Source organism: Pagrus major, chromosome 24 (genome assembly GCF_040436345.1).
Source record: "Pagrus major chromosome 24, Pma_NU_1.0".
Taxonomy (NCBI): Eukaryota; Metazoa; Chordata; class Actinopteri; order Spariformes; family Sparidae; genus Pagrus; species Pagrus major.
In genome coordinates this window covers 899,018-1,187,375 of record NC_133238.1, presented here as the reverse complement: position 1 = coordinate 1,187,375, position 288,358 = coordinate 899,018, and the positions used below count along the sequence as shown (strand labels likewise).

General features: G+C 40.2%; 7 protein-coding genes across 15 annotated transcripts; 6 read left to right on the top strand and 1 right to left on the bottom strand.

Annotated features, from left to right (window-relative positions):
• Positions 1-18,266: 18,266 nt before the first annotated feature.
• On the top strand, positions 18,267-57,107 carry ap2a1 (adaptor related protein complex 2 subunit alpha 1). 2 transcript variants are annotated; one of them, XM_073462702.1, is made up of 22 exons: positions 18,267-19,043; positions 23,328-23,539; positions 28,036-28,229; positions 28,405-28,534; positions 28,798-28,899; positions 29,328-29,587; positions 30,233-30,401; positions 30,648-30,785; positions 34,354-34,536; positions 36,102-36,199; positions 36,279-36,510; positions 36,757-36,945; positions 37,066-37,220; positions 40,081-40,143; positions 43,206-43,268; positions 45,133-45,215; positions 47,372-47,456; positions 49,464-49,592; positions 51,899-52,015; positions 52,088-52,157; positions 52,492-52,626; positions 54,827-57,107. In XM_073462702.1, exons 1-22 carry the CDS (start codon positions 18,977-18,979, stop codon positions 54,902-54,904), a joined length of 2,952 nt encoding a protein of 983 aa, XP_073318803.1. In that variant the 5' UTR covers positions 18,267-18,976; the 3' UTR covers positions 54,905-57,107. The 2 variants fall into 2 exon arrangements, with proteins under 2 accessions (XP_073318803.1, XP_073318804.1); XM_073462703.1 differs by lacking the exons at positions 40,081-40,143; positions 43,206-43,268.
• Positions 57,108-71,925: 14,818 nt separating this feature from the next.
• Positions 71,926-74,509, top strand: LOC140992418 (uncharacterized). Its single transcript, XM_073462721.1, has 6 exons — positions 71,926-72,141; positions 72,434-72,562; positions 72,650-72,843; positions 73,301-73,448; positions 73,858-74,062; positions 74,202-74,509. Exons 1-6 carry the CDS (start codon positions 71,926-71,928, stop codon positions 74,507-74,509), a joined length of 1,200 nt encoding a protein of 399 aa, XP_073318822.1.
• Positions 74,508-76,673, bottom strand: LOC140992300 (uncharacterized). Its single transcript, XM_073462604.1, has 5 exons — positions 76,199-76,673; positions 75,852-76,042; positions 75,575-75,671; positions 75,228-75,433; positions 74,508-75,004 (listed from the first exon to the last, which is right to left on the bottom strand). Exons 1-5 carry the CDS (start codon positions 76,216-76,218, stop codon positions 74,811-74,813), a joined length of 708 nt encoding a protein of 235 aa, XP_073318705.1. The 5' UTR covers positions 76,219-76,673; the 3' UTR covers positions 74,508-74,810.
• A 30,773-nt stretch (positions 76,674-107,446) lies between these two features.
• LOC141020437 (uncharacterized) lies at positions 107,447-112,072 on the top strand. Its single transcript, XM_073495510.1, has 5 exons — positions 107,447-107,547; positions 107,780-107,874; positions 108,517-108,676; positions 108,864-108,987; positions 110,965-112,072. The coding sequence occupies exons 2-5, from the start codon at positions 107,782-107,784 to the stop codon at positions 111,791-111,793; spliced, it is 1,206 nt and encodes a 401-aa protein (XP_073351611.1). The 5' UTR covers positions 107,447-107,547; positions 107,780-107,781; the 3' UTR covers positions 111,794-112,072.
• Positions 112,073-113,626: 1,554 nt separating this feature from the next.
• rras (RAS related) lies at positions 113,627-148,976 on the top strand. The gene is made up of 6 exons (XM_073495511.1): positions 113,627-114,275; positions 116,413-116,500; positions 124,267-124,369; positions 126,304-126,412; positions 130,307-130,425; positions 145,542-148,976. Exons 1-6 carry the CDS (start codon positions 114,189-114,191, stop codon positions 145,627-145,629), a joined length of 594 nt encoding a protein of 197 aa, XP_073351612.1. The 5' UTR covers positions 113,627-114,188; the 3' UTR covers positions 145,630-148,976.
• Positions 148,977-151,671: 2,695 nt separating this feature from the next.
• Positions 151,672-192,223, top strand: prrg2 (proline rich Gla (G-carboxyglutamic acid) 2). 8 transcript variants are annotated; one of them, XM_073462214.1, is made up of 10 exons: positions 151,672-151,753; positions 153,560-154,904; positions 161,770-161,819; positions 162,546-162,706; positions 165,563-165,659; positions 184,025-184,197; positions 186,227-186,260; positions 186,573-186,696; positions 187,969-188,112; positions 191,824-192,223. In XM_073462214.1, exons 5-10 carry the CDS (start codon positions 165,575-165,577, stop codon positions 191,864-191,866), a joined length of 603 nt encoding a protein of 200 aa, XP_073318315.1. In that variant the 5' UTR covers positions 151,672-151,753; positions 153,560-154,904; positions 161,770-161,819; positions 162,546-162,706; positions 165,563-165,574; the 3' UTR covers positions 191,867-192,223. The 8 variants fall into 8 exon arrangements, with proteins under 8 accessions (XP_073318315.1, XP_073318314.1, XP_073318313.1 ...); XM_073462213.1 differs by having other exon boundaries at positions 162,543-162,706; XM_073462212.1 differs by having other exon boundaries at positions 162,525-162,706.
• A 706-nt stretch (positions 192,224-192,929) lies between these two features.
• Positions 192,930-272,437, top strand: prr12b (proline rich 12b). Its single transcript, XM_073462211.1, has 16 exons — positions 192,930-193,012; positions 219,387-219,544; positions 219,889-220,050; positions 220,301-224,691; positions 225,870-226,082; positions 231,110-231,184; positions 237,460-238,279; positions 239,250-239,854; positions 239,941-240,057; positions 244,338-244,471; positions 244,664-245,769; positions 245,862-245,981; positions 248,874-248,971; positions 249,207-249,338; positions 262,289-262,384; positions 272,240-272,437. The coding sequence occupies exons 1-16, from the start codon at positions 192,930-192,932 to the stop codon at positions 272,372-272,374; spliced, it is 8,445 nt and encodes a 2,814-aa protein (XP_073318312.1). The 3' UTR covers positions 272,375-272,437.
• The last annotated feature ends 15,921 nt before the right edge of the window (positions 272,438-288,358 follow it).

Sequence of the window (288,358 nt, the reverse complement as noted above, 5' to 3'; positions counted from 1 at the left end):
CTGCTATTTTGAAGTTTCCCTACAAATGGGCCGACAGGACAAACAAACCTCATTTTGTGTCACAGAGTTTCTCTAGCAGAAAAACAGTGGGCGGAAACGCCCATGAAAATTGGAGTTTGCTCAGGTTTTTGCCTTTTTTGGTGGGATCACGTGTACCTGAGGATGAGCCTGCATGGCTCATCCTCATGGATCTGAAGGACATCACTGAGCTTGTTGTTGCCCCCATACATAGTGATGACTCACTAGCTTTTTTGGAGGGCAAAATCCTGGAGCACAGGCAACAGTACCAAACACTGTTCCCAGACATCAAGCTCATCCCAAAACAACATTATTTGGAGCACTACCCCCAAATAATTAGGCTGTTTGGTCCAGTTGTCGGACAGTGGACGATGCGCTTTGAGGCTAAGCACAGCTTTTTTAAGCAAATCATCAGGCATACAAGCTGTTTCAAAAATGTGCCTCTTTCCTTAGCCTCAAAGCATCAAATGATGATCGCCTACCATTTGAGCTCTCCATGTCTGAATAAGTCAGACCTAGAGGTTTCAGCTGTATTCACTCTACCAGTAGACTTACTCAGAGAGGAGATAGCACAAGTCATCAGACAGAAGTTCCCAGACACATCTGAGGTTCAACTTGCACAGTGTGTGACAACCAAGGGCATAACCTATAGGAAGGGAATGATACTGGCCCACAGAGCAACAGGTGGATTGCCTGAATTTAGTGAAATTGACCAAATCTGCATTTTGCATGACAGTGTGTTCTACATTGTCACTGAGCTCTGTGGTTGGTATAGAGAGCTTTATAGAGCCTTTGAACTCAGTCCATCACCCACAAGTACATTCACACTTGTGGCACCCAGTGAACTCCTTGATACTTATCCACTAGCTGACTACAAGATTGGATCAGCTTGCATGGTGACTTTGAAAAGACATATTGAAATAAAAGGTGGTGTGCAATAATTGAGGGGAGGGTTTATGACAATTTGTAACTTTTGTGTATGTGTGTGTCATAATTTGTGTGATATGTAAGTCATTAAAAAGCTTTAAATTAGAATTCATGGGGTTGTTATTTCAGTTAAAATGTTAGCGATTAAAAGGTTTTACATTTAAATTAATGGGGTCTTAATTTGTTCTAACCTAGCTTCAAAATTCTGTGCAGGGTGTCCTCAGGTCCTTGAAGTGCTAAAATGTCTGAAATTCAATTAAATAAATATAATTTGACTAATCTAATTTTTTCCCACCATACTACTATATTTTATACTGGATTTGACATTTTAAATTATATTAATGCCTGATTAATATTCTTTGTAGTTCTGCAGAATAAAGGGCTTTGAAGATGGCCATGCCTGTGATCGTGAAGATCTTACTGACTGATGGCAGCTGTGAGAGGCTGAGTCTTGCACATGGACTGAATCTCTTGAAGACCTTATGGCTGAAGTCAAAAAACAGTGTAACCTTCAGGGAAACATCAGACTTCAGTTTATGGACTCGTTGTTTGGGAATGAGTCCTAACCCTAACCTAACTTCAGTTTCAGAGGTGGAGGACAGAGGGACTCTAAGAGTAATTGATTTGTCAACACCCACAATGCAACATGAGAGCTCAACAGTCCGACCCCTCCAAGCATCAAGTCCTTGCACAGCAAATGACTCTTCATCACTGTCAGGTGAACTTGTGGATACAGATATACTGTCATCAAATGAGTCTACAAGCTCACGGTCCTCCTGGCCAGCTGTGTTTCATGTACCTAAGTTCTCCTATGATGCAGAATTAAAACTTCAGCAGGCAGCTTTAGTCTACATTCAAAATGGCACTGTACTCATTCCAGATCCCAAGTTGAAGTCAGCCATCCTTGATGGGGTAGTGCAGGAAATTGTGCAGTATAAAGTCTATGTTAGTGATAAGGAGATGGAACAAGTAGCCCAGAGTCTCATCAAGAAACATCCATGTCTAACTGAGAAGGGGTCCAGTACTGGATATGGTGGATGGAAGACGAGTTTAAAATATAAACTATCTAACTACCGCACACAACTGAGAAAACTGGGATGCCCAGAAGTGACAGTGAACTCTTTAAAAAACAAACCTGTTGGAAAGCGCAGCGCAGCCTTTGGCATCAAAAAGGCAAAGAGAGCAGAAGTTAATTTTTGCCCCACATACCCATCAGCTGAAACTGAGGAGAGTCTAGAAGCCATGTGGAAAGCTTTACTCTTGGATGTAAAGAGGCCGTGAAGCTCAAGATGGAAAAGACTTTCGCATATAGAAGACATGAGGTTGTTCGTGATGCACCGATGGTGGATGATTTCATGGCAAGATGGCCTGCTTTGTTTGAAGTCAGTGAGGTAAGGCTGATCTCATGCTGTTTGTTTTGTGTTTTTTTTTATCTTGGATTGGCTGTTGAAAGGACTGTCTTGTGTGCACTGGCAAATTGCTATTATACCTAATCATTTTTCAGATCAACGCTGAATTCAAGAGAATCACCACCGTTCCACTTCAGTCCAAGTTCCTGTCTCAGCTAGACTTCCAATCTGACAATCTGACAAGGCTGTTCCAAAGGAAAGGAGGACAGCTAGGGGAAAAGCTCAAAAGAGTCACTGCACAAATCGTTAATGTAAGTGATGCAGGCGTCCTACAGTCCTAGAAATGTTTTATAAGAATTACTGCCTTTTTTTTTTGCCTGCCTATTTCTATATTTCACCTCTTCTTTCTTTTGTAAGTCCCTTCAATCTTCCTCCACCATGGAGTACACGGCAAGGCTCACACAATCATAGGAAACTTGAGACAAATACTGTGCACCCTTAGGACAGTTTATACCAATAGATGTTGTTAAGTTAAGGCACATGAGCTGAATAAACTAATCTAGAAAATGTCCTTTCAGTGTGATGATGTAGATGCTGGACAAGAGTGGATCATTAAAGGAGTCTGTGTCTACATGGGCGAAGATCCAGATAACCTTCTACAGGAATATGTGGTATGTATATGAATCAGTACTTACACCCTTCTTCCACTCTTCTCTTATTCTCATTCTTGATCACTTGTGCTGAAATTATTCATCAATTAAAATAATATTCATTATAATTGTCATCATCAATGGCTTACTGTTTCATACAAAAAATCTATACAGTGTTTCTGGTTGATGCTAAATGAACTTAAAGGTAGAATGAACGGTTCTCAAGACTTTTTGTCAAATTCAGCAAATATCTCATGGCCCGCCAGCTGTCTCATCTGTGTATTTGCTGAAAGAGAATCCTGTGTTCATACACAGCCATTGATCTGTAAATGTGCAACAAAGTGGCTCAGACTGCATTAAAAGTGGTTTCTCATGGAACAGATAATGCTTCCATTTTATTAAATGTTTATATTTGCCTTGATTCTAACTTTCACCTTACCTAGATCTATAGTGTCACTGTTTTATGTTTATCATTTTCTTGATGGAGCTTGGTGAATAGTTTTGATTTGGCTAACTTTGGTTTACTTACCTTTTGTCTGTTTTGTACAGAGCCTGGATGACAACACCATCAATGAGGCCATTGAAGACACCACTGTTGTGATCTATGTTGTCAAAGAACATGCTTCAAGTGATGAAGTAGAGGACATTGGCATTGTTCTTGAAGGCATCAAGGTGTTACAAGATCTTGATAATGTAGCGTTAGCTGTTGCTATGCTGTTCGGACTGATGTATGTGCTCAACCTTAGCTACCCTGCTAACCTCCGCTACACTTTCGAGGTTATCCAAAAGATTTGGATGGAACTGGATGGAGATAAGCTTTCCAACAAAGCACTTACTCTGAAAAACAGGCTCTCTCAGTGAACTGGTCACACTGATATCACCGCACCCTTTTTTTTAATTTGTTATTTCTCCATGACGAATTGATGCACGGTTTATTACTTTTTGTTTGTAAATCTACTTTGATTTGTCATCTATGTAAAATGGTGTTCACAGGGTTAACCGTCATGGTTAAAACATTTTTATGAACACTAGCTCTTACTTGCCTAATTCAGATTTTGGCATATTTTGTTTACTAGTTTACAGTAAAAAATACTTTTATTACTGTTGTTGTTATTTTGTATTTGCTGCTGAGGATGCACTTGTGCAGTACTAACTATTAACAGTTTTTGAATGTACTGCAATAAGTGATTTGTGGCTTGTATTTTCGTTATTTGTGTTTTGAATCTACTGGTTTTATAATGGTAACAGCTTTGTATTTCTACGCTGAAGTTACTGTATGTGTGTGATTTGTATGTGTGAACAGTAGCTCTTACTTGCTCAATTCAGATTATGGCATATTTTGTTTACTGGTTTACAGTAAAAATTACTTTTATTACTGTTGTTATTTTGTATTTGCTGTTGAGGATGCACTGTTCACAGTTTTTGAATGTACTGCAATAAGTGATTTGGGGTTTGTATTTTGAATCTACTGGTATTATAATGGTTACAGCTTTGTATTTCTACACTAAAGTTACTGTATGTGTGTGATTTCCAAAGTTTTATGGAAGAATACAGTAATTTTTTTCAATGAAATCGGTTTTGATTTTTGTATTGGCACACAACACAAAACTGATGTCTACAATGCATTTGGCTGGCTTTAACAAATCAAGTTACATTTAGAGACCTACCCTGGGTTGTAAGGAAAAAATAAAATTGCTTTAAATTTACATAATACATTAAAATAATATTAGCATTAACAAATCAAGTTCATTATATTTGAAAATCAGGTATCCTGAACATGATAAAATCGCTTTCATACTACTTAATTAATTGGTGTTGCAGTAGCTTAAAAAAAAAAAAGTTAACTCAACTTGATTGTTTTAAATACCTGAACATGATTGAAATATTTTGGTTTAACAAGTAATAATTCATTGAGAAAAAGGACATTTTGTCAGTCATCCACATTCTTATCATGTGGGACCGATGTACACATTAAAATCAAGTAAATCCAAAGGATTCTTTTTTTCAGTGTGTGAATGCGGATGTGTTCAGCAGGGATGGGTCGATGTCCAGGGGTGTGACAGGGAAAGAGAGAGTGTTTTTTTCCTTTCTGAACTCACTGAATCTTTCTCCAAATGCAGCCTGCATTGCAATAATGGCACGGTGGAAATAATCACAATTTATGTGATTGTTCGCTTCTTTGAACTCTCTCAGGGAGGGGAAGTGAGAGAGCGTACCTTTCTGTGCATCTCTGGCAAACACTGTCATCTTGCGCTCAAACGCCAAAACATCCTCCAGCATCTGCAGGGCCGTGCTTCCCTTTCCTTGGAGATTTTTATTCAGCGTGTTTAAGTGACTTGTCATATCCACCATGAAGTAAAACTTTTCCAGCCAGTCGAGGTCTCCCAGTTCGAGATAGCTGAGGCCTTTGCTTTCCAAGAAGGCTTTCACATGCTCCAGACAGGTAGCGAAGCGTTTCAGCACCTCTCCCCTGGACAGCCACTGGACTCTGTTGTGCAGCAGGAGATCCGAATATGCGTTGTCGACTTCTTCTAACAATGAACAAAACTGTCGGTGGCTTAACCCGTTTGCAATTATTTTGTTCACTATCTTGATAACTAAGTTCATCACTTCCACACATTCAGGGGGGAATGTTTGAGCGCACAGTGCTCCTTGGTGGAGGATGCGGTGAAACGTCATCAGCTCTCGATCCAGTGACTTTTGAATTAATTCACAAAGCCCTTCTGTGCTCCTCTCATACTGGGTGCCCCATCAGTAGACACTGACACCAGGTGAGTGGTGTTTATTCCTTTTGCTTGTAGACAACTCACAACAGCCTCACAAATGTCCTGTCCCCGCGTTTGGCCCTTTAACGGTATGAGTTCAATCAGTTCTTCCTGCGGCCCATCAGAGTTCACATATCTGCAAAACAGTGCTGTCTGCTCAGTATCGTTCACATCACTTGACTCATCACAGGCAATTGAAAATGCTTGAGCTGAACTGATGTCATCAATTTGCTTTCTGGTGATGTTTGTTGCCATTTTAATGGTCCTGTCCTTGATGGTCTTTGCAGACAGACGCATTTCTCTAATTTTCTGAACAATTTCCCGTTTGTTCTTAAAGTCGGAGAATAGATGCTCTGATATTTTTATGAACGATTCTTTCATGTATTCTCCGTCTGTGAACGGCTTCCCCCTCCTTACGATCTCCTGAGCTGCCACAAAACTAGCAGCTGTAGTTGACTGTGGAGAGGTGATCCACTTCTTGAAAGTATGTTTGCTCTGCTCACCTTTTCGTTGCAGTTCCGAAATTGCTCTCTTTCACTCATCTTCAGTTGGGTATTTTTCAGCGAATGCTAAGTGCTTGTTTCGAAAATGTCTTTCAACGTTACATTTTTTGTTGTTCGATAATTTCTCACCACATATCAAGCACACAGGTAAGCCAGCGTCGTTGGCAGTGAAGGCAAATGAATCTGTCCACGCAGGATTAAACTCTCTATTTTCTTCTGAGACTTTTCTTTTTTGGGATTTATTCATGGTTAGTGCAGGGGTCGCACACTCCAAAAGCCGCCAGCAGGTAAAGGCGAGGGCTATAGACGTTGCTGTGACGTATATTTTAGTTGACAAATTATAGCCTAAAGAAAAAAACCTTTTTAAAAATTAGATGTTAAACCTATCACCTCGAACTCCAAGATAACTGTGCAACAAAATAAACAAAAAAATAATAATATATAAATAAAAATTAAATTTTCATGTTTTTTTTTTTTTTTTGTCAAGGCCAAAGGGAGCCACTACAAGGAGGCTGAAGAGCCCCATGCGGCTCTGGAGCCGCAGGTTGCCGACCCCTGTGCTAGCAGAAAGAAGCTGCTCTAACTCACTGACACGTCTCTCTAATAGAGGCTCCCTATCTACAACTGCAGAACAGTCAGCAAAAGCTATCGTAACACTTTTATCGAGGCTGCGGTGAAAGGCAAAACCAGTTATCTAGGCTAGATTAAGGAAAGCTAATTAGGCAGCAACAGACTACCCACTAACAAAAGATTGGTCCGAGATAAACGTAACAAGTATTTACAGCCTGAAGTTAGTGATGTGTAGTACCAGTAGAACTATGAAAGACTTAGAAATCGAAGAATAAACAAGTTAAAACAGATACACAGGAAACAGCTTTCAATATCACAGATATCCCTAACACAGAAATCAGTTTCCTGTGACCCGGGAAATGAGAACTACAGGAAATGAGGTCTGCAGAAACAGACTCAGCATGCAGAGCAGAAAAAGGTTTACAAGGAGGAGTCAGCAAAGAGAATTGCCACTGAAATGGACAGGGAGAGCATACAGAGATCTTTCTCATTAGTCATTGATCCCCTGGAACCTCAATAGCATCCAAAAGACAAGCTATTGAACACTGTCACAGGTGAGGTGGCACATGAAGACATATGTATATACACACAATGTTCTTGACATTGGCCAAACAATGGTTAAAGGGTTCAGGAAGATCTAGCTTGGGGGTTTCTTTAAGTCATCAAAGCCCATTGTGACTATGCATGACAAGAAGACGCAGGTTGTACTTGGTGGCAAGAAGTTGTTTGACCAGGAAATAATCTATGCAAGGGTCATAGGCCTGATGTTGAACAACCAAACAGTGCTGTCTGAGCACAGAGCTTGCTGCTTACCCCCCAGTGCTGTTCAACTTAGCTGGAATGATGTGAGTGTCAAAAGAGTCAAACCTGAAAACCACTCTCCAAATCTAAGCGATCTGTCTCTGCTGTTGTGAACTGGCCAACTGGTGCACTGCAGTTGATAGTCTTTGTGATGTCTGGCATTGATGGTTGACAATGTGGTCTTTGGCAGATACTTTGAAGACATTACAAAAGCCAACTGTTGCCTACTTTGACAGGAGGAGCAAGGAACTAGACGAGTTTACATACTCAAACTAGTCATGCCCACACCACCCAAGAGGGCCATCCAAGGTGTCTGCAAAAACAAGATGCCACTAAACAGAATAATTGCTGATGCTCTGCTGAATTCTGACTTCTATATCCATTGGCATGACATATGCTTGCTGTAAATCAATGACAGAGTCATTCAATCAAAGAAAATTGCTGAGTTGACCAAAGAAAGGGACTCCCTTTTGAAGGAGTTGTCAGAATGTAAGTATTAAATTCATAATTACATTATCAGTAACTAATATTAATACGCAATTTAACTTGAACTCTGTTGTAAGGCCAGCTCAGCCAGGGTTTACATGCCTGTTTGTGAGTGGGCAGAGGGTTCTAGGAAAAACATATTGTTTTTATTTATTGTTACAGTACACACAGGCATTCAGGACCCAACTTGCAAACACACACAAAAAGGCACATTGAAACTTGCTTACTTGGGCAGAGGTAGTGATCTAGCAAAAGAGATTGAATCTAAACTCTATGAGCCCTTTTCACATGATGTATTTTCCTTTTTACCACATACTCTTCTTTCTCTAGTTATTGTTATGAGGTCTTAACTGTAATTGTGTCGTCCATGTGTCACAGTTCTACTATTTTTTCTTTCTCTGCATAAGACAAGAAGAAAAGCAGTGCTGGGACAGATCATGGCTTTTCAGCTGACCTAAGCGACTCAGAGTCATCAGAGACATTCGAGCCAGTCTCATCTTCCTCCTCAACATCGTCTTCCTTGTCTTCATCCTCCTCTTCATCCTCCTCCACTTCATCATCTGAAAATGAGAGAAAGAAAATCAGTAAGCGCAATAAGGACAAGGAAAAGAAGAAACAAAGAAGACAGTAAAAGCAAAGAAGGGGAAAAAAGAGAAGAGAGGCAAAGAAAGCTTTGTAAGGAGAGATAAGTAGGCTCTAAAAACCTGTTTATCCTCAAGACCAGTAATTGCAAAAACATACTATATGAGTGTGTTAAACTATCTATTCTTGATCTATGTTTACCCCTTGGTCCAAAAAGAGTATTTTTTATGTTTAACAATATGCTATTATAACTTAACAGTGAGCTAATAATGCATGCAATGAAATAAAGATACACAACAGATAAAACACAAGTTAAAACATAAAATACCACATGCTATCTAAATGCCTGTCTGAGAAGAGTAGTACAAGAATTTGCAAGTTTTGGTTAATTTTTAAACAATTAAAAACTTAATGTATTGTTTTGTTTTTCTTTTCAATTGTAGCTTTAACTCCACAGCAAGCCGTGAAAAGATACAAGATGGTCTTACGTGAGTAAGAAGAGGGAAGAACTTGAGATCTTCCTACGCGGCTGTCGGAGTGGACAGGAACACAGTGGTGGCCAGTGCTGCGACTGCAGAGCTTGCTATTGTGTCCCGGGCAAAGTATGAAGAACTCCTGCACAGCCACTCCAGAGGGCAAAAGCTGAAGATCTTTATCATGAAGTGTTCAGATGCTTTAAGCAATGACCCCGCACTGTTTTCAGAGGTTGAGCATTTAAAAAAAAATGGAAAGCTTCTCCTCATAATAAAGAGAAAGTAAAAGGTGGGACGGGATGTTTGTTTGACATGGGTGTGAGTTAACCTTACACCAGGCAGCAAGTGTTCACTCAGTGCTGCTGTGTTCCAATTTTTATTGTGATGTAAGGTCAGTTTTTTGTGTTTTTGTTACTCCATTTTTGCAATAAATCTTTTGTCACTTTTAAGCATCATTTGACTGTAGATTGTTTTTTGTAACTGGTGAGGAACAGTTAAAATGGTATGCTACTCTTTGGTACATGAAAAGTTGATATTTAAGATTACAGGGCTGCTGAAAAGTTTGTAAATAACTTACTTACATATATAGATAATTTGTGACAGGTAAGGAAGAACTACAAATGATATGAACACATTCTCTGGTGATGAAGTGTTTTCACTTTAGATTAGGGGGATGCAAAAGCACTTGTAAATGACTTATAGATGATTCAGTAATACAGTTACACATGAGTTATAAAAGATGAAGAACAGGCCTCTTTCATTACATAACAAATCATCACGTAAACATTTACTAATGATTAGTTCATGAATATTTCATAATTAACTAATCAGTTGTAGATGACTTACAACATATTTGTGATATGTTAACAGCACTCATTAATAATTACAATTTCTTATAGTCACTTTGCTCACAACTCATTCATAATATATCAACAAATCATTAAGTAATCATTTACTAATGATTTGTTCATGAATATTTCATGGTTAACAAGTAATTTGCAGATGACTTACAACATATTTGTGATATGTTAATTTAGTATTAACTAATCATTTACAAAGGTTTATTAATGTTTTGTTCATGATTTGTTCATCATTAATTAATGTCTTATAAAGGACTTACTAATGATCGTTATTATAAAGTGTTACCAAACATTGCATTTCTCTATTTTTTTTTTGTTTTTTGCTTTTTTTTGTTTGTTTTCTGTTCCCTCAAGCTGTGTTGGTCTCTCACTCTCCTCTCTCTCTAGCGTACTCCTCGGCCTTCTCCTCCTCTCTTTTCATTCAGGCTCCTTTCTGCTGGACCACGGCCCCCTGGGAACATCTCCTTGGGCTCCCATGGATCATTGCTCTCTTCTGTTTTACTATATCCTTATATCTGTATGCTTGTCAAATTTAAACCCTTTTACATTCTGATGTTGTTTTTTTTGCTTTTATTATCTTGTATGGCCTGTCCTCTTCCAGGTCACCATAGTGGATTGGAGGGCGTGTGGCTCAGGCACCACTTGGAGATGCCGTGTCCTGATGAGCTGTCCTCCTGGATGGGCGGCATCTATTGCATATCTTTCTGTCCTGGGAGAGGGATCCCTCCTCTGTGGCTCTTCACATTTTAATGTTCCAGATTCAACTAAAGAATATGGCATTGAAATGAAAGCAGTCTCTTTTGGTTTTTGGCTTTATATAAAGATGTTCCTCTTCCTACTGATATCTCATTACTTCATCCTAGTGACACTCTTTGTGGTAAAATCTGTTTTGTTTCAGCTAAAAATAATAATACAGCTTTGTATTACTTATTTCAACAAAAGAGTATTTATATTCCGCATGTCACCACATACTTTGTTTGTGACATTCCTGGGCAAAGGTTTGGCTGCTGCCTAACAAATATCACAAATAAAGGAGGTTTTAATTAAGGCTTCTACACAAATACTTTCCTGTAACACACATTTCCTAGGTTTAATACGAAAATTAATGTTTCTTGTTCATTTTGTTCTGCTGGTCCTGAAACTACCTCATTTATCCTGGCATTGTGAATACACTAAAAGACTGTGGGAAGAGAGTTTGAGGTTTATTAATGTTACATTTATGAATAATTTTACTTTAATGTATAAACATGTCCTGTTTAGTTTTTTAAATGGCAACAGACAGATGGAGAAAAAGGTGTACATTATCAACCTTATTATTTTAGCTAAATTAAATATAGTATATGAAATAAGTGTTTTAAGTTTGCCTCCAAAAAACCTTTATTCTCAGTTTTTCATAAAGGACATTAACTGTATTTACAATCTATTAAATACTGTACCAACGAGAAGACTGTTAAACAGTCTTATTTAATTTCTTTGTTTAACTTATCTGTTTCAGTTATTCCTGTAATATTTATCTGTAATGCCTTCATCATATCTATTTTTCTATTTCCTATCTCTTCCTATCTCAAAATTGGCCCAGAAGTTGCTGTGATGTAATTTATTGTATAGGCCCAAAATAACCTTGTCATTTACCTTCTAAATTCAACCATTACCATGTTGAAATTACCTCTTACTTCACCCCTAATCCTAACCCTTGACCCTAATCCTAACCCTTGACCCTAATCCTAACCCCTTACACTAAATTTATAATTTGAGTGCAAAATAATCAAAATCCTTTAGTTACTGAGATATACTGCTCTTTGTTTTCAATAGATGTGGGTGGCAGCCATCTTGAAAATATGCAAATAAAAAATTGTCACCACCCAAATTTATTGTTATCATCAAGAAGCATTGACTAGATGTCCTAAGGTTCCCAAATGCAAAAATTTCAGTGTTTTGTTTTTCGAATGAGGTTTTCTGTATTTCAATTCAATTTTCATTTTTAAAATTTTATTATTTATGTGATTCTTTATATGTGTATTCTCAGCCTCACCAATAGCTAATTTTTCACTTGATTGGTTTGAAATGTGTCCTGAAAATCCAAGAAACTGTAAAAGATTTTTTTCCTAAATGAAAAATCTGTCATTTTCAAAAACTCATATCTCCTCTAGTTTTCAGTTTCTTGCAAATAGAATTTTTGAACAATTTTCAATTCAATTCAAAGGTGCTTTATTGGCATGAAAATTTTACAACAATGTTGCCAAAGCATCAAAACACAACTTGTCCAAACATTCGGACAGAACATAACAAATAACAACACAAATACAACACCAAGATTGATTTACATTAATTATATATACAGTATATACAGTGTGAGTGTGTCTGCGTGTGTGTGTGTGTATCGGTCACTCACTGTCCCTCAGGTTGTGGCATGTTGACACATATTGGGCAGCAGATATGCCCTGTCTCCTTCTCCCAGGAGTATTTTTAATTTTGACATGTCGTTAAGCTCTTTGAAGTCTGTGATTACCGAATTAAACTTATTAAAATAAATGTTCCTCGTTTCATTGAATGTTTTACATTGTAGGAGAACTCTGTGTGGTATTAATCTAGTTGTATTATGTCTAAAATTATTTTGTCCTGCATGAAAACTTGAGTGCTACAGGTCTTGCTAAATATAGCTTCAGATACAAAAAAAACCACTTTTTAACATATTTTCACTGTAAAAAAATATTTTAACTTTGTTGAAACTTTTTTTATATGAAAGTGTTGATATCCATTGCCTATTTACAAATCAAAGATGTTATATAACAATCGTTAATATTTTTTTCTGTAGAAAATAGCTAATTCTTCCTACTTTTTACTGGCTGTCATATTATATTCAGTATTTTTATTATATAGGTTCATATTTGTATAGTGCTGAATTCAAGGTTATCTATCTGTGTGATACCTCAAGTCACTGTGTTTTTCATTGGGTTCCAGAAATTTTTAGTTTTCAGTTTGTAATGGTTTGGTTTGTTGCATAATAGATTATGTCATCCTGTTCTCTGAGTCTGGACAGAATATTAATCTCAGTTCCTTAGCTCAACATCTAGCATCAACTAGTCACATTAGAAAACAATAAAGCAAGCCTGAGCCAATCCACCCTAATACATGTAGAGGTGGATTATTGCAATGAAACCACAATTATATAAAGAGTGCATCCACAGTTCATGTAATCATTAAGCAGTTTGATGTGCTAGTAAGATCATGGAGCCCTGCTCGATTGGGAAAGAGCCTAGGACAGGGGTGCCCAAACTTTTTTGGCTTGCGAGCTACTTTTAAAATGACCAGGTCTAAATGATCTACCTACATAAAAAATACTAAACATCTATTTATTTATACATATACTGAGTATACTTTATATAATACAATGCATAACTGATATTGAGAGAGTAATGTAACCCTTGGTATTGCACATAAAAATTGACAGCAGTAATGCACATAGGTGACAAACAGTGATATTTGCCATCAATATTGCATACAAGCAACAGGAGTAATTGGAACATTCAACACATGTATGTGTGGGTGTGTGTATATGTGTGGGTGTGTGTATACGTGTGTGTGTGTGTGTGTGTGTGTGTGTGTGTGTGTGTGTGTGTGTGTGTGTGTGTGTGTGTGTGTGCGTGCGGGTGACTGAGGATTCCAGGTAACAGTAGTTGGTGGCTATAGCTCGCAGGTCCTCTGTGGGGTCCCACAGCTGGCAGCCGGGAGGGGAGTGGGCCTGGGGTGGCAGTAGGGTCCGAGGACATCAAATGACTGCTGTCAGATTAACTGTGATTTTAGTTCCCTCACCTTTCTCTTTCTCAGCTCGCTTTTCGGAGGGAAGTCAGTGTCGTACTTTTTATGAACGGTTCGAAAGTGCCTCTTCACATTTCCCTTCTTTGGAATAGCAATAGACAAATCAGACAAACGCACTTCGAATATGACATGGTGAAAAAAAAGTCCTTCTCCCACTCCGCATGGAAGTGGTAAGCTTTTGGTTTCTTACTTGGTCCAGCTGCCTCACTCATTTTTTATATCCCTTCTTTAGTAGATATAAATTTGAATCCGCTAACCAGGTCACTTAGCTCGCTGGAGTTTTGCAGTAGCTAGTGCGTTTGCGCATGCATGGTGACCTGTGACGCGTGACCCGTACAAGAAGAGATCTCAGACTGGCCGCCCTGTAAGTCAATCAGGTGGCATAGATTCAATTTCGCTTTTCGGAGATTCATACATTCATTCATTTTCTGCCACTTATAAAAAAATAGCTAACAAGACAGCCTACACAAATGGTAAAGTTGATTTTTCAAGTTTGGCTGAGTTGATGATGACAGAAATCAGTTCACAAAAGTTTGATATTGTAAAATAATATATCTGTACTTAACTAAGGAACTAAGATTAATTTTTTTGTCCACAGAGAACAAGATGACATAATCTAGTATGCAACAAACCAAGCCGTGACAAGCTGTATCTTGCAAATTTTGTGAACCCAGTGAAAACCAGTTAATCTGGGTATCACACAGATAGAAAACCTTGAATTCAATAAAGTACAAACATGTACCTATAGAATATAAATTCAATTCATGTAATTTTATAGCCAGAAAAGTACAAAAAAATAGCTTTTTTCACCAAATTGTTAAGGATGAAGTAATATTACGCTTTTTAATTTTTCATACAGGCATATATGCAATGAATATTAACACAACTAAAAAAGTTTCAAGGAAATTTAAATAATCCTCCTTGGGAAAGTCTACAGTCAAAATATGTTTAAAAGTGGGTTTTCAGCTCCGAAGCTATATTTGGCAAGGCATTCAAGCACAGAATAACTTCTATGTGATAGAACTAAATGAAGGCTATACAGAATCTAAATTTGGTTGCCACAAAGTGAAAACTAGAGGAGATATACACTACCAGTCAAAAGTCTGGACACACCTTCTCAATCAATGGTTTTTCTTTATTTTTATTACTTTTTAACATTGTAGATCAATACTGAAGACATCCAAACTATGAAGGAACACATATGGAATTATGTAGTAAAAAAGTGTTAAACAAACCAGAATATGATTTATATTTTATATTCTTCAGAGTAGCCACCTTTTGCTTTGATGACAGCTTTGCACACTCTTGGCATTCTCTCAATCCAATTCATGAGGTAGTCACCTGGAATGGTTTTCCAACAGTCTTGAAGGAGTTCCCAGAGGTGCTGAGCACTTGTTGGCTGCTTTGCCCACTCTGCGGACCAACTCATCCCAAACCATCTCAATTGGGTTTAGGTCGGGTGATTGTGGAGGCCTGGTCTTCTGACGCAGTACTCCATCACTCTCCTTCTTGGTCAGATAGCCATTAAAAAGCCCGGAGGTGTGTTTGGGGTCATTGTCCTGTTGAAAAACAAATGATGGTCCCACTATGCACAAACCAGATGGGATGGCATGTCACTGCAGAATGCTGTGGTAGCCATGATGGTTAAGTGTGCCTTGAATTTTGAATAATCACCAACAGTGTCACCATCAAAGCACCCCCACACCATCACACCTCTTCTTTCCAATGTTCCAGATAGGTTTCTTTACATCGTGTTATAATTTTCTTCTTTGGTTTCTACATGTGTGGGAACCACACATGTAGAAACCATCCACTCACCTTGGACATGGTGGGTGGAACCAAAAATCTCAAATTTGGACTCATCAGACCAAAGTACAGATTTCCACTGGTCTAATGTCCATTCCTTGTGTTTCTTGGCCCAAGCACTTCTCTTCTTGTTGTTGTTCTTCCTCAGTAGTGGCTTCTTTGCAGCAATTCGACCACGAAGGCCTGATTCACACAGTCTCCTCTGAGCAGTTGATGTTGAGATGTGTCTGCTACTTGAACTCTGTGAAGCATTTATGTGGGCTCTAATCTGAGGTGTTAATTTGCGGTTTCTGAGTCTGGTAACTCTAATGAACTTATCCTCTGCAGCAGAGGTAACTCTTGGTCTTCCCTTCCTGGGGTGGTACTCATGAGAGCCAGTTTCATCATGTGTTTGATGGTTTTCGCGACTGCACTTGAGGATACATTCAAAGTTCTTGATATTTTCCAGATTGACTGACCTTCATGTCTTAACTGAGTGGTTCTTTTGCCATAATATGGATTAGAACAGTAGTCGAATAGGGTTATTCACTGTATTGAACTGTGAACTAACCCTAGATCTGCACAACACAACTGATGGTCTCAAACACATTAAGAAGGCAAGAAATTCCACAAATTAACTCTTGACAAGGCACACCTGTTAATTAATAACCATTCCAGGTGACTACCTCATGAATCTGATTGAGAGAATGCCAGAAGTGTGCAAAGCTGTCATCAAAGCAAAAGGTTGCTACATTGAAGAATATAAAATATAAATCATATTCTGGTTTGTTTAACACTTTTTTGTTTACTACATAATTCCATATGTGTTCCTTCATAGTTTGGATGTCTTCAGTATTGATCTACAATGTATTAATAATAAAAAGAAAAGAAAGACCATTGAATGAGAAGGTGTGTCCAAACTTTTGACTGGTAGTGTATATTTTTGAAAATGACAGATTCTTCATTTGGATAAAAAGTAATTTATTGTTATTGATTGGATTACTGTAAACATTCAGTAACAAATGAATACATGTTCCCAAGTAAGTTTCTTTGATGTTCAATACAAATTTCAACCGAAGTGAAAAATGTGCGATTGGTGAGGCTTGGAATACTCATACAAAGAATCAAAAAATGCTGAAATTTAGCTCTGAGGACAGCTCTCAGGTACAGCTTTATTTTTTTGCAAGGTCCCATGAATTTAATAGAGGTTTTTACATGATTTTTTTTTTAAAGAAAAATTCTGAATTCAGGGTGAGTTGGCATGGAATGACCTGTGTGTGTGAGTGTGTTTGTGTAACCCTGTGTAATGCTCTTTTTTATTATTTAAACAGTTCAAGCCATACAGTTGTCTTTAACCAAAATAATTTTCCATCAACAGAAAAAATAATTATAAAAGTAAAACAAATCTTGATTGAAAACAAAAACACCACAAACAGAAAAACCACACAAACAAACATAACAAAATACATATAACAAAATAACAAAAGTCCATATCATGTTTCAATATTATGTCTAATTTCTATTTTGAATTGATTGCTGTATGAGTGGTTTCTTTAAGGCCATTTGCATTTGTGAATATAGTACTTTCCGTATAAAATCAAGAGGTTCAAAATAAACAATCTTTTACACTCAGAAAAAAGCCTCTCTTTTTAACTTAATAACTGAGCCAGTTAATGTCGTAAAGAAATATTCTAAATCCAACCAGAACAATTTAATACATAGGCCCTACCTCCGAGGTAACACATTTTTTTGCGAGGGAACGCAAAACATATGCGAGGTGAAGAAAAGTAGTCCTAAAAAATTCTCCCCATGATCCTGGAGTGGTCCTAAATTAAATCTTGCCATGACCCTTAGGGGGTTCCCTATTACATACCTCCTGATTTCTTTAAAAAAAAAATTTGCGATGACTTTTAGTGGGTTCTGTATAATACAATAACAATAGAAGTAAGACAATTTAAGTAAGAAGGTAAACTAAAAATGAACTAAAAAAGACACAAAACATAATGCAAAAGTATTGTGAGGTGAAAGTAGTCCTAAGACAATTCTTGCCATGAGCCTTAGGGGGCGCTGCATGTTCTTGTATAGAGCCACAAAACAACAAATGAGGCTGAAGAAAAAAGGTTGATATTGCTATTTTCTTAAATTAATTCATTAAAATACATGATAATAATCAGTCAGTGAAGATCTTTCTCCTCTGATTAAAATGTATTCCCCAAAACTACATAGTGCACCTTTAAAAAACGCATGGCAGTTCTGATGTAAATACACAAATTAATCACACCACTGTGGCGTGTTATCCTCATCTGAAAGCATCATTCGTTTGGTAAGGTCAAAGACACAAGTAGCAATTACTGCAATAGCTAATCACTCTAATAATGATGCATGTCGACAGGAAATGACAAATATCACAGCCAACGTTGGTTGAAACTATACCTTCTCCCAAGACGCCACCTCCTCGCTACATGACTTATAGCTCTGTCTGCCCAGTGCTAAATCGCTTATCTTTCGAAAGAGAGGATTTCGTGAATGAGCAGGTTTTAGGCGCAGTGAATTTGGCCCGTTATCATAGCTGTATTATTGTTGGACCAAATAATGCACACTCAGACGAGGGACAGGAGCGTGCGCGTGCACGGTTACGTAGCGCGGTCACGCTGTTGGTTCCTCTGTCACGAGCTTTATCCAAGCCGCGGACTGGAAGGTGGAGAATTAGAACGGACATCAATTATACAGGACTTATTATTCAGCAAATTTTGCGCGATAAAGACAAAAGTGCAGTTATTGCATATCGCTGGTTGGCAGTTAAGGCTCCCTGCTGAGTTATTCCGGTTAACCGGTTATGTATTCCAGTATTTGAACGATATTGCTAGCCAGCTAGCTAGCTAGCTGTTAAGCTAGCTTTACGGTGCGTGACTCGAAGTAACTTAACGTTATATTCTCGGACGTTGTTTTCATTAACACATCTGATTGCATTAGACATTCAAATACTGGGTGGTTTTAACTGAAGTGAATTATTACTGTAGGTGTTATGCGCGGAGGTCCTCGTCCTAGCTAGATAAGGATTGAATGAAATAACGTTAGCTTGGCATAGCCAGCGGAAACGAGCCAGTTAACAGGGATAACGTTAACTTATCCTGCTGCTGGTTGATCCACCGCTATACAGCTAATCTAGCAAGTGCAATAGGAGCTAGTCACGTACAGGCTTAGCCTACAGTGAACTAGGTAGATAACAGTCTATCATACAATTATAGTGGGCGACTGGACCTGCGAAGTAGCTAGCTACTACCAAACGTGAAGTTGGCCATCTTCCACTTCAGTCCAGTGTGAAAAGCTGACCGACGTCAGTTCATTTTTACGAATAAGGCCGGAGTGAGGACAGAAACCTGCAAAAATGCCGGCTGTATCGAAAGGAGATGGAATGCGCGGATTAGCTGTTTTCATTTCGGACATTAGAAATTGTAAGTAACATTTTCACTCAATGTACTTACTTATTTGTTTGACGTTAATTAGATGCCACTAGCATCATTTGACAACTGAGTTGTTGCTGGCCGTGCCCTATTGCGTGTTGTAATGACGTGGGGGTACAAAGGGAGGGCGATACTCGCCTGTAACACTTCTAGTTTTTATTAACCGCTGTCTACTTAGTAATGTAGCAATACATACTTCAAGATTTTGCCTGTAACATGGCGGTTTTACCAGTATTTACTGCAACAGAAAAAATGGACTGATGCTTGGATGCAGAAAACGAGGCCTTTTGTTTTTGAGTCTTGGCTGTTGCTTTGGTCAAACTTAGTCCACAAACATCTGTACAATACTAGACACACAGGTCTCTATTGTTACACTAATTGAGAAAATGGAGCTTAATTTAAAAGTTGGAAAGCTGTGTTTGTTATTATATTAGGTTGACACCAGACAGTCCACACAGCTCCATGCGATATTGTATAGATACTTCTCATTAGCATATGAATATTGATTCCCACTGTGTTGGCCAGACCTAGTTGCTATAGAGAAAGTTTAGAACTATTAAGCCAATAAACTAAATGATTGATAATTTATGCATAATGGTTAATTAAGAGATTCCAACTAAAGTAAATTGGTATGATTCAATCAGCTGATCTCTTCACGAGACTCTCCATCCTCTATGTTGTACATAAAATCTTCTATCAAGGTATGTGTCATTTTATATTGCGATACTGATATCCAATGAATTTTTACAATATAAACCAGTATTCAAGTACTGGCCAGCGGTTTGGCCAATATAATGAAGGGCTGGTCGCATATAAAGGCTTGGTAAGAAAACACTGAGGGAGGTGGAATTACCTGGACCTGTTGTGAGTTTGTATATACTAGGAAACAGTTGAAATTAGACACAGAGGCTTGTTACTAATATAAACCAAATATACCCCTCAGTGAATAAAGATTGCAGCTACTGTTTAACATTTTTTATATAGTACAGAATAGAATAGATTTCTGGGAAATCTAATGAGAAAATGTTGATGGATAAATTAAAAAGATTGGACTGTGTATGGCTGGTGCATTGAATAAAATACCTGATACAAAATGAAATATTTTGATTTACAATATTGCCCACAATGATAAAATACACAGAGACAGGGTAAGATGCCTAGTAGAAATGATATGGTAAAATCTCTGGCAGCTGACAAAAGTGTTTGGACCATTCCAAACCAGCTCACCAAGACCCGCTCAGTGCATGTCATGGATTTTATCAAAAACCTCTAGTAAACCTTCCAGTCCTACAGATGTACTTCGAACACTTTTTTTTGCTTTTGAATTTTTGGCCTTAGAGCTAAATTTTTAATCAGTTCTGTTGTTCTTGGTATGTGTATTCTATTCTTCATTTTGTTGCAACCAAATTTGCATTCTGTGTAGTGTGTGTGTGTGTTTGTGTGTATATATATATTAGAGATGTCCGATATTGACTTTTTGCCGATATCCGATATGCCGATATTGTCCAAACACTTAATTTCCGATTCCGATATCAACCGATACGGTATTCAAAGTTCAAAGTCGACTTTATTGTCAAAACTGCAATATGTACAAGACATACAGAGAATTGAAATTGTTTCCCTCTATCCAGACAATATAAGTGAATATGTAAAAAAACAAAAGCAGAAATAAGAAATATAAGAATATAAAATAAAATAGAAATATAGATCTAAAAATAAAAATAAAATATGTACAGCTAAGAGACATATATGCAGGCGTTTTTATCCCCCAGACTAATTTTAGGTCACATCACATATCTCCTGTCGTGGAATTAACACATCACCTACTTTTATTGTGATGCCCCACTAGATGCATTCCACAAATTAACATTGTCTATAAAAAAATAAGGACAGTACTTCAACTTATGGAAAAGTGCCATATTTATTAACATTTTGTCTCAAACAACATATTGGATCATCACACTCTTCCTGAGATCATCCTGACAATGCCCGTTACAACTAGGACAAATCTGACTTCTTCATTCTGACACAAGCAGCAGCAGCAGGCAGCAGCACAACCCAGGCATTATGTTATCAGTTTTCATTATCGATGGAAAAACCGATAACGATACGAACAGATATTACAAAAATAGGCTAATATCGGCCGATATTATCGGACATCCCTAATATATATATATTTATATGTGCATGCTTTCTGATCAATAGTCATCAAAAATGGGGATATAATGACTAACAAGGTAAAGGCAAGTATTAGTAGAACAGTCTGGTAAGTTTAGAAGAAATCACTTTAATATAATGCAGCCTTTAAAAAACAGAAAAAGACGACACTCATGCCATATCATCGTATAATATCTAATGTCTGTATATCTAAGATGAGATATAGTATCATATTGCGATACTGATATATATTGTATATATTACCCAGCCCTACTTCTATTGGATCCAGGAGTTATTAGATTTTGCATTAAAAAAAATTGAGGTGTGGGCAGTTGTACACTACATCTGTTCTGTCATTTTCCAGTTGGAATAAGATTGGCTATTACTGGAGATTTAGTGACCTTTTGACATTTTGCTTAAGCTGTCAGGCCTGAGGAATGTCAGACAAGTCTCACTTTATATATGCTAGTAGTTTTTGAAACATAAATGATGATTCTTCAATTGTGTGTCCAGTGTTTCTCCTATGATTACGTTGTAGCTGCAGAGGTGTCACACATGCAAATTTTTTTTGTACGTTTGAAAAGTTGGCTGTAAAGCGCACATGAGGTGTAATGAGCCAGACTTTTTTTACTCATCTGAAAATACAAACCTGCTGGGGTGCAAATTTTAATATCAACTTTGGAGGGCACAACTAGATGAACTCCTGAGTTGGACACCAAAAGTAATGCTGTAACTCTGGTACCAACACTACTAATTGCATTTACAGTGATATACTGTGGAGGCAAATTATATATTTTTACCAGGATGGGGGGTTGCAGCCCCCCCCTCCCCATGTGATTTGACAAACAATATTATTTTAAGTGTGCCCCCTATTGTCCACTGGGTAACTGTTTACATCACCTGGATGTGGCTAGCTAGTTGTCAGTTATTCTTGGATTATTAATTCTTAACTCTCCTTTTTTCTAGAATGTACTTGCATCACCACAGTGTTGTATTATTACAGTGTTAATTGAATTAAACTTAAATTGAATTTAACTTCCTTTTCAATGACAAAATAACATACTTTTATGATGATCTTTTATGAATAATTATGAATAATAATCATTAATATCTATGAGGGATTCTGTCAGTTGTCACAGGGCCATCACATACTAACAGGCTGGCCACATTTGATACTTTTGTTGTGCGTGGCAGCTGCGTTGCTGAGCTGATGCTGCTCACTCACGTGTGTGTGTGTGTGTGTGTGTGTCCACACGTTGCTGCTGCAGCGGGGTTCCTGCCTGCCCTATCTACTTACATGGAGTTTGTCTTTGATAATTATCACTAAAAATGATGACGTAATTTTCCTTTACCCCTGTTGAAAGAGTGAGAAAGTAGGAGGGGTAAAGAGAGGGAGGGAGAGAAAGAAAAAGGGAGTGCACAGGAAATAAAACTGCCCTTCACCTTTTGTGTGTATTCTCTTCATGTCTGTGACATATCCTACAGATACAGACATTAGAACTGTAGTCAAATGCTGGTATGATGTTGATATGACTGTCTTTAGGTCGTTTTCAGGTCTATTATAAATGTTTTGCTTAATTACGTGTGCATCACTACATGTTGTGTCATTATTCATTCTGGTATTGAAGTTGATAATTTAAGTTTTGTGACAACATTTATCCAAAATCATGTATTCTGACTTATTGTCAACATAGAGGCCTGCCATTGACTCCATACTAACAGATGCACCAGTGTAACTGGGCACAGAACACACTTGCTGGCAAAAAATGCTGTGTTTTAAGTTTAGAGCAAAAGTCACTGTACCAGAACCGGTATCCAAAAATGAAACATATTATAGTTGAATGCTTCTTCCCACGGGGCCAAACATTTCTCTATATCAGAGAGTCATGCACTCCTGCTGTGCTCCTAACAATTTTTTTATGTCAGCACACACCCATTGAATTTGAAGCTGTGAAGAAACTTGGGGATTTACGGGTACTGCTATAATAAAACAATTCGACAAATACACTAGATTTAAAAAAAAAAAATTATCAAAGAAAAAAAACTCAATTCAAGCATTTCCTAGGTCCATCATGTCCATGTTGTAAATGCTGGCTTGTACTACTTCTTTTCCATCAGGTAAGAGCAAGGAAGCTGAGATCAAACGTATCAACAAGGAGCTGGCCAACATACGCTCCAAGTTTAAAGGGGACAAGGCTCTGGATGGGTACAGCAAGAAGAAGTATGTTTGCAAGCTGCTCTTCATTTTTCTGCTTGGCCATGACATTGACTTTGGACACATGGAGGCAGTCAACCTACTGAGCTCCAACAAGTACACAGAGAAACAGATTGTAAGTCTTCCACTGGTTATGTTGTATGTGTTTTTGTTGTTTTGTACATGTTTTCTTCTATCCCAAATTGGCAGTATCGCAAGTTCAAACTGAATCATTGTAGAACATTTGCCTAATCAAGGCCTATGCTTAAAATTAATTAATTTAACAAGTAGATGAAGCCAACTAATAGTGCAGATTTCAAAGTGGGTGAACAATCTGACTATGCATTCATTGCCAAATTGTGATACTTTGATATTGACAGGCTTCAGTTCAGCTGGTACTCAAAGAACTCTTGTCCCAAATTATGTGATCATGGTAGAGTCATTGTTACGACAGCATATCAAACACCATTCCTGCTCTATTGAACCTCACAAGAGCTAAGGTGTGCTGACTGTCAGTGTTGACAGAACTAGAGATCAATGACCAGTCTGTCATCACTCACATGCTGGCCAGAATCACAAACCCAAGTACCATGATAGGTATTAGCTATTTTAGTAACCTAACTACTCTAAACGTTAAAGCACCGCCACTGTGACTAGTTCCTGATTTTTAAATTTTTTTTATTGTGGACCGTTTTCTCAGGAAATGTTGAGTAAGCAGAATAATGTTGAGTCAGGATCTGTATTTCAAGTGGTTTGAGGATTGAATCCCATACATTCAAAAGCAGCAGAACTACCCTCAGAAAAGTTCTTTCAGATTGTTTATGCCTTGAAATGTGGACACTGTGTAAGAGTAAAGGAGCTAGCTCACATCCATTTTAATCATGGATCATATTATCCTAGTTTCAAAGGGATCACACCAGCCACAATGCGAAGTTGTTGTTTATGGTTCAGTGGGACAAGACATGAGAGAAGTGAGCTGAAACAGGTCAACTGTATAATGTTTAATGTTGTCCATTACTTTTGTAAGAAAAAAAAAAGAGAGAATGTTATCAGCACTTGTTAATACTAGCCAGGGTAGCCCAGAGAAGCTCCAGCAGTGAAGAGCAGCCCTGAAAGAGGCAGCCGAGATTGGTATGTTTACCAACAAAACTACATACTCATACACCACTGTATCAAACCGCAACAAAAGTACCCGAAAAGGGCTGGTCTTTTGAGAACACCATTGGGATCCATAATAACACCTCACTCCACACTTTTCTGTTGTCAGTAACATGGGGATGGTGCAACGGATTTACACACCTGTTAAACAATTGGCTGTTAGCATGTAACTCGTAGCATGCTCCCATTATCAAGGAATATGACAGGCTGCATATGAGCTGGGGCGTATTCTTTATGTGCTTTCCATTGGTTTGCGTTTAATGCATACACATGAAACTAGAAAAAGTATCCATCGCCAATACATATTGCTATTGAGTAATTAACCAATTTTGCTATTATCATTTCTAGTTTGCTTTTTACGTATCACTTTCTTTTCTCTTATATAAAAGTACTGTTTTACTCTGCCTTCTTTTATTATTTTTAACTGTTTTCTTGTTTGCAAAGCACTAGGTAACAGTGTTATAATGTTTATATTGCACAAGGTGCTATATAAATAAAGTTCAGCTGAGAGTCAAGTTACTAAATTCCTCTGCTGCCACCACAGTCAAGTGCCATTTATAATGTGCACATGCTTGGAATCAAAGCAGTTGCTGATAAAAGGCACAATCATTTCTGTGTCCAGAAAATTTCTTGTGTTGTGGGAATTTTCCTCAAAGACTGTTCCCAACAATACATTTATGGCCTGCTTTTGAGTTAGACAGGCAGGGACAAACCCTGGCTTGGCATATTGTGTAGATCCAGCACAGTTCACCTGTTTTGCCAAATAACTTCTCTCATGTTATGTTTTCCATTTTACCATACTCACCAATTTGGCATTGTGGCTTGTCTCCAGTTGAGAATTTCTTTGACCAATATTGCAATAAAACAAAAAAAGAAAATTGCTTGGTGGTAAACATGGACAATAGAGGCCTCAAACTTTTTAGTTAAAAACATTTTTTACAAGAAAACTCCAAGACACTCCAAGTACCATGAAACATCCCTGTTTTGAGCCTGGCCAGGGACCTTTGCTGCATCTCTTTCTCATACTCATTTCCTATAATCTGTCTTCTGTCTAAAGATAGATGACGGGGAAAAACTAATGCAGTCTAACCATAAAGGTTGTAATGCTCAGTTTTTGTTGAATCTGATTTAGAAAGGTATTGATTTAACTTCATGGTCACTGTTGAGGCTGTAGTTTCTTGTGGTATACTTAGTGTTTCTAATATTTTGTCCACGCCAGGCCTCTAGACTAACTGTTTACACTTGTTGCCTGGGTGTGCCTAACTTTTCAATTTAGGTGCACCAGCAGATAATTTAGTCGCACCCAATTCATTTTAAGAACCGCTGTAAGATATGGTGAATCAAAGTATATTGCGATTATTTTGACAGATTGACGATTGCAATTTGGTTCACGATAATTGGGAATGATAATTTTGGCAGCACAATTTTCCTTTTTAACTGAATAATTCATTAAAATCATGATGATGTGACATTTGTTGGAGTCTGTACCAAACAAACATGTTTTTTTTACATCTGGAAAACAAGATTTATAGGCAGTTTGCCTTTATCACAAAAATTGCCACACCTGCAATATTACACTTCGCCATTTTGCGATTTTGATAATATTGCGATTAATTGTGCAGCCCTGATTTTAACTTAGTTTCTTAACACATTGTGTAAATATTGAAGCCATGAATAAAGGTGCAGACAAATGTTTTTTTGTTTTTGTTTTCCTTCATTTAAATCACAGCACACTTGCACAACAAGATAAAACGGTAACCTCAGTCATTTAAGAAATAATGTTATAATAAAATATTATTGGGGTAGTCTAAAATCCATGAATTGATATAAAAGTTTAGTTTTTAGTTTACTTTTAGAATGGAAATACTATGTAAAATACTAAAACTACATACTATAGTGCTGGCCCTAAAATATGAATATTATTGTATTAATTTGATAATGTTTACGTTTAAACATTACGTTTACTGTACATCCTAAGAGAGAGAAATTAAAGGAAATACCAAAACCCTGACTTGACCAATATGTGCGATATATATGTGGGCTCAAATGTCCAGAAACACACCTTTTTTAAAGGAATGAAAACAATTAATCATAGCAACAGCAACATGACTCTGCAGTGTGATGTGTAAGTGGTTAATTCCACTTATCACAATAACCACTTACTGAACGTTTTCTGACCCGCATCAAGTCAGAATAGGTTCATTATGTGGAAACTGTGGGGACCGGGAGTTTCTGTATATATGCTGGAGTCTGGGTGGTTTAGTCTACCCATAATATAAGTGATTGTTAACTATAGTAAGTATTAGAAAATATAAACTTCTGAATATTGGTAAGTACAGTTAAACAGTGGCATAAACTAGAGTTACCAAAATGGGCATTTTCACTCAACTAACTCTTCAAAGCAGTTTCAGCAAGAACTACACATTAGAACCTTCATGAAGGTATGATTTTATACAGGGCTGTTCAATAACTCCTGGTGCACACTAGAAGATTTTCAAATCTTTACTTATTTATTTTAAATGTGAGAATGAATACACCAGACTGTTCAGTCAAGACGCAGGACCACACACTTGCCGTTTGTTGGATTATCGAGAAACTTCTCAGCCAGCCTGACAATAAATTTGACTCCAAACAGATCAGAACTTCTGAGGACATCAAAAGACTCAAGAAGACCAAATGGCCGAATGGCTTTATTGCAGGATGGAGCCTCCCGAACCTTAGAAAATGTCACCAATCACATGTCTCCAAACGTAGCCAGGATTCGCCCCACATGTCTGTAACTTAGCCACAGAAGCTTGAAACAAAGTTAGCCAGCTAGCTATACAGAAGAAGCTTTGCCAAGAAAACGAAAACAACTCTCGCCTTATGGCAACTCTGAGGGGACATGCCACCTTATTATGCTCTCTGGTGGGGCACCTTTTAAATCATGACGTTATGATGGTCAGAACTCGGTAGGGGGTGGCTGTCAATGGCATCAATCTGTGCCCAACCCTACTTAAGAAAAAAAAAAAACATGGAGGGGAATGTTGTCATCAGCTGGTTGCAATTGATTGTGCTACGTTTTGCACCAAAAAACAATTTACATACATTTAAGCAATCAATTCGAATTAAAAATCAAATCAGTATTTTACTGTCCACCTGGCTTGGGAGACAAGTCATACTCGTGCTCTTGGCAGCCATGTTTATGTTCTTTCGCAAGTATGGAACATCTGGGTAATGAGGGTAACCCTGACCAGTTACCTTGCTCTCATTGGCTTTTGTGGATTTCTGCTCAATATTCCATTGCTGTTCCTTTCACACTACAGGTCTTCAAGTCATAAATATCAATCTCTTCAGGTCAGGACTCTTAACAAATGTGTGAAGTTTGGGGCAGATTTGACCATGTTCAACATCCACTAGACACTTGATTTCTTTTTCTTTTTTTTAATGCCTCCACAGTTTAAAAAATCTTTTTGGTGTCATCTGTTCCTCAAGGGCTACCTGTTCATCTCAGTGCTGGTAAACAGCAACAGTGAGTTGATCCGTCTGATCAACAACGCCATCAAGAACGACTTGTCCAGCCGCAACCCCACCTTCATGTGCTTGGCGCTTCATTGTATCGCAAATGTGGGAAGCCGTGAAATGGCTGAGGCTTTTGCCAGTGAGATCCCTCGAATCCTGGTGGCTGGGTGAGTCTGACCTCTGCTTTGGAGGGTTGAGGACGTAAAATGAAAAAAAAATAATCAAATTTTTCCTTTTTTTGTTACTTATTTTGCTGTGAATGACAAAGCTAAAAACTGTTACTAGAGTTACATCACTGTGACTTCACTTAGCTGCTGGTAATGTGAATGTGATGCACCACAGTGATACGATGGATAGTGTGAAACAGTCAGCTGCCCTGTGTCTGCTGCGCCTCTATAAGACCTCTCCTGACTTGGTGCTGATGGGCGAGTGGACATCACGCGTCGTGCACCTGCTCAACGACCAACACATGGTGAAAGCACAATCCAGACCTCCATATTAAATAGAGTTTTGTAAAAGATAAAATGGTATCTGTATTATGATGACTGGCGTAGATTAGCTGACAAACTTTTAATTAGTTAAAATTGTATGCTTTTAAAGTCCAATCAAAATTAGAAGTTTCCCATCCAACAAGATTATGAAATGGTGAAGCCAGTTTCACTGGTATTCACTAGGCTGTTGAATGAGTGAGATTATTAATTGTCTTTTTTTCCCGCATGTGTGTCTCGGGTTTAGGGTGTGGTGACGGCAGCCATCTCTCTCATCACCTGTCTGAGCCAGAAGAATCCAGATGAGTTCAAGACCTGTGTTTCCCTGGCCGTTTCTAGACTCAGCAGGGTGTGTGTGTGTGTGTGTGTGTGTGTGTGTGTGTGTGTGTGTGTGTGTGTGTGTGTGTGTGTGTGTGTGTGTGTGTGTGTGTGTGTGTGTGTGTGTGTGTGTGTGTGTGTGTGTACTTGCTTTGACCTTGTTTTTAATCAGTGGATTAGAACTTCAGAGAAATCAGTGTTGTAAATTATCAAAGTTCCCAGGTGGCTGAATAGACCACTGATGAGTTCCTTACCAATACAGTCTTATCTGTGCAGTCTAGTTTAACATTTGAAACCTGACTCAACTCATATGTTTCTGTAACTGAACATAACTGCTTATATCTGGGCTTCCTATATACAGTTAGCTGCACTGTGTTGAGTCTGTTAGGCAATGTCTTGCTCAAGTTCAGTTTTGACTTACCAGAGTAAGTCTTCAGGAAAATTGTGTTGGGTCTCCAGATTGTGTCGTCGGCTTCCACTGACCTCCAGGATTACACCTACTACTTTGTCCCAGCACCGTGGCTCTCCTGCAAGCTGCTGCGCCTGTTGCAGTGCTACCCACCACCAGAAGATGGGGCTGTCAAAGGCCGTCTGGTAGAGTGTCTGGAGACCATCCTCAATAAGGCCCAGGAACCACCAAAGTCCAAGAAGGTGCAGCACTCCAATGCCAAGAATGCCATCTTGTTTGAGGCTATATCACTTATCATCCACTATGACAGGTGAGCATTCTTAGCAACAACATGACCTTCAATATTATGTCAGGCTGCATGTGGGTCTAATCTCAGAAGAAATTAGCATCTTAATTAAGGGGGGAAACACATATTTATAAAGACTATTCAATTTACACTTGATAAAACTATGAAAAAAATCTTTCTGGTTTGTTATAGTAGTTTAACCCACATGCATGTTTACACTTATATGACTGCAGATTATTGCTGAATAGGGTTAGTATGAGTAGTTAGTATTCAGTATAACAAACATGATGGACATCATGTCCCTCATTGATCCTTTTCCAGATCTTTTGCTGTATTTACACGACTCAAAATGAGTTAGGGATATTGGAATATGGGTGCATAAATGCATGTGCATGGATATGCAATAAAAGTCAAATGAAATGTGTCACATTATTTTTGGGGACCAAAAATATTCTTAAAACACAAAATAAAATGTTCCGGAATAAACAATTGATAAAACAATCAAGTGAAACACGATAATATCTCTAACTAATTTTGAGGAGTGTAATTTTGTTTTTATTTTAATTAATTTCAGTAAGCAATGCTAAGTCCTAACTGTGACCTACTGAAATGTTTCTTCAAAATTTGTTGATGCTACCATAGAAGTAAATTTTAATTTGTGTTCTGTAGTGAGCCAAACCTTTTGGTGCGAGCCTGTAATCAGCTTGGACAGTTCCTGCAGCACAGAGAGACTAACCTGCGCTACCTGGCTCTGGAGAGCATGTGTACGCTGGCTAGCTCTGAGTTTTCCCATGAAGCTGTCAAGACCCACATTGAGACCGTCATCAACGCCCTAAAGGTGGTGCCTCACACTTTGAACTAAATACAATTACTCATCAGACATCAGGCTCAGGCAATATGTTGCTTAAATTAATAAATGATTAGGTAAGAAGGACTTCTTACCCACCTCCATTGACCCCCTGTATATTACACTTCACAAGTCGCACATGACAATCCACACATAGTTCTACACTTGTTTGTAGGTCTGTTTCTACCTCTGTCACATCTTCTTTCTTCCATTGTGTTTGTCTCTGTGTCTCTGCAGACTGAGAGGGATGTAAGCGTTCGGCAGAGGGCAGCTGATCTGTTGTATGCCATGTGTGATCGCAGCAATGCCAAGCAGATCGTAGCCGAGATGCTCAGCTACCTTGAGACAGCAGACTACTCCATCAGAGAGGAGATGGTGGGTGTTGGTGTGCCAAGAAAGCGTTTGTTTCTTTCTTAAATGTCAAGTGAGAATTGGTGATGCTCGTTTCCACCACAACAAACCAGCAGTCTTCAGAAACTGTATCACAAACTGTATGACAAATTCAATTCTTTATTTAAAGTATTATAGAGGTTTTCACCAACTACAAACAAAAACAGTCTTGCATGTACAGGGCATTAAAAGTCTGCAATAGATTAGCAGTATGACTTTGACACATTAATCGCTTCTTCTTTAAGATTAAGATTATGATGTTCCTTTATTGATCCCCCTTGGGAGAAATTTGCAGGTAACACAGCAGTACAGAGAGAAATAAGTAGCAGCACAAGAGAAAGTCTCAAAAAATAGACAATAATAGAGAGATATTGGAAAGAATAAAACAACAATTTCAATAAAAAATATAATAAACTTTATTATTTTGGACAATGTGTATCCTATATCCTACATTTCCATTAACTACTTTATAAACAAGGAAAATATGGAAAGAAAAAAAAAGGGGATGTTTAGTTATGAAGATGCTAGGCCTGTCACGATAACAAATTTTGCTGGACGATAAATTGTCCTAGAAATTATTGCGATAAACGATAATATTGTCGCTTTGAGACCATTTTTCAACTAATATAATGATAATGGCATAATAATGCAACTACACCCTTTCAAAGATCAATAAACCTTTATTTCTAAAGAATATTTAACATTGGAATGTGAAAAAGACATTTTAAATATCCAAAATAAATAAAGATGGAGGCTGTGGCCAAAGCAATTGAGCCATGGCCAGCCACGGTTCCTTACTGCAGCAACAATGTTAGCACCATTGTCTGTAGTGATGCGGAGGCGTGACGGTACACGTGATGATGATGACGTATGTGTTTTTTTCCAAGGTGTTTCCCCGGTGTCCTCCTGTTAATCTAAACATGTACCAGCTGTCTGTTTATAATCATATGGATGCTGTTATAATGTGTTGTAATTGAGATCCTGACACACCAAACATCCTGGAAAGTGACAAAGTTACGTTTTTCTATAATTTACATAATTACATAATCGCCATCAGTAAACTGGACGCTGTCGGACTATTTCACTCGCGGGGTTCACTAAGTTCACTGAGTCTTGTCGGGAGGGCTGACCGTCACCATGACAACAGTAACTGACCGTCGCGCGACAAACACTTGGTGAGTTAAAGTTTTTTGCCGGGGACAGATGCTGTTTTTCGGGCAGAAATGTGACGAGGAGTCGGTCAGACCGACAGGCTGACAGACACTTCTCCACGAATAACTGCGGTATTTTTTTCCTCACATAAGTTGCCAAAGACACGACCAGTTACTACGTTCCTGTTGTTTGGTCCTGTAACGTTGCTTTGTGGGACATTTATTTTGATTTTGTTGAGTGAAGGATCTGTAGAGTTATCAGACACCAACACCTTCAGATCGACACGCCCTCGCTCCGTGCCACCGGCTCGGTTCGCCTCTGATACTACCTCCGGAGGCGCAGCGAAATTTCACCCCTCACCGCATCTGAAACTTTCACACAAAGGCGGATGCGGAGAATTGGCGCAGTATCCCCGCATGCAAACGGCTGCGTGAATGGGGCTAGTAACTGACAAGAGGGTTCTAGTGAGAGACACGAGGAAAACAAACAAGCATGCAAATGGAAATTATCGAGGCCGGCAAAATTATCGAGCTCATTTTAATTTATCGTATGATTAATTGATTTATTGATTATCGTGACAGGCCTAGAAGATGCATATGATCGTATTGGAAGATAATCCAGTAAATTATCTAATTTAAGAAAAAAAAAAAATAACAACAGTTAGGACAACAATAACACAATTTTACACTTACACAAAAACAAACAAGCAAACCCATAACCAGAGAAGATCCTCTAATTAGGGAAGTGAAACCCATTTAGACCATAACTTAGAAAATGTGTTTAATTGTAGGCAAAGCAAGTAATATTTTCCATTATGTTTATTTCATAAACTATGTCTTTCCATTCCTCTATTGTGAAGGAGTCAGGATGCAGCCAGTGCTTAGTGATGGCTTTCTTGCAGGCAGAGGTCAGAACTCCAAATAGATATTCATTAAAGTGTCCTGAACGAAAGTCAACTTTTCTTAAGAGAAAAGTGGTAAACTGGAATGGAATTTTTGTTAAATTTGTTTCCAATATTTTATGTCTCTGACCATAACTTGTCACAGTACATTCCCAAAAGATGCCAATGATTAACATCTTGTTTCCAGCACTTAAAAAGTTCCTCCTGTAAAGTGTGCTTTTTGTCAAACCAAATAATTCAAAACCAGAAATCCACAAACTAAACACTTGAGTTAAAGGAACTTGGGGCAGGATTTGTGAAAGAATAAACATGCATTTTAAGTTTTTTAATGCTAATGGGTGATGAAGCGTTCAAAACCAAAAAGAATGAGCCCACCCACGTATCTCTCCATTGCCTTGAACAGGCTGTGTGCTGCATAATGTACTGCAATTCGGTGTCCGAATTTCCCGCACAGTCTTGCGGACGTGACGTCAGATGACGCTGAATGCGCGTCCTTGGATACGGGAAGAAGAAATGCGCGGTGGACCCAAACTAGTGTTTGGGTAGTAATGGATTCTGCTACGGCCAGCAAACGACCCACCACCACACAAAGTCCACTAAAAAGTCATACTAAGAAGAAAACAAAGGTTTTATCAGCGGCATGTCGTGAGTCGAAACAAAATTACAACCAAAGCCGGGCTGGCACCCGAATACACATCGGATACGCGTTCGGCTAATGGAGGCAGCTTCAACTTGAATTGGGACTGAGAACAGATGCTGACATGGCTCATTTCCTAGTAACCAGGTAAGAAAACATTACAGGTCATGTTTAGAGCTTGATTTGAAAATCATATGAGATCACCAAGGACTCGGAGTGACCTAGCGTGCAAAGTAGCGTTAGCTGCAAACATGTAACTTAGTCCATCGCTGTGTAACACAGTGAATAGTTACAGACTGCGCATTTTCCACGGTCCTTTAGGCTGAAACCGAATAGTTAGAAATATGTCCCTTTATATATGGGACCGAAAGCCCAACCTGTTATCCGGGAGGTGACGTTAGCAGCAGGCTGTAGCCACAGGCTGACGGTTTGTTTGTGTCTGTGTAGTAACATTAGCTGCTCACACACAGCAATCCCGTATCAGAGACGATATTTTTGTCCCCCAATATGCCGTCTTTGCTTTCGCCTGTGCCTTTCAGACTGCATCAACCGTAACGGTAAATCGCCGCGCTTGTGTGTCGCTACACACAGCGAGCCAGCTTCCCGGCCACTTCGTGTGTGTAGGGGATAAGGCATCAGCTGCACTGCTGTGAAGAGTTCATGTGCGCTCCCGCGCCGGCTTAGCTGATGGCTGCAGTTTCCCTAACGGCCGCAACAGCCGTTGTGTCACTATTGAGTCTTATTTCTTGATACTGCCCCAAGTCCCTTTAACTTTAAGTCTTCGACGTGGCAACATATCTTATCTGATTTATTGCGGATATTTTTTTTTATATTGCATACCAACTGATGCCTTCCTGATTCAGGTGCTGAAAGTGGCCATACTTGCAGAAAAGTATGCCGTGGATTACTCCTGGTACGTGGACACCATTCTCAACCTCATCCGCATTGCTGGTGACTACGTCAGCGAAGAGGTTTGGTATCGTGTCATTCAGATCGTCATCAACCGAGACGACGTGCAGGGCTACGCCGCAAAGACAGTCTTTGAGGTGCCACCACATAAAATCTTATAATGTAGCTATTTAAAGGCAGCAGTAGATTTAAATGAGAAACATATTGATTGAGATTGATAGGATGGTTATCAGACCACTTTTTGAGGATTGCCTATGATGTCACTAGTGTATATCTGCATCAAAATTGAAAGTTGTCACAGAATGTCTGCTCAGATTCAGTCTTGTTGACTCACCTGATCAGGTAGTTCATTCTGTAAATCAAAATGTTGTCAGTTTTAGACAGTTTTTTTATTTACACAGATCTTGTATGGCTTAAAGTTTAAGAACATTGGCTTATTGGATTTAAAGAAAAAGAGAAACATTATGTTTCAGACGGCAAATTATAGAAAAAACGCAATTTTCAGCCTTCTTTTAAAGGATTTTTTTTTTCTTAATCCTGGGTCTTATTTTTGTATATCATTCTCATTGAATGATATAACATGAACTCCCCATCTTCATACCTGAGGGACACAGTGACTCAACAACACACAGCATTAGAGATGACCATTAGCCATATTATCTACACTGTTTATTTAAAAGAAAAAGGCAAGTTAAAGCAACGTTATTTAACTTTTTAATTACAGCTTCAACAATCATTTTAATGGCACAGTGTCTTGTAATAGGGTGAATGGTATTACAGCCACTCTGCCCATATTTGTTTCTGCACATATAACTTGAGTGAGAGGGTAGGATCACAGCGTAACATACATGTTTACATTAAGATCCAAGATTTGAAGTTGTAATATTGTTATGATATGATGGGTTTTGTTTGTAGTAGTAGTAAATAGTTCTGTATTCCAACAGTAATTGAGTGTTTGGTCAGTAATCCATGTCTCTCCTCCCCCTGCTCATACAGTAAACTTTATCCAATCAGGACAGAGAACTCTATAATGAGGCGGTCCTGTGTGCCTGTGAAAGCGTAGAGAGCGGGATCCTCCTGTTTGCTGCTATTTCTGACAATTACTGCTGGGGGTTCATGTGGTGATGTAGAGAGATGGGAGGGGGTTGCTAACTGCAAAATAGACAGGAAAAACAATGACACACAGCAGCTTTAAACTGCCGTTGTTCCAGAATTTGTTCATATTTTACCATCAATTAAAAGATTATCATGGTGTGTGTTGACTGTGTTCACTTATGTTTTAAGTAGTCTATTTAGTTACTCTGGGCACTATATTTTAAAATGCGTAGTTGTATCAACATTGGTGTTGCTTGACCAAGTGGACACTGTAGTAAAGTGGGTTTGAAACCTCTGGTGAAGTCACTGTGATGATTTAAGCAATGAGAATGGTTAGAAAATGTCCCAACCAATAGGAAATATGGCCAAAAAGTAGAAAAATGGGGAGTAGGTTGAAAAAAATAAATTAGTTTCTGTTTCTTTTACTTCACTAATTAATGAGAAACAAACACACCAGAAGCTTGTCTCTTGGTTGAAGGATTGCTGCTCATCATGGCATGTAGTATATAAAGTGAGGCAGTACATTTCCTAAGAAACTAGGATATTAAATGTGTCTTTAGCACTGCTGTATTTAGAAAACACTAAACTGAACTATTGTCTCCTCCAGGCCTTGCAGGCCCCTGCCTGCCATGAGAACATGGTGAAGGTTGGAGGCTACATTCTGGGAGAGTTTGGTAACCTTATTGCTGGTGATCCACGCTCCAGGTATGTTGGTTTTTGGCTGCTAGGGCACCAAGGTAAAAGTTGAAACCATAAAAGTTAACTTTGCTGTCCTGTCATCCAGCCCCCTGGTCCAGTTCAACCTTCTGCACTCCAAGTTCCATCTGTGTTCCGTGCCCACTCGTGCCCTTCTGCTGTCAGCCTACATCAAGTTTATCAACCTGTTCCCAGAGACCAAGGCCACCATCCAAGAGGTTTTGCGCTGCGATAGCCAGATCCGCAACTCAGACGTGGAGCTGCAGCAGCGTGCTGTCGAGTATCTGAAGCTCTCTTCCATTGCTAGCACTGATGTCCTGGTTAGTTTTGAGCCTACTAGACCAAACTCAACACAGGTTGAGTAATTAATACGCAAATATAATTTGTTGGGAGAACTAATTTACATAGAATACATTTCCAGTACACTGCCTCCAGATGTGGACACAGACAGAAGCCCTGCAGTTATGTTCTTGTTGAACATGATGTCCAGAAACTGTGTTGTCTGTCAGATGTTGGCAGCTCTTTCTGTCCAAACCCACAGCATGAGTGTCTCTCTGTTGCTTTAGGCCACTGTCTTGGAGGAGATGCCTCCTTTCCCAGAGAGGGAGTCGTCAATCCTGGCTAAGCTGAAGAAGAAGAAGGGGCCTGGTGCTGTGTCTGTGACAGAGCTCGAAGACAGCAAAAGGGAGGGTGGGGAGTTAAATGGAGGGGGCGACCGGGGGCAAGACACAGCAACCATGGCTGCCTCCAATGCTGTAAGCAGACTCTGTATTCACAAACAAACAGAATTGCTGGGCTGCCTTTATGCATACCAGCAGCTGTAACAAAAGTACTGATTTTTTGTGGCCCTACTGCAAATTTCATTTGTTTTCCAGTCCACCCCATCTCCATCAGCAGACCTCCTTGGGATTCGTTCTGCAGCTCCGATTGGTGCTGCTCCGGCCAGCGCTGGCAGCCTATTGGTAGATGTGTTCTCTGAGGCAGGGCCTGCCGCACCTTCTGCTGCTGTGAATGACGACGGCTTCCTAAGGTAAAAAGTAATCTCTTAATTAGCAGATGTAGGAATCCACCATAACCTGAGACTGCCTAGCTGCCAGAGGAAAGAGACTGACTTTGCAACAGCAGTACTGTAGAAATGAAATACAAAGACAAAATCAAGTCCTGCCTTAGACTTATGCATCTATGAAATGAGAAGAGTAAGGAAAACAAAAGAAGTAAATCAAACATTTTTGGGCTCAAGTGCAACCATAAAAACGTCAGTTTGTGACTTTATTGACCAGGTGAGCTCAATTTCTACAAAGGATGTCTCAGTACACTTTTTTTGACCCCAAACCTGATCAGAGTCTTTTAAACATTTGGTATCTTTTAGGGGTGTAATGATACACAGAAGTCACAGTTTGGCTCATAGCCTGGTTAAGTATGAGTGGTACAACAGGGGAAAAACCCCAAATCCATTAGAATATGTTTACACAAACTGTACATCTAATCCAATATTTGATTAAAGCTATATCTGATTGTGACACATTGAAATAACACCTGTAGCCTACCTAATCTCACAAACCTTATTTTTCACAAGCTACTTGATCCAAATACTAACAGTCCTGGCTCAAAACTATTTTCCAATGATATGATATGAATGTAAGATTACTAGGAGGATGCCACTCCTGAAATTGACATGCACTGCTCTTTGCTGAGAGGTACAGTTGGAGACTGTGAATTTTGTAAACCTTACTGTCTGAACTCAGAGCTTGGAATGTTAAACATTGTTTGGCTACACTCGTGACTACACTTTTCCCTGTGGGGGAATACTGCATTGTAGAGCCGCTGTGGTAAAGGAGCGCCACACTGCAGCAGCAAGCTAAGCCATTACCAATCAATTAGAACAATTACTTGATCAGCCCTGATACCTATCTTATTTCTACTGTATTGCTCCCTACTCAATGCGTTTACATGCACTCAAGTAACCAGGTTACTCAATAAACCTGAGTGGTGGGGTGTCAGAGCAGATTGACTGCGTAGGCAAGGATGGACGGACGGACGGACGGACAGACAAACAGATGTACACAAATGTGTAAAACATTTAACAAAGCCAAATTCTTAGTGGTTATTTAGACTTCTAGAGGCTACTTTGTTAGTTTCTTTTTCAGACAGACTTTAGATGGAACAATTTTAAATACTTGGATGCATTGCTTTGTGTAATAATTTCTTCTTTCATCCAAACTCCAAAATTCAAATCCATTCAAACAAAGGCGACTAATGCTGGACTGGGCAAAACTGGTCTTGGACCTTAATGGGGAAGCACCATGAATTCTAATGTTTAATTTTTATGTTTCCTGTCTAAAACTGTTTATTGTAAATAGTTGTGGGGTTTGTTGTGTGCTTGCACTAAGCAGCTACTGTAAATGTAATGTGTCCATGCTGGTTGTTGCTCAGTTGGCTTTGTCTTTCTTTGCTTTATCTTTGTCTGATATGGACCTGTCAACCTGGAGACGTGTAGCGGATACTGCATGCTTTTTAAAAATATAGTAACAGTGCTGGCACAAGGCAAACTATGTTGAAGCTCATTGTTTAGGTCAGTATTTAGGTTATTGTTTGACATGCCAAGTTCAGGATAAACTGTGATTGTATAATTAAGTATGTTTATGTGCAGCAAGCTTTAGCTGACAGGTTACTACAACATACCTCTAAGAGATGTCATCAAACTTGCAATAATGGTAGTGCAACTTCAAATTTGACCAGAAATGTAGTGTCTAAATCCATTTGCCTCTATCCTGTATTTTCCTGTTAGGAAACCATGTTAAGAAATGTATTGATTATTGTATTGGCTAATACATTTAAAACAATGTCAGACAAGTAAAATTAGATGTGTTTAGTGGGTGTATGTTTTTTTTGTTTTTTTTTTGTTATTACTATGTTACTTACTTATCTTCTAGCAATAAAAAAAGGTATTCTGTCAAAAGACAAAAATAGTATGGCTACATAATTGCTTATGCAGCCTAGAGGCATACTTATCATACTGAATGATATAATATAATTAAATTGAATTCCACCTGCTGGCACATTCTTTTTCTCCAATAAGCAAAGGGCCACAAGTTGCAACTGAACCTGAGTCCCTTCTGAGGGCTCACACACACTACCAAATGAGCAACCAGGGCACACAAATAGTTAATCAAATTTTAACTTAGTTGCTACCTACGCTTTCAGTCAGTCAGCCAGCGATTTCTCGCCCACCTTCCTCTTGGATTTATTATCAACAATTTTCCCTTTTTTGTGATTAAATGTTTAAATTCTTTGTAAGTTTGCATTGTTGCATGGTTGTAAACATTGCTGCTCGCTCTGTAACACTGTTTTTGCCATGGTGGATTGGTTTGATCTGTGTCTGACCTCATAGGCTGCTTGTGAATAGCATGAACACACAATGACTACTTGAACCTGTGTTAAATTAGTCTGGTTGTGTGAACTTGGATTGGCCATTATGGAACCGCATTACCCCCAACTGATTTGTTAGGTTCATTCAAGTCAGGCGTTGGACTCTCCACTTTTTCTAGCGTGCTTTATGGAACAGGCCCCCTGGTATCCTGTCTGCTGTAAGACTGAAAGGAGGGAAACACGGTCAGTTTGTGTTGGCTTGGCATAGGCTGTTCCAAGGCAAACTGAAGGGTCGAACATGAAAGCAAAAGGAGACAGTGTAGAGTTTTCTTCACGGTTGGCAGGTCTGCTACACTTGTCTGTTATTTTTATCTTGCTGTGTATGTGACTGTCTTTCGTCTTTTTCTCTCCTTCCCTTTTCTCCATTTCCCCTCTGTTTGTGTGCGTTTGGGTGCGTGTGTGCATATTGTGTGTTTTGATTTGAATGTGTGTCTGTCTCTACCGTGATTGGACACTGACAGAGATCTGGAACAGCCCACCGAGACCTCTGATTCCCTATTGGTGGAGGGTTCTGGTGACTTGGAGTAAGGGCCCAGTAGTAAACTACAGAATCAGCTAGAAAAACACAAATATGGCATCTCCACATAGATTTTCTAGAACAGCCTTTTTATCTTAAATTGAACATGTCATTGGTAATATACTTTACACTAAGTGGGTAGCTTGATGCAGATGAGCCATTTATCTTTACACAAAAGCACCTAACTTGCTCTATATATACATCAATGCCTTTTTAACAATTTTGGAACTGAAACCTGAATACAATCACTGATGAAATGAATACAGTAGAATAAGGCAGAACTACTACCAATAAATTTGCCCTGTTGTTTGTTTTTTTGTATAATATATAAAGCCAGACAACAATACAACACACATTTCTTGGATAGAAAATATATCAAGCATACTCACAACTTACATGTGTGAAAAGAGTGCAGTGGGGTGAAAATGGGAGCTGACAGATGTCATTGGAGTTAAACAAGCAAGTGTGACAGCATATCCACTGCCATCCATAGCTGATTGTGACCAGCTTGCGGTCACACTAATGTTAAGTAGTCTGCGCTGCTAAAGTTTACCAATCACACCATCTGAAGAGAAGGATTCTTCTGCCTCTTGTATGGAGCAGCTGAAAGGCACTGACAATGACAAAGTAAATTACGTTGCCAGATTGGTGTGAGCAGTATAAATGGCAAACTGGACATAAAAGCCATGATTATGGATTTAGCAATACAGATTTGTTTACTTAGGAATACTTTTGAACATCACATAAAGGGCACTGCATGTGCACATTTGCACGAAATAGAAACAGGCAGCACTGCAGAGGTGTGACTAACTGAACGGAAAACTCAAGTTCCAATGCCAGTTGGAGAAAGGACTGGCTTAACCATATTTCAAAAAGAAAAACTACCATGCAAACACATTTTTCCTCACTAGCCAGGTTTCCTCTCAAATGTAGTGCACATTTTAACAGAATTTTCAGGAAACCAGCAATAGGAAATGCAAAAAAATCTGTGTTTCTATTAACTACTGTTAGGTCAATACTAATACAAACTGAGCAACATAAAAAGCTGGTTGAACTAATTTTCAGTCTGCAATTTAAACCGTTGTTGAAGAGGTGTTCCATTCAATATTTTGAGGAAGGTTACAACCTCCTCATAGCTCCATACAGGGTAACACTTAATTTTTACAGGTCCAGAAAATTCATGCATTTCATTTAATGTAGGTAGTAATAACCAGATAACATATTTGAAATTTCTCTGAAATTACCCCAACATGGTTTAATAATAATATTCTATTACTTTCCATTAAGAAGTTAATAAATAGCTGGTATTTATTTTCAACACATTTTGAGGAAGCTTCCTACTACTGTACTGTCTGACTTCCCCTCAGCATGCCATTAAGTTGAAGTGAGTTGTTACAGCTTAATTCCCAACTATTTTCTGCCTAATTACTGCAGGTCAGTAAATTGAAGTGCATTTTTTTAGTGTTTTCCATCAGCTGCTATTTTTAGTCTGTGCACTGGAAGAGAAGCTTCAGTGGCCATGTAAGTCACATGCTTTTGTATGTCATGATTTATTTGCTAAGACTGTTTCCATTGCACTTTGTTGATTTAGCTTTTCAGTACACCAACCTTATGTACCTGCCAAACATAAAAACCTTTCAGCAATATGTCAAGTTTTTTCAAATTTTCTGCATCTCTACTTTTTGCTTTAGTTTTTTGATGCACCAATTGAAAATGCAGATAAAAAGGTGGATAGAAACACACCTACTGACTAGTAACTATACTTAGGACCGAACATCACGCATGGTCTAATTGTGAATCTACGTAAGCTCATTGTAATAGTTCAACAAATGTAATACCAAGCTGCGACCTTAAAACCCAAGGCAAAATCTCTTTGCTGTACTGTTCCTGTTGTAAAGTGGAGTAAATGTTGTGTACACACACACACTTTTCTCACCCAAAATGTTCATTGCATCAAGCTTTACGTGTAGACTATGTATGTGCTTCTTAACATGTACAGTGTCTGAAGTAGAGTGCAGTCTGTAGGCATTTGGACAGTGAATAATTTTCAGTTGTTTTGGCTCTATACTATAGCAGTTTTCTAACAGGCATTCAATGAACCACTTTCTAATGTGAGAGTGCCGCCTTGACAGTGTTTCCCACAGAATGGCTGAGACTTGAGAATGAGACTCAAAAATCTACTTTGTGCAGAATAGCTTAAAGAAATTGCACATGCCTTTCTGTTTTCTCTGTACCAGCAACCATATCTGTTTTCTTCTTCAGAAGTAAGTTTTTTATAAAGTCAACCAAAAACACACCTCCTGTCTAGGATTTTTTCACCTGCGATTCCATTGTCACAACCACAGGTCAGCCGCATGTAGAGGAAGCTGCTTGTTATTTATGTAGCCGATCAAAACCAACGTACACCAAACAGCATCGCAACAGATTAAAAAAAATAAAAGTAGCCTATAAAATGCTTAAATGGGTCGGCAAATATACCTGGGCGGCCCACCCAAGTAAACTGTATGTATGGGAAGTGTCTTGAGGGCTTCAGAATTCTTGCTGCATGTAATTAGTTCTAATTGTGGCCCATTGTATTTTTTTGCCTCATTTATAGAATACTGCAGTAGGGCAATGGCATATTTACCCAGTATGAAAACAAGCACTGCCAAATCAAAGCTCAAAGTATGACCTTTGGCCTAACAGCTGTATTTTCAATCTTATTCAGTATGCTTGAGTATAGAACCAAAACAATAGAAAATGTCAAAATACATACAGTACAGACTGCATTGGATCTGTATTTGTTACACGGAAAATCAGAAACCTTTCATGGTGTAATGTTATCATTTTAATATAAACTGCTCTTACTAACCTCTGCATTTTTATCTTTTTATCCTTCTTTCTTCTTCTCTCATGTTTCTCTTAACCAATCTAAATCATACCGTGGCTGTGCCCTGTGTTGAATTGTTGGCTTTTTCATCTTCCATTTCTGCTCTACTCCTTTTTTGTCCTGCTGCCTACATATCTGTATCCATCCCTCCTCTGTCCTGTGGGCTCTCTTCATCCCTGCGCTGTCCTGTGGTCTCTCAGCTCTGCTCCTCCCTCTGAGGATCCTGCTCCTCCTCTGTCTGAGGCAGACGAACTTCTGAACAAGTAAGGTCTTTCTCTGTGTGTAAGCTTTGTCATGTGTCAAGAAAGAGAAGCACTTTCAGTAAACTGGGAATAAGCACCATCCACTGCTTTAAGTTTTTGTGGTGTGCAGCCATCTGACGAACATAGTCCTGTAATAACTTGGGTGATGGTTTCCTGTTTTTGATAAAAGCTTTCACATAAGAGAAGCTGCAAAAATCCACCATTTTTGCCTCCTCTGTTAGCCATGTTGTTTACATAGTTGGACTCTCTGAAACTCTGAAATAAGTTATTAAAGAAATTAATAAAATATTCTATATGCTTAGTTCAAAAGTGATTCATTGTATTGATCAATTATGTTTTGTTTGATGAAAAAACCTGCCTTTTAACAGGCAGCCCAGGACTCTAGGTGGGCAGACATGGGAGAGAAAGAGTGAGAGAAAAACACTGTTATTTTTCCATTTTTGTTCTTGTTGTAATTTATTCTCACTTTGTTTGCAGGAAAGTCGATCATACAAATTTATAACACAACCTTTAATACGACCTCCTTTCTCACCAAAAAAATAACTAATTTAGAAGCATTTTGTTATGCTGCTGTACAACTCAATGAGAGTTTTCAGCATTTAGCCTATCAAAAACATTCTCTTTGTGTCACATAAATTAATGTAATTAGATGTAAATGAAAAAGATGATGAGAAATAGAAAATCAATAAAATATAGAAAACCTTAAGTTGCTGTGACGCCCTCCTACTTGGCTTTCTTGTCCGTTGTGCTCCAGAATCTCCATTAACATGTCGTGCACAGTGGAATGTCCCCTGTCCATTCATGCCATTTTTCTCTTTGGGTGAACAGCTCTCTCTCTGCCGTGAGTCTCATATCCGTCTCATCTCCGGCTTCCGCAGCAGGCCTATATATCTGTTGCTGTGCTTGTTTAACATCCACATCAAAGTAGCGGTCTTTATATCTGGGATTCAGTGATGTTGCGGTGCAGTGTTTCTTTACTAATAACGCCATCTTTGTTGTTTTAACACAATGGTCTGTGTCCGCGTCCACTTAAAAGACGTCTCAGTTCTCTCACCAAGGAGATCACGCCAGAACAGGCCACTGGATTGTCTTGCAGACTGCAATTCGCTGATCTTTCTCCAAGACAGTAGCCTATAATACTCCCACACAGCCGTCATTTTCTTTTACTTTTGTTTGAAATCAAACCACATGTACATACAGCACGTGCACACAGCATGTTGCCAGAATTGTGGAGAAAAAAATGGCTGCGGTTCACTGTGTGTGTGTGTGTGTGTGTGTGTGTGTGTGTGTGTGTGTGTGTGTGTGTGTGTGTGTGTGTGTGTGTGTGTGTGTGTGTGTGTGTGTGTGTGTGTGTGTGTGTGTGTGTGTAGCCAGCGCAAAATGAATAGTTAACGTCGGCCAATGATATCGATGAAGGCCATCTTTTTTTTTTCTTTTTTTTAATTTTTTTTTTTTTTTCTTCTTCTATGCCTTTTTATTTTAGTCCTATGATGAAGGCCATCTTATGTTATTTGCCGATAAGCTGATGTCAATCAACCACACGCATATCAGCAGATACCCATGTTAGGCTGATAAATCAGTGCATCCCTTCTAGTTTTTCAGGACGATGGATGGATGGTTCTTGGACAGCAGCTTCTTGCATGTTTATGCTTAATTAATGACGAACACTGGGGGGGAGTGAGTTCTTAAAACAGCGCTGTGGAAAAGTTGCAGACAATCTGTCATTTATACCACTCAGTACCTTAGACCTACCTAGAAACACTAACAAAGACTGTACTGGAAAATAACTGATATGAAATGTTGTATTCAATGTTGTATTCAGTTCAGTGTTTTGACTTACCCTTTAAACACTTTCATGCTATAGGTTTGTGTGCAAGAACAACGGGGTTCTCTTTGAGAATCAGCTGCTACAGATTGGCATCAAGTCAGAGTATCGTCAGAATCTGGGTAAGTTGTCTTCACAGAAAAGCAGCTGTGGCTTGGCGGGTTTTATTTGCACATGGGCATCTTTTGGCATAAGTTGTTACTGAGGCCCATTTCCAATCAAAATTTCAATTAAATTTCTTTCCCAATACAAGCTTACAATGACATTAAAAGAGCAGGCACTCAGCCACGGTTCTGACCAATCTCCCTCCCTCTTGCAGTCCAGCAGACCACCACAGCCAAGAAAATTTCTGTTAACGTAACTGACATTATTATTTCCTAACTTTATGTTCAGTAATTGTCTGGCGTTAATGGATTGACATTGTATTTTTCTTGCAGTTGGTTTGTAAAAACAAACAGCCAGCACAGAGCTGATACAGCAGTTTGTGAGCCATAGTTTCCTCACCAGTAAACACACCACCTGGCTGTCGCATCTGCAGTGTCTTTGGGCTCGTAAATGAAGCAGATGGACAGCTGGCCTGCTTGCTGCACCTAACGTGCCTAGAGACACTCTTGCAGTGAAAAGTGGCTCCAGAAAATAAGTAAAGAGATCAGTGTGAAGAGGTTCAGTGTTACTACAGCTCAATCGCCCCCAAAAAACGGAAATGAACAGAGCGTCTGTGTGAGATAACAGTTTGAGTTAAGCATTGAGAACTAAGCCGACCAATCAGAGGAGGAGGCGGAGTAGGGTGGGTCTTACGAGAATGAGTCTGTCTTCTTGAGCAGTATGACTGCACCCTCTGCTGTTTAAACAGAACAGTACAATGACAAGGAGAGATAGTAGAATGCATACATACCGATTTCCCTTGTTAGCTTTAACCACATAATAGGTTGGTGGTTATAGTCACAGTCCCACAACAGTATCGCAGCATTATTTTATCGTGAAATTCGGTATATCGTTACATCTGTAATCATATGTGAATGTTCCTGTTTACGTTGGAGAAGAGTAGAGCATACCAAAGCTTGCCAGTGTATTTATATCCTCCTCCAGGTGTTATGCCTGCCTTGATCACAGTCCCACAGTTACACATTCAAACACATTTACCGTAATTTCCGAACTATAAGCCGCTACTTTTTTCACACGCTTTGAACCCTGCGGCCTAAACAATGATGCGGCTAATCTATAGATTTTTATGGGCTAACGGCCTCCAGGGGGCGCTCTAGCAGGAAGCGCAAGAGCGAGACAGACAGGTGAAAGAGATGATGCACCGAGGAAGACGCTAGACGCTAGTTAGACGCTAGTTAGACGCTAGTTAGACGCTAGCAACAACGAAAGAGAGACTGAGAAAGTGTGTGACGAAGTCATTCTGAGGCTGTTCAACTCTGACACTGAAGAAGACGACTTCAGTGGTTTTGGTGCACAGGAGGAAGATGAAGATAGCGATCAATGACTTTTCTGGTAGGCTGGTTATTTTTTTAACCAGCCGTGTTACTGCCGTTTTACTGCTGTGTTACTGCCGTGTTACAGGCACTGTTCGAAAAAAAGCATTTATTTAATTAAAAATTTAAAAAATCTTTCTGTGTACCATCTTTCTGTGTAAATATGTCAAGTTACAACGTGGACACCTGCGGCTTATAGACAAGTGCGGCCTATATATGTACAATTTTTTTTTTCTTTTTAAATTTAGTTGGTGCGGCTTATATTCAGTTGCGCTCAATTGTCCGGAAATTACGGTAGTCACCATAGCTTTTGCTTCTTTATGCGCATATTTCATCCAGTCTTATTACATACAGTATTTAGATGGTTTTGATTTCGAACCAAACATGATATCTTTTTTGTATTATGCAACAACTCGAAATGCTATGAGCTGGAATCAGGTAGAACATTTTGATCCCAACCCATAGGTTGACGCCACAAATACCTCAAAATCCAGGGGACAGAATTTCACCAATGTTGGTGTCTATGTTCTGGGGGCAAGTATTAACCAAAATCTGAAGCGCCATATTAATTGGTGCATAAAAGTGTCGCCTATCACATATTCACTGAATAACACTTTGAGCAATTCTGATGAATTCACTGGAAACCTCCTGCGCACTGTCCTGACATTCTGTTTGTTTCTATTTGTTGCCATATGGATGTGACAGGATATTTTGATACCTTTACTATTTATTGAGTATTCTATAAACTACAAGCCAAGTAAATTTCTTAAATCTTTAACAATTGTATATGTCTATCTCAGGGAGAATGTACTTATTCTACGGTAACAAGACGTCGGTGCAGTTTGCCAGCTTCACCACCACAGTCAGCTGTCCTGGGGAGCTGCAGTCTCATATCCTTTCTGTGAAGTTATGTTTCAGTATGTTTAGAAACCACCAAAGCTTCAAATCAGATAACTGGGACACAGCATGGTATTTAGCCATTATAAGGTCTCTCTGGGTTCAAAGTAGAGCCTGGCTCTAAGGTCACACTAGCTCATTGCAAGTATGTCAGTAGTACAGTATATATCAGCCAATGAATGACAAGAAAGTGAGATAAAGAAGATACACTATATGGGCAAAAGTTTTGGGACACACCTCTTAATCATTGAATTCAGGTGTTTCATTCAGTCCCATTGCCACAGGTTATACAGTCAAGCACCTAGCAATGCAGTCTGCCTTTACAAACATTTGTGAAAGAGGTCATTCTAAAGAGCTCACTGAATTCAAGGGTGGTACTGCAATAGGATGCCACTGTTGCAACAAGTCAGTCCATAAAATGTCTTCCCTTATAGAGCCAGGTCCCTGAGTACAGAGGCGCATAGTGTGTAAAAGCTGCCAACACTCTGCTGACTCAATAACTGCAGAGTTCCAAACAACCTCTGGCATTAACATCAGCACCAAAACTCTGAGAGCTTCATGGCGTAGTTTCCATGACTGAGCAGCTGCATGCAAGCCTTACATCACCAAGCACAATGCCAAGCGTTGGATGGATGGGTGTAAAGCATGCCACCACTGGACGCTGGAGCAGTGAAAATGTATTCTGTCGAGTGACGAATCGTGCTTCTCTAACTGGTGGTCTGATGGACGAGTCTGGGTTTGGCAAATGCCAGGAGAACATTACCTGCCTGACTGCAGTGGGCCAACTGTAAAGTTTGTGTGGAGAAGAGATAATGCTATGGGGTTGTTTTTTGGGGTTGGTCGGGGCCTAGGCCAAACCCATAGCATTAGACCCAGTGAAGGGAAATCTTAATGCTTCAGCTTACCAAGACATATTAGACAATTCTGTGCTTCCATCTATTTGGGAACAATTTGGGGAAGGCACATTTCTGTTCCAGCATGACTGTGCCCAAGTGTACAAAGCAAGGTCCATAAAGGCATAGTTGGATGAGTTTGGTGTGGAAGAACTTGACTGGCCCACACAGAGCCCTGACCTCAACCCCATTGAAGACCTTTGGGATGAACTAGAACAGAGATTGCAAGCCAGACCCTCTCATCCAACATCAGTGTCTGACCTCACAAATGCTCTTCTGGATGAATTAGTAAAAATTCCCACAGACACACTCCAAAGACTTGTAGAAAGCCTTCCCAGTAGCATGGAAGCTGTTATAGCTGCAAAGGGGGGACCAACTCCATAATAACGCCTATAGATTTAGAATGGGATGTCATTAAAGCTCCTGTAGGTGTAATGTGTAGGTGGTCCAGTAGTTTTGTCCATATAGTGTATGTTTTGAAACAGTGTTATTCTTGAACTTAAAAATGCCCTGTCCAGTGTCTTGGTCAAAATTGTTTATTTACAAAAATCTTATAAAGATTTTTGATTTATATTACTGCTCAATTTTAGCAGCTTGTCTGTATAACTCACTTCTCACCTTGTCCTCTTTACACATAATAATGGAGGCAACTACATTTATTTTTAAACACTGTTGATCCTTGCTGCCATCCATGACAAAGTTTTATCAGTGGAAGTCTTGCTTCACTGTTACTTGGCACTTCTATTATGAGGATTGATAAAGTTCAGCTTGCTTTGGCAGATGATGTGCACTGTTTTCAAAAAAGCTAGTTAAATAGAGGAATCTACAATTCAAATAATCAGTGGTGGAAAACACGAAAGAAAAAACATGTCTGTTTTTCACAATTGTATTATACCGGGGAATACAAAATGGAGGACTAAATATTGTAACTGTGCAATCAACTGCTTATAGCTGTCTATGTATGTTAAAATTCATGTAGATTATATTAATCATTGTAATGCTACCTTATAACTACACTGTCACTGTGAGGTGTGAGCACTACTCACAGTTGGAGGTGTTTGGAAGTCAGTGTGTGTGATGTCTTGATGGTCCTTGACAACAGGCCACAGCTCAATGTTCAGACCAAACCAGTGGAACCACTGGTAGAGGGTGGAGCCCAGATCCAACAGGTCCTCAACATAGAGTGTCTGACTGACTTTTCTGATGCCCCACTGCTCAACATCAAGTTCAGGTAAATTCACTAAAAAATATAAATCAAGACTCATGAATTAGTAGATAAATAGTAGGTAAATAGATTAGTTTGATGAAGTAACTTGAAAAATTGTTTTTTTTGTCACTACATGGATTCTCAAGTAGGATTGCTCAAGGGCTACCATTCTAAACTTTGATCTTGATTCAAGTACTCAAGTTTAGAAGAATATATAGTCGTGGTCAAAACTTTACATACACTTGTAAAGAGCATGTATATCATGGCAGTCTTGAGTTCCAGTGATTTCAACAACTCATTTTTCTGAGATGGAATGAATGGAACACAAACTACTTTGTCACGAAAAACATTCATTAAGTTTGATTCAATAATTAATTAATTATAGGTCTTCTGAAAATGTGACCAAATCTGCTGGGTCAAAAATATATATACAGTAATCCTAATATTTGGTTACATGGCCATTTTCACCTCGAATAGGTGCTTTTGAATGCCATCCACAAGCTTTTGTTAGTCCTCTGGCTACATTTTTAACCACTCCTCTTGACAGAATCGGTTCTGTTCAACAAAATTTTTTGGCTTCCTGGCACAAACTTGTTTCTTCAGCACAGTCCACATGTTCTTGATGGGTTCAAGTCAGGACTTTCGGAAATCCATTCCAAAACCTTAATTCCAGCCTAATTTAGCCATTCCTTTATCACATTTGATCCAGATTTGGTATCATTGTCCTGTTTAAACACCCATCCTTCTTCATTATACCATTTACTTTCTTTAAAACACCAGATCCTCTGGCAGCAAAACAGTGCTACAGCACAATATTACAACCACCATGCCTTTTTAAACTTTTTGACCACGGCTGTAACACCACTTTCTCTTTCAACAAAAAAACGTGGTTGTTAAATGTTTCCTAAACACAAGCACCTGTACTCTGTCTAGGTGGTCCACAAGTAGATTTGGTAAAATATCATGTTTTGAAATTAAGTGTTTCTCAAACTGTCTGTGACACAGAGCGACTCCAAAGTCTTAAGTGAGAATGATAGGTATGGTGTTTTTAATATTAGATCAACTTAATTAAGACGTAAATTCAGACATTATTATTTGAAATGGTTGTTTTCTTATGTTGTCAGGCTTCAGCGATATAACCGAACGTTTTGTGACCATTTTGCGACACTGCCAGCACAATATATTTACGCTCGTATTACAATTTATGACAGAAATGATCAGCAGTTGACCATTATTTCAGACTAAAATTCTCCATGTCCTGATGTCTCCATTCTTCCCATTAGGACAGCAGAGACAATGATGAGTGAGTAGGCTAGGCTATTTTGCAAGACAGTCATCTAATTGGGCTATAATTCATATATTGTTGAAGTAGGATGATTGTTTTTGGAGATGTTGGGAAGTTAACTCTAGGTGGTTTGTGGGGTTTTAATTTTATTGGTTAAATAGGTCTTGTTTGAGAAACACTGGTTTAGATAAAACAAAATCAGGACCTGATTTATGGAGTAAGTCAACTAAATTAGAAAAGAGAGGGAGAGCAACTGATGCCTCTGTGAACGTGCACAGATCTTTGGTGAGTTCATGATGGTTCAGTATTTTCAACTTGCTGCAGTGGCTTACTGTATGACTGTGGTAGCCACAGACACTGCAGTGAGGAAAACGATACAGGAGCTGATTTTAGTGGTATCCACGTTCCCTGAATGATGCATTATAGAACTGGCATAGAAGACACAGCAGTGAGGAGAAACAATCTGTAACCAACATCAGCTTCAAAGTCTGATTATCATATTATAATTCACTGCTCAAAAATTTAAGGGGCTGTGAGCACAGGTCACACTGGAGGACGTCTGTCCCTCATGCCACCCTCATAGAGTCTGTTTTTGACAGTTTGGTAAGTAACATGCACACCAGTAGCCTGCTGGAGGTCATTTTGTAGGGCTCTGGCAGTGCTCCTTCTGTTCCTCCTCGCACAAAGGAGCAGAAACCAGTTTCCTTTTTGGGGGTTGTCTTTCTTTTGCCTTTCCATTGCACCTGTTGTCACTTTCATTTGAACCAAAGCAGGAGAAATTGATTCACAATCACTTGTTCTTCCTAAATGGACAGATTGAAATCCCTGAAGTTTAACTGACTTGGTGTCATACTGTGACGATGAAGTGTCTCCTTAATTTTTTAGAGCGGTGTACTGTGTTATTATTACAATAGACAACATTTATGTGGTTAGTTAGAAATTACATCATATTGCTAACCATTTCCTGTATTTTAAGCTACAACCCACTCTGTTGTAGACCGTTGTATAGACCATGTGTGTGTATGTATGTGTGTGTGTACTTAAGATATGGTGGAGCTCTGCAGAACCTGACCCTCAAGCTGCCTGTCACCATCAACAAGTTCTTCCAGCCAACTGAGATGACATCCCATGACTTCTTCCAGCGATGGAAACAGCTGAGCCAGTAAGTGTTGTGGGTTTTGTCATTGCATTTAGATTCCCTGTAAGGCTCAAGTCTCCTGTCTCCTCTTCTTAGGCCACAGCAAGAAGCACAAAAGATATTCAAGGCCAACAACAGCATGGACACTGAAGTACTAAAGGCTAAGGTACGTCTACATTTAACTGCTTATTCTCTTGATTGCAACCTTTTAGTGTCACTAAGCTCCTGATGTTTATCAGTCTCTACAATATAAGCTGGAACTGCCTGTGTGCTAACACTTCAGCACACTTGGCTAAAACCAGATTTGTTTGTGATGTGAAAGTTTACATTTACATTTTAATCTTTCTTAATCTATCTTTCTTTCTTTTTTTCGGCCAAGGAAAAAAAGAGAAAAGATGTTAACTTGGCTAAAGCAATGCTGATAATGCTGTCTTTTCATTCAAAGTTAAAAATAAACTAACAAAAGCTGTTCTTATACTGTTGTGATATGTTGTGTGTAGCTACTGGGACTAGGAACGGCCCTGCTGGACAACGTTGATCCAAATCCAGAGAACTATGTGTGTGCTGGAGTTATCCAGACCAAGAGCCAGCAGGTTGGCTGTCTGCTAAGACTCGAGCCAAATGCCCAGGCACAGGTACAACACACAGACTCACTGAAAAGTTACTGCTAAAAGTTTGGAATGGATGAATAACTATGGCTCAGTGTCCCCCTACTTAGTAAATATTGAAATATAAATCAATCAATACATGTAGACCAGTTTTGGTTCCTTACACATACCTGAATGAAGTGGCTGTTGAATGTGATTCAGTGTGGTCTGATTGAAGTGGAGGTGGGCATTCTCATTCTGAGAATGCAGCAGAGGCCCACCTGCTTCTCAGTAACCAAGACCTAACCGAAGACTACAGTAAAGCCAGGTCAATATTAATATAAGTGTCATCAGGACGAAGGTCCTTTTGTATTGCAAGCTGGTCTTGTTTTCCCAAATTTTGGACCACAATGAAGAAACAAAGCCAGGAATTATTTCTTTTTATTTCTAGGCTTTACACGATCAGGATTTTTGGGGCCGATCACCGATTAGTGAGTTTAAATAAACCGATCACCAATCACCGATCCAATCACGTGAGGGAGCAATATGTGTATTTAAATAACTTGTTAATTTACTGTATATACTTATGTACTGTTTACTGAGTATCAACAAAAGTATTCTCAAGCATTTTTGCCAATGTTTAACAATCTTTGCCATGCCCCAAACTGACAGAGATGCAAGGGTAAAACATCAATGACCTCTAGAGGGCATTCAAGGACTGGCCAGACATAAGTTCAAAGTTCAGTCAGGTCAAACCAAAATAACTTGAGACAGAAATAATGGGCGCAACAACTTACTGTAATTAAATTACTTTACAGTAACAAGTAAATACTGCAAATAAAGGGCAGTAATGCTGCCTCAAACATTCATATAACTCCATGAAATTAACAGGAAGGACTGTCTTCTTTCAAGAGGCTCTCGACGTGCGAATACACATCCCGGTGTAGCTCATTTAGACCAGTATCGCCACAGTATGTGTGCCCTGGGAGGAGGTAGCGTGGATCAAAGTATGCCAGCAAACGTTGAAATGCGGGGTTCTCCACTATAATAAATGGCAGGTTGGCCAGCACGATAAACTCCATAAGTTTCCTTGTGCCACCCCTTGCCTTCTCACTGTCACGGCTATACGGACGGGTACTGCCTAAAGTAGTTTGCTTTAGCATCCGTTTCGGTGTTTGTTTTTCTTTTTCCACACTCCGTATCTTGAACTCGGCATGCTCCTCCTTGTGTTCCTTATCCAGGTGCCTGATTAAATTTGTCGTGTTGAAACATTTTGAGATGCTCCCCCACGAGGTACTCTAGTGTTGCACAGATTGTAAATAGCTTGAGTTGTATCTGTCTCATTCACTTTGAAGAAGTCCCACACCACTGACATGTTTGTTTGAATCTGACAAACATGTCGGTGATGTGGAACTTCTTCGGAGTAAATGAGACAGACAAAACACAAGCCATATACAATCTATGCAACCGGAGCATCTGCAAAAAGTTTCAACACGACAATGACGTCACTGATCGGATCAGTGAATTACGACATTACAGCCGATCTCACAAATTGCATAAAATGCAAAATATCGGCCGATCTGATATAGCCGATCAGATCGGCGGAAAGCCTAGTTATTTCTGGTTATTTGTGTGCTTGCTGCGGTAGTCGGTGTATCGGTGTTTGAACATTCACCGTATCGTTATTTGCCCACTGCCCCCACCATCATTATGCCTATTAATCAATACCTAATTGGATGATGTGCGTTAGAAATACAAACTCATCTGCTCTGTAGTGCCAGCAGCTGAGTTGTAGTAGAGTAGCAGGAGTGACATTTGAGAGTTGACTGACAAGTGATGGTAGAGGATTTGTTGTCAAAGTGAAAAAGAAAAGTGTTTATTTGGCAATATTTCTGATTTAAACTCTGTGGTAACGGGCAACCTGATAATGTTAATGAGGTAAAAGGAGTTGGATACCTTAGTGAGAATCTGAAGCTATGCAGCCTGTCACCTGCAGTTCTTCATGTAACAACTCCTGTAGACACATCTATGATGAACGATAGCGGAAACTCACTTAATACAATACATATCCTGTGACTGCCGTACTTCAAAATAAAAGTCAACATGCGTTTTGCCAATTTAATGCTTTTGTTATGAAGCTGCAGCAGTAGGAAATGTTCAGTTTTCAGTAAGTTAACACAGTGCATATTCATATATTTGGCTTGGAATGAATGGCTCTCCTAACTCCTGTATTTGTGTTTGTTGACAGATGTACCGTTTGACTCTGCGCTGCAGCAAGGACTCTGTGTCCAGGCGTCTATGCGAGCTGCTGGCCGAACAGTTCTAGAGTACAAACCTCTACCATGACCAGTACTCCCACCATCCCCACCAGCGACTTCTCCCTCCAGCCCTCCTGCCACACTTCTCCTCCTCCCTCCAAAAAAGAGTCTTTGAGTAAAAAAAGTTGTAACCTACATAAGGGAAAAAGTAGCCACTGCTAGCAGCAGCGGCAATATTATTGTCATTGTTCTTGTCCCATATTCTGATTCCAGTTCATCTTAATTAACATGATGCTACATTCTTAAATTTGTTGGTGTGTGTGTGTGTGTGTGTGTGTGTGTGTGTGTGTGTGTGTGTGTGTGTGTGTGTGTGTGTGTGTGTGTGTGTGTGTGTGTGTGTGTGTGTGTGTGTGTGTGTGTGTGTGTGTGTGTGTGTGTGTGTGTGTGTGTCCCCTATGGTTGTGATGGGGTCCCATTCTGCTCCTACCTGACTCCTCTGAATTACTGATGCTGTGTGTGTGAGAGAGAGAGAGATTTTATTTGAATTGGTAGAACATTCCTGAAAGTAAAATTGTCAAAGCTGTTTATAGCACTCATCCCCTCCCTACACATATACATACACACACACACACACACACGTGTATAGCCTCCATGATTCCTTGCGGTTCTGGTGGAACCGACTGATGAAGTATGGCCTGATGGTCCAGTACTCAGATCTCTGCCGCTTCTATCAAGCATTCCCAGTGAAAATGCACTGCATTGGGATCCTCTTCAAGGCCCTCCAGTATAAACCTCCTTACTGTATCTGTATGATTTGACTTTCCTGAAGCCCTGTAAGAAGCCCTTAATTTCAATGAACTCATACACTCATTTATATTATTGATGTGTATGTAAATATGTGCAGTGTATTACTTTATTGCTTTCTAAGTCATTCTCATCTCACTTGTTTGGAACACCTGTGATTTTCTAACCCAAGCCGCCTGAGTAGGAGGATGGCAGTCTTTCAGACCCGTTGAGTCTATCTCATCCAGTGACGGAGAGATGGTTTCAACTGCTAGCCATTGAAAAGCTTACAGGAAGCATCTATGAAATCTGTAGAGGTGGGCAAGTTGTACACTTTAGAAACCTTGATGTACACTTGGCAAGCCAACCATACAGCTGTAGCTTTTCTTTTGTAAAACTGGAACATTCTTTTTGAAAACACTGGTGATAAAACATAAATTTTACCTTTGTGCAGTGTGTCCAAGTAAGTTTTTTAAGTCCATCATTTTTCAAGGACAGGAAAGGTTGAGATTTATGCTTTATTATAAGCATTTCCAAGCAGCATGCTTAACATTTACATATGAGAAAACTTCAGTAATGAGGACTTATAAATCTATCTGATTAAGTTCCCAACCTTTGATAAAGACCAGTACAAAGCTGCTTCCCGTAGTTTTTCAATGGGAAGCACCTACATATTAAAGGCATCATGGCTGCAGAGGATGCTGCTACTGGCTTAGGTTGCTGTACCACTGTCTATATAGAGTTCTATTGATTTTCTTTCTGGAGATGTGCACAGCCTTAGCTATGTTTAGGATATTGCGTAAATAGAAAATCCATAATCGTCTAAAGGATTAAACCATTTTGTATCAGACAGTGAAGCTCTGACAATTGCTGCTGCAGCAGCTAAATCCAGCACCAACATATATGTATGATCTCATTCCATCCCAGGCTGACCAGAGTCTGATATACATATGTACACATTTATATTCCTGCTCCTCCTAAGCCTTTACAGAAGAGATCAATGCCAACAAGACTGAATCACACACAACCACTACACTAAATATTTAGAAAACAAAGCATTTTAAGGTAGTTTGAAATCACTAACTCTTCCCAGGCTTCCTCACACACAAGTGCTGATGTCATGGAAGAGAACAGGATGTATGACTAAAGATGTCCATTACAACTACAGGGGACTTGGTAAATACATATATACCGAGTGTGGGTGTGGTTGTAAGCAGGAAAAAAAGAGCCTAAATACATTTCTAATACATGGTCACATTAGATTCTGTGGCTGCACAGCAATCACAGGACATTGAAGTTGATAGTGGAAAATGTAGTCATTTTGTCATTCTGTGAGTGTGTGTATGTGAGTTTGTGTTTGTCCATGCAGTATCCACTAGCTAATGCAGCCTCATGTATCGGTGTTAAAACATGTCCAATACCTGTGTTAGAATTAAGATTTACTCTGTAATGGAAAAATGTGAAAGTAAAACTATGCCATATATCGAACATGACGCCTCCTGTCTTTTGTCACAGGGATACATGATGATAGTGGCTTTTTCCTGTGCAGCACATGTACAGTAGGTGTCAACAGGATTGAATGTTATGGGAGAGGATCAAAGGTAACTTGAAAAACAGGTCCTGAATGTGGAGGTTCTTAGAGTTGGCAGAAATGGTCTGGAAAAGTCAAATTTTCAGAGTTCTGGGGTGTGTACAGGGGGACTCTGTGCTTGCAGTGGTGGGACTGTGTTGTCTTTGTAGGCTTGTGTTCTCCAATGACCAAATGATATGATCACTTATATTGTTTATAACCACAGTAATGGGCTGTGCCTTCAACTTCTACATCGGTCACTTTAAGCCCTGTGTAGGCTGATAGTACTACAAAATTGGATTAATGTTCAACATCTGCTGTTCCTTTTAGTGACACATCACATGAAATATTAAAGTACTGAATAGTATTCTATTTTTCTGGTGTATTTACTTGGACCTTACAGACATTAGTTTTAGTCTATCATATCATAATATATGTTCCATTATAGTCAGCCTCAACAGTGGGTGCAGCTATGATACAGCACTTTTCTCCGGTGATATCAGTAGCCAATGATAGGGACTGTTGGTCTGTGTGTCTGGCTTAGAGTCTCAAGATATTGGGGGAGATATTTGTCTGCCAGCCAGACAAAGCTGAACAAATTAGGCAGAATATTCATAAAAGAGCCACATCAGGAATACCACACCCATATCACCATTGTTAGCCTTTACTACTATAGTAGTTTACCACCAAGTAACTATAAACCATGCAAGGCAATAATCCAAACACAGCAGTTGCCTAAATGGCAACATAACTTGAGTCCCAAGCAGAGCACATATCACCAGAATTTATCAGTAATAATTTTACTGTAAAACCAACAAAATGGAATACCATCCTGACTGTCAGTGATTTGCCTACAGCATTAATTAAATGAGAAGTACTGTCAGCTTTATCATTCAACTAAAATTGGAGAATAGTATACAGCCACAAATCCACTATACTGAACTGCAAGAAAAACAAACAAATTATTAATTAATTTTAAGGCCATATCACGCAGCCCTAGGAAGGTGTTTGCTGCCTGCAGCAAGAGTGGCTTTTGGAGGAGGAGCGACCTCAAAAGGAACAGCAAGCCAGTAAGTATTGTTATTCTTGCTAAAAGAAAAAATCTGAGTACTTCTTCCACCACGGATGTACAGAATGTATACATTCATGTTTTTCTTGTGCTTCTGTGGTCAGAGGTTTGGTCAATAGTGGAAAATAAATAAGGATAACTGCATTAGAAAAAAAACATTTTACTATATATAATATATCCAGGGAGATAAAGTTTTTGGGGAGTCTTCGAACATACAGTTGTGGTCAAAAGTTTACATAGACTTGTAAAGAACATGTACAGGTGCATCTCAAATATTAGAATATCATAGAAACATTAATTTTTTCCCGTAACTTAATTAAACAAGTGAAACTTTCATATAAATTAGATTCATTACACATAAAGTGAAATATTTCAAGCTTTTTTTTGTTCTAATTTTGATGACTACGGCTTACAGCTCATGAAAATCAAAAATCTAGTATCAAAATATTATAATATAATGTGACCAATCAAAAAATGTATTTATAATACAGAAATGTCGACCTTCTGAAAAGTATGTTCAATTATGCAATACTTGGTCTGGGCTCCTTTTGCACAAATTACTGCATCAGTGCGGTGTGGCATGGAGACGGTCAGCCTGTGGCACTGCTGAGGTGTTATGGAAGCCCAGGGTGCTTTGATAGTGATAGTAGTGTTTGGTTTAGTGTCTGTCATCTTCCTCTTGACAATACTCAGGTCAGGTCAGTTGGCTGGCCAATCAAGCATAGTAATACCATGGTCAGCAAACCAGTTACTAGTAGTTTTAGCACTGTGGACAGGTGCCAAGTCCTGCTGGAAAAGGAAATCAGCATCTCCATACTATACAGACTTGTTTCTTGAGCATAGTCAACATGTTCTATGTGGGGTTCAAGTCAGGACTTTGGGAAGGCTGTTCCAAAACCTTCATTCTAGTCTGATAGATCCATTCCTTTAGCACTTTTGATGTTTGTTTGTGATCATTGTCCTGTTGGAACACCCAACTGCACCCAAGAACCAACCTTATGCTGATGATTTTAGGTTTTCCTGAAGATGTGGAGATCCTCCTTCTTTATTATCCCATTTACTTTCTTAAGGGCAGCAGATCCACTGGCAGCAAAACAGCCCCACAGCATAATACTACCAGCACCATGCTTTACAGTAGGTCTGGTGTTCTTGGGGTTAAAGGCCTCACCTTCTCTCCTCCAAACATATTGCTGCTCATTGTGACCAAACAACTCTGTTTTTGTTTCATCTGACCACAGAGTTTTCCTCCAGAAGGTTTTTTATTTGTCCATGTGATCAGCAGCAAACTTCAGTTGAGCTTTAAGGGGCCGTGTCTGGAGAAAGGGCTTCTTTCTTGCACGTCAGCCTCTCAGCTCATGTTGATGCAAAACACACTTGACTGTGAACACTGACGCCTGTCTTCCAGCAGCTTCTATTTCATTGCAGGACTTGCTTTCATGGTTTTTGGTTGACTCTTGACCATCCTGCCCAGTTTTCTCTCAGCAGCAGGTGATAAGTTGTGTTTTCTTTCTGATCGTGGCAGTGACACAGCTGTGCCATGCACTTTATACTTACAAACAATTGTTTGCACAGTTGATGCAGGGACCTGTAACTGCTTTGAAATAGCTCCAAGTGACTTTCCTGACTTGTTAATCAATAATGCACTTTCCCATTGTAGTGTGTGTGGGTGAGTCTAATGGGTGTATCAAACAAGCCCTATTAAAATGAGTGCAGAATAGTTGTCAGCCGTTATCAATCAGAATCACTCAGAACAAGTTAAGAGGCCATGCTACAAAGCACATTTGATTCACACAACTTTCTATACTTAGCAAAATTGATCGTTCATGTTACTGTATGTATATTTTTGACCCAGCAGATTTGCTCACAAGACCTATAATAAATTAATTACTGAACCAAACTTCATGAATGTTTTTTGTGACAAAGTAGTTTGTGTTCCACTGATTCCATCACAGAAAAATGAGAGTTGTCGAGTAGAATAGAACAGAATAGAATAGAATAGAATAGAATGCCTTTATTGCCATTGCACAGTGTACAAATGGACAAACGACTCAAACACACAAAGTATAAAATCAAGTAAGTAGGTAAAAGTATCAACTGGATCAACAAATCATTGGAACTCAAGACTGCCATGATACATGTTCTTTACAAGTCTGTAAACTTTTGACCATGAGTGTATGTCAGAAAGCAGGCCTGGAAAGGCATACAAGCATTGAAAATGACCATTGCATACTTCCACCACAACAGTAGGAACAAAAGCAGATCTTGGGCCTGTTTAACTAACTCTGAGCTTACATCTAATAACCGAAAATAAATAATAACCGAAAATAAACTGCCAACTGTATGCCACAACTGCAATTAATTTAAGGCAAATGTCGTCCAACTAACATCTGATTATGGTAAAGTTAGCTAATGAAATCTTGTTGACGTTAACTAACCAGCGAATTGCAATTATTATCTTACAACAAACCGTAACTAAACCTGGCTATGTAAAATACCATTATTGCATTTGATTGATGTCAGGTCAGTTAATGTGTTAAAATGTCAACAAAATGCAGTCATTTCATCATCTTACCAGTCAGTGTGCTTGGGAAACATTGAAAATTACAGTAGTGGCCAAAAGTTTTGAGAATGACACAAATATTAATTTTCACAAAGTCTGCTGCCTCAGTTTTTTATGATGGCAATTTGCATATACTCCAGAATGTTACGAAGCAAAGTCCCTCTTTGTCATGAAAATGAACTTAATCCCCCAAAAAACATTTCCACTGTATTTCAGCCCTGCCACAAAAGGACAAGCTGACATCATGTCAGTGATTCTCTCGTTAACACAGGTTGACGAGTGACAAGGCTGAAGATCACTCTGTCATGCTGATTGAGTTAGAATGACAGACTGGAAGCTTTAAAAGGAGGGCGGTGCTTGAAATCATTGTTCTTCCTCAAGGAAACAAGTGCAGTCATCATTGCTTTGCACAAAAAGGGTTTCACAGGCAAGGATATTGCTGCTAGTAAGATTGCACCTAAATCAACCATTTATCGGATCATCAAGAACTTCAAGGAGAGAGGAGAAAGTTGATTCAGCTGCGGGATCGGGGCACCACCAGTGCAGAGCTTGCTCAGGAATGGCAGCAGGCAGGTGTGAGAGCATGAGGATGGCCTGGTGTCAAGAAGGGCAGCAAAGAAGCCACTTCTCTCCAGGAAAAACATCAGGGACAGACTGATATTCTGCAAAAGGTGCAGGGATTGGACTGCCGAGGACTGGGGCAAAGTCATTTTCTCTGATGAATCCCCTTTCCGATTGTTTGGGGCATCCGGAAAAAAGCTTGTCCAGAGAAGAAAAGGTGAGCGCTACCATCAGTCCCGTGTCATGCCAACAGTAAAGCATCCTGAGACCATTCATGTGAGGGGTTGCTTCTCAGCCAAGGGAGTGGGCTCACTCACAATTTTTCCTAAGAACACAGCCATGAATAAAGAATGGTACCAAAACATCCTCCAAGAGCAACTCCACCCAACCATCCAAGAACAGTTTGGTGACGAACAATGCCTTTTTCAGCATGATGGAGCACCTTGTCTTAAGGCAAAAGTGGCTCGGGGAACAAAACATCAAAATTTTGGGTCTTTAGCCAGGAAACTCCCCAGACCTTAATCCCATTGAGAACTTGTGGTCAATCCTCAAGAGGCAGGTAGACAATCAAAACCCCACAAATTCTGACAAACTCCAAGCATTGATTAATGCAAGAATGGCCTGCAATCAGTGTGGCCCACTGATGTGGCCCAGAAGTTGATTGACAGCATGCCAGGGCAAATTGCAGAGGTCTTGAAAAAGAAGGGTCAACACTGCAAATATTGACTCTTAATGTAATTGTCAATAAAAGCCTTTGACACTTATGAAATGCTTGTAATTATACTTCAGTATACCATAGTAACATCTGACAAAAAGATCTAAAAACACTGAAGCAGCAAACTTTGTGAAAACCAATACTTGGTTGTATTGTATCTACGTGTCATTCTCAAAACTTTTGGCCACGGCTGTAGACAAGGCAAGTTCTGAAGAATTTGCTGTTGTGAATGCTGGCTGTTGAAAAGCCGACGCTATATGTGCATTGCTGGCTTTCGAAACTTTGAATAATGCCCAGAATATATGAAAAATGTGAAATATTTTAGGGTTTGTTGAAAAAGTAATGCCAAACTGAATTGGTGTCTTTAATTTATTTGAAGTCATATCTGAAATGTATAAAGCATCCTAAAAGTCAAACTGCAGTGCTGGCTTGAATTTTTGGCGAGGAGCAGGTAATAGACTATGAAGAGATTTTACAGTGAGTATGAGTCAAATACTCTGAATGGGACTGAAAGGTTGAATAAATCTAATAATGATGAATGAATGCAAATTTATTTTGGACATGTGAAAACAAAGCAAAACGAAAAGTTAAATTAGTTCAACAAATAAGCATAATAAAATGAAAAGCATGTTACAAAGTATATTCCATTAAGAAGCATTGACATGCCCGAAAAGGAGCAGAGGAATGCACTTACTTTTTATAGTCTTCTGAACTGCTCGCATCTTGAAATTCAACTTCTCTCAAATTATAACCCCCCTCTCTATCAAAAAAAAGCTTCTGAATATTACCTGGTAGTAGTTTGTTTCTTGCTTTATGCTTACTTTATGAACTGTTCTTATGGCTCTTTTTTGAAGTGTGAAAAGTGGTTGCAGTGAGCTTTAGTAGGTGTTACCCCTCAGACCTCCACACAGTCATTTGAATATGGTCAGACCAGTGAACAGTAGAGAATGTGCAGTGATTTGTGATCCAGTACGTGCTTTGCCTTTGCGTGACAGTTTAGACTGTACATGTTTTATGTGAGATTTCTAGCAGATTTTGTGGTCTATTATTACACCTAGAAATTTATTTACATACACTCTTTCAATATTCACACCATCTATCTTCACCTGTACTTGATTATTTGATTTACAATTACCAAACAACATGATCTTTGTTTTGTTTAAATTTAATGATAATTTATTACTGCCATCCACCTTTTTAATGTGCTCATTTCAGGTGTGATTAACTTCAGAATCTGTTGCAAATCTTCTCCAGTACAAAAATATTTGTGTCATTGGCAAATAACAGAAACTCTTACAATGTTGATGTTTTACACGTCATTAATGTTTGAAAAGAATTGGCCCCATATGACCCCTGGTGGACTCCACAAGCAATGTCCAAACATGACCACATGTCCTCACCCATCTTCACAAACTGTTGCCTGTTATCTAGATAGCTTCTAAGCCAGTTCAAAACTACCCCTCTGATACCACACCGTTCCAGTTTATGAATTAATTTGTCATGATCGATTGTATCGAATGCTTTCTTGAGATCAATAAATACCACAGCTGCATATTTCTTTTGGTCTAAGGAGCTTGTGATTTCTTCAGTAAGTTCAGTGACTGCTAAAGATGTTGGTCTATTGGATCTGAATCTGTATTGACTGTCAGTTAGTAAATTGTATTTATTGATGAATTTGTTCAGTCTGTCAAAAAAGAATTTGGAAAATTGAGGCAGCAGAGAAACAGGCCTGTAATGTGTGAAGTGGCATTTGTCTCCAGTTTTGTACAGTGGTATGACTTTTACAATTTTCATTTTACTTGGGAATTTACCAGTTTGAGTGATAACTTACAGATGTATGTTAGTGGTTTAGCAATTCCCTCAATGATTTTCTCACTAATCTCACGTCAGTGTCATTACAGTCAGTAGAAGTCTTGTTTTTACATTCATGAACAATCTCTATAATCTCGCTCTCTTCCACTGCTGTCAGAAACATTGAGTTAGGATTATTTTCCATAAAAATCGCCATTCTTCTCTACAGATGTCACAGAATCAGGGATTTTTCCTGCCAGTTTTGGTCCATCACTTATGAAGTAATTACTGAAGCTATTAACTACATCATCCATATTGTTAATAATCATATCATTATCAACAAAGTACTGATGATAATTCACTTGTCTAGAACCATTTCCAATAACATTGTTTAATTCCATATACCTTTAATATTGTTTGTATTATTATCTAGGCTAATAGATTGCTATAATATTCCTTCCTACTAATTCTCACAATATTACTTAACTTATTTTTACATTTTTTATATTTATTTTCTGGCTTTTTGGTTCTATGTTTTATGAATTCTCTATATAGTGTATTTTTCTTTCTGCAGGCATTTTGTAATCCCTTAGTGATCCATGGACTGTCTGTTTTTCTTTTTTATTGATTTGTTTTATTGGACAATTGATAGTTTCTTATCTGTCTTGATGGCCTTGTTGAACTGTTAATCTGTGTAATAGCAGCAATCATCATTAATATTAAAGAAGTTATTTTCCGAGTCAATATTGTATTCCATGTCCTGTGAATTGTGCTCAGTGGATTACCATATTACCATTACCATATAGCTTATCATAATCAGCAATCTTCTGTGTATGTATATTATCTCCAGTTGTTATTACTTACATTCCACTTTGATCCTCATTGAAATTTGTCCAGCTCCTCAATGTCTTTGATTACCAACACTTTGGCCTCCTCCTGTGCTCCGTTTAGTTTAATGAATATTTTGCAGTTTGTGGTCCATATGGATTGTATTTTCTTCTGTTTCTTTATGAATCGTGCTTTCCTGGCAATATCAGCGTTACGTTTAGTTTGGTGTTCATTCATGTAGCTTCTTTCCTTGTTTTAGCAGTGCACTTTTGTGTTTTCTGTTACAAACCTCATTATTATGGCTGGTTTGTCATTGTTGTTTCTCCGGGGCAGAGGGTGACATGCTTCAATGGTGTTCCAGTCCATTTCGATGCCCTTGGACTGCAGAAAGGCTGCCACCTGTTGCTCCACGGAGTCAGAAACAAACTCATCAGGCTATAATGTATCAAAGATGGGAAACATTTAAATATTCAAGTGGAGTTTTCCACTTAAAGACTGAACGAAATGTAGTTAAAATGTTGTAAAATATATGATGTCTCTGTGTGTACATGTGGGTGCACGCTTACGCATGCATATTTGGCTGTGTGTGTGTGTATGTTTGTGGTCATGTGTGCAAGCTTACGCATGAGTATTTGACTTTATTTGTGCGTGTGTTTTACACTATGTGTTTTCAACTGCACTCACTGATGAATCTGTCTCAGCTCCCCAAATGGAATCAAAGTTTATCATCAAAGGGGGTGGTAACTAAGTTGGTTCTGGTTACAGAGAGAGTTGATTTTATTGAGATTTTAGCTGGTTATCATGCTTCTCAGTAACTGCTATCACTGTAATGATGATATGGTATAAACTATGAGTCCAATGAGTGTTTATTGTCAAAAATGTGGCTAGTGGCGCAGTTAAGAAAAGTAGATGTGTTTGCCTGTGTTGAGGATTAGACCTCTGAAACTGGCGTGTGGAGAAATTGACCACTACAGGGCTCTTTACTGGCGCAGTACAGTGATGCATAATGATTTTATTTTCTGGAATAAACAGAAAACAAAGCATACATATTTGAGTTATTACTACATCTTAGTTAGCATTAATTGACATTAACTAAAAGCACTTAAGGAAAATAAATCAGGTTGCGTATTTCCATACGAATAATAAACATTAACTGTGCTCACAGTACTTAAGGCAGTTAGTTAGTCAGTTAGCTTAAACAAAGCTAATATCTTAACAAGCTAACTACGCAAACAACTTCTGACTAACATTATGACTTCACAATAAATGCACTTAACATAGAACAGACAGTGTAACATCATAAAATACTTTGGGAGAGTAAAGCATTTTGCCACATAAACTCCACAGAAACAATACTGCGAGTTACATCGTCAGTGACTTCTCCGCCGGAGAATGATGGAGAATGATGTTTCCAAACATTTCACGTCTCCAGGGAGGTTATAACTATGCATAGACTCATTGACTAAGAACTGTTAACTTTTGGAGGTGACAGATGAAGATTGCTATCTTTCCAAACTGTCTATATTAAGAGGCACAAAACACCAGCAGTTACATTGTTTGAGTTAATCTCACACCTTTATACAATTTTATACAAATATTATTTGTTCCAAGAGGTGTGGGAGATAAATGGTTCTAAAAAATATAATCAAACTTTTTTCTTTTTTCCTCATATTAACTCATGGTTTGCTAATAATCTACATTGCAGTGTTGCTTAACTGTTAGAGCAATATTATTTTTGAGCAGCAAAATATGTTCATCATATTTAGTTTATATAATTTACAATTAAAAACAGACAAAAGGAAAATGTGTTCTGTTTGAACAGCAATATCTGGGTTTAACACAACATGTTTGATAGTTATTGATTAATTCAATTTAAACTAACCTGTTTATGGTACCAACACTTTATTTTTCTATAGTCACAACTTTTTTGACTGTCTATCACTTCCTCGTTTAAGGAATCTAAAACACACCTCAAAGTTCTTGTTATCTATTTGTGAGAGCTACTTCATTATTATTATTATTAATATTATTTCTTTTTCTTTTATTCTTGATGGATTTTAAGTTTGATTCGCAAACGGTTATGTCATTGAATGTCAGAGGTATACGTGATTTATTGAAAAGAAAAGCCACTTTTCTGTTCCGTAAAAATAGTGAGACTGATTTAATATTTTTACAAGAAACACATTCAAGTGAGTCAGATGTAAAGTTCTGGAAAGGGCAGTGGGGAAATAAGATTTATTGTAGTCATGGTGCTAATCGTTCTGCCGGAGTCTCAATTTTTTTGCATAAATTCAAAGGGGAAATCTTAGAGGTGGTGTCTTCACATGATGGTAGATGGATTTTCATAATTTTCAAGCATGATAATTCAAATTTTATAGTAAGTAATATTTATGGGCATAATTCTCACTCATCCAACAAGGTACTTTTTAGTCAGATTACCTCAAAAATAAATGAGCTATTACACAAATATCCTAACTCTTACCTAATTTTAGGTGGCAACTTTAATGAGTGTCCTGATGATGCAATGGATACATTCCCCCCAACACTGTGTCAATCTCTTCTGAACAACAATATTATTTCGAAACTTTGCTCAGATGTCTCCCTGACAGACACATGGCGTTTTTTTAACCCAGACATACAGGATTTTACATGGTCCAAGCATAACCTCTCATCTAGATCCAGGGTTGATTTATTTTTAATTTCTTCCTCTGCACTTCAGTATGTGAAAGAGGTCTCCCATTCTTTTGCTCCATTGTCAGATCATAAGAAAATCACTCTGAAATTAGGGGGCTCACAGAATACGACTAAATTACGAGGATACTGGAAATTTAATAATACTCTACTTAAAGACAATTCTTTTAATGATAGTATAAAAAATCTAGCCAGTGAAATTTTTAATGAAATTGCGGACAATGAATATACACAAAAATGGGAGTACTTCAAGTTTATGACAAGAAGTATTGCTGTAAAGAGAGGTGAAGAGTTAAAAGCCCTAAAAAATAAAACAGAAGCTGAATTACTGAGCAGAATTGGTTTCCTCTTATCTAAACCCAACTTATCTTCTGAAGAGGAGCTAGAAGTCAAGGAGATACAGTTAAAAATAGATCAGATTTATATTGAGTTAGCCAAAGGTGCATTTGTGAGATCTAGAGCCAAGTGGCTGGAAGAGGGGGAAACAAACTCCAGCTATTTTTTTGCTTTGGAGAAAAGAAATGGTCAAAGAAAGTCGCTAATTATGCTTAATATTAATGGTAGTAAATGTACTGATCAAAAATTAATATCAAATTCAGTTTTTTCCTTTTATAGCAACTTATACAAATCAGAATTCAACAACCCCTCTTGTGAAATGTTAATTGGTAAGATTAAAAACCACATAGCCACAATTGACGAGGACTTGAAAAAAACTGCATCAAAACTGCACTTTTCAATTTATAGATACTATTGAAATGTTTTATAAAGGAATTAATAGCTCAATGATTATTAACCACAACACCTCTAATAGATTCGATATAAATCTTGGTGTTAGGCAAGGATGCCCGATTTCACCTTTTTTATTTATCTTAGTTGTTGAATTATTGTCATTAAATATAGTACATGATACAGATTTCAAAGGCATCTCTATATTCAATAGAGAAATTAGAATTTCTCAACTGGCGGATGATACAACCCTTTTCCTGAAAGACAAAGAACAGTTGGTCAAAGCTATTGATCTAGTTAAACAGTTTTCATTAGCATCAGGCCTGAAACTTAATGTATCTAAATGTGAACTATTGCCCATACACAACTGTGACGATACTTTCATAGATAATATCCCAGTAAAAACCTTGGTCAAGTATTTTGGAATTCATATAACAAAAAATTTAATAGCAAGGCAACACCTGAACTTTTCTGGAAGAATTAAAAAAAACTAGAGATATCTTTAACCTTTGGCTTCAGAGAGACTTGACATTATACGGCAGAGTCCTTTTGTCAAAAGCTGAAGGCGTCGCTCATTTTGTTTATCCATCTCTTTCTCTGTTTGTGAATGATGCCACTGCTAATGAAATTAACAAGCTTTTTCTGGACTTTGTCTGGAAAAATAAAACACACAAGCTTGAAAATGCAGTTCTATCTAACAGCAGAGCGGAAGGTGGCCTTGAAGTGCTTAATTTCATTGATATTATAAATACTTATATAAATACTAATTGGTTAAAAAGATGTTTGACACGTCAAAATTCATTGTGGTTCTTCATCCCCAATCATATTTTTGAAAAAATTGGTGGGCTTGCTTTCGTTTTAACCTGCAACTACTCACCTGACAAGCTTCCGGTCACGCTGTCCAAATTTCATCAGCAATCACTTCTTTCCGTGAAACTATGCTTCAATCATAATTTTTCTCCTCACAAAACTTTGTTATGGAATAACGAGTGTATTACTATTAGGAATAAGTCTCTTTTTTATTCCAAATGGTTTGAGAGAAGGATAAATAATATTTTGTCTGTTTTGGATGAACATGGTCTTGTCCTCTCCTATGAGAGTTTTTTATCGCGTCATAATTTTCCTATACCTTTCAAAGAATACAACTCTGTGATAAGAGCAATCCCCTCTGGCTTACTTAGTTTAATGGAAAGTCACTTATCTTTCTGTGAAGAAATTAGACCAGAGGACAAATCTGTTTTACTTTTGAATGGTATCAACATACAAGACAAGAAATGTAACAATAAACATATAAGGAGAGTTTTTCCAAGATAAAAAGAGGTTTTCTCCACGAGGAAAATTTTATTGCCGCTCTCATTTAGAGGACATAGACTGGGAAAAAGCATGGCTTTTACCTCACAAATACTGTATTCATAACAAAGTAAAAGAAACTCATTTCAAAATTCTTCACAAAATATATCCTGTTAACTCCTTCATTTCAAAATTCATGGATGTGGACTGCTCTTGTGTTTTTTGTGGGCATACTGATGAAACTTTAAACCATCTGTTTTTTGAATGTAATGTCACAATGCAATTTTGGTCGGACTTGTGTTCTTATATCTTCCCCCATGTTAACATGTCATACTGCTTTTCCCTTAAAGATGTTATATGTTATTATGAAAATAAGAAGAACAAGTGTCTTCAGTACTTAGTTAATTTTTTCATTTTATTTGGTAAATATTTTATTCATAAGCCTCCAAACCAACCTTTCCTCATTTTTTAATTGAATTCAATTCACTTTATAAATCCCTAGCCTTAGTTAAAAATAAAAAGAATACAACATTTTTAGACAACTATGAAAAGATATTTGACGTACTCCCTGGCATTTAATGAAATTTATGATAACAGAGATTAGTACATACATATATGTGTTGACATGACAATATAGTTATTTATTTATTTATTTATTTATTTATTATTGTTTAATTTTTATTTTATATGAGATCTCTGCTGTAGTTATTTATTCTATTCATTGACCTTTTGAATGTGAAACAGCTCTCATGTGTTGTGGTATGTGTTAGTGTCTGACACTTTGTATAAATTGAATACTTAAATAAAGAGAAAAAAAAATAAATCCCAGCACTTTCTGTGATGTAGTATGCTTGCTTATCATAGGAAGTCATTAGAAATGACTCTTTACATTAAGGTAGTAGCCTAGTGAGCCTAGTAACAGAGTGTTGGGGAATCACTTTTTTTTTTCTTATTCATAAAACCGCAGTTTTTGCAAGTTCCCGCAATTTCATCGCATAAAATTGCATAAATATCCCGCATATTCCATCGCATTTTTTAAGAAAACGTGCCGCATAATCAAGGATTTTTGCCCGCAACAATCACAAAAAAACTCCGCATTTTTCTGGAAGGACTGACTTATAGCACTTTGTAGAAGGAGCTTTCTAAAGTTCACTCCATTCACTTGTATTAGTTCACGGGGCAGATCTGCCTCCTCCAATATGGCGGCGACGTCGACGTACAGTCCAGCGCTCAATGAGGCGTCTACGTATATATGTCTATGCCTTCCCCTACCATCCTGGGAAAAAAAATATCGCGCACCGGAGTCTGCACTGGAGTCAACTGCATAACTGACTATGCGCGATTAAAGGAGGAAGTGGGGCAAGCTGTCCTTTCAAAGTAAAATTTCAAAATAAAAGTCTCAGAACATAAGCGTCAAACAGCCCGTCTCCAAATATTTTTCCTCCTCTTATGTAAATGCCCACCGAGCCAAAAGTATTGGTACAGTTGCTGCCAGGGAAACATTGTTGCGACCAAAAATAATTTTCCTACAAGCTGATGTTTAATTCAAATATCAAAATAAAGTAGGTGGAGTGAACATTGTGGGAAAGAGAGCAAGTTGAAGTTCTTGGAACTTTTTGGAGCTCCTCTGCACTCTGTCAGTTGAGTCCTCCACTCTGGATGTGGACATTCTGTCTCATACACACCAATATAAAAATCTGAAAGTGGCTGAAAAATGATGAATTTTTGAACTGTGATACAAGTATGAAGGTTATGGAAAAACTTGAATTGATATGAGAAAGTCCCAATCTTTGTGAATGTTTCAAAGTTTGAACGGATTTCCTATGAGAACGTATGAAGGGGTGGGAAGAGTTTGAAATTGAGTGGGTTTCATGTGATTTCTAATTGACTTTCATTATAACTAAGATATGACAAAGCTTCAAATAAAGTTGAAAATGAAAAGTTTAAACTAGATTTGAAAGATGAATAATACCTTGAATGTAGACAAATTGTGGAATATTTCAAAGTTTGCTGGCTGGAAGCGTGAATGAGTTTTTAAGTTTTGAAAATGCTTGAAAAAGTGTCAAAATGTGGGATTTTTGAACATTCCGTCCATTTGCTTGAATAGGGAAAAAATGGCTGGAAAACATTAAATATGGTCCGTGTACCTTCCGTTCATTCTATTTCCAATTTTGAAACGAAAATCGAAAAACGAAAAAAACAGGCATTTTTCTTTTTTCAATATATGTAGCAGGTTTTAAAAGACCAACCAGGAGCCGTTTTCTATTAAAATACAGCCATAAAATTGGATTTTGTGTTGTTTTCCTATTATGGATTTTTATATTCCCAGATAAACACGAAGAATCCAATCTATGTTAATCCAAAATGCAAAAATGCGGGGATTTTTTAACATTAAGCAGTATACCCGGACCCCGGAAGCAGTATTTTAGCCTTTTTCCCACGATTAGCGCGTCTTTAGCAAAACAGTAGCAGATTCGGTTGGCAGGAGTTTGAAGCCTGGGCGAGATGGTGTCTCTCGAGCCCTATGGAAATTTAATAAGAGAAATGATAGCTCAAAATCTCTCGCACGCGGACATTTCCACGAATTTATTACAGATAGGTGTGCAGAAAGGATGTTCTGAAATGAGTGTCAGGAGATTTTGTGCACATCACAACATTTCCAGGAGGGGACATGTATCGGACACACAATTGGAGGTTACGATCAGCAGGGCAATAAATCAGGTAGGTTATTTTGGTTTTCTTTGACAAGTCACATTTACATTTACTTGATTAGGTTTTTGGATAAATTGTACGAGTAGTTTTACATCATCTCCATACTTTTTACTTACTTAGTATACTTGTGAAGAAGAATGTACTCTTACTCCTCTACATTCGGCTACACTGAGCTAGTCGCTTTTCTTTTTTACCCATTCAGTATTCTAGGCAGCATTATCATCATTACACTCCCATCTGTTTTATATTTCATATTTCATGTTGACTAGGTTACATTTCACGGCTTATGTTGATTCATCAGACAGGGTCAACATATGGCCGAAAGATGATGACCGGGTACCTGTCTGCAATGGGAGTGGTTGCTGGTGAACGCCGGGTGGGGAAGATTTTGAGAGCAACTCATCGTCCCTATCACGAAATGCGCAAACGTGTAAGTATCTTTTGCGAGCCTTTAATGTTGTGGTATATGGTATAATGTATTTTACTAGCTGACTTTTACTTGCTTTTTCCCCCAAAGGGCGCACGTAACCTTAACCCCGTCCCCTACAGTGCAGAATACATGGGACACAAAGTCCACATCGACCAGAACGAAAAATTGGTCATGTTCGGAGTAACACACGTTCTCGCAATAGATGGGTACAGCAGTAAGGTCGTTGCCCACGCAACCATGCCTGTCAAAAATAACCTCACAATCTATGAAGATGTTTACAGGTTAGTACAGTGCTTCTCAACCTTTTTTTTTTTTTGCTTTAATACCCCCTTCCTCTGATTTCTGATTCCAAGTATCCCCTAGGGCAAAAACACATTTTTCAAAACAGTTTTTTGTGACTTTTTCTGTCATTTTTGCAACTTTGTTTTCTTTTTTGCAATTTTTTGGACCCCCCCACACCTGAAGCCTACAGATGACTCTAGATGTGATTTATTAGCTGGAAAATACAATAGGGACATAGCCTGAAGCCTCACACAGTTCCACTACAAATTTGAGAAAAATAAATCACATCTAGAGTCATCTGCAGGCTTCTGTTGCACAATTTATTTAGGTATGTCATCTCATGTAATTGTGGACACAATGCACTCATAGATTGCAATATTCTTGATCTATCCTATATTGCAGACTTAACATTTGATGAGTCAACATTTGATTGAGTCATGTTTCACTATTTTATAGATCAGCAGTTCTTGAATATGGGATGTGGGACCAGGTCAGGGTGGACCATGGCCGAGAATTTTACTTGTCCCTCTACATGCAGGAGATGCTGTCTAACCACAGACACAACTTGCAAAGGCAACCATATCTCCAAACACAGTCAACAAAGGTGAGGTAACGTGTTCCTTAATGTACAAAATGTGCCTTGTTTATGCCTGAAATGAGACTATGCTTTGGAGATGTTACTCAGATGTTACGTACTGAACAGCAAAATAAACTCTAGCAGTGATTGTTATTGGAATATATAGCTAACAGAAAATATCACTTAACCTTAACCAGATGCACCCTTGAGTAGGGATGCTTGTAGGTACCCCTACACATCAATGGTCCTCCTCCTTGGACACCCAATCAGCCCTCTTCATATTGTCTGTTAATTTTTTACATCTAATATAATCCTATTTCCTCTCACCATGTTGATTTTGCAGACTAAATTGAGTGGGGATTTTTTTTTTTTTTAAATTGAGTGTTGGTTTTACATTATCCACCTAAAAAAAAATCTACCCTTTTCTTGTCTACAGAATCATACGGTAGAGCGAATGTGGGTAGAGATCAACAACCGGGTAAATTACCCATTGAAGGAGGCCCTCATGCAGCTGCAGGATCAGGAAGTCCTCAACATGGATGACAACATCACCAGATACTGTACATCTAACCTTACTGCTGAGCTGTGCAAGATTGGCATAACAAGAGCTGTACTTGCATGGAATGCACATAGAATCCCAGGTGAGTTACATAAAAAGAAAAAAAAAAACATGTAACACATTACAGTCCAGTCCTTTTTTGTGAAGTTTTTCTTTATTTTAAAGTTGACTGTGAATTCAAACAATAGCTGCCATTGTGTGACCTATGCTTTGCTTCACAGGCAAAGGAACCCCCAATCATTTGGCAGCAGGAGGATGTCCAAAAAAACTAGATGATGATGATTTGTTGCCACATGCCTCCCAAGCAGCAGACATGTACCAGCAGGATGTTGGCTCTTCACTTACTAGAGTCTCCTGTTTTGGAACTGACCCCTTCTCAAATGAGGAGGACAAAATATCAGCAGAACAACGATTTGCTGAGGGGTACCCTGACATTTCAGTTTTATTAGACTATGTGGTAAACTATAATTTTGCACCTTTTCAGGATGCATTGCTGTATCTGATAAACATTACACAACAATATGCATGAAAATGTCAAATAAAAACAAGTTGGTTCTGGATATACTGTATATTTTGTTGCTTTCATTGAATTGCAACTAAAATCAAACACAATCAACAATACCAATGTTAAACATTGAACTATGTTCTCCACCAAGTGAACATATTTTTCTAAAGTGCAACATGAAATACTAAAAATATTCTGTATCCTCTACAGCTGTTGAACAAGTGCAAAATTCCAACTGACTTTGAACAAGGCAATTAGCCAGATGTACTGTAACAGAGGTAATCAGGCTTAAATCACAGAATGTGATACAATCACACTTAAGGGGTTAATCCATCTTAATTACACCACCCAGTATGGAGAGAACATTGTCAAGACTGGTCAGCCTGTGTGCATTGAAAGAGAACTCATCTGCCCTGCATTTGAGGCACTGGTTGGATGTCAGCATCCACTGGTCAACGCAGCTTTTGCAGCCAACAAAGCTTTTGCAGCATACGGCAATCACAGGTTCTTCCATTAGTCCTGTTTGATGAAGAAAATAAAAAGGACAATACACATGCAAGATTAGAGTTCATTATATTATTTTCTCTTTATCTACATATTACATATGTTTAAAAGCTTGGCAAGGGACAGTTTAACTTTAACATGCAAAAGTGAATTAATGTTTGATTCACTTGGACATTCAATTTGATCCTGCTTAAAGGTAGACTTTAATATAGACCAATCAACAAATTATGTTACAGACCTTTGCACACAATACAACCAAAGGCCTCCTTCATGTGTGTTATCATGGTGTTGGTCAGAACCAGCATAGCGCCGCTGGTGCTGCTGGCATGTGCTGACAGGTCCTTCATTACTGTGGTGACTTCACTCAGTCCTTGAGCAGCCAAGACCACTTCTTCTATTTTATCATGGACCTCCTGAAGACTTGTGGAGTCCACATCTTTAAGACTACAAGGAGGGACAAAAACGACAACACAAACATTATACAATATTCACCAGTTGTGTTCAGATAACCTTTTTTCTAAGAGAGATGGTATTAAAAACAGAATGAAAGACAAATATTAATAGGTAGTAACTCAAATTTTTTACCTCAGTTTCTTTCCCTTTGTTCCATGCTGGAACTCATGGAAGATCTGCTCTGGGACAGCAAGAAACTTTTTTGCATTTTGCTTCCAATACTTGGAGCCTAGCAAGTGAGGAAGACAAATCATTTAGCAGATATAATGTAAACACATTTGCAGCTAAACAGAATACTTTGTGGGTCAAAAAATTATGAGACAAAGAGAGCACAGTATTGAAGTAGATGGGGCAGGTAGTTGATCAAACAAACTATTATTATGTAATTACTAATTTTTTCAATTAGTACCTCTTGTCCCTTCGGAGTCCACGATCTCATTTCCCTGGGCATCAGTCAGGATGAGCGGGTCATCACTCTGCAGGGCATCATGTATTTTTGCAAGGATACCTGTGGTTGTTGCTTCAAACTCAAACAGTCTGAGTACAACCATACGAGTAGGCTTCAGTTTCCCCTGGCTGAGCTCAGCAATGAAAACAGACCTAGAAAGTGGGAGTGGTTTACATCAAGTCGAATCAATTAATTCCATCTCAAACACATAGTCTACATTACAAAAACAAATACAATTATGTTGATTTATTCATATGTAGCTTGCTAGTCAATTGTAGGGGCTGTGAACTGATGAAACTAGGTTGTACCTTTGGAAGGTGTTACTCATGCTTGCTCGGGGGGGAGCAGGAGCTATGGCCTGAGCAGGTGACCCTAGAGCAGCAGTGGGCTGTGCTGTACGGTGGAACTGGAAACGGTTCTGGCCTGACAATGGATGACTCTGCTCGGCAACTGGTAGACCAATATCATCCCCATGAACCTCATAGTGGCCACGAGGTCTTAGGTCCAAGCAGCTGAAATGTCCAGCCGATCCCGGGAATATCGCCACATTGTCATCATCAGTTATGTACAGGCTAGGAGCATATACCTTTGAAAGAAAAGCATCAGCTAAATGTTAATTACAGATATGTACAGCCTACCAAACATTTATTTTTATTGCAATGCTATTATTATAATATTCTATTGCTCCCCCCCTCAGCTCGCACACACACACACACCAGTTCTCTCTCTCACACACACACACACACACACACACCAGTTCTCTCTCACACACACACACACACACACACCAGTTCTCTCTCACACACACACACACACACACCAGTTCTCTCTCACACACACACACACACACACACACACCAGTTCTCTCACACACACACACCAGTTCTCTCACACACACCAGTTCTCTCACACACACCAGTTCTCTCTCTCTCTCACACACACACACACACACACACACCAGTTCTCTCTCACCCACACACACACACCAGTTCTCACACACCCACACACACACACCAGTTCTCACCTTAATGAGTCGGCTAGCCATGTGCCATGCATAGCATCCTTTGGTCTTAGCATGTTCTCCAAGCAAACGAAAAAAGTGTTACCTACCTGAAATATTCTGGCGATTTTATCTCCCATCATGTCGGTCTCCTTAAGCGTGAGCCTTTTGTTTCCTTTAAAAAGAATAAAACTCGACTCCATTCTTACCGCACCGGCACCACGCTGAAGTTAATTAAACTAGGCTACCGCACGAAGGTACACGGACCACGGACCGCACTGCTTCCTGCAACGCGGATCAATCCGCGCGATAATTTATTTTATTTCCGGGCTACAGGCTACAACGCGTAAAAATTGAAAATTGAAAATGGATATACAGAAATTCGAGGCCTTTCGCGAAAACTACATTTTAGGTCAGAAAATGCAATGGTTTTTTTTACACCGGGTCATTAAATTGGTTGTCCTATTTTTGTTTAAGAAATGACAATAGAAAAAATGGCCCTAAAATTGTTTTTTGATTTTCGTTTCAAAATTGGAAATAGAATGAACGGAAGGTACACGGACCAAATATCTCTGAAATTATGATTGATATCAATGAGAAAAGTAATAGTGCAGCAATCCCAATTGAGATGAATATTTTGATGTTGGGTTGTGCTTCCAGCATTTCACAACCAATGTGTGGGGCTCAATGCTGGAACTATTCAAAGTTTGGAACTATCAGCTGCCCCATGACACGCTTCATTTCCACATTCTCAAACTCCAACAGGAGTCTTGAGGTGCATCTCATTTTTCTTATTTGTCGTTTCCTCGCTCCTCACTTGAACCGGAAGTTGTTCTTGTCCGCCATCTTGAAGGCTGTCCCAATGCTCTTATTTGTGCTCCGAGAAGCGATCTCTGAGGAGTGATGAGCTAGGACACATCAAGGAAGTTATATTAAATCGGTTGAGTGCCAGGCTTTGAAACCTTTTTTTGTAGTGGCCAAACTGTGTAATTACATCCTCATGTGATGCACTGGGGCCCATAAAGACATTAGGCTAGTTCGAGACGAACTGCCTCTTGGCTGAGTAGTGGGCAAGACCAGGCGGCAGCAGCAGAGGGCTGAGCCAAAAGGCTGTGATCAAGTCGAACAGTTTTCCAGTAGCCTTCAGTCTGTGCAGGGAGTCACAGAAACACTCACATCCTAGATCTAACTCCGACTGATTTAAATGTTATCAGACACTTTTATCAGTCTGAACAGTCTTCAGTTGATGTTAATTAGGACACCACAGCCTATTACATGTCTTCACAGGTGATCTGTAGTTTCTGTTCATGGATCAACCACCATTTTCCATACATTCTCACATAAATCAGCTTCATATCAGTTTGCTGCTTTTCATAAATCATGTGAGCAGACCCGTCCCTCTCAGACTACATTAATAAATGGAATACATTAAAAGTCAAACACAAAAAACACAATAGTTTTCATTATTGATCTGTTAGATATACTGTTGGGATTTCACAAGTGTTTGTGTTATGTGTAATACTTTACAGGCCGATTTAAGTTAGTCAAATGTCAACAATTATTTATTCTGCTGTTTATAATATGAACGTGAGCTATTTAGTCTCCACACCGGCCACACAGCATGTATTCTGTTAATAGAATAGCCTACACCTTCAAAATCAGACAGATAAGATCAGAATCTCTCCATTTCAGCAAAAATAAAAAGTTTCTATAGAATGTCATATAGTTGGGTCCATAGACATATATACGTAGATGCCACATTGACTGTGTTGGCCTGTTGCCGCGATACGTTAGCGCATCCGCCATATTGGATGTGGCAGGTCTGCCCTGTAAACAAATACAAGTAGATGAGGAAACGTTTACATTTAATTGATTTTGATGAATCGTTTTTATATTCAATTATTTATATTCATTTAAGTGCTAATAATGACAATCATTGAAACAAAAATGAACAAAGTCTGCAAATCAAAATAAGACACTGCAACTGGCAGTGAGTCTGCTTTCTTTTCTTTTAGCAGTGAAGAGATTATACTCCATGACAGAAAATTATAGACACTTGTTTTATTATATATATAAAAAAAACATGTCATGGTTACAAAAAAAAGTAAACTTGCAGGAGGCTGTATTTGTTTAAAGGACACACCTGCGATCCAGTGGGTCAATGTGGCGTCTACATATATATGGGTATGTTGATGAGGGTTCTCAGTCATCCAGGTCATGGTAAATCTAGACGCTGTATCATAGGCAACTGGACTTGTTTCAGTTTCTTGAAGACGTTTCACCTCTCATCCAAGAGGCTTCTTCAGTTCTAACTAACTGGAGGGGAGTTGCAGGCTTTCACATAAACTGTTTCCACGTTTCCCTCACTTGCCTCCTTTCCTTGCGTCTTAGTCCCGCCCACCGAGGATTCGTGGATAGATGCAAGAAAACCACGGGAGGAGAGAGGACCGAGGAAATCTGTTCTAAGACAAATGAGACGTCCTTTCCTCTGCAGCGTCACGTGAAGCGACGTCCATTTCTGATGACAGCTGCAGCTGATCACAACTGGATCAGCTGTAGAGACGTCAGATGAATGTATGCCATAAATGCAATTATCTATAATTCTTTAAATTATAACAGAGAACTTAAAATTGTCGAGAGATTTAAATCATCGATAAAGTTTTGTGCACAGCTCTGTTAACGGAGAGACTCACTTGTATCGTTTCTTATAGTGCAGGTAATGTAATGTTTTCCTCATTAATGACTGTATTATTTCATCCACCAGCAGCCCACCTGATATTAATCACAATGTTTAGTTTTAAACACAGGTTTCCCTCGGTGTCCATGGATACAGTCCTGTGATCCGCGCATCATCACCGTGAAAAAATCAAACGTGTCTGCAGTTTAAAGTGTAATCAGTTTAGACATTTACATGATTAAAGTATAGTGAATATAGTTTAGACCTACGTTTGGAAATTAGATTGTGATGAACTTGATTCAAGGATGGCTTAAAATAAAGATATTATTTCTTTTGCAGTCAGTACCCTGCATCATTTCAGCTGCTGTCTGTGTCCTACATTATAACCAATCCTGCCCTTTATATCTGTTTAAATATCTTTAAAGCGGACAGCAAACAGTTTTGCTGGATGATCGCTTCAAACCCTAGCAAAGTACCCAGCATTTGACTCTGAGTGCAGAAAATGCAGGAAAAGGGGCCATTGGGAGAGGAAATGCTTCTCTAAGTCAGTAAAGCAGGTTAGCTACAGTGAAGACACAGAGGAAAGCTTTTACCTGGGGGCAGTGAGAAAAGCAAATCAGGGCAGTGCATTATTGGACAGAACAAATAAATGTAGGAAACACCCCTGTAAGATTCAGGATTGATACAGGAGCTGATGTTACTGTAATTAACCTCAAGACATTCAGAGCACTTCAGCCAAAACGAAAATTAGTTCGAAGTAGTGGACCTCTAGATAGCCCAGGGGGCGCACTAAACATTGTGGGACAGTTCACAGCCAGTACTTTACATAAACAGAAAAAGTACATCTTTACCATATATGTAGCAAGAGGGCCCACAGTCAGTAACCTGCTAGGCAGAGAAACGGTGGTAGAGATGGGGCTGGTGAAAAGAGTAGGGCAGGTCAAGGCAGCAGAAGGACATCATGGGATTCTTAAAACAGAGCCAGTTGAGATCCACCTGAAAGAGGGAGCGGTACCATACGCTGTACATAGTGCTAGGAGAGTTCCCCTACCACTTCTTCCTAAAGTCAAAACTGAGCTGCAGCGAATGGAGGAGCAGGGTGTGATAGAGAGGGTCACACAACCTACGGACTGGTGTGCACCTATGGTACCTGTAATGAAGCCAACAGGTGCAGTGAGAATCTGTGTAGGACTCCAAAAGCTAAATGAGAACATCAAAAGAGAGCAATACCAACTGCCCACAACAGAAGAGACTCTGGCCAAGCTGTCAGACTCTACAGTCTTCTCATCTCTGGATGCAGCCTCAGGCTTCTGGCAGACACCACTACATGAGAGCAGCAGCCTCATTACCACCTTCATCACGCCCTTCGGGAGGTATTGTTTCTGCCCTTTGGGATAAATATCGCTCCAGAGATATTCCAACGCAAAATGAATGAACTGCGGGAGGGACTAGAGGGAGTGGCTGTTTACATGGATGATGTCATCGTCCATGGGAAGGACATGAGTACACATGACATTCACACTGGAGAGGATGGAGCAGGCAGGTCTCAAACTCAACAAAGAGAAATGCGTGTTCAAGCAACCAGAGCTGCGGTTCCTGGGCCACATAGTAGACGCCAGCGGAGTGAGGGCAGACACGGATAAAATAAACGCCATCAGCAAGCTACAGGAGCCCACATACGTTCATGAGCTATAGCAAGCTCTGGGCATGATTTATTACATGAGTAAATACATACCAGACTTGGCAACAGCAGCAGGTCCTCTGTATGATCTGCTGAAGGGAGAAACCGCTTGGACATGGGATCAACCACAGAAGCAAGCATTCCAGCAATTCAAGGAAGCCCTCATCACCTAATCTGTCTTGGCTCACTATGACCCACAAAGACAGACAGCTGTTTCAGCAGATGCAAGCAGTTATGGGATAGGGGGCGTCCTCTTACAGCTGCACGACGAAAGCTGGAAGCCAGTTGCATATTGTTCCAGGAGACTGACAAATGCAGAAACCAGGTACGCGCAAATTGAGAAGGAATGTTTAGCAGGAGTATGTGAGAGGTTCCAAAAGTACCTGGTAGGCATGGACAGATTTGGGCTTATTCAGAATCAGAATCAGAATCAGAAATTAATCCCAGGGGGGAAATTGTTTTTGTTCCAGATGCTCCATGCAAAGTAGAAAAAGAAACATGGCATGAATGGAAACAAGAGATAAAGATAAAGATATAAATAAAATAGTAAAGTAGACAATCTAAGTATTTACAGATATACAGTGCAATATAAATATGTTATATGGGAAATATACATAGATACACATATGTATATAAATATATATGTATATAGCCATTTGAGTCTGATCATCAGAGGGAGGAGTTGTAAAGTTTAATGGCCACAGGTAGGAATGACTTCCTGTGGCGCTGAGTGATGCATTTGGGAGCAATTAGTATTTCGCTGAAAGTGCTCCTCTGTTTGACCAGAGCGTTGTGGAGAGGGTGAGAGCCATACTGCAGTATCGCCCGCAACTTCGACAGCATCCTCCTGTCTGACACTGCTCTCAAAGTGTCCAGCTCCACACCCACAACGTCACTGGCCTTCTTGATCAGCTTGTTAAGTCTGTTGGCGTCTGCTACTCTCAGTCTGCTGCCCCAGCACACAACAGCAAACAGAATAGCACTGGCCACCACAGACTCATAAAACATCCTCAGCATAGTCTGGCAGATGTTAAAGGAGCGGAGTCTCCTCAGAAAATAGAGGCGGCTCTGTCCCTTCTTGTAAAGGCCTTTAGTGTTCTTAGTCCAGTCCAGTTTATTGTCAATGAACACCCCCAGATATTTGTAGTGTTCAACAATGTCCACGTTATGCCCCAGGATAGTAACTGGGGTCACTGGTGTCCTGGCTCTCCTCAGATCCACCACCAGCTCTTTGGTCTTTGTTGTGTTGAGCTGCAGGTGGTTCAGCTCACACCATGTGACAAAGTTGTCCACCACAGCCCTGTATTCAGCCTCCTCACCCTTGCTGATACATCCAACGACAGCAGAGTCATCAGAAAACTTGTGAAGATGGCAAGACTCTGTCTGGTAGCTGAAGTCCGTGGTGTAAAGGGTGAAGAGGAAAGGAGAGAGGACAGTCCCTTGTGGGGCCCCGGTGTTGCTGACCACAGCATCTGACACACAGTGCCGCAAGCGCACATACTGTGGTCGGCCAGTGAGGTAATCCACAATCCAGGACACAAGGGGGGGATCCACCAGCATCGCTGTCAGCTTGTCACCCAGTAGAGCAGGCCTGATGGTATTGAAAGCACTGGAGAAGTCAAAGAACGTGACCCTCACAGTGCTCCCCGGCTTGTCCAGGTGGGCATAGACACGGTTCAGCAGGTAGATAATGGCATCCTCAATTCCAATCCGGGGCTGGTAGGCGAACTGGAGGGGATCCAGGTGCGGCCTGACCATAGGCCTGAGCTGCTCCAGGACGAGTCTCTCCAGGGTCTTCATGATATGTGACGTCAATGCCACTGGTCGGTAGTCCGAGAAACCACTGGTCTGCGGCGTCTTTAGCACTGGAACGAGGCAGGACGTCTTCCATATCACAGGGACCCTCTGGAGGCTCAGGCTCATGTTGAAAACACGATGAAGCACTCCACAGAGCTGTTCGGCGCAGGCTCTGAGAACCCATGGGCTGACACCGTCAGGGCCTGCAGCCTTACTGGCTGGGAGTTTGCTCAGCAGAGTTGGAGTCCATAGTGAGAGGAGGGCAGGTAGCATGGGAGCCAGAGGAGGTGTGAGGAGTGGGGGATGGGTGTGGTGGTGGCTGGAGACAGTCAATAGAAGAGCCAGCAGGGGCCAGGGCTGCAGTATCAAAGTATTACAGACCACAAGCCACTGGTACCACTGATAAACAGTAAGGACTTGGATGCAGTGCCGGTGCGATCTCAGATACTCCTGATGCGGCTAATGCATATTAGTGCCAAGGCAGAATATGCACCAGGGAAAACATTGGTCATAGCAGATGCTTTGTCGCGCAGCCCAATTAAAGACAGTGACAACACCACAGAGACAATCATTGCCTGCCATGTTAATGCTGTCACTCAGAGTTGGCCAATATCACAGCACAAACTGGATATGATCAGGTCTGCTACACAGAAGGATGAGCAGTTGCAGAGTGTGCAAAAGCTGATCAAAGATGGATGACCAGAACGAGTGAATAGCACCCCCTACAGTGCAAAAGACTATTACACCATGAAAGACTCATTATCAGTGTGTGAGGGCCTCATCACACTAGGATGTCGCATTGTAATTCCACAGTCAATGAGACAGGGAAATATTGGAGCGCATACATGATGGACACCAAGGCCTGTCAAAATGCAGAGAATGCGCACAGGAAACTGTGTGGTGGCCTAAGATATCTGCCGATATTAAGCGTAGGGTGGAGACGTGCCACTTTTGCCAGGAAAACAAGCGCACGCAGTGCAAGGAGCCACTACAACCTACACCTCTTCCTGAGCGACCATGGCAAAAGATAGCTACGGACATATGTGAGTATAAAGGCAAACATTACATTGTGATATCGGACTATTACTCACATTACCTGGAAATCTTGCACTTTAAAACCACCACAACAGGTTGTTAAGATGTTAAAAGCTACATTCGCAAGATTTGGTATCCCTGACCAGATTGTCAGTGATAATGGACCTCAATATACAAGTGAGGCCTGGAAAGTCTTCTGCAGACAGTATGACATTGTGCATTTTACATCCAGCCCACACAACCTGCAGGGTAACGGACATGCGGAGCGTGCATTCCAAACTGCAAAATGCATCCTCAAACAGGAAGATCCTTTGCTAGCATTGATGTGCTATAGAGCAACACCAAGAACTGCTACTGGTGTAAGCCCAGCTGAAATGCTTATGGGTAGGAAGATCAAGACCACACTCCCTTCGCTTAACAGGAATCTGATCCCTAAGTGGCCTGACAGAGCTCTTATTAGACACAGAGATACTGAGGCCAAACAACAGCAAGCATTTTACTTTAACAAGAGATATTGAGTTAAAAACTTGCCACTGTTACAGCCGGGAGATCAGATCTTGTTGAAACTAGATGAGGACAAGTCGTGGAAAGGGCCAGCGTCTGTCATACAGGAGAGCTGCACACAGCGCTCGTACCAGGTGAACTTGCCACGGGGAAGAGAGGTGCGAAGGAACAGAGGACACCTTCAACCTGTACCACCAAGAGCAGCAACAGCGAACTCAGACACTAAGGAAGCAGACACAGAGTTAAAAGGGACAGAAACAAAACAAGCCTCGTGTCAGAGACAGGGTGACTCTAATGGGCTTATAAGAAACACATCTGAAGGCCAGATGGTAACTAGGTTTGGCAGAGTGTGTAAACCTGTTGTAAGAATGGACATGTAGGAGTATTGTCATATCCTGATAAGAAGTTATGGTGGGAAATGAATGACTTTGTTATGGATAGGAGTTAAGAACCAGCAAGTTGAGCTGAGATGTCTGACTATGTTGCTCATGTTGTTATGGTTGACATTAAACAAAAGCAGATGTTGAGCACAAATAAGTGTGTCGGCCAACACATATTTGACAGGTGCGAGTTCAGTTCCTGTTTCATTCTCACAGTTTTACCTCTCATTGGACATGTTGGGACGTGATGCTCGTGCTGATGCCCTGATTATTCATTTTCGTGCAAACGAAGCTTCTGTAAACACATTAAACTTCTTCTGGATTTTTTTTTTTGCGAACCCACAACCTTTAAATTCAATCTGCACCTGTTATGTTCTGTCTGCTACCTGTTTAACAAACAGCTGCACATGAAGAACAAGCTGCAGTCTGTATTTATACTGTGTACATTGTATTTATACTGTGTATTTATACTGTGTACATTGTATTTATACTGTGTACTGTGTATTGACACTGTGTACAGTGTATTTATAATGTATACTGTGTATTTATACTTTGTACAGTGTATTTATACTGTGTACTGTGTTTTTAATCTGTGTACAGTGTACATATACTGTGTATTCATACTGACTGGGATTGGGTAGGACTCATGGCTATGATGGGTTTTGGACAGTTGGTTACTTGGACCCCTGTTATGTCCAAGACCTGTTGTGCCATGTTTTACAGTGTACCTGGAGTATCTCCTCTCTCCTCCTCCTTTCCTCGTTACCTGGCACCTACTGCTGGAATTAAAAGCCCTGTGTGGCTCCACCCACAGTCTCTCCCTGCAGCCAGGACCAGCAGCATTGTCTCCAGACACCATTTTGTTTTCCCTTTGTTATTTTTGGTTACAATAAACTTTTCTTTTTTTTCAAAGTTTTCTTACATCTAACCTTTGTTTGAGTAATACATGTTGTTTCCCTCGAGGAGGGGGTCATAACAACCCCCTCGATGGACTCCACAGAGAGACTCCCTAAGTCTTTGTTCAACAGTCTTTGTTCGGCTGTCCTGACGCTGTAGTGACTAGCCCATATGTGCTGCATTTACCTCATGCAGGGTTAGCTCCACCCTGCAATCAAGCCTATTTACCACAGCTTAGTTGGCCAAAACTGGCTAATAACCCCAGGTGGAAAAAGTATTACACTTAATTATATTAAAAATATATTTGTAGCATACAAAGGTTATTACAAATAGACTTTTACTTTTTGTGCTTAATTTGTAGTATATTTAATATATACTTTTAGAAAGTGTACTTTAAAATATATGTGATTAAGTTCATCTTCAATATACTAAAACTAAACATACTAATTATGCAATAATTAAAGTTCAACTTTATTTTACTTATTAGAAGTGTACTTTATTGTAAGTCTATTGTAAATTGTTCTAAAGTATACTTTTAAAAAGTATACTTTATTTCAAAGCACTTATAGTAGTAGATTAGTATTCTTATTAAAAGTGTACTTATTTTTGAGTCATTTGTAATATACAGTTAATATACTTTATTAAAGTACACTTAATTTGCACTTCTTTGGAAGTGAACTTAGGTACACTTATTAAAAGTGTACTTCACTGTAAGTCTATTTTAAATTGTTCTACAATATACTTTTACAAAGTATGCTTTATTTCAAAGCACTTATAGTAGTAGATTAGTATTTTTATTAAAAGTATACTTATTTGTAATATATAGTTAGTATACTTTATTAAAGTGCCCTTAAATTTTACTTCATTGGAAGTGAACTTAGGCATACTTTATTTAAAGTACTTACATTAGTCGAATAGTATTCATTAGACAAGTATGCTTATTTGAGTCATTTGTAATATACTGTTAGTATACTTCATTAAAGTGCACTTTAGTTTCACTTAATTGGAAGTGAATTTAGATACACTTAAAAAAGTGCAAATTAAGTTGAGTTTGTTTTAAGCCGTACTTCTTCATAAAATGTATATTAAATAGTTCTAACAGTGGTAATTTAGTGTACTTATGAAAGGAGTAATTACTTAGCAATACACTTTCTACATATTACATGTATGTGCTAGTACATTTGTTTTCATTTCATTCCCAGTTATGTATTAATGCACAGATACTTGATTGTCAGAAAAATATAAGTTTATTTAGCCTATGGAAAAAACACATAGTTACAGTACATTATAGTCAATCTGAGCAGGGATTTTTTGTTCAATATTGTTTGGTAGAACATATCTTCTCCTTAATCATGACAAATATTACAAAAGTATTAAATAAATAATACAAGTATTTCACATTTGAGTACAGACCCTTTTTATATACAGTCTATAGTACAGACCCTTTTTATATACAGTCTATAGTACAGGCCCTGGAAAGAAAGGCGCCTAATTCAAATAGCAACGTTTGCATCTTTGCCGTCCAATCAGTGCATTGCGCTCAGCTTCGCCTCATTGCGCTCCAGGATTCAGTGTTGCCAACCTAGCGACTTTGTCGCTATATTTAGCGAGTTTTCAGACCCCTCTAGCGACTCTTTTTCAAAAAAGCGAGTAGCGACAAATCTAGCGACTTTTTCTGGTGCATTTGGAGACTTGTGGAGACTCTGACATGAAAGCACGTATCGTTCAACGAGCAGCGGGTGCTGCTGTGGGCCCGTCCCAAAGCACTCACAGACGGCCCAGTCCTCGCGCAACAGTCCCTCCCAGCTGCTGTCAGAGCAGGAGAAGTTCACCCCTCTGCGACCAGACTGCGAGTCGCTCATGCACGAATCCGCCGCTGGCTGATCCCACACTGGGTTACAGTGAGGGCTGGATGTAAATGTAAAATGTTCTTTGTCCAAAATAAATCACTGCACTAAAATAAGTTCATTTGTAGTTCTAAACATATTAAGGGTGTTGTTTTTTTTTAATCTCTCCCACGACGTTATTCCTCTCTCCTACAGCGTCCATTACAATTAAATGCACATGGCCAGTTATGCAAATTAGGTGATGACGTCATTTAGCGACTTATAGCGACTTTCCTTACTGAGGAGTTGGCAACAGTGCCAGGATTCACGCGCTTCATTCTGGTCATGTTGCTGTTGAATGACATTGACCCGCTAACGTCTCCGTCGCGAAGCGAAGCAAGCGCAAGCCTACTTCTGATTCACAGTATGTACATTAAATGTTTTTATTTTCTGATCGAATGCTCATACATTTTATATTTCCATTCGTCACACCGGCTAATTTTATTATTTCGTTGGCGAGTCATGACGTGTTTCAGCAACTTCAGTCATTGTAGCTAGCCAGATAACCAACGTTAAGGTTAGCTAAAGTCAGTCTTACAGCTACTGTAACTGTAAGTTAACCTATTATTACGGCTCTTGGTAGCGGTAGCGTTACGCCTGTGTGTATGTGCTTCAGTAGCACAGTGTAATATTACATGATCAAGAGGAGCAGTGCGTGTGTGCATAGAGTGTGTGTAGTAAAGCGAGCGGCAGGTGAAGTTGGAGCAGATATTAGCAGAGCAGAGAAAGAGGTTAGCCGTGCATGTGCAGTTCAGTATGTGGCCAAATAAACGCACAAGCTTCTCCAGACCACGTAATGTCTCTGGAGCCGAACAGGAAAGGTTAACACGTGATTACCTGTTCACGTTCAGTGTTCATTTGTTTTACTTAGTACACTTGTACAGTCTACTGATTTAGCCTACTGTACATGTTAACCGGTCGTCTAGCTGCTTAGTTTATGACTTTAATTTAAACTACTTTCAAGAAATAACGGACCTTATCAGCCAACCTGAAGCTTACGTATGAAAGCTGTTCATGTCTGCAGATACAGTATAGTCATGTCATTACAGTATCTGAATGCAAAAACAACAAGATAACGTGACCTCTATTGATACTACACCAGTAACTTGTAATAGCAGCTCAAGAGTCAAACGTAGAGGAAAAGATTGATTGATTAATTAATAAATACAATCAAAATAAATAAATGTATACATGATATACACCTCTCACTGATAGATATGGCTGTGGTTGGATAATTGCACAGGACAAGTGAGCACATCTTTGTAATATAAAGATAAAATGCTGTGTAGCATTAATAAAAAAATATAGCCTGTAAATATGGTAATTGCACAGAGATTGGAATTTCACAGGACTTGCACACTTGTTCAGCACACTATGTTTATGCTGTGATTCATTATTTCCATGTTGTCTTCAGATGAGCACTAAACCAAAGAGCCACAAGGCAATGGGAGAGGGGGAGTGGATGGTGAGACTGAGGACATTCGCCAGCTCTGGGGTTTGGCCTGCTGGAGGAGGCAACAGACCAGCCCAGAGGCAGCGCAAATGGCATGATCTCTAACAGAAGGTAAAGTACAGCAAAATATCCACCTATTACTCATGACCATGCATATCACTAGATGAGAAATAGTCATTCTGATGGTGCAGATTGTATTAATCTGACCATGGACCATGGGTACACTGAGTGTCACTCCAGGCTGAATACAATTCTGATTGTTTCAGATTGAGAAATGCCCCATGCAGGCCCGTGGTCAGACCACCCTCTTTAGAGGGTTCATGGCCTCTAGTTGTGGATTCCACACTGTTAAGGTGAGCTTTAGAAAAATTACATCTCGCATGTCTGTTTACATTGCTGTTATGCTGTTGCTGTTACAGCACATGTTTTAATGCTGTTGTTTTAGCAGCCTGCCACTCAGTCTCCTGCTGATGTCCAGCCTGTGGTCTCAGTCTCAGCCCTTGATGCAACTGAAAATGCAGCCCAGCAGTCTTTCCTGCGCCCCCCTCCAAGTTTAGCTATGGTGAATATTGTCGCGGTAATTAATGTCTTGTATGAATTGTTTGTATGCGTTGCATCATAAAATTAACTCATCATTATTGTTTCTCTTTCCAGTTCACTAAATCACGAATTGGTGGAGCACAGTCGGCCTCAGTAAAGCCGAATTTAGTGGCTAGAAGGACTCCCAGCCCTTCTCCTTCTCCTCTGTCCCCTGTGAAGACCCCAAGCCCAACTTTATCCTCTGTGAGGCCCCGCTGCCCTGCTCCATCCTCTGTGAGGACCCCATCTACGGCCTCCTTGAGGACCCCCAGCCCCGCTCCATCCTTTGTGAGGACCCCCTCCACGGCCTCTGTGAGGATTCCCAGCCCCGCTCCATCCTTTATGAGTCATCCTGCTTGCTGTTCGGGAGTTACTACTGTTTCAACATACACTACCCAGTGGAACTACGCTCAACACTGGAGTTCCTCCAAAGGTACAGTTTCTTTCTTGTTACATTATTTAATAACACAAGACATTTGATTTTACTCCTCAGTTGTATATTAATATATGTTTATTTTTTTTCATAGAGGTGTTTCTTCTCTATAAATCCCGAGATTTATAACAATTTTATACATTATGCTTTGTTGGCATGCAAATTATATACGCACAGGGAGTTTATGCGAGACCCAGATTTTATTTGACTACCTGTTTATTTGACTACTTGTTAGATTCTGTTGTGGGGATGACGGTGGTGGTTTGATAAATAATCATCAGTAATGTACCATTATGGTCGCAGACTCGAGCCCTGCATATGGTTCCATGTTTTATCTGTGTCATGCAATGTGGAGCTTGCACTGGTCTTTGTCCTGGTGTTCACAGTCTTGACTCTGACTCAATCCCTCAAACACTTTGTCTTGTCTCGATACACTCTGGTCTTGACTCTCGGTAGCCGTCAAAAGAATACTTGCCATAAATGGACAGTTGTTGCTGCAATTATGGGTGATTCTTGTTCTTAAATATTGCGGCTTTTAATATCCAATTGGCCACTGACAAGAATCCCATAATTGCAAAACACAAGCTAATGATGTCACCAAAAAACCTGACCTAAAGGCAGTTCAGATGAGATCCAAATAGCTTGTTACATTCATACACTGTCTGCATAAATAATGTTCATTTTCTAATTTCCTATGAATTATTACCAATTAATAACAAAAAATTAATAAATAAAAGAAATAAACAAATGATTAATAAAAAAAATACAATCCTACACAACTATCAATTTAATTTTAAAGCCTTTTAAGTATATTTTTAACATACTGGTGGTCTAATACAATTGTACTGCAAGTGTATTTCAAATCAGGTGGTGGGTGTACTTGTGCAGGTGTACTTTAGTACACTTAAAGTTTGTAAAAAGTTGTTCCAATTTAACATACTATTTACACTTTAAGTGTAGTTAAGTAGTACTCAAGTAGTACTCAATGACTACTTGAGCACACTTAATTATACATAAAGGTGACAAAAAAGCATACAGCATACTAAATGTGTACTTTAGTACACATTTAGTATGCTGTATGCTTTTTTTTGTACTTTAGTACACATTTAGTATGCTGTACTTCGGTACACTTAAAGTTTGTAAAAAGTTGTTCCAATTTAACACACTATTGAGCACACTTAATTATACATAAAGGCGACAAAAAAGCATACAGCATACTAAATGTGTACTTAGTACAGTCTGTAAAAGTATAATTCAAGTATAGCATTTTTTCACCTAATGTGAAATCAAGTATTAAATCCTGCTTCATTTTTCCACAAACGCTGTGAGGGAGAAATTCCCAAATACGGAGGTCAGTGAGATCCGAGCCATTCTCCGAAGGAAGTGCAATAATGAGGGCTACGCCAAGGTTAATCTGTGATCATTTTTCCAGTAAATTTACTGCATTTTTTGTTTTATTTTGTTACAAACTGTTATGTTCGTGCAGCATTGTTTAATTGCCTGGATACCTCGGTTGAGAGGTTTTGTGTTTAATATAAATAAATTTGATTTTGTTTTTTCAATAACTTGAAGTGGATTTCTTTCATAGAACTGAGTAGCACACTTTTAGTGTACTAGTGGTACCAGAAATTAAGTACATCGAAGTGCATGTGGTGACATTAAGTATACTTCTGTACCACTAACACAGTGTACTATACAGTACTAATACCTGCAACACCTATTGCACTTCAAATACACTTCTAAACCATACATTATAGTATAATAATAATATACTTGAAGTACATACCTTTTTTTTTTTATACTTTATTTTTTTCCTTTTCATAACACAAACATGAGGTCATATACATACATTCAGTCACATTGAATGATACACTTAAATACTCGCACAGGATGATACACTTTCGTTCACAGCTGTGTTTACGACAATTTTAGCTGTCACACTCACAAATATGTAACCCATTTAGCCCAGTAATCTTTCCCCTTTTCCTTCTGTAATCTCAAAATGAAAGTTATACATTCCATACTGTTTATGTCATTTATTATATTTTTCCATTGGTTCAGGGTGGGAGGTTCTCTAAGAAGCCAGCATCTAGTTATTGCTTTTTTACTTGCTGCCATTAAAAATTTTAATAAATATCTGTCCCTGTTATGCAGATACTTTGATATATTCCCCAAATAAAATGAAAGATAAGTAAAGTCAATATCAAATCCCAGAATCCTTGTTGTTATAGCTTGTACTTGAGTCCAGAAAGGTTGTAAGGCGGGGCAGGACCAGAAAATGTGAGTATGGTCTGCCATTAGTTGTCCACACTGTCTCCAACATTGGGTCTGATGGCCAGTTTGTTTTGATTTTATTTTTGGGGTTATGAAAAACCTCACCAAATTCTTCCAACAAAAGTTTCTCCAACTCTGTGAATTTGTAGTCGACGTCTGGGTGTGAATTATGGCAGACCATTCCTCTGGGGAGATTACAATAGCCAACTCTCTTTCCCATTTTTGTTTTATTTAATCTGTTGAGTGGTTCTTAATCAATGAAAAACTTGAATACAGATTCCCAATAATACGTCGGGTGGACTCTGAGTTGTATACTCTCATGAACATTTGTGTAACCCCAGATTGTTCTTCCATACTTTGTCCCTTCACCTCATTTTGATAATAATGTTGGATTTGCATGTGTCTATACAAATCTTGTCTAAACCATTACCTTTCAAGTCCATTAATTTCCCATCCTTTATTAATGAAGAGTATGATGTAATTCCATATCTTATCCACTGTCTATATTTTAAATCCAGGGATGCTGGGTTAAAATCTGGATCATGTGCTGGCCACCTCAGTATTTTTATTTCTTTTTGGATCTGAAATTTCTTCACAAAGTCTAGCCACACATTCAATGAAAAACAAACCCATTGATTCTGGAAATCAGGTAAGTCCTTAATAACAGAAGGGCAGCCCAGCAAAGATTGTACAGGTCTACTTGATATTGATAATTCAATGTTTTTCCAGTTGGCTTCATATTCAGGGTTACACCAAAGAATCAAAGGTCTTAATTATGCTGCTACGTAAAAATCCCTTAAACATGGTAGGGCCACCCCCCCCCTCCTCCCTTGGCAACTGCAATGTATTGTATCTTATTTGTGTTTTTTTCTCCTCCCATATAAACCTTGATATTTGCTTATCCCATACTTTAAACTGTGTGTCGGGAATTTTAACTGGTAATGACTGAAATAAGATATTCATTTTGGTGGTCATTATTCGGCTGCCGAAGTCAAGAGGGAGTGAGCCCCACCTGTTAAAATCGTCACCTATCTTTTTGTTAGCCATTGTATAATTCTCATTGTAGAGATGATTTGCATCCTTTGTCAATTTCACTCCCAAATATTTTATACTTGTAGAGTTCCATTTAAAGTTGTACCTGTTTTCAAGATCCTGCGGGGGGTTAAAATTGAAGACCAGAGCTTGGGTTTTCTCCATATTAAGGGTATAACCTGAAAATGTGCCGTACATTGTTAAGAGATCCATGAGTAGTGGTATACTTGATGCTGGTGTTTTCAAAGCTACCAGGACATCGTCCGCATACAGACATACAGTCATGGAAAAAATTATTAGACCACCCTTGTTTTCTTCAATTTCTTGTTCATTTTAATACCTGGTACCACTAAAGGTATAATACAATGAACACGACAAAAAATGCAGCTGATCACACAATACTTTATGTCCTATTTGACATTCTTAAGCTTAATTGTATTCCCAGGGTATATAAGAGGCCATTTCATGTCATAAGCAGCACTGCACATGCAAAGGCTTAGAGTGGTTTCCTGCTTACATTCAAGCCATAGCACAACTCAGAAGTTGTCAGCTCTCACATAATGCCTAAAACAAAAGAATTATGTGAAGCCACAAAGGCAGCCATCTTGGCACTGCTGGAAATTGGCATGAGTGAGAGACAGGTAGCAAAAAAACTAAAGATCTCCAAGACAGCTGTTCATTACAACAAGAAAAAACAAGCCGAACACGGCACTACCAAATTGCTACCTGGCCGCGGCAGGAAACGTCTCTCTACCCCACGAGATGACCGTGCACTCGTCCGTTCCTGTGTCAGGAATCGTCGTCAGACCTCCAGGGACCTTAAAAATGAGTGGGCACTGTCGAGAAATGTGACTTGTTCGGCAAGGACAGTTCGAAACCGACTTGTTGAAGCTGGTCTGAAGTCACACAGAGCACGGAAGAAGCCCTTCATCAACGAAAGGCACAGGAAGGCCCGGTTACTCTTTGCTAGGGATCACAAGGATTGGACTGTTGATGATTGGGCTAAGGTTCTCTTCAGTGATGAATCCAATTTTGAGTTGATGCCCACTCCAGCTAACTTACTGGTTAGGAGGAGGCCTGGAGAAGCCTACAAACCAGACTGTCTTGCCCCTACAGTAAAACATGGGGGTGGATCAGTGATGATCTGGGGTTGTTTCAGTATGAGTGGAACAGGGCAAATGCAATTGTGTGAAGGGCGAATGAACCAGGTCATGTACAGGGCTACTCTTGAAAACAGTCTTCTTCCATCAGCTGGAAAACTCTTTCCTGCCTCGAATGACTGGATTTTCCAACAAGACAATGCCCCTTGCCACACAGCAAGGTCAGTTAAAGCCTGGATGGAGAACCACAACATTCGCACCATGCCTTGGCCTGCTCAATCACCAGATCTGAATCCAGTTGAAAACCTATGGAAAATCATCAAACTCAAAATGGAGAACCACAAGCCCAAAAACAAAGCAAATTTGTTTGAATTTGTGCAACAGGAATGGGCTGCTGTGACAGCAGAACAATGTCAGAAGCTGGTGGAGAGCATGCCAAGACGCATGGCTTCAGTCATCAAAAACAATGGTTACGCAATCAAGTACTAACTCCTGTGTGTATCATGTGTTTAAAGCAAACAGAAAAGAAAACATGGAATGCTTAAAAGCAGTGTTTTTGGCAGTACAGTGCCATAGCTATTGATGTAAGAACTTAAGTGATTTTGGTTACTATCAAGAAAACCATGGAAAATGGCTAGATATCAGCTCTTAAATTAAACTCTTACGAGCTATTTTTGTTGTTATCATTATATTTGTCCAAACAAATGTACCTTTAGTTGAACCAGGCATTAAAATGAACAAGAAATTGAAGAAAACAAGGGTGGTCTAATAATTTTTTCCATGACTGTATTTTATGTTCTGTACCTCCTATTGTGATACCCTCAAGGGCTGTCTCCTGCCTTATTAGTTGGGCTAATGGTTCAATAAACAAATTTAAGAGTCCTGGGCTAGCAGGGCAGCCCTGACGGCATCCTCGTTGTAGGTGTATAGTCTTGGACAAATGACCATTAATCTTAATTCTAGCTGTTGGTAATGTATATAATGTTTTAATACACTGTATACATTTTTTACAGAAACCAAATTTTTCCATTACCTGATAGAGATACTCCCACCCCACCGAGTCAAACACTTTTTCAGTGTCTAGACCCACCAGGATGGCACCAGTCCCTTCATATTTTATTTGTTCTATTATATGAAGACACCTCCTTATATTATCCTGGGTCCGTCTGTTACTTATAAAGCCGGTTTGGTCTTCATTTATTATTAATGGTAACACCTTCTCCATCCTTTTAGCCAATATGGATGCGTATAATTTGTAATCTTGATTTAGCACGCTAATTGGCCTGTATCCACTGCATTTCTTTCTGTCTTTTCCTTCTTTTGGGATTGTAGATATGATGGCTTCCCTCCAAGATGGAGGCAGAACTCCCTCTTTTAGGATATAGTTAAAACATTCACAGAGTAGGGGAGTCACCTGTTCTCTCATTGACTTGTACCACTTGCCAGGAAACCCATCAGTACCTGGTGATTTACCCGCTTTCAGACCAGAGATTGCTTTATCAACTTCCTCAATAGTTATCTCTTTTGTGAGATCATCTTTGTGTAGTTTTCCAATAGAAGGAAGATCTAGCTGATTTAAAACCTGTTCTACAATATGTGCCTTTGCTCTATCTGGCTGGGTGTACAAGGACTCATAATATGTCTCAAATGCTTTTTGAATGCCATCCAGTGTACAGGTTGTCTTATTAGAATTGGGATCTCTTATTTCATGAATAGTATTTTCAGCTTGTTGTTTGTGTAGTCTCCAAGCTAACAGTTTTGTTGCTTTTGAACCTGTCTCATAATATTTTTACCTCATGAACCAAAGCTTTTTCTCTAACTCTTCACTGTGAATTTTATCTATCTCCTGCTTAATTGGTCTCATCTGTTGCAGTAGGAAGGGAGTTTTCTGCTTACTATGCAACTGCTCTAATTCTAGAAGTTTATTTTGCAAGTCAATCAGTCTTTGGGCTTTTGCCTTCTTTATAAAGGCAGTAGTTGATATGATTTTACCTCTGAGGACAGCTTTTGCAGTGTCCCATAATGTCACTGCATTCACCTGCCCATTATTATTATTCTCCAAGTATGCTTGTAATTCTTCTTAAATAGTTGTTTTGAATCCTGGGTCATTTAACAAACTTGTGTTTAATCTCCATAGCATATTTTTGTGTTTGCTATCCACGTGTAATTTTAAGTAAAAACTAGAATGGTCTGAAAGGTCCCTTGTGCCCATCTTACATTCCTTTACTCTATGTTTTTCAGAGTTGTACATAAAAAAGTAGTCAATTCTTGAGTGAACATTATGGCGTTTGGAATAGAAAGTGTATTGTCTATCTTGTTTATGAAAATCTCGCCATATATCTATCAATCCTGCATCCTGTAATCTTTTCTTTACCCACATTTCTAAATTTTTTCTTTTTCTTTTTTGGTTAGTTGTGTCTAATTTGGGATTAAGTATCATATTTAAATCCCCTGCACAGATGAGAACACCAAAAGTTTCACATGTAATAAGATCAAAGATTTTCTTGAAAAAAGCCTTATTGCTCCCAGGAGGGGCATATATATTAAATAAGGTCACCTCTTTGTGGTCCAATTTACCCTTGACCAATATAAAATCTTCCCTGCTTATCCTTAATCTCTGATATGAATTCGAAATGAACTGAGTTTGAAATCAAAGTTGCAACCCCACGGTTGCAACCTCTTTTGTAAGAGGAGTAAAATGTATTTCTGAAACCCATCTTCTTCAACTTTTCATGTTCAGAAGACTTTAAGTGTGTTTCTTGCCAGAATATAATTTGTGATTTCTCTTTCTTTGCCTTAGCTATCATCTTTGCCCTCTTAATAGGGCTAGTAAGTCCATTTACATTGAGTGTGACAACTTGAAATTCTCTATCACCCATAATCTGCAATTATGAAGCATCTCAATTCCTGTGGCAATACCCTCTTAGACCTCAAAACATAATAACAATGTAACACAACAGAAAAATATGAACAAACATAACTATAGTACAGGTTAAATAAGTGGGCTTCCAACTTGGAGGTTCAGACTAATCCAACGTCTGAGATGGGGGTATGTTCCAACCACTAGTCGGGGCCCCCGACAATACAACTAGTAGTTCACTGGTGGCTTGCTCCGTATTTACCGGTGTTTTATTAAAGTGAGTTTGTTCCATTAGGGTCCGTTATTATTCTCTCCCAAAGATCAAAACTTTAAGAAGTAAGTTCCAGCTGCAGTTAAACAACGCAAACGCCGTGATTCAAGTAGAAGTATTCAAAACTTAGAAATCTTAATATCCACAAGGCCAAGCCTTGTGTATTAGCTATATAATCAATCGTTTATTTTAAGGCATTAACTTACGTCTCCCCGTTTTACAGTCCAAACAAGATCCAAAAACTGAAGCGGGCCAGGGAGGGAATAAAGCAGCCAAACTCTCTCTCTCAGTTGCCGGCAGGTGTAGTATCCTCCTCTCTGGTGCGCCGCTGAAATCCCCGCAGTTTCTCACGGACGCTTCGTTGAAAATTTGCCGGGTCTCTGTGACGGCGGTCTTCCACGTTCTCCCACGGTAGATGAAGGGTGTCCAGCGTCTTCTTTGTCAACCGGGTGTGGGGCACTGCAATACCTCTGGCACGTAAATTCTCCGCTGCTTGCTCAGCACTGTGATATGTAACAGTCCCATCTTTGAGGAATACACGCATCCTTGTTAATGGAGTTTGAAAGCGGATGTCTTTTTCTTTTAGTGTCTTTTTGATTGTCGTGTATTCCTTTCGTTTTGACAGCACTTCAGTTGCGTAGTCGTGGTCACAAGACAACCGTTTACCCTCAAAGGTGATAGGCTTCTTCCAGGCGGCATGGATAACTTTCTCCTTAGTTGTGAATTTCAGGAATTTTATGACTATGAATCTTGGTGTTGCATTGTCCGGGGGCCTCGTGCCCAGGGCTCTATGCACCCGCTCGATGCCCAGATCCGTATCGGGTGGGATGTCCTCACCCAGTTCGGTCTTAATAAGTTTCTCCACAAAGTTGATCACGGAGGTGCCCTCTGCTGTTTCTCTTACGCCGTACAACCTAATGTTATTCCTGCGTGAGTGCCCTTCTAGCTCCATAACTTTAGCTTGTAGAGCGTGTTGCATTTTCACTAGAGAATTCACTGCATCTTTTGCACCTGTACTCCATGTCTCAATATCCCCGATGCGTTGTTCGGCTTCTTCGAGTCTTTCGTTTGCGAGGTCAGTTTTCCCTGTTGCCTCCTTGATCTCTTGATTAATGTCAGCTCTCAGTTCGTTCAGCTGTTTCTTAATATCCACCTGGAAGCTATTTTGAAAGTCAGATAGTTGTTTTACAATATCAGTTCTGATTTCCGTTATCATGCCTTTCATCACTTCTCTTATGGTGGTCAGTATTGCGGGCTCATCACCTAGCTTGGTAGCTAGTGCCTCCTCGCCGCCATCTTCTTCTGTGTTCGTGTTTTCCATGGCGTCATCATCCCGGTCAGAATCTCCCTTCTTAGCTCTTCTTTGTGACCTCCCACGGCCCTTATCCTTCCCCCCTTCCATCTCCCGATTTATTTAGGTCAATTTTAATTTAAAAAGCTTATTGAATTTAGGGGGTTTAGTTAACCAGCAGAGAGCAGCTTTTTACGCGTTCATCATCAAGCTCGCGCCACCGGAAGAAGTACATACCTTTTTGATGCTTAAATTGTGATATTACTTCACTATAAATGCATTCTTATTAACATAATAGTGCACTTGAAAAGTAATATTAATAGTCAGAGAGTGCACTTGATGTAAAGTATTATAAAGGCATGCTAGAATAATGATAAGTGCATTAAAAATACAATCTTACACAACTATCAATTTAATTTTAAGGCCTTTTAAGTATATTTTGAACATACTGGTGGTCTAATACAATTGTACTGCAAGTGTACTTCAAATCAGGTTACGGTGTACTTTAGTACACTTAAAGTTTGTAAAAAGTTGTTCCAATTTAACATACCATTTACACTTTAAGTGTACTTAAGTAGTACTCAATGACTACTTGAGCACACTTAATTACACATAAAGGCGACAAAAAAGCAATCAGCAAACTAAATGTGTACTTAGTACAGTCTGTAAAAGTATAATTCAAGTATAGTATTTTTTCACCTGGGACCACTCAGCATCAACAGTTTCACAAGAATTTACACAAAAGGTATCTAGACAAGATTCAATATTTCAATTAACCTTACACAGAATGCCTAAACGCTGGATCTACAATTACTTTCTGACTTACCAGCAGCAGTTTCACAGCTTCTTTCCCCTAGACAAAATGTAACTGGTAACGCGTCGTCATTTCGCAAGGTGAAATTTAGCATGTTCACCCAGGTCTTATGTTTAAATCGGGTGGCTGTGGCTCAGGAGAGCCAGCGTCTTGTTATCAGAAGGTCACTGGTTTGATTCCTCTGGTCTGCATGTCAAAGTGTCCTTGGGCAAGATACTGAACCCCAACCCCAACCCACTGAACCTTGCATGGCAGCCATCGCCATCAGTGTATGAATGTATGAATTACTGTAAGTCGCTTTGGACAAAAGCGTCTGCTAAATGCCCTAAATGTAATCCAGTATTACATTTTAAAAAATTACAAATGTAAATGTAGATCAAAGCCAAGCTGAGGTGATAAAAACCCATGTCTACTGCTGAGTCAATTGACCTGGGTGTAAATTTGCACAAAAAAGCCTGATCTTACCGTGTTTAAGAAGGATTTTTGACCAGTGGAAAAGGGGTATAAGAGAATTGGGATGGCCTGCAAGATGGCGGACAGGAACTACTTCCGCTTCAAGCGAGGAGCGAGGAAATGACAAATAAGAGCCATGAAAAATAACCTTTCTCTATGGTTTAGTCAACAATGGAGTCAATAGGCTCTTTCGAGTTGAGCCAGTCCTGCACAGAATCGATCAGCGGTGATCACCACACAATGCATGCCGGTTAAATTTGTGTCCGACTTCAGACCCTGGACACCCACCCTGGACCTATAACATCATTACAAAAATAATAGAACACAATAATAGATCACCCTTTTTTACATCAAGATATAACAAAAAACAACACAGAAACAGAATAAAAAGGATAAACAGAGAGGGGAATATAAACATATACATCAAAAATGATTTGAAGGCATTATAAATGCTCATTGTCCTTATGGATTTGTCAATCCTTTTAGTGTTTCAAATTACAATTTCATATCATGTTTGAACTGGGGAATATTGGAAGGCCTCTTAGTCCACTTGCATTTATGGATATAAAACTAAGCGTGTAAAATTAAAATATTTAAGATAAATCCATGACTTCTGTCTAGATCGTTTTCTTTATAAGAGAAAATTACATCTGTCGTGGCAACTGAAAATCAGTCGCTTGTCTAGTGCAGATGAGAGTTGGTCAAACACCAAGTTCGACACAATATTTATTTTCTAGAAGTTCCTTTATTGCTTGCAAGCAAGAGCCGCACACCAGCAGCACATAGCTGTTGACTGAAGGGAGGCAGTCTTTCCCCTTCTTTTGTAATAATAAGAAACAATACATTTAATTGTTACAGTCACAAGATGACATATGATCTCTCTCAAAACACTATTCCAATTATCTCCACCTCCATCTTATGATACACTTAAACTTCTTATATGCTTCAACCATTGTTGTGTGTCATAAGTCAACCTAAGGTCAAAACACTTACATAGAATACATAGAAGAGGCTTCACCGACCCCCTTCAGGATGAAGTCCTTACCTAAGTTCCTTTATGTTAATTTTCACGGCACATTATATCATATACAACACATGAATACATCCATTCATACTCTGCATCCACATAGCTATCACAAGACAGAACTCATGTTGGAAGCACACAAACAATTAGATTTCACTTTACATAAATAATAATGTGTCTATATTAAGTTTTATATGTAAGAACAATATATCAAAATAACAAGGGACATTTGAGAATTTCCCTCACACATCTCTTTTTTTCAAGTTAATTTTGGTTCCACATAACATTCCAAAAACATTTTCAACATCATTCCAAAAAAAATTGACATAAATGCGTTCATAAAATAGATGTAGAATACTTTCAGTGTCAGTATTAAAGAATACACAGAATATAATTTCCATATCTTTTAATAAAGTAGTTTGTTGGCTAAATTAAGTGTATCATTTAAGTACACTTCACAGACTTTATTGTGGCCAATAAATTTGTTGTAGTAGGTCCAAATCGGGTTCCAGTTGATGTTCTCAAAGTGATTGTAGCAATAGTGTTTACTCCGAGAAGTTGCAGGGCAATGTATCATACGTCTAAGAAATGTATTGTTGCATTTGTTAAGGATGTTTAATAATAATAATAATAATAATAATAATAATAATACCTGACTTGATCACAACTTGCTCTGACGTCATGTACACGGAGGCAACAGTAATCTCATGGGATCGAGGCAGCTGCACTTTCACTTTCTGCTTTCTGACATTATTGATCTGACAGATCAATACTGAAAACTATTGTCTTGATTTTTTTCTTTTGTGTTTGGCTTTTAATGTATTCCATTTATTAATGTAGTCTAAGAGGGACGGGTCTGCTCACATGATTTATAAAAAGCAGCAAACTGATGTGAAGCTGATTTACGTGAGAATGTATGGAAAATGGTGGTTGATCCATGAACAGAAACCACAGATCCTCCTCTTTCAAACCATCTGTCTTCTCTGGCCGAGATGTTTACATTGTTGTCCTCAAAGGAATGATTTTTCCCCTTCAGATGTGAATGGACAGCAGACCCACGTCAAAAACAGAGCAAGGGAAGTTGAAGTCTTCACAGAACATATAAATGCTGTGGGCAATAACATCAAGTTCACACGGGAAGATGTCAGAGGAGACAGTCTGCCCTTCTTGGACTGTGCAGTAAACATTGAAGAAGACAGAAGCCTCAACATTGAGGTGTACAGAAAACCTACACACACAGATCAGTACTTGCTGTTCAACTCACATCACCCACTGGAGCACAAGCTGGGGGTCATCAGAACCATAAACCATCGGGCTGAGACCATGTCCACTTAAAACCTGTGGCTAGCCAAACTGGACCTTTGTCAAAACCGCTACAAGCTCCAGAGCAGACAGAGAGGAGGAGACAAGAAAACGTAACAACATCGTCATTCCCTATGTCGCAGGAACATCTGAGAAACTCAGGAGGATCATATCCCGGTTCACTTTAAACCTACCAACACACTGAGGCAGAAACTTGTCCATCCTAAGGACAAAACACCCAGGCATAAACAGAGTAATGTAGTTTATGCTGTTCAATGCAGCCAGGACTGCACAGATTTGTACACTGGAGAGACAAAACAACCTTTCCATAAAAGAATGGCACAACACAGGAGGGCCAACTCCTCAGGTCAAGACTCTGCTGTCCACTTACATCTGAAGGTGAAAAAGCATTCCTTTGAGGACAACAATGTAAACATCTTGGCCAGAGAAGACAGATGGTTTGAAAGAAGAGTAAAGGAATCCATCTATGTCCAATTGGAATGACCGTCTTTGAACTGAGGAGGTGGCCTAAGACATTACTTATCACCCACCTACAATGCAGTACTGAGTTGGCCCTAACGACTCTGAAACTCAGAGCTCACACGTGTCCTTAACGACTCTGTAAGGACACTCCAACACAGAGTTTAAAAGCCTGCCAACTCCCCTCCAGTTAGTTAGAACTGAAGAAGTCCTCTGGGATGAGAAAGTCTACAAGAAACTGAAACAAGTCCAGTTGCCTATGATACAGCACTAAGAAGTTTTATTAACTGTTGCACAAAGAATACCAATTATTTGTACCCAGTTTTTCTCTGTTGTATAACCTTTTAGACCCAGTACTACCAAAAACGCATGTGTGGTGCAGTGTCACGGTCATACAGTACATAGGCCTGATAAACCTACGTATCTATTTTTATGATGAAGTCTCATGGCAGGGCCGGCCCGAGACATAAGCGAAATAAGCAGCTGCTTGGGGGCCCCCAATCGATAAAAAAAAATTATTTTTATTATTATTTTTTTTACATATTAAATAAATTAAACAAGTAATATAAATGAATGAATGAATGAATAATTCAAGACAAGATGATTCTGATTTCATGATCAATATACCTGCCTACAACTGCTGTGTCTGCCAGCATTTGAGTCATGCGCATAAACTAGACACCTCACGTGCATAGACAATTGACAATAGACACTGCATCAAGTTCAATCGTCTTGTTAGAGTCAGTTGGAAGAGACGGTAATGTTAAGCCATGTCACAAAAAAGGACGTATTAAAATGTCAAGGCTATTGGGAGTGTTTAGGATGTTCAATCAAGCATGTACCTCCCTATGTGCTAGCTCTAGCTTATGTTGTAAACTAAAGTTAGCTGACTGAGGTGGACATTAGCACTAGCTACATGAAAACGTAGCTGAAGGCAAATTTACCCACATCTCCTCAGAGGGACTGTTTCTGATTGCACACCTGAGCGTTGATAGTTTATTACTGTTTTATAATGTGACATAGTGGTACGTCTAATAGCGATTACGTGCAGAGTCTTCATCCATGAGATATCAGTTTAAGTTGGAGGAAACACCCGAAGGTGAACTTAACCTGACTAGGTGTAAGGGATGCCAGCTAGCATTGCTGTGCGTGTCAAACGTTAGTAACCCTCACTCGGGCAGAGTCCAGCGCGCTAGCCAGCAGGCTAAAAGCCCAGGCTCCCAACCCCCTGACTACAGCGACTCTTAAGGCATCGGTAACATGACACACACAGCTATGGTAGCTGGCATCCAGCCAGGTGCCCAGCCAGGTGCCAAGCCAGGTGTGTTGAATAGGCTTGATTGCAGGGTGGAGCCAAGTCAGCATAAAGGAGCAGCCAGCACTCTCTTGTTCAGATACATTTTGTCCAGGTGAAGGAAGCTGTGAACTGCTGCTGGTGAGTAAGGAGAACTTGTAGATTCAGTGTTTAGGCATTCTGTGAGAAAAGTTAGTTAAATATTTAATCTTGTCTAGATATTTTTGTGTCACTATTGTGAAACCATTGAAGCTAAGTAGCTGTGAGTTTCTGCCAAGCCAGGTGTGTCAGCATAAAGGAGCAGCCAGCACACTCTTGTTCAGATACAACGTGCCATCTACTGTCCTCCTACCTTTCGCAGAACGACCTCCTTGACCCTAATCAGTCAGGCTCCAGGACTGCTCACTCCACTGAGACGGCCCTCCTCACAGTGACTGAGTCGCTCCATGCTGCCAGAGCCTCGTCAGTCCTCATCCTCCTCGACTTATCCTCTGCCTTTGACACAGCCAACCACCAAATCCTCCTCTCCACTTTGGCTGAACTTGGCATTGCTGACTCTGCTCTAACCTGGTTCGCATCATACCTGAAAAATTGCACCTTTCAGGTCACGTGGAATGGCTCCTTGTCCAAACCCTGCTCCCTGGAAACTGGTGTCCCTTAAGGCTCAGTACTAGGACCGTTTCTGTTTTCACTATACACTAGATCACTAGGCTCTGCAATCACATCACATGGATTCTCTTACCATTGTTATGCTGACGACACCCAACTGTTCCTCTCCTTTCCCCCGTCCTCCAATAATCACATTGCCACGCGCATCTCGGAATGTCTGGCAGACATCTCCACTTGGACAACTGCGCATCATCAAGCTCAACCTCAGTAAAACTGAACTCCTCTTCATCCCCGGGAAAGACTGCCGTCACATGGACCTGGCAGTCACTGTCGAGAACGTCACAGTATTGCCTTCTTGACTGCGAGGAACCTGGGAGTGATCCTCGACGACAGACTATCCTGCACCCCCAACATCACCGCTGTGGCCCGATCCTGCAGATTTGCCCTCTACAACATCCGCAGGACCTGGTCTTTCCTCACAAAGGATGCAACGCAACTCCTGGTCCAATCGCTGGTCATTTCCCGCCTGGACTACTGCAACTCTCTCTTGGCTGGACTCTCAGCCTCTGCGACTAAACCCTTGCAACGTATCCAAAACGCTGCAGCGCACCTTGTTTTTAGTCTACCCAAATTCTCCCACGTGACCCCCTTCCTCTGTGACCTCCACTGGCTTCCTGTTGTGGCCCGCATCAGATTCAAAACCATGGTGCTGGCCTTCAAGGCCGTCAACGGAACTGCACCCGTCTACCTCCAAACATTGGTCAGACCACACGCCCCAGCGCGAGCACTTCGCTCTACTACATCAGCTGGCCGGCTGGTACCGCCATCGCTGAGAGCAAACAAAGGCCGCTCAGCGAAGTTCCAACTCTTCTCTATTCTGGTGCCCCACTGGTGGAACGAACTCCCGACCAATGTCAGGACAGCAGAATCGCTCGCCATCTTCCGCAAAAGACTCAAGACTCACTTGTTCAGACTTCACCTTGACCCCGCATAGTATGACTCCCCCTCCTCCGTTCTTACCCATAGCACTTACACCATAGCACTTTTGTACTTATGGTAGCCTTGATAAATAGCAGCTACTTTGCTCAGATGAGGCCTTGAAAATTGTTTCTATCTTTTCTGTTCTACTTTATCGACAGTGATATGTCGTGGTTTCTTTCTTGTGACAAATGTACTTATTGTAAGTCGCTTTGGACAAAAGCGTCTGCTAAATGCCCTAAATGTAAATGTATCTGGCATCTGTTACATAGGCAAGATGGAGCACTACGTGCGCTCTGCTCTGAGATCTTTGGTGTTGTTAATGAGAGATGGTGTATTGGTCTTTATGAGAAAATACCATGTTGGGTAGGGAGACTTCTGTGATGAAAATAGACTTCAATTTTATTACTATGGCGAGTGATGTAGTGGTGCTACCCTCATAATTAGGCTGCAGTAGATCACCATGTTAAGTGTTCACCATACTGCAATTATGCCTCATTTGCCTATAGAATATGAATTGTTAGGTGTGGAATTGCTTGTTGATGAGTGTAAGTTATGATGGCAAAATAAACTCATTCTGCTCCATCAACTATGCACTTATGCAATGTTATTTTTCAGGAACACTGTTGAAGTACTTTGGAGTGCAACCAACTCTACCTGCCCCTTTTGTTTCATCAAGTGCCAGTGCTTCCACAGCTGATGATACAGCAGGTGAGGTTTTTCTTGATGGCATTTTTATTTATTTTTTGTTTTATCATTGCAGGTTCATCCACTGCAGAGTTACAGGCACCTGAAAGCGAGGAACAGTTACAAGCACCTGAAAGCAAGGAGCAGTTAACAAGGATTTTGTTATTTTTCAATTCAAGTTCAGTAAACCACACTTAGTGCTTCACTTTGAATATGACAGTTTAAAATAAATTTGTGATTTTAGTACCCTCTAAGGTTAAAAGGTGACTGGTTTGGTGTAAATAACAACTATATTAATACAGGGGTCTACCAAGCCCAGGGGGCCAGAGGTCTAGAGGGGCCAGGAGCTCCAAAACATTTGTGGCATATGAGAAAGGATGGATTACTGATGTGGTGTAGACATTGCAGTAACACAAGCAGTCCAAATCCATGCGAAATGCCTTTATTTAGAAATTTCGACAGAACTGTGCAAGTGGTGAAAATACTAGCTGTAAATTTTCACATGAATGTTGAGTGTTGTCGATGACGCAGTTGTATGGCGATCTACACTGTGATTGCTTCACACTGTGCGGCTGACAGCCTGTTTCTTCTCTCTGCTGCTGAGGGAGGCGCTGATACAGCGGAGACACGTCTACGTGTGTGGAAGTCAGGCAAAGCGCTGATTGGCTGAAGATGACATCATCCAATGAAGTTCTATTGTTAGAAAGAGGATGAGCTCATCGTTTAGAAGCCAATTTCGGAGAGCAGAGTGAAGACGCAACGGCGGCAGAGGACAGAAAGAGTCTGCGGACCTTTGACTGAGACCCACTCCGGACTTCTGCTACAAGAACAGGACGTGTCGGCGATTTTGAAGAGCGTAATTAACAGTGAGTTATATGAAATAAGTAGCATTCGTCTTTTGCATGAGAAAATAAGCGACCTAAATATAAAAACAGCGCATTTTCACAATTTGCTGGTTCTTTTTCATCTGGAACCGATGTGCTAAGATTAAGGAAAGTTGTAGTAAGTTACTACCTGTGTTCCGATAGAACAGACCAACATTTTTAGCAATGAGACAATTTAGTCTTATGTCATCAAAATTGCGTGTTGTGCTTGCAGGTATGGTTTGGTCCTGGGAGAGAGAGTCGGAGCGGCCTCCGCTGTCCGTCATTCTGCCGCAACTCTACCTTGGAGCGGAGAGCGACGTGACACAGGTAAGATGAGGACTACAAGTGGTGGAAAAATAAAGCTTACTAAGATCCTTAACATATGAAAAGTATCAACTATGTAAAGAAACATGTCAAATTATTGGTCCAGGATTCTAAATTTCACTGGAGTAAAATAATGAAGACTATCAAAAGTAAAATTAGGCTAGTGTTATACAGCTGCAGAGGCTCCAGAATTAGCCTATATTATTATATCATTATATAGCTTGTGTTACTGGATTATTATTACCGATGCATTAATGTGAAAGCAGCATTTTTACTGTTGTATCTGACTGAGGTGGTGCTCATTTTAACAACTTAATATACAGTTGGGGGGTTAAATCTCAATTTTACACACTGATCACGTTTGTATCTGCAAACTGGACATCTCAGTGGAATGTAGTGGAGAAACAAGTATAGCCCTGAAATGTAATGGAGTTGTAGACACTACCAGTCGTGGCAAAGCCTATTGAACTATGATCATGGCAGTAAACTGAATACAATAATCTCACTTTATCAAGAGACAAACAATCCTAAATAAGGTGAGACCACCAACAGTGAATATCACAGAAAGAAACAATGGGCTAGTTTCCTTTTTATGAAAAATGCAAATATTTCACTCTATTTCCATCCTTGTGTGTGTGTTTGTAGGACTGCCTGGCATCTCTGGGTATTTCCTATGTGCTGAGTGTGAGCCGCTGCAGCCCCCAGCCCTCCTTTTTGCCCTGCTCCAGATATCTTCGCATCCCCATTGATGACTCCCTGTGGGACGACCTGCTGCCCTGGATCCCACAGGCTCTGCACTTTATTGGTCAGGAATCACACACACCATTGCTCTTTAACAAGCCATGTTACAAGTGGATTACGTCCAATTCCTAATACAAATAATTCCAGTCCAAATAACTTTGTTCATATTGATTTTATTTAAATGATAGTTCATTGTTAGTTGTCTTTTTCTGTGTAGTTTGACTAACTGTCTCAGTGTTGTGTGTGTGAAGATGCAGCCATGTCCTCTGGTTCCTCTGTCCTGGTTCACTGTGCAGCAGGAATCTCTCGCTCCCCAGCTCTGGCTGTAGCCTATATCATGTACAGCCTGGGAATGGACCTGGACCATGCCTACAGGTACGGCTTTTTACACACATCTGAGCTGTGCAGTAATTCATCATATCTGCCAGTGTACTGAACAGGGTTGTGAAAGTTCCATACTTTTATTTATAATATACAATTAGGCATGTATACATAATACCAAACCCTTATTAATCTACAGCAATGCTGAGTTCAACTTTGCTGAATTTCTTCCTGTAGTTGACCAACAGTGAGCCATCTTGACAATGCACTGTTTAGTTTTATTTAACCTCCCCTCCTTCACAACAGAGACATGGCTTACAGTTTTGAGAAAGGAGCCTATGGAACAAATGTGTCTTTTGAATAAACTGTGTGGACTTATTGTCCACTTAGCTGGACCAAACAACAGTAAATTGAATCTCTAGGAGCTATTGAGACTGTTTACCAAATTGAACTGCAGGTTGTCACAAATTTCACTCTGTGGTGTGGCTGCCACTTTACACAGTAATTTACTACCTGCAGTATTGTTCTTGCCTGTGATTGGTAACTCAATTGCACTGCCAAATTAAATCAAGCTTTCCAGTATATATTTTGTAATTTAGTAAAACTGGAATAGAAGTGAATTTCTTGGAAAAACAATGTCTAGGACCTATTTTTGCCATCGTTTCAAGTATCTAAAATGGTATTACAACACAAATGAATCACAAAACACACATTTGTGTTATTATTTTGTTAATTTATTCATTTGTAGGTTGAAAGAGAGATGATGTATTTCTTTGAAGTCATATTGCATATTGAAATGTGGTCTACACAAAGACGTCATTTCAATGCAATTATTTCTCATATAAAATGTCATAAATATGGAACTATATAGTCTGTGTACTGCAAACAAAAAGCTTCCAGGACATCTTAATAGGAGCAGATTTATGCATTTATGTAAAATAAGACATTGCGCTTACTGCTGGTCCTACTAATGATTGTTTGTCCTCATCGCTGGATTAAACATAACAGTAAACAACCAGGATGTGAGGCGGATCATTACTGTGTGTTTTAAACTGGGGCACAAGACCAAACCGAGTGAACACAAGTGAAATATAGCGCTACACAAAGAAATGTCTGTTGTGTTCCCTCTGTGGCATTTAGCCAGGCTAAATAACATGCCCAGCGACTGACCAGTTCTGCTCTGCCTCTGATCTCTGGTCATGTCCCTGCCGCAGTAGGTTAAGCATGCCGGTCCTACAGTGCTCATCGGCATCCACAGATGTTTTTTATCTGGTGCACAAAGCCAAACTGAATGAATACACATGACACATGACTTTACAATTTTTTTTTTGTGGAACCCCCTGCGGCCAGCTCTGCCACAGCCAAAATGGAATATCCTCATTAAAATGAATGGAAAGAATTGCATTATGTCGCACCGCCTGATTTGGTCTGAAACCAGCCTGAAAACTTAATTCTTTCTGATGGCCAAGTGGGGGCAACTATTGTATGTAAGCTTATGACAAAATGACACTACTTTTCATTGATGTATTACATGTGTAAAACGTTTCCTATTGAGTCTCAATCACACATTTCAAGTTTTCTTCAATACAGCATGTCAATCATTTTGTAAAGTATTTTATTTGGGTATGAGCAGGCTATTCTTAAGGGCATGGCTACCTTGTGTTTGACAAGTCGCTAACACAGCATGTCCTCAGGTTCTCAGTCCGATCCAATAACGATATCCTCTGGCGCTCCACCCTCATGTCTGATTGTGTTCACTTTGGCCTAAAAAGCCCTAAGATGACAATGGCCAAAATGGGGGTTAACACTTGTATCTGTCTTTTGCACAAATAAATAAGAGGAAAAAATAAAAACAGATCACAATACTGTCTGACCAGATTGTACATCAATGTAGAATATCAACCAGTCAGTACATTAGTTTATTAATTACTATTTTATTTATTCTTATTGATCATTTTATTTTATATTATATTATATGAGCTGTGAAAGACTGGTTGCTCTAACCCCACATCCTATCTGTCTCCTTGTAAGGTTTGTGAAAGATCGTCGACCCTCAATTTCCCCTAACTTCAACTTCCTGGGTCAACTGCAGCATTTCCAGGGAACTCTGAGCAAGATGGCCTCTGGTGGTGACCTCCTCATCCAGCGGCTGGATAATCACCTGCTTTCTGTAAACGACTGTGTTAACTACACTGACAACATTCAGAAGATTAATTATCAGGCTGACAGTGTCACAAGCAACTCAGCAGAGGCCAAACAGGCATACAAAGAGAATTTCTACCACATAAACAAAGCATTTCAGAGAAACTCACTTTCAGATGAAAGTGGAAACCAGCAGGTTTCCCTGTCAGGGAAGCTCCAGAATATTCATTTGACTCTCAATCAAAACCAGCAGCAGCTCCAGATCCCAGGTGAGGTTGTAGCTCCAAGCCCCTGTGAGCCAGTCAAACCAGAAGCAAAGCCCACACTACAACTCCCAGCAGGCTCAGCTTCTCTACTTGAGAAACGCAAAAGCCTCAATCTCTCTTTAACCCCTTTGGGAATCTGCCCTCCCTCAACAGCCAGCATCAGCCAGCAAACAAGGGGCGCTACCACTCTCAAAACTGTCTGCATTGGGGAAATGAGGGAAAGGCCAGAGGCCAAGACACAGAGCAACACTTCCTCCTACAGGCAGCCTGAAGATACCCACTGGGAAAAGAATCCCTCTTATAGCAAGTGCAGCAGAGCTGAAGCAATGGAGCAGGGCCTGCTGTCGCCACTCAGCTTCACCCTCAACAAGCTGCTGGGCTGGGGGGAGAGGGTGCTGCTAGGAGGGATGTTTGTCCAACCTGTAAGGATGGGACAGCCTGCATACAGCTGATTTTCAGGATGCTTGGTGTGTCTGTTTATATCTGTGCACCACACACAAGGTCTGAAAGAACTTGTGTCTTCTATTTATTCATTTATTTATTTATTTATTTCCTGCAGAGCTGAATATAACTCTACTTGACAAGAAACCTCAACACAAATGAGTCTTGTTTATTACATATTGACACCAGTCACCTTGGCCTTTGTAAGATGAAGTTATTTTAAAAGGCTTTTAAAAAAATGGCACAATGGGTTCAAAAGTATTTACTGATGATTAAAGATTGCATTTCAACCCTGTCTTGCTTTTTTCTCAGTATGAGTCTTCAGTTTAACCATTTACTGTAAATATACAATAATTCTTATAATTATAACAATATGTTCTGTCTAAGAAGCCGCATTAGGCATTAGTTTCATTTCTCACAAAATTGTAAGTGTTATGCCAGGACACAAATAATGTGAGGGATATTGTGCAGGAGTGCAAAAGTAATTAATAGTTTCAAGTATATTAATGATAATAAAATTAGAGTAAAGACTTTTTTTTCAAAAGAAGACACTGGCTTTGTAGACTATACAATCCATTGGTCATGAAAATCTTCATGTGGTCCTATAATGGGCCTAATAACAGCTAAAAGCAAGATCCTGAGTTATACAGAATCTCATATCATCACAGCTCTAGGTAGGAGACACGCAGTGAGTGCGTGTTTCTCGGGAACCTCAACAAGTTTGACATTATTCGGGACTTCCACACAGGCAGGACCCTTTTGACAAAAAACATGCTAAAAACCAAAAGCAAATACAGAATGAGGCCACAGTTGGTGGGATTTTGGTGAGGTCGGGGGCCTCCGGGCACCGGCCCAATCGGGGGTTAATCTGTGCTTGGTAAAGGGTCATATTGGGATTTACATGAGTTTAGTATTTACATTGTAATGCACACTATTTTAAATGATCAAGTCTCGAGCCTTGTGATTAGAATGGCTCCATTAATTTTGCATTAAAATGTATTATGGACTTCATCAGCCATAAGGCACAATGCTTTAGGCTCATTATATACATTTTGCATGAAAATATCCAAGTGTGGATTTCATTGTGCATTATATAATGATAATAGCGGTACATACACTGAATAGCCTGCATGGTCTGCCTTCAAGATGCGCCACAGAGCACCACAGGAAATCATTCCTGCCTGTGGCCATCAAACTGTTCTGTTCAGTGTCAGACACAAAGTTTGCAACTTTGGCATTATTATTGCTCTGTATATATATGTGTTCTAGTGGAGTGTACATTTCTTGTATTTTTGTTGTTCTTGTTTATATATAGATATTAGTATTATTATTATTATTATTTCTGCATTCTGAACTTTGAATGGGAGCAGCTGTAACGTAAACAATTTCTCCTCGCGGATAATAAAGTATTTCTGATTCTGATTCTGAAGACAGCTCATTGTGGCCTCATCTATGACTACTGAATAGGAACTTCCTGGCAAGTGATATACGGGAGATGTAACTTCAGGGCGCAGAGTAATTGTAGGAAGCAGTCCACATATGGCGTGTTGCAACTACGACGTTGCCGTTTTAGTAACCGAACATTGTTAAGTTACATTGATGTTCTTGTTAAAGCCGACCCAGAGCCAATGAAAGACCTTTAATTAAACAAGACAGCTTCTGTTTAATAACAAAACAAATATTTTTATGGACAATCATAATTAGTCTACTTTGTAATACTTTCACGTCCTTTGCGAGTTATTAGGTTGACATGATCAGGGATACTCCAAATGACCAAATTAGGAAACTGACACATGGAATTTGTTCTGGCCATTTATTTGTTTAATCTGACGAAAGCTAAAGTGTGTGTAGTGTTTTATCATATAATTTCTAAGTGTCGGTATGTGCTACTGACACACCGCTTGGTGTCTGTGTGGAAATTAGTGTGTGAGCTGCCTTAGTTTCTTGAGGAAAGAGAAAAGAGGAAGCAGTTCTCCGCCCCAAGTAGCTGCCTGAAGGCCACGGAGAAAAGAGCAGAAAGAAGCGAAGAGAAGCAGCCAAGCGACACAAGCCACTGCACAGCAAAAACTCCAACAAAGACACGGAGCTGCTCTCTTTCGTGGATAAACAGTGCGACTCCGGTGGGACTTTTGGTTTTCATGTGTGATTCTGAACGCCGTCGTTGTGTGTTGAAAATCTCGTCGTGGAAAATGAGCTTCATGTAAGAAGTTTCACTTTGAAGCTACACCGATAAAATCGTGCATGCTGGTGTCCTCTGCTAACATTAACGTTAACAGGCGGATTTACTCGCGTACTTTGCTTTGGATTGCTTTTCCTCGGCTCGGGTTGGCTGTAGCTGCTGGTGGAACGGCGGGCCTCTGATTCAGGCCCTGGAAAGTTTTTAACAAATCCAAGTGTAAATCCAGTATGAGTGGAGAAGAAGAAAGATTCAAGCTGGTGGTGGTGGGAGGAGGAGGGGTCGGGAAAAGCGCCCTTACCATCCAGTTCATCCAGGTACCGACTCCCACTGTACTTTACCTATAGGGATTATTATAGACACAAAGCCTAGTTAGACTACAGTAAGCCTACATAGGGTAGCCTACTCTATTGCATGTGTAATGTAGGCTATTATTAGAATTAATATTATTCATTATGTTACATTATGACTCAGTCAAATGATTAGTTAAAAAATCACTTAATCTTTTTAGATAAGTTACTGGCTATTAATAAAAACTAAATTGCCAGGTTATGAAAAATCTCTGTGCCTTGTAATTGTCAACTCATAGTCATCAATAAAGCGCCACAGGTTTTTCAGCTTCTCATTAGCTATAGTTTATAAGTCTTGTTGTGAGTTAGAACAATAAGTTAGTAACTAGATTCTGTCCAGCTCTTTTCCAGAAGGTAAGTGGCCAACCTGTCCAATAGAGGGTTATTCTGATTATCTAAAGAGCAAAAAAAACAAAAAAACACCAACAACTACAAAGTGGGGTGATTTTTCACAACCTGGTACTGATCTATAAAGCATGGTAAGAGATTTATAAAGCCATTAGTTATAAGTTATATAACCTTTATGAAAGTATATTATATATGATGAGTAGGCTGTATATTTACCATACCTTCTCTGCAGCATTGGTTTCCATTTTCATTGAGTACTTATGAAAATCAACTTGAAACTTGCTTACAGTAGCGTACAAAGCCTAAAATCCAACTGAGCTGACTAGCTGCACTTGGTTTTGAAACTACAGTACAGACTATAGCCTTGTTTCAGACAGTGGTGGAAGAACTGCAGCAGGTCATAACCACTGTGGTTGGAATGCACTTTGCACCACAGGTCAAAATGTTTATCTAACATTGATTAGCTATAGTTGGCTGATCCCATTGCCTCATTATAATACACATGACAGAACAGGACACTGGTCTTTTCTCAGGTACAAGCATCAGAGCTATAAGTCAGCATTAGTTTGATGAGGGGAGAGGCAATGTAACAGTACTGATGCAGCATACATTTGTCCCTTTAACAGACCTGGTTCATTTGTGAGCTGTTTTTAACAGTGTAGAATCATTTTTGGTCAGGTTTGCCTAGCTAACCAGCTAACAATGACTGATCAGTTAAGGGGCCATTTCAGTATTTTTTATGTTTAGATAATAAATTACAATTTTTACACTTTATGTTGCTGCTAGCCACATTTTTGAATATTGGTTTTCTACACTCCTGACAGCTACTGCTTCAGAATGCCACTGTTGGCTCATTTGTGTGGTAGATGCAGGTTAATACAAGCTAACATTCACTGATATATGGATAGTGATTTTGCTAACTAAGCCACAAATCAAACTGACCTGACTGTTAGCTTAAAATCTATCTTGGAAACTACAATACCACACTGAAATGTTATGTAGGCCAAGTAGAAGTACAATATAGAAATACTCACAAAAAGTACATGTCACTTGTATTGCACAGATCCAGTGTGTAGTATTTAGTAGAATTTAAATCGCCAGAAAACGGGACAGTAGAAAGTATCAGATCATATACCTCATCCAATGAATCCAGAAGAGATTAACACTTGTTAATTAATTCTGAATTTGACACTTCAGTTTTTCCAGAGTTGATGAGTAAAGTTGGTAAGGAGTGAGCCATCTCTGTTCTTTAAGGTAGTTGCTTTTTCATATCCTTCACTTCAGTCTCTCTTTCAAACTCAGTGGCGGCTGAACAATGTATTATTATGCGGCCATGTGTCCTTGACATCATTACACTGTGCCTTATAAGGGGCCAAAAATTATGACAACTCTGATCAGATGTGATGGGAACATGACTACATCCAATCCAAGCTGAGCCGATAAACACCCGACTACTGAAGAGTCATTTGACAATACTTTAGTAGATATACTTAGTTATGTTCTACCACTAGTTACAGAAATGCAAATCTATTTTATTGGAGTATTCACATTTGTAGAACTGCTGAATGGATGTACAGCATCTTTCTCAAGCTGCGTCTTACAAATGGCCACTCTCCAAGAGAGAGTGAAATATTTCTTGGGAAAACTTTAAAACAAGTCACTTAAATTAAGAGACACTGTTGATTGTAGCATATAACTACAGTAGAAACTGTGCCTATAGCAGTAGCTTACTATTAACCCTGAGTGTGTCCCACAGTCCTACTTTGTGTCAGACTACGACCCCACCATCGAAGACTCCTACACCAAGATCTGTACTGTGGATGGAAAGGAGACCCGGCTGGACAGTAAGGCTCTATCACACTGGACATGAATTCACACTTTACACTGTTTGTCAGAGTGATTGCAGGGTGTGTGAAAGGCTTTGTTTGAAAGAGGGTGTGTTGCACTGTGATGTGATATGACACAGATGGTGTGTTTGCTCTCTGGATGTTTCATTCCCTTGTTAGGACTTGCACTTGGCCAGTGTTGCTGCATGAGGCCAGGCTGTAGTGTGTTCTGTCACACTTCTGTTTCACCATACAGTAGCCTAATATGTGAATGGCAGACTGTTCTTTATATGTGTAGCCGTTTGTTTACAGCAATGCAATTGTCTTTTATATGTTTTTTTTTCCTATACCCTGTCCTTCGTAAACATTACTGTAGACTGAATGATACAGTTAGGTCAAATTTAAGCTTCTTGAATAAACAGAAGTAGTATGTGGTCATTATCTTTAACTCTACATAGATTTGATTCATTCTTATATTGGGAGCACTTGTTCTATGTAATACTTTATGTCTTACAGTGATATGTACACAAATATTGTAGTTTGTGTGGTGGGTGGTATAGAGGTATATAGAAGGTAGGACCAGCATATCATGGCACTCACTCATGTCTACTCACTGGCTCTGTCAGAGTCTTCAATGGGAACGTGGGTTTTCTCAGCCCCAGTTGTGCCTCTCATGTTACATTACATTTGAGTCACAAAGCTAAGCATTCATTTTTATGAAAGTTAAATCCCTGGCGTTCTCAAGGAGTTGTCCATCTCAATAAAAATAATTCTTAACTTCAAAGTTGTGACTCTGTGACACTGTTTCCTAGTCCAAATAAAGAGGGTATCTCCAAATTACATATTTAATTGATTGTTGAACCGGAAGTGAATTCCTTTCCTTGCATTATTTATGATTTTTGTAAATTGTTTTTATATTTTGTGTTTTTATATTTATGTGTTGTACAAAATGAGCAAGGTCATTTCTTGCAACCATCTTTGGATTGTGAAGAAGGTCAAAAAAAAAAAAAATGGAGGGAATGCATTTTAACTAGATTAGAGGAGGGTTTGAGGGTTCCTGGAATTGCCTGCAGAGAACCTACCCTCTGGGTTTTTGACAAGTTTTTGGATGCTTATTTTTCAGAATAACAATGCTGAGCTCTGTAAGTTGAATCTAATGATAAAACATGGAAGGCACAAACCGGCACAAGAGATTGCTGTACTTGCAACTTAAGATGCTCTTAGAAATAATGAAGATGAACTAGGGATGGGCGATATGGCCAAAACTGTTATCACGATATGTTTTTTTATATTGATCGATGTCGATAATTATCACAATTTACAGTATATTTAACAATAACAATGTTGAATTGACAGTTTTAAGAGTATTTTCCTTAGGACAGAACCCAAAACAAACCAGAAGGTTAATTATGGTTTATAAAATACAATTATTTATTGTCAGAATGAATAGGTGACAAACATTCAACAGAACCAACCAACCAAATGGCTTTATGTTAAACACTGGATAAATAAAATGATGAATATGTACAAGTATACTGAACTGAACATTGATTAAAGAAAATAAAATAAAAAGGTAAATGTTGAGGATGATTATGCTACTGTATTCTTTGAATATTGCACATTCTTGAGCTTGCAGGGAGTTGTTCAGTTCAGCTTTAATGCCTCCTGTTCTGTAAGACATGATGTGGTTTGGACGTGCGACCAGACCACATATCAGCGGTGACATCTCTGAGCTGCTCCTCTGCGAAGAGCAGGCATCATATCTTTAGCGATACAGTGCGTAACTGTGCTGGTTACGTCTTTGTGTCGCTTCGGTTTCTTCTCATATGGGGTAACGGCTGAAAAAGTAGCGGCAACTGTTGGTTGTCGAACTGAAGTTTGACTAGTAGAAGCAGCAGTGGGGCTGGCTGTTGGCTACTTGAGGGGAGGCTGACGCTAGCATGATACCGCTAACTCATACTTTCGGAGTACTGTTTGGGACGGTACCTTTTGAGATGATGGAAGAGGTTGGTGGTGTTTCCAGTTCTGCTGAGGACGCCAACACATTTGACATCTAATGCTGGCCTGTCCTTTGTCAGACTTCAAATTGATAGTCAGATAACTATTTCCAAATAACCAAAGTGATATGACCTTTCTTCGGTACAATTTCTTCGTCTTTGTCAGTTTCCTCGCACTCGGTTTCACTAGTCGGACCGCTCATTTTCTTGTGTCGGCTCGACACACCGGTGGTCACCGTCATTCTGAGTAGTTGTGAGTGGGAGGGGCTGGAAACATGTATCAACCACGTGCATTTGTTTCTCTGCTATGTGATTGGCTGTTGGTGTAGCGTTTTCTAGGCAAAGGAAAACGGACTCAAAAATAACTATATCGAAAATAAATGTAATAAATTTATCATTGTTATCGTGGAAAATTTTTATCATGAAAATTATCGAGATCGTTTTATCGCCTAGCCCTAAGATGAACCAATGCGTCCTACCTGCTCATAGAAGACATTCATGTAGACTTAACATGTAACATTTTGTAACTCTATTGTATTGTGAATATATTACATGGCTTACAATCAGTTCTAACGGCCAAGTTACTTTAGAATACATTCCCTATAATACCACAGTACAGTACAGATATATTGCCAATAACTAATTAACAAAAAGTAATTAACAAATTTTAAAGACCAAGTGAGTTTACTGTTTCAGTGCACTGATGTTATTTTGATAACCATAATAAGATCCACATAACACACAAAAAGTCTGAGTTCAATAGTGAAAATACAAAATATGCTTGTTTTTTTACCATTATAAATTATAATATAAGCCTAACAATACGAGTGAAAAGTTGAATCTTTGGAAAATGTGAATGAATTTTAGAAAATCTTGGTATTTCCTCCCATTGACTTTAATAATAGCAGTAGTCTAGTCTATGACACCCTGAAGGAATTCTTGCAAAGCTTTGACGTGTGTCTGAGCTCATTATGCCACTGCACAATCTAATGAGGTTCTGGAGGTTCTCCCCTAGAAAATTTTAACTGAGTAGATGTCATTTTCTGTATTCTGGTTGCTTTTAATGGGTGGTTTGACACTTTTATCTGGATATACTAGCAGGAGACAAATTATGGATACATCTGTAATTTCATCCAGACACATAGTCAAAGATATTATAAAGCTTAAAGTATAGAAATGTATTTGATTACTAATTTCTAATAGCTTTGTGGCACAGGCCCTGGATATATAAAATATAATTGCTAATATTTCAAACAGCAAATAACTTAAAATCCAACATATACTGTAGAACTAAAAAATCCAATGAAATATCTAAATTAAATCACCAACAATGACTTAAGGGGGTTGGTGTTTTTGCTGTCCTGTTATGTAAAACAAATAATATAATGGTGGCATTGCAGTAACAATTAAAAGATTGAGACTTAATAATTAAAAATAAAAGCTTACAGCATATATTTCATCCTTTATCGTTAGTTCAGTTGCTCCTTCTTTACCTCTTAAGGCCTTCCCTTTCTCTCTATCTCTTTTTAGTCACGTTTTTTCCATTTTTCTTTCCGCCTGTCATGTTTCTGTTCTTCTAACCTCGTACACTCTTTGATCAATTCTTTTTGTGTTGACAGTATCTGACCCACCTTAACGCAGCTACCTGGCTTCCTTTGCAACAGTAGCCCCTTTCTCACTGCCCTTTGATTCTCTGCATCCTCCTCTATGTGAAGGTTTCAGATGCGGCGAGGGGTGAAATTTCACTGCGGCTCTGATGCGCCTCCAGAGGTAGTATCAGAGCCGCAGCAGAGTCGATAAGCCAGAAGCCTGGATCAGGGGCGTGTCAATCTGATGGTGTTCACAGTCTGATAACTAAACAGATCCTTCACTCAACAAAATAAAGAGAAAAAAAAAATCCATCACCACCTGGGCCAACCAAAAACCCTGGATGACTGATGAAGTACGCAAAATGCTAAAGGCACGGAACTCAGCCTTCAAGTCTGGCGACGAGATGGCACTGAGAACAGCAAGAGCTAACTTGAACTGTGCCATCAGACTAGCAAAGCGTGCTCACAGTCGAAAAATCCAAGACTTTTTCCATGATCCCGCTAACACCAGGGATATGTGGCAAGGCATACGGACTATCACCAACTACAGGATTGCCCCTCCTGCATGTGACGATGACGTGGACTTCCTAAATGAACTAAACAACTTCTTTGGGAGGTTTGAGGCACTGAACAATGATCCTGCTGTGAAAACTGCTCCCCACCAGGATGAAAAGGCACTCTGCCTTGACATAGCTGAGGTGCGAAGGTCTCTGAGGAGTGTCAACACACGGAAGGATCTGGGCCCTGACAACATACCTGGGCGGGTGCTCAGGGAATGTGCAGATCAGCTAGCTTGTGTCCTAACAGACATTTTTAACACCTCTCTGGATCAAGCCAAAGTCCCATTATGTTTCCCAGTATGTGCCAAAGAAACCTCAAATCACATCACTAAATGACTACAGGCCCATCGCACTCACTCCTATTATGATGAAGTGCTTTGAAAGACTAGTAAAGGAGCACATCACCTCCAGACTCCCTGTCACGTTTGACCCCTTCCAGTTTGCCTGCTGGCCAAACCGCTCCACTGAGGATGCCATCTCCACTGCTCTTCACTTGAGCCTTGCACACCTGGAGGAGAAAAACACTCATGTTCGGATGCTGTTCCTGGACTTCAGTTCAGCGTTTAATACCATCGTTCCACAGCATCTGGTAGACAAACTGGGACCCCTGGGCTTCAGCACCCCCCTGTGCAACTGGCTGCTGGACTTCCTCACTGAAAGACCACAGTCAGTGCGGGTCGGTCAGAATACCTCCAGTGACATCGCCCTCAACACAGGCTCCCCTCAAGGCTGTGTCCTGAGCCCCCTACTGTTCACTCTGATGACTCACAGCTGCGTCCCAAGGGCTACCACCAATCACATTGTGAAGTTTGCGGATGACACAACAGTGGTGGGCCTCAACAGGGATGACCACGACCTGGCTTACAGTGAGGAGGTGGAGCAGCTGGTGGGCTGGTGTAGAAAAAACAACTTGATCCTGAACGTGGACAAAACCAAATAGATCATTGTCGACTTCAGGAAGAAGCAGCCCAGCCACGCTCCACTTCTCATCAACAACACGGCTGTGGAGGTGGTCAGCAGCACCAAGTTCCTGGGGGTGCACATCACAGACAACCTCACCTGGTCTGTGAACACTGCGGCACTGGTCAAGAAGGCACAGCAGCGTCTGCACTTCCTGTGAAGGATGAGGAGAGCCCTCCTGCCCCCGCCCATCCTCACTACATTCTACAGGAGCACCATAGAGAGCATCCTGACCAGCTGCACCTCCATGTGGTGTGGAAGCTGCAAAACCTCTGACTGGAAGAATGTGAGGAGAGTGGTGAGGACAGCGGAGAAGATCACTGGGACTTCTCTCCCCTCCATTCAGGACATTGCTCCCAAGTGCTGCATGTCCCTAGCTGGGAATATTATCAGAGACTCCTCCCACCCTCACCATGGACTATTTTCCGTGCTGGCCTCTGGAAAGAGGTTCTGCAGCATTCGGTGCAGGACCACAAGGCTCTATAACAGCTTTTTCCCGCATGTCATCAGACTGCTGAACTCTAAGTGAAAATTGTCGTCTATTCTTAACTCAACTATGTCACTTTTAATAATTTGCACTTTTTAGTATGTTTCTGTTTTTGATATTTATTTTCTTATTTTGGTATTTTTTGATATACTTTTATTTTAATTCTATGCTGAGACTCTGAAGCGAAATTTCGTTCTGTGTTCATTTGTTGCTGACAGAATGACAATAAAATCTGTCTAAGTCCAAGTCTAAGAAATGTCCCACAAAGCAATGTTACAGGACCAAACAACAGTAACGTAGTAACTGTAGTGCCTTTGGCAACTTATATGAGGAAAGAAATACCGCAGTTATACGTGGGGAAGTGTCTGTCCTCCTGGCTGTCCTCCTGTCTGTCCTACCGACCCTTCTTCAAATTTCTGCCTGAAAAACAGCGTCTGTCCCCAGCAAAAAACTTTAACTCACCATGTGTTTGTCTCCTTCCACTATTGTGTAGTTGTAGTTACTGTCTTGAAAAAAATCACTGTGACGGTCAGGCCTCCCGACCGAGACTTCAGTGAACTTTCCCCCAGAAAACAGCATCCTTCCCTGAGAGTGAGAGTCCGACAGGGTCCTGTTTACTCATGGAGATTATGCAATTATGTAATTTAGAGCAAAAAAATGTAACTTTGTCACTTTCCAGGATGCATGGTGGGTCAGGATCTCAATCACAACATATTATAACAGCATTCATATGATTATAAACAGTCAGTCAAAAACCACACAGACGTCAACATCATGGCGTGTACCGCCACCCCTCTTTTGGATCCGCAGCGCCGGCTTGCTGTATGAATTGACACACTGGTGCATCTTTACACCAGAGCTCCTTGGTTATGTGTGAACCAACAAAGGCGGAGAATTGGCGAACCTCAGCTACGGAGATAATGCGGAGTCTCTGTGTGAAAAGGGCTAGTGACTAGTGAACTTGAGAGGCACACTTGTGTGTCTGTGTGTACATTCTATGTGTCAGTCTCCCTAGGTGCAAGGTAGCATTGAAAACGCTGTATGGAATTACAGAAGCGAAATGAATTTGATAAGCACTGACACAATACTCTGAAGGGAGTTGGGTGAGTAGACCAATGCATTTTCTAATGAAAAAGTGGGTTGAACTTGTCCCACTATAGTATAATGGCTCCGACGCCCATGTGCTGCAGTATAAATCCTTCTCCAAAAAGACCAGAGGTTGTAGCGTGTCTCTGAAAAATGGAGTGGTACATCTCCTTGGTCAGGGTTGAGCCAATTCTGTGCAGATGTCCAACTCCAGAGGAAGCAAAAAACAGCCCCAGACTTGAATAGTCCCACCATCATCTTTCACTGTGGGTTTTTAAACACTGTGGCATCATTCTCTCTCCTGTTCGTCTCCTTACATACACCCTTCTGTTACTGCCATAATTCACTAACTTGGATTCATCAGTAAATAGAACTTTTTTCATCATCCACTGTGAAATTCTGGTGTTTCTAGCCCACCTCTAGTGTTTGGCCTAGTTTCTATCCTGGTTGGTGGTCTATGATTATGTGGTCACACTTACATCAGATACAACTGATCCAGTTTCTGAAAAGTGTTGTAGAGTTTGATGCTCCCCCTTGGAAACCTTTAGTCTAGCCTTCAGTATTATCAATCAATCAATTAGCAATCAATCTTTATTTGTATAGGGTATTGTATTGTATATCGGTCAGGCTCTAATATTCATTATTGATTTGGTTGTATTGATGTTTAATTACTGCCACCATCATGCAGCTGTCATCTAGAACCTTGTCAATGCTTGAACACATTCATTGTCATCCATGAAACAACACTAATAATAAGATCTAAAAAGGTTCCTAAGCTTATACATAAACATAGTCATCGTTTGTGCCTTAATATTTCTGTGTTAAACCTTGACTCAGTTATCTCTGTTGTGTGTGTACTGAGTTAACTCAGTACACACTCTACCTAAACATACAGTTACTGTTTACAGGTAACAGATGGAAAGCAACACTTTGTCAGTGACATGCTGTTTGTGTTGTTCATCATTCCTGTACCTCCAGCTTTGTCTGTTAATGGTTGGTCATGGCAGGCTATTTGAATACTGTGTGTGTGTGTGTGTGTGTGTGTGTGGTGTGTGTGTGTGTGTGTGTGTGTGTGTGTGTATGTGTATGTGTGTGTGTTTGTCAGTCTTGGATACAGCAGGCCAGGAGGAGTTTGGGGCGATGAGGGAGCAGTACATGCGCTCAGGAGAAGGCTTCTTACTGGTGTTTGCTCTCAACGACCGGGGCAGGTAATGGAAAATGACTGTGTGTGTGTCTATATCTTTCAACTACAGATATGCACTGGCCACTAGCCAAGTGCTGGTAAGTTATGCAAGTAGCTTGAAAGATTTACTTCACTCACCAGCCAAACAGCAATGGTAATCTGTTGAGTGGCTCGTAAAATTGGAACATTCACTTGCAATTTGGCTGATGGGTAAATAAGTTATTTTTGCTTCCTGCAGATGCATGCTTCTGGCTTGATAAGTACCTCAGAGGTGGACACAGTGTTCTGAATGGTTTGTCAATGTCATAGTGTAATGGTGTCACTAAGTGTGGCTGTCTATCTTCCTGCTAAAGAGGAAGTGCAGTGAGCTGTCACTGGTGGTGAGACTGACATGACGACTCACTGTCGAGCTGTTATTTAGAGGCACAGGGAGTTGACTCAATGTTATGGATACCAGCTGAATGCATTCCATTACAACAAAACCAAATAATAGTTTAATGCACATGTGTTACAGACGTTCGACAAAATATATGTGAGAAAATATTGCGTCACAAAAATGACGGGTTGTTGGATTATATGACATTACATGACGTATTACATTGTGTTGATGAATGTGTAATGTGTCACTGCAGTAAAACAATGTGAAAATGATCACAGAGGTACTTGGACCAATCATACAAGAATATGGGTTAGTCTACTGATAACAATTTGCTGAGATGTTTTCAATGGAATCTGTCTCTGTATAAATGAATAGGATATTGTAATGATTTTTTGCATTTAATTCTTGTAAATGCAGCAGTAAAAGTACAAGAAAGTAATGACAGATGTACAAAGGAAAATAAGAAAAAAATTCAACTTTCTCTTTTTAAAAAAAAATTGCACTTTAATGTCAGCCCCATGTGCTTTGCCACACAAACCAGTGTAGATTTCAGAGTTTTTGAGATGAGTAAAATGAAAAGTGACATCCCTAACAGATGTATAGCTTGATTTCTGTCCCAAAACATTGGTACTGCTCTTTTTACAAATTGTTTTAATGTATGTATAATCTCTGTTTGTCTCTATGCATATATTACCTTACTTTTGGCTTTGTGTGCATTAAAAATGCTATATTTTTTCTTGCATCAACTGAATTTTATCAAGATGTTTATAAAAACTGGTCAAGTGATTGTTAAAAACATACTAAGACATGACTAACTTAAAGAGACCTGTTTAATCACTTGGTAAACACAAGCACACAGACAATAATATTGGGACCACACATTACACATTACTCTCACTGTTGCTCATTTGCACTGATCATCTACCTTTAAAGGCATGTTTCTGGAACATCCAACTGTTTGCTGTGTAAAAAAGGAAATGGGAGCTTGATTGGTCATTTTTGCGTCCATGGTGCATGTATTCAAATGAGGTTATATGCATTACCTCATTTGTTGCAAAAGTGGCCCCTCTCTATGCAAATGATGCTCATTGCACAAATAAAAGTAAAATTCACACACACACCAGCGCTAATAGCCACATGCAGTTAGTTAGGTAAAAATTAGTAGCATCTTTAGAGGGTTGGTGGTAACTGAAGCACATTCATAAGGGGTTTCATGATGGGGGCTAATCGCCAAACCCTCCACATTTATCTTGTGAATTGTGCATGTGGCAATTAAAAAATGTTTACTCTTATGAAGTCACTCCTGAAACATAACCTAATGAAATACTATCCTTATTTTACTCTTTCTTTCTCATTCAGGGGCATGTTTGTGCCATAATATTATTACTGGATTATCTTTTGGGAATCGGATATTGAGATGGGGCAGATAACAGTTGCAAGTGCTGTTCAACTCAGGGTGCTATCAGTGGTTGCATCCATACTTTGTGAATTTGGCCATTATGTTCCTTACTGTAAAGTAGTATCCATCTATGCTTGTTGATACTGTGAATGCTTATTATTTAACTCTGTCCTTCTAACAGCTATCACGAGGTCCAGAAATTCCACACCCAGATCCTTAGAGTGAAAGACCGAGACGACTTTCCCATGGTGTTGGTTGGAAACAAGGCTGACCTGGAAACGCAAAGAGTGGTTAGTAACCCTCATGTGCATCCTGGTATACAGTAGAGTGCAGACAGATAAACTTCAGAGGGAAAGTTAAATGGACTTGCATTTCTATAGCGCTTTACAACACACTATTCATACACTGATGGCAGAAGCTGCCATGCAAGGTGCCAACCTGCTCATCAGGAGCAATTTGGGGTTCAGTATCTTGCTCAAGGACACTTGAGCAAGATATATGCAGCTGGCAGAGCCAAGGAATTGACCCAGCGACCTTCCAATTCCTGGAGGACCCGCTCTGCCTCATGACCTACAGCTGCCCACAAAGAATTTGATCATTTTTCAGTTTTTCATCTGAGGCCAGAAGATATCAGAAAATTTGTGAACCAGTGGGATTATAGGTTCAAATTGACATCACTTATTTTATAAGCTAATATTAGACAGACAAGGCTGGCTCATTTACAGGAGGAGCAGCAAATCACAGGAGTCACTGCCAAGGGTGTGACTCGAAGGGGGAGTTAAGTTCAAGGGCTGGAAAAAGCATACATACACTGCCCAACCAAAGAAAAAGACCGCCTTTAGCTTTGATTCCGGCACGCATTTGCCGTGGCATTGTTTTGATAAGCTTATGCAATGACACAACATTTATTTCCGTCCAGAGTTGCATTCATTTTTCACCAAGATCTTGTATTGATGATGGGAGAGTAGGGGCGCTACGTAAAGTCTTCTCCAGCACATCCCAAAGATTCTCAATGGGGCTTCGGGCACATAACATCATTGAGCCTAGACCTGACCAACTGAATCAACCCCAAATCATAACACTGCCCCCACAGGCTTTTACAGTAGGCACTAAGCATGATGGGTGCATCACTTCATCCGCCTCTCTTCTTACCCTGATGCGCCCATCACTGTGGAAAAGTGTAAATCTGGACTCATCAGACCACATGACCTTTTTCCATTGCTCCAGAGTCCAATCTTTATGCTCCCTAGCAAAGTGAAGCCTTTCTTTCTGATACCCTCACTGATAAGTGGTTTTCTTAAGGCTATACAGCTGTTTAGTCCCAATCCCTTGAGTTCTCTTAGCATTGTGTATGTGGAAATGCTCTTACTTTCACTCTTAAACATAGCTGTGACTTCTACTGTTGTCTACTGTTCTACTGGAGTGATCTTATTCAAGATTTTTCTGACCACATATCTTCCTCAATGATGATGGTTCACCACTATCCTTCCAGGTTTTAATGATGCGTCGGACAGTTCTTGACCCAATTTTAGTAGTTTCAGTAATCTCCTTAGTTGTTTTCTTTGTTTGATGCAGGCCAATAATTTGACCCTTCTGAAACAGAGTAACATCTTTTCCACGACCACAGGATATATCTTCTGATATGGTTGTTTAAGAAATGAGAAGCTCCTCACTGCATCAGTTGGGGTTAAATAACTTGTTACTAGGGTTGTACCGATCCGATCACGTGACTCGGAAATCGGGGCCGATCACGCCACTGAAGACTCGATCGGGACTCGGATGTTACGACCCGATCAGAGATCGGTTTTATATATATTTATTTAGTCATTATTTGTATTAGATTGTTGATATATGGGCTATTGGTGATTCAAAATAAAAAAAAATAAAATGAGTATTTACTACCACCGTTTACGACATGCGCATGCGCAGAAGACCAGCACGCCAGTTTGTTTTGAAGCGGAGTGGCGAGTTGTGGCGCACCATGTCTGCTGTGTGGAAGTATTTTAAAGTGAGTGACGAGAACGATGCAGTTGCAAACTGTCAGATATGTAAATTTGGGATATCGAGGGGTGGTAAAATATAATAAAAAATAAGGGACACCTTGGATAGTTTTCTTCGATCTTTTTAATTTTTTAAATGTATTATAAGAGTATCGGATCGGGACTCGGTATCGGCAGATACTCAAAAATCAAAGGACTCGGACTCGTATCGGGGGCAAAAAACCCTGATCGGAGCATCCCTACTTGTTACCAGCTGAAACATATTAATCACTGCAGTAATTATCCAATGGAAGGCTCTTACCTATTTGCTTAGTTAAATCCAGGTGGAGACTCTTTTTTTGGCCAGGCAGTGTATAACATACATATGTATGTATGAGGGGTAAGGGGTAGCAGAATTTGCCAGTTGTCTGAGTCAGAGTGGGTGTGGGGTGTGAATGATGACTTATCAAAACTGCAGTAAAACACATACAGATGGCTTCCTGTAGCTGGAAATCACTGCAGGCCTCTCCACTCTGAAGCTAGATTTATGCTCGACATGGTGTCCTAGTGCGAGGGTGCTTGGGCTAAAAATTTGATCATCATATTTCTAAGCAACACTTGGTTGAATGTAAACAGTGGCAACAAGATGATGATGATAATATGGTCGGCAGGTTTACAGTAAAAGTTCGATATCAGGCAAACAATGATGAAAACACCTCTCTTCATCCTGTGCTCTGTTGGCTTAAAACATGGTCTGGTGGAGACACGTCTCTGTAAAGTTGTGGGAACAACAGTCTCTGATTTCCCGTTGCTTGGCCAGCTGAGTCTCACCTCGTCCCACCTGCGACCGGGCATTATCCAGGAGCAGCTGTTCAGTAAATACAAGTTGGATTATCATTTCACACTTCTTGAATGCAAAAATTCAAAAAGGCTCTCCGTAGCACATGACATAAGTTTATTCTAACAGAACTGATATCTAGACTGCCACAAATACTGATGAAAATGAATAACATAAAAGTAAAGAAAGATTGTTTTAGCATTTCCAGCGCCATTGTCATGCCATATTACTGCCTTGGCTTGAGTTCAGCTGTAGATCACGGTTTGTTGAAGTTATATGTGCAAAATGTTTGTCAATTTAAAATCAATGAAAATGGTCTATAAGTTGTTTTTATTGTAATGTAGAAGCAGATTCTGCCTCCCCTTGATTTCCTCATTAGCTCCGTTCCACGGTCTGCTTGGAGGGGTTGGAGGCCCAACTGATGTAATGTACTGTCCTGCATATGCTTACATAGCCAGGTTTCGGTGACTCACAGGACAGCAGATCCTGAAAAGTCCTTTTTTGCTCTTTTGAAAGGCAGCAGTTTGTCTAGTGACAGGAGTGCAGTTCAAAATCCCCACTGCTGCAGCCTGATTTTTTTCATCAAGATCCATGCATTATTCCATGAAAAATAAAGGAAAATATTTTAAAAAATGTAATGTGTAATTCTGCTGACAAACCAACATACTAACAAGTAGACATGGCTGAAAACATAACCACCTTGGTGGAGGTAATAGATTCAAGAGAAATAGTGATTCTGCTGCAAAGCAAATACAATTGCATTCAAATGCCATTAAAAGTATGGTCCAACTGAAAGAGTGTGTATTGGGCAGAATGGGTGTAATTTTGTCTTTATTTAGAAAGACAAACAAGGACATTGAAAAATTTTTTTTGCTGGATGGAATTTTATTTTAAAATGAAAACATATTAGTGTGGCTGTAGTCAAAAAGGCCTGTGAAACTTTGAAAAAGCGAGTGGTGAAAACATTTGTGAAATGTCAAATATTTAAAAGTTCCCTGGTGAATTTAATTGGAGAGGGAGAGCTGATAACACAAATAAACAAAAATAGACAAGTTACAGGAGAGTGCAACACAACACCATTTTGTTGATATCATAAATGTCAAATGCATCTTCTTAGTTAATTGCAAAATAAAAATGTATTTCCTACACCAATTACTTTTCTAGTAAACTGCAACAAGCTTAGAAGCAACCAGTAACCTCTTACAAAGCAAACTGTGTCTCATATCTTGTGACAGTTGTAATGAAGGATTTTATCTCCTATCTGGGCTGATCTCCTCACAGTACAGCAGTATAGAGGGTGATCACTCATAATTCAAGTGAATGGAGGCTGTAAGGCTGGGCATGTATAATTTTTGCTTTGTCTGCAGATATTCAGAGAGGATGCTCAAGCATTCGCCAGAGAGAACAGGATCCACTATATGGAAGCTTCGGCCAAGAATCGCTACAACGTCGATGAATCCTTCTTGGAGCTGGTGCAAATTATCAGGTATAGTCCTTAATGATTTTACTTCATTCTAGTTTTCCAACAGTTTAGTCTTAATCCAGGTCCCGGTTTTAAAGCTTTCCAATGTGCTTCACTCAACATTTTAGGCTTAGGAAGTGATATACTAACAAATTTCCTTTTATATTTTTAGTAACCACGATATTTTTTTTATTTTCTTAGTCCCCATTGATTTTTGGGTTTACCAATGTTGTCTTAGGTAACAGAAAATCATACTAAGTGCTCAGGTTGATCAGCCACTGAACGTTATCAGCCGCAATTCGTTCTAAATAGTCTCTACAAAGGCAGATCAGAAGAGCTGATCAGATAAACTCAGATAATGTGTTTGAGACAATGACAAAATGAACAGACTACAACAGAGCGTGTCTTCTCATGTTGATACTACAGTTACAATCACTGGCTGGCTACTCAGTGTGAGACCCATAAAAAAATATGAATAGAAAAATTCCTGCGGTACCAGACTATCTATCCCCTCAGTCTCTAGCTGGCAGGACCTTGCAAATATGCTGCGCTGAGTAAACCAAGGGGGCACTGCAAATCTGTACTGAAATTGGTAGGAGGAAATGTAGTTAGCTGTTATCTGTTAGCAGCCAGTGAGCAGCAGAGTCCTGCATTTTGTTTGGCTAAGGGAGCTAACAGCCAACACACAGCAGGATTGAGAGTTTCTGGTCAGAAGAAAATTAAGCATTGAACAGTGAACTGTAGTTTAATGTGATTACACAATTTTACAGTAAATACATGTGCTTAAGTACTTAGAGCTGAGTACAGTTTAGAGGTAAAATAACTTGAATATGGAGTTACAGACATGTCACATCAGTGTACATTTTGCCAAACAGTCAGCAGTAAGTAAGCAGATACCAGCATCAGAGTTTACACTGACTTTTTATTGACGGTCAATTTGGCCGTTAATGTCTCAGAATTCTGGCCATAAAAAACAACTACCAGACATATGTTTAAATAGATACATCCAGTGTAAATTTAAACAACATTAAAAAAAAACATACAAAACGCTACGACCTGCTGGTGCAGAATATTTTGTCTGCTCCTGCCACCTTTTCACACCCTCATGGTGTGCATGGTGCACCTGTGGTCAGCGCTTTAGGTGGGCCTTGACTGACAGGGAGTGGGCACAATGAAGCTCTGCCCACCGTCCACCTAACTCGATGCAGAACTCCGCGTCCAGCTCACAATCTGAAGTGACTGTTTCAGCATATGTTCTAGATACTTCACCACTAGTTAATCTGGCAAGAAAACACACTATAATAATCTATTAGAAACAGTGTCACTGCTGTTTGTGATTGTGTTTTTACGTGTTTATTCCTCAGAGCTGACCAGACACACACATACATACAGGCTGCAGGGAGCAAAGAAACCCCTCCCTGCAGATCATCACGATACTTTTATCTCCATTGTTGCAGAAGAAGCAACATCCAGAAACACATAATTATTTTAGAGATTATCTCTATTTTTGATAAGAAAAGAGAAGAGGAGGAGCAGATTGAACCAGTGCAGAGAAATGCCCTCACCCTGCCTGTGGAGCAGGGCTCTGTGATCAATCAGTCAATCAATCAATCAATCAATCAATCAATCAATCAATCAATCAATCAATCAATCAATCAATCACTGTGGGGTGGCATGGAGGCGATCAGCCTGTGGCACTGGTGTTACGAAAGCCCAGGTTGTTTTGATAGTGGCCTTCAGCTCTCCCTCGCATTGTTCGGTCTGGTGTCTCTTATCTTCCTCTTGACAATACTCCATAGATTCTCAATGGGGTTCAGGTCAGGGGAGTTGGCTGGCCAATCAAGCACAGTAATACCATGGTCAGCAAAATAGTCCTGCTGGAAAAATAAATCAGCATCTCCATACAGTATAGTAATTTAATTGAATTAAATTATGGAAAAAAATGAACTTTTCCATGATATTAATTTTAATTTTTTGAGATGCACCTGTAGAAGTGTATGTAAACTTTTGACCACGACTGTACATTAAAATGTATTGCGAGTCTCTTGCAAGTATAAGGCAATATACAATTAATACATTCCTATCATAATAATAGTATGCTCCATTATATTTCTGGTTTACTTCTATTCCAAAAAAAGGACGCTGTGAAGTCAGTTATCAACATACTAAATTACTTTGTACAACAGTGTTGTAAATGTATTACCAGTATACTAAAATCTGAATGACTTATGGGACTATTTCCCAATGCTGAATTGCACTTCCCAGGTAAAAAACAACAACAAAAACACCTAGAAACTTGTATTAATCACTGAAGTGGTATCATTATGTAATTCAGTGATTCCCAAAGTGTGGGCCCTGGCCCACTGGTGGGCTGTGAAGGTACTGCAGGTGGGCTGCAAGAGGTCATTCAATAAATAGAACGTTTATAATTTTCAATTTTGTAATTAAGTTTGAAATTACCACAAAATATTTATTAATAAATATTTACATTTTAAAAAGTAGCGTTATTATAATTGATAAAAAAGAGAGTTAAATTACATGTTTTTCATCATTTGTCTGACCTTCTTTTATCTGGTGTTGTGTTGGTTGAAGTCCATTCTCCATTGATATGTGTGTCATCTTCCGACCTTAACCTACACCACCGGGTGCAATGCAGGAAACACAATCGTATTAGGAGGGCAACATTATCTGACAGGGAAACAGACTTCAGCACAGCATCAGATTGAATCTTATATCTTGACAATGATGGGGAGTTGCAACTGTGTGTGTTTGCTTGCGTTGAAAGATAGGAAGTTTACCAGTTGTTATGTATGTGGATGGATTATTAATTTGCACTGCATTGCTTTCTGTTCCTGTTCACATATAATTGTTCTGTGTATGAAATAAAACATTTTTTAGGGAAATACTTTTTTAGCGAAACTGTGATTAAAAGTCAGCGTTTTGAGGCTTTTGAGGAAATCCTCTGTAGGGCTTCAGGATCCTCTGCACAGGAAAGGTGCATTTGAAATCTGATGAGCATCAGTGCAAACATTCTTTTTTATTTATTTAGCCTTTATTTAACCAGGTTAGTCCCATTGAGATCAGAGATCAGCAACACAGAGTTACAACAGCAAATTAAGCGAAAAAGCACACTGAAATAATCAGATAAAACATTTGCACTGAGACAACCTGGACTCAATTGATTTCACCATAGTTTAAAAGCTGTTCAGTGGGACAATATTTTATTGTTAAGTTTAATCTGTACATTGGTCCATACAGCTTTCTTTCCCAATTCAGTTCAAACTTTGGAACAGCAAATTGCAAAACATCAAGAGAAGGAAGAATGTGGTTTACATATTTCAAGTTTAAAAGATAAGTAAACAGGAATTTTGCCAAGAATGGCTTTGTAAATAAAAACATACACGTGACTGAGGTGGCGTGCACCTAAAGCAGACAATTTCTCTTTTGACTATTACACACAATGAGCAAGAGAACCACATTTTTGTAATTAGTCTCAGAGCTCCGTGATACTTGTTACCAGCATGTGAAGACAATTAGCAGAGGCATTCATATACAACACATCTCCATAATCAATAACAGGCAAAAAAGTTGACTCTGCCAATTTCCGTTTCACACAAAAAGAAAAGCAAGACTTGTTTACATACATTTGAATAATAGTTTAAGCTTTTTTGTAATATGCTGGATATGTGTCTTAAAAGTCAAGTAGTCATCGATTAAAAACTGCAGGTATTTCAAAATAGATAGAAACTCAATTTGTTGACCATTCCTGGTAAGAATTTTCTGAGACAATGCAGATCTTGTTGTTTTTGAAGTGGTAAAGAACAAGTTTCATTATATTTATGACAAGTTGCAGTTGACAAAGTTGTTCTTGTACTCTTATCAAATACATGCTATAGGTATGCAAAAGAATGAGCAGGAATGCGTGCAAAGCAGTAAATTACCATATCATCAGCATAAAAATGAAATGTTGAGTTAGGAATGTTCTGTCGAGGCAATTTATATACAAGGTAAATAATAAAGGGCCCAGGACTGAGCCAAATGAAGAATCCAAAGAAAGCTATGCCCCCCTTCCACTGAAGACCTCCATTGCTTCCAGTCAGAACACAGATGTCTTCTGGGTCAGGCTCGGCCTCTGCACGAGCCGTCCTGAGGGCACACGCCACATCACACACTGCTCCATGGATCGCTGGTCTTAGCATCTGTGTTACATTGGGTAAAATACAACAGGTCCCATTAAAATTGAATAGCATGCAAGTTTTAAAAAAGAAAGACATGGACAAACAGCATGACAGTTACCAGAGGTTAACTGAAATATGAGTATATGTGGCAAATACCAGTCAAGCTCAGGAAAAATGTGCAGTTGATGTAGCTAGTTAGCACGTAGTTTGTTAGCTCGATGCTAACGATTAATAGGCATTACCATTAACACCCTAACAGAAATTAGCATCACTACTGCAATAATATTATCTGAACTCACAAGCTTAACATAAGACATGTGTGCTGATACCTGCAGTCCATACAGCACTTCATATGATCTGTGGAAGTAAACTACACTGAAAAAAATAACTTGTAAGATTTACTTAATAAAATCCTCGTAACTATTTGCACTCACACTAAGTAAGTAAATTTTACTCCTGTAATATGAAGTATAATTCACTCACCAGTATCAAGTAAATTTACTTGCCACTAAATCTAACATTTTTGAAGATGTTAAGTAACTATTACTACATTACAGTAAGCAACATTTTTGAAGATATTAATTAACTATTACTACATTACAGTAAGCAACATTTTTGAAGATATTAAGTAACTCTTACTACATTACAGTAAGCAACATTTTTGAAGATATTAAGTAACTCCTACTCCATTACATATTTGAGTTTAGTTCTATTTAGTTACAGTAATCAAGTTACTCTCATCCTAATACTAAGTAAATCTTACATGCATTTAATGATGACTTTTTTTTATTTAAAAAAAACCCCAACCTTTATTATGTTTTTGGTTAGTCTTCACCTTTGAAATAATTTGACAAAGATCCCAACGCAAGGTTCACTTATTTGCTTAGCCTTCAAAAGGCTTTATTGGTATGGGTGATAGATGCTCACATCACCAAAGCAAGTATGAAATCAAAAGAATTTACATAAAGAGAAGCAACTGAATTTTGATGACATCTGGAATAGTGCTAAAGTAAAACTCTTTATAAAAGCGTACTAAAACACTGATGCATTCAAACTGCGCAATCACAACATTGTCACCAATGATGCATTTTTTCCATCACATCTTAACTTGAGAAGCAAATGCAAACAAGTGCCTCAACACATTTCAGAAAGACAACATGACAACAAGTACCACTGCAATATCTGAACAATCACTTTGGAGTAAAACCATAATGCATTGATTCAACAATTTCAAGACCATCTTCCAACCAACAAGTGTCCAAAAAAGAAGAAGAAAAGGGAACAGATGAATGGGTGGGCATGTGTGTGTATTAGCACCATTCAAGACAGCAACTTAACCTTCAAAGTGTGCACTTTTGGGGAGAGCTTGATCCCATCCAGTTCAAGGAAAAGTTTCTGAAATGCCTCAAAAGTGTAGCGCAGTGTTGTTGGGTATGCAAGATTGAGGGCGTAGACCAGTCCCATAAGCAGCACGCATGCATTGGCAGTGTTGCGACATCCAGACAGCATCTCCACGCCTTCAAGGATGATGGATGCGTCCACCGGGTCCTCTCCATCAGCACCATGGATGACCAGGACCTTGACGATATGTACAGTGACATCACTGCGGTTGTCCTGCTGCATACAGTTAACAGGCAAAATGAATGAATATATACCTAGATAGACCATCAAGATGGCACAAAGCAAGCTTAATGGAGTCAGAACTATTTTCAAATGAACCAGCATCATCTGGCCAGTTCTGCTGTGGATGCATGAAAAAATCAGATGGCTAGTGGGATGGGTTGCCATGGCCATTAGATGGCGCCAGACTTATGGCGTCACTGATGAATGACATGCCAGTTGAGTGGCACCTGTCTGCACACCAGTTGCCTTCACTAAATGTACTTGTGCCTGTTAAAAAAAAATCATGCTTTACCCAGCAATCTTCAAAAAGGTCCTCCTCCTTCTCGCCGAGGTACAGTATGAGAGCACGGATAACTGCTTCACGTCTTGCTTCAGTGCTTAGGTTCTGTGGACAGATTAAATTTTGTGTCAATACTTAATTATTTTTCAAATACAATGCACTGTTGGGTGAGTACATAGGAATATGTGCCATGATTTTCAGGGAGCAAGAGCAATGAGTGGTAAATGGGAGCACAGAGGCCATCGAAGCTAATGTGTGCCAGGATTAGCCATATAAGTATACTGTACGTATTGTACGTATAGGGCAATGTGTTGTGTGAGTGAGTGAGTCAGTGAGTGAGAGACAGAGACAGAGAGATTACACACCTGACTCAGTTTACTCAGGAGTGGCCTCAGCTTGGTTCCCATGCAACCTCCCTTGGTCTTCATCAAGGCAATGAGCTTTGGTGTGTACAGGTCCAGTTTGGACAGGAATCTATGCTCCAGGGGAATTGTTGTAATCCTCCTAAACTCCTCCTTGATCTGAATTGACATAAGATGACAGACAGGCAATGACAGGGAGACATGAGAGAAGCATTTACAAGGTTTAAGATCATGATGAGGAACTGTATAGATATTAACGGACCAACACTGCCAATTTAAGGGGTTCATTCACTCATTTATGTGACATGCGGACACTATGTGATTGACCCATAGAAGGCGCCAGCATGTCAATATGCGTAATTTGAGCTTATTTACAATTATTATCTCAACAAGTGCAAACTGTGCATATTGACATGGCTGTCTGGTGCCCCTTGTAGCTCGCTTACATAGCATCCTCAGACAGCGTCCATTGCTTACATATGACCTACAACCAGCAGCTAGACATGGTGTAGCTGCTGGTGCCGCTGTCTAAAAAGAGGAACACTAAGCTTCCAATTTCAACGTTAAGAGAAGAGCATTTCAAGATTATTGTTAATGTGATCCATCCCAGCAGTACTCAATATATGTATTCTGAAAACCAATGGTTAGTTCCCAATGGAGAAATTAACATTTTTATGTCTGCCAGTGCTTACCTCAGCTTCACAAAACAAAGCAGGCCATCTCTCTTTGAATTCAGCGACAGCTGGGCTACCTCTCACCACCTCAAGCCGTCGAACGGAGAAGGTTTTGGCCATTTTCTCTTGAATTACTTTTTTGTTGTCCTTCTTCTTCATTTCATTCAGAAGCTCTTGTCTCTCGACCTCCAAGTGGACAAGAAGGGAATTAGACCAGACCCGTACCCCCACACACAGACTCACCTACATGCCCAGACTCAGACCAATACACACACATCTGCCCCCACTCCCAGACCAATACACTCGCACCCACACACCCAGACCAACATACCTCCAGACTGTCGCCAGTCTCTCCACTGGGATGTGGAGGCAGGTAGTTAACCTCAGCCCTCCTCGGTCTCTTGCAGTTCTTCGCCGGTTGTTGCTCTCCATTGGGCCTCCTCCTCAAGGAATTAATATCCAGCTCCGGACATGGTACATCACGCCTTCTTATTTTTGACCGGTAGTTGGCCATCTTGTATTTGAGTCGCTGCTGCCACCCGTACATGCCGGAAAATGAGGTCCCAGGCTCCCTCAGGCAAGGATGCCTTTTCACCAGGGCTTCTGCAACTGCTGATATTTGCAGACCAGTGGGGTAGGCCGTGTAGTGAAATATCTCCTTGGCAAGCTTCTCTAATACGTCAGAGTTCATACTTGGATTTTGGAGCAGAGAGCCATCACTTTCAAAAGCCTTGTTTCCTGATTGAAGGCACATCTCAACATGAGGAGAAAAGGTGGGTATCACAAAGTCGGTTGGCCACGGTTCGGATCGATACTCCGGTGACCGTGGTAAAATGATGGTGCTGGCGGATGAACTAGATGAGGAACTGTCATCCAGGGAAGATGATTCCTGTGGCTCTGGATGGAAGGAAGTACCCGGCTCATCCAAAGGAGTGAAACTAATAACAACAGGTTTTTCTCTTTTCACAAGTTTGATTGTGTCTTTGTCCTTGATTGATACGGTTGACAGCAGAGTGAAAAACTGGCAATCAAATTCTTTGTCCATGTACATCACGGTAAAACTGTCTTGGAGTTGAAAATGTTCATGTGCTGCAGCCTCCCACTGCATAGGCAGCCAATGGGTATGTGTCAGTGAGTTGAGACTGCTCAATTACTTTGACTGTGCTTGTGGACTCCAACTTGAAACATCTAAAATGCTCCCAGTACCATGCACTCTGCAGTTTTAGTACAAACACTACACTGTCACGAACAATCATGATTTGCAGTATTTCAGCAAAATCTGGCAACCCACCAGTGGAGCCATATGCCACCATCATGCCAATACCATAGCTGGTGCCCTGACAGTCTACGTTGTTTGTCAAATGAACAGTCTTCTCTTCAGGAAATCTCTGCGATAGAAATTCTTGAATGTTCTCATTTACGACCTCAAATGGAACTCTTGTCATCCTCGATACAGAGACAGCTGGTTTTTTGACATTCGAACTATGGAGATGGTATGCAATCATGTGCTGGTGTTTTGTTGCCATGGACTTCACAATGTTGCGGAACCAGCACGTCTGTCTCACTATCTTCTGAAAGAAGTGGTGCTTGGCTTCGAACCTCATTGTCCATAAGAGCACTAGTGGGCCAAATGCTTTAATAAGCTGCGGGTAATGCTCAACAAAATGGTGTTTAGGGATCAACTTCCCTTGTGGAAAAACAGTGAAAAATCTTTGTCTATGCTCAACAATTAGGCTATCTAGGAGACCAATGCTTGCATCTGTGTGGGTAGGTGACATGCACAACTCAACAACATCTTTGAGTGTCATCAACAATTGCCATGCCTGGTCCTCTTCATGTACTCTGGAGCCAACCATAAGCGGAAGGAGCCTCAGTAGGCACCAATTTTCATGTGCATTGCCACCTATGGTTCTACGGGAGGCAAAGGTTGGTGTTATAAGTGTGGGACAATTTGTCTTGTCTTTCCCCTTGTACGGGAATTTCCTGATGATTGCATTCAGCTCCTCAAGAGAGAAGTACTTTTTCTTTATCAAGATATCCAAACACAATGCCAATTCTACAGGTATAATTCCATCAAGTAAATCGTGCAGTACGTCAGGTGGGTAACCTGTTGTCACATGAAAGTGATCCAACCTTTCTGTAATTGCACACTGCCTTTTAACTCCGTGGCTATGGGTGTCACTGGCTGCTGCTGCTTCAACGTCCAACTGGTGTTGCTGTTTCATTCTACAGGGAATGCACCTGTCCTGACTTCTAGCTCCTGAAACTGGGATCGCTCTCCAATACAAACTCTACAAACATACGACCCAGAGAAACTTTCAACAAACCCCCCCAATGAATGGGCACCAAGGTTGTCGGCAATCACAGAAAATACGGTGCCCTTAATTACTTTTCCCAAACAGGGCACAAAAAGACCATGCTCTTCAAAGCTTTTCAGATCCGTTAATAAGGGCTCCAGCACTTGAGGATAACCAAACTGCTTAACGTCATCTGCCTTACATAAAATCGCCAAGTAAATAGATGATAAAGTAGACCTTAATAAAGCAGGAATATCAGCCAACACCCAGTAGACAGCGGTTACCTTGTGCTTCTTACGAGAGGTTCCTAATGGATTACATATTTCAAACTCGTCACAGTAAACTCCTCTCCAGACAGAAAACTATTTTCCTTGAAATGGGAACCGTCATGAAAACTACTATAGTCACAAGAACGAGAATAGTTTGGAGTCAACACCTTCTCCTGAATGTCACTATCTTTCAAAATTTCTGACAAGGATTGCAAAATTGGGACATATTGGAATGACTTTCCTTCTTTCCTATCAAGTATGTACTCTACTGGCTCAACAATAGAGAAGTGTTCCTTGAAGTAACTTTTTCTCTGGTATGCTGTGCCAAGAGGACCTTCTTCATTAAAGGCTGTACTAAGAGGATTTAACTGGCAAATGCTGTTTACCAAATCTGTGATCACCTGTTCTCCGACAGTGCAATTATGGTCCTCTAGTGTCTTATGGACAATGTTTGTTATTACGGGTGCAGATACTGAGGAAGTGATAAATTGTAGCTCCCCTATAATCTCATCGATACATCTACTTGGCACATTGAAGATGCAGTCTAATTTAAGCAGTAAGGAACCAAGCGCATCTACAATGACTTTAACCAAGTCCTCACCCTCCCCTACAAGTGTTCCACTAGAAGAAACGTAACTTTCATCTACCAATGAACTATCATCATCTGTTGCCTGACTTGGAAACGTCTGGAGTACAGTTTGCTTAAAATCCTCCAGGCAGTGAGGAGTGTGCTTCCTACTTTTATGTGAGGCAAAGGTTGTATATATATAAGTGCTATAGTCACACCCTTTAAAAACACACTGGATAGTTTCGTGTTTTTTCAAATGAGTCCCAAGGTGTTCAAAATATTGTTTCTCTGTGTGAAAACCACATAAACCACCTGCGCAGGCGCGCTAGACTCACAACGTTTCGACCCACACAAGGGTCTGCGTCAGGTATTTAAAATATGAACATGTGTCAGGGGTGGGGTATAAATACAGCACGGAAGTCTACACTCAACAACAATACTTATGAAAAATAAGTCTGCAGCTTACCTTGCAACTTACTAACTCGACTGAACTTGAGTAAAACACACATTTCTGCTAGGAGTTGATCGATACTGTTGTGCTCACATCACACGAGGCACCATAATGTAGTGCTTCATGCAACAGTAATGGGGAGTTTTGGGTTAAATTTGTTTATGATTATCAGGGATAATTATTAATTATGATTAATAATAAGATCCAATTTACATTAGATTACCTCAGGGCACCACCCTTGAAGAAGGGAAAAGATAGCCAATTCACCAAATCAGTCTCAGAAAAGGTACTAAACTGTTTGTAACTGATTAATAATTAATTTAATAACTACAACCAATATTACCATAACAGCTGGTAATGGTTGAAGGATTTTGGAGTTCTTGACAGAGTAGAGGTTGGCACATTCACTCTTGTACAATATTAAATAGGCAGCTTGAAGGTTCAAAGTCTTTTATTTACACAAAGATGAAAACACACTAACTAACATGTACTATATACAGGTGTGTGTGTGTGTGTATGTGTGTGTATGTGTGTGTGTGTGTGTGTGTGTGTGTGTGTGTGTGTGTCTGGCAGAACAAAGAAACAATGGTGGTCACTGATATCACATGTGGTTGTGATATGCTCCAGGCTCAAGGAATGTGTGTGTATGTGTATGTGTGTGTGTGTGTGTGTGTGTGTGTGTGTGTGTGTGTGTGTGTGTGTGTGTGTGTGTGTGTGTGATGTGATGCCAGGTTATAGAAGATGGTTAGTTGCATGCACAGACCCTGAGTCTGTGTGAAGCATCATTCGACTAACGTCGAATTAGCCGTCTAGGAAAGCAAACTACCAATAACCTGACCTGAGATCACAATAACACTCAAACAGTGGACACGCATAAATTGAACACACATGCATTACATCAACCAGAGTTTAAAGTCCTGTGCTTAGCCGTGCTATGCTATGCTATCTAAGCCCAGTTCAATGTTACCAGTCTTTGAAAAAAAGGTGCTGGTGGTTGCAGGAGAACGTTGGGATTCCAATGTTGAATGCTGTTCTTGCTGTGCAAGGACGGATGAAAGTCGGCAGAGGAGGAAACGGTTCGCTTGGTGCTAACTTGCTTGGTGTTCCTCAGATTGTGAAGTTAGCTGGCAAGCTTTGTGTCACAGCTGCTGGTGCTAATGCAGCTTGCAGCTCTCCACAGCTGTTAGGCCCAGAAGAAGAGATCTTGAGGGCAGGCAGCCCTGTGGTGGGGAGATGGAGAGGAGCCCTTGAGGATAAGAAGTCGAAGGAGTGGAGGGCGTTAGAGTAAGAGAGAGAAGCTTGAGGAGAAGAGAAGAGAAGAGAGAGAACAAAGGAAGGAGCTGGAGTTTTGAATATCTGGTCAGTGGGGGGGTCTGTCACCCTGACCAATAGTAGCTCAAAGCTGAATTTGCACCTAGGTGTGAAGAATGGGGAATTCTGGGACACTGAGTTCAGTTCAGAGTCCATTTTGGAATCCACAATGAATGACTTCATCTGTGGGTCCCAATAATACGGTTTTTCCAGGGCCCGATACCGATTACTAGTTATCAAGGAGGAGGACTGTATTTGAGTAAATGTACAAAGTTATTCCACCACAGGGCTTAACAGAGAGCTTACATACAGTTCTGTTATGTCTATAGTAATTAACAGTGATATCCTGTGCCTCTGTTACAAGTAACAGTCAGAGACAGCTTCAGGAGGCACTTCTGTGATGTTGCTACAGTTAACTTGTTGAGACTTAGAGTATGACCGGTAAGTCATACTTGGTGCGTGAAATAATGATAAAGCATCACTGATATGCGAGTCAACTGGCTAAATAATGGACCTGATGAACTTGTTGACGATCGCGAATGTTGTCAAATTAGCTCTAAGAGACTTGACATTAGCTTACATCCAGTATTCAAAAACCAACCAACTCATACAGGCCTTTGCAGTGTGGAAGTTTCAGCTGTACTGGCTACGACGTTACTTAAAGCTATAACATTAGCCATGGATATGGAAATATCATTATCTCGTTATTGTTAACTCTGTATGCTAACTTTATCATTAATTTAACAAAAAACTGCATTGTTTGGGCATTATCTGCGGTGTCTCTGGGAAACTGGGCATGCTTGTCAACTTAAATAGATCGTAGGATTGTGGTGTTTTGGGAATTTCAGTGCAGAGGACTGATTTGTTTTTTAACTTCTGAAATACGTGGTGCCTTACCTACATAAGGGTACATTTAGGCTAGATTCACATCAGATCTGGTGGTGTGGCTATAATGCAGGTTTTCCCATTTATTTTACTGAGGAGTAGTCTGTTTTGTGGTGCTGGCTCAGAAAAAAAATAAATAATGCCAACTAAACTTCTAGAGGAACGCAGCTCAACATCACGTTGTGGTGGCCAGTCACATAAACTGGTGATCAGACCCCAAGGCCTGGAGGGGCATTTTCCCCATAGATCGGCATTTCCCCCATATAAAAGAGACATCTGTAAAACTGCTAGCGGGACACCAAGACCGCAAACAAGGTCAATCATGACTCTATTATCAGTTTATGTTTAATTTTTTCATGGGGGCTTCATATTTGTAAAACTTACCTCAAGCTGAGAAAAGCGATTTAAAAATAAGTGACATCATCACAATGTAAAGTCCATGGGCCAAGCAGGAACACGCGAGCAGGACCAGCAGGGGAAACTCAACTGTGCATATTCAATGGGCTGCATAATCAGGAAGTAAATGCAGAAGCCAGAAAACTTTTTTGGTGTATGTGTTAGGCGAGCAATTCTCAGTGGTTTGAATGGCCGCCATCTTAACATCTATAATGTAGTTCCTCTATATAAATCTATGCTGACAACACAATGGATTGTAACATAATATTGCATGTTTATTCATTTAGTTTGGCCTTGTGCACCAGTTTAAAACACATCCAGGGATGCCGACGATCACTATAGTACTGGCATGCTTAACCTACTGTGGCAGAGGCATGACCGCAGATCATAAACAGAGCAAAATGGGTCAGTAGTGGGGCATATTATTTGGCTAGTTTAAATGCTACAGAGGAAACACAACAGACATTTTAAAGTGTGGTAAAAGTGTTATTGTGAAAATTATAAGATGTTGGTATATTTTTGACATATTAATAGATCTTTTTAGTATATTTGCAATGCGCTTTTGAAAATGTATAGTTTTTGAAAAGGATATTTTTTTCACAAGGGTTACACACAATGTTAGTTTATTTAATATACCGTTACTAAATTGATTTATTTAGCATATTTCTCACCAGACAGTTTGGCTGTTGAAACTTTCATCTGCCGGACAATTACATGCAATACCGGCAAAAAGCCAAAAAGCTAGCAAAAACCCTGACCAGCATTGACAAGGAGGTGGAGTTGGGGTTCAGGGTACAAAGACCTCAGTACAAAGACTGAGAAAACTGAGACTGTCCAGTCCATAAATTGCTTTAAAGGTGTTTATCTCTCTTTCTAAACAGTTTAATGTACTATATCCAGTCTTTGTAGAAAGACATACACACCCCCACACACACCATTTTGCCAAAATTGTGAGGCTTTGTACATTTAAGTTCATGAGCGCATAGATGCCTGCTCATAGCTAGCCACACTCATTGTGAATTTGTGCATGTTTAACAGTATGTCAGTTTTGCTACTGAATTTCTTGCACATGGCACAACATCTACCCTTATAAGGTATTTAGGGGGCGGTTACTTATGCAAATGACAATCAGCCACATGACCCCAATTTAGGATCAAGTGGGATTCATCTTTTTTTTTCTGAGAAAACCTCTGGTCCAGCTTTTGGTGTCTAACGCATGACTCCAGCTTCTTCAGAATGTCCTCCTCCTGCCTAAGCGGATATTCAGACCGAAAAAAGTCTGAGTCATTTAAGGTACCTGTGAGAAAATGCTATTGTAAGTCCGAATACAGCCTAATGGTTTGATTCCACTGGGCATGGCTGTGTTGTGTTCCAGCAGCGACACATCTGCCGGAGCTGATCGCAGCCACTCTAGATAATGCTTGTAATTCTACTGGACTGTAAGCAGCATGCTTCAGAAGCGTCCCAAAAGTGGATGTTTTCCACTTAAAATACATTCAGTCTATTTTTGACAGAAGCCACATCAAGCTGTACAGAGCAGATGGAAGTCAAACACAGGAAATGCATCGAGAATGCTGTACAAATTTGAAAATATAAAACCTAGTGCAGATTCCTGATCATAAATCACATAAAAAATAGATACACATTACATTATGTTATGTTCATGGTATGGGAAGGGCTATTAGAAGTTTTATCACACTAGCAAGAATCTTCCTCAACAGTTTTCACTTTCAAACCTCTTTTAAACATAATGAATATTTGAGATATCAATAATGAATGAAATAGCAATATAAAACAATACAATGATTAATTTTCTCTTCCTGTGTCTACTCTTCTTCATCCACAGAAAGTTTCAGGAGATGGAGAGTCCTCCTCTTCCAGCTCATCACACAGGGAAACAAAAGAGTGGTGGCTGTCCCTGTGTCCTCCTCTAAGTATTGTTACTGTGGACACCAAAGCCACATCACTCTACAGCTTGTCCAAAAAGGAGTGTGTGTGTGTGTGTGTGTGTGAGAGAGAGAGAGTGGGAGAGAGAGAGAGTGAGAGAGAGAGAAGGTGCATTGTTTTCTCTCCAAATGGTTTCATTTGCACTTTTGTGAAAGGCAACTTCTAAATCAGTGAAACACCAGGGACACACAGGAGGTGGGAGCGCCACAATAGGTCACTTTTCATGTGAGCAGTACCCCGGCTGTTCGCACCAAAAGCACTGCAGTTCTGCTCCTCTGCGATTTTCTAATCACAGATAGAGCTGATCTTTATAATAATGTCATGAATTTATAATGTATAGACTTTTTATGTGTTCCTCAGCACCAATTAAGGTAATAGCGCCATCACCTTGTTTGATAATCTGTGGGAAGGCTTCTCCACTGCCTGCAGCAGTGTGTGTCTGCTTGTCTCTTACTTGATCTGTTTAAACACAACTGACAAATATGTGAAATACTGTAAGTCATTTAAATTGTATGTGATTTAAAAAACCCAATCACAAACAGTGATATTATTTCTAATAGATTATCAGTGTGTTTACTTTCTCTTCATTCATTCTAGGCATGGAGAGAAACTAGAGCAGTCACTGAAGCTATCACTGCAGATCGTGAGCTGGCTGCGCAGCTCTTTCTGAACAGCACAATTGGAAATAAAGTCTGCAGTAGTTCCTGGGGCTTCATGGTGCTTCCGCCTCCTGTGTGTCCCCAGCATAATGTTTTATTTTAATCAGAGGATCTAAAGGGACAGTTAATTTGGTGGAGAAACAGTCAGTACTTGGTTCACTGTACCATTGTCATGGAGTAATAATGTAGTTACTATGCAAAGTTAGTGTTCACAAATAGAAATATCATCACACCATCAAGTGTTGTAGTAGAAATGACCAAACGGCTGTTAGAAAGGATGCTGTGTCCTGCAGGTACAGGTGCCGGCAGTGGTACCACCACCACTCAGCTGACGAGTAGTAGCAGCTGATTTTGAATATTATGTCTTTTGTGTTCTTGTGACACAAAAGTGTGACTTTACCAAAATGTGCATGTCACATTTCAATTTGCCCATGATATGTGCATATGTGTGTGCCTTCCTGCAGGTGGCAGCAGAATCCTGCAGCAGAATTTTAGACTTTATTGCCTGCAAGGGGAATTTCTTCTTCACAGCACTGTACACATCAGACAATAAACAGTGAGAGCTATTATTTAAGGTGGCTCTTGCTGCAGTGATTAGGCTTTTCCCAAACCAAGCCCATCTGCACCTAGCACTCTGTACCTGGCGGGGAGGGCAATACGGTAAGGTGGTGATTGAGTTGGTTTGTGATGTCCTGTGCTAATGAGGTTGTGTTGTGTGCAATGGCCTCATTGGTTATCTGGTTATAATTATTCTGTATGCATGTACATTGGCAGAGAAGAAAAAAGGAAGGGGAGGAAATGCAGCAACAGTTCCATGCTGTCGTTATGCTTCTAGCTGCTGTATTTGTCTTTTGTTGCCACCTCTCTGTCTTTCCACTTGTATAGCCATCGTATGCGTGAATATTGAAAACATCCATAAATTCTAAATGTCAATTCAAGGGCCTGATCAGATTGTACATTATCCAGATGCAGACTTCAGTATGGAAACTCCTTAGGCCTTTACTACAAAGTAGAAGTTAGGGTTAGTTGAGGTAACTTAAGGTTTAACCCTGGGGTTAGGGTTAGTGGTTAGGGTTACATCGACATAGTAACATATGCTACACTCCTTACCTGCTCTTGTTAGTGATAATAGACCAACACACACAAAAGCACTGCCTACTGACCAAATAATGCTCTGGAAAATTGCATTATGATAGCGATTGTTAGTTAGTGAAGCCAAATAATGAAAATATATTCTGAATATGTTGAACTTGCTTCGCTGTACAGTCCTCTGGTTCCTTGGCCATTCACAGCCAATAGCTGAATGATAAAGAGTCTAAATCAGCATTTGATTAATGTAAGGATCAATAAACTTCTACCTGGTAGTGCAGTTTTCAATGATAGCAGAACTTCTGTTTGCACATTTCAACATTTGACCATCTGTTGCCACAAATACTTTGATGATGTTCATTGTTTTAATGATAGGTGGGCTGCATTCTGGTACTAATGTCTTTTTTCATATCTTTTAGATTTTACATCTACATCATCAGTGTCTAAAAATTAGTTAAAAAGTATAATGATGTTTTTTACAGAAATTAACAATAGTGACCACAAAAAGCACAAAGAACAGTAGGAATGAACTGGTAGCAGGTGAATCATTAACAAAGTAATACAAACACAAGCCTAGGGTTTTCTAGAGCTTTCAACTGCATCTCATGGTCTTCATTAGTGGATGGAGGGAGATGGTTTAGTTGTTATTATGTGACTTAAGTGTGGAACATTAGTTACCTAATGGCAAGTGGTCATACGTGTATGGGGAGAAATGGTAATCCCTGTTTCTGTTCTGTTAGCCTCGGGTGTCAGACTTGAATGATCTCCAGTTGGATCCACACATTTTTCTCACTTTCTGCAACATTGCAAGCTAGGCCGTTTTTCGATAAAGGGGACTGTTGGGCCCTGGTGGAGGTATGTGCTCTACTGAGTGCCATTCTAATTTGTCTGTTGTTCCCGTTTTAGTGCTCTTCTATGCTATTGACTACTCAAAGTGCTGGCTCCCTGTGACTCCAGATAGATGTTCTGACAGTCCAGTCATATAAGAGAGTCCCACTGGGATGCTTCTAGGGGCCCCTGTTCATCATGTTCAACCTCTTGGTCTGCCACTCAGGTCACATGGTGACAATTAGGACATCCCGATGAGAACTGAGGTTGAAAGTTCTGGAAAAATAAGTGACACTTGAGTTAAGATTATTTTGTCTTGCCTTTCTGGTTGAAGAGCACATTCAGGCAAGAGATATCTTATCCAGGGCCTCTGGTGGGCAGGAGTTTAGCCTGTGTGTCCCCTGTGTTCTGATGTGTGTTCTTTTATTAACAGTGTGATAATCAAAAACCACAGTTGTGTGTCAAAGTCACATCTTCAAGCACCTTCTTCACTGGTCTTTTATTTACAAGGAAAAGAATAACTCAAGATGATGTACACTAAGAAAATTCCTTGAAAATGAAAAAAAACAAAAAACAAATATCAAGTTTTATACCTCCAGTTTGTAATGCTCCGGGCACTTTGGTTTCACTTTGTTTTCCTTTTTAATTAGAATTCATATTTATATCTACTTTATATCATGCAATACACATCATCATTTTAAATTGAGATGAAAGTCAAATCACTTTTATACATCATTAAAAACATTTATCCAAACATTTCTTTTTTTGTGTGTCCTGAATGACTCTTCAAACTATTAGGTTTGTTTAATTTGTTTGGACAATATATTATACAGTACAAGGAGATGCTCTGTCCCCAATGCTGGTCTACCTAGGCCTGAACCCCCTCAGCCAGATCATCGCAAAGAGTGGATACGGATACCAGTTTCAGAGCAGAGCAATCATCAAACCTCTACATGGATTACATCAAGCTGTATGCCTTGAGTGAGTGAGACACCTACTTACTGATTCACATCACCAGGAGCTACAGCAACGAAATCAGAATATAATTTGGACTATATAAGTGTGGCTGGATGGTATCAAACAGAGGGAAGATGATCTGAATGGAAGGGGTTGAACTACCAGAAGGCAACATAGCAGACAAATCAAAACCACGAGGAGGTCGCTAGGAAAGCATCCACAGTCAAATACCTACATAGAGTAAGGAGAGTCCTGAAAAGTCAGCTGAATGGTAAGAGCAAGGTCTGAGCGATCAACACCTACACCCTGCCAGTCATCAGACTGCCATAATATGCTGGCTAGAGGAGATGGAGGCCACTGATATCAAGACAGTGAAGCTCCTCAAAATGCATGGAGGGTTGCACACCAGTCTCACAGAAGGACGGAGGCCGAGGACAAGTGAGAGTCAAAGCCACTATCTAGGATGAAACAACAAAGATCCATGACTACATCAGGAAGATAGCCCCAAGTGATGAACTGCTAAGTGAATACCTTAGGCAGCAGAAACTGTGAGGAGGAAAAGGAAGAGCAGGAGGAAACATTATGGAAGGACAAACCCTGATATGTGCCATCAACAGCACAGGAATAGGCGCTCAGCACAAAATCGATTGAGGCCGGGATGTACCATGCCAGGCAGGACCCCAGATGCAGGCTGTACAAAGATGCCCCTGAGATAATCCAGCACATAACAGCGGGTTGCAAAAACTGGGAGAGTGGCTCCAGCTGATTCCAGGTACAACATCCAAGATCTCTGTCCAGAAGAGTGCAGTCCTAGGAACAGCTAAGATACTGCCCAGAACCCTCAAGCTCCTAGGCCTCTGGCAGGGCAGGACCCAAGCTTGGATGAGGGAGGAAGAACACAAGACTGACAGCATGGGTGAGTGGGGGATTGTGTGTGTGTGTGTGTGTGTGTGTGTGTGTGTATGTATCTATATATATACATACATTATATATGTATACATTATATGTGTGTGTGTGTATATATATATATATATATAGATATATAGATATAGATATATAGATAGATATATGTACACTACCAGTCAAAAGTCTGGACACACCCTCTCATTCAGTGGTTTTTCTTTATTTTTATTATTTTTTATATTGTAGATCAATACTGAAGACAATTAAACTATGAAGGAACACATATGGAATTATGTAGTAAAAAAGTGTTAAACAAACCAGAATATGATTTATATTTTATATTCTTCAGAGTAGCCACCTTTTGCTTTGATGACAGCTTTGCACACTCTTGGCATTCTCTCAATCAGATTCATGAGGTAGTCACCTGGAATAGTTTTCCAACAGTCTTGAAGGAGTTCCCAGAGGTGCTGAGCACTTGTTGGCTGCTTTGCCTTCACTCTGCGGTCCAACTCATCCCAAACCATCTCAATTGGGTTTAGGTCGGGTGATTGTGGAGGCCTGGTCTTCTGACACAGCACTCCATCACTCTCCTTCTTGGTCAGATAGCCATTAAAAAGCCCGGAGGTGTGTTTGGGGTCATTGTGCTGTTGAAAAACAAATGATGGTCCCACTATGTGCAAACCGGATGGGATGGCATGTCGCTGCAGAATTTTGTGGTAGCCATGCTGGTGAAGTGTGCCTTGAATTTTGAATAAATCACCAACAGTGTCACCATCAAGCACCCCCACACCATCACACTTCCTCCTCCATGCTTCACGGTGGGAACCACACATTTAGAAACCATCCGCTCACCTTTTCTGCGTCTCACAAAGACATGGTGGGTGGAACCAAAAATCTCAAATTTGGACTCATCAGACCAAAGTACAGATTTCCACTGGTCTAAAGTCCATTCCTTGTGTTTCTTGGCCCAGGCACTTCTCTTCTTGTTGTTTTTCCTCAGTAGTGGCTTCTTTGTGTGAATCAGGCCTTCATGGTCGAATTGCTGCAGTCTCCTCTGAGCAGTTGATGTTGAGATGTGTCTGCTACTTGAACTCTGTGAAGCATTTATGTGGGCTCTAATCTGAGGTGCTATTAATTTGAGGTTTCTGAGTCTGGTAATTCTAATGAATTTATCCTCTGCAGCAGAGGTAACTCTTGGTCTTCCCTTCCTAGGGTGGTACTCATGAAAGCCAGTTTTATCATGTGTTTGATGGTTTTCGCGACTGCACTTGAGGATACATTCAAAGTTCTTGATATTTTCCGGATTGACTGACGTTCATGCCTTAAAGTGATGATGGACTGTTGTTTCTCTTTACTTAGCTGAGTGGTTCTTGCCATAATATGGATTAGAACAGCAGTCGAATAGGGTTATTCACTGTATTAAACTGTGTACCAACCTTAGCTCTGCACAACACAACTGTCAAGTCAAACTAAAAATATGAGTTTAGAAAGCAAAGCGCGCATCGGCATAAATGGGAGGAACCATGAGCCACTCCGAGTTGCTGCCCGGACGATAAAAAGTGTGGCACACAACATCCGACTAACGGATCGAAGGAAACGTTTGCACGCCTGTTGAACCGTAAAGGAATCCTGTGCAAACTGTGCAAGATATCTACAATCACCAGAGAGGCAGCCGGTAAGACAGCCAGCGCATAGATTGCGATTGTGGACTGTACAGGGAAATGTTTCTGCAGGCGCTAGCCGCTAGCTGTAGCCACCGGGTCACTCGGCAGCGTATAGTGAATAGTTAACCCCTTAAATGCCAGCGTGTTTTATGCTTGTTCTTAGTGCTGGGCGGTATGACCAAAAATGTATATCACGTTATTTTTCAAAATTCTAACGGTTTCACGGTATATGACGGTATTTTTTTTTTCATGCATAATCTGTTCACAGCATTTTCTACTGGTTGAGAGAGGAATTGCTGCAGTAGATTGACTTAGGATGGTCTATTTTACTGTCATGATGAGTGAATATTGTAGAATAATTCCACACTAGTAGTAATACAGGTTTGCATGGCCCCAGAAAATGATGCTGTTTACAAAAAAGAGCCACTCATGATTCTAATGAAGTGAGGAATCAGAATGCAAAGACAATTGCAGTCAAAATACAGAACTTTTACTGTGCAAATTTCACAAACATCTTTTATAAAACCAATACAAAAAGTAATGCAACTTGTAATAATTATACTTTTGCTTCAAGTTCAAGCCCAGGTACATTACACAGTATTCAAGTAAATCTAAAAAGGAAATATAAAACAAGTGTGACTTAGTGAAGAGGCCGCGGCTCCAAAGGAGGCGTGACGGTACACGTTTTTTTCAAGGTGTTTCCTGGTGTCCTCCTGTTAATCTAAACATGTACCTGCTGACTGTTTATAATGATATGGATGCTGTATAATGTGCTGTGATTGGGATCCTGACACACCAAACACACTGGAAAATGACAAAGTTACGTTTTTCTCTTAATTACATAATTACATAATCGCCATCAGTAAACGGGACACTGTCTGACTCTATCACTTGCGGGGAGGGAGGCTGTTTATGGGGGAAAGTTCACTTAAGTCTCGGTCGGGACGGCTGACCATCGTGGTGATTTTTTTTCACCGCGACAAACAGTTGGTGAGTTAAAGTTTTTTGCCGGGGACAGACGCTGTTTTTCGGGCAGAAAGAGTCGGTCGGACAGACACTTCTCCACGAATAATTGCGGTATTTTTTTCCTCATATAAGTTGCCAAAGACACGACCAGTTGCTACGTTACTGTTGTTTGGTCATGTAACGTTGCTTTGTGGGACATTTCTCTATATTATGTTGAGTGAAGCACCTGTTTAGTTATCAGACAGTGAACACCATTAGACCGACACGCTCTCGCTCCGCGCCGCCGGCTTATCGGTTCACACTGGTTCGGTTCGCCAATACTGCGCCTCTGATACTACCTCCGGAGGCGCATCAGAGGCGCAGCGAAATTTCACCCCTCGCCGCATCTGAGACTTTCACACAAAGGAGGATGCGGAGAATTGGCGCAGGATCCCCGCATGCAAACGGCAGTGTGAATGAGGCTAATGTCTATCCTATCCATCTTCACCGTAACGTAACACCGGGGCACTACTGTTTACTCTCACCACGCCTCGCAGTCGCACCATGCGTGTTTAGAAGTGCAACATTGAAAAGGGTCCGGTCTGAAACAGTGTTGCGCGGCGCAGCGTAGCGTACCGAACGTTGTGTAATCAAATACACCGGTATGGCGGTACATTAAAAATTCATATCATAACGAAAATATACACCGGTATTCGGTGTGAACTGGTATACCGCCCAGCACTACTTGTTCTTTATGTTAGTAAATATGTTTAAGTTTACAGACATGATTGAAAAATAATCATTTGAATATTGATATTATTGAAATAAATAATAATAATAATCGTTTGACCTCACCTGCCTTCTGTCCCCAGCTTGGAGAGTTTCTGCTGCAAAGCCGTTACACCACCACGACACAGAGTCAGCTTTCCTTAGGATTCCTGTGACTTGGAGACACTCACTACTCACCTTAACAAAAGTTTTCAAAGTATTTCCAAACTTAATACATACAGTTGTGGTCAAAAGTTTACATACACTTGTAAAGGCAGAGGAGCTGCAGTTCTACACACCCCTCTGTGCTTCTTTTAGAGCAGTTACCCACCCAAAACCCCAGACTGTCTGTCCCCTGACCACTTCAATCAATTAGAAAAAGAAGAGTTTCACATAAAAAACTTGAAGTCAACACTACAACTGTTAAAAAAATAGAAACATTAAATGTGGAATGTGGAATGTAAACATTAGATCTCTGTCATCCACAGCTCTTTAAGTAAATATATCAGATCATAATATTGACTTATTCTGTCTCACTGAAACCTGGCTGTGGTGAAGAATGTCAGCCTTAATAAATCCAATCCCAATCATTTAAATACTCCATACTCCAACACTGCCATATTTGACTCAAGCCTATTAATCAATCCTATTAATCAATCCTAAATCTAAACTCAATTATAACTAATTCAAAAGCCTTATTCTTAGTCTTTCTCACCTGACCTGGAAAACAATACAGCCAATCCTGTTTGTTATAGTTTACCGCGCTCCTGGTCCTTTTTTATCCTGAATTTTTATCAAGTTTAGTCCTTAAAACAGAAAGTAATTATCGTTGGTTATTTTAATATTTACATGGACATTGATAATGATAGTCTTGGCGCTGCATTTACCTCATTAGATTCGACTGGCTTCGGTCAGTGTGTACATGAACCAACGCACTGTTTTAATCACACCCTCAACCTTGTTATGGCATATGGCATTGAAATTGAACATTTAATAGTTTTCCCACAGAATCCTCTTTTACTTACAATTATTTTAATAACTTTTGAGTTCCTATTACTGGACTACATGCCACAAGGCAAACAAATCTAAATTTAAGTCAATTATTCCATCAGCTTTTTATTCAATGTCATGTCCTAACATGACGCATACTAAGCAGACATTGCGAAAATTTTTGAGGAAATGGCGTTCCACCAAACTAGAAGAAGCTTGATTAGTCCGACTAGAGAGCTTTAATGTTATGATTGGACTTTGTGGTGGCCTGTTTGTGGTCTGTTTTCTGTGCTTTGTGTTTCAGAGGTGCTTGGTGAGGCGGGGCGTGACGTTGCTGCTGGTCGGAGCTGTGCCGGAACGGATAAATCAGGCTAGAATTGAGGTTTTGGAACAGCCTTCCCAAAGTCCTGACCCCATCGAGGACATGTGGACTGTGCTGATGAAACAAGTCTATGCCAGGTAGCAAACAAATTCATGATATACATGTTCTTTACAAGTCTATGTAAACTTTTGACCACAACTGTACATACATGTTGTTGATTGGATGATTGATCACACCTGTAGCAGTGTCTGATTAGTTTATAAATGTGTTGATCAAGTACAACCTCTCTCATTTTAAATTATTAATGCCTTCAATTGTGCCAGGGTTGTTCCTAGTCATGTGATTAGCATACAGGTCACATGTTAATGCACTCTGTTGGAACCACTGACCAAGTGATTAAAATTAGATAGACAGATAGATAGATCCCCGGCTAAACAGAGACTTATCTATCGGGCAGGTTCTTGTTGCTTTCCACGTTTACTGCAATATCATTTGCTCCACTTTCCCCGAAAGAAGGCAAGAACTAGATGCCTATTTGGCCCTCATCGGCATCCTTAACCTCAAATACGGGAGGAACATAATCTATCTGCACATAAAGCCTTCTCCAGCAAAACCAAGCCCGGCATCGCCCAATCCAACATCCGCCTAAACCGGTTCGTACTGGACACCGAACTGTTGCTGATGATAGCTGGAAGCAACCATATAAAGACCGCCAGAACTCCTTTCCCGCCCCACCCTCAGCCTACCTCAGACAAGCAAGGCCCCAGGTACATCTTTTCAACAACATGCAATATTGTTGAAAATATCCAGGTCAACAACGGGAGCGTTATCGGTCCATTTCAGGCTTATCCTTTCTGGTATTTCCCACAAGCCCAATAGATGTAGCCGCAAGGATAAACGTTCCTACCTTCTTAAGCATTAATAGCCTCATTCCACCTGAGCCCATCTCTCTCTATGCCACTGTCGATTATGCCATTAAATTAATAAAGCCGACAGGCCAGGGCACGCGGTGTTAAGAAGCAGACATCACCGATGCTTTCAAATTGTTTACATCCACCCATCCCAGTAGAATCTCTTTGGCATTAAGTGGGATTTTCAAAATACTATTTCACTGTGTTCCAGACTTTCCGAGTCAGGAGGAGCCCGTCAGTGTTAGGATCCCTTCCGTGCTTCACCTGCTGGATGATTTTCTCCTCATAGATCCCCCTCATGACAGCGCAGGCTTATCCCTGGCTAAATTGAAACACTGTTTTCCTGTCAGACAAAAAAAACACAGGTCCCTTCCAGTCGAAAAACTGCAGCGCATATGCGATATAAGTCTTTCTGCTTGAAAACTGAAAAGCATCTCAGTCTTATGTAATAATCAAGCCGTCGTCAGCATAATCATTAGAGGGCGCGCCGCATCAAAGGGTATCATGCCCCTCATGAAAAGCATCACGTGGTCATACATCACTCACAACTTCATCATCACGGCCATGTTTTGTTGAATTTACTTAATTTTATTTCGTCAAGGGGTTGCAAGTAATAATTTTATCTAAAGCTAGATATATTTTTTATGTTGAGTGCACTAATAATTTTTAAGGAAATTCAAATAATAATATATTAGTAATTTTGTCTCAACTACTTTGAGTACATTTTAATCTGATTTCTTTAGTAAGTTTAATTAAACCCGTTTTAAATGTGTTTAAATAAATTGTGTATGCTTTTCAGATTTTTTTGTGCTCTTTCAGATCAATTAAATTGTTCAAATACTAAAACTTTTAATTAAGTTGATTCTAATGAAATATTTTTGGCTATAATTAGTTCAACTTTTAATAAATTCAATATTGAGCATTATCCACCACACAGAACCTCAACATGTGTTAAGACAACTGATTTTAATATGCTACAAATACTTAACATCTCATAACATCAGAAGTCTCATGACCCAAGAATCTTGTTATAAGATGAACACCTGTAAAATATGAAGTGCATAGATAGCAATACTGTTAACTTTAACAACAGATACATGAATATGTTAATAAAAGAAAAATAATTCTGTTGTTATGATTCTCTAAACTACAATGAAGATAGAAAACATACAAATTCTGACACATTTTCAATGGGGTCTCCTGATCAGAGACGAGACAAAAGGCAACTTTTGTTTTCAACATATACAATGCTTCTTATAAGACAAGAACCTGTAAAATACAAAGCACATGAACAACGATACTTATTTTAACTTTTAACTCCTACCTATTAAAAGCCTCTACTACAGAGATGAAACAGAAAGCAGAAACCTGCTGTTCAGATTGTTCATAACTATTAAGATGGAATGAACAATATAAACTGACACATTTGTGCAGTGTCCTGATCAGAGACTAGGCAGCAGACTAGTTCTCCCTGTTACATGCAAAGTCGTGGTTACCCTTTCTAGAGCTACTTCACTGCTTTTTAGCAAAATATACCTATACCTTCGATTGAAAAAATACCAGTAGAAAAAAAGTTTCTTGTAAACAGATATAATAAAACAACCTTCTGACACTTTGTTCAGTGTCAGAAGATACATTCCTAGTGAATATCCTATCACTCTGTTGGGTGTTGGCCTGGAACAGACAAGAGTAGCGATCCTTCATACTGCCATAACAAACATAACTAGCAGTAATTTAGTTTGTTGGGTGTAATGTCCTCACCACTGGCTGTGTGAATATTTCTATTCTGTACACAAGCATTTTCTCATCTTCATGGAACACTTAATGAAGTTGCATTTGAGGTCACATTAAACATTCCCTTCACAATTAACAGAAACAGCAAAGCACCACATAAAGTCATTAGTGTGTGGCTGATGAATTCCTACAGTCCAACACTGATTTTGTTCTTCAGGCCAAGGACTTTGGGGGAAAGCTTTTCTCCATCCATTTGCATGAGCACTTTTTGAATGAATTTATAGTAGTGTCTTAGTTCCTTGGGGTAAGCCAGGTTCAATGCATAGATCACTCCAAGCATCACTGCGCAAGCCTGGGCTGCAGATCCAATGTTGTCCAGGATGATCACGCCTTCAACAAAATTCCAATGTCATCATAAGTAGTGCTGGGCGGTATGACCAAAAATGTATATCACGTTATTTTTCAAAATTCTAACGGTTTCACGGTATATGACGGTATTTTTTTTTTTCATGCATAATCTGTTCACAGCATTTTCTACTGGTTGAGAGAGGAATTGCTGCAGTAGATTGACTTAGGATGGTCTATTTTACTGTCATGATGAGTGAATATTGTAGAATAATTCCACACTAGTAGTAATACAGGTTTGCATGGCCCCAGAAAATGATGCTGTTTACAAAAAAGAGCCACTCATGATTCTAATGAAGTGAGGAATCAGAATGCAAAGACAATTGCAGTCAAAATACAGAACTTTTACTGTGCAAATTTCACAAACATCTTTTATAAAACCAATACAAAAAGTAATGCAACTTGTAATAATTATACTTTTGCTTCAAGTTCAAGCCCAGGTACATTACACAGTATTCAAGTAAATCTAAAAAGGAAATATAAAACAAGTGTGACTTAGTGAAGAGGCCGCGGCTCCAAAGGAGGCGTGACGGTACACGTTTTTTTCAAGGTGTTTCCTGGTGTCCTCCTGTTAATCTAAACATGTACCTGCTGACTGTTTATAATGATATGGATGCTGTTATAATGTGCTGTGATTGGGATCCTGACACACCAAACACACTGGAAAATGACAAAGTTACGTTTTTCTCTTAATTACATAATTACATAATCGCCATCAGTAAACGGGACACTGTCTGACTATCACTTGCGGGGAGGGAGGTTGTTTATGGGGGAAAGTTAACTGAAGTCTCGGTCGGGACGGCTGACCATCGTGGGGATTTTTTTTCACCGCGACAAACAGTTGGTGAGTTAAAGTTTTTTGCCGGGGACAGACGCTGTTTTTCGGGCAGAAAGAGTCGGTCGGACAGACACTTCTCCACGAATAATTGCGGTATTTTTTTCCTCATATAAGTTGCCAAAGACACGACCAGTTACTACGTTACTGTTGTTTGGTCATGTAACGTTGCTTTGTGGGACATTTCTCTATATTATGTTGAGTGAAGCACCTGTTTAGTTATCGGACAGTGAACACCATTAGACCGACACGCTCTTGCTCCGCGCCGCCGGCTTATCCGTTCACACTGGTTCGGTTCGCCAATACTGCGCCTCTGATACTACCTCCGGAGCCGCATCAGAGGCGCAGCGAAATTTCACCCCTCGCTGCATCTGAGACTTTCACACAAAGGAGGATGCGGAGAATTGGCGCAGGATCCCCGCATGCAAACGGCAGTGTGAATGAGGCTAATGTCTATCCTATCCATCTTCACCGTAACGTAACACCAGAGCACTACTGTTTACCCTCACCACGCCTCGCAGTCGCACCATGCGTGTTTAGAAGTGCAACATTGAAAAGGGTCCGGTCTGAAACAGTGTTGCGCGGCGCAGCGTAGCGTACCGAACGTTGTGTAATCAAATACACCGGTATGGCGGTACATTAAAAATTCATATCATAACGAAAATATACACCGGTATTCGGTGTGAACCGGTATACCGCCCAGCACTAATGTCCAGTTTCTCCATTCTCCTTGCTGATAACATAAATGCCCATGGTGCACCTTTGCATGTCTGTCTGGATGTCATTTCCTTCGATGTCCTGCATATTTAAAGTAAATAGGAGAAAAGAGAAAACATTGGAGTGCTTTTCCATAACCACTATTTTTAAGTAATACATTGTACACCTAGCACAACAGATATTTTCAGATTTCAATCAGGGCAACTGTCCACACAAGCTACATTTGTGCATCCAGTGTTTTATGGGCATTGTGTGATCCAAGGTGTGCTTTTGAGCTTCGACTCTCTGCTGGGATCTATCATCATATAAGCGTCAGGAACAAAATATTGACTTTGTGGATTAGTATAACCTCACTACTAGTCGTTGAGTTACTCCATACTTTGAAGACAAATAACCCAGAGCTCCATACAGTCATGTAGAAAAATAAGTATGTCTGATGGAAATTGTTGTCTTTTTGATGTATTTGGACACGTCCATTTTTGATCCTCTTTGAAACAGTTCCTTGAGATGAGGGTGGCATTCTTGATTAAAGGAACTTGGGGCAGGACCAAGAAATAAGACTCAATAGTGACACGATGGCCGTTGCGGCCGTTAGAGTAAATGCAGCTGGTGCAGGAGCGCACATGAACTCTTCACAGCAGTGCAGCTAATGCCTTATCCCCTACACCAGGGGTCACCAACTATATTTGTCGGAGGGCCAGAATTTTTCCGGACAGACACCTTGGGGGCCGGACATTCAAATTAAATGAAATAAAAATCACATTTTGGCCTAAAACATTATTGTTTCATGTTTATTGTTCAGATATTTTAATTTTATTACAAAACTAAAGGCATTTTTAGCCTTTACCAGTCAGGCTCCCATCACCTATACCACAGTCAACCACCAGGAGTAGTCTAGCCTACTCAACGTTTTATTTGATGTGCCAAGCATTATTTGTGACTTGTGTTTTGTTCTGTTACCACGGTATTTACCATAGTCTTTTAAGCTATGCCAGTTGGTTTTTCTTCTTTTCCTTTTGTACTGAGAAGTCTGTTAGTTTGAAGCTTGTTGTTGAGACTTTGAAATAAAAACAAATGTTAAGCCAAGGGCATGTGGAAAAATTATGTCAAAGAAGAACAGTATGTAAAACAATAAATGTTAAACAGTGCAGCGAGTTTGTCCTCATTTTGGAATGTAAACAGACTATGAGAGTCATAAAAGGTGGGGATTTCTGATAGTTATTTCAGTCTCAGTTGTTTTTTCTGTTGCTTTAATAGTGGGGACCACACGATAATTTCTCTTTGATCCTCACAATTTTGGAATCCAGTCGCGGGCCGGATTGGAAGGTTCGGCGGGCCAGATTTGGCCCACGGGCCGCCAGTTGATGATCACTGCCCTACACACACGAAGCAGCTGGGAAACCGGCTCGCTGTGTGTAGCGACACACAAGCACAGCGATTTATCGTTACGGTTGATGCAGTCTGAAAGGCACAGGCGTAAGCAAAGACGCCAAGACGGCATATTGGGGGACAAAAATATCGTCTCTGATACGGGATTGCTGTGTGTAAGCGGCTAATGTTACCACACGGACACAAACGAAAGCCATGTCAGCATCTGTTTTCAGTCCCAATTCAAGTTGGAGCTGCCTCCATGAGTCGAACGCGTATCCGATGTTTATTCGGGTGCCAGCCCGGCTTTGGTCATAACTTCGTTTCGACTCACGACATGTCACTGATAAAACCTTTGTTTTCTTCTTAGTATGACTTTTTAGTGGACTTTGTGTGGTGGTGGGTCGTTTGCTGGCCGTAGCAAAAGCCATTACTACCCAAACACTAGTTTGGGTCCACCGTGCTTGTCTTCTTCCCGTATCCAAGGACGTGCATTCAGCGTCATCTGACGTCACGTCCGCACGACTGCGTGGGAAATTCGGGCCAGAATTGCAGTACATTATGCAGCACACAGCCTGTTCAAGGCAATGGAGAGATACGTGGGTGGGCTCATTCTTTTTGGTTTTGAACGCTTCATCACCCATTAGCACTAAAAAACTTAAAATGCATGTTTATTTTTTCACAAATCCTGCCCCAAGTTCCTTTAACAGCTGCTTAAATTGCCCTTAGGACTTATCCTTGTTTTATACCACCATTTTCATTTTGAAAATGCCTACAAAATGTCATTTTTTAGAGTTAGATTAGTTTGTAGTATATCACCTTTTGTAGTTGGCACTATTTCAAAGAGATTAAGTGTTTGCCTGTCCAAATATGTTGAAAAATCCAAAAGCCTTTGTTCACATGACTATACTGTATATTTACCAAGTCATCCAGTCTCATTTACACAGGTAAAGCAACACTAGAAACATCATCATTTGTCATATCATCTATTATAGTGCACTGTAACAGTACAGTATTCTTTTACACACACAGAAACCTCTATCTGATGTGGAAGAGACCCAGTGGCAAGTCACAACTACAGGGTAAATTACTTTAGAGTCTTAAATACTAGTTACATTCAGAACTGACTAAAAAAGTAAAGATATTTATTCACCATATACTCATGGATTAGATGTCCATCATCCTCACCGAGGTAGAGGCTAAGTGCCCTGAGGACTGCTGCCTTTTTCGAATGAACATCACTTCTAACCTGTGTAAAGAGTTTCCACTGATTTAAAAACATTTCCTGACACTTGAATAATTACAAAAATATGTGGAATTTTCAACCCAGGGTTATACTGTAGATAACCTTATTCCTTTGATTACAAAATAACAGTGATGTGTAGTTATACAATACTCGAGATTTATGAATGTGTAGGATGAAAGCATTGTTTTACTTTATGTTGAAGTGGATGTGTTGTAATACGCTGAAATTCAGCATTTATCTGTTACACATAAAAGTGACAGAAGACAAGGAGCACTGTGTTTAGTCATTTCTGAAATGGTGATCCATGAAGAGGATACAGTAAGACCTCATCATTAACTGAGGTTGTTTTCATGGCATATGTATTTGTGTAAAGTGTTTTAGTCAACTTCTATTAATCCATGAAGAGAAATACCATTCTTCAAATCACAACACTTATACAGTGAAACTGCCCAATGAAAAAAGGCACACAGGGGGGAAGCGAATGTAACCGGATAGTTGTTTATATTGTCTCTATATTTCATTTCTCTTCTGTGTCCCTCAGTCTATGTTTATTTTGCAGCAGGCATGACGATCGCGGCAGGTGTGTGGCACGCCCCTTACCGGCACCTGTAGTGCAGCCGCATCACTGGCCACTAATGCGGACCTGTTCATATACCCCTGCTGTTTGTTTAGTCGCTCTCTCTCCTCCGAGTGCTGGCCGGCGTGCAGCTCCGCCAAGCCGTGGTATGTCGTTCTCAGGTTGGCGTGTTGGGCCGAGATGGTGTGTGTGTGTTCCCTTCCAGTTAGCCGCTGCTGCCGCCGTAACTGCTAGTAGCTAGAGTATTGATGTGAGCAGGCTACAGCTAACCACACAGCTTGCCTGGCGTTAGGCTGCTGTTTGCCCTGCCTTGCCTCTAGCCTCCTTTTCTTTTCTCTTTTGTTTTGCCTCGCTCATTCAGGCTTATAGTGAATAGCCGCTCTGTCGCTCTGCCTTCGTCGTTTAGACGCTCTTTTAACATAGTGTTCTACAGTTCAAGTGTGGTCAGCCCCAGTCAGACCGTGACTCGTTGGTGGGGGGTTAGTACAGCAGTTATAGTGGAGGACCTGCCAAACTTATGCATGTTGCATGTTTTCTTTTGTTTTTCTTTCGTTTTGATTTGAGTTTGCAGTTGATTTGTATATAGATATTTTGTTTGGTTTCTTTTTGATTATTTGAGTGTGCAGTGACCTCTGCCACAGCTAGCCATTGTAGCTGTTTGCCTCTCTTCCTAACTGAACCGCTGTGGGTTATTGTTTTGGCTGAACATAATATTCTTTGGAAATAAAAAGAACTATATAAATGTTTTTTTTAAAGAGAAACATAACTTAATAAAGAAATTATTTTATTGTGAGTAATAAATAAAATCTGTTAAATGACCTTACATCGTGTCATCATTGAGTCCCTATGGAGAGAGGTGGCACATTTCCTGTCAGGGATCCTCAAAGTTGACTTTCAGCTTTCCCCGAAAACATGCCTGCTCGGGGCCCGTGTCCAGAATATCCAAAGTAATAAACACCAAAGAGTGGTTGACCTTGCGTGCCTCTCAACAAAGCGTATGTTTTTAATGAACTGGAAGGTGAGGAAACCCTCCTGCTTCTCCAGAGATAGATGGCTGGAGGAATTCCTTTTTCTCTTAAGCATGGAAAGAGCCACCTCCATCCTTAGGGAGTTAGATGAGGATACAAGCAAGCTCTGGGTCAGCATAAGATCCTTCCTTGGTGTACAAGCACACAGATACTTTTTTCCTGTTTAATTTCTTTCTGTGCAGTATGCAGAAGGTTACTTCATTCTGTACGCCAAATTACTTGCGTATGCACCATAACAGCTCAGCTGGCAGAGCGTGTGTGGAGCCAGATCAAGGCAAAAAATGTTGTTAATATGAAAAGATATAATCAAAGATCATTACATTTTTATTTTATTTTTTTTAACTTTTTTTCCCTTCAATTTTGATTTAATTTAGTAATAAGGGCAGACCGCATATCACCCAGTAGTCAACTAAAAATCCACCTTGAAATCCTGGTAAGCGCTCACTGGGAATATTCCACATCCTTTTTTATGTATCCTTTTATTCCACTTTTATACACACATACGAACATACACGCACATTGCTATGCTGCTTACTGGCCTAGTTGTTAAAGCATACAACTCATGACTTTAAACTGTGCTGCAAGATCAGCAGTTTGAATCAGGACTGTTGGTAAAGCAGTGCAGGGGAATTTCTGCATTTCCAGCAATGGGCATTTCAGCATTCACATGCAGGAAAAGTGAGTGACAGTGACAGTAAGGAGATATTTGCTGAATTTGAGAAAACCTGAATTAGATTAAAATGGCTGACCCCACCTTTAAATAGAAGAACTTATCATTTCCCCATCAACCAGCACTCTATACAGAAAAAAAGCAATCAATACTACTTTATGCACCATATAGAAAACTATCAACAAAGAAGTTATAACTTGATTTTGACATAGTGTCTCTTAACAAGATGAAAGTGGTGTGGCGATGAGGTATTTTTGTAGGCTAACCCGAAAGTTATCATTGCCCTGGTTCCCTCAACAAAAAGCCTATGTGTTATTTGAATTTGATTTTGGAATATCACGGAAAATAAGTTCTGTGTCTCACACAAGTTTATGATACTTACACGTTTTGTTCAGCAAGATAATCTTGACAGATCAGAGGCACTACTGTGATTTTTTTCGAAGCATAAATTAAATAGCAAGAAGTAAAATGCTAATGATAGGCTACATTGCGGTGGCATGACTTAAAATACCACCACTAAACGTCTTACTACACAATTACTATACACGTTTCAATGTACAAGTTGTAGAGTTAGAGTGAGAATAGATTGTAACTAAAGTCTGCCTGTAAAGACAGCTGTGATGACATTTAATGTCCATAACAACTTCTGTAGTCTAATTTAACCACTTGTTTGCAACCGCAGTTTTTAAGACACGTAAGCACTTCATAATTAAATTGTGGGACATTTAATGATGTATTTTATGTCATAGGATAAAAAAAATCTTAAACCTGTGGTTAATTACAGACCTTATTTTAACCTTAAAAACACTCATAGACTTTGAGACAAGGGAACCGGATGTGCAAAAAAGCTAACCGATTTCCGGGTTTAAGGACTCATTACTACACCACTCTATAAATCACTGCCTTGGTTTGGTTTTAGTATTGTGTAAAGCAACATAAAGTTGCAACTGTCTCTCTCTCTCTCTCTCTCTCCACTCACAACTGAACGAAACAAGCAAACAAAGCCAGTGTGCAGTGAGTAGACAGCCAGGCAGACAGACAGGTTTATGGAGGATCCTCCCTCCTGCTGGTATGCTGTCCAACAGGTTTGTGATGTGGCTTGTCGGTTTCAACTTTAAACTCAGCATAAATACATTTAGTTTGAAGCAAGATTGGTGCCTTCATGTTGCTGAAAATCGAGAGGAATAGGTGTCTTTTTGTTGGCCAGAGCAACCTGCAGTCAAGTAAGGAGGCCACAGTGTTGGACAGGTGAGTGTTAGACATTCATGTGGAATAATTTTTCTTCCTTTTCCTTTTCTATGTAGTATTTGGCCTCAATGGCAGCCTTGTCAGCGGTGTGGATTACCGTACTATCCCTGCTGCAGCTGGCCCACTGCTCTGTCACCTTCAGACACACTCAAGGTAAACCACAATAGTTTGAACTGATTAGTTTACATCTAAAGCAGACATAAAATAACAGAGATATTTATTTGTCTCAGTGCACACATATTTGATAAACCACATTCATTGAAGTTAAAAACTAACTTTTTGAACAGTTTAAGTTTTAGATTTCAGTGTATGAAGAAAAAAAAAATTACAAAAAATCTCAACAATTTTTAAAAACATTTTTTTATTTAATTTATGGTACACTTCATTTAAAATAAATGTATGTAATACTTCATTCATTTTTATTTAAAGGCTTATTGTTCCCTACAGCATATTTCTGGTATTGGAACCTTACTAGTCCCACAAACTTAACCTAGAAACTTTATTTAGATTTTGAAATGTTCACCTTCTGGTTGACATAATATCATGCAATGCAACAAATCCCATGAAAAGATTCACACCAATCGCACACCAATGGTTAGTTCTTCTCTCAATAATGTCTGACTCCACTGCGTGATCTGTTGCATTTAGTGAAAGCCCATTAGTTCCTACTGTAAATCAACACAAAAAAAACAAAACAACTTACAAGGGTAACCCTTTACCATAAAGGTACATTAGTTTACATTAGTTAATGTAGTAATAACCATTGACTTACAATTAATAGTTAACTAATGTGTCAAGTAATCATTTAGCAATGGTGGTCATGTTAATTAAGGTGTTAATTTAGTCATTATTTAATAACAATAACAAGGACTCATCAATTAATATCAATTAATGGGTTTAGAATAGAAGTCTTCACGGGTCCGTCAACCCAAATGGACCCGTGAGGGGGCGCTGTCGAGCGATGAGCGAGTAGGACGCACTCACCGGTAGCTCTCGCAGATTTTAATTAAAAACTCCAATATAACAGAACCACATAAATGAAACTCAGGAAAACCGTCAAGGCTTAAGGTTAGAAAGTTGTGGGCCAAAGGGGACGCCTGGAAAATGCCGAGGAAAGTTAATACAAAGCTTGACATCGACGAGGAGACAAAATGAGGCCTCAGGCTCGGCTACGGTGGTAAGAGCCGGCGACAACGCCCACCAAGCGGACAGCAACGACGTGCTAAAGGCTATATCAGCACTCCACTCAGAGCTAGCACTTGTGAAGTCCGATATCTGCAACAAGATCGAGGCAGAGATTGCAGAGGTAACCACCACCTTGAGAGGGGAGATAGCTGCACTGAGAACCGAGAATGACACAGCAATATCAGCGCTTAAAACCCAAGCGGGCTTGCACACCCAAACCTTGAAAGAGCTAACTGACGTTGCTAACGACACCTCGGACACAATACAAGTGTTGGAAGATAAAGTTAAGAGACTCTCTGGGCAAGTTGATTCACTGTCAGAGAAATGCCTCGATCTGGAAGGCCGCTCGAAACGACAAAACCTGAGAGTGGCCGGAGTTAAAGAGGGGGAGGAAAATGGCCAAAAACCGAGGGAGATTGTGGCTCGGCTGTTGAAAGAAGTGCTAAACCTTGAAGATGCACCAGTAATAGACCGAGCCCACAGAGCCCTGCGAAAACGACCTGGTGATAACGAGCCTCCCCGACACTTTATTGCAAAATTGCACTATTGCCACATTTATGAAGATATAATACAGAAGGCGATGTCCATCAAAGACCTAACTTTCCGAGGCCAGCGGATACAGATCTTCAGAGACTTTCCAGCGGAAGTTGACAGACGCCGAGCTGCTTTTACCCCAGTCAGAAGGATGCTACGCGACAAACCCGGGGTCAAGTTTGGACTTCTGTATCCTGCTAAGCTACGAGTGACTCACAACGGGTCGGAGAGGCTCTTCACGGATCCAGAGGAAGCTCGCCAATATGCCGCTCATCATTTCGGATCAGCAGAGCGAGGGTGAGATCTCCAAATAGCGGGTCCAGATGTTGGAAATATTTCACTCCCAGAGAGGAACTGAGACCGAGGACTTAAGCCGGTGTCCTGAACAGGTGACCAGAAATCACGGCAACTGCCGAGTTACAACTGATATTATTGTTAAAGGGGTTAGGTTGTTGCATTAAACAAAGTTTGCTTCCACCTATAGGCTAACAACTTGATACTACAACGGGTTTGTTTGTTTTTGACAGAGCAGACAACAGGGATAGAGTTCCTCCTGACCTCATTTTGTACTGCTCTTATATGTATGCGTTAACCCGATTTTGATGGGGCAAACCAAGAGGGGAACTAAACACTGTTCTAAGGTTCCTTGTTTACTGTTTGAATATGGACCCCCCCCCCCCTTTTGTGTTCAATATAGCCACAGTTCACTAAGGTTTTGGATTGTTTACACAACTGCAGAGCTACACAGTTAGGAGTAGGATGATGAGGAGTAAGAAAAGGTTTTTTGATAAAGATAGGGCTCAATGGGAGATGGGCCTTTTCCTTTTGTTATGGGGGTTATTTGTGGTGGGTAATGATACAGTTATTGAAGGTCCTGTCACCATGACTGCACATACGAATGCAGGAGAGAGAGGCACAGAAACAGCGGAAAATTTAATTTTTTGCTCATGGAATGTAAATGGGATTAATGAACCAGTAAAATGTGGGAAAGTACTATCTCACTTGAGACAGATACAAGCAGATGTGATTTTCTTACATGAGACACATTTGAAGAATGATGCACATAATAAAATTAGCCAGATGGATAAATCAAGTATATCATTCCAGGTTTTCAGCAAAGGCGAGGGGAGTGGCTATAGTAATTAACAAAAGGATTCCTTTTTTACACAAGCGTACTATAGCTGACAAAGAAGGGAGATATATTCTGGTTGCAGGAGAGATACACTCCATTCCAATCACATTATTAAATGTGTATGGACCAAATTCGGATGATCCAGATTTTTTTAGGAAAACATTTAACCTGATCCCAGATATCTCTAGTACAAACTTGATCATAGGTGGTGATTTCAATTTGGTCTTAGATACCTATTTGGACAGATCATCAAACCAGAGACTAGCTCAATCTAATGCATCCAATTACTTGAAATCATTTATCAAGAACACCAATTTGGTCGATGTGTGGAGAACCTTGAATGCAACAGGCAGAGAATATTCATTTCACTCTCGGGCTCATAATGTGTATTCCAGAATCGATTTCTTTTTGTTGGACAGCAAACTTTTGTCTGGGGTTAATAATGTCAAATACCACAACATAATAATTTCAGACCACTGTCCGGTTTCAGTCTCACTAAAACTGCTTGAGGTGAAAAAGAATTTTAGATCCTGGAGGCTTGATTCCCAGCTGCTGACAAGAAAACAATTCTGTGATTACTTGGAGACTCACATAAGATGTTTTTTTGAGATTAATGATAAAGATGACGTTTCACCAGTTCTTTTATGGGAGTCTTTCAAAGCATATATAAGAGGATGTATTATTTCCTATCAGGCTTCACAAAAGAAATGCAACAATCAAAAGCAGGTAGACTTGGAGGATCAGATACGAAGATTGGATGCAGAAAATGCTGCTCAACCTTCTGCAGAGAAGCACAATAAAATCTCAGCTCTCAAATATCAGCTTAATAAGATACTCTATGAAAAAATTTCCAGAGCCTTTACATTTATTAAGCAGGCTTTTTTTGAATTTGGGTATAAACCTCAAAAACTACTGGCAATGCAGCTGCGGAAAAGGGAAAGTGACAGAGCTATTCATAAGGTAAAATCAGATGCTGGCATCTCTGTCACTTCGCACAATGATATTAACACCACATTTCGCAAGTTCTATGAAGTATTGTACAGCTCTCAAGCATATGCACCAGAAACTATGGAACAGTGCTTAGGTGCATGTCAGCTACCAACATTATCAGAGAGAGATCAGAGTTCTTTGGGAACGGAAACCACAGAAGGAGATATAAGAAAAACAATAAATTCCCTAAAAAATGGCAAAAGCCCAGGACCGGATGGGATATGTAACGAGTTTTATAAGAAGTTTGCCAGCATAATAACTCCATTTCTACTCAAGATGTATAACAAATCCCTAGAGGATGGCAAGTTATCACAGGCACTGAATGAGGCTACCATTACACTTATACCGAAGAAGGGGAAGGATTTAGAGCAGGTGGGGTCATACAGACCAGTGTCACTGTTAAATTCTGATCTGAAAATCTTGGCTAAAACTCTGGCATCAAGGCTCAGCCCTCTTGTAACCAAATTGATACACCCCGACCAGACAGGATTTATTCAAAACAGACACTTGTTCCATAATGTTAGACGCCTCTTTAATATCCTGTACTCACCCAGACATCCCAAGGAAGATTTATTCATTCTAAGTCTAGATGCCGAAAAGGCTTTTGACTGTGTAGAGTTCCCATACTTGTATGCTGTATTAAAAAAATTTGGACTTGGAACAAAATTTATCTCATGGATAAAACTACTGTCAGCGCGTTCGTTGATTTGCATAGAAGAATTCTATAGCCAAATTGTTCCTTAGTACAAGTATTTATTTAGCATCAGGCCACCAAAATGTTACATGTACATGGACCTCCTTTGTTCAGCCAATCGCAGTCTGCAAGCAGTTAGCTGCAACCAACTTCCCAAAAGAGAGTGTCTAACTTAGAATTTACACAAAGTTATATAGTATGTGTTCCTATCTAATTGGTCCAAAAACTGTTGGGGAGCGGCCCTGGTTTAAACTTGGCTCTCCCTTGTTGGTGCACAGGCTGGTCCCAGCCTCTTGGCACTTAGCTGCTCCAACCGTCTTCAGCCAGCATCCTAAAGGGGAAGAAAACCTAAACCCTAGACTCCCCCTTCAATATTCAGTTGTACCAACTCAGCGATCTGAGACCTCTATCCTACAGTATGCCTCACATGACTAACTGCATACTGAACTTTAGGGGGTTTGACTTTTTGACCCTGACGATATCTTGTCCCTCTGTTTTCAACCAGCTGATAATCAGAGTAGCCCTCTGTTCTACGGATCCTGTTTCAATCAACTGATAATCAGAGGTGGCCTTCTGCTCTATGGATCTACAGAAACTACAGTGATGAGTTTACAAAACAACTGACAGGTCACACAATACAAATTACAAATACAAAGACATTTTATTCTAACAAATCCCTCCTTTTACACCTTCTAGGTGTAAATCACATTTTCAGGAACGTTTCACAGTTAAGATATCTATATCCTCTCCTATGTTCAGGCCAACCGCTGTGGCCTGCATCCCTGTAACTTTCTCATTTAAGACAAAATACTCTTAAACTGCACTGTCTCTCTCCCCCTCACTCCACGCTAGGTCATCCTCGTCTTCCTCCTCATCTAGGTCCAGCCAGATCGGTACCTGTAGGTCTACCTCTCCCCGAGTTTGATCCTCGTCCTCATCTGACTTTTCTTCCTCAGCTAAAAGAGGCATCTGGTACGGTGGAGGGTCTTTTTCTTTGGAGAGAGCAGTTATGATTAATCGGTTTATCAACGTTCTGTGACAGGGAATACAACAACACCCACAAGTAACTAATATAACTAAAAAACATCCTATTGAAATAAATAATGATACAATAATAGTCTTATACCTTCCGAACTGTCTGTCAAACCAACCTCCAAAGGGATCATCAATACCAGAATTCTCAGCCAGCTCATTGGCCAGTGAGGTGAGTCCTGCAAGAGCCTTTGTAATACTTCCATCGGGCGCTGTGTTATTAGGGATATAGGTACAACAGACTCCAAACATTTTACATACAGCATAATGAACCTCGCAGGCCACAAAAGCCTGGAAGGCGGAAAGAGTGCCAAGGGTGATTCTCTAACCCAGGCATAATTGTGGTCAGGCCTTTACTCTTTTGTTGGTGCCGAATTAGTTTTCTACTTCTTTGGAGCCTTCACCACTATTATTCAAATCAGTTCTAACCTCTGCGGAAGTACGAGAGGGTGGAGGAGCAGGTGCACAATGTGTCAGGTGGTGCCAATTTGCTCCAGCTTTACCTTTTACCTGGACAGCATGAGAGGTCACTTCAGTGACTTTGTAGGGTCCAGTCCACCTGGGATCAAGCCACTTTCTCTTGTGGACTTTCACACGCACCCAGTCTCCTACCTGTATCCCTGGAGTCTCTGGGGTGGTTGCTTCGGGCTCGGCCAACTGCACCTGTCTAGACAAAACTCGAGTCAAGTTAGTCAGTGCAGTCATATATTCATCACAATTTACCTGCCAAACATCCAGAGAGGGCATATGACCTCCCTCTTGGGGTGGGCCTGGCATTGGCCTGCCTGTCAGCAACTCATGAGGTGTCAGATGTGTTTTAGCACCTGGTGAGGTTCTCATTGACATGAGAGCCAGAGGAAGTGCATCCAACCATGTCAACTTCGTTCCATGGCAGATTTTGCTAATTTTTCTTTTCAGTGTCTGGTTTGCTCTCTCAACCAGCCCTTGTGATGCAGGGTGATATACTGCTCCAAACCTGTGTGTGATCCCTAATGCTTTCTCCACTTCAGCCAACTCTTTGTTGCTGAAATGTGAACCATTATCGGATCTGATGGTTTTAGGAACCCCATATCTAGGCACAAGCTCATTGGCCTCTACCCATTTGGTAAATCTATCTACCATCACTAACAGGTATCTATACCCCTTGGTGCGGCGTTCTGCTCCCATATCTATAAAATCAATAGTGATGTCTCGAAAGGGGGCTTCAGGGACTGGGAATCTTCCCATGGGGCATCTATAGGGTTTCCTTGGGTTGTGAGCATTACAGGTTTCGCATTCTGTGACAAAGTTCTCTACCATTGCAGTCATATATGGATGCCACCAACAAGCTTCCACATTTCTCTGAGTGATAGTTTTACTCTCATGGGCAAGTCCATGTGCTTGTTTGATCAGCAGATGGCATAGTTTAGCTGGTGCTACTATTCTTCCATCATGTGATCTCCAGAGTCCATCTTTTTCAGTAGCTCCTCTTCTGTTCCATTCACTTTGTTCATAAGCTCCTGCTTGTTCTTGCATTTTTACCAGATCCTCTTCAGTTAGTTCTGGTGGTGGGCCTTCTCTGGCTAACATTTGTCTTGGAGTGTATCCTCCAGCTTGCTTTGCAGCTTGATCAGCTGCGTTATTTCCTTCTGCTATTCTTGTATCTAATTTCTGATATCCTCTACATTTCATCACCGCCACTTGTGTGGGCAGGGACACTGCAAGCACTAGCTTTTCCAACTGCGTTCGGTGTTTTACTGGGGTGTTAGTGGTGGTCAAGAAATCTCTTCTGACCCACTGTGATCCATCTACATGTACAGCACCATGCCCATAAGCTGAATCTGTATAGATGTTCACTCTTTTTCCTTCAGCTAACTCCAGGGCCTTTGTGAGGGCAATTACTTCAGCTAGTTGAGCCGAAGCAGGTTGTGGGATGATGCCTTGGTCTCTGGTTGTATGTTTCCCCGTTACTGGATCTTGTTCTACTACTGCATAGGAGACTACGTTCCCATTCTCTCCTTTTATAGCAGCATCCATCAGTGAACAATGTTAGATCTGGATTCTCCATTGGCTCAGCTCCAAGGTCCACTCTAAGTTTGATTTCTTTTTCTGCAAGTTCAGCACAGTTGTGTGGTTCTCCTGTGTTATCATTCAGTCCTCTTGCCATATTTGTTCCCTCCGTATGGAATGTTATGTGAGATTGGAGGAGTGCTTCTGAGATTTTTGCTTTTCTTGCTGGTGGAAAAGTAAATGCTGTTGATGCTAGAAATGCCACTACCCCATGGTCAGTATTTACTTTGAGTTCATGACACATTACCAGATGACTTGTTTTTGTGATGGCTTTTGCTAAAGCAGCTAGGTGTCTTGTACATCCAGCTTGTCCTATTTCCATATTGTCAAGTTTCGAGCTGTGATACATCAACACTCTTCTTTCTCCCTCCTTTTTCTGAAAAAGCACTGCACTCACCACCCCTGCTTTTTCAGAAACATCAAGATAGAATGTTTTGGTGTAGTCAGGTGATGATAGGGCTGCTGCATTAGCCAATGCTTGTTTTGTGAGGATGAATGCTTCTTCTGCAGCTGGTGTCCATGTTAAAGATGCTGTAAGTTTTCTGTTTCCTACTTCGGCCACCATTTCTCTCAATGGTTGTGTGAGCTCCACATATCCTGGCACATGGTTTCTACTGTAACCAGTGAGTCCCAGGAAGGCCAGCATTTGTTGTACGTTCACTGGCTTGCTATGTAGCAAGATGGAGGACTTCATCGTCTTTTGAGGTAACTTGATGCTTCAGCAGCCTCTTAGAGAGTGATATAATTTCTTCAGCCTCTTGTTCCTGTTTACTGGTGTGTCTGCGATAGTGGTGGTCCAGGTGCTCTTTCCACATAGAGTCAGACATCTTTGCCAATCCTACCACTTCTGATAGGGCACTCTGTACGGAGGCTGGAAGTCCCTTAACGCACTCTACTTTCCAGAGAGCCAGGGTTGCAGTGCTGGAGTCATGTCGAAGTCCCGTATGTTTAGCCCACAAGTTTGCTGCTCTCTTCAAATACTCTAACATTCCTTCTCCATCTTTTACTTTTATATCTCCCACTTCAGTTACATTTCTCTCCGTTGGATAAGTTCTACGTAGAACTTCCCACAACGTGTTCCTAAATCGGTTCAGGGGCACATCATCTCCCGTCGCTGAGTTCACTCCAGCTTGTTTTAGCAGTCTTTTGGTCACTTCTTTTCCTTCCAGTTTTCCCAGCAAGGCTCTCATGTCTCCAGCGCAGAAAGCTTCTCCCATGGTTTGATTTTCCAACATTGTTATCCACTCAGACGCTCCTCCAGCTAATGGGTGCAACTTGGAGAGCAGACCCTCCATGTCTCGATGGGCAAAGGGCACATAGGCAGGTGCTCCTCCAGGGGCCACCCTTAATAGCAGAGATAAGGCTGCTTGCTTCGCAGTTTGGGACTTAGTGACCCTTTGGGAGGGCCGAACTGGTTCATGAGATGTCAGGACCTCTTCTTCCTCTTCATCTTCTTCGTCTTCTTCGTCCTCCTCTCTATGGACTGGAGTAGATGTATGCAACACTCCTTTAAAGCCTCCAGACAGTTTGCCTTCCCATCCCTGACAGTGATCAGATCCTGGTTGTTGGACCCACCCATCAGGGTCCCTATCGAGCTGCCAAGGTTGTCGTGGGTCTGGTTCCTTGTCACTTTCTGATGCCCCTCCAGTCTCTCCATGTGGGGTTGCCATTGCGGTCAGTGGCTCTCTAGAAGGGTACATTGATGCATGTTGTTCCGAAGAGGGCGCCGTTGGCTGAACAGGGGCTTCATCCTTCAGCTGCTTCTCAGGCTTCCTGATCTTCTGTTTCTCCTGGTATTTTCCTACTGATAACATTATCACGCGCATTGCCTTAGTCACAACATCTCTATCTCTTGCTCTTATCATTCTCCCATAAGCTGGTCCCCAACTTTTCTGTCCTGTCTTTTCCCACTTTGATGTGGCTCCCCTTCTAGCCGCTGCAGCTGCCGTGTTAATACACATGATGTTCGAAGCAGTGGGGATAGGGGCCTCTGGGTCATTTGCAAGGAGACCTTGATCCACCCATTCAGTCCATAATTTCTCTGCTCCCCTTCTTGCTTTGATTCTGTCCTTCTCCAATGTGTTTTCTTCCATTTTCCCAAGCACCAGCTCTTTTAGTTCCCTCAAATTCATGTTGAACCCCAATTTACAACAGTTAACACACCCAACAGAGCACTTTGCACAGTAACAATTTCCTACTTCAAAATCAGCTTCTTTTGTCTGTTTCCTAATCTTATAAGCCTGTCTTGAACTAACAGTACATTCAAATAAGTAAGGGATAATTCACCTTCAACTTCTATTGCAATCACAGCTTCCTCATAAGACAAATTTTTGGTAATGGCTGACCATGTAAGACACCTCTTCCCAGTCACTCATGTCAATGTAACCAACACATTCAATTCTTGTTTCTTTACTACTATTACTAAAACCTTTTTTTTTTTTTTTTTTTTTCTTTCAAGTGGTCAATCTATCCTAATTTTAGGCAATTCACCACGACTTTCGCTCAGTTCACCTCACTGGTATCACACTAAGAATTTTGCATGCATTCAATACTTTATTTTATTTCTGCCAACATGCACGGAGTCTCAACTCTGCAGTGTTACTTATCACTCAACGGTCCGTTAAATCTAGTAACACTCAGGCATTTACAGAGACTTCCCCGACCATTACAGCTTAATTTTCTTTAAAAGAAAAGCCCTCTTTGCGGGGCGGAGTCATAATAATGTGATGTAAACAAAAAAAAATCCACATCGTCATTTTCTTGTGTAGATGGTCATGTACTGTAATCCTTCTTCTTAGCCATTGCTAACGCTAATCCACCGGTCAGTAGAACACATTTTCTCTTGTTTAATTAACGTTATAATTTTGGAGTTTCCATTGTGCTTTGCAGAGCATACCGGTAACAACACGCTATGGCAACTCGATTATTTAACCATTTTGAACCATTAACCAAAACGTTACATTAATAAACAATCTTTTTAACTGCCCCGAGTCCTGACCTAGGCTCTAACTTTTGCTTGAACTTTCACCTTTGACATCATCATCATCAGAATGTGACAGTCATGAGTCAATCATTTAGTGCCCTCTTGTGGCGAGAGTTTTGTGAAAATGACATACAAATTACAGTCCACACAGCTGTGACCGCCGGGTCCTCTCGGGTACTAGCTATATAACCCAGCCTTTCACTATAAGAGCCCCGAGCCCCGAGACAAACTCTCCCGGTTCCGACCCGGCCCGGGAGTCACTTCTTGTGAAAAGACCCAAAACCCGAGCCGGGTCGGGTCGGAACCTCAGGTTTTCGGGCTGTCGGGTTTTTCCGAAGACCTCTAGTTTAGAAGCATTAACTAGCAGTCGATTAATAGTTAACGTGTCAAGTAAACATTTAATAATCTTGTTCATGTATATTAAGGTGTTAATTTAGTAATTATTTAATGGTTTATTAATAATAACAACAATAACAAGGACACATCTATTAATATCAATTAATGGTAAAGAAGCATGAACTAACAGTTGATTAATAGTTAATGTGTCAAGTAAACATTTACTAATGGTGTTCATGTTAATTAAGGTATTAATCCATACATTATTTAATTGTATAGTAATAGTAACAGCATTCATAATGTAATAAAGGACACAGGAGTAATAACTCTAAAGTCTATTAATGTGTCAAGTATTCATTAACTGATGGTGTTGATTAAGGTGTTAATTCATACATGTTAAAGTAGTTTATTTACATTAATATCAATAATGAGGTTAAATTAACTAACATTAGGTAATTAATAACTATAAACTGACAGTAGTTAACTTATGTCTCAAGTACTTATTAACTAATTGTGTTGATGTTAATTAACATGTTGACTCATACATTTGATAGATTATAAAAGTTTCTATTTACAGTTTACACAACAATACTAACAATACATTACTTAACAGCAATTAATGGAGTAATAACCATTAGCTAAGAGTCAATTAATAGTCAACTAATGTGTCAATTAATCATTTACTAATGTGTCCATCTTAATTAAGTTGTTAATTCATAATTATCTAATAGTTTATAAAGCCTCTATTAACAGTTAATAAAATAGAAACGTTAATCATTTTGAAATGTTAATCAATAAATTGCATTAGTGGTTAGCAGTTTACTAACAGTTAACTAATGTGTCTGTTAATTATCATTAATGGTGTTCCTGTTGATTATACATCATTGGGTGATTAAGATTATATTAACAATAATTAATACAATAAAAAGCATGATAACAATGTCTAATTAATAGACTAACCATTAAGTTACTCTCAATAAATGTCTGTTAAGATTTTTTAAGGGTTTACATATTAATTAATGTATTATTAATATAAGTATATAGATCCACAGCTACTGTCGCAACATTACTTAACCACAATTAACCATTAATGAAATATCTTTGTGACAGTTATTGTAAAGTTGAAAACGTGTATTCCTTTACTAACTCTTCATAAATGCATAGAATCCTGAATAAGGATTACTTAACCATAATTAACCCTCTGTTAATGCTCTTTGTGACCCTTATTGTAAAGTTGAAAACATGTATTCTTTGAGTAACATGTCATAAGTGCACAAGGATACTAAATAAGCATTACCTAACCATAGCGCTGTATATAAAAGAATCCACAATCAGAAATTGAAAAGATGATCTTTTACTTCATTCGTGTGATCAATAAACGCTTATAAATAAATTAAATAACGCTTTGTTTTTCGTACTTTTGATTTTATGCTCGGATCAAAAATAGGGAATTTAAAAAACAGGGTCGAATTTGATTTTGATATTTAATTTCTCTGATTTGTGTGACCCGGAAGTTATTATTACAGATTTATTGACTCACACAGTAGGTTTGGCTCATACAGTTTATGGCAGTTATTGAGCTGTGCTCACTTTCTGGATAAACACACAGATCTCTTAGGTCCTTCTCCTGGTCTTCTGCTACTCCTCTTGGGGTCATTCATCCTCCAGAGCTGCTCTTTGCTGCAACTGCAGTGTCTCCGGGCTCGTTAGGCAGAGTGGACAGACTAGATCGCGGTGCAGCAGCAGGGCAGCCCACCTCTGCCATCCAGCTTGTCCTCTGTGGCGGCGGGCATGAGGTCTTTTATTTGCCTAAAACCTAAATTTACTGTGATTGCTAACAAGCTTGTACCATTCAGTCACAACAACAACAATAATGATAATAATAATCATAACAACAACAACAACAACAACAACATAGCAGTGCATAAGAGACCACAAACAATTGGCTAAACTTACGTGCTTCAGAGAGTGGTGTGGATGTTGCATCAGAAGGCCCCTCTCCGGCAGCTGTTAGAGGCGTCTGGAAATATTTTTTGAGCGCATCTAGACAAATATAGAGTAGATTCACTTATTAATGTAGAAACAAAAAAATAAAAATACAGCAGACAGAATAGGACAAACAGCTGTTGCAGCTTGCAGCAGTTATTTGCATAAGTGGTTTGTTCAACATAACATTTATAATTACCTTATAATAAAAGATTCACTACTATTTCACAATAAACAACACAGAGTACAACATGCACTGGTGGCGCATCCGGACGGGTTGGCCTCTACTTTGATTCATGATTCATTTATCCTTCTTAGTAGCTATCAGTGTCTTTGTCTAGCGTACTAAGCCAGCGTTGCTTTATTTCAACCTAGCTAGCAAGCTAATACAAATGAAACGTCTTCACACAAAATGGCATTTAAAAAAAGATGACATAATGTTACCTTTTTATTGGGACTTCTTCTTCTCCTCTTTTCTTCTCTTTTGGTATCGCGCACCCGAGGGCTTTGACGGCCGTTTCATCTCGCAAAATAAAAAAACATTACCTGTCTGTCACTTGACGTGACACCTATCTGACCCTCTGAGGTGCACAGCCAATGACCACACATCACGTGACTCAGCACCACAAGTGAGAAACATGTAATTGTTTACCTGTTTCTTTATTTTGTTAATATTTCTTATTTTCAAGACAGAACGTGAAGGGAGGGCGCCAATGGGCATTGAAAATTATTATTGTGTTTTTTTTTTCTCCCTCGAGCGCATCGCCTATGCCTAGAGCCGGCCCTGTGTACAAACCATCACAATAAAAACACAAGCACAACCGATTGACACCAGACGACCATTAAACATACATAAAGGAAATAATAACATGGCCTGTTCTCTGCTGTGCTCCAGTGCCACACCCCCTAGGGTGCGCAGAAATCAACTGTACAAAAAACAAAGCATTATTTGTTTTTTTTTTGGATCACATTCATAAACAAATAATGAAATAACGAATCATTCTATCATTTTCTGATTTTGGATTCTCAATTGAATATTAAATGGACAAACGATACACGGACCCATTTAAAAAAAAGAAAAAAAAACATTTATTGTTGTAGTTAGTGTGTGTCCCACCAATCTTTCTCCCACTTGTTGTCCGGCAGATGACCAGGGCCACAAAAATCTCTGTCAGCGTAACTGACACATTATTATTTCCTGTGTAATGGGTTGACGTGTTTTTCTCGTAGTTGGTTTTTAAAAACAAACAGCCAGTGGCAGTGCTGATACAGTGTATCTTGAGCCATAGTTTCCACGCTGGTAAACACACCTTCACCTTGGCTGTCGCAGCTGCAGTGTCTGGGCATGTTAGGTCAAGCTGACAGGCTGGATTGCGCAGCGGTGGCAAGGCAGACCGGCAGCAGCTGAGGCCAGAGACACTCTTACAGCAAAGAGCAGCTTAGGAGGATCAGTGACCCAGAGAGGTGCAGCAGAAGACTGGGAGACAGGCTGAAGGGGTCGGTGTGAAGAGCTTGAAGTGTTACTACACAACATTGCTGAAAACAGACATTAGCAGAGCTACTGCGTGAGTAAACAGTTTGAGTCAAGCATAGAGAACACAACCAACGAAGCCAACCCATCAGATGTGGAGTACGGCAGGTCTTATGAGAACTCAGGTGGGACCCATAATAATGGGAGGCTGTCTCTTGACCAGTATGATTGCGCCCCCTGCTGTGCAAACAGAATGAAAAATAAAAAAAGATTAGAAAGATTTCCCTCATTAGATCCATGAACCTTAAGAGTGAAGTAACAAAGGTATTGTGACATTTTTTTATAACTATATTGCATAATTCGAAATATTGTTATATCTCTATTGATCATAGTTAAGTGATGCTTATTCAGTATGTATTAATGAAGTCTTACTTACTCGGATTAATGTTTTCATCTCTACAATAAAGGTCACAAGGAGCTTTAGTAAATGGTTGATTACAGTTAAGGGATACTTATTCAGCACTCTTATTCATTTAAGACATCTTACTTATGGGGTGGATGTTTTCAACTTTACAATAAGGGTAACAAGGAGCATTACCAAATGGTTGATTACAGTTCAGGGATGCTTATTCAGCAATCATATGCATTTAAGCTTACTTACGGTATGAATTTTTTCAACTTTACAATAAGGGTCACAAAGAGCATTCATTAATGGTTAAGTAATGTTGGGACAATAGCTGTGGACATACATGTTAAAGAATATTTATCAACCATATACTAATACTATTATAATATTAAGTAGCTTAATTAATATCTAAAGCATTAATAAATGTTAACAAGTGACATTTGTCGACAGTAACTTAATAATTATTAATGTATTAATCAGGCATTGATTAATGCTTATTATTGTATTAACTAACATTAATATAATCTTTATAAACTAATAATGTATAGTTAGCATGAATACTATTAATGAATGATTAACAGACACATGATTTTACTATTAGAGAACTCCAATCCAATCCAATCCAACTTTATTTGTTAAGCACTTTAACACAACCAAAGTTGACCAAAGTGCTGTACAGAAAAATACAATATAAATACAAAAATAAATTAAAAGACAACAAAAACATGAGTAAAAAATAATAAAGCCACGCAATACAAAGCAATAAAAACAAGGAGATAAAATCGACGTCTTACTGGGTGTCAAAGGCCAAGGAGAAGAGATGGGTTTTAAGAAGAGATTTAAAAACAGACAGGGAAGAGGCCTGTTTAACGTAGTGAGGCAGATCGTTCCATAGTTTGGGAGCCGACACAGCAAAGGCACGGTCCCCCCTGAGCTTCCGCCTGGTGTTAGGCACCCTCAGGAGCAGCTGATCAGCTGACCTGAGAGAGCGGGCGGGGGTATAAGGGTGTAGAAGCTCAGAGAGGTAGGGCGGGGCAAGACCATTTAAAGATTTAAAAGCAAATAAAAGAATTTTAAAATGGATCCTAAATTGAATGGGCAGCCAGTGGAGTGAGGCTAAAATGGGGGAAATGTGCTCGTGTTTACGTGTGCCAGTTAAAAGACGTGCAGCTGCATTTTGTACCAACTGGAGACGGGCAATGGAGGACCCACCAACCCCCACATACAGTGCATTGCAGTAATCCAGCCGAGTGGTAACAAAGGCATGGATTACTGTCTCAAAATGCTGCCTTGTCAGAATTGGCTTTATTTTGGCCAGCTGCTAGTTACTGCTAGTTATTGCTCATTACTGCATTTACTACTGCAATTTATTAATTAAACAACAATTCTATTTTATTAACTGTTAATAGAGGCTTTATAAACTATTATATCATGTATGAATTAACACCTTTATTAAGATAGACAACTCCATTAACTAATGTTATGAAATGTACAGTTACTATTGTTGTAACTGTAAATAGATCAGTATAAACTATCAAATAATGTATGAATTAACATGTTAATTAACATGAACACCATTAGTTAATGAGTACTTGACACATAAGTTAACTATTGTTAGGTAATAGTTACTTAATTACTCCATTACCTAATGTATTATTATTATTGTTATTGTTATTGTTATGTTTGTACTGTAGATAAACGAATAATATATTATAAATTAATTAATTAACACCATCATAGTCCAGATGACATGCAATAAATTTGAGGGGAATCATTCACTTTTTCATAAAAGCATGAAACTTGGTACACTTGTACAGTTTGGGGCCCTGAACATTTTCAGAGATGCAGCCATCACAAAAACCCCACGTGACGGCGATGGCAGCCATTTTACTTTCTGCCATAACTGAAATATGTATTTTGCATCCTGCCTCCTAAACCCAACATGATATCACAGAAAAGATTACGTCTACCCCTATGTTTTGATGGTCAATGATTACAATGATACCATATGCCATATACCATATTAATAAAGTATTTCTGATTCTGATATGTAACATCATAAACTATTCAAGTGAACAGTTAATGCTGAATTCAGTGACATTATAAGAAAGGAAATGACATCAGCTTTCTCAAAAAAATTACTATTATTGAGCAACGTTAGCTGTAGGCTTACATGTAACAAATATGAACGGTAAGTTATAAAAGTTTAATTTGTTTTACGATCATCATATTAATATCATCATTGAGTGGAGGACAGTGGGGGTAGTACCAGGGCACTGGTTCTTCTGTTGAGCCCACCAAAGATGTCATGGACCTAAATCAATGAGACATTAAGAGAGGGTGATGCCTATTTAACACCTGCTGAATCCATCCAACACAGCCCCAGTTAAAGGGATTTCTTAAAGGAGGAAAAGGAGAGCGATGCCACAGCTCGAGAGCTGGTTTCAATGTCATATTTTGCATACATATATATTAGTCTTTCATATATATATATATATATATATATATATATATATATATATATATTATATATATATATATGTGTGTATATATATATGTGTGTAAACTTTTAATTTACTGTGTGTTAAAGGTTTTTACTCCGTTAATCAATGTTAATAATTGGTCCTTGTTATTGTTGTTAATATTGATAAACTATTAATTAAAAATACAGCATGAACACAATTAGGCCTAGTTAATGATTACAGTCAGTTAACAGTTAACTATCAGTTAACTATTAATTGACTCTTAAGTTAATGTGTTTACTACATTAACTAATGTTAATTAATGTACCCTTATCATAAGGTGTTAACATGTTTTTCAAATAGGGGAAAATGTATTTGTAAGGGACTATTTTTATGTAGCACATTAATTCACTTTGGTGGCATAGTGAGTTTTAAGGCCAAACAGCAATGGCACTCTATGGCACAGAGGCATAAGATCAGACTTTAAAATACACACAATACTTGTAAGTTGAATACATTCATTGTTGGCTCTAATCATAGGATAAAAAAAAAATTACAGGGTTTAATCTGGAATCTCGTAGTCAGATAACCTTTTCGAGCTTGTGAGCAGAAGTGAATAGTCAGAAGAATGGAAAACACTGAATTATTTCTTTCTTTTTTTGTATTTTTTTCACAAATGTATATTTTGATAGTATTTCTGTATTGGGTTACAGTTTATGTGAGTTGTACTGTAAGTGACACCGATCAACCACAACATTAAAACCACTGACATTTCAATTGAAAAACATTTAACACCTTGTTATAATGCAATGTTCTGCTGGGAAACCTTGGGCATCCACATGGCATTCATGTGGATGCCACTTGACATGCACCACCTACCCAAACACTGTTGTGGACCAAGTACACCCCTTTAATGGCAACAGCACTCCCAGATGGCAGTGCCCTTCCCTGGCAGCACAATGGGCCCTGGCACCTCAAAAGTTGCTCAGGAATGACCCAAGGAATGTGACAAAGAGCTAAAGATGTCGCCCTGACCTCCAGATTAACCAGATTCCAATATGATCGAGCATCCATGGGGCACCCTGGATCTACAGTGGTATTTATGTGGGTGGTGCATGTAAAGTGGTTTCCACATGAATGCAGGGAACCAGTTTTCCATCAGAACAATGTATTGTTCAAGATGATCATTGTTATTCACTTCACCTATCAGTGGTTTTATTGTTGTGGCTGGTTGGTGTATATGGCTTGTGTTTTATAGGAGATCCAATGTTGGTGGATGATAAGTCAGCGACCTCCTTCCTGTCTCGTACGCTGCTTTATAACAGCTGGGACCTTGAGCTAGTGGTGGCTGACAATCTGGAGAGGGAGTGTGTGGAAGAGATGTGCAGCTATGAGGAGGCAAGAGAGGTGTTTGAGGACGATACTCAGACGGTAATGCTGCTGGTATTCACTTTCTCTCTACTGCACACTCATTTGGATGTAGAATTCTCCATTTTTTTTCAGTGTACATATACAGATGTAGAGAACCAAAATTGAACAACAACAGATTTTTTATCCAAACATACACTACCGTTCAAAAGTTTTGGGTCACTTGCAAATGTCCTTATTTTTTAAAAGAAAAGCACTGTTTTTTTCAATGAAGATCACATTAAATGAATCAGAAATACAGTCTAGACATTGTTAATGTGGTAAATGACTATTCTAGCTGGAAACGGCTGATTTTTAATGGAATATCTACATAGGTGTACAGAGGCCCATTTCCAGCAACCATCACTCCTGTGTTCTAATGGTTCATTGTGTTAGCTAATCCTGTTAAAAGGATAATTGATGATTAGAAAACCCTTGTGCAATTATGTTAGCACAGTTGAAAACTGTTGTGCTGATTAGAGAAGCTATAAAACTGGCCATCCTTTGAGCTAGTTGAGTATCTGGAGCATCAGCATTTGTGGGTTCGATTATACTCTCAAAATGGCCAGGAAAAGAGAACTTTCTTCTGGAACTCGACAGTCTATTCTTGTTCTGAGAAATGAAGGCTAATCCATGTGAGAAATTGCCATGAAACTAAAGATGTCCTACAACGGTGTGTACTACTCCCTTCAGAGAACAGCACAAACGGGCTCTAATCAGAATAGAAAGAGAAGTGGGAGGCCCAGGTGCACAACTAGGCAAGAGGACAAGTACATTAGAGTCTCTAGTTTGAGAAATAGACACCCCACAGGTCCTCAACTGGCAGCTTCATTAAATGGTACCCGCAAAACGCCAGTCTCAACGTCCACAGTGGAGAGGCGACTCTGGGATGCTGGCCTTCTAGGCAGTGTGGCAAAGAAAAAGCCATATCTGAGACTGGCCAATAAAAGGAAAAGGTTAAGATGGGCAAAAGAACACAGACATTGGACAGAGTAAGATTCAGGAAGAAAAGTGTTATGGACAGACACAACTAAGTTTGAGGTGTTTGGATCACACAGAAGAACATTTGTGAGACGCAGAACAAGTGAAAAGATGCTGGAGGAGTGCCTGACGCCATCTGTCAAGCATGGTGGAGGTAATGTGATGGTCTGGGGCTGCTTTGGTGCTGGTAAAGTGGGAGATTTGTACAAGGTAAAAGGGATTTTGAATAAGGAAGGCTATCACTCCATTTTGCAATGCCATGCCATACCCTGTGGACAGCGCTTGATTGGAGCCAATTTCCTCCTACAACAGGACAATGACCCAAAGCACACCTCCAAACTATGCAAGGACTATTTAGGGAAGAAGCAGTCAGCTGGTATTCTGTCTGTGATGGAGTGGCCAGCGCAGTCACCAGATCTCAACCCTATTGAGCTGTTGTGGGAGCAGCTTGACTGTATGGTACATAAGAAGTGCCCATCAAACCAATCCAACTTGGGAGGTGCTTCAGGAAGCGTGGGGTGAAATTTCTTCTGATTACCTCAACAAATTGACAGCTAGAATGCCAAAGGTCTGCAAGGCTGTAATTGCTGCAAATGGAGAATTCTTTGACGAAAGCAAAATTTGAAGGACAAAATTATTATTTCAAATGAAAATCATTATTTCTAACCTTGTCAATGTCTTGACTATATTTTCTATTCATTTTGCAACTCATTTGATGAATAAAAGTGTGAGTTTTCATGGAAAACATGAAATTGTCTGGGTGACCCCAAACTTTTGAACGGTAGTGTATTTCAGAAAGCATTTTGCGAAAAAGGACTGTCATTTCAGCCATGTTCACACTGGCTGAAATGAAATGTGCTGTGGTCCTGTGGTGTCACAGTTAAACAGAAAGGACGCAAATGCAAGATACACAGAAAGGGACAACAAGACACAAGAGGATTTAACTACAATAGAATAAAACAGGAAATAACTGACCAAAAATCAAAACCATGACATGGTGGCTGCTTCATGTTTTTTCCCTTGTATTTTGATTAAGCTAATGCATAAAATCCTCTTTTGTTTCCATTTTTAGGAATTATTTTGGAACAAATATGTCAACAGTCAAGGTAATGCTTTAACAGATTGATATTATCCATGATTGTAGTCTTATGGGCCTTGGTGTTAGGCTCATTCAGCAGAATATAGTAATTTATAAATACAAGTGCAACAATAAGTACATTATAAATAAAGTTCATGCTAATCATTTAATCATTATTTCTGTATTGCTAATATTTCATTTATATATATTATCATTCGTTTTTATATATTAGATCAACAGAAGGCAGTAATGACTGAAGACATCAATGTAATGATTAGTTGCTGACAGTATGAGAACTGTTTAAGAGACAATGGTTTGTCAATGATGTTTGTCTTTGCAGCTTATGCACCCAGAGTGGATGTGTCAGCACTAGTGGCAGGGATCATGGCTGTCCTAGTGTCTGCTGTTATTGCAACTGTGCTGGGAATCTACTGCTATAAAGCCAAGATCAAGGGTGGACAGAGGTCAGCCCAGTACATTTGTGAAATAAAATGATGACTTTGATCCTTTAGTCCTTTCAGCCAGCTCAAACCATTGCATTTTAATACTGCTGGTATGAAATTTGGTAAGGTTATTCATGGTCAGTAAATAATGATTTCTCTGCTTCAGTGACCCCCTGACCTTTTGTCTAGCACCACCAGCATTCAGAATCAAAATTAAAATCACATTTATATTAAATTTACTGAACAAATTCATAGTCCCTATGGATTCATCTTGCACCTTTAACCTTTTGTTGGTTAATTTTTAGAGTACTTGTACTGTAAGAAGTAGGGGTGTCACGATTTTGATATTAAATTGATAATCGATCAAAATGAGCCTTAAGTGTTGACGATCGAAATAAAATGCAGGATCAAAACAGAGTCCAGCAAGTGCAAAATGGTATTCATGGTGCATTCACATGCATGTCTGAAATCTATATCACTTCATACAGCGAAGGATATGCGCCAACAAAGACGTCATAGTGCGTTCATGTGCACCTCAAAAAAATTGTAAATGACAGATGCTCCCAATAGCATAGCTGTCAGTGCTGTCTTTGGAATAATTAACAGCAATGGGAATGACTTGGTGTTGTTTCTTGTTAAGATAAATTATTCAAATGAATTATGATATAAGGGAAGTTTGTGCTTCTTGTACTTTGTTTATTCCATTTGAGTAACAGAAATAAGATATGGTCATGCTTTTTAAAAACAACCTGTAACATTCCTCAGATTCTTTTTTAAATCTGTTTAGTTTTGAAAAAACTATACCTTATTTCTATGATTGTAATGTATTCATCTATGCAACCTATTTCAAATTCTGTATTCAGTCATTCAAAAATTCAGTCAGTATTTCATTTCGGGCAAACAAATTCTTTAACTCTGTAGAAAATACCTGGCAGCAAGTGAAAAGAAAAGAAGCCAACAATCAAACAAACGTTATTGCTAGTGATGATAACATTTCAAAGTATAACCATTTCAACAATTTCAATGAAAACCCAGTCTGTAAAATTTGATAGCAGTAAAAATGACATGACTGTTGTTTTCCATTTCATTGTTCTTTGAGAGTCTTGAGAATCCTGATTTCAGACCCCGTGACCTTTTCTTGAGCACCACCACATCAGTGAAAATTTCAACATAAAAAAAAGGAATTCTAACGTACCAAATCATCTATCAAATTTACTGAGCAAATTTTAGCAGCTTGTATTGTTGAATTCTATTGTGGTAATTTTCTGTATGATGTGCTGTGTGCTGATCCAGAGCTCCGGTTAGGATGGCAGTAGATGGGCAGCCAGCCCCAGAGATGGTGCCCCTGGCCGGGATCATCGCTCCAGGTCTACCCAGCTACAGTGAGGTTCTGTCCCGCAGTGGGCAGCATGATGCCCCACCACCTCCATATTCAGGGTAAGCCTGTCTTTGTAGTGGTCCAAGATCCAGCCAAACACCTGCAAAAAGAAGGATAAAGGTGTCATTTACAAAAAGTACAAACAAAAATGTTATATCAAATACACAAACTTCCTTTCTATTTTAGGTGGACTGACTAATGAGTAGAGAACAGGGTAAACTAGAGACAGGCAGGCAACCTGGAGGCGGGACAGAAGGATGGGGCAAGTCCAGATAATAACAAGAAGGGAGGGGCATAGGGTGGAGCAGTTCTGGGGTGCAACCAGGGGGTCAAAGCAGGTCTGAAGGGGTACTAGGAGGTAGGGCCAAAGGGCAAAGCAGATTGAGGGCAGCTGGAGGCCGGTGGCTGAGGTGGAAGCCCCTGAGAGGCCGGCAGTAGAGGCAAAACCCCTCGGCAGGTTGAAGACCAGGACCAGAGTCTTGCAGCTGGACATCAGAGCAGGAGGCCGGCAACAGCGCAGCAGGACTTGAGGCTGGTGACAGGGCAGCAGAACTGAAGATTGGAGACTGGGTGAGGACTGGGGTAGGTGCTGGTTGGGCTGCTGATGGAGAACTGGAGGCAGGTGTCAGCTGGGCTGCTGAGGAACAACCAGTGGCTGGAGAGGTGTCGACTGACCCAAGGACTGGAGAGGCATCAGCCGACCCATCACCTAGAGGTTTGTTGTTCAACCCAGTAACAGACGAGACGTCAGCCTACCAAGGAACAGAACGTGCATCAACAGCAAAGGTGTCTGCCGGGACCCCCAACGCTGGAACAGGAGAGGTGTATACTGGAAGGCCTGACCATGGAATTGGCAGGGCGTGGCGGGGGCGCTACGCAGCAGAGACTCTGGGGTGCTGGGCAGCTGAGGCTTGGGTTCGCTGGGCAGCAATTTAGTAGCATTCAGTACTTTGTACACATTAATTTCACAATACAGAGGCAAATACTATCCACTCAAAAACCCAGGGAACCCCAATATGTTTCTCAAATTTTATTTGGCATTAGTAGATAAAAATCAATGTGTATAGAGTGATTAAATAACACATTTTATAGCTATTTTGCACAAATATGAATACAAGTATGCCTTGAGATTTTGGTTTGCCCATTTGGTGTGCCTTGGAAACAAAAGGTTTTAAAACCACTGACTTAAAATGGAATGTTGGCTTTTTCTGAACATATAAATCAATCAATCAATTAAAGCTTTATTGTCATTTAGCTGTACCTACAAAAGTAGTGCAGCAAAAATGAGATTGCGTTTCTCCAGGATCCCATAACACGGACACAATAAATACACACAATATATTACTATAATAATTTAAAACTAAAACTATGACTAAGGCTCATGAAGCGCAGTAGTGCGCATGCTCCAGATCAGCAGTTCAGCAATCTAACAGCTTGTGGAAGGAAGCTGTTGATTCATCTGTTTGTTCGGCCTTTTAGACTCCGGAACCGTTTTCCTGATGGGAGCAATTCAAAGAATGTGTGGAGAGGGTGGAAGGGGTCCCTGACGATGTTCAGTGCCCTGCTCCTGCAGCAGTTTAGGAAGAGTTCTTGGACAGAGGGGAGGGAAACGCCGATGACCCTCTCAGCTCCTCCAACTATTCTCTGCAGGGCTTTTTTGTCTGACATACTGCAGCTGGAGTACCATGTCGAGATACAATATGTCAGAATGCTCTCCACCACACCGCTATAGAAGGTCCTGAGGATGCTGATGGGGAGGGAGGCTTGTTTCAGCTTCCTCAGGAAGTACAGTCTCTGCTGGGCCCGTTTCGTGATCCCTGAGGTGTTCTTATTCCAGCTTAGGTCCTGCGAGATCTGCACTCCGAGGAACTTGATGTTCTCCACTCTCTCCACTGTGCGGCCACTGATACTGAGAGGACCGTGCTCGGGCTGTGACCTCCGGAAGTCGATAATCATCTCCTTCATTTTGTCCGCATTGAGCACCAGATTATTTTCTCTGCACCAACCCTCTAGGTGTTTAACTTCTTCTCTGTACATTGATTCCTCATTTCTATGAATGAGTCCCACCACTGTGGTGTCATCCGCGAACTTGATGATCTGGTTACCCTCGTGTCTGGGTGCACAGTCATGTGTTAGCAGTGTAAACAACAATGGACTGAGTACACAGCCTTGAGGAGATCCAGTGCTCAGCGTGATGGAGTTGGAGGTGTTATTTTCCGACAAGGACAGACTGAGGTCTCTTCGTCAGAAAGTCCCGGATCCAGAGACATGTGGCGGTGTTCAGGCAGAGTAGGAGGAGTTTCTCCATTAGTCTCTGGGGGATGATGGTATTAAATGCTGAGCTGAAATCAATGTACAGGATTCTGGCGTAGGTGTCTTTCTGGTTCAGATGGATGATGACTGAGTGCAAAGTGGTGGATATTGCATCCTCTGTGGAGCGGTTGGGATGATAAGCAAACTGGTGTGGGTCATGTGATGCAGGGAGGCTGGCTGTGATGTGTGGTTGGACAAGCTGCTCAAAACACTTCATCACAATTGGTGTCAGTAGTCGTTCAGACAGGATACAACTGATTTCTTTGCTACTGGTATTATAGTGGATGTTTTGAAGCATCTGGGGACGATGGCCTGATTGAGGAAGATGTTGAAGATGTCAGTCAGGACATCTGCTAGCTCACCAGTGCAGGTTCTGAGCACACATCCGAGGATGTTATCCAGGCCTCCCGCTTTCCATGGGTTGACCCTGGTCAGGGCCCTGCGTGTGTCTGCTGCGTTGATGGTGAGGGCTGGCCTGATAGATGGTAGAGAAGGACCAGTGCACCCTCTGGTTGTCAGGTTTGGTGCTTCAAACTGTGCAAAGAAGTTGTTGAGCCTGTCTGGAAGAGAAGCATCATCGTCGTTGACCCCCTGCCTTGACTTGTAATCCGTCAGTGCTTGGACTCCCTGCCACATCCGCCTGGTGTTTTAGTGTCGCAGAGGTGTTATCCCCTCCAGGTGTATGGCCGGGTCTGGGATATTGTCCTGGAGCCATGTTTCCGTGAAAGCAAACGCACAGCAGTCTTTCCACTCTCCGTGGGTTTCTCTCAACAGACCTAGCTCTTTGTTGAGGGAGCAGACGTTGGAGAGTAGGAGCGACGGTACTGCTGGTCTTGAGGGGTTAACCTTTAACCTAGCATGAATCCCGGCTCTCTTCCCCCTCTTTTGTTTACGTTCGCACCGCTTCCGCCTTCTCTTCTTACGGTTGGCTGGCTCCAATAAGATCCCGTGCTGGCGTATTATGTCCAAATCACAACCAAGTGTCATAGTTTTAGCAGCCTGCGTTACCCTGATTTTTAGTAAAGTCTCTCGGCTGTAAATTTTGCAGACTGAACGTCTGGGATAGGTAGGACACCCAAAACTTTCACTCTCGCTGATCCCTAGAGGGGCCACTGCATCCATGCGCCACTGCCAATGGCAAAGCCATTAAATTACCTGACAAAGGTTGGGCTTAGGTCATTCGGGATTCCAAAAAATAATGAGGTTTTTTTTTCACCAGTTAATGGTAATAATGGGCCATTCAGAAATTATTAAGAGTGTTTGTGATTAGACTCCTTTTTTGATATTGCAACTAAGAGGAGTTTATTTCCTTCTTGTGCATTCCATAACACCATCATCTAATCTCACAGTATGCTGCAGTTCTATTTTCTAAGACTAGGAACAGAAACAGACTGTTGGACCCTCATGAACCATCATACAATAAACCTCACACAGATCTTTCCTCTCTTTGACCACAGGGGGGCCCCATCAGAGAATACTGATCCAGGAGACAACAATTGAGAGGGCTGGCAGAGGCTCTTCTGTATGGATGATGGGCAATATTTAAAATATTGTGTTTTTTGAGATACTCTATTTATGAGTGAAGTTACAACACGGTCACATAAGTGACACCCCTGACAGTATGATCTGCATGTTGGCTGGCCAGTAGTTTGCCCACTACAGATGTGATGCCTTAAAGTGGATTCAGCAGGGGGTGGGTATAATTTTTTGTTGTTATACTGTACACCCAACTGTGTTTTGTTTGTAAGGTACTTTTGTGCGTAGCAACAAAAGACAATCAATTTACAGAGAATATTGGTTCTTCAAGAAAGTCCAGATATGTTTTATATAATAAACCACAAAAATGCTTCCACATGACTCCAGACATGACTTTTATTCATCTGTTGTAACTGTTGAGTCGTCGAGACAAGTACATGGATGTATACGTATACACTCGTGCCTGTCAACACATATTCTTCACATGTTGCAACTTGTTTGTTTGTTATTCATCACAACTGTTTATTATAGCATATAGCATTATGGCCACAGCTGGCCACAGAATCTGAGCTCTTGCACCAGACTCAATTTTTACTGTCTTCCACACTGCTACACCACACTGCGCTGCTGTGCATGACAGTGTTCGTGTATGTGCACGCGCGCGCGATGGAGGGAAGGATAGGATGAACACGAGCCCAGTCATTCCTCTTAAAAATGGCGTCTTGTGAACGAAATGAGTGAAAGTAACTGTGTAATGAGTGAGCAGCAGTAGCGCAGTTGTAGGAGCTGGATCAATATGAATTATTATGAGCTTATTAAAGCTGCTTGAGAACGTTAAGCATCTGTTCTATGGCTCAACAGCGTATCACAGGAGACAATAGACAGTGAAGTATAGGGGGAGAGGAGACGAGGGAGGAGGTTCTCCTGGCTGCTGTGACCCCCCTCCCCTCCTCCCTATCTGGCTCCCTCTCCTTCCCCAGTCTACAGGCTCGTCAAGCGGAGAAATAAACTGAAGCAAGCACAGAGAAGACATTACTCCCTCCCCTCCCCCTCGCTATCTGCCCATCATCATCCAGCCCTTTATTTCATGGAGAGGAATTATCCCGCTGCAGGCTTCGGGGATCTAGGGGCTGGGACGGGATGGAATTACGACAGATCGGCCAAAGCAAGGTAAGCTTCGGTGTGCAAAGCATGGGCGCCCATATGCTCTTCAGGATGCACCGGTGTGCTTAAACTGGCGATAACAATGGCACATCGCTGCCTGAACCTCTGCATTCAGCCAGGCTGCATGATGCTGCCACATAGTAACCACCTTCCCACAAATGCATGGAATGCGATGGAAGGTTAATAGTGGTATGGAGAGAGAGCACAGGGGAGAAACTAGGCGGATGGGTTGATGGAAGCTGAGTCTGTTATAAAATAAAAAAATAAAGAAACCACTGAAAGATCACTTCTAGGTTCCAGCATTGCCTTGTCTCCACTGCAGCTTCGTCTTGCTTTTGACTTAAATGCATGACAGGGGCACTCGCAGGTTGGTCGGAGAGGTTGATTTGTACAGTCCTAATTGGCTATATCCTACAATTTAAAGCAATGCGATGCACTGAGCTGCTACCTGCCACTTAGCAAAGAGAAATAAGTCCTGCATTCCATTAAATAGGAAAACAAAACTTCAGGCTTCTGCGTGTTTTACCAAGGCCACTTAATTTATTTCGAAGTCTTCATTTAAAGATTGTCAAATTACAATACAACTTTAACCGTAGCTAACCAAGGTACCAGTAGCTGCATAAATTTATTTACAGAAATGTGTGAAATGTGGGTGAGGCTATGAATGAACTTGTTAGGCTCAGAGGTTACAGTCTACCTTAGTAAACATTACTGTACAAGACTGTCACGTGACTGACAGACTGCCCCGACCGTCATCGAGTCAAACGTCAGTTAATTAAAGTTGACGTTTATAACGTGATGTTAATTAACATTAGCCACTACTATGTTAACATTAGGTTGCTTGACAGACAGTGACTGCATCTGTGCTGCAGTTCCCTTGTAGCCCATTCAGTCAAACTGGCAACACAGCCTGCAATAAAACGAACGTTAGCAAAAAGTCTAATTAATTAGTAGGACTGGTAACGTAGTTTAACATGCAAGCAAACTCCAAAATTATGACCGATTCACTCGGTGTGTCCAAGCTGCCACTGTTAATAAATGACAGATACAATGGGTTTTCCTTGAGCGTCAGTGTGTTGGGATTGTGGCCTGGAGACATGCTAAAGTTAGCCCCTCTTAGCTTTGCTCCATGTATGCGGTTGCCTTGACAACCACATCAGTCTTCCGCGAGACTCCAGTGGATGGAGTTCCATCACTGAAACAAATGCCAATCGAGTTGTATGCACGATGCTTTTCTTTATACTAAAAACAGAAAAAATGTTAAAAGTAACAGTAAATTATGTAATTGTTCGTCCTGCTCTGGCTAAGGTAAAGATGTTGTCAAAATGTGCATATTCTTGATTTTTTAATTGATGACCACGAAGTGGCTGTTATGTCACTCTAAATTAATAGTTAGTCTCAGACACAATCGGACGGACGGACTCGGACGCTTTCAGCTCACTCCGATGTTTATTGATCTTTACCAGAATGCCCTACAGGAGGTTACGTCATTCTAAAAGGAACATTACACCTGAACTCTCACAGCACATCCCCCTTTCTAAGTACATTACCAATGTTATTAACGTCATCACAGTTGAACTCTGTGGATTAATCATATCTGTGTAACCATTAGTTAAATCACATCTTGTTCATTCAGTCTTTGAAATTATTCAGAAATTATTCTAGTCTATAACTATAACAATAATAAAGACAATAAATAAAACAGAAACGACACTTTCTCTGTCTGTGCTCTGTCAAAACATTTAACTCAACATTTAACATATATTCAGTTGAACTTTTCTCTTTTTTTTTTCTAACTAGGAAGGTGGGGTGGACTACCCATTCCTTCCGCTGAGTGAGGGGATTTATTCTGCCCCGTGTTCACTCAGACACCCAAGCACCTTCTATCTATTTCAGTTCAAAGTCTTTAAGGTAACTTGGGAGGTGTCTCTCTCTAGTGGGATACCCCCTTCTTGGAGGTGTAGAAGCTTGTGGAGCTGGAACAGGAGCTGGTGCACTGTCCTCTGGTGGGACAGGGCTTGGTGAGTCCACGGGTTCAGCCCCAGCTTCTGGTAAAGTAATAAGATGACCACGGTTGCAGCGGAGGGTTTCTCTGGGGGTCTCAATTAAGTAAGACCGTGGTGTCCCTGCTCTCGCTGTCACTGTCGCTTTCTCCTTTATGTCTCTTACCCAGATACGGTCTCCTGGGTTCAGTATGGCCTGGTCACGAGCTCTGTGTCTGGTGTTAAACCTCCTCCACTGTTTCTCCCTCTCCTCTTGTTCTCCCTCTCTCAGTTGTGTGACATCTGTCCATCCCGGGTCGAGGCAAGAAGGGAAGGACAGGCACGGTGGTACGGAGTTTTCTTCCCATCAGTAGCTCTGAGGGGCTATGTCCGTTGCTTAGCGGCGTAGCACGATATGCCATGAGAGCCAGGTAAGGGTCTTTACTCTTTTGCAAGAGGCTCTTCACTGTTCTCACCACTCGTTCTGCCTCGCCATTGCTCTGAGGATATCTGGGGCTGGAGATAGTATGAACAAAACCCCACTCAGAGGCAAACTGGTGAAACGCAGCTGCTGAAAACTGAGGCCCATTATCCGTCCTGACCTCAGCAGGTATGCCGTGCCGCGCAAATATTGATTTGAACTGTTCAATTACTACGGCTGCTGTGGTGATTCTCAGCTTGGCGACTTCGATGTACCTTGAGAAATAATCTATTACAACCATATACTGGCTGTTATTCCAGTCGAATAAATCTGCACCCACCAATTCCCAAGGTCTGGCTGGAAATTCTGTTGGCAGGAGTGTTTCTCTATTGTTCAGTCTTTCTTTTGCACATGTCCCGCACTTCTCCACCATCTGCAGAAGAACTGGTGGCCAGTGTGTAATCTGTCCAAGATGTCTTTCTGTAGCGATTTTGGGATAACCAGACGCGTACCTTTCAGCAGTAGGTCATTTTCAACTGTGAGATCCCCAGCATGCTGATAGTAAGGATAACATGGCCCTCCTATGCTCCTTTTGTCTGGCCATCTGCTAATACAGTATTGTTTCACCTGTTTCAGCACGTCGTCCCTGTCTTGGTGGTCTTTGATTTGTTGCAGTCTCATTTCTGTGGCAGGGAGACTTGACATCACTTGATGTGCATACAGATTAATCTCTGTCTCCAGATTTCTGTCGCCTGCAGTTCTTTCTGGTGCCCTGAATAGCACGTCAGCAGTTGCTATATTTTTGCCTGGGACATGTGAAATAGTGTATGCATACCTCATCAGTCGCATTTTCAGTCTCTGTACTCGTGGGGGTAGCTCATCCAGATTCTTTGAGCCCAAAAGTGGTACCAGGGGCTTGTGGTCGGTTTCAATGTGAAACTCAATGCCGATCAGGAAGTCTGAGAAGCGCTCACATGCCCAGGTGATGGCTAGAGCCTCCTTTTCAATCTGTGCATATCTCCGCTCTGTATCATTAAGCGCTCTTGAGGCGTATGCAACTGGTTTCATTATCCCGTCCTCCTGTCTCTGGAGCAACACCGCTCCTAACTCCTGCTTGATGCTCTCAAATGCTGTTTGCTGAGGGTCTCCCCAGGCCCACATGTTTGTTCTTTTCAGCAGTTCTCTTACCTAAATGGTTGACCATTCCCAGGAACCTCCTCACACCGCTCACATCTGTGGGCTCCTCCATATTGGTGACTGCTCTCACCTTGTCTGGGTCTGCTTTTACTCCGGTCCCATCAATTATTTGCCCCAGAAACTTGACAGAGGTCTTGGCGAACTCACATTTCTCTCTTTTCAGCATCACACCTGCCTGTTCTAGCCGCTTCAATACCGCCAACAGCTGTGTGTCGTGCTGTGCCTGCGTCTCCGCATGGACCAGGATATCATCTATCTGACAGACTACACCATCCAGGCCCTCCAGCAGCTGTGACATCCGTCTTTGGAAGTGTTCAGGGGCTGAGGAGATGCCGAAACAAAGTCTGTTAAAGCAGTACCTCCCATAAGGTGTGATAAATGTGGTGAGTAGAGCAGACTCTTTAGTTAGGGGGATTTGCCAAAACCCTGAATTTGCGTCGAGTTTTGAGAAGATTTTGGCGCCTTCTAGCTGTCCCAAGGAGTGTTCCACTGAAGGGAGTAGATGTCTCTCTCTTTTGTTTCTTTTGTCTCTTTTGAGTTGTTCAACTTTGTCAAGTCCACGCAGATGCGAACCTCTGTGTCATCTGGCTTCGGTACCGGGACCATCCCCGCACACCAATCTGTGGGTTGCTCCACTCTGGATATTACTCCAAGGTCTTCCATGCGGGTAAGTTCTCTCTTGACTTTTGACAGAAGGGGCAGTGGGACCCGCCGGGGAGTTGACAGGGCAAATGGCTTAGCATCTGCTTTTAGCTCTATTCTGTACTCTCCCTCCATTCTACCTAGCCCACTGAAGAGTTTAGGGAACTGCTGTTTCACTGCCTCTACTGAGCTCAAGGACACTGTCTCTATTCTCGCTATCGGTCCAAGAGCAACACTGGCCTGACGGCTAAGTAGCCCCTTTTGCAGACCTGCAACTACATACACTGAGTTTACTACCTCTTTGCTGTCTGTACACAGTTTAGCTGTAAACTTTCCTTTAACTGTAAGAGGGCTCATACCTGCACCATATAGTTTAATCTAGGTGGGCAACAACTTTGGTCTCTGAGCTATGGTTTGATACTCACTGTCTGGCAATACAGTTACATCAGCAGCTTCACAGTTCAGATTGTTTACCCACACTGTAGTAACCCAGGCTTCGTCTGTCTGATCTAATGTGACAGACCCTAAAAATGCTACATAACCCTCCTCTTCACCTGCAATCTGGACTTCTCCCACAACTCCTGACCTGCATACCCTGGCATAGTGGCCGCTTTCAGCTCACTCCGATGTTATTGATCTTTCCCAGAATGCCCTACAGGAGGTTACATCATTCTAAAAGGAACATTACACCTGAACTCTCACAGCACAGTGGCAGTTGGATTTGATCCAGGTATTCTGCCACAATGTCCAACTTGAGCCAGTCTACTGCAGCACTTTTTTCATTAGCAAATAAATGTACAAAATGTATTAAAACACAAAATGTACACATCAACATATAACAGATTAGCACATATTAACCAATATTTCTAATTTGCTTATGTCTGACCAACACACACCATAAAAACAAAGGTATTTAATTAACAGCAATGAGAAAAAAAACATGCATATACCCAGATTTAGAGTTTAGATTCTCTGCCCAAGCCCGAGCCCGGACTTGACCCGAACCGGCCCGCGGGCCGGGTTGGGTCGATATTTCCCACCACTATCCTCGGGCCGGGCCGGGCCAGGCCGGGCTGGGCCCTTGTTCAAGCATTTGTGTTTTTTTTTTGGTTTTTAATCATTACTTTATTCATTTGCGATCCATCCCGTTCTGAATAAACAAACAACGCAGTTGACATGTTTCATCCTTGTTGCATTATTCGTTAAGATAATTCTAAACAGATTTCTGTAGTTCAAACAACTCGGAGTTGTAGTTGAGAACGTCAGTTATAACAGCCCACTGTAACGTGGGCTGGTGAAGGGGAACGTGATGGTCCACTTTAGTGCGGGTAGCTCCGGTTACTCAAGAGACGACAGGCAACATGTGGGGGTTTCCACACGGCACTTTTATTCATAATACTGACCATACCATGCCAGGTCTTTATGGCACTAGATGTTACAGGCATACACGCAAACGAACACAGGCCGAGGTTCTTGCTCCAACACTTTACAAAATAAAGACAAAATAAAATGGGGAGTCTTCGCTCTGTCTGCAGTATCCTTTCTCACGGGGAGTGGAAGTACACCTGCTCTTCTTCATCGTACAGGTTACATTACCCACTAAACAAAAGGAGGCGCCACCTAGTGGCGCTACATTGAATAACTCTGAGTTACACCACGTATTAAAAAATTGTCGGGTTTAAATCGGGCTCGGGCTCATAGTTGCAGTTAATGTGTCGGGCCGGGTCAGGCTCGGACACAACGTGCACGGACTCGGGTAGGGTCGGACTTGATTTTTTGGGCCTGATCTAAGCTCTACCAAGATTTAAGAGCATGCTTTGGACTTTTATGGGATGTATGACTAAACCATTAATTAAATTGTCAATGGTGTTTCCTGTTATTTTGGCTAATCAGTAGTAATTGTTTTAGTACATTCAGCACGAAGGAAGAAATTAAGAAAGCCCTTTATTGGTTAAGGAATTAACTGTGGAAATCCTTGTGTTGTTCACGAAGAAAACAATAGTAGATTTGGTGTTTTAGTAACTTCTGTGACATAATTCACTGGTTAATGACTGAATTCCAAGAATTTGATTTAATAAACTTTCAAAGTTGAGATTTATGGTTATGAATAAAACATGGCTATATCAAGTAATAAACGAGCCCCTCTTGGTTGCGTGATCAAACCAGGAACACTTTTATTGGTCGAGGACCACATTGAGGAAAAGTTATTTGGAGTAAAACAAGCGAACTGAAGGAACCATTTACTGCTTAAAATATAAAAAGTACCTTTTTTTTTTCCCTTTCATATTTTTATTTTATTTTCACAAATGATAGAAAACAAACAATAAACAACAATAAACACGCACTCAACAATAACACGTGACAACAACAAAAGCATCACCGACAAAAACAAAACAAGACAAACCAACTAAACAAAGCAGCAAAAAAAAAACAAACAAAAAAACAACAGCCACAATGACACTATGGAGGGGGGGGGGGGGGGGGGCACAGTGCACACGCAAGTAATTTGGCGTATAGAATGAAGTAACCTTCTGCATACTGCACAGAAAGAAATTAAACAGGAAAAAAGTATCTGTGTGCTTGAACACCAAGGAAGGATCTTATGCTGACCCAGAGCTCGCTTGTATCCACATCTAACTCCCTTAGGATGGAGGTGGCTCTTTCCATGCTTAAGAGAAAAAGGAATTCCTCCAGCCATCTAACTCTGGAGAAGCAGGAGGGTTTCCTCACCTTCCACTTCATTAAAATCATACGCTTTGTTGAGAGGCACGCAAGGGCAACCACTCTTTGGTGTTTATTACTTTGGATATTCTGGACACGGGCCCCGAGCAGGCATGTTTTAGGGGAAAGCTGAAAGTCAACTTTGAGGATCCCTGACAGGAAATGTGCCACCTCTCTCCATAGGGACTCAATGACTGGGCAGTGCCATAGCATATGGAGGAGCGATCCCTCTTCTCCACATCCATGCCAACATTGAGCCGGTTCTGGTCCATCTTTTTTAGTCTAACCGGAGTTAGACATGCCCTATTCATTATCTTCATTTGTATTACTCTATATCTTACGCATTTGCTTATATTAATTGAGTTCCTCCACAAGCCATCCCATTCAGAAGATGACAAATTAATTCCCAGATCTTGGTGCCACTGCAATTGGGTCGAGGTATTGCAATTGGGGGAGGAAAGGGATAAAAGCCTATAAAGTTTGGATACCACTCCTCTGCTATGGGCGATAGCCTCCAACTTCTCATCCAGCTCCTTGTGGCAACCGATGGCGCTGCCCGGCATTGATAATCTGTTTAAGATGGCTTTAAGTTGTAGGTATGTTAAGAAAGAGCTGCTACTCAGTCCAAAATTTGCCTTGAGTGCAGTTAGCGGAAGCATTGAACCATCCCTCAGCACTTGGCTAAGCCTATGTATATTCAGACTCTGCCATGCTTTGTCAGATAGTGGATTCCCACCTGTTAATAATAAGGGATTGTTCCATAGGGGACACGAGGGGAGGGAAATTCCACTGGTGCCTAAATTACTATGTATCTTTTTCACAATGTCGCATGTAAATTTAATGATTGGATTCTCTAATTTAGATGGAAATTTGGGGCAATACCATAGTGAAGATAAAGAAATGAACCTGTTGTTTTCCCTAATTAACTCCCTCTCAAGCCAATCCCAGGTACCTCTGGTTGAGATATCATTGTAGCCCCAAGAGAGTGGAAATCTCGCATTGTATGACAGATAATACAGAAATACATCCGGGACACCTAACCCACCTTGGGATCTCAGTTTGGAGAGCTTTTTACGGTTTATTTTTGGTTTCTTATCTTTCCATAAAAAGCTGGTGAATAAAGCCTCAATCTCTTTAAACCAGCCCTGTGGAAATTGCAATGGGAGGGAAGCAATGATGTAAATTAATCTCGGTAGAATATTAGTCTTTATTACCTCTGCTCTGCCCCATAGTGACAGTGGGAGAGTCGTCCATCTTTTGATGTCTTCACGAATCGTTCTTAGAAGGGGAGGACCATTAAGATCAAAAATTTTAGAAACTGGCGATGTGATGGTTATTCCTAAATACCTCATTCCTTCTGGTCTCCACACAAAAGGGGTGGTCTTCAGGTCCGCTGAGAAGGTTTTAGAGTTCAAGGGAATTGCTTCACTCTTGCTCCAATTAATTTGGTATCCTGAAAACAGGCCAAACGATTTAATTAATTCCAAAACTTTCGGTATTGAATGAATTGGGTTTGATAAGGTCAATAAGATGTCGTCTGCATACATATTGTCACCTATCCTTATGCCAGTTATACTGGCATGCTCACGAATGGCACATGCTAGTGGTTCCAGAGCTAGGACAAATATTAAAGGGCTTAAGGGGCAGCCCTGTCTTGTGCCACGGTAGAGATTAAAAGGCTTAGAAATCAGACCATTAACCTTGACTGCGGCAACAAGGCTGTTACACAGGGCCTTGAACCGCTGCACAGCAGATGGTCCAAAACCATATCTTGACCATATCTGGAACAAATAAGGCCATTCTAATCTATCGAAAGCTTTTTCTGCGTCCAGCGATATCGCTACCGCTGGACACTGGAGAGAGCTAGCTTTTAACATGACTTGAAGCAATCTTCTCATGTTGTTGGCTGGGAGTCTGCCTGGTATAAATCCTACCTGGTCTATATGAACCAGGGAGGTGATGACTTTCTCTAGATGGAGAGCCAGAACTTTCGCGAATACTTTGTAGTCATTATTCAATAGACTTAAAGGGCGAAAATTTCCCATGTCTAAATGATCTTTTCCTGATTTGGGAAGAAGTGAAATTGTAGCTGTGCGCATTGTCGCTGACATTGACTTATTTTCAATAATATTATTATAAAGTTGAGTCAGGACTGGAGACAGGCTGTTCTGAAACTGTATCCATCTCCCCCTGGGGATTTGCCATTGGCAAGCTTTTTAATTGCAGTTAGAATCTCTACGTCCCGCACTGGTGCCTCCAGATCATCTCTATCCAATGCACTCAATTTAGGGAGGGGAGTATTCATAAGAAATTCTGCCACCTTGTGCTCCTGAGATTGACATTCGGCCTGATATAATTTGGAGTAGTACTCTTTAAAAGTGGAGCTTATTAAAGCCTGTTCTGAAATAATATTCCCACTGCTGTCCCTTATTGCTGGAATTGACTGTTTGTTCTCCTGCTGCTTAAGCTGATAGGCGAGCATTTTACCTGCTTTGTCGGCACTCTCAAAATGTCTTCTACGCAGACGGTATAGAGCAAAGGCAGTCTCCTCATGGAGTATTGACTGCAGGTCAGCCCTGGCCATGAGAAGATCCTTCTTCAAGACAGGATTTGTTGTGTCAACCATGTGTTGAGACTCTAAAGTCTTAATTTTCGCTAATAGGTCATTTTTCTTTTCATTTCTTAGTCTACGTTTGGCAGTTGAATAAGAAATTATCCAGCCTCTGCACGTTACTTTGAAGGCTTCCCAGACAGTTTGCATGGATGAGACTGAATTCATATTTATTCTAAAGAATTCACTGGTTCTTTTTGTTATCAGGGAAACAAATTTTGCATCCTGCAACAAGGAGTTATTGAATCTCCATTGCTTTGTTCTGTGTTGGGTATCAAATATAGGACTGAAGGTCATTGATAAAGGTGCATGGTCTGAGATAAGTATACTATGAATTGCTGTATCAGTGACATTCATGGTATGATTTGAAGAAATGAGGAGATAGTCAATTCTGGAGTAAGAGTTGTGCGCGTTTGAATAATATGTATACCTCCGTTCTTGTGGATTTACCAAACGCCACACATCAGTCAGTGCCAGTGAGCTCCTCATCTCGCTAAAAGCTGCTGATGATGCACTATCTGATGGTAGGGGGCTGCTCGAACGGTCAACACTGGCATCACTGACCAGGTTGAAGTCGCCACCTATCAATAAGGGAGTATCTGCAAACTGAGCTAACAGGATATTGAGGAGGGAGAGAAAGAGGTTCTGACCTGAGTTAGGTGCATAGATGTTAACCAAGGTGCATTTCTCATTCTGAAGTGTACCTGACAGTACCAGATAGCGCCCATCATCATCCGCTCTTATTGCAGACGGTTTGAAAGAAATTCCCTTCGCTATTAGTATACTAACACCTCTGGCAGCTCCTGAGCCTGGGGCCGAAAACACTTGGCCCACCCATCTTTGTTTCAGTTTCAGAGACTCCTGCTTTGTAAGGTGCGTTTCTTGAATCATGGCAATATCACAACTCAGAGATTGGAGATGAGATAGAATCTTATATCTTTTTACTGGGTTCTGAATCCCATTTACATTCCAAGAAATCAACTTTATGGTTCTAAACATCTTTTAATAAAGTGGGCATATAAAAGGATTTATGGGATACTAAGTAATGGCAGATGTAGTGTCTACGTGATGAAAAAAGTGGAAAATAAAAAGCAATCACCAAACAGATCCTATTATATACTTCATCTTCATTACACTGTGAGAAAAAGGAAAAGTGGGAAGGGGTACATAAAACACATACAATACAAACAAACAAAAAAAGTAAAACACCGCCAATAGGCAAGCAAAAAACGAAAACTGACCTTAAGATGGGGCCTGCACCCATCTCCTATCCGTGAAAGCCAGGCGTGGGCCTCTTATGGTGAACTAGAGCACCCAGACCACTTGACTTTTCTACATAATTGATTTGAAAAACAATTGAACATATAACAGCAACTGTGCAGTCTTTCACACTTTATTTTTAACTTAAAGTTTCTCTCCAGTCTTGGGCTGACTACCAAAAAGAGAAGGGGAAAAAAAAAAAAAACCCAAAAATAGAAAGAGAAAGAAAAAAAACACACACACCTAATCCCCATTGTACTTAAATATATTGATGTCTTCCTTATTCGTCTAAGCGGGCACTTGATGGTTCTTTAACTGAAATCACTGCCACCAACATTTTTCTTCTTCTTGATTTGCAGTACCATTAAAAAAACATAATAGAAAAATAAATAAAGAAAAAAAAATAAAAAAGGAGGAAAGAAAGTCATTGCCTTTTTGCACAGTTTATCCAAAGTTTTACTCACATACTGTCCAGACCAACTCAGAAGAGATTCGGCAGTCTACCTCTGAGGTCCTTCTCTGCCTCAGCTGCGGATTCATAGATCAATCGTTGCCCGTCAATGGTGATGATTAATCTCGCCGGGTGTAGTATTCCGAACCGGTATCCTTTGCTTTTAATCTTCTCGATAATGCCGGAGTATGTTGCTCGTTGCTGTTGCACCCTGGGAGAGAGATCCTGACGGACAAAAAAACGGGTGCCTTCCCAGGAGAGAGTGGGCTTCTTCCCCGCGGCCTGGAGGATATTTTGATGGTTAAAAAGTACCTTAATGTACTCTACTTTCCTTTGAGAGGGGTTTGGGTTTAGATCTAAATATTAAAATTGTCACGTCTTGCTGTATCTTCCCAGAGAGCATTCAGATAAAAGTTAATTTACAACATTTGCTGACTTCAGTAATTCATCCCTCTCATCTTTTTACATCACAGAGCTGTATTGAATAAGACACCCTCTTACAAAAGCTTAAAAGACATTCCAGGTTATTCTAATGTCATCAATACAACCCTCAATAAATTCCAAAAATCACTTCATTACTGTTCTCTTTTGTGCTTGGTAAGTTAAAACTATGTAATCAATTATAGCTGGTTCACCTGAGAAAAACACGAGACAGGAGACATGAGATCAAAATCTATTGTGGAGTAAGTTGTACGTGGGTGAGAGAAGAAAGTAGTCTTTTCCTTAAATGAAATAATTTATCAACTAGCAAATATAAGTCCCTAACTTTTTAAATTTGCTATATTTATCTCTGCCAAGGGGTTATGTTTTCTTGTTTTGGTTGGTTGGTTGTTTTTTCAGCAAGATTGCACAAAAACTACTGGAAGGATTTCCACAAAACCCCCATTAGCCATTGGTGCTGATCGGGAAAAAGGGAAGGATTCAGGAATTTTTGCTACCTTCTTTAACTTTGTGAGAGATGAGTTGTTTTCTATATTTTTGTTAATTTCTCGGGAAAAATGCATGGATCATGATGAAAAAATATATTTTTAGGTATTTTAGGTATACATATATAGGTGGCTGATATCTATAAGTGAGTACAATTTGATGTGGATCCTAGATCTGGAAAAATGTTGGTGGTGATAAGTTGGGGTATACAGTATATAGTCATGCTCAAAAGTCCACATCGACTTGTATGTATATCACAGCAGTCTTGAATTTCCAATGATTACAACAACTCTATTTTTTTCTGTAATGGAATAGAACATACTACTTTTTCACAGAAAAACATTCATGTGTTGGGTTCAATAATGAATAATAATAAATAGATCTTCCGAAAATGTGACCAAATCTGCTGGGTCACAAGCTTAATTTTTAACCACTCCTCTTGGCAGAATTGGTGTTCAGCTCTGTGTTCAGCTAAATTTGTTAGCTTCCTGGCACAGCAAAGTCCACACATTCTGGACTGGGAAGGCCATTCCAAAACCTAAATTCTAACCTGATTTAGCCATTCCTTTACCACTTTTGATGTGTATTTGAGATCATTGTCCTGTCCAAAGACATGCAAAAAAAGTTATGTTAATTGTCGCCCAATGTCAGCTGGGATTGGCTCCAGCTCCCCCGTGACCCTGAAAAGGATAAGCAGTTTCAGATAATGGATGGATGGATGGATGTCCTGTTGGAATGCCCAACTGCACCCAAGACCCAATCTTCTGGCTGATGATTTAGGTTTTCCAGAAGAATTTGGAGATAATCCTCCTTCTTCATTTAATCCATTTACTGTCTCATTACATTAATATTGTGACGATTAGGTTACTGACTGTTAGGGGTGTCACAATCTTGATTGTAAGTCGGATATCGATCGAAATGACGTCACAATCTCAACCTTCGAAATCAAAGGTGGAATCGAGGATTTAGCCACGCCCCCAGTATTACGTCCGGCAGGCATGCCAAGAGGGAAAAAAACAAACACACATGTTGTAGTGCGGCGAGTTAATGTTACTTCCTCTAACCTGAAGCTGCAGCCAATGAAAAGACACCAAGGCAACTGCTGATATAGGAGACACATAAACTGAACTTGGACCCCCTCCTGCTTCTCTGAAATCACTGGTGTGGAAATTTTTTGCATTCCAGGTGAGTTATGTCAACAACATTCACGCAAACCACAGTTTGTAAGCTATGCTATGTGCATATAGCATACGCGTCCACAGGCAACACAACAAATATGGCAGGACATCTCCCCAGGCATCATAAAGAAGTAGAAATTAACTGAGAAAACTACAGCATTGGCACAGCCAACCCTTCCATACTCATTAAGAGCTAAGCTTCCACAAAATTGAACTTGCACTAAAGCAATAACTAGTGCTATAGGGGTATTGTAGCATCAGACATACAACCTTATTCAGTGTTGGAAAACCCTAGATGTAAGCACTTAATTAGCGTACTGGAACCACGCTGCTAAATGCCAAGCAGGTCACATCTTACCACAAAGGTGTTGCCCTTCGTGTAGAGCTGTGCGATATTACGATATATATCGTAGTGCGATATAAAAATGTCTACCGTAGGATATAACCCTCTGTTGTTTATATCGTAATTTTAATGTGTAGACCATTTGTTTAGCACTGTTGCTACACTAACGTTAACGTACACTACGGTTGTGATTTAATATGGCATATAAAGCACAACTCAACGTCAGAATGACCGTTGGATATCCAAATTTTGAGTTCAAAACAAGTTCATTGTATGAAGGCGATGTAACTGCAGCAACGCTACTGCTTTGTGGTAGCATTTTTACGTCACCCGCAAGGACTCGTTTACGGCACCGGTCGCCCGGGAGTAAACAGAGGCAAAGCAGCATGGCAGAGACGGAGGAGAGCGCAATGGAAGACGAAAATAACATTACTAGTTACGTTACATCAGACGCGGATACAGAAGCAGAACCCAGCCGCGAGGCCTACTGGCTGTCCTACCCGGTAAAAGATCATTATTTTTTTATATTTACATAAAAGCTTGGAATAGTTTTTGTTTACAAATTCTTATTTGTTGTGACAGTCCTGCAAAAAATCACGAATAAAAGGAGAAAGTGCCATTCATTTGCCTTTCATTCACATGGTTATCAAAAATAGTGCTGAGATGTGATTGATTCGAATATATATAATTCTAAGAAAAAATACTATATCGGGATATATATCGTTATCGGGATATAAAATTAGCTATATCAAGATATAAAATTTTGTCCATATCGCACAGCACTACCTTCGTGTATGATAATGTGAAGGAAAAAGTCTGAGTAGTGCAGATTTAGTGGCCTTAACGACAGATTGCTGGACCTCCAGAGCAATACAGTGCTACATGAACATCACAACACACTACATTAATTGTGCACTCTTCACATCTGCAGTTACAAAAGAGAGTCACTAGATGGCAGGTACCCTCTATGACTTCTTTTGTTTACAGTTAGTTTCCAATTGACTGGTGAAACAAGTTATTGTTACATTTATATTGTTCATAAATTATTTTAATGTGACAATAAGGCCTTAGTGTGGTACATTGCAAACGAATAATGGAGATTATATCACTTATTACACCATGTAGACCATCTTTTGAAATAAGAATAAAAAAATTAAATGTTTATCATGGCAAAACCAATGATCCTAGACTAGTCTAAAAATGGCATAGCCATCTGTGCTAAAAGAAAAAAAGATCGAGAATTGAATGGAATTGTGACCTTAAGAACGAAAATCATATCGAATCTTATTATATAATAATATATATATAATTTATGTTTGAGGTAATTAGTAACTGTATCGGAAAACATTATAAAGTAACCCTCCCAACCCTGGGCGTCACACGTTTTTGAAAGTCAAATATTTTTTTGATCATGCATGACACAAGCTGCCTGTAAAGACAATTAAGGGGGGGCTGCACTTGATGACTGTAGACGCTAGGTGGCAGCAGAGTGCTTAAATCCTGATGATGGCAGTAAATCTTGATGACAGGATTTTACTTTATACCCCTTTTGGCCACAATGTGCTTAGCAATGGCAGTGTGGCGCTGTCTGTTTTCGGCTGGTTGACTCCAAAGGAAGCAGATGTATGTAGTGTAACGCTATGTAAATATGACTGCTTCGGCTGATATTTAACTTTAACAGCTCCTCCGTGAACTAAGTTAAATAAACTAAAGACGTGTACCTACATGTTTTTCAGTTGGCATTGTGTATACCCATTTCTAAATCCCCTCTGATGCGCATCTTCGTTACATTGTTTTGAGGAAACTAAAGGTAACTGCATACTTGACGCAACTGTGTAGGGGTTCCTCAGCAATCCATTTAGACATAATGCAATTTTTTGCTGCCATCATGGCCAGCCCAAAGAAATGAGCTGAATGCACTAAATTAAACTGGAGATTGGAATAATCTCCAATAAGTATATTGGAAGGTGATAAATTAATTTCCATATCTAAGTCGTTCAGAAATGTATTCTTTATGGCCTCCCACCATTGTCTTAACTTGGCCAGGTCATATGTAAGAAGTTTCCGATTTGGGGATGTATTGCACCGGCTGATCTTTCCAGTATTATATAATCTGTGAATAGTTTTAAAATTACTAATTTTGTACTAAGCCTTTTTGTGCATCTGTAAGCAATGGGGAACACTGATCATCGTCTATCTGAATTCCAAGATCTCTCTCCCATTTCTCTCTGACCACATTAGTATTAGCTTTACTATGTGCCATGACAAGGTCATAGGTCAATAAAATATGTTTGCGATTACTTCTTTGGATTAGTAGTGATTCCAATTGACCAAAAGACCCGCCCAGTTGTGAACATTTTGTGACAACCTGGATTTAATCACCGGATTTCACCACCTCTGTAGACCCCCCGGGTCACCCATTTTCACAAACTACTCACTAGTCCCATTCACACTGCCCTTTCAGTGTGGGAATCATGCGCTGATTCTTTGCATCATCGTCTGTAATAATAATAATAATAATAATAATAATACATTTTATTTGTATAGCGCTTTTCGTGGTACTCAAAGACACTTTACAGGTTAAAAAGCAGAATAATAAAAACAACACAATAAAAATACAGATGCGGAGGGGGGGACAGTTTCGCTGTGCCTCTGATGTGCCTCCGGAGGTAGTATCAGAGGCGCAGCAGAGGCGAGCTGGCGTATGTGTGAATGGAAAAGCCAGAGGCGCAGATCAGGGGTGTGTTGATCTAATGGTGTTCACAATCTGACAGCTAAACAGATCCTTCACTCATCAAACAAAATAGAAATATCCCACACTTCAAGGAGTAGGTTAGCAGGTTAGTAAGGAGCAGTAAGAAAGGATAAAACAGAGCAATACACTCATCTGTGCGGTAAACACTCAGTAAGGTCATTTAATCCCTGCTGAACCTTTAATTCATCCGCCAGCAAAATCCATCCTAAGATCCATACTGTACATTCACTCTATATTCACTCTGCTCCACTGTTTACAGAACCCAGTCATACATCCACAACCCAGCAGCAAAAACCTGGACTGGAATTCAGTCTGACTGGACTGGACTGACTGACTGACTTTTTAAGTCTTTCTTTGGCAACGGACTTAAAGTAACGTGGGGTATTTTTTGTTTTGTGGATTTTGGGATAGTGGGATTTTGGGCGTTTGTGAGTATTTAAATGAATGTAGTGGGTTTTTTTTGCCAGCCTTTAAAAATAACCTATTTGGTCTGGCACTAAAGATTTTGTGTTTGTGTAATTCAATGTATAGGGTGTATTCTTTTTTTTTTGGTGTACATCCTTGTGAAGTTTGATTTAAACATTTAAAATAAAGAAAACAACAAACTAAACAAAACCTGACTGTCAAATCTTAAATGCCAGGAGAGAGATCGGGCTGGCACCCCAATCCAAATAATAAAAATTAAAACGGAAAAGAAAATGGCTGTTAAATCAGAGTCCTTGTTGTGTGAAATGGGAGGAGGATCAGTGCAGTTTCCACTGTCAAATTCAGTGCCTGCCCAGAAGTTACCTCCCACAACATACTCTCTGTTGGACATGGACCTTTCTGTATTTTCTGTGCTTGGTAGTCTTTTAACTCCTCAAAATGCTGGTAACACAGGCAACAGCAATGGAAAATGAAGACCTCAGCCTGCAGCTTCTGCCCTAGAGGAAAATGCTTCTGGCTCTGGGATTCCACAGCAGCTTAAAAAAGTTGTTGAGGACCAACATCACCACCAGCAGGAGCTAAAGGAAAGCATGAAACAAATGACAAAAGAAATCACATTTCATACTGAACAAGTAACCAAACCACTTACAGACCTATTTCATGAACAACAAAAAGAAGTTGTCAAACTTATGGATGAGCAGCTTGAATATCTACGAACACAGTTTACAACCTTAAGGATGGAGTGAAATTAACTTCACATTACGTACCCAATCAGTTCAATCAGCTTTTCCGGGATGCAATAGTGTTCTAACTAGGGATGGGCGATATATATCGTTGGCGATAATATCGTCATTTTTTTTTTGACGATGTGCAAATTTCCATTATCGAGTATTTAAATTACTTCGCCAAAAATATTGAAACGCACGCGGAAACTCCTCACATCCACTTAATACACGGTGCAGCAGCGCTCTCTACAGCATGGCAGGATTCGCCCCACCCCTCGACCTCTTGCCTTCGACCTCTGAACCCCGCGACGTCTCATAACAACAACAACTTCAATGGCGGACTACATGCTTGTGGTCGTGTTTCTTGCAATTTACTCACCTTGTAGTCGAGTGTGTCACAGCAGCAGTTCGACCTCATTATCGGTCCACACAAACGATTCTGGTTTCCTTGCACTAGCCATTTTCGTCTTCTTCTTGTTGGGTTCGGTTTCTCTGTCTACTGTCTGTTTGTTTACAGCGCGCAAGTTTTTTGCGCTCGCTCCGTCTCTTCTTCTCTGTTTTTGGTGAATTTCAAGCGCCACCTATAGGCCTGGAATATGAACTTCAGCGTTTTCAGTCATTTTCAGTGGATCGGTCTGGACAAAAATATTCTTGAATTTTAAAGGATATCAACTGATTATCGTTATCGCCAAAATCCCCAAAAATATCGAGATATTATTTTTTACCCCTAGTTCTAACACAAAAAAATTTCAATCTCACACATGAAATACCCATCAAACAGAAGCCATATCGTGTGTCACCATCAAAGCTTTAGGTAATCAAAGAGTACGTGGAGAAAATGTTGGAAAAAGACATCATAGAGCCATCTACATCTCCATCTGCTGCTCCAGTGGTCTTGGTGCCTAAAAAATATGACCCAAAACCTAGGTTCTGTGTGGACTACAGGAAAATGAATACAGCTACTTACACAGATGCCTATCCCTTAACAAACATCAAGGAAATATTGGAATCGTTGGCTGTAGCTGTGGTGTTCACTACCTTGGACCTCAATAGCAGCCACTGGCAAGTCCAAATGGACAGAGACAGCCACGTCTGATGGAGCTAGTCCTTGGGGACCCATGGGGAAAAAATAGTTTTGTGTATTTGGATGACATTTGAACTGCTATGACATCCAAGCAGTACTTGACAAGCTACGAGAGGCTAATCTTATTGTGAACATGAAAAAGCCAGTTCTTCCGTACCTCACTGAAGTTTTTGGGCCATATTGTTTCCTCTGAGTGGAAGTTGACACTGAGAAGACAACGACCATACAGGACTTCCCTGTCCCTCAGAACCTCAAAGAGCTTCGAAGGTTTCTTGGGATGCTGGATGGGACCATCGCTTCATGCCCGGATGCTCCACTCCTGTGGACTCATGCACCGCTGAGTTAAACCTGTGGAGCTCGACCTCAGTTGTGTTTTGAACGGCCCCTTGGATGCTGAGCTAAACCCACAGCTATGTGATCCTGGCACACACTACAACTTACCAGATAGCAGAGTTCAAGAAAATGGTAAGCGGCAACCTGGAAAAAGCAAAAGGAATACAAAAACATAAATATGACAAAAAGAGAAGAGACATAGAAATTTTTCAGACATAGATCGTGTCTGGACCCGTACTCACCCTTACTCAAAAGCTGATAAATCCTTTCGGCCAAGCTTGAACCACGGTGTAAAGGTCTATATCGTGTTACCAGGAAAGTCGGTCCTTTAAACTTTGTAAACTTTGAGGTGGTCTTGGAAGACACTGGAGAAGACCTTTGTGTTGTTAATCTGGCCCAAATCAAGCCGTGCTATCCCACAGCTCAGGAGATGGACAGAGAACGGATCTACAGATCCTCAAAATCTTTGAAAAGGAAAGCGGCAAGGAAGATTTCCCTGGATTCCCTGCCTCAGGTATGGAGAAGGATAGTATTATAACAAAGACAACAAAATAAGCCCTCAGTAATTCAGGCTTCTCTCAGGGGGAAAGGACTGTGACAACCTGGATTTAATCATCAGATTTCACCACCTGTGTACAGCCCCCCAAAACACCCACTTTCAGAAACTACTCACTGATTTGTCCCCGGTTCTTTAAATGAATCCATCCATCCATCAATCCATCCATCCATCCATTTTCTTCCGCTTATAATGGATCGGGTCGTGGAGGCAGCAGGCTTAGAAGGGTATTCCAGACCTCCTTCTCCCCAGCAACGCTTTCCAGCTCCTCCTGCGAGATCCCGAGGCAACAGCTGTCCCAAATCTTTAGTGAGTAGACTATGATTGGGTTGTCTGTGTATTTCCTTACATTTTTATTGTTGAAACAATATAGGATATGTGATAATTCCTCTCTATTTAAAATATGACTTTCTATCTGTGTCCAGGAGGGGATTTAATCTCCTCCAAACCAATACAAAATTGGTTTCAATTGGGCAGCCAAGTTGTATAATTGTATATCTGGTAGCCCTAATCCTCCTCTCTCCCCTGGTAAACGCAAAATTAATCTTTTAATTCTAAATATGAGCTTCTCCACTATTGTATTGTTTTGGTAAATATTTTACTCAGGGCAGTAAGAGCCCCTCAGTTTGGGGATGTTGTCTTGCTTGTAAATGAGTGTGATAAGGGCCTCCTTAGGAGGCAATGTGTTGCTGTCAATTGAGTGATGGTACATGTCTGTTAGTCTCTAAAAATAGTGTAATGGGAAGTTATACATTTATCAGATTCTGGATTGCAGGGCAAGGTCAATTCTCTAAGTTCTCATTTAAAATTTCTGAAAATTGTCTTTGGGAAGCACTGTCAAGGAAATGGGGGCATGGTCATACATTACACAAGGTAGATATTCATAGTATAGAATTATCAACCCTGCTTTAATTTGGATTTGACAGGGAAACCTCACAGACAGCCATGTCACTTCAGGACATCCCCCCAAGTCATAAGATGACAAATTATTGCAGGAAACTTCATATCTTTAGACATGGCCCAGAGTTCACAAAGATGTGTGAACTGTTCTCTCAGGATCACAGGACCTCAGGCCCCAGGATGCCTTGGCCTGTGTAGATGCTAATCTACATGCCTATCTGCTAACTCACACTACGCCCTTCTCATCCAAGAGAAGAAGGAACAAGGCCTGCTAAACCTTTATGTCCTGACCAAACAAAGTCAGGACTGAAGAAACTGAAGACTGCCTGCACGCTTTCCCAAAGGGTGAATGTACATTTCACAGTTTGGTCACTGAACGCATTCAGATTTTTGCTAATGCTTTACTTAAACTACAATGCATTTTTTATTTTGGTTTATTTTTATTATTGAGTGGACTAGGCTGTTATCTTGGTGGACGAATAATTAGCCAGTTGCCTAATAACTTTTATCAGCACCATATTATTACTAAAAATTTTGAGCTATAATTTTAATCAAAGACCATTGTCATTGATATGATTAAAATAATCTATTTGGGTTTCTTTATAAAAGAGTTGATTATTTTCCTTGATCTACATTTTGGAGGAAATGTAGGATGGAGAAGCCCCTGGAGCTGGTGCTAAAGAAGCTGAAAAATATTTTGCATGTTTTTTACTATTAGTCCAGATGATATGCACCAAATTTAAGGTGAATTGTTCACTTTTTCATGAAAGTAAATGTCTTTGTGTGTAGTCGGTCTGTGTCATAGTCTGGTTTTCAGCAAATTTGTGGGCCTTATCTGGGTCTGTGTAGCTTACTTTTTACCTGCATGTTTCAGCAGTAGGCGAGCAGGATAAATCAGCCCGTAATCCACTTTCTTCTGCCGCAGGTTATTCTTTGTCACATCAAACCTCCGTCTTTTCTGTTGAAATTCAAATGAGTAGTCGGGGTAGAGTCGGATGATGTTCTTTTCATGTCACAGCGTGCCCCACTGTCGGGCCAGTGTCAAATCCTGTTCTTTATTCTGGTATTGCTATAGGAATTGTATTATTAAGGCTGGGATGATTGGCTTGGCTTTGGCCTTGGAGCTAGTGTCCTGTGGGCACGCTCAAGCCCTATTCTATTTGGAAAGTTGTCGGTCCCCAAGAACTTTTGCAGCAGATTTTCGACAAATTTGGTGGGGCTGTTTCCTTCCAATCCCTCTGGTAGTCCTGTCAACCACAGACTGCATCTCCTGGAGCAATTTTCCATGTCCTCCACCTTTGCTTTTAAATCCACCATCTGCTCAGCCTGAGGTTTCTTTGAAAGCATCTCCCCACTTCACACACAAGGGCTTCAGAGTATAAGCATCCCCAGTAGCGATGAATTTATATTTCAGGTATTGTTGTTGTTTGGTTTAAGGCTGTTATTTTGTTGTGCCATCTTCACTGTCTTCATATTCAGTAGGCCTGTTTAACCATGTTAACTTCCATCCAGATGACACTGTCTACCTTGCTTACAGAGGCTGCATGCAGATGCTGCACATTACACATTACACACACTACCCCTATGACAGAGAACTAATTCCTTTGTTTTGTGACTGCATAATTACAGTTTTATGAGATAAAAGTAGTGATATTTTCTGGTAATTGAAGGCACACGTTTGTAAGAAATTAATACAACTTAAAAGTGCAATGGCTGGACCCTGCACTGATGATAAATTTGTTCATCGTGGGTTTCAAAATTGACTCTGAACTTAACTGAAGAGCCCAGAGACACAGTTTTGAGCTACTATTGGTCAGGACGAAGGACCCCTCCCTGACCAGGTTATCAAAACTCCAGCTCCCTCTTTGCTCTCTCTCTTCTCCCACTGGGGCTGCCTTGCTCCCCAGCTCTTTCTCCTGGACCCTCTTGGGCTCAACAGCTGCCAGCTGTTGGTCCAGCAGGCCCACAGAACTTCTCTCCTAAGCAGCAATGTGAGGTCCTACTAGGACTCAAGGTCAGTTAGCACCAGCAGCTGTGACACAAAGCTTGGCAGCTAACTCCACAAGCAGGGGAACATGAGGCAAGTTAGTACAGAGCTAACTTAGCAAGGAACAAGAGGAGCGACACGTTTCCTCCACCTTCTCTTCACACCGCACAGCAGGACAACACTGTTCAACATTAGGATTACAACATTCACCTGCATTGACCCATCAGCTAAGAAACCACCAGCACCTCTTTCTTCTAAGACTGGTAACGTTGAACTGGGCCTTGATAGCAAACAGCATAACGTAGCATAGCTAAGCATAGGACTGTTTAATATTGGTTGATGTAAGCACATATGTTGGATGCCACATGGCTAAATTGATGTTTGTTAAGTTATGCTCCATTCAAACTCAGTGTCTTTGCATTCAACCAACCATCTCTCTTAACCTGGGGCCAGTTTGTCACACACACTCTTTCTTCAGCCTAGACCATATCACACCGGCGTGTGATATGGTCTAGGCTGAAGAAAGAGTGTGTGTGACAAACTGGTGCCAGGTTAAGAGAGATGGTGTGAGCACATGGTGTGAGAACCATCATTGTCTCTTTGTTTCTCTCCTATCAAAGAAACATGTGGTGAGCCGCCATATTGGACTTGAGTCCACTCTGTGTAGGTGGTGTTGTAGTTCTCTTTGGACAGCCATTTTGTTTGTAGTTTTTATTTGTCCATGCCATGCAGCCTGGCATCTTGGAACCTCTTGCTCCCCAGATACACACACACACACACACACACACACACACAATTTACAAATACAGAACATTGTGTTTGTTGTTTGTGTTAAATAAAGGCTTTTGAACCTACATGCTGTCTATTTAATATTGAATAATTCAACTAAAATAAACGCTTCACTTTGGTTGGTAAAGCAGATTGTAAAGCATTATGGGACTTAACTGTAGTAATATATTACTGAAATATTATTAGTAACGCGTTTATTACTCTGTTACCACTAAAAGAAACATATTATTATAACGTGTTGCATTTGGGGCGGCTGTAGCTCAGTGGAGGAGTGGCTGTAGCTCAGTGGGTAGAGCAGGTGACTAGTGATCAGAAGGTCGCTGGTTTGAATCAGGGCTCCCCTGTCTACATGTCGAAGTATCCTTGAGCAAGATACTGAACCCAAAATCGCTCCTGATGTGCAGATGGCACCTTATGTGGCACCTTGTGCGATAAGCTGGCGACTCGTCCAGGGATGTACCCTGGCCTTCGCCCATAGGGAAACTGGGATTGGCTCTAGTAACCCCCGCAAAGGGGGATAAAGCGGTAACATCCCCGCGACCCTCACGGAAAAAGTGGTAGATAATGAGATGAGATGAGAGATGTTGCATTTGGAACGCCCTGCAGTTCAGTACCTTTTATGAGATTGAATTGATTATCATTTCCCTTCTTCAAGCGTGGCGTTCCCCAGGTGATTTAATGTAAATTAGATATTATTATTTAACACAATAAATAATTATCTCTGATAATCATTTACTATTTGCTAAATTGACCAACTTCCCTAGAAATGCTCCAACAGCCCCTTGGGTGTTGCAAGGAGACAAACACTCAACACTACCGCAAAGAGCCACATAATCCTTATAGATACTCTTTGGTGGTGCTTCCAGGGTGGCTTTGAATACAATTGGCAACATTCATGGGTGGGAAGCTAGAGAGAGATTGTGTCCTTGTCACAGAAGTGTTTGGTCAATCCACACTGTCTACACCCTAGTCAGGCCAAAATAATGTGATGTGAGTTATTTCGTGTTTATGTCATATGGAATGGATTGTAGTGAACTCAAGACAGTCGTATGATGGATGATGCAGCCATGTGAACGTTAAAAATACGGAGCATCCCCAATATGACACTATACCCATAAAAGACTTAACTTTTATGAGCCTCATTGTGCAGAATGATGAGAGAGCCCAACCGTTACTTGATTATTGGGGCCAATACTGATACCGATAACAGGGTGTAAAACCTGATATCGATATATCAGCTGCCATACACACATTTTTTACAGTGGTCGCTCAAATGTGACTATCAAACTTGTGACTTAAATATGTAACAAGATACAAGATATTATACAACAATTTGAACAATAAACCTAATTGTCTAAAAAGACATTAGTGCACTGAAACAATAAACTTTGCTCAGAATTTAATGATTATAAATGACCTTTTTCTGCATAAAATAAAGTTTTAATATTGGTGCATATTGGCCAACATATACGTTGATATTGATGTTTATGTTTAATAAAGGGTCCCCATTAGAATTTCTTTGATTTGCCTCTAATCTTCCTGGGATCCTGAACGTAAAAATGCAGTACAGACATGCAAAAAGAAAGTACAAACTATTTTAAAATAGAAAACAATCAAGCAAACTATGCAGACACACTGCAAGAGGAATTAAGCAAGAGGTGATAGTGGAGTACAAGCAGTGCAATTATGTTTAAGAAGACTCCTATAAATTGCCAATATAACATGAGAGACCATGTGTATTTGATGCCAAGCTGGACAGGTAATTAGTACTAATGATGCTTTGCAATGAGAAAAGATTCAAAGACAATATCTGTTCAGCCATCAGCCATCTGCTGAAGGATTAAGAGTTTAAGATGTGGACATACCTTCAGGACTTTGTTTTGAAAAAATTGTGATCCAGTAGTGTGATGTTGAACCTCAAGTTCACATACACTGGGAATGTATTACAAGTGAAGAGGGGACCAGCAGTTAGACTTCGAAAAGAAACACACATGTTCATTTATTATGGATTTCAAATTGAAGGAGAAACAAATAGATGTAATTTTGAAAGGTAATTTAACTTTTTTGTGGGAAAAACCACAGACAACAAATATTATATAACATGTCTGAAGGGCAGCTTTGGCTTAAGAGAGTAGAACAGTAGTCCTTTCAATCGGAAGGTCAGTGGTCAAAGTTTCCTTTGGCAAGATACTGAACCCCAAATTGCTCCCAGTGGCTCTTCCATCGGTGTGTGAGTGCATCACTCTTGATTAGCAGGTGGCGTCTTGTATGGTAGTCTCTGCCACCAGTGTGTGAATGCTGACCTGTGTTGAAAAGCAGTTTGAGTGGTCCCTAAGACTAGAAATGTTCTATATAAGTACTTACACAAATAAACTTTTGTTTTAGTACCATGCCCTACCAACAGACAACAGAGCAGCTTCTTTTCTCATGCTGTGAGGCTCCAGAATTCATGCTCAGAACTCCAACCACGATGAGCTGGAATCAGACCCGGTGACAGGCATAACAATAACTATAACAAATACACTATCTTGTCACTTTTGGTCTAATTTGCTACTGGGGGTCATATAGAGGCATCAGTATTAAATGGAGTCTATTTTATAACCATACCACATTTCTTGTGGTAGGTTTAAAATAGTTTTCAAGTTTAGCATCTAAAATTATTTTTCAGAAAACCCTTTGCAGTTAAGACTTGAAGTTGGCATTTCATAATGACAGTTACTTCTACATATATGGCCTGAACATAGTATTAGCAACCACAGGGTCTGTGAGCTGTAGCTTTTGAATGCTTACAAATTAATCACCTTATTTTGGTTCCGGTTATAATCACTAAATGTACTAATTTTACTAGCCAGTAAAGTAGTTAAACTAAAAAAAACTCTAGTAAAATGCTTCACCATATCATAAAGGATGAACAAATGCTACAAATGCTGGTGGAAAAGATGCTACATACTACATCTTGGTGGATGCTCTAAACAGGTAAATGGACTCCCAGACTGTAGGCCCAACAGCCTGACCTGTCCAGTATAAAGAGGCTGACTTGTTGTCAATAAGTGTCCTTATGGAGTCAAACCTAATATCTTTGTGTTCCTCAGCGTTATGTATGGAAGCTCCATGTCATCCCAGCCTGACTCAGAACTGCTCCACCGGCAAGCCTATGGCACCCCACACCCCCTCCAGGGCTATGCAACCAACCATCACACAGGAGGTTCTAGACAGGGTGGCGCCTGGGGTGGGGCCGGACGCACACTTGGTAAGGACTCATTGGATCTGTAAATACAGATGTAGAAGTAGGTATTTCGAAAGTAATATATGTTGACTCTCAGCTTAATTTAAGAATATGTCCTCTCCTACAATATATAAATAGTCTGGGTGTGAAATTTGTATTAATTACTATTTTTGTTTTTGAACTCTTCCAAAACACAGCGTTTCTGACTCTTGTCAGATCCTGTCATATCCAAAAATATAAGTAGAACAGTTAAACAATAAAAAGAAAAAAAATTGAAAGAAAGACTTTTATCAAACTTTTTATGTGACAATTATATGATCTCTGATATGATTTTCATGAATTAAGTAAGGGTTATGGTTTGTTGCCAGGCCTGTCAGGGCTCTTTGATGCCAGCCTCCACCATGCCAGTCCCTCGGGTCCTGACCCCTCCGTCATGAATCTGATTTCAGCTCTTGAGTCCAGAGGTCCACAGCCCCCACCCTCTGCTTCATCCCTTCTCTCTCAATTTCGCACTCCCTCTTGGCAAACTGGTAAGTGTCAGCCTGTTAGGGGAGCAAACGCTAACCTTTAAAAATAAAACTAACTAAATTTTTGGTTGTATTTTAACTATTGAATTATTATTATTATATATTATTATATTATTTCTATATAATAATCTGATTTGCAAAATAACTTGCAAAAATATTCAGTCTCAAACTCAAAATTTGCTGGTTTGTTAAATTTGAAAAGTGACTTGCATCGACCATTGAACAATTGTCTTTGTTACATTGTGTCTTGTAGCAATGCATACCACGGCCCCAGCTGAGCTTTTTATTTCAGGGGCACTTCCAAGTTCCAGCTCTTTCCCCTCCTCCTCAGCCCTTTCTTCATATCAGCATCCTGGCTCTTTCTCTGGACGATCTTTCACTCCCTCACTATCCCTTCAAGACACACCTACATTTAGTCCAACTTCCAATGGTTTACTATCACCCCATGATCCTCTGCTGCATATCAAAACACCCTCCGAGTCCAGCTTGGGCTTTGATCGCTTGCTGTCTTCCCAGAGTTCTTCTCAGACCCAAGCCCCTTCCACCTCCTCCAGTTGCCACCTACCACCTACCCAGTTCAATCTGTTGTCCTCCCAGCTACACAACCAGTCCTCCCAACTCTATAACGCCTCCATGTTCTCTTCCACATCAGTCCTGCCACCTACAACAGCCCCTCTGCGCCCTCCACCTCCTCCGCCCCAGCCTACTCCAGAGTTGGCAGTTTCCCGGCAGGACAGTGTGATTAAGCATTACCAACGCTCATCCCCAGCTCAATCCACACCACTCCCCCTACAGCAGTATGTAAGCTGTGGTGGATCACCGTGCTACCAGCAGATAGCCAGCCACCATCGGCATTCTGGAGTGTCCTGCAGTCCCATGGAGGAGCAGAGCCCAACCTCTGACTCCAAGCCCTCACCACGGATGGAGTCCAAGATATATCAAGCTATCATCCAAACTCCCTACACATCCTCACCCTCCAGCTCCTCCGCTTCCTCCTCATCTGGCCCCAAGGGAGCCAAGAGTTCTAGCTCCAGCAGTGGCTACTCTTCTTCGGGCTCAGCATCATCCTCTTCCCGTACCCCACACACTCCACCGTCAGCCTCCTCTACCTCCTCTTCATCCTCCAAGACAAGCACTGGCTCCTTGTCCGCTCCCTCTCATCAGCAGCCCCCACCTCAGTCAGCAACAGTGCCGCCTCCTCTACCAGTGGTGTCATCCACCCTTGTCCAACAGCCAGCACCCAAACAATGCCTCTCTACCTATGGCTCTCCATCTATAGCCAAATCTAGCACGGGGCTATCACACCAGACCCCTCCCCAGCAACATGCCCAGTCCCACTCTCCCAGCCAGCCTCCACCTATACACATGGCCGAGTCTTATGGAAGCTTCGACTCACCTCATGCCCAAGACCTGAGCTCTGGAGCAAGGGGCGCTGGAGGGAAGGCTTTCCCTGATACAGGCTCAGGGGGACGCTCATTTTCTGCAGAGATAGTCTTTGGGGAATCAAGCTTTGGCTCAGCTTCTCTTAGAAGAGAAGGCAGCCCTTCCTTGGGGTATGGGGGTGCTGGAGGATCAACAGGATGTGGACCCATTCCAGGAGCTGCTGTACTTGGCAGTGGAGTTGCGTCTGCAGGATCAGGGAGCAGGGCTGCTGCTGTTGGTAATGGATGCAACAACTCTTACCACCTGCCTGAGTCTTGTCCATCACCCTCCATCAATTCTACAATCAGCTGCCCTGGATTGCACTCTCCTGCTTCTGCCCGCCATGCACAGTCCCCCGGAGACTCAGGGGCCACAAAATACCTGTCCTCCATCCTCTCTCCTTCTTTTATGTCCTCACCACAAGTTTTCAATGGTACGCAGCAAGCACAGAGCCAGCCCTACCACTCAATGCCACCACAGCCAAAAACAAAAGCAGGAGTGAGAGTTGAACGATCCCATGGTGAGGAAGAGGATGATGACGATTTCCTCATCCACCACTTATTACATACCCAGAGCTCCACCCCCCGTGCATCCCAGCATCAACCACCTTCTGAGCAACTAACCAAAGCACTTGCACAGGCTAGGGATGGGGAAAGCAAGGGAATGACTTATGAAATGAACAAGATTTCAGAAGAGCGCTACCACCTTCAAAGTGTCATTCGTACCAGTACTAGCGCCAGCATTTCAGGTCCTGGAACGGCAATTGGTGATGCAGCAAGTGGCTTAAACAGTCCATTGGAAATTTCACAGAAGAAACAGCAGCAGACAAAGTCAAAGTTGACGATATCAAAGTCCACTGCTGGAGGGGCAGGAGGGGTGAGTGACTCTTTTTCCCTCTCCCATCAACAACAGCATGACTCCCTAGACTCTGTGGTCAATTATGGAAGAGGGGACCGCTACACACAGCACCCACATTCTCAACATTCCCATCATACCTCACATGTGTCCTCACACTCTCAGCAGCACTCTCAGCACTCCCAAATCTCACAGCACTGTCAGCACACTCAACACTCTCGGCATAGTCATCCCCATTCCCATTCCCACTCACACGGCCACCCTCACATGGAGCTGAAGAAACCCTCAGATGCAAATGACAATGCCTACTTGTGTAACACACCAGATGTGCAGCAGGCTCGACAAAACCATGTCTCCCTCTCTCTGATGGATTCGCCGTCAGATCCTCCCCAGCAAACACAAATGCTGGAGTCTGTCCTCTGTACCACCCACACAAAGATTGACCCCCAGCAACCCCCTTCACAGCAACAGCAGCATCCTTTGAGCCAACAGAGTAACGAGTCCTCACAGTTGCAACTCCAGCTCCAAACTCAGCGTATAGATACCCAATACAGCCTTGGAGGTCAGCAAAGAGATCGAACCAGAGCAGGTCAGAACTCAGTATCTCCGCTTGACATGCTGGAACAATCTCTTTCCAGAACGAACAGCAGAGACAATGGATGTTCTCTGGACAGAACTGGAGTTGGGGTGCCAGTTACAGGAGGGGAGAGAGTTGGTGGAGACAGACATGAACAGCAGCACAGACTCACACCTCACCACCATCCCCAACAAACAACTTCAGATATCCATGACTTCCTCTCTGAGCCAGATTTGGGCTTGTCCACCCCTGCACACCTGCACCACCTCAGCCAGCGTCAGGCCCACCACCAACCGCAAGCACGCACTCACCATCAGCTGTCACACTCTCAGTTAGCTCATCCACTCTCCCACCGGATGGCAGCAAATATGGCAACTCCCCAACAACAGCAACAGCCCCAACACTCCCAGTTAGACCAGCTCAAACAACACCAGTTTGACACAGTGGGTAAAGAAGGACAAAATCATGCTCAGCATCTCCAGCGGTTTGCACCTCTAACATCCATCTGCTTTCCAGACTCTCTCCTGCAAGATGAGGATCGCTCTTTCTTTCCCGAGATGGAAGACATTTTTTGTTCAGCTGGTTACAAGTCAAGCTGTGCTGGGGATTCTGGGGCAGGACAAACTGCTCAAGAAAGCCTTACCGGGCATCATGGGCAGGGGCAAGAGGGTATGAAAACCTTAAAAACAGGAGGAGCTCGAGAGGGCTATGATATAGTTGGCCATCACAATGATCAAGGCTATGGACAGTACTGTAACAGCCTTCCTGAAACAGGAAATGGTAATCTGCACTCAGACCATGACTCTCTGAAGACCCACGAGATTCCCTCCACTGTGAATACTGACCAGCTTGGCCTCATCCAATCCCGAACTCTGGCTATAGGATTAAGTTCAACAGTTCAAGGGGATGGCTCACTTAACAAGATAATTGGAGCTGTGGGAGTAGGTGGAAGTTTGAGCACTCCTGGTCTGACCTCACCTATCTTCTGTTCCTCTCGAACCAAGAAACTGCTGAAGACAAGCTCATTTCACTTGCTCAAACAGCGGCGGGAGCCACACCCTCAAACTAAGAAAAACTATGCACAGGAGTATGAATTTGAGGACGATGAGGATAAAGCTGATGTGCCAGCTGATATTCGCCTCAACAGTCGACGACTTCCTGATCTGCTCCCTGACTTGGTTTCTAGTTGTAGAAAGGCTGGTGGGGCATCAGGAGTAAGTGGGCTCAGTCCACTAATTGGTGACATGGACTTCTACCACTCCTCCAACTACCCTTCTCTTGGACACTCTTCACAACCCCCCTCCCACGGTGCTCTCAAGAAAAGAGGCAGGAAACCAACTAAACCAAAACGTGAAGGCCCTCCTCGCCCACGAGGTAGACCACGCATACGTCCTCTTCCAGAGCCTCCTTATTGTAGGCGGCTAGTGGGATCAGTGGCTGGAGAAAGCAGGCGGGGTCGTGGACGGGGTCGTGGGCGAGGCAGGAGGGAGGAAGGGCTTGTTGAAATGCATCAAGACATGAACAAAGCACAAAGCCTCCCATATCATCTTCAACAGCTGCATCGACAGCAACAGTGCAACCAACAGCAGCCTCACCAACAGTATCCACACCAACATCACAGACAGCAGGCAGATCACCACCAAGCGCCACAACAACAGCAACAGCATCATCAGCAGCATGTTTCCTGTCCTCATCACCAACCGCATCATCAGCAGCAGCAACATCATCACCACCAACCACAACAACAGCTATCCCAGCAGCCACAGCAAGATCCATTCAGACCTATGAAGGTAAAAGTGGACTTTAAGTTATTTCAGTGTTTTTGTTTAAAGTTGTAGTTTTGAAATCTTAAATTATATATGCATTTTGTAACTTAAATCATAACAAAAGCTGAAAGGTTGACCTAAATAGATTATATACATCATCCCTCAGGCACGACACAATGAAATAGAGGAAAAAATAATGTCTCAAATCATGATGAAACTTCTAAATTAATTGAAACTATTAAATTCAAAGGACCTTGTAAAAAAGGTAATTTTATTTATTACATTCAGTGGTTTTATTTCATTGGTAGATATTTGCACTATGTTGACTTTCCTCTATCTGTTTGATATCTATTGTGGTGGTTTTTCATTGGGTTCAGAACATTTGCAAGTTACAGCTTATAATGGTTTGGTTTGTTGCATAATAGATGATGCCATCTTGTTCGGCATGCCAGGACATAATAGTATCTTAATTCCTTGACTCAGTGCACATATACTATTTCACAATGTCAAACTTCTCTGAACTAATTCCTTTCACGATTTTATAACTGTAAGAGCCGGACTTGAAAAATTCATAACCTAAAAAATTTATTTTGAGTACAGTCATAGGGATTGGATTGTTGGATTTTGCTGAGTCCCATGAATTCAGAAGAAGTTTCAACATGAATTTTTTTTTGTGACATGAACTGGGAGGCCGAGGTGTGTGTTTTTTTAAATATCTAAGACCTGTCAAGGCACAGTCATAAGACCTCTGGGGATTTACTGTGATGTCTGGCAGTGGGACTTGTAGTGAATCCTTTGGGTCCTGTATGTAGGGGGGGTTGGGCCTCCATGGATTGGACTTGTTCTAGCATGTCCCACAGATGCTCGATCGGATTGGGATCTGGGGAATTTGGAGGCCCGGTCAACACCTTTGTTGTGTTCCTTTAGTCATTCCTGAGCAGTTTTTGTGGTGTGTCAGGGTGCACTGTCCTGCTGGGGGTGCCCCTTGGGGATTGTACTTGGTCCACAACGGTGTTTCGATGGGTGGTGCATGTTAAGTGGCATCCACATGGATGCCAGGTCCCAAGATTTCCCAGCACAACATTGCATTATAACGAGACGATCATTGTTATTTACATCACCTGTCAGTGGTTTTAATGTTGTGGCTGATTGGTGTAAATCCTGCCGAATGTCTTAATCCATCTACCTTGTCTATTTCTCAGATCAAACTTCCCATTCCCACCATGCTTCCATCAGAGTCCCTGTTGAGGACAGATTCACTATCCAGCACCGAGCCAGCTCTTTCTGATGGATCAGTTGGGTCTGCACCATCTCTGGGCCTGAGTCCTGGACCCAGCACCATTGTGGACATCAGCAGAAATGATCTGAGCCAAACTCATAACAAGTTGCTAAAGCATCAGCAGAAAGCCGGAGAGGTAAAAAGTACACACAAGAAGCACCTGGCAGAATTAATCAAATCTCTGTATTTTATCCCAGATGTTTCAATGCTTGGTCTAGTTATGATCTACTTTGGCTGATTAGTTACAGTGAGTCTTATCATGTGACTGTTAAGTTCTACTCATCAGTTGCACTGGCTAAGCTCTCGTTTCTTTCTGACAAATGGTTGTTTGAGCACAAATTTAAGGGTAAATTATAGTTACATGAACAGTGGAATTTCTTTATTCAAAAAGTGTCAAGGAGACAAGATGTTTTTGGTGGAGCAGAACCAGCTTCTCAGAATTAGCCTAAAAGAGACATAGATCATTTTGTAAATTATCACTTGCATCAATGCGGTATACTTCAATTTACCAATATTTATCTGACAAGATTCAGCTTTCTTTTCTTTTCTTTTTTTTTGGTGTTTCCCAGAACATTCTTTTTTTTTTAGAATCTAACAAGGTAACAACTTGTGAATTGCTGTTCTGTGACAGTTTGTCTGACATAATATTTATTTCTTAATTTCTTTTATGTGTTTTTTTTGTGAAAACAAATGCAAAGAAAACCTATATAGAGAGGCAGAAAGATAATATTAATTAAAAATGTCAATTCAGAATAATTGATACCCATGTTAATCAGACATCTTTTATACTTGTGATTATGTAGTATCACACAGGTTGCTTACATCTTACTGTTTGTTTAGGCCTGTCACTTACTTCTTCATGTAAGGATGTGTAAGAGAAAGAGTTGAAATGAAGAAGGTTGCAGAGGACCTGTGCATGACAACTTCAACTTTGTATTTCATGTTTGAGTGAAATGTAAGCAGTCTTGGCAACAGTAAGACATCTGCAAAATGTGAAGTGAAGTGACACCATATGTTTCTGTAATTATTTGAACTGATATCCTCTGTTACAACCCAGCTTGCAAGGGGAAAGGGAAGCAACATAAAACCAGGTGTTTTTGGTAAAAGTTATTTATTTGCAAGGAGCTTAGAAATGGTTGCAAACAAAAATGGATATAGCAAAACTATAAAGGCAAAGGGCTAATGGGTGCTGTTTAAAACAAAGAAATAATAATAACGAAAAGAAGACTCTTAAAAAACAAGAACAGCTATCTATTCTTAAAATAAACCAAATATGAAAATAAAACCTCACTATCTAACCTCTTCAAGTGGAAAAAATAAAAACATCCAGCACCCCTAAACCTAGTTTAGTATCTTACCATGTGTGTGCACTAGCAGTATCAGTTTTTTAAACCAAGCTAGCTCACATCAGCCATCACAATTGTCGAGTTGGCCAGGTATTTGTAGCTTGGAATCACCCAAATTGCTCCTTCTGGATTGGTGCACCTGATTGGGTGCCACTACAGTCAGGATCCTAATGATGTCAGATAGTAAGCCAGCAACAGAGCCAGCTCAGTATATTTTACACTAACAAGGTTAGGTTAAAGTGCTGACTCAACTTTAAGGATGTTAGAAGGTTTTTCTATCTGTAGTACTTAGCCCCTTTTTTAACTGAGCATTCACGCTGAAGGCTGAAGTACTGAACAGAGATTGCAGAGCATCACCAAAGTCTTACCAAGTGTCAGCTTATATCTGTGAGCTCTGGACTTCAGCCAGTCACTGGCCACAAAGGAATTTGAACTAAATATTAAAAAATAATGCCTTTTTTTAGTTTTATGTTAACTTGTTGTTACTTTTTGTTACTTCAAATTTGGGAGACAATGATACACAGTGTTGTATAGCGAAATTAGTTTGCATGTTGAATGAGTCTGTCCAAACATAGAACATTTAAACAGTTATTTATAAACAACACATGTATACGTAGGAAATATTAATATTATGTTTTCTTTTGTGTGTGGGTGAAAGTAAACAGCAGCAACAAGAAAGTGATGATAATATGGTTTGCATCTTCACATTAGACAGGTAAACACTGTCCATCAAGTTTGACTGCATGTGAGCACCAAGCATCAATGATGTAAGCAAAGAGCCCACGTCCCCTCGTCCTGCTGGAGACCTGTGGCTTTGAACACTATCCCCTATTTGAGTGCAACAACTTTATCTGGGATGTTGTGGTGGAGACATCTCTGTAAATATGTGGCCACAACAGATTCTGATTTCCCATTGTTTGGCCACCCCATTTGAGTCCCATGATTTGACATTAGTCAGGAGCAGCGTTAAATCCATGCTGGTTTAACATGACTCGTATCCTGATTCCCTTCCTTTCCTCCGGCTGGAGAGGTTGGATAGTCGAAAGATGCTGTGTGCAGCGATCATCCCAAAGTCTGCTGCTCTTAATCCAAAACCTACGCTTCCTTTTCCATTACTGATTAATGTATTTCTGTCATGGGTAATTGTTGTTTCAGCAACAAAGCTAAAAGACAGATTAAATACAAAAATAAAGCAAAGTTTGAAGAAACTGCTAGCTGCAGCAGTAGAGTTTCTACACTATTTTTACTGATAAATCAGTCGCACTTTATTTCAGAGTACACTAATAAGATTGAAGAAAGCCATACTTTTTATCAAACTAGACAAAAACTTGAAATAATATGGTCTTTATTTGACAGTAAACAAAGACAGTTATAAGCTAAGTAAACTAATAGGATTTAATAATCCAATATTTGTACCAAATTAGACAAAACCTGTCAATGATATGTTCTTTAGTAGAAAAAAAATAAAACTGTTATATCCTTACACTAAGTAATAAGATGCAACAAGCTGAATTTGATATCAAATTACACAAAAACTAGAAATATGAGTAAACAGTTATACTATACACCTAAATACCTTAATCACCAAGTAATTATAAACCACATATAATGCATTATTAGACCTAAAATGTAATTTTTTTAGACACTACAATACCAAATTATACTCTAATTAAGCAATATAACAGTTGACTCTTATTTCTATTTTTTTTCTAATTTGTCCTAATTTGACAAAATTCACCTTGTTACGCCGTATTAGTTGCTTACAACAGTTTTTTTTTATTTTCTAATAAAGAGCATATCATTTCTACGTTTTGCCTGACTTGATACAAATTATGGATAATTACGTCCCACCAGTTTACCTAGCTTATAACTGTCTTTATTTACTATCTTATAAATACCGTATCATTTCTAGTTTTGGTCTAATTTGATACAATATACAACTTACATCTTATTAGTGTACGGATAAATAAAGAGGGACCGATAAGTCAAGGAACACACATTGCAGTTATCAGACTAAAACTCCTCCTTTTAGTGTATAATGTAAAAGGGCGCAATAAAATAATGGGAAAACAACATCAATATTCAGAGTAGATATAACAATAAATATAGAGACAGTCAATATTTTCTGCCTTATAGATAACATTATTTGCACATCCTACCTCTTAAATATATACCTAATCTAGATAGAAATGTTGTGCTCACATCATACGAGGCACCATAATGTAGTGCTTCATGCAACAGTAATAGGGAGTTTTGGGTTAAATTTGGCTATCAATAATAAGTAATGATTATCAGGGATAATTATTAATTATGATTAATAATAAGATCCAATTTACATTAGATTACCTTGGGGCACCACCCTTGAAGAAGGGAAAAGATAGCCAATTCACCAAATCAGTCTCAGAAAAGGTACTAAACTGTTTGTAACTCTGATTAATAATTAATTTAATAACTACAACCAATATTACCATAATAGCTAGTAATGGTTGAAGGATTTTGGAGTTCTTGACAGAGTAGAGGTTGGCAACATTCACTCTTGTACAATATTAAATAGGCAGCTTGAAGGTTCAAAGTCTTTTATTTACACAAAGATGAAAACACACTAACATGTACTATATACAGGTGTGTGTGTGTGTGTGTGTGTGTGTGTGTGTGTGTGTGTGTCTGTCTGGCAGAACAAAGAAACAATGGTGGTCAATGATATCACATGTGGGTGTGATATGCTCCAGGCTCAAGGAATGTGTGTGTGTGTGTGTGTGTGTGTGTGTGTGTGTGTGTGTGTGTGTGTGTGTGTGTGACGTGATGCCAGGTTATAGAAGATGGTTAGTTGCATGCAAAGACCCTGAGTCTGTGAGAAGCATCATTCGACTAACGTCGAATTAGCCGTCTAGGAAAGCAAACTACCAATAACCTGACCTGAGATCACAATAACGCTCAAACAGTGGACACAGATAAATTGAACACATATGCATTACATCAACCAGAGTTTAAAGTCCTGTGCTTAGCCGTGCTATGCTATGCTATCTAAGACTAGTTCAACGTTACCAGTCTTTGAAGAAAAGGTGCTGGTGGTTGCAGGAGAACGTTGGGATTCCAATGTTGAATGCTGTTCTTGCTGTGCAAGGATGGATGAAAGTCGGCAGAGGAGGAAACAGTTCGCTCCTTTCCGTTGCAAGGATAGCAGCTCGGTGCTAACTTGCTTGGTGTTCCTCAGATTGTGACGTTAGCTGGCAAGCTTTGTGTCGCAGCTGCTGGTGCTAACTGATCAGGAATACTGGCAGGACCTCGTGTCGCTGCAGTGAGGAGAAGTTCTTTGGGCCTGATCTTGAGGATCTTGAGGGCAGGCAGCCCTGTGGTGGGGAGATTGAGAGGAGCCCTTGAGGATAAGAAGTCGAAGGAGTGGAGGGCGTTAGAGTAAGAGAGAGAAGCTTGAGGAGAAGAGAAGAAAGAGAACAAAGGAAGGAGCTGGAGTTTTGACTATCTGGTCAGTGGGGGGTCTGTCACCCTGACCAATAGTAGCTCAAAGCTGAATTTGCACCTAGGTGTGAAGAATGGGGAATTCTGGGACACTGAGTTCAGTTCATAGTCCATTTTGAAATCCACAATGAATGACTTCATCTGTGGGTCCCAACAGCAAAATGTGTCATCTTGTGTAATCTTTACAATAATTGGCATTTGTGAGCATCTTGAAAGGGATGACATTTTATTGTTGTTCATGTAAAGATAAGTTAAATGTTGTAACTAAACATGTTTAAAGAGCTTGACCTAACCTTCACTAAACATATTTTAAAAGCAGTTTTCTCTGATTTGAACACAGATGATATGGAAGAAAGACTTTGATGATCCACTGAATCCCGAAGCCTGGGCTTCCGTGCAGAAACTCTCCGGTTCAGTAAGTTGCTTCACACAATTGCAAAAATGAGCAAAGCCAGGTGTTTCATATATAATGCATACATCATCTATTCAAACTCAAGCCTCTGGTAGAGAAAGCTACACATTGCCTAGCTTATTTACACATAAGGGCCCTCATTTATCAAACAAACGTACGGCAGAAAACCGTGCGTACGACCATTTCCACGCAAGCTTCAGCATTTATCAATTTGGACGTGAGCGGAAGCTACGATCAGATCTCACGTCAGGTCTGAGCTCGTGTACGCAAATCTGAGTCTGTGGATTTGCGGTGCAGCACAGCAAAATCTGGCTGAGTCTGAAAATAATTATTAAACAAACCTCAGCTGTCATTAAGCATAAGCAGTCACATATTTAGAACAGATCAAAACGGATTCTTAAAACGAATAAAACAAAATAAAAAATTAAAAAAATTAAAAAAAAGCCCACGTTTTTACTGATACCACTTTTTTGTAAAATAAAACAATATGATAGGCTAAATAGCCTAACATGACAACTAATTATTGCACATTAAAATTTGAAATAATAATAAATACAAGCAGAAATGTGTGTTTGCAAATTAACTCATGGCAAAATTGTGTAATTGTTGTTTTTTCCGATGGGTGTGACACAACTGGAACAACAATTAAAAGCATCTGGTGATATAATCATTGTTGCACTGTGGTTGGTCAGATGTTTAGTCATTCCCCTATTTAAACAGATTATTATTATTGAATTATGCAACAATTTAGATGCTCGTTTGAAGAGGGAAACCAGGCGGTCAAATGCCTTACCTGTACCAGTGCAGGTGCTCGCCACGCTGGGGTTTTTGGCCACTGGGACCTTTCAGCGGGAGATCGGGGACAGGGCTGGGGTCTCCCAGCCAACCATCAGCAGGACGATGCCAGCAGTGTTGGCTGCAATAAAGTCCCTCTCCCGAAAGTTCATTCGGTTCCCATACCAATGATGCCCAGCAATCTGTGATTAAAAGGCAATTTTATGAGATTGCTGGGTTTCCAAATGTGGTTGGAGCAATTGATTGCACTTGTGCGTCTGAAGGCACCATCCATGAATGATTACGCATTCATCAATCGCAAAAACTACCACTCGATAAATGTACAGGTGATTTGTGATGCCAAGCTATCACTTTTAAACGTGGTGGCCAGGTGGCCGGGAGGGACACACGATTCTTTTATATTTCAAAACAGCTGTGTTGGCGCGCGGCTGCAGGAGGGCGCACTGCAGAGCCAAAGTCATCTCCTCGGTAAGTAGCTACCCTAGATAAATTGCATTAAACTAAACAAGGTATCAGATGATTAACATTTTGGTATGGTTCTTCTAGGTGACAAGGGTTATCCTCTAACGGAATACCTAATAACCCCGCTGGCAAACCCTGCTACAGAGCAGGAACGCAGATTCAATAGTGCGCACACACGCACACGGGTCACAATGGAGCGCTGCTTCGGGTTGCTGAAGGGCAGGTGGCTCTGTCTCGGACCAGCAGGGGGAACGCTGCTGTATACCCCAGAGAAAGTGTGCGATATTATTTTGTCCTGTTCAGTTTTGCACAACATTGCATTAGTGAATGGAGTGCCTTTTGATGTGCCGGCGCAGCCAGATGTGCCAATGCCCATGGAACCGTGGCCAGCACAGCCTCCACTTGGGGCTATACGGAGGAGACAGGACCTCATTCATCGCTTTTAGAACGTAAAGTATACCTTAAACTCTTGCAAATGCTCTGCAGTATTTAATCAGTAATGTGACGTATTCTAGGTGAAATTGGCTAAAGGCATACTAAACACAGACAATGGACAACATTTAGTCATTTAAACATTTTATTAAGGCTTTTTTAGAGTTTCATTAATTTCTTTTAATGTGTTATTTATTGCCTCAAGTGCGCCGACAACTGAGGCCAATAAACTGCATATTTCTATTTGTCTCTCCAGGACCTCTGCCGTGATGATGTTTGGCCTTGGCGCAGCACGGGGGGCAGAGGGCACACGCTCACTCTCGGCAGCAGTGGGACCACTCTGGGGAGGAGACCTGGCCGACATGATGCTGGTGCCTGGCTCTGAAACATTTAAAAATACAATAAAAATGTATACCCATGTAACATGTGTAAGCCTAATTATTTGTAAGAGATTGTGTACAGTCAGAGTTTGATAGATTTTACAATGCAAGCAAAAGGGGGTTGTTAGTTACCATTCTGGTCTGGCTCTGACGTGAGTGCGTCTGTGTCTCCTCCATCACTTATGCCAGAGATCGACTCGGACCCAATCAACGAGGCAATTTTTTCCTCTGTCCCCGTCAGGATCAGGCTGGAGTGTGGTTGGCCTCCTCCAGTCTGCCTGATGCTGCGCCTAAGTGCAGCAACACGCTTTTTGGTGGCCAGCTTTAAATCCGACCACTTTTTCTTGACCTAAATGTAAAGAATTGTCTTGATCAATTAGCAGGCATAAGCTTTTAGGCTGCGGATGAATAAAAGATACATTTAAATCGTTAGGCATAGGTTAAGTTATTGAGAATTGTATTCAAACCTCAGCCGGAGTCCGTTCCTCTACGGCAACGCTGTTGACTGCCTCCGTTATCCTCTTCCACACAGTGTTTTGATGAGCTCCTTTAATTCCATTCTTCAGACTGCCAAAAAGCACATCTTTGTTTTGCTCCACCTCGGATGTCAGGATGCCGATCTCCATCTCGGAAAAGTTTCTCTTCTTGCCAGTGTTTCTTCTCTCCATGTTTGACCTGAGTGGGCCAGGCCACCGAACCAGGAATATTTAAGGGCGTAACATGTTAATGACGATCGAATTCAGCCGCGGCATTTATCAAGACCCGATCATTCGTACGCTGGGATTGGTCAGATACGAATGTTTCATAAATCACACGTGTGTCTTGTCGTAAGACCAATTCTGCGCTCAGATCTGCACCCGTTTTCACGCAAGATTGATAAATGAGGGCCAAGGTGTCTAAAGGAACTTATGCCAATACCTGTGTGAAAAGGTTGCATTTTAACCTTGTGTATGCAAATATAAGAAATTCTAAGGTGTTGTAGTTTCCAGGAGAAAAATAACAATATTTAAATGTTCTGTTATGTTTTTGTGATTTGAGGCTTAGAGAGAAGGGGGTTATAGTTGAGTGGCAGCCAGCTCTGTCTGACTGACATAAGAGAGAGGAGAGAGATGGTTGTTTCCAGGACAGCCGTTGCCACAGTTACTTAATTTTTCAGTTCAGGAACCCTGCTGCCACCTGCTGTCCGTAAGGCTTCATTACCTATTGCCATAGTGCCCATGGCCTGCATTCAGTGAACTGTTTTAAGTTGAGTAAAAGTAATGACAATCAAAACAGCTCCAGAGGTTAAAGACCCCCTCCAATGAAAATCAAGTCTTTAACCTTGTTAACCTGTCCAAACGGCATTTTTGGTATTATGCGAGACATATCATGAGCGAAATAACCAGTCAACACCATGGTTGAGCTTTTCTGCTTTAAAAATTAAGTGTACCAATGACAGAGTAAAACTCTGAGCTGAGCCCAGAAAAGAGTCCCCTATGTCAGTTGGTACTGAGGCTAACTGCCCCCTCTCAGACACAGTCCGACCAGCCTCACAACAACACTGCTCTCCAAACACCAATCAGAGTAAAGCAAATTATAACACGATGTAAAGAAACCTATCTGGAACATTGGAAAGAAGAAACTAAAAGCCAAAGTAGATTAGAATGTTATCTAGCCCTAAAAAGAGATTATGAATTAGCAGAATATCTCTCTACTGTCAGAGATAGAAAGCAGAGACAGATCCTCACCAAGTACAGGCTCAGTGACCACAGACTGACAATCCAAACAGGAAGACACAAACAATCATGGCAACCAAAAGAAAACAGAACATGTGGTCACTGCTCAACAGGTGAGGTTGAGACAGAGATGCACTCTCTCCTACAATGTAAAGCATTCAATGAAACAAGGAACATTTATTTTAATAAGTTCAACTCGGTAATCTCAGCGTTCAAAGGGCTGAACGACATATCAAAATTAAAAATACTCCTGGGAGAAGGAGACAGGGCATACCTTGCTGCCCAATATGTGTCAACATGCCACAACCTGAGGGACAGTGAGTGACCAACACACACACACACACACACACACACACACACTGTATATACTGTGTACATAATTAATGTAAATCAATCTTGGTGTTGTGTTTTGTGTTGTTATTTGTTGTGTTCTGTCCATTGTTGGACAGATGCTTTGGCAACATTGTTGTTAAACTTTCATGCCAATAAAGCCCCCTTTGAATTGAATTGTAAAACAAAAAACAAAATACAGAATCATACAGCCAGGGTTGCAAATGTCACAAAGCTAAGGAACCAATCCTGTCAACTGGCGTGGTGGGGTATTCCATTTTATTAACATAATGTTGCTGGGAAACAAGCTGTTTTCAGAAGATGTCAGGTATGCAGATGGAGCTAATTATCTGTATTTTGCATTCTGAGTTTCCATACTTTCAAAAAATGCAGGTACATTCCACTTGCTGGGGAACGGGGGTGGGGCTATATTCACAGTCGTTTGCATATCAATAGAATCTTGCATACTTAAGGCAAAGTTGTGGCGTTACACCCAAGCCACTTTAAAGCCACTTTAAAGCCACATAGGGATTTTTTTCATGGAAAAAGTTTCCTAATGTGCAAATGTGAGGAACATAGATGAGTTTTCAGGGATTTAATTCATGCCAGGAGAGGGAATTTAGGAGTCAGGGTGAGCATCTTTTGGAAGGACTCTACAATACAGCATTGGTTGTGATAAATAATATGTTAACTGAATCAATGTGTCATCCTCAGTGGTAAAAAGTAGAATAAATCTGTCGCCGTCGCATCTTCACTACCTGGCCTTGTAAATTTTGTACTAATTGGTCCTGATGTACCTCTACCAGCATCAGAATTTTTCTGTGTTCGTCTTTTTCTTTCTGTTGATTTCATGTTTTCAATTTCTTATTTCACACTTATTTATGTATTCCCATATCTTTAATATAATAGATTATTGTTCATTCCACATGCCAATTGCTACAGGAGATATTACGTATTTCACACAAATAAACTTAATGAAAAAGTTACAGATGTTTTTGAAGAAAAACATGACTTAGAAAATTAAAAAAAGAGTATTTTTCTTATTGTTTTAAAGATGAACAATGTAGCAAGTTGAGGGTAAATCCGAGTGAACATAGATGTGATTAATCATTTGATCACTTCAGGTATCACATAGATGGTGTGTGATTCTTCATGTTGGCTAGCTTCAGGAAAGCATCTGTATTTAGAAACAACACAAAATCTAGAATAATCAGATTAGTTACATGTATATATCCAAAATATTTTAATTGTAAAAGAGAAATCTGTCATTTGGGTGAAATGATACCACACTAACTGACACAAATTATTAGTTAATACTGATATTTAATTAATCAAGGTTTTGGACTGTTGGTCAGACATAACAAGACATTTGATGATTACACTTTATAGACCAATTGATTAGCCTAATCAATCTGATTAATTCATGATGATAGTTGCTAAATTGTTTGGTTCTACTGAATTGGTCTGTCACATTATGTCTGTCAAGATACTAGCACCCATTTCTAGAATTACAAAAGCAAGGGAAACTACAAACAAATCAAATCTACAAACAAATCATCTAGACCTAGGACACATTAGTGGCAGAATTGATTTTAGTTTAAAATTGCTAAAAAGCAATATTTTTATATGTACAACGGGTCAAAATATGTATAAAAAATGTGTATATGTAAAGGGGTCTCTCGTAGTAATGAAGTCACAGAGAATTGTTTTGTTTCAGTCTCACCACTCTCATCAACCTCTTTTCCTGCAGCTGCAGGCAGCTATATTTGGCAATAAAACCCTTGTTAGCCCTACTTTATCAAACAGTAGACAGAAACAGATAGAAACCAAAGATAAATATGTAAAGACCTAAAAATTCTTTCTCTGAAATTGGTGGGGACCATATCAGAACTAAAAGAAGAGGGAATATTGGACTCATTCATCATCAATTCATTAGTTCCTGCTTTGAGTATGGTGGATGTGTAAACTGTTGACTTACACATTCACCACAATCATAGCTTTATATAGAGATAAAATTATGCTAACAGCTTGGTCCGCTGCAACCTAGTGGTCAGAAGTTAGTGTACAGAGGAATACAGTTAACTGACAAACAATCCCAGTACAGTGGAAAAGGAGTGACAACATTATAAATGCTCATCAGTGATGAGACTCTGCTCTTTTGCAGGCTGATGAGAAGGCTTTCGACTTCAAACCTGGCTTCATAACCTCTTTTTTGGACTTCCTGAAGACAGGCAAAAAACAGACAGGCTTTGAGCATGGACATGATGAAGGTGAACAAGAAGCGCTAAACCCCTGTTTCTCTCTTAAGGGGGGGATCAGGCCCTTAACTTCGCCTCAACCTCCCCTACCACAGACTCCTCCACAGCAGCCTACAGGAACATTCAGTGAGGGAGGGCAGGGCGGGGAGGCGGACCTGGCACTCAGCAGCTGTCCGAGTCCCTGCAAGCCTCTGGATGAGGAGCTTAAAAGGAACCTGGAGACGCTGCCCTCCTTCTCCTCTGATGAGGAGGACTCGGTCAGTAAGAATCAGGACCTGCAGAAGAGCATCTCATCTGCCATCTCTGCCCTCTATGACACCCCACACACATTGGCTGCTGCAATGGCTTCTGCCATGTTAAAAGCCCCACCCACCTTGTCTCTGCCTACTCCACAGGAACCACATCTTAGCCTCCCCCTTCCTGCCATTCCTCCCCTAATCCCCAGTACAGAGAATGGAAAAGAGGAGGCGCTCACGTACAATGAGCAACACATACAGGACAAGAAGGACCAAAAATTAGTCTCCCCACAGTCAAATAGAGAAAAAGCAGTGGAGAGGGAGGTTGAGCAGGGAGGAGTAGAAGAGAGGGAGGGAGAAGGAAAGACTGTAGATAATAAAGATTTAATGATACATCCACACAGTCTACAAAGACCCCTGGAAGATCAGAAGGAAGATGAAGAGGAAAGGATGTCTGAAATGCAGATTTTGGAGGTTTCTAAGGTTGAAGGTAAATGAATGTTTGTTGTTTGTTTATCTGTCTGTTTTCTACTGTCTGCCACTTTTAGCTTTAGGAATGTTAACTGACAGTCAACATTCCCTCTTCTCAAAAAAATGAATTTCTTGAACTTGGAAATAGTAGTTTGACAAAATAATCTTAATTCATGGTCCACTCACTTGCTTTTTTCAGAGCTTTTAACTGTATCTCATGGCCTTCATCAGCAAAGGGAGTCCCTCAGGTGGAGTCACCTGTCAGAATGTGTAATGATGTGACTGTGAAAGATCTGTCATGTAGTAAGTGGTTGTGTATGGGGGGAGATGGAACCTCTGTCTCTGTTTAAAGATCTTCTCTGATGTCATGTCAATGTTCTCCTTGATTTTTTCTCCAACTACTGACTCCTTGTCAATGACGTTTCCTCCTCTTCTTCATAGCTGCTGTGTTACTTATATCCAACACTTTTTTCACTCATCCACATTTGTTTTACTCACACTTAGAGGACAAGCTGAATGTGAGTGTATCTCTTCTCAAGGCTTTTTGTTATAGCAGGCTTGGGGGCACATGATGACATCTGAACCAACTTAATGCCAACTAAGTAAACAAACAAATTCACTGATGAGGACCATGAGAAAGCAATTTAATGGACCTTGATTGGATATTTTTTAAGATAAGTTAAATCAATTGGCCGTGTTCATTAGTGGGAGACAGGCGAAAGATTGTGTTGTTGCTTTGTAAGAATTTCCTACCCCTACTGACCAGCTGTACCCAATAATGCTGTGCAGGTGGGTGGTGCAGGACCTCTGCCCGCACAAAGCAATGATGGTTGTGATATGTGACATGTTCTTGTTAATCCCTCCAGATAAAGCTTCCAAACCATAGAATAAAATTGCGATCCCAAAGTAATTTCCTGTGACCTTAAAAAAACTTTAGAGGGCAGTTAGAGGGTAATGTTCTTATTTGCTCTTGCTACATTGTTTTTCAGATTCTCCATCAGGATCTGTGCTTTCTCCTGAACATCCATCCCCATCACGGTCCATCTCCCCCTCACCACCCACCTACTCTTCACCCTCACCCCTCCCTCCCCTGTGTCTCTCTGTACCATCCCCACTGCTGTTCCGGCAGGAAAAGGAAATGGCAAATCCAACTTATCCTCCTTCTGAGCAGCAGCAGCACTCCTTCCAGCCGGCTCCAACTGCAGGCACCTCTCCACCCCCATCCACTTCCCCTCCGGCCATCCCGTTGTCACCTCTCTCCAATCTTCCCCTGGGCCAGTCCATCCCTCCTCCTTCCACCACACCTCCCCCATCATCCTCTGATCAGGACCAGGAACCTGAAGTTGGGCAGCCTTCCCCCTCCTCACCCTCCTCTTCCACACCCTCTTCATCATCCTCTCCGCCACCATCACCTCCAACCCCAGAAGAAGCCCCAGCATCTCAGCGTCTTACCTCCCTCCACCTGGCAAAGAAACAGGCTGACGCTGCTATAGCCGGTGAGAGTGAAGAGGAGGACAGTGAGAGTGGAGGCGAGGGAATCTTTCGTGAACGGGACGAGTTTGTGGTTCGAAGTGAGGACATCGGGACTCTAAAGGTGAGTATGCATACAGCTCCCAGGAAGTATGTATGGTGATTAATAATTTACTATTAATGATATACACTGTCTGTTTGTATCATCAGATGGCCTTGCAGACAGGCAGAGAGCCCCCACCAATCTGGAGGGTGCAGAAAGCCTTGCTCCAGAAATTCAGCCCAGAGATCAAGGATGGTCAAAGGCAGTTCTGTGCAACCAGTAATGTGAGTTTTCAGGACTCCCACAGGGTCAATCAATATAAAATATCATTACATTGCCTCTTAATTATGACGTACATTTGAGGTGTCCAGTAGCTTAATGGTTGAGGGTTAAAGAAAAAAACACATTCCCCTGTCTCTATTTCCACACATTTCCTGTGTATACCTTCACTGTAAGCTGGCTAATAAAGGCACAAAATGGCAAAAAAGAGATGTAATAGAGGCTCCCTACCTGCTTATAGAAGGTTTAGAGTTAAGGCTCTGGAACCTACATGGGAAACCCTAAACTTCTTGTTAATATTTATTGTTTTGTCTAATTGAATTGCATCTTTAAGTCTGTACTTTTATCATGTCCACTGCTACTGTTTGATGTAAAATAATATTTAAATTAGAAAACAGGTCCAAACTGACCATTTGTTGGAGCCTGGTTCCAGACCTGAGTTGGAGCCTACATTTATACATACTGTATATCCACATGGTAGCATCAAGGTAAAGGATCTTCGGCTACACGAATGATTTTATATTTTTTGTGTGTAATATGTCCTCGACAGTGCAGACCAGTCCAGTCCTACTAAATGTACATTAGCCAGTCTTATGAACTAACTGTAGCTGTAAATAAATATACATTAGCCAGTCTTATGAACTAACAGTAGCTGTAAATAAATGTACATTAGCCAGTATTATGAACTAACTGTAGCCGTAAATAAATGTACATTAGCCCGTCTTGCAAGATTATTACATGAGTACTCATTAATGATGGGTCAAACCATGGCAAGTACTTGTAAGAGAAGTGGTAGTAGTAGATGTAGTAGTACAAGTAGTAGTATTAGTAGAAGTAGTAGTAGAAGTAGTAGAAGAAACAGTAGTACAAGTAGTAGTAGTAGTAGTAGAAGTAATAGTACAAATAATTAGTAGTTGAAGTAGTAGTAGTAATACTAGACGTAGCAGAACAAGAAGTTGTATTAGTAGAAGTATTGGTAAAGTAGTAGTAGAAGTACTAGTAGTAGTAGTAGAAAGGCTAAAATTGCTGAATATTTTGATAGCTGAATGATTTCTCTAGCTGAACGTATGCTGAAGCAGTAGCAGAATGAAAGTTGAACATTTCCCCATAAGAATGAATGGGGAAAAATTTGCAGAAAAAGCTGAAAAGGCAGAATGGCTGAAAAGTCGTAGGCTGAATGGGCTTAAAAAGCTGAACATTTTGATAGCTGAACTGGGGAATGGGGGAAAACGAAGGAATAGAACCAAGTCGACGAGGAGAGGAGGAGAAGGAGGAGCTAGACAAGATGAAGATGATTGAAGGCAAAGTGTGTGTGTATGTGAAAGAGAGAGAGAGATAGAGGGAGAGGGAAAGAGAGAAAGAAAGAGAGGAAGAGAAAAAAGAAAGACAGACGAAGAAGTTAATTAGACTTTATTGACAGTAAAACTCACTAGAAAGAGTGTAACATCAGTCCACCAATCAGAACAGAGCAACATGATTGGAGGATCAGTTAAAGGCTGGAAATTGCTGTGTCATTGAGAGAGAAAAGTGGGAAAAAAATGAAAAAAACTCCACTTAAAGAAGGCAGAAAAACTGCTTCTAGTACCACTGCTATTGGTGATATTTTAACATTTGTGAGAGTGAGAGGACAAGTAGACCATAGCATTCATGTCTTTTGTTTCCTGTAGAGTGAAAAATGAGGGAGCTAGAGCTGAATCAGCATTCACATTAACAGTAGTAGACAAGAAGTTGTAGTAGTAGAAGTAGTGGTAAAGTAGTAGTATTAGTAGAAGTACAAGTAGTAGTAGTACAATTAGTGGTAGTAGTACAAGTAGCAGCAGCAGCAGTAGTAGTGTTAGTAGCGGTTTCAGTAGTAGTATTAGTAGTTGAAGAAGTAGTAGTAGAACTACTAGCTCAACATATGCTGAAGCAATAGCAGAACCAAAGTTGAAAATTTCCCCATAAGAATGATTGGGCAAAATTTGAAGTACATAGAAAAACACCTCCCGAACTCCTGCTTGTCTTGAAAAAACTGTAATGGTTATGGCCAAAACTGATGAGTAGTTGAACGGTTTCTGTCAACAAAGTATGAAGATGGAGAAACCTTTCGAAAAGTACGGAAGGCGGAATAATAATTAAAGAGAAGAACAACAGTGTGAATGCTGTGTCAGAATTCACACTAACTAGAAAATGTGTATTTCCTGCGAAAATCCAGCGTGAATGCTGGCAGCTGAAGTGATTTTTGAAAAAAATGCTAAAATGTGAAAAATAATTACCTGGAATTCATAAAACTATAATGCATTGCACTACCCTGCTGAAAAACCCTCATGTAGTAGTAGTAATAGTAATAGTACGAGTAGAAGTAGAAGTAGTAGTAGTAGTAGTAGAAGAAGTAGTAGTAGTATTTGTAGTAGTAGTAGTAGCAGTAATAGTAGTCGTAGTAGTAGAAGAAGTACTAGTAGTACTAGTAGTAGTAGAAGAAGAAGAAGTAGTAGTAGTATTAGTAGTAGAGATAGTAGTACATGTAGAAGTAGTATTAGTAATTGAAGTAGTAGTAGAATTAGTATTAGTATAAGTATTAGTAGTACATGTAGAAGTAGTAGAAGAAGTAGTATGAGTAGAAGTAGAAGTAGAAGGAGTAGAAGTAGTAGAAGAAGTAGTGTGAGTAGAAGTAGAAGTAGAAGTAGTAGAAAAAGACGTAGTACTAGTAGTTGAAGTAGTAGTACATGTAGAAGTAGTATTAGTAATTGAAGTAGTAGTAGAAGTACTAGAAGAAGTAGTAGTAGTAGTAGAAGAAGTGGTAGAAGAAGTAGTAGTAGAAGTAGCAGTAATAGAAGTAGTAGAATTAGTAGAAGTGGCAGTATGAATTTAAGTGACAGTAGTAGTAGTAGAAGTAGCAGTAATAGAAGTAGTAGAATTAGTAGAAGTGGCAGTATGAATTTAAGTGACAGTAGTAGTAGTAGAAGTAGTAGTAGTAGAAGTAGTACAGTAGTTGTAGTAGTAAAAGAAGTTGTAGTAGAAGTAGTAGTAGTAGTAGTAGTAGTAGTAGTAGGAGTTGAAGTAGTATTACAAGTAGTAGTAGTAGTAGTAGAAGTAGTAGAAGAAGTAGTAGTAGAAGTAGTAGTAGAATAAGTAGTATGAGTTCAAGTGGAAGGAATTCATAAAACTATAATACATTGCACTACTCTGCTGAAAAACCTTCATGTAGTAGTAATAATAGTAATAGTACGAGTAGAAGTAGAAGTAGTAGTAGTAGTAGTAGTAGTACAAGAAGAAGTAGTTGTAGTATTAGTAGTTGACGTAGTAGAGGTAGTAGAATAATTAGTAGTAGAATTAGTTGTAGTAGTAGTAGTTGAAGTAGTAGAAGAAGTAGTTGTAGTAGTAGAAGAAGTTGTAGTAAAAGTAGTAGGAGTTGAAGTAGTATTACAAGTAGTAGTATTAAATTGAAATAGTAGTAGAAGTAGTAGAAGTATTATTAATTGAAGTAGTAGTAGAAGTATTAGTAGTAGAAGAAGTAGTAGTAGTATTAGTAGTTGAAGTAGTAGTAGAAGTAGTAGAATAAGTAGTAATAGAAGTAGTAGTAGAATGAGTAGAAGTAGTAGTATGAGTATAAGTATAAGTAGTAGTAATAGAAGATTAGTAGTAGTAGTAATAGTAGTAACCTTTCCACTAGCACTTTTGGCAGCGCCGAGTCAAACCGAGCCACGCTGATTTGCTTTTCCAGTAGGGCAAAGCTGTGGAGACAAGCGTGTCATCACTTTAGGACACACCTTCACCGTGGTGTGAGACTTATCGTACCTCAGAGGGATTTTCTATAAAAATCAACTCATGAGGTAACACCACTCTGTCCTTGAGGTGGTCTCTGGTTCTGAAAGGGGTAGCTTCATTTAACCATTTTTTACTCTAACCTCAGATTCATCCACATAAACACATCAATCACTACCAGAGTGAAATCATCAATATTTGAAACCACAACAATACACCACATTACTTCATCAGTATCAACTCACAACATTCAAATCACAACACAACTTTAACTTTGTGTTTAGATTGATAGCAAGCAGTCTGCTTGATAGCAGTGAGTGCTCTTCCTGCATCAAGTTGTACACATTGTTTTCCCCTCTGTAGACCATTTTAAAAAGAACTGTACAGTGTTTAGATTCTTGTAATTAGGACAATTCACTCTTATTATAATTAAGGACATTTAAGAGTGTCTAGTATAAATGCTGCACTGTCCAACACAGTTTTTTTTCATATAGAAAAATACTGTTTACTAAATTGTCATTCTTCATGTCTCTTCCCTCAGTATCTGGGCTACTTTGGTGATGCTAAAATGCGCTACCAGCGTTTGTACGTGAAGTTTTTGGAGAACGTCAACAAAAAAGATTACGTCAGAGTGTGTTCTCGAAAGCCATGGCATAGAGCTGGTCTGACTCTGAGGTAAGGCTATGAGTGAGATTTTCTTGTCAAGCACCACAGATCTGAACTGAATTCAGTGTGAAAATTAAAAAATTAAATATGGCTGTCAACTACTTATTTGGATTCATTTCAATTAACTAACAAGCTTCCTTGGCCTTCAGACATTGGAGCTTAGTTCACTCTGTCTTTGTTTTTTCACTAATTTATTGACAGGCGCCAGTCATTACCTAAACATCTGCCCACCATTCACAATCGAACCCCACCTCAAGTGGAGAGAGACGACAGAGACAGGGAGAGACAGAAAGAGAGAGAGCTGAAAGAGCAAAAAGAAAAAGAACAAAGAGAGAGGGACCACAGGGAAACAGTAGAAGAGGAGCATAAGGAAAGAGAGAGGAGAGAGAGAGGAGAGAGAGAGAAAAAAGAAAGGGAGAAACAAGAGCGGGAGCAGAAAGAGAGGAACAGAAAGGAAATAGAGAAGGTGGAGAGGGAAAAAGAGGGCAGAGATGGAAATGAGAGGGGGAATAGAGAAAATGAGAAAGAAATGGAATGGGAGAGTGAGAGGGGGAGTGGAAGAGGAGAGAAAGAGCAGAAGGAAAGGGAGAAAGGGGAATATGAGAGAGATCAAAAAGAGAGGGAGCTGAAAGAGACAGAGAGAAGGAACAGGGAGCAAAGAGAGAAGGAGAAACAGGATAAGGAGCGGAAAGAGAGGGAGAAACAGGAAAGAGAAAGGAATGAAAGGGAGAGACACGAGAGGGAGTGGAAAGAAAGTGAAAGACAGGAGAGAGAACAAAGAGAGAGGGAGAGACATGAGTGGGAGTGGAAGGAGAGGGAGCAGAAAGAAAAGGAAAAAAAGCAGAGGGATCACAGTGAAAGGGAGAGGCAGGCGAGAGAGCACATAGAAAGCAACAAACAACAGGGAGAGAGAGGAGACAAAGAGAGAGAAAAGAGGGAGTGGAGAAAAAAGGAGGAACAGGAAAGGGAGCGGAGAGAGGCACAAGAACAGCAAGACCTAGAATGGAAGGAGAGGGATAAAGAGAAAGGGAGAGTGCAGAAGGAAAAAGAGAGAAGAGAGAATGTTAAAGAGAAAGAGAAGGAGAAACAAAGGGATCAGGAGAATGTGCATGGGAGGAGAGATGACACAATGGAGATTGCTGGGTTGAAGGAGGATAAAAGAAGAGGAGAGAAGAAGATGGAGTGTCAGTCTAGACCCAAGACTCCAGAGCACAATGCAGAGCCTCCTCCCAAAAAGAGGATGAAGTGGCTGAAGGTGGTGCCGTCCTCCTCCTCCTCTGATTCCTCTCCACCCAGTGATGAGGAAGGTCAGCTGTTCATGTGTATCACTTTATATTTTTATAATTGTTAAAACATATTAACACATATAATAACATATTTAGACTTGTTTTTGTTTTAGGGCCTGTGCAGGGTGGGGTTAACAGCCGAGCAATGAGGGAGATGTTTAGGAGCTATGTGGAAATGCTGGTCAGCACAGCACTTGACCCAGATATGATCCAGGCACTGGAGGACACTGATGGTGAGCACTCAGATACAGGAACACAACTAAAAAACTTGTCCAGAAACACAATGAGTGGCCTTTGTACTGTTGTCAATGTGTAAGCAGATCACCACACTGGTTGGTTGGATTTCAAGGACTATACCAGTGTTTTCACAAAACTGTTTGCAAAGGCATGCTGTAAAATTTCAGATTGTTCAGTGTATGTATTTATCAACCCTAAAATCACCATGTTTTGTTTTTTTTTAAACTTATTACATCTAATCGTTAACAGTGAAGATGAAGTGTGCAAATCCATGTTTGCCAGTGTGCTTTCTTTGCACGGCAACCCAGCTGAGGTACCCGGGAACTAAAACTGAAGCTACATTTCTATAGCTTCAGTTTGGCACATGAACATGCAATTTCTAGCATGATCATATGCATTTCTAGTATGCCTTCACAGCAAAGAGTAACCTGGAAGTCTTGCCAAACCAGGACTAGTGGACTAGAAAGAAAACAACATATCTGTTGTTTTTGCAACCAGTGTTAACATGCACATTAAAAGAATGTCAACACCCAGCACTAGGCGGGCTGGCAGTCTACCTGTCGAAATGTCCTTGGGCAACACACTGAACCCCAAATCCATCCAGCACCATTGGTGTGTAAGTGTTTGTGAATGGCTGAGCTATCATGCAGTGCTTTGGATAGACCTGCTCATATCAGGACAGATACATAGAAACAGGAAAGAAAATGTAAAGAAAGGGAGAGACAAGTGAAGAAGTGGAAAGAAAAGGAAGAACAGGAGAGAGCAAAGGAGTGCAAAGAGAGGGAACAGAAAAAAAGAAAGGGAGAGGCAGAAGAGAGAGCAAAAATAGAGAAACTTACCAAACTATGACTAACTCCTCAGTTCTGTCAGCAATGAGGTTTATTATCTGTTTTACATTGTACAGTACATTCAACTTTATACATTTAAACTCCAATTTGTCATCAACTTCTGCAACTCTATAGTTACAAAACACTTTTTGATTTTTAATTTCCTCACACTAAATTTTCTAAAATTGAATGTTTCCCATCTCTTAGGATTTTTATAAACTTCACACATGTTCATATTACTGTCAGAATTACTTGTTCAAGTTGTTTTCAAAGTTAGAATTTAGTGTCAAATGTGGAGAAATTACTACAAGCAAATTTAAGCTTGCAATGGTGGATATCCTGATGCCTGTGTTTTGATAACCCAGAAGGCCAGAAGGGGTATTGATTCAATATCAGTCTCTTCCAAGTGAAGAAATGGAAGACCACCACTGCACAGCTTCAAATGCCAAGAACAAAGTGTAGGGAAGAAATTCAATGAGTCATGACCACTTTCCTATTTTTAGTCGCTTTGGAAGATCCTTGGGGATGCAAACAGAATATAGTCAAAGATTTGACTTGTGCTCAGTGGAACAAATTTAAAGGAAAGCACAGCAGCAGCTTTACGGGAAGTCAGTAATACAAGATACATTAATTGAGCTCCATATTGTACTTACAATAATTAAGTGCACTGAATTGAAGAGTGGACCAATAGATCATATTCACACTGCAACCATTTTTCTCTGATGTCATGCTCAGGGTGGGAATCTTAAAAGCTGGGATAATGTCCTGATGCTGTGTTCCCAGTGGCGAATCTTATAAACTATGGGAATCTGACAATTTTTTATAATTTCTGCACTTCCTGATTGATCAGATAGTGAACATTTGGAGGGTCTTTGGGACATTTTTCAAGGTGGGCTAAAACAATATACACTGCATGCACAATTTTAGCAAATTATTTTGCTCAGGATTAATTTTATTGTTGAACAAATACAATGCTCTCAGCCAAGCCAAAAATGTTATTGGACCTCAAACCTGAATGTTTAACAGAGATAAAGTGTTTTGTCTTTCTCAGGGAATATACAAGTGTGAACAATTATAAGGCAACTCTTAGTGTGCAGAATTACTGTATTGGGCAACTTAATTACAAAAAGTTTGTTTTCCCAACTCGCTTGCTTATTCTCAATTTACTCAACGACAATTAAATACTATTTTAAATATATTCAGTGACTAATACAGCCACCCTTCTTTTCAATAACTGCCATGAGCCTTCCATTCTTGGAGTCTGTCAGTTTCTTGATCTGTTCACGATCAACATTCGCTGAAGTAGCAACCACAGCCTCCCAAATGCTGTTCAAATATGTGTATTATCTTACCTCGCTGTACATTTCACATTTGAGAAAGGCACACAAGTTCTCAATAGGATTTAAGTCATGCGAAGAAGGAGGCCAGGTCATTATTTGGTCATCTTTGAAGCCTTTGCAGGCTAGCCAAGCAGTGGAGTACTTGGATGCATGTGATGGAGCATTGTCCTGCATAAAGATCATGGACTTCTTGAATGCTGTGGACTTCTACCTGTACTACTACCTGAAGAAAGTCTCCTCCAGAAACTGACAGTAGGTTTGGGAGTTGAATTTCAGTCCATCTTTAACCTGAAAAGGCCCAACCAGCTCATCCTTAATGATAGCAGCCCATACCCTTACCTTGGCCATGTCTCTGAGCACTTGGCTCCTTGTACTTATGGACACTCCAGGTAGGTTGCAGTTCTGAGATATGGTAGCACTGGAGGATAATGGGTTCCTGGTAGCTTCATGTCTAATTCTTCTCAAGGCTTTTGCAGTTAATTTGCACCTTTTCTTCTCTACATGTTGTGTGTGGAGAGAGTTGCCTCTTTTGGTAAATACATTGATACATACATAGTATTAATATCACCTCTTTATTATCAGACTCTTACTCTCCCTTGTTATTATTTAGTTGTAATGTCAAGTGCTATCAACATCCTTTGCAGGTCTCTCACAATAATAGACAGTGAGTAAAATGTGAGACTTAAATGTTAATAAGTGTTCAACTACTTTAACTCCTCAGACGAGTTGTACCTCCCACCCATGAGGAAAATTGATAGCCTGCTCAATGAACAGAAGAGGAGGTTATTGAGGAGGGTCAACATGAGTGCTCAGCACCAGGTAAACCTGCAGATCATTCTAGTTTGTTTTACAAGGCAAACAGTCTGATAGAAATGACTGTATGTTGATGACTATTTACAGGAAGTTACTTGGTGTAGGTTTAAAACAAATAGAGACGTCAAATGAATAAAACAAGGAGCTTCTTTACACCAATCATATTACCACTTCTGTATCTGTAAAGTAAACTTGAGCTGTATTCCATGCCTTTGACTGCATTTTGCTTTCCTTTCTCCAGGAGGCTTTACATATATTCCCCCGATTGACAGCAGATACGCTGGAATCTGGAGCTGTCAAAGTTCACCTTGGTGGGGAGGGATACAATCGCAAAACCCTCAACTGGGTCAAGAGGAGTATTCCTAAGCAACAGGTCAGGTCAGGTCAGCTCAGCTACAGCATAGCTGTAACATCACACTTTCTACTCCCATTGTACATTGGGTATCGTACTGGGTTGAGATTAATCAGTCCTTGGTGGACATAAACATGTTGAATAGACAAGATCTATATTAAGATTAATCTGGAGATTGACAGTGACCAGATGTTTATGAAGTTGAACTCCATCCATTGACTCGATTTGACAAAGAGTAACGAATATTCAAAACGTGACTTAGTTTGTACACTTTCATGCATGGATAAAGAAGACATGTAAGAAAAAAAAAACGAACAAAACAAAAATGCACCATGTAAAAACTAAGACTCAGGTACAGCTGTTGCATGTCCAACATGCTGAGGACAGAATGGCCTGAGAGGTTCTAGTACTGTTCCTAAGGGGCTGCTGAGGATAGAAAGAGGTGTGCACTGTGCATGTTCGACTACTGCTCAGCTCAGAGGGTCCAGGCAAGCCTTTCCCAAGGTGATGCACCATACTGTCTTTGAGGTTTTACACGTGGAATATCAGTGGTTGTTGAGGTGGCAGTACAAAATATTTTTTTTTAAAAAGCTAGAAAAAAAACAGTTATCTTTAAAGCTTTCCTCATCATGTCAGCAATGTCTGGTCAGGAGGAAGAAAGAGGTGAAGCAGATCCAAGGCTTACTCCAGGCCAACAGGTGCAAGGAGTGGTTGATAACTAATGTCGAATGTTCCCTACTTAAATCAGTGGTGATCCCCAGAAGCATCATGTATACATATATGTATATATATATATATATATATATATATATATATACAGTGGTGGCCAAAATTATTAGAACACCTGACAGATCTGAAAATATTGACCTTTTTTTTGCCTCCAAAACATGATTTCATTTCATTATGACCATGAAACATGCAGATGGTTGCTCTGAGCACAACAAATATCAGATGAAGTGAGTCCTACTGTTTTTATCCACTTTTAACTTTAATATTTGGTATGTCCACCTTTTGCAGCAATTACAGCAGCACATGTCTTTGGCATAGTGTCAATATATTTCCTGAGAACTTCAACACTAATGTTATCCCATGCCTTTTGCAACTCCAGCCAAAGGCTTTCGTTTGAATGTACAATAGATCTGTCCAGTTTATTTTCCAACTCGGCCCAAATTTGCTTGATGGGGTTGAGGTCTGGACTTTGAGGAGGCCAGTCCATCATTTTCAATGTTCCAGCAGATTCCTTCTGTCGCAGGTTTTTCCGGCAATAGTTAGAAGAATGTTAAGGATCATTGTCCTCTTGGAAAATAAATCCAGGCCCAGTAAGACGACTCCCAGATGGTACTCCGTGCCTCACCAGAATGTTGTGGTGTACTTTCTTATCCATGATGACATTTTCACCAAGTCACCTGTTCCAGAAATGGCACCCCACACCATAATATTACCCCCTCCGTGTTTAACTGTTGGCAAGAGACACTCATTTTTATATCTCCCCCTCCCTCCGTCGAACATACACTCTTCGCTTGTTCAAACTTGGACTCATCAGTCCACAACACTTTATACCAATCTTCCTTTGTCCATTTCTTGTGTTCTTTTGCAAATTTCAGGTGTTTCACTCCATTTTTCTCTTTCAGTAATGGTTTTCTTTGCTCCTATTCTGCCAACAAGTCTTCTCCCAGTTTCCGACGCACAGTTCTTGAAGACACTGTTGCACCATTAGTCATTGTGGTGTTGATCTCGTCACGCAGTTCTCGTGAGGTCTTTCTTCGGTCCTTAAGACTGAGAATTTTGAGATGCTTCACTTCTCTGTCTGAAAGTTTATTTTTTCTACCGCTCCCCTTTCGGTTCTGGTCTGAATTGGTGGTATCATGGTGGTCTAAAGTGTACTTTACAGTGCTTGGACTGCATCTTAAGTCCTTGGCTATGCGGCGGTAACTCCAGCCAGCATCAAAAAGGGCCTTTATTCGAACCCGTTGCTCACTCATTAGCTCCTTCTTCACCTTATCCATGTTCAAAGAGCAACATGTGCTTCAAGACTACTTCTAGAGGCTTTGAATTTATACCAATTGGTGGTGTGGCCTCAGTGACAAAACCCTGATGTTACCAATCACTTAATGAGCAGGATAGGCCTTGTACGTTCAAAAGAATCACACAGCTGTGTCCTAAGACTCTTGCATCACCATCAATTTAACCACGATCACACCTGACAATGATTACACAAGTAATTTGGCTTCTTCTGTGAAGGAAGATGATTGTGTGACATTGACAGTGAAATAGGCCTAGTTTGTTTTTTGTAAGGAAAATGACCTAAATCTCCTTATGATGGCTCTATTCTGTGGTTTATAGAACATAAGGATGACTTTGTAGATATTTCATTCGTTTTATAGGTATTTTAATGGCCAATTCAACAGGCAACTTAAATATGCCAAGTGTTCTAATTTTGGCCACCACTGTGTGTATATATATATATATAAATATACATATATACATAGCCTATGAGGAAAGCTAAGGTATGGAGTATTAACAGTGATACACTTGTAATTGATGTAAACTTTAACAAACTTAAACTGTGGACTTACGGTGGCGCGCTACACAGCATGGCAGCATAGTAACTGAGCTCCGGGCATCAGCCTTAAATTCAATTGTCTTTACTCATTAATACTACACACAAACAAACAAATTACATCTCGCTTCGATGATGAATGGGGACAAAGTCAAGAAAGGAGGATATGAACAACGCAGTAGCTCTGAAAGAGAATTCGGGACGGAGGCTGAAGCTAGCGAAACTCCAAAACAAGATGGAGGCCGCAGAGAGATCGAAACTTTGGATTCAATCCGTACGGCGGTGAGTGAAGTTATGACTATGGGAATGGCAGTGCTCCAGGCTGAATTGAAAAAGGACCTCTCAGACTTCCGCATGTGCTTCAGGGAAGATATTAAAAAACAAATGGACGAATTTGTTTCAGAAGTAAACCGGAAAATTCAAGATGTGACAGGTCAAATTGAAGGGGCAGTGAAACGCGTAGGCCAGATGGAGGAAAACATGCTCGGCATGGAAAGATGGGACATCGGAGTCAAAGATACTCTCACCCAGCTGCTCACTAAACAGCGGGCGCTACAGGAAAAAGTGACCGATCTGGAGGGGCGCTCTAGGCGCAATAATATCAGGATTTATGGCATCCCCGAGGACGCCGAGGGCACGTCAGCAGTGACTTTTATTGAAAACTTCATCAAGACAGAGCTGGGGAACGAACTCGGCCGTGGACTGGGGATTGAGCGCGCACACCGCGCCATGGCACCGAAACCACCACCAAGTGCCCCGCCACGCTCTATGGTGGTTCGTTTCCTCTAGTTCTCTGTCAAAGAAAAGATCCTTCATGCCACCTGGAAAAAAGAACTCCGTGTCCAAAACAAACGGGTGTATTTTGATCATGATTATGCAACGGAGGTGCAGAACAAAAGGAAGGAATATATACCCATCAAGAAAATACTACGGGATAATGGCGTACGTTTCCAGACCCCACTAACAAGATTGCGGGCCCTGTAACATACAACAGCGCTGCACAAGCAGCAGAAGACCTGCGGAGGAGAGGATACATGGTGGGCGAGATCCCCGGCAGGACCAAGAGCAAAGACATCTCGGAGGAGACGCTGGCTCGGCTTCTACCCTGGGAGACAACGGAGGCCCGACCCGGTGGAGAAAAGCACCGGTTCCAGGAGCAGATTCGGGAGAAGCTGAAGGAGTACTGCAGAACGGAACCAGGAGCCACAGCAAGGGATGAGTGAGACATTTAGTCATAATTTCCCCATTATCTTATTAAAATGATGTTTAGTTAAAATATAGGCTGATGCCCACGGGCAAAAGACAGAGCCACCAAACTCTCTTTTTTTTTTTCACTACTGAGGGCCCCACCTTGTGGCCAGCCCCCTCACTGTCTAAAGCGACATGACAGCTTTTCTGATGGAAGTTCAGTTCGCTGTTCTACAAAGTTCTGTTCTATACTGTACTGTTGATTACCATTGGTCCGGGGTGATACAAGAATGTTTCAAATTTAAGACTGACGTATTATCAACATTATAATATACTGTCTCTGAATCTAAATGGGCTGAATAACCCGGTCAAAAGAAGCAAAATGATAGCTAAAATAAAAAGGGAAAAGATAAATGTGGCATTTTGGCAGGAGACGCATCTTTCAGGTGCTGAACATGAAAAACTTAAAAAGATGGGGTTTAGAAACACCTTCTTTTCATCATATAAGAAAGGAAAAAGAAGGGAAGTAGCTATATTGATTTCAAATGCTGTCAAATTCGAATTAATATCTCAAATTAATGATAGAGAAGGTAGATTCGTTTTGGTAAAAGGAAAAATAGACCAGAAAGAAGTAACATTATTTAATGTCTATGCTCCCCCTGGGAGCAATATAACCTTTTTCAGAAGGATATTTGAACTAATTACATCATAAACGTATGGGACTCTTATTTGTGCAGGAGATTTTAATATACTTATGAACCCCTCTTTAGATACAACCAATAGAATAAGAAAAATGAATTTGATTGAAAAACGCATAAAAAAAGTACTTAAAGACTTGGGACTTATTGATGTATGGCGGGCTCTGAATGGATCAACTCCAGGATATACTTTTTATTCTGCAAGACACACAGCCCACTCAAGGATTGACTATTTTTTCATGTATAACAAAGATCTACATAGGCTGAAATATTGCAGAATAAGTCAGAGGGATATTTCAGACCACTCAGGGATTTTTCTAACTTTACATTTAGATGGTAGACAGCGAAAAACTTTGTGGCGACTTAATACTGGTTTGCTAAATGACCATACCTTTAGAAATTCAATGGAGAAGGACTTAGCATTATACATGCAAGACAACAATAATGAAGAAGTAAACCCCAGTATATTATGGGACGCAGCTAAAGCTATTCTCAGGGGGAAGATTATAGCCAGGACAGCTGCACTTAAAAAGGTGAAAACCCAAAAATTAATTGGTTTACAGGAAAAACTGAGAGATCTGGAACAAATACACATAACAAATAAAGAACCCTCGATTATACAACAAATCAGACATACTAAACAGGAAATAGATAAAATATTAGGTGAGGAGGTGGAGAAAAATATAAGATTCATGAAACAAAGATATTACGAGGCTGGCCCTAGGGCTGCAAAATTGTTTGCTTGGAGGCTCAAAAAACAACAGACAGAAAACACTATCCATAAGATTAGAGACCCTACTACAAATAAAATTACTAACAATTTGGACGGCATACAAAAAGCATTTGAAAGATATTATAAATCTTTATACTCTCAATCAGAACAGGTTAATAACCACTCAGCTGCTGAATTTCTGAGCTCCTTAGACCTTCCCACACTAGGTAAAGAAGCTAATGATAAACTCATCTCACCAATAACAAAGGAGGAAATAAGTAAAGCTATCTCAAGTTTGAACACTAACAAAGTACCTGGCACGGATGGCTTTCCTCCAGAATGGTATAAGTCAATGAAAGATCACCTGCTCCCTTATTTGGAGTCCAGATTTAATTATATTCTAAAAGGAGGCTCCCTCCTTCCCACCTGGAGAGAGGCCTTCATATCTGTGATCCCCAAAGAAGGTAAGGACAGAGTGGACTGTAAAGGGTACAGACCTATTAGTGTTTTAAATTCAGACTATAAATTGTATGCCACCATTTTAGCAAAAAGAATGGAACCAGTAATGCCCTTGCTAATAGACGAGGACCAAACAGGATTCATAAAGAATAGACAGACACAGGACAACATAAGAAGAGCCTTACATACCACCGAACAGATTAACAAAGACCAAATTGGTGCCATTATTCTCAGTTTAGATGCTGAAAAAGCTTTTGAGTCAGTTGGGTGGGAATTTCTGTATTTAGTTATGAAGATATTTAACTTTAGTAAGGATTTTATACACTGTATCCAGGCACTTTACGCCTCCCCCACTGCGAGAATTAAAGTTAATGGCAGTCTGTCTGATTCTATAACTTTACAACGTGGTTGCAGGCAGGGCTGCCCTCTCAGCCCCAACTTATTTAATTTATTCATTGAACCTTTAGCCCAAGCAATACATCAGCAGACAGAATTAGAAGGTATTTCCATGGGAGGAGTGGAATATAAAATAAGTCTGTTTGCGGACGACGTAATGATCACAATAAAAAAAATCCTAATTCAGGCTTGCCTCTATTAATGAAAATGCTGAAAACATATGGGGAATATTCAGGATATGTCCTAAATGTACATAAAACACAGGTTATGACAGTTAATTACACACCTACAGAAGAACTCAACGTAATGTATAGTTTTAATTGGAACGCACCCTGTATTAAATATCTGGGAGTGAGTTTGCCTAAAGACATGTCACAATTATTCAATATTAACTATAACTGTATTAACAAAAAAAATATATGATGACCTTGATGGGTGGAGCCTGCTGCCTCTTGACTTTGGTAGCAGAATTAGATCAATAAAAATGAATATCCTCCCTAGGTTATTATATCTCTTTTTATCATTGCCAGTGGAAATCCCTCTGAAACAATTTAGAGAATGGAATAAACATATTTCACGATTCATCTGGAATAAACAGAGACCAAGGGTTAAATTTTCCACCCTTCGGCTTCCGGAGGAGAGGGGCGGTAAGGCCCTCCCATCTTTAAGGGACTACTATTTAGCAGCCCAACTGAGACCTCTAGTATATTGGTGTAATTCTTCTTATGTAGCTAAATGGAAAACCATGGAGTTATCATTAACAAATGCACCAATACAATCACTGCTTGGTTGTGTGGGAATGGAGAAAAAAATATTACATACGGAGAGCCAATGGGTGAACTGCTCATTGAAGGTATGGGGGGAGGTGGTTAAAAAATTTGAACTCCAAAAACAGATAAAACTACTTAGATGGCCAGCGTATGACCCGAATTCACACCAGCATTACTAGATCATAGATATAAACAATGGACCTATTATGGTGTTACTGCTGTATGCAAAATCGTTAAAAAATGGGAGCTTAACAGCTTTAACAATTCATGTCAAATGTATGGACTAGATGGGCAAGACTTCTACAGGTACTTACAGTTCCGTGATTATTTTTGCAAAAAGCTGAAAGGTTGTAATCCAGCAGAGCCACCAGCGATTATTCATATATTTATGGATGCATACAACTCTGGGAATATTAAAGGACTTATAAGCAAGTTATACCACAGCATCACCTCATTGAAGAAGGATTCTACAAACTATGTGAAACAACGATGGGAAAAAGAGTTGAACATCGTGATAACAGAGGACATGTGGCTGAACACCTGGGAAACACAGTCATCCTCCACCAACTCCTGGACTTGGAGAGACTTCTGTTGGAAAAGCTTAATTCGTTTTTTTATAACTCCCAAGCAGAAGTCCAAACAGACTGGTACACAATTGGCCTGCTGGAGAGAATGTGGAGAGGCCTTTGCTGATCATGCTCATGTTTTTTGGTCTTGCCCCTCCATCCAGTTTTTCTGGAGGGAAGTGGCAAAAATTATTTCAAAGGTGCTATGTTTTAATATGAATATATTATTCACAACTCTCTATCTTGGGAATATGCCAGATGGGTTGAGTAAAGCTTATATGTACCTTCTTAGGGTCTTGCTGGCTGCAAGTAAAAAGGCCATCACAAAATGTTGGCTCCAGAAAAATGCCCCCACTACAGATTATTTTGTTAATATTGTAAAACAACTACATGTACTAGAGCAAATGACTTACTCAATCAGACTCCAAAAAGATCTAGGTGAAAAACGATGGCAGAAATGGCAAGCATATTTGGCCAATGAGTGAGACTGTATGCATGTACTGGGTATGATACTTTGTCTTTTGGATTTACTGATCACCCCCGGACCTTGAATATGGGTAATTGTTCAATGTTTTGTATTTGTCTTTTGTTTTACCTTCCTGTACTAAAAGATGAAAATGATCTATAAATAAAGAGTTTAAAAAAAACAAAACTTAAACTGTGACACAATAAACCAAAGGCTTACAACTACCCTATTACTTATAAAGGGGATGGAAAACTAATAGCATTTTAACTGACATACAAGCAGGGAAAACACAGCCAACAGGTTAAAATAACACCTGAACAGGCCTGACGTTAACTTTCCAAATGTCCCTGATGAATTTAAGGTGGAGTAACATTAACTTACGTCGACTATAGCTATTTACTGATTATTAAACAATGCTACTATCGTCCGAAGTAAGCTAGCAAGTTAACACTCTGCTCCAACAACGGTAACTACGATGCATTAAACTATTAATTTAATTCACTGCATCACATTGATGTTATTGTACCTCTATCTTTTTTCACGTTTTTCTTCCTCTTCTTTCCTTCTTTTCCTTCCCTGGGCACCGGATGGTTTCAATCTTTTGGACATTGTAATTCCGCTACAGTATCAATAAATGTCTCTCTTGGTCTTGTCGTCACGGTCCGGCCAGATTCAGACAACTCGCCTCTCGACCCCGCCCCCCACCCTCACAGAGGGCAGGTACAGTGCTACGAGCCAGCCAGGAACCCAGAAAAAAGGCCTCTCCATTATTTAATAGGCTTTGCTACGAAGTTATGTTGCTGTGGACTTATATAATATTTCGAAATAATAGTAGTAATAGCACTGGTAAAAAATAGTCTTTTTTTTTTCTCCCCCCTTTTGCGGCGCCCCCCCGTGGATGACACTGCCCTTAGCATTCGCCTATACAGCCTATGCCAAGGGCTGGCTCTGGGCAGAAACATACATGAATACATGCAAAGACATACACACACACAGCTTTACCCTGCAAAATGTTTATTTCATTCAATATGTATTTGCTTAATTATCATAACAGATATTTCGTATTTTATTAATATAAATCTGAGTTCAAAGTTAATAACCAAATAACCAAATTGGTAGCACATTAATAACCAATAACCAAAATAACATGTAGGTATTGTGCTACTCTATAAACCACCTTCAAAAACTCACCTGAGATTCTGTAACTCTTTCCTTTTTTTCAGCCAGTTGATTTGATGAGACAACTCATGAGTTTATAAAGGAGAAGGTGCTTCGTAATAGAGTGCTTACAACCTTTATTTAACCTCAAAAATGTAACATTTCTCAAATTATGAACCCACAGTTTTACAATCTACAACAATCTCAGAGCTTGTCTGAAAGTCTGCAGCTCACCTGTTTGTACCTCTCTGTGGCCAGGCTGCCGCTGGCAGAATGTTACTGATATAATATGGCCAATATGATGATGGCAAACATTACTAAACAAACTGGCTTATTTACCCTACATATAATGTCCAGTGGCAGCAGGTGACTCAAAAAATTGTGGAGGATATAAAGACAAAAAAAAGAAAAGAAACACTGCATCACATTCTTTTACACTAGTAGCTAGTAAGTTATTTCATAAATTATACTGAGATTTTGTAACATTTTATTTCAACCAATTACTATTTTATCCCTCTGCCTATTAAAAATATAGAAGGAGCCTACTCTTTTGCCTCAGTGGACCAGCCACCCCTAATAATGACCCATACAAAAATAACTAAACTCCTGATTCATGATATAGTGAAGGGCTAGGGATGCCATTAGTTAAATAATTACTAATCTCAAAGCTGATAAATGTTTGGATTTACTCATTCTCGCTTGCTGGGTCACAAACATAAAGCCTGGCTATATCAGTCTTGCTTTGAAGGTAACACCCAGGTTGCCAGGTCATTTGGCCAGGTATCCCCCCCAATTCAACTCTTTCGCTCTCCACCAGAATAGCCTGCTTTCTGCTGAAAACACAAACCTGGTACTGGTAATACTCTGTGGTGTCAAAATTACAAGATCTTTTGATATCAGTAAAGATATAGCTTTATATAAGATATAACGCCTTGAAAATGGCAGGGCAGGACTACCCTAAAAAAGGAAGGCTGGAGAGGTGTCTGACATCACATGTGACAGTTGTAGGAAACACTACATAACTGAAACCACAAGGAGCTTGGACAAGAGACTGAATAAACAGCAGAAACATACATTAGCTGTCTGTGAACACCAAACCAAAGCTTTTCACAACATCCACTGGGAAGAGGTCAAAGGTCATTGCTCAGAAGTCCGGAAGATCATTCAAGTCTGACACCAGAGGCCATCCTTGAACAGTGAGAGGGGTTACTATTTTTTCCCATATATAACCACCTGTCATAACAGGATTACATTTCCACACTTAGGCCATGTGATGACTTTTAGTTTGCTCCATTTACTGAATGGTGAAAATGAGACTGAAAGAAACAAAAGCTATTAAGTGGATGATGGTCTTGGAGAGCCTTGCACCATCAGATGATAGCGGAACTCCATGTATTTCACATGATAGCATCACAGAATTTCTCTAAAGTGATAATAGGCTGCCAGACTGCAAGTCAACAAATTGTGGACCTTGCAGCACCAGTAGCCCAAGATTTGTCTGGAGTAATTGATAGGCAATAATGTCATGTAGAGGCTGTGACATACCATCAAAAATAGTCATTCTAGCTTGCTTTACTGGTCTTTAAAGGGACAGTGTTCCAAAATGGCTAGATCAGAGTCCATATCCTTCTGAGACAGTGACTTTGTTGGCTTGGGTGGTAGTTATTTTTCATACCTTCCTGACATGTCACCAGGGTACACAGTAAAGTACTTTGAATGATGAACAGAGTATTTGTTTGAAGAAACAAAGAAACAAACTGTTTACTGATGGAGCTTATATAATTATGTCATTTAGAGCAAAAAATGTAATTTTGTCACTTTTCAGGATGCATGGTGGGTCAGGATCTCAATCACAACACATTATAACAGCATCCATATGATTATAAACAGTCAGTGGGTACATGTTTAGATTAACAGGTGGACACGGGGGGGAAACATGTTGAAAAAACCACACAGACTTTTGGATCCGCAGTGCCGGAGTGCTGTATCAATTAACACACTGGTGCGGCTTTAAGCCGGAGCTGCTTGGTTCTGTGTTAACAAATAAATGTGGAGAATTGGCGAGCCTTCGCTGTGGAGATAATGCGGAGTCTCTGTGTGAAAAGAGCTACTGATAACACGTCACTTGGCTGAATGGAGATGAGGTGCAGGTGTTGGTGGCAGACTGGCTACAAGTGTCTTGAGGCAAAAAGAGCACACAGCTTTGTACATCTTGGCTGGCTCAATTTTGATCATCATGATTAAATGCAAAGTACCCCCAAACAGGGGCAGAGGAATTAAAAAATTGACATAGACAAAAGAGTCACAGCAGCTTGTGTCAGGTGGTGACTGATGCATTTTTCTCCAGGAGGCTATACCAAAAATCAATCAAATGTGTATTTAAATGAATAAAAAATGAAATGGCATTTATTTGTATATGCTGAGCTGAATGAACATTTGTTATGAAAGATGTCTAGTTAAGGTACTTCGATAACTGCAAATTCTTTATAATATTTGTGTTTTTTTACCTCAATGTGTCATGGTGAAAGACTAGTGGAAGTGAAAAGTCACTTGATAAGTATGAAAGAAATCTGATTGATGGAATAGAAGTCGACATTACAATATATAAATACATATCATATAATAATACAATATAAAAACTATTTTATAGTTATTTGATAGGTACAATGCAAATTAACATAGCACCACCATAAAACTAGACAATAGGCTGTCAGGACTTACCACAAATGTAGCTTCTATCGCATCTCTGAAGCTACCATCTGAAGTTCATCGGGACACAGTGTGTGGCGATTCTTGCCAAACTCTCATTCTGGTGCATTTCATGTCAGATGCACCATGAGCTACAAGCTCTCTGCTGCCACTGATTGGGTGGGGGTGCGTGAATTAGCTACATTCAGATAAATACCATTTTGGTCCTGGAAATATCCGCCCAACAAGCTCCTGTCTCCTGTTATTGAAGATGAATGAACTGTGGACATACATCTTAGCGATAGTCAATGGGCAAATAGAAATACACCATTAACTTTAGACAACGTAGAACATTTTTAACTTACAGTACATTTTTATTACAGATAATACATTTTATTCACTAGTCATACAGTATAATGTTTACCTTGCTAATTTTAAAATATATATTTTAAAGTATCTTTTTATTCAATGAAGGTTTTTTTTTTTTCATGTGGGATTGTGGTGGTGTATAATGAAGATAGAGAGAAGATAAAATATGCTGAATCATCCAATATGGTATTTTGACAAATTTTCACCATGTAATGATGAATTAGAATCTCATAAAATGTTTTGTTTAGTCAAGATAAATCAAAGGTGGGAGAACAATAGAGTGATCAATCTGAACCAACTTAGAATAAAATTAGGAAAAGGATTAAATGAAAATACAAAGTAACACTACACTTAATGAGCAGAGATGATTTAGGGATGCTTCTACCTGGAAAGACAAATTATATTTAATTAATATCTCTGTAATTGATGTCAGAGATATAATTTAATCACCAAACCTCAGTGAAATTTACATGCACAACACATGCCAATACAAGATGTTATGCCAATAATATCAGAAATTGTTTTCTAAAACTGTAGGCAAACTTAATGTTGATGAATGCATGATGAGAATTGCAGAGGTGAAGATGTTAGAGATCTTGTTTATGGGGAGCAGGGAGAGCACTGTAAGCACTACACTCAAAGCTGATTCAACATGAGAAAATTTGTTGGCAGTTTTATCGAACCAGCTGTTGAAGAGCAGTAAGACATATCTTATCTAAGACAAAGTCCCCTAGATAACTCAGCTGATACTCATTGCGTATAAAGAATGGATCGCAATGTTTTTGGTTATTTATTATTTGGCTTACCGACTATCTTTCCGAATGTGCTATCAGTTTTCTTCAGTAGTGTGTTTTTCAAAAGGTGGGGGAATCACTCATGAGGGAAAGGAAATGTTGAAAAAAAAAACCTCAATCTTTTTTTTCTCTCACAATTTTTTTCAGGATCTGAAGCTCTCAATTGAAACTTGCCGGATCTACAGTTTGTATCATTCCCTTCACCACTTCAAGTATCACACCTTCCTGCATTGCAAGAAGGAGGTAAGGATGGCTGCATTAATGCTAAAATGAATTACATTTTTTATTTTGTACTTTGCTCCAAAGTCCTGTCTGTATTGTTGTCTGTAATGGACAGATATAATGCTAAAGCTGCTAAAGCTGACATATTTACACATTCTGAATATCATTCAGAGAATACATGCATACATTGAAAAGAGTAGATCAGGTTTTTGGGTCCCACCTGTTTTGGTGCCATAGAAGTTAATAATTGTTTTGAAGTGACTCAGATGACGTATCACATAACATGACCTATCCAAATAGCATATAGTTCATACTAATTCATACTAAGTTCATACTAGGGCTGTCACAATATCAGGTTCTCACTGGATGATTATTGTATCCAAAAGAATTCACGATAATAATATTATCATTCACATTTTGAAAAAAAAAAGAGCTCCCAGTCAAATTCATCTTAACTTTGTCTATTGTGTGTTCTGTCTGTGTTCTGTCAAATGAATAACATTTGTTTTACAAGTGTAGGCAGGTGGACAGAGAGTCTATGTAAACATACTGTAAATGTCTGTCATTTCAACATGATTTTGCACAGCAGTAGTAAATCAATGAGTGGCAGCCACATACCAGATCCATGCCACAAACTAGCTAGCTAAGAGCTAACTGTTACTGCAGCTTTTTCTTCTTTTTCCATTGTATGGCAGTTGGCAACCAGTATTTAAGCACATTACCGCCACCCACTATAACAAAGCAAGAACAGAAAGAAAGAAAAAAATTAAGAGGTGCCGGATTATTTCAATTATATTATTAACACAATATTAATTTGTCATTTTCTAAATCCTGATTATTGTCAATACCGGTTATCAACGACACCCCTAGCTAAACCTAGGATTTTGGCCCTGATATTCCAGTCTCTCCCTCCCATGTGTGATGATCACCAAGAACTGTTCAAAGATCCTATCTATGTCGTTGATGCTTGCTGAATACCTAAAAGGCTAAATATATCTGGCTGTGTCACCAGTGAGTTGGGGAACCAAAAATGAGCTACAGACAATGGGTCTCATTCATGAAACGTGAGCAGAACGAATTTGTGTGTAAACTGTTCGCAGACGGAAATTTACGTGCATCTCGCATTCATCAATATTTTAGTAGCTCCGATCTTTTCGTAGCTACTAACAAAATCTACACATGCTGCTGACCACGCGTAGTGCTTGTGTAAATTTAAGAATGCACATAAATAATGCTTGTCACTATTGGAAATTACAATTTAAATTCATATTGCGCTCTGTTATGTACACAATACGCAGATGCCTTTGAAACACGTGATATAGCCTAAACATATGATAAAAATATAACACATTTAGTTAAAGTAGTTGGCAATTGGCAGGTTTAAGATCCAGATTAGGTTCATGGTTGTGAATTATCTATGTAAATCGACTCAATAGATTACACGTTCTTTCTACATGTTGAATGATGGTAATAAAAATATAGGCTCCAGTGGAGGCATGTCGCTGTCTCCGCCAGGTATAATTCCTGACAGAGAGGTCTCCCCAGTTATCCCCGCGATGCGCTCGTCTGCAGTTGATAGCTGCGACTGTGAGCCTCCTCCTTCTGTGGCTGATATATTTCTTTTGTGTGAGGTTATGCGTTTCTTTGCCTCCAGTTTCATGTTAAACCATTTACGCTTCACCTCGGACATGGTTCTTTGGACTACGGAGACAATATTGACGGCATCTGTCACCTCCCTCCAGGCCTTGGCTTTGCCTGTCCCTGTCACACCACTGCTAACAGATGAAAATAAAAAAAAAATTCTTAATTCCACTTCACCCAAAAGTATTTCTATCTCCGCTTCCGCAAAGTTCTTTTTTCTTTCTCTCCCTTTCTTCGTTTGCGCCATGACTGACAGGTCGACCGGATGCAGCTACACCTCCTTATATGGTGGTCATTGGCAATTCATGGGCGGGGATTTATGCTAATAGCTGATTACCGGGAGCGCGCTGTCACTTTACGATGGATTGGCATTCACGATCATACACACGTGTTTACGATCAGATCTGAGTTTCCCGCAGTGTTCATGAATCCGGAGTAGGTTTTTAGTAGCGTAGGCTTTTATGTGCAAATCTACGCACAAATTTACTAACGTTTCATGAATGAGACCCAATGAGAGCAGAGACTCTCTCCTTTCTTCTCCACCTCAATCCTCTGCTGTCATCTGCAGTAGGTCTTAAAAATGCTACTTACACTGCCATGAGTCTGTCTAGAGTCATGGCAGAATGATAGTCTTACATACAGTCATCAACTCAAAGCAAATGTGTTACTGTCAAAATAGCTACAACTTTTTGTTGGCCTATGGAACAGAAACTACACACATTGGTGCATGTTTGAATGGTATGCCTAGTAAGGTACGTATAAGATTAACGTTCAGTCTGATACAATGACCAATTCAGTTACCCCTTGATCCGACATTTTCAGATTAAATCAGTCAACACTTGTCATGACACCATCTATGCATGCTGGAGTGGCACTGCTGATCTCTCAGACATTACAGGCTGAACATAGGCTGAACACACTGGATTTCAACGTCCATGTTAACAGAAGACACGCATGCAGTTCTCGGCAAAAATAGAGCTGAAAATGACCTGTAGACAATCATATTGACATCATATCAGCATGCCACTACAGTTTTAATGTCTGTATCTGTGGAATCTGAATTAATGTCAGGGTCTGAAGAGTCACAGACATGAATAGGAAACACACAGGTGAAGCCCCCCCCCCCATTCTGTAAATGGTAGTATTTTGCATACTGAGATTAAGGCTACTTTTTATAGTCTTATTATAGTTAATGCAGGATTGTTACATGTTCTTGTGGGATTGCTTTTTCTCTTTCTTTATTATACAACCATCTTTTTCTTCTTTCATACATCATTGGACTGCCTCCTGTCAATTTTCCAGACAGACACATTGTTCAAATTTTCAAATGTCAAGAATGGCTGTCTATGGGTGTTGCATTTCTTCATGAATATCTCAAATTATAATGTGTATGAGTACGCTACCGTACTCATACACATTATAATTACACTACCGTACTAATACACATTATAATTTGAGATATTCATGGAGAAATGCAATACCCATAGACAGCTATTCTTGACATTTGAAAATTGGAATAATGTGTCTGTCTGGAAAAATTGCAATATGGAGATATGCTCAACATATTAAAGAATAACTCACAAACTGTTTGGAGTAGAAGAAACATTTTTGTACATTGGTTTCCTTGGATGACGCTGAATCGATTGATATAGGCCACGTCCATTTGGACCTCGATCATTTTTGTTTTTTGACCTTTTTTGCCTCTATTGGTACATATTTCAACCAATCTTTACTTAACAAAATTTGAGCATTGTTTTTATTTTTACTGTTTGGGGGTAATATATCAAACTTTTTAGGGTTTGACCTGATGCACTTAACAGGCCGTAAATCTTTAATGTTAAATCTGATACGGACCAAATCTGGGAATGTTGTACATACAGTACCTCCACATTGTACAAGTGTGTAAAATTTTGTACAACTGTACTCACAGGGGGTGCTACCGTAACAATATAACATGATATTTCTGCAATTCTGTCGCCTTTAAGTAGATGAAACCTAATAAAATGCTGACGTATCTCTAAGGCATTAGCAAATTTTGGGTGGTACCATCATACACTAATCACCAACGCTGCTGTCAAATGTGATGTCATTCAGATCTAGGTGGTGCTATAGTACAAATCTAATTATGGTAGAACTATGAAAGCAGAATTTTGTGACAAATTTACCACTTGATTATTATATATATACATATTATTATTATTATTAGATTATTGAATGCATCATTCACAACGAGCGACAGCAACTACCACACATTTTCACAAGTTTTCTTGTTAGATAATCCTATACTATGCCTTTGCCATCTTGTTTTCATATCTTGTTTTTCCTGTTTTCTGTAACTTGCTTTTTCTTTTGTCATCAGCTTTGCCCTTACAAAATGCTGAAAGTGCTCAGGATTCACGTTTTCTTTGCATGATAAATTCTTTTAAAACATACTTATCGTAGTTTACTATATCAGTCCTTGTACCCACTTCAAGTTTAGCATTAGTTTCTTTCAGCATCAGTTTACAGCAGGGGTCTCAAAATCAAATTAGCATGGGGCCACCCAGGTGAAAAAGGAATATACTTAAGTTGTATTTTTTTCAATGTACTTTACTAATTACATATTAAATGTGTTATTTTAGAAGAACTTAAAGTATATTTAGTACTCTTTAAGAACTGCTTAAGTTCAAAATTAAGGTAATTGTGGTATATTTTATTGCACTTAGTTGGGTTTAAATGGGACAACTTCAAAAACATTTAGTGTAATTCAATCACTTGAAGTAGGATATCAGTTCATTAGTAATTTATTATCACTATACTCCAAGAGTCACTTTAAATAGCACACATTAAGTACATTACTATAATATTATGTATACATATATACAATATATGTTAAGTAAACGTAATTCAAGTATACTTAAGTTTAAATAAATGAAGTCTACTTCTCAATGCTAAATGCACTTTTTACCTTTCGATATAATTACATTTTCAGTTGTAGATTACAAATATACTAACAAAGACTTGAACTATCTGGACATAAATAAAGATTTCCCAACATGATGCTTTTACACACTTAGTAACTGTATTATAGTACCCTTATAGAAATAAGTTACAGGAACCAGGGGCGGTTCCTCATATGGGCAATATGGGCAGCCGCCCAGGGCGGCATTTGTGGAGGGGCAGCATGAGCGCCTGCAAAAAAAAAAAAAGAGAGCGGACAGTCGCCCACAGTAACCGGCTCTGTGGCAGCCGCCTCTGGGCTTATCTCATCTCGACAGATCGACCCCGGTGCCAACCCGTACCGGCTGTCAAATTTGTTTGCATTCATTTCATCTGTTTTTTGTATTGCTCATTTACACGTCAAGTCAATTATGTCATGTTGCCGTGTGGGGAGTGGGCGGCTGGGCGCCCTCTGTTTTGTAGGGATAGGTTCACCTCTGGACTTCAGCTCTCCCTACTGGTGCGGGGGAGCGGTGAACCAGGGGATTCATGTAATAGTGCACAACTAATGCAATTAGCTGTATTAATCCCCGAGGGGAAATTAGTGTTACGGTGAGGTTATTTCTAGGACCCAAATGCAGAGAACGGAGACCGGAAGTCAGTGAACAAAGGATTTTTTTCACAAACTGTGATTTCTGGAGGGTAATGGGGAGGAGAAGACCAGGCTTGCAGGCAGGCAAGCAGGGTTGGCTGGAGCCGGCATGGAGGAACACATGAGAGCAGGCAAGCTGGAAGTGGAGCAGAACGGCGCTGGAGATTTCTGCAGCCAAAGAACAAGGGCATTAGCGTAAAGGCAAAAATACAGAATAACACGAAATAGTAGCACTCTGAAGTCACCGTATGGGATGTAATAATCTAGTGCCGAAGTGGTGGAGAGACCAGGTAGATAAAGCCAAAGGGTGATGAGATGATCTGGGACAGGTGTGCCACTCTGCTGCTGCTGCCATGCCCACAGACACACACACACAGGAGAAGGAGCAGGTGAGGGAGAAAAGGAGGGGGGAGAAGCAGAAGCAACCATACTGCCACAGTAGCACCGTGACAATTAGGTTATCAGAGCGGCGGGTACATTCAAGTACAAATACAATCAAAATACAAGGGCAAATATAGAAACAATAAAGTACTATATACAATATACAAAAAAACAATAAAATACTATACAATCAAATGCTTAAGTAGCTATAAAATAAAATACCGAGGTAAATAAAATAAAATACTGAGGTATCGAAGAGTAATGGTAAGTGGAACATAAGGTGCAAGAGGATAAGGTGCAGTATTTACAGTAATAATAATGTAAAGAGCCTTATTTTTTATTTTTATGGAGTGTGTGTTATAAAGTCTGATGGCACCAGGTAGGAATGATTTCCTGTGCCGTTCCTTTAGGCAGCGGGGTTGAATGAGTCTGTTGCTGAAGCTGCTTTTAAGCTTGTCCAGAGTTTTGCTGAAGGTGAGGTCCGCCCAGGGCATTATGCAAGCTTGGACCGCCACTGACAGGAACATGTACTTCAATAATGATAATAATAATATTCAAAATGTTCAAAATTTACATGGTTCTAGTGTAATCTGTATCAAAATGAAATCAAATATTGTTAGTAGAGGTCTTCACGGGTCCAATTTGACAGACCCGAACCCAAATGGACCCCTGAAAATTGTACCCGGAGCCGACTGGCCCCGAACTATTATTATAAATCTGATTTCCGAACCCGAGCAGCACCGAGATATGTCGGAACCAGCTCCGAATAGAACCGTGACATACCAGCCCCGAACCCTAAAAAACCTGTGGAACCGAAATGCCCGAGTTGCTTTATGATTTAATACAAGTTGTCTAGCGTTAAATAAGACTTGTTTTTATTACTTTTTGTTTCTTACCTAAATGTAGTCTTCTTCTACCTGGTTCTTGCTGTGGGCACTGCCAGCCCCCCTGGCCATAACGTGATGTAAACAAAAATAAATCCACGTTGTCATTTTCTTGTTTAGATGGTCATGTACTGTAATCCTTCTTCTTAGCCATTGCTAACGCTAATCCACCGGTCAGTAGAACACATTTTCTCTTGTTTAATTAATGTTATAATTTTGGAGTTTCCATTGTGCTTTGCAGAGCATACCGGTAACAACACGCTATGGCAACTCGATTGTTTAACCATTTTGAACCATTAACCAAAACGTTACGTTAATAAACAATCTTATTAACTGCCCCGAGTCCTGACCTAGGCTCTAACTTTTGCTTGAACTTTCACCTTTGACGTCATCATCAGAATGTGACAGTCATGAGTCAATCATTTAGTGCCCTCTTGTGGCGAGAGTTTTGTGAAAATGACATACAAATTATCCATCATCAGGGGACAACAGTCTAGTTCAAATGTATTTTGTTTTACTGAACAAACTACAGTCCACACAGCTGTGACCGCCAATCGCCGGGTCCTCTCGGGTACTATATAACCCGGCCTTTCACTATAAGAGCCCCAAGCCGGGAGTGACCGGGAATGTGAGTGCCGCAGATTATGGATTGGAGTTGGGCTGAGATTAAGGTCAGGCAGTGGATGAATTTCATGATGTCTAATGAGTGTGAGTGGCCTTTATTGATGATGTTGATGTCAGTGAGGTTGATCTGAGTAGATGAGGATGACTATTTGGACCACTCCAGCCCCCAAAGAAGTGCAGGAATGACGACTGGATATGGTTCGTAGAGGGCAAAGGAAGGAGAGAGTGAGGACAGTTGAGGGGGCAAACTGGAGGCGAACCATCTACCGCCGTAGTAGTTTCCAAACCTGCTGAGGGTGCGGTGTCGGTGATCAGCTGGATATCCTCGGGCTGGGTGATTTGATTGTCGTTATAGAAAAAAAATGCTGTTCCGTGAAGAGAGAGAGTCACGCCATGTTCATAGCTCCATTTCACGGGAGTCATCTAAGGTGATGTAGTCACTGAGGGATGGAATGGTGGAAGGCAGGGATGGTAAGTGGGAGATAAAGGATCGACTTTGAGGGCTGCTGTGAACCACGAAGTTGAGGTTTCCTAGCAGGGAGAGAAGCTGGTGCTTGGTGCAGCAGTGGGTGAGGAGGTATTTGGAGATGTATAAGGAGATATACATTGCAACCAAGGTCATTAAAGTTGTTGCACACTATCCTGCTGCCCTGGAAGAGGACTGCATCTGGATCGACCTTCAAAAAGTCGTCTGAGGGATTGAGAATTAACTTGTGATCCATAAGGTATGAAGCTTTTAGTTGACTTAGAAAATAATGTCGGTCTAAGTGCAAACAAACGTGAAACTTTAGACGAACAGTAGAGAAATGGTTAGGCTCACCTAGACTGTAGGTCTGCACAGGCTATTGAATTGGAAAGGCACAGGTGTTTGCATTAATGAGACACAGGCAGTTTGATTGGCAAATTGGCAAGGGAAAGTGGCATGGTCTAATTCCTAAACTTTAGTTATAATAACTTAATTTGCTGTACTATTAGCTAGTTTGTCCTTAATATTGTGTACAGTTAAATATTGTGGCTGAGGAATTTTGATGTAAATGCACTTTCTGCTCAGCAGGACCCTGACATGTTAAAGATGAAGATGAATAAAGGAAAATCAAGGAAGCCATCGCATGAGAACCATAGTCTTTCAACAGGACAATAATTCTGCATTTAATCATGTGATTTCTCCACTGATATACAACTACTTTGTCACATCTAGTGGATTCACAAGCAACTCACTGTGCAGTCCTCCAACCTCTCTAGTCTTCATTTGGACAGGTACACTAAGACTTTAGTGTGCATGCTCATCTTACATGGACGTTCTCATTCTAAGGAAAGAAAAGTCTTTCCACGTACATCACTCTTGAGTCTTGCACATAGTTACGGTATGGCAATCTATACAGTAAACTTGACATCATGCCAGATTTCCCTCAAATTGAGATCAGGAATGCCACAAGCATGTGCCACAGTGTGCAGATTATACACTGGTTTTCATTCTGACCAGTTTCACAAATTATATCCTCATCTCTGTCTGAAGCTGAGATAATCAGTTTCAGGTTGGGTGACAATCTGTAGCATGTTGTTCACCTACCTTCTGTTGAGTGAGAATGTGAAGCCAAAACCGGTCAAGCTGAGGAAAAAATGTTGACAGAGTATGTTGTGCATGGACTCCTTACTGATCTGAGGAAACATAACAATACACTTGTTACTCACCTCATATCAGTATCAATATTAATATGTTTAAGTGAAAGCAAAAGGTTTTTAAGAGTAAAATTAAACCACTTTCCAAGCACTTTCAAGGTACCTAAACCAAAGAGTTAAAATTAAGTTGTTGTTGTTTTCATCTTCTTCATCTCAAAAATAATAAACTTACCTCATGTTACAAAGGCGGTGCAGAAAAACCTCTGTGCACATGGATAATTTAAGCTTTTACGTTGTCAAATCTTTCTGGTAAAAAGAAATTGTTTTCAACAGTTAAAGAACTAATATTGCCACAGTGAAAAAGTAATAACACAATAAAATGTGAGGATTGTAATTTAACCCTTAACATATAGGCCCAAAGATAACATATTCAACAAACCCACCCAACTTCACCCCCAGAAAAACAATACCATTACACAGTCATTTGTTCCTTATCCACATACTGAAATACCCATTACATTGAACTTATTCATACAAATTCAACATTCAACAGCCCTTGTGACAGTAAACAACCCCACTGTATATCAGAACTAAAACATGCAACATTTACACAAACCTGCAATAATACAATGGGTAAGTAAGCTGATAATACTGATAATTTCATACTCTTGTGTTAAAGTCTGGGTCCTATCTCCCCTGATAATCAGTAACATTTGTAATACAATTAAGTATACTATTTCTTTTTTACTTGGGCACTTGGGAATATTTCTGAAAATTTTGTTTTTATTTTCATTATTAACATAATGATATATAAGAGAGAGGATTTGCTGTCAAAGTGAAAAGCAAAAGTGCCTGTTTGGCAATATGATTTAGAGTTAGTGACAATAGGGAACCTGATAACATTAATGAGGGAAAAGGAGTGTTACCTCACTGAGAAGTTAGGTGTGCATGATGTGAATTTGAGACCCCTGCTTTACAGGTTGCATAGCATTAGCAGCTAGCACTGACCCTCCATCCTTAACCATTCCTCAACTACCTGTTGGATTGATTTCTACAGTAATATTTTCAGTTTTCCAGCTATTGGATAATATCCAGCTGTGCCAGACTTCTTGTGTTTTCATTTGACTGTATGCAACTGACTTGTTTCCTGATCAGACGGACAGTATTGAGCAAGCAGCAGAGGACCCTGGCCAGGAGGAGGTGGTGCAGCAGTGCATGGCCAACCAGGGCTGGCTGGAGAGTCTCTATAACTCCTTCATGGAACTACTAAGCCTTAGTGCCAAGGCTTGAAGGATTACCACAGCCCCAGCTGCCAAACTCACACATCCCGGGTGGAGGCATCCCGAGTTTGTGAAACATTATACTACCAAAACTATATGGATGCTAATAGTGTATTAATTCCAGCAAGAACAGCCATAGGAGGTTTAAGTTTTATTGCGTCAATTCAAAGTACCTCTTGATTTCAAGAAACCTGTAATGGATTTTCCTCAAAAGTCAAAGAAGATAATTTGGTCAACACAACTAGAGATTTTTACAGAATATTGACAGACACACACAAGCTGTCTCCAAGTATGTATTGACAACCATGGTTTGTATAATTTATAGAAGGACATTTCTAAAAATTACCTGTGATTGGATTGTTTACCGACATTTAAAGAAGATGGGTTAAAGGGAAAGGGGTAAACATAAAATGGCCCACCTGCAGTGTTTTCTTCTGTCAGACTGAAGGGGTAAAACTAGAGTTGAGTGAGATAGAAGTGAGGTTTAAAAGGACTATGTAATAGTCTCTTGTTTCTACCTGCCTCAGTCAGAAAGCAGTTGAGACTGAAAGAAAATGTATTTAAAACTAAGCTGCATTCTGTCTGTTTGTGTAAAAAACAATAAGAGAGAGGATTTAATGCCTGTATAGACAAGGAGAGAAAAAATAATGCACGACTTTCTTAAAGGAAGTGAGGTGAAATGATCCAAAAGCATAAATGTCAGTGTTTAATGTTAGTCATTTTTATCTGTTTGTTGTTGATGGATATTTCCTATTATTTGACTTTTCAGAGGATATTCTTGCAGAGCAATTTTGTTGTTTTGCTATGTAAATATTGTACAGCTATTTAATTCTCTTGTTTCCAGTTGCCCTTCTGTACATGAAATTCCTGTATTTGACATAATGAAATAAAACTGTTCAAATGACAAACGTGAAGACGAACCACCTAAGGTTGAGTCATTTCACTAAGTACAAACAAGCAAGTTGATTTAAGCTGATACAAGATCCAATAGGTAAGTTCAGGTTGTGGCTTCTTTTTTCATACAATGTAGGATTGCACAATGAAATGTATTTTTTAAATTGAATTACCTTTGCGTTTCTTCTCTTGAACTAGTTTTGAGCTTTGTTAAGAGAAGTAAAAGGGAATACCTAACTGCACACACATACACTGCTTCAAGACAGTACCCACCCCAGCCACAGTCTGTTCACCCCGCTGTCATGTGGAAAAAGATGAAGAAGTATATGCTGCCATACCACCAGACTACAAAGCAGCTTCTTTCCTCAGGCTGTGGGACTCCTCTATTCATCCACAACACTCCATTTTAGAGAATAAGACAAAACTAGTTTAGTTTTTGAAACCCTGGCATTGAAAAAAAAAACAAATAAATTTCCCCTGTATCATTGTACCTACAATCCTGAAATCATAAAGGGCCAACTCAATGCAAATCCTTATCACCACAAAGTCCAGTTCCACAAAACATCTTGTTTTTTGTTTAAATATGCTTACAAGGCTGTAGCACACTGTATCATATTTGTTGTGTATGCTTGTTTGCTTCAGTCAAAGGCACATAGTGGAAGGAAAAAGAGGTGCTTTGAAGTCAAATGTGTAAAAAGCCCTCATGTTGTCTCAGGGTCAAAAATGACATTTCAATGTAGTGCTGGGCCATAGGGACAAAAATTCATATTTCGATTTTTTCAGGCTGAATGGCAGTACACAATATATATCACAGTATTTTCTATGAAGTGGGCTCAATATTCAGTTGTAAGTGAAAGCCACATGTGAGATGTCACGAGTACATTCATTTAAACAGACTGTGATCAGAAATTAAATACACAAAAGAAATTAAATACAAAGACAGGGGTCTTTGTTTGAAAAGGTACAGCTGTACAACATGTAAAGGAAAAACTATAGATGATAAATAGCAGGGCTGTATGTTAACTTTTTTGCACATAGCACTGGTGCTCAAGAAGTTGAAAGCTTTGCAGTAGCCTACAGGCAAAAAAAAGGGTAGACGAGTATAAAAGTATCAAGTAAGTTTCTATGACCTTAAATTATTTTTTTTTAAATATCTTTAGGTATTTAGGCTATTAATCTTATTTATTTCACATTGCATGAACAGAAAGGACAAGGGAGGGAGGGAGGTCTGTGTACGTTTTGATAGTTAGATTTTTCGTTTGAACCAATAAACAAAATCATGGAAATAAAACATGGTATTCTCGTTTTACATAAAGGTACATAAAAATGTGAGTAGTTACGGAGAAGTGGGGAAGGAATGAATCAAGGACAACTTGATAATGAATTGCACTTGACCTGGTTTTGATTTACCCAAAGTAAAAGCTGTTTTTTGCCAACAAAATCAGATAGCAAAACTCTGGAACATGGTAGCAATGATCTATGTTACATTCCCATGCAGTTTAATACACATTAGATTACTTTTTAACGTGCTAGGTTAATCAAGGGAAAGAGGGCATCAAAACACATCTCTCCAGCACAAAAGCTGTCCAAGTTTGCTGCAACATCATTCGTGCCACTTTTGTGTGTCATTAATTAAAGTCACACTTGCCACAATAGGTAACCTGGAACTATGATGACATTTAAGGTTGCCGATAATCCAGAAATGTATACGTTATGGCAGAGAATGACACCAGGTTTTGACATCAAAATTATAATTTAAGCCATGCCGTGCCCCCGCTCAGGAGAAGTGGTGTTCTGGCACAGCTTGCTCATAGTAAATTTGTTCCTGCAGCAGCAAGTGTTTGTTTAGGAGGCAGTGATGCCATGTAAATGATAATGTTGATGTAGCTGGGTCAATATAATGTTTTTTATTATTTTTATTTTGGTGAATATTCTCAAAATCAAGTGTCATATTCTCTATGTGTCTGTGTTTACATGTGGGTGCCCCTTCGAATGGAGTTTCTAGCTGGAAGCCTGAATGATGAGTGAAGTTTTGAAAAAGTGAAAAAAAAAATACATTGAAAAAATCAGAAGGAGACCCAAGCCAAAAAATCATGACATAGGAATACTAATTAGAGCAGTTCTGAAGCACTTACTGTTGCAAATAATGATGGCAAATGCACATTGCTAGCTGTTATAACTTTGAATAATGCCAAGAATATATGAAAAATGAATGAAATGAATTATTTTCGAGGTTTGCTGAAAAGGTAATGGCAAACTGAGTTGGTGGAATTGAAATATCTGAAATGGCATCTGAAGAGTAAGAAGACTCATAATTGTGGGGTGAGAATGAAGGATTCAAAATGTACTATGAGCTGTGAGCCAAACTGCAACACTTAGATGAATTTCTGTCTGTTCTTGACAGAAATTCATCATGTTACTCCCATGTCCCATGTTACTGTGGGAACGAGTCAAATACTATGAATGGAACTGAAAAGCTGAATAAATTTCATAATGTATAATAGATGGGGAACATTAATATTTAAATGGAGTTTGCAGCTTAAAGATTGAACAAAAAAATTGTTGAGTATAGTTAAAATGTTGGAAAATATGCTATGTCGCTGTGTGTCTTTGTGTGTGGGCATGTGGGTCCACTTACGCATGCATATTTAGCTTCATTTGTGTCTGTGTGTGTACCACTGTGTGTTTTTCAACTGCACTCATTTGCAAATCTGCCTATGTCTTGGCCTAATTGTTATTTGTTGCCATGGTGATATGTAACTAAGTTGGTAACGGACAGAGATAGTTGATTTAATAGTGATTTTAGCTGAGGCTCACCTCGCATTATCATGCTTCTCCCTGAAAGACAGTAACTGCTATCACTTTAATGATGATATGGTAAAAACTATGAGAGTCTATTGATCACACTATTAAATTCTTTGTGTTTATTGTCAAAAATGTGACTTGTGGAACAGTTAAGAAAAGTAGATGTGTTTGCATACCTCCAGATATTTTTCCTCTCATTTTAATGGGACTTAATGCAGCAGTTGGTCAGTGCTCCTGTTAGTTAAAAGCCCACTGAGTCAAAAGTGTTGGTTCAATTTCTTCCAGAGGCACATTGTTGCGACCAGTTGAGTCCTCCACTCTGGATGTCAACATTCTGCCCCATACACACCAATGTAAAAATCTGAAAGTGGCTGAAAAATGATGAATATTTGCTATGACTGTGCTAAAAGTATAAATGACCTAAAAATTTGATATTAGAAAGTCTACACCACAGTGAACGTTTCAAAGTTTGAACTGAGTTTCTGCGTGAATGTATGAAGGACTGGGAAGAGTTTGAAAATGAGTCAGTTTGAAGTGATTTCTAAATGACTTCCATTATAACTGAGATATGACTAAGCTTCAAATCAAGTTAAATATTTTGAGAAGTTTAATTAGGATTTAAAAGCACTCAGGCCTCTTTCCAAAGCCACTCCCCCCAAACCATGATACTGACGACAGAGTGCCGAGTCCTCACGAGCGGTAGGAAGGGAAGTGTATCAGTGCATCGTTTTGATCACAACATCTCACTACAAGTAGCTACCTCATGTCTCATTCACCTGTAAGTAAACACCTAATAATATCATATTGAACGTAAACAATCAACATATTAGTACTGATAGCTGTCAATCTAGCGTGTGTATTTTAATGTTGTAACTTACTGCTGGTTAGCTAGCAACAGCTGCCTATGGTAACGTTGGATAGGGCAAAGCTAAAACAAGAAGATTAGTGGTGAGCCTGCTACACGTTTTTTTTTGTTACCCTCAGTGATTCACAGACAAACAGGAATATTGTATTTGACTCATGATAATACGATGTTTGGCATGTTAGAGCTTCCACAATGAGAGCATCGTTGTCTCTGATAAGGAGTACACACTAGAGCGAAGCACATCATCATGTCAGAGAGGACGACAGGAGGGCAACCAGCAGTGTCCGAGGAGGTGGAGGCAGAGGCTGTGGACGTGGGACTGCTACAGGTCAAGGAGCAGATGTTCTCGGAAAAGTAGAGTAGAAGATCTTCAAGCTCAAATGATTGCACATGAGCAGGTATCTAAAGTAGAACATTACTTGTGCCTGTGCATTTCTACAATGCATTTTGACAGTGTGTACGAGCTCTACTTTCTGGACTTTTTGTTGTACACCTTGGAGTACCTGGCATAAGCGAAAGAAGTTCCATCATCTCTGCAAAAATTATAATAATTACAGAAAATTGGATAAGGACAGAGAACTAAATGTATTTACAGGACATAAAGGTACATTTCAATGTGTTTACAGGATATAAAGTTACATCTGAATTTATGAAAAGGTTATGGCCGATCGAAAGTGTCTGTTATCCATCACTGACATTATTGTGTGTCTTTGGCAGTACTTTACTGTATTGGCTGATGAGTCAATGGACATTAGCGGGACTGAACAGATGTCCATATGTGTCCGTTTAGTCAGTGAGGAGGAAGAAAAGACTGAGATAAGAGAGGACTTTCTTGGTTTCTGTCCCTTACCAACACAAGACGCAGCCACAATAACTGAAGCCATTCTCAGACAGCTCACAAAGTGGGGTCTTCTGGCAACCTTACTTAGGGGTCAGGGCTATGATGAGTCCTCTACAATGAGCAGGAAATTGAATGGGGTGCATAAGAGAATCCAGGGACTGTACCCCAGGGCAGTGTACACCCACTCTAGGAGTCACGCTCTCAGTTTGGTAGTGGTGCATGGCTGTTCTGACATTCCTTTAGTGAGGAACACAATGACCATCATTGAATGGTTTGCTGTGTTCTTCTCAGCCACGGGTGCCAAGAAATTTGCCTTGCAGGAAGAAGGCAGAAAACAAGATGCCCAATCAAGGACAGTAGGGATCCCGTTGATGTCAGACACCAGATGTGGCAGCAGAGCAACCACATTGTCCGTTTTTGTGGCAAAATTCACTGCTGCACATTCTGGAAAGGCAAGTAATCTCTGGCTTAGTGTGGAATCCTTCGAGACTATCATTACTGCTGTGATGACCAACCATGTCCTAGCTTACATGCACCCCCTCACCAAACAGTTGCAGGCTACTAACTTGGACATCATCACAGCATATGAGGAGACAAGAAATGCCATAGTCAAACAGAGATGTGAGAGAAGATTTAGTGCATCTTTTCAAAAAGCCACAGCTCTGACAGCTCGGATGATGTTGTCCCAACCATCAAATCAAATCAAATCAAATTTTATTTATATAGCCCAAAATCACAATCACATTGCCTCAATGGGCTTTACAGTCTGTACAGTGAACGACATCCTCTGTCCTTAGACCCTCGATTCGAGTGAGGAAAAACTTGCCATCTTGATGTAAAAAGGCCCTTTTAACAGGGAAAAAAAAAGACGATGGAAGAAACCTCAGGAAGAGCCACAGAGGAGGGATCCCTCTTCCAGGACGGACAGTCATGCAATAGATGTCACATGTACAGAAAGAACAGCAAATGACAGTTTACAGGTTGCATTGACAGAAAATCTGATACAAATTATGTATGTAAAGTATGTGGATCCAGGAGACGACTGAGCAGGACAAGGCATCGCCAGGTGGTGCCCGAGCCACACGACCTCCTGTCCACCGTGGTGACCTGGAAGATGGCAGGCCACACAGGATAATTAGTAATAAATAGAGAGATCAGAATGAGGAGGCCTCAAAATTTACAGGAATACAGTCATAAGGAGATAGCGAAACAAGGAGAGGAATGATCCAACGGAGCCCGGGTGTGACAATCCAGATCCGACATTATGTGGGGCTGTAGGAGCCAGGAGAGGTAGATGGTCCCTGGGGCCCGAGGTCATCAGAAAGGAGCCTGAATGAAAAGAGAGTAGGAGGAGGAGGAGGAGAAAGCGGGGGAGGAAGCTATAGAGAGTGGAATACAGTGGAATACTGATCTAATATTAATAAAGCCAAATTTGAGGGTTTTGAGCTCATTTGAGCTGCAGTTTCCAGTGATAGGCCTTTCAGTGGAGCTCGTGGTAGATAATTTAGGAATTGGAACAAGGTACCTTTTAGTAGTTAGATTTGGCTGCCTATGCAGGTAGGGATGACGGGATGCCATTGTGATTAGCTTTGGTATTTTATTATGTAAGACTGTGAAAGGTGCTTGCTGAGACATTTCCCCACTGTCAGAGGTGGAGATCAAGATTAAATTATTGTGGTTTACATATTTAGAGCATGATTCAATGAGAGAGTGGCGAGGGAAGGTGACAGTCTCAATGTTGCAAACTAGGGTATCAGTCTGGTAGTCTGCACTATGTCCCTGACTAACCATGTTAACTAGGCTAGTAGACTCCACACCAGCATTGACTGTATCACTAGCAGGCTCTCTAGTCACCTGCGACCTGCCGAGTGCTACATCCCTGATGTCAAACCTGCTTCAAACACCTGTCTATATTGCTAGACAAAACAGTAGCGCCGACTCCAGTAGGATGAAGGCCGTCTGCTCTCAGCAGGTGGGGGCGACCCCAGAAAGAGGGCCAGTTATCCAGGAACCTGTATCCCTGCTCCCTACAGTGACGCACCAGCCAGCGGTTCATAGCTGTAAGCCTACTGTACGTCTCATCATTACCCCGCTGGGGTAAGGGACCAGAGACAATTAATCGATGCCGACACATCTTTCTAGCAGCCTGAAAAGTCCTAGCTAGGCTATCTTTTCTGATGAATATTGTTGGCGCCAGCATGAATTACAATGTTGCTGTAGCTTGTGGTGCTGTGTGTTCCCTGTTTCTCCCTGCGTGATGCCAGCACCCTAAGATAAGCCTCTATGTTGGAAGCTCTGGCCCCTGGTAAACAATAAACAGTGGCTGACGTCGCTAACTTAACGTTGCGGGTAATGGAGTCTCCTATTACTAGCGTGTGGAGTTTAGCCCCGTCGGCGGGGGCCGGGGAGGCACACGAGCCAGCAGGACTAACAACTGGGCTAGTGAGGACAGAAAACTGGTTAGCAGTCGGGAGGGGCGACTGCTGACCAGACCACACAACCGGTGGCTTGCTCCTGCACCTTCCATGCCGCGACCGAGCAGGGACAAACTCCACAGCAGCTGCCGACGAGACTGAGCTAGTGCTAAGGCTAGCAGGCCTGCTATCAGGCCCGGGGCTAACACTATCTGCAGTGCCCGTGTTTCTAACTGAGAGAAGCTGCTCTAGCTCATGGACACGTCTCTCTAACCTAACCTACCTAGAGACACCCTATCTGCAACTGCAGAACAGTCAGCACAAGCCATCGTAACACTTGTTTATCAAGGCTGTCTTGACTGTGGTGAAAGGCAAAAAGCAGTGAGCTAGGCTAAGTTGAGGAAGCTAACCGGGCAATAACAGACTACCCAGTAACAGAAAAGCGAAAAACAGCTAAGATGGATAGAGAAAGAGAGAGACACAGTAAACAACAGCTTTCGATCTCACGGAAGTCCTGGTATGCGTCACAGGCAGCGTCACAGGCAAATAACCAGCGTCACAGGCAAATATTCAAGCGCAGAATATCTGTGGAAGTAAACTACAGGCCTAATGTACCCACAGAGGCAGTGGAAGACCACTTTAGGATAAATCCCTTTTATCCTTTCACAGACCATGTCACCAGTGGGCCTACCTTACCCAGACACAGTGGAGCATGATATAAAACGCTGGAGGCACAAGTTTCTCTTGGGAGATGAGTCTCTGCCTACCTCAGCTTTAGAAACTCCGCAAGCAACACAAATGGCCTTCTTTCCCAACACAAAATGTACAGTGCCTTGCAAAAGTATTCACCCCCCTTGGCTTTTTACCTATTTTGTTACATTACAGCTTTTAGTTCAATGTTTTTTTAATCTGAATTTTATGTGATGGATCAGAACACAATAGTCTAAGTTGGTGAAGTGAAATGAGAAAAATATATAAATATATAAAACTGAAAATTGGCATGTGCATATGTATTCACCCCCTTTGTTATGAAGCCCATAAAAAGCTCTGGTGCAACCAATTACCTTCAAAAGTCACATAATTAGTGAAATGATGTCCACCTGTGTGCAATCTAAGTGTCACATGATCTGTCAGTACATATACACACCTTTTTTGAAAGGCCCCAGAGGCTGCAACACCTAAGCAAGAGGCACCACTAACCAAACACTGCCATGAAGACCAAGGAACTCTCCAAACAAGTAAGGGACAATGTTGTTGAGAAGTACAAGTCAGGCTCAGGTTATAAAAAAATATCCAAATCTTTGATGATCCCCAGGAGCACCATCAAATCTATCATAACCAAATGGAAAGAACATGGCACAACAGCAAACCTGCCAAGAGACAGCCGCCCACCAAAACTCACAGACCGGGCAAGGAGGGCATTAATCAGAGAGGCAGCACAGAGACCTAAGGTAACCCTGGAGGAGCTGCAGAGTTCCACAGCAGAGACTGGAGTATCTGTACATAGGAGGACAATAAGCTGTACACTCCATAGAGTTGGGCTTTATGGCAGAGTGGCCAGAAGAAAGCCATTACTTTCAGCAAAAAACAAAATGGCACGTTTTGAGTTTGCGAAAAGGCATGTGGGAGACTCCCAAAATGTATCGAGGAAGGTGCTCTGGTCTGATGAGACTAAAATTGAACTTTCCGGCCATCAAAGCTATGTCTGGCGCAAACCCAGCACATCACATCAACCAAAGAACACCATCCCCACAGTGAAACATGGTGGTGGCAGCATCATGCTGTGGGGATGTTTTTCAGCAGCCGGGACTGGGAAACTGGTCAGAGTTGAGGGAAAGATGGATGGTGCTAAATACAGGGATATTCTTGAGCAAAACCTGTACCACTCTGTGCGTGATTTGAGGCTAGGACGGAGGTTCACCTTCCAGCAGGACAATGACCCCAAACACACTGCTAAAGCAACACTTGAGTGGTTTAAGGGGAAACATGTAAATGTGTTGTAATGGCCTAGTCAAAGCCCAGACCTCAATCCAATAGGAAATCTGTGGTCAGACTTAAAGATTGCTGTTCACAAGCGCAAACCATCCAACTTGAAGGAGCTGGAGCAGTTTTGCAAGGAGGAATGGGCAAAAATCCCAGTGGTAAGATGTGGCAAGCTCATAGAGACTTATCCAAAGCGACTTGGAGCTGTGATTGCTGCAAAAGGTGGCTCTACAAAGTATTGACTTTAGGGGGGTGAATAGTTATGCACATTTCTGTTATTTTGTCCTATTTGTTGTTTGCTTCACAATAAAAGAAAAATGTCTTCAAAAGTGTGGGCATGTTCTGTAAATTAAATGATGCAAATCCTCAAACAATCCATGTTAATTCCAGGTTGTGAGGCAACAAAACACGAAAAATGCCAAGGGGGGTAAATACTTTTGCAAGGCACTGTATATTGAAAATATTTATAACTCTTCCAGTGACAACATGTGCCTGCAAGTGCAAAAGGTCATTCTCTGCCATGGGAAGGCTCAAAACCTGGCTCAGATAAAGCATGTCCAATGACCGGCTCACAAGACTTGCTCTTTTGCATGTTCACTGGAAAATAAAAATTAACAATGAAAATGTTGGTGGGCAGTGGGATGCCTCTGGCCTTAGGAGGATCCCACTATTCTTCCAAAAGGAAATTCTTGCTGTGGATAATAGTATACTAATATTTCCCTGTCAGATTTGCACTAACCAATCATAACTTGTGTGAATGTTTATTGTTGCACACTTGGACACACAAAGGAACTTCCAGGCGTGCATGAGTTTAAAATAAATTCCTTTACTTGTCTTTCCTTCTGGAAATACAGAAACACAGGTACATCAGCACAACGTGGCTACATACTGCAGCCTGTTAACGCTGACTAAACAACATGCCTTATAAACGTTCACATTTCCTCTAACATAAACGCAAATGTCCACTTTTAATACAATGCTCAAAATACATACACACTGATAATATTCTGCACACTCACACAGCCAATATTTTAGTGGGCTACAGGTGGTTATACTCCTGCTTTCCTCATTAGCTAAGTACTCGGTGAGGCACTGTTTAACTTGCAAAACTCCAATATCACCCTCGTATTTGCATCACCGACGGTCCGTTATTCTTACACACTCATTGTACTCGCTACGTTTATACATCGTTTCATCACTTTTGCTCACCTGGAAATACATAAACACAGGTACATCAGCACAACGTGGCTACATACTGCAGGCTGTTAACGTTGACTAAACAACATACACGCCCTCCTGAGCCACACACAAAGGACCCCTGGTGCCCAAAGTGCCTGCGCGAGCCTTACTTAGTATAAACACAAATTTACCTACTAAAATATTATAGCTGCTATTACACATGGACATATATCAGTTTATGAATGAACACAATAAAAACAAAATAGTAAATCAGAATCAGTCTATTGTTCATTAATATGCTCAACATTACTGTGGGTCCCACATTATGTCTCTTTTTATATAATTTCAGTGAGCCACAAAGTGAAGAAGTAGCAGGAAAGAGGACCATGACAAGGGAGGCTAGTGAACAGCCCCAACTTAGTTTGTCCTTCAAAAAAGGAAAGGACATCACACACACACACACACACACACACACACACACACACACACACACACACAATTACATCTAGGGCACAAACCATCATTATATACAAAAACAAGCACACCTTTCTTCAAGTAGGCGTACATGTAGAAGAAGTCAGAGTAAATTGTAAAACAAATTGTGAAGCTTTAATAAAAGGTATTTTGCTCACTCTGTATGTATTTTATTATAGATAACATGTTTGTGTACTGTGTTTGAAGGTGTCATTTAGGTATGAATTTTGCTTGTCAAGAGTAACATTAAGCTCCACTAAAAAGAAAAATTCTGGACCTCACTATTTTCTTAATTATATATTATTATATTAAATATGATGCCCTGCCATCAAATACACATATTACATGAATAACAGTGGTATGATTGAAGTGTATGGGCTGTCGTCCTCAAAAGGTGTTGCCGTGTAGTATGTTGACCAAAGATTCTTCGGAGGCAAGGCTGGGTAAATATGACAGAGCAATCTTTATTGAAACAGATCTCAAGCCAGCGTCCGAACCAGAGTGTGGCCACTCCCTGGTATTCTCAAATCTCGGCAAAGTGATGCCCAAAATGCTTTGCCCTCTGCTCTATCAGAACTCCTCTCTGACCCTCAGTCTTAGGAGATCAACCAAAATCACCCCCGTTCTCTGGTGTGCGGGTCCTTTTTAGAGTCAATTCGCTCAGGCCCACCTGTTTCCTCTAATTGTTTACTTTTAGGGCACTGAGAGCCCCTCTATCCTGTGGGAAAAGAATAGGTCTGCATAACATCTCTAGAGAATATCTCTCAAGGGAATATGTGTACGTGGAGGTGTGTGTGTGACTATATTGATGTTATCTAAAGTTGACCTGCTAGTCTCTCTATACTTAGATGAAAATGTATACATCGAATCAATCTTGAACCTCTGAACTGGTCAGTCCTCAGTGTGGGCCTCTTCCTTTAGCTATTCTCTGACGCACACTACAGGACTAATATGTTGTTCTCCTGAACATGAGACCTCTACCTTGTCCCCTTCCCACATATACTTAAAGGGAAGCATCTGGTCCTGTCCCATCCTGTCCTGTCACTCAGAGCTCAGGAGGTATAAGAAACACTCAGACACTACATGATCCATCTATATCTATGCTATCAGCATACAAGTTAAACACCTGTCAGAGAGAGACTCTGCAGAAATTCTGGAAATAGTAGGGCATGGTTCTGCCGTGAACTGACGCTTAGAAGGTGTGGAAGTTGATGTGCCTCTCTCATAGCTATAGAACACAGAAATAGGCTATATCAGCACTTTTATTAAATGTCCAGTTCAAAGTCTATATGAATGAACGTCAGATAAATAGCATCTAACGACATCTGCTTACAACTATAATGCAAACTATATTCCCAGATATATGCAATCTTCCCATGACATCCGAACAGTGGACTTGGCCTTTCACACATGTAGCACACAAGAATTAGTCCGCCTCTCACGTCTGGCTAATGTCTATAAAGCCCAGAGTAGCAGTGCATGTGCAAATACTGTGTAGTGTAATATAACCATATAACCATAAGTAAGTAGTTAGTGGTTAATGACAACTGGTAACAAGTACTGAGATTTTAAAGAATCTAATCACAATGTGAATGAATCATAAATGAATGGTGAAAACATGTATTGCTCTGCACTAGTTGATTGAACATGCACCTATTGATTGAACTGATGATTAAACTACCGAATTGTGTTCACTTGGAGTGAAATATAACCACAAATGTAAGAGTGAAATCATGTAACCAAATATACCACACTTTTATTATTATTATTTTTAAAAGAAATGCAGTCAGTAGGGCAGTAGAACATATCATGGAGAAGAATTAGAGTTAGAAAAAAAACCTCTCACAGCTGCAGTACAGTGGAGGCAAGGCCACGAAGTGGCAACACAGTAGATAAGATGTGCAGGGGAAGTCCAGGATAAGCAGCTGCATGTTTAGCCTCGTGCAGGAAAATACCCGAGTCAGTAAAAGTTGATACATAAACAAAAGAAAGAGCAATGATTGTATAAACCATGGTGCCCAACCTCCATCTTAGTGAATATAAGGAGTATATTTTGCATTGAGAATTTGGGTCTTATCTGATGAGCTTTTGCCTGTGAGGTCTCATGTTTAAATTGTCGACAATTAAACATTACTGCACTCAGCTTTGGAGGACTCCTGGACATTATATCCTTTTTATTGGTGACTTTTTGAAACTCTGAAAAACATTTTTGAACAAACAAAGAATAAGAAGTCGAGACATGACAACTGCTATATAGATTAGATCCACAGTACGTGTAAATATGGCCTAATATATACGACAGCAACATAAGGAGCTAACGTTAGCTACGATGACTACATAATGCAGAGTAATAATACCTTTCACCCAACCAAAACAAACCAGCTCATTACCTGTCCAACACAGACACAGCTACCATGGCATCCGTTTTCAGGCCTTCGACTCCATCAGTTGTCTCCATCGTTGAATTGCCACTCTAATGTTGACTCTAGTTTCACCTCTTGAGTTATCCAAGTTCTTTTTGTTTGAAGCCTTCTGAAGTTCGGTCTTTCTTTTCTTGCTCTGTTTGGCAGTACAAGCTGCTGTAGGTACAGCTGCTAATGAAAAGTGTGGCTGTACTTTCTCTGTCATTCTTGTCCATAAACAGTGATCTCACTCCACCACAGCTCCAGCAGTGCGGTGCCTAGACTCCGGTCATGCGCAGTGAGTGATGGTCGGAGTCAGCGCAGGGTGGGCAGGTAAGGACAGCTTGATAGACAGGTAGGCTGTCCATACAACATCTTCGGGCCGCTAAAATTGATTGGATGAAGTTATTACAGCCCTGTCGCTGCCAGAGACCGTGGATTTTTTCCCCCTTTTTTCCAAAACATTTCATATTTTGATTGCTGTCTGGATGTTAAGAGATATTATAAAAATATAATAAAAAATGCTTCTGAGCAGAATTACAACCCCTGAGGTACCAAGTAAATGACTCACTCAGTGTTTGTTGACAGGTTTGTCAGCGCATAGCACTGAAAAATACTGTTGTAAATCTAAAAGGTCAAATAATTCCTGTAGTATAAAAAGGATAATGTCTATTATGTATGTAAGTATATAATTACATCAGCTTTGGCTTTCTCTTTGTTCGTCCTCTTCCTCTTCAGACTGTAGATCTGATGTGTTCCATGTCAGAGATTTCTTCATCAGTTGTTGAGCCTCGAAGTAATGATCTAAAAAATCATGTGTCAAACTTCACTTGAGTTTCAAATTAAGAAAAAAAACAAAACAAACATAGTTATAACTAAACAGAATAAGGTTGATTACAAGAGGGGATGGGTTACATTAAAAAAGAAGGCAAATGCATTTTGATATTTGTTTACAAGAAGTTTCCAGGTCCAGGCTCCTCTGTATTTTTCACTGCCCTTTCCACACTTTCGCCACTTCTGTAATCTGGCCAATAGATAGTTTTGTGGCACCACTGCTACGGTTTTGTTGATCAGGAAACAAAACAAACAGCATGTCAATTGCAGAAATATAACTTTCTGTTGCAAGTTCTGAAACAATTGATTACTCAAACACAACAACTATTTTTTAATCAATAATTGCTGTGGTAACTAGAGTACCAAAATCAGAAAACATTCAGATTTATCTGATACAACTTAGGAGTATCATGATGATTAGGCTCCTCTTATCTGAAAAAATGTAGTATCCGCCGAAAAAAATGACATTAACGTTTTAATTCTTCCTACCATATTTACATTATGAAGAGGTTATATGTCCCTCCTGGAACTTGAATCTGTACTAATTTGGGTTTAAAAACCTGTTCTATACTACTTACTATACATGTAATGACTAAACAGCAATGTTGTGGTGTGGTGAGTAATTCTTAAAGAATAAAAATTCTAAATTTTGGGTTGTGGACAAAACAAGACATTTGAGGATGTCATCCAGGGTTCTGGGAAACATTGATTGATACTTTCACAATTTCTGACATTTTATAGATCAAACAAATAATTAATTAACAGAGAAAATACTTAAAGGTCCCATATTATGAAAAACTCACTTTTTCTGGGATTTGGGGTGTTATTTTGGGTTTATGGTGCTGCTACACGCATAAAAACTTTGAAAAAAGACCATCCGTGCTTTTTTGAGTGAGATACGATTTCTGATAGTGTCTTGCCTGCAGTTTCCAGATGAGCGAGTCAAATTTGGCATCGGTCACCGACGTCATTGATCGATCATTTGAATACTCCCACCCACAGTGTCTCCACCCACCAGGTACAGCATTACCGTCTCGGAGATCTGCCATTACGCTATCGAAAGCACCATGTCGAAGCGCAACGAGAAGTGTTCTGTTGTTGGTTGTAAAAATCAACATAAGTGCCTATATTCTGTCCCAGCTACAGAAGAACAGAAGAGACAGTGGTTGTGTTTCATTTTTAACGACAACGTGCTGGCTACAAAGCTGGCTTTGCCTCGACACTGACCCTTGTAAAAGGATCAGTCCCAATGATACGGGACCCAGCAACTGCACCCGAGCCACAGGTAAGTGTTGCCACGTTT

Coding starts and splice junctions, on each gene's coding strand:
- prrg2 (XM_073462220.1), top strand. CDS start 165,575: ATGGCAGCCTTGTCAGCGGTGTGGATTACCGTACTATCCCTGCTGCAG. Junction 186,261..186,572: donor CAAATATGTCAACAGTCAAG/GTAATGCTTTAA, acceptor TTGTCTTTGCAG/CTTATGCACCCAGAGTGGAT. Junction 188,113..191,823: donor CCACCACCTCCATATTCAGG/GTAAGCCTGTCT, acceptor CTTTGACCACAG/GGGGGCCCCATCAGAGAATA.
- LOC140992300 (XM_073462604.1), bottom strand. CDS start 76,218: ATGAGTAACACCTTCCAAAG. Junction 75,434..75,574: donor ACAAAGGGAAAGAAACTGAG/GTAAAAAATTTG, acceptor CCCTCCTTGTAG/TCTTAAAGATGTGGACTCCA. Junction 75,005..75,227: donor TGGTTGTATTGTGTGCAAAG/GTCTGTAACATA, acceptor TTCATCAAACAG/GACTAATGGAAGAACCTGTG.
- LOC141020437 (XM_073495510.1), top strand. CDS start 107,782: ATGGTTTGGTCCTGGGAGAGAGAGTCGGAGCGGCCTCCGCTGTCCGTC. Junction 107,875..108,516: donor CGGAGAGCGACGTGACACAG/GTAAGATGAGGA, acceptor GTGTGTTTGTAG/GACTGCCTGGCATCTCTGGG. Junction 108,677..108,863: donor ACAGGCTCTGCACTTTATTG/GTCAGGAATCAC, acceptor GTGTGTGTGAAG/ATGCAGCCATGTCCTCTGGT.
- LOC140992418 (XM_073462721.1), top strand. CDS start 71,926: ATGGTGTCTCTCGAGCCCTATGGAAATTTAATAAGAGAAATGATAGCT. Junction 72,142..72,433: donor TCAGCAGGGCAATAAATCAG/GTAGGTTATTTT, acceptor TTGATTCATCAG/ACAGGGTCAACATATGGCCG. Junction 74,063..74,201: donor GAATGCACATAGAATCCCAG/GTGAGTTACATA, acceptor TTTGCTTCACAG/GCAAAGGAACCCCCAATCAT.
- rras (XM_073495511.1), top strand. CDS start 114,189: ATGAGTGGAGAAGAAGAAAGATTCAAGCTGGTGGTGGTGGGAGGAGGA. Junction 114,276..116,412: donor TTACCATCCAGTTCATCCAG/GTACCGACTCCC, acceptor TGTGTCCCACAG/TCCTACTTTGTGTCAGACTA. Junction 126,413..130,306: donor ACCTGGAAACGCAAAGAGTG/GTTAGTAACCCT, acceptor CTTTGTCTGCAG/ATATTCAGAGAGGATGCTCA.
- ap2a1 (XM_073462702.1), top strand. CDS start 18,977: ATGCCGGCTGTATCGAAAGGAGATGGAATGCGCGGATTAGCTGTTTTC. Junction 30,402..30,647: donor CCGTCATCAACGCCCTAAAG/GTGGTGCCTCAC, acceptor GTGTCTCTGCAG/ACTGAGAGGGATGTAAGCGT. Junction 36,946..37,065: donor CCATGGCTGCCTCCAATGCT/GTAAGCAGACTC, acceptor TTTGTTTTCCAG/TCCACCCCATCTCCATCAGC.
- prr12b (XM_073462211.1), top strand. CDS start 192,930: ATGGAGAGGAATTATCCCGCTGCAGGCTTCGGGGATCTAGGGGCTGGG. Junction 220,051..220,300: donor CACTCCCTCTTGGCAAACTG/GTAAGTGTCAGC, acceptor TGTGTCTTGTAG/CAATGCATACCACGGCCCCA. Junction 240,058..244,337: donor AGTTCTGTGCAACCAGTAAT/GTGAGTTTTCAG, acceptor CTCTTCCCTCAG/TATCTGGGCTACTTTGGTGA.